This window comes from Carcharhinus amblyrhynchos, chromosome 12 (assembly GCF_965287045.1).
Source record: "Carcharhinus amblyrhynchos chromosome 12, sCarAmb.v2.hapA, whole genome shotgun sequence".
NCBI lineage: Eukaryota > Metazoa > Chordata > Chondrichthyes > Carcharhiniformes > Carcharhinidae > Carcharhinus > Carcharhinus amblyrhynchos.
Genome location: NC_137335.1, coordinates 7274498 through 7514363, shown reverse-complemented (window position 1 = coordinate 7514363; position 239866 = coordinate 7274498). Strand labels below are relative to the sequence as shown.

The window sequence follows — 239866 nt, the reverse complement described above, 5'->3', positions numbered from 1 at the left end:
AGAGTATCACAGATAGTAACTCACCCTCTGTAGACGACATGTGAATACAACCGCCATGATGTGAGAATAGAACATAGAACATAGAAAATGGGAAGAACACGCAGACTCCACACAGACAATGACCCAAGGCTGGAATCGAACCCGGGTCCCTGGCACTGTAAGGCAGCCGTGCTAACCACTGTGCCACTGTACCGCTCCTTAATTCAAGTCAAACCAGCATTGCTGGATTGAATGTGGATCCCAGCTCCAATGGGGAAAAGACTGCAAATTTCCTTTAGCTCTGACACCGCTGAAAAGTTTAGCATTTTAGAGATTACTCACCCCAGGGTATACAGATGTCAGCAATTCTTGGTGAGAACCAAGTGTTCAGGAAAACAAAAGGTTAACATTGTGAAAGGCCCAGAGAGGTAAGTCTGTACACTTCCTGATTCTTTAGGGGGATTGGAAATGAGACAAATGTCTCTCAGAAGTCGATATTTATCTGTATTAGATCAATACCTGTCGGGAATGTGCAGATACCAAAAGAGAAATGCTGGAAAATCTCAGCAGGTCTGGCAGCATCTGTAAGGAGAGAAAAAAGCTGATGTTTCGAGTCCAGATGACCCTTTGTCAATAATTTCTCCAATATGGCTTGTGGTCCATTGAATCATAGAATCCCTACAGTACAGAAGGAAGTATTTCCGTCCATGGAGTCTGGACCATCTCTCCAACACGGCATCTTACCCAGACCCTGGAGTTCATTCCTGTCCACACCTAATTATATAGGCTGCCCTGACTCAAAATTAGTAAGAAACTCAAACAGGTCTGGCAGCATCTGTGAAGAGAGAGAGACAAAAACAGACTCATAGAATCCCTACAGTGCAGAAGGAGGCCATTCAGCCCATCGAGTCTGCACTGACTACAATCCCACTCAGCTTCTATTCCCATAATCCTATGCTTTTTATCCCAGCTCGTCCCCCTGACACTAAGGGGCAATTTAACACGGCCAATCAACAAAACCTGTACACCTTTGGACTGTGGGAGGAAACCAGAGCACCTGGAGGAAACCCACGCAGACACGGTGAGACTGTGGAAACTCCACACAGACAGTGAGCCGATGACAGAATCGAACCTGGTGCTGTGAGGCAGCAATGCTAACAACTGTTCATCTTTTGTATTCAACATGACTCTTTTTCGGAGCTCCAGTATCCACAGTAGTTTTTTTGTTAAATTTAATAAACTGCTCAACTTGTTAGTTTGTTTGACGGAGAGTGCCCCCACCCCCTTCCTTTCCCACGCCGCCACCGCCACCTCCCCCCCCCCCCCCCCCGATTCATCCAAGCTCCAACTCAGGACAGCCAGAAGAGGGGCTTCGTTCTGGTGACTGCATCTTACCCATTCGGGGTCATTTGGAAAACACTTCATCTTAGGAGTGTGAGGCAAATCGTTCGTTTGGTTTCAAACAAAAGATTGGAAAGTGACCCCCCCACCCTCCATAATAAAATTGTCCATGAAAAAATACTCTTGTTAGTTGTAATAGGTGGGGAGGAAACACCTAGTGTTGGCATCTTCCTTTTAAAGACATATTTTAAAAATAACCATTATACACACCGGGTGTCATTTCCCCAAAATTCCTTATTGTGTGGATGGGATTCTCCAGCCGCTCTCGCCCAGAAACTGGAAAATTCCACCAGAGGTCACTGGACCTTTGCACGATCCATCCCCCACCCCCTACAATTCCTGGGAGAACTCCACCCCTGCGTGCAGTGTTCGATTTCTGTGGCAAAATTGCCCCAAAAGTCAAGCTAATGGAATGGAAAACCACTCAGCTTTATTTGCAGTTTTTGTTGAAACCCACTGGCCGGAATTTTGCCAGCACACCGACCCGGATTCTGGGGGCGGGCAAGGTTGGGAGAAACGGCATTCTCTTGTTGACCAGGGGCGGATAAAATTCCACCCAATAAAGCTGCTTTTAAAATAAAGTCGGCCAGATTCAAGGGGATTTTGTAACTGTTTAATTTACTGCCAGTTTTTTGCGGATTCCTCCCCCTCATCCCCAGCCCCCGCCCCGCCCTCCCCCTTTCCCAAAGCTCGACCAGCCCAGGTCAGTCCTACCAGGTCCTGTGTTGTGAGGTCCTGCCTCTGTCACTCACACTCACTTGTGTCATTGTTGGGGGAAACAATTCATGATATCTGGGCGATGTGACTAATCATCGTCTCCCAGTCACGAAGCCACTGTCGCCTGTGATGTGGTTCTTAATTTGTTTTAAATTTGAGAGGAAAAGTTAAACAGATGGTGAAATGTTGTATTCATATAAACCCTGGCAAGTTTTCAGATGGAGGAAAATTCATATTAAAAATAGATCGTGAGGATAACTGAACTATAGATTTAAAAATATTCATTTTTGTTTTGCAATATAACAATTAAATATATATCATATATGTTTAATTAAAGGAATAAACCATTCTATTAGTAAGATGGCCAATAAAACTGGTTGCACAAACTTTTCAATTTTGGTTGGCTCTTACATTAGACGGGATTTTGAATCATAGACTCCCGACAGTGCAGAAGGAAGCCATTCAGCCCATCACGTCTGCACTGACAGTAATCCCCACCCAGGCCCTATCCCTGTATCGCCATGCATTTACCCTAGCTAGTCCCACTTGACACTACGAGGCAAATTTAACATGGCCAATCCATTTAAACAGCACATCTCTGGACTATGGGAGCGCCTGGAGGAGACTCACACAGACAGGGGGAGAACGTGCAAACTCCACACAGACAGTGACCCAAGCTAGGAATCGAACCCAGGTCTCTGGCACTATGAGGGATCAGTGCTAACCACGGTGCCACTGTGCCGACCCACTCTGCAAATTAATTCAAATAGATTTTTTACTACTTTTATCCCTGGAATTATAATTTAAAGTTAATGAAAGCCCAATTTCTTCTAGACACAAAACTTCTATGAAGATTTGATTTGATTTATTATTGTCATTGGGATACAGTGAGAAGTATTTTTTTTGCGCACTATACAAAGCATGCTGTTCATAGACTAAATAGGGGAGAAGGAAAGGAGGGTGCAGAATGTAATGTTACAATCATAGCTAGGGTGCAGAGAAAGCTCAACTTAATATAGGGTAAGCCCATTCAAAAGTCTGACAGCAGCATGGAAGAAGCTGTTCTTGAGTCAGTTGGTACCTGATCTCAGGCTTCTAATAACCGATGGAAGAATGTGGAAGAGAGTATGTCCAGGGTGTGTGGGGTTCTTGATTATGCTAGTTGCTTTTCTGAGGTAACGGGAAGTGTAGACGGAGTCAATGGATGGGAGAATGGTTTGTGTGATGGACTGGGCTATGTTTACGGTCCTTTATAGTTTCTTGTGATCATGGTCAGAGCAGGAGACATACTAAGCTGTGATACTGCCAGAAAGGATGCTTTCTATGGTGCATCTGTAAACGTCGGTGAGCATCGGAGCAGACATGTCAGATTTCCCTAGCCTCTTGAGAAAGTAAAGGTGTTGGTGGGCTTTCTTAACTATAGAATTGGTGTGATGGGACCAGGACAAGTTGTTGGTGATCTGGACATCTAGAAACTTGAAGAACTCGATCATTTCCAGTTAATCCCCATTGATGTAGCCAGGGGCATGTTCTCCACTACACTTCCTGAAGTTGATGACTCTCCATTTTACTGACATTGAGGGAGAAATTATTGTCGTTGTACCATGTCACCAAATTCTCTATCTCTTTCAGAAGAGTCAGCAGCAATATAGGAATATAACCAGGACAAGATTATCATTAAGACCTCTAATTTTTTGAAAGTATGTTAGTTACAGTTACAGCATGAAACAATGTGAAATATATTTTCAGCACTGAAAGTGCATAACACACTTAATTTATCATCACTGTTGTTCTCATTCTAAATGAAAACCAACTTTGTTCTGGCAACCTGGGCCATTTGTACTAGAATTTAGGTTTTGAGGTAGATACTCAACTGTAATATGTCTTCCAAGCCTTATGTCTATTTTTTATAATGAAAGCAATTTAAAGTAAAAAGTTTTTAAAGTTTATTCATTAGTCACAAATAAGGGTTACATTAACACTGCAATGAAGTTACTGTGAAAATCCCCTTGTTGCTACATTCCGGGGACTGTTCGAGTCAATGCACCTAACTAGCACGTCTTTTGGACGGTGGGAGAAAACCGGAGCACCCGTTGGACTTGGTGTTGTGGGACCTCTTACTATGTGCTATGGCTAGCACAGCTGCCTCACAGTGCCAGATCTTGGGTTTGATTCCTAGCTTGGGTCACTGTCTGTGCAGAGTTTGCATATTCTCCCCGTGTCTGTGGGGGTTTCCTTCAGGTGCTCCAGTTTCCTGCCACAGTCGGAAAGACGTGCTGTTAAGGTGCTAAATTTTCCTACCGTGTACCTGAACAGGTGCTGGAATGTGGCGACTAGGGGATTTTCACAGTAACTTCATTGCAGTGTTACTGTAAGCCTACTTGTGACACTAATAAATAAACTTTAAAACTTCTTCATGTGCCTGCTCTGGAGTAGAATATTCATTTGATTTGTTCTGTTGCTGGTGAAAGCTGTGTCATTCTTCACTGATAACCTTGGAGGGGTAGGAATCGTTAGATTAGCACCAAACAAGGACAAATAGTCCACCACTGTTTTCTACTGACATGATATCTGGACTTACAATGACCATTTGCTGATAGCATTGATGGAGGGGGGATTGGGTTAATAGTGGTCACTCTCAGAATGGTGATTCCAAGCCAGTGCCTCATTTTATTAACGACTCATCCACAAATATCACCCGCAGGTATTGCCTGCATTTGACATCTTTCAGTCCTGACATTGATTTTCTTCCAATGTAGGGAGGGAATGATGGCCTAGTGGTATTATCGCTAGACTGTTAATCCAGAAACTCAGCTAACATTCTGGAGACCCAGGTTCGAATCCCGCCACAGTAGATGGTAGAATTTGAATTCAATAAGGAATATCTGGGATTAAGATTCTGATGATGACCATGAAACCATTGTCGAATGTTGGAAAAACCCATCTGTTTCACTAATGTCCTTTAGGCATGGAAATCTGCCATTCTTACCTGGTCTGGCCTACATACGACTCCAGAGCCACAGCAATGTGGTTGACTCTCAGCCGGGCAATAAATGTTGGCCAGCCAGCGACACCCACATATGAATAAAAAAAATACTCAACTGGCATAATTGTTTGTTCCCAGGTCTCAGCACAAATTTTGGAAGAACAAATTAGAGTACATCCTTCACATGGTTTGAATGGAAAATGGAGCTTTGGAGTACATTCTCTTTATTTGGTTCAGTCACAGGACTATTAAGCAAGGGATCTCACCAATATTGTACCAAGGCACCTGAGAGACAAAATTACAGGTTAAGATTTTGAGATAGGTTGTTTTGTCCTTATTGCAGAGTATTCTGCAGGGTGAGGCCAACATTACTGTTATATCTTTTATATATTCGTTTCTACATCAATTGGCCACGTACGTCAGTTTTATTTACTCAAGTGCACATTAAAAAACATGCACTCAATGAAATTCCAGCTCCAATATTTGATTGTAATGTGTCCCCATGAAGCTTGCTTGTAAAATCCTTTTAGAATGTTCATGTATTTCTCGAGTGTTCAAATTCATTTTCAAAACATTCCTTGTTTGCTGGATCTAGTTGAGTGTATTCACCATTTTGATGGTAGCCTGTGAAGTCAGCCATTCTTAAAGCTACCCTGAATCATGCCCCATCTCTTAAGACTTACCATTTTCTTTTTCCTTTCATGTGTTGTAGGGCAAGGCCAGCCTATTAAGTCATCCCTAATTGCTCTTGACCTGAGTGGCTCGCTAGGCCATTTCAAAGGGGCTTTGAAGAGTCAGCCACACTGCTACAGGTCTGGAGTCCATACTGGGTAAGGATGGAGTCTTTCCTTCCCGAATGGACATTAATAAACCAGGTGGGCTTTTACAACCATCAGTGATGATCATCTTCGCTGAGTAGCTTTACATGCCAGTTTTATTTAGTTAAGCTTAAATTCCACCAACTACTGGTGTGAAATTTGAATCCTGTACCCAGAGTATTACCCTGGGCATCTGGATTAGCAACAGAGATTGAGATGCCTAAGCTGGTCTGTCAGAAATCAGATAGCCAACCCTTCAGGCCTACAGTGGTTATGGAATTACTAGCATCCACAGGAAGCCAAGAACATTGCAATAATCTCCAGTGCCATTGATGATGTGGTCTTGAGAATAATCCTGGTGTTTCAATTGGTCGTCTTCCAAGCACAAAGAGGAGGCTGGACAATAATAGTATGGGAATGAGGGGAATAGATCCAAATGTTACAAGGGAACTGTGGTCTTACCTGTTTGATAATATGCCATGTCAACATATAATGGAGAAGGCCTCTGATCACATCAAATGTTGGGAAACTTTTTCCTGAACCTAATTAGACTGTTCTATGTAGGTGAAAAATATATTGTTTGATGAATCATTGAATCCCTACAGTGCAGAAGGAGGCCATTTGGCCCATCAAGTCTGCACTGACTGACGAACAGAGCATCCCATCCAGGCCCTATCCCTGTAGCCCCAAGTATTCACCCTGCTAATCCCCCTAACCTGCACATCTTTGGACTGTGCGTGGAAATCGGAGCACCCAGAGGGAATTCCATGCAGAGGGTGACCCAAGGCTGGAAGCTCCCCGTGTCTGCATGGATTTCCGAGTGCTCTGGATTCCTCCCACAGTCCAAAGGTGTACAGGTTAGGTGGACTGGCCATGCTAAATTGCTCCTTAGTATCAGCCAGAGAGTCAGGGAAAACTCGATGAGCCAAATGGTTTCTTTCTGCACTGTAAGGATTCTATTCTATAAGATGGAGATAAGCCAGGCCATGGACTAATTTGTAAACAAGGATACAAAACTCAGATTTGAAGTGCTATTTAACCAAAAGCTAAATCAGCACATACAGGGATGATATGCGAATGGGACTTGCAAGTTTGATTTCAGGCATTCATAACATCCATTCCTTATTGTTTACTTTATTACTAAACCAAAGATAACCACAACAATCTTGCTGCAAAAGGTGCCATTCATGGGGAGGCAATGGCCTAATGGTATTATCACTGGACTATTAATCCAGAAACTCAACTACTGTTCTGGGGACCCAGGTTCAAATACCACCATGGCAGATGGTGAAATTTGAATTCAACAAAAAATCTGGAATTAAGAATCTACTAATGACCATGAAACCATTACTGATTGTTGGAAAAATCCATCTGCTTCACTTGTCTCCTTTAGGGAAGGAAATCTGCCACCCTTACCTGGTCTGACTCCAGAGCCCACAGCAATGTGGTTGACACTCAACTGCCCACAGACAACTAGCAACAGAGATTGAGATGCCCAAAATGGGTCTATCAGAAATCAGATAGCCAACCCTTCAGACCTACAATGGTTATGGAATTACTGGCATCCACGGGAAGCCAAGGACATTGCAGTAATTTCCAGTGTCATTGCCAATGAGTCTTGAGAACAGTGCAACAGGGCAATAAATGCTGGCCAGCCAGCAAAGCCAATGTCCCACAGATAAGAACATAAGAACATGGCTGATCATGCTGAACATGACTGATCCACTTCAGATCATGGCTGACCTGAAGTGGATCAGTTCCACTTTCCCGCTTTCTCTCCATAACCCTTAATTCCCGTCTATCAGAAACCTATGTACCCGTGACTTAAATATATTTAGCGAGGTAGCCTCCACCACTTCAACGGGCAGAGAATTCCAGAGATTCACCACCCTTTGAGTGAAGAGTGATGAATTAAAATAAAAAATTGATAATCTAACAAATGAATGTTGTAAGTGCAAATTTAGGTATTTTGCAATGGCTGGTGTTCCCCAACTTCGTCTGCAGCTGGGATTCTCCAGCCCCACAGCTGTGAGTTCCAAATTCTCCATTCTCACTGGCAGTGATGGTAAGATATCAGGGAATTTTGGCCCTTTGTGAATGTTGCGGCAAAGCAAAGGCATTAATTTTTTTTAATAAATAACCAGCATCATTTATTTCCTCTGTAGAGGCGCACAAGTGTCACTCAATGCAGTACTATAGCTTACTAAGTTTCCATCAAACTTTGCATGACTGTCAACATGCAACCACATTTAACAAACATCACATTTAATTTAATGTTATAAACATTCACTGACGAGTAGACAGCAGCAAAAATTATTTTTTTTTTAAAAAAATCATAAAATATCACGTGGTCAAGCAAAACTGTGTTAATGTATCAAAACGAACAAGTTATTTAGTGACCAATGCAGTGCCTCAAGTCTGTTTCAGTAAATAAATTTGGAACAAATTCGTTAATGAATGCAACTCAAAGCATTTCCTCCTACAAAGTGACAAACCCCCATCCGTGTAAAGGTCTTGTTAATGTCCCTGAAAATATTCTCTTAATACTGATTGCTATCACAACAGTTACTGCACCACAAAATACTGTTAGTTTTTCAGAGAAGGGAAAAAAAAATAAAGGTAGGTAAGATACAAATCCAATCCAAAATACATTGCACGTCTAGTGTGGAAAAAGTGCGTACCAAAGGAAAAAAAAAGTCACCATTTTATAGAAATACAAATTCCACACATTTCACTGAGCCAGACTCTGCAGGAGAGTCCTGAATGTGCTGCACTCTATTACAAAGTCTGAGCCTTAGAACCTGACACAAATTCCATCCCCTGCACATGTTGAAAGACAGTCAAACCGACCTCCCGGGGAAACTAGGCTCCGGAAGGTACCGATTGAAGTCACCATCATGAGAAACACACCTCACGACTGCCTGATTGATTACACTGCGGCACTTGGTACACCAGCAGCTCAGGGGACTGGAGTACAACGCACGATACATATTCCTTTATTTTTGCTTTGTATATCTTTGAACCACAGTTTCGAGAAAGGTCATAATCTGTTTTCACTGTGACACCCTTCAGCCTTCTTCATTCACATTTTCCGGCGCTATCGTCTATTGTTTAATTCTCATTTCAGTGATGTGCTCAGAGGTTCTCTCCGTTCAGCGATATCTGTACTGCCTCATGAGAGGTACAATACAGGACGGGGGTCCGGCTAGTTTGAGGAACGGATGCTTTATTAATTCTGGTGCGGATGCCCTTTGTAAAGGATCCCTCACTAACATCAAGTCCAGGAACGATCGCAGTACGGATGAAGCCTAAAGCACGTGAGGAGAAAACAAAACATGAAATAAAGGGTCTGAAGATGGAGAATATTCATCGTTACTTTCCAACTGTCTCAGAGAAACTTGCTTACAGATTAACAACACATTGATTTTTTCCTTACATCTATTCACAAATGCCATAATTACGTTGGTTCACTATATTAAGATCAGTAATTAAAAAACAAAATACATTTGTCCATGATGCATCCATTTAAAAATCATATTTTCTGGTGAAGCTTTAGTATGTTACTATATACCATTGTGTATCTGTCTCTGAACCTGTACGCCATCCTCTCATTCCATTTTTGAATCTTTCTTTTAAATGTTATGCCTGTCTTTGTGCTTTTGTTTTTCTCCTGTTTTCTGTACACAGTTGTCTGCTCCTCTCTCTGCAATCCCTGTCTGTCTACAATTCTCTTTCAACTGCTTCCAATCTGCTTTTCCCTAGGCTGATTCTTTTTGCCTCTCTTGCTCTAGGTCACCTTTGGATCACTAGCCTTCTTTCCTGTACGTGGTTTCCTCTCTCATTGTGTTTCTGTGTGGTATTATGTATATATATTACATGTATACAAAATATATGAAGTTTATTTATTAGTGTCACAAGTAAGCTTACAATAACACTGCAATGAAGTTACTGTGAAAATCCCCTAGTCTGGCGTCAGTTCAGGTTACACTGAGGGAAAATTTAGCATGGCTCAATGCACCCTAACCAGCACATCTTTTGGACTGTGGAAGGAAACTAGAGCACCCAGAGGAAACCCACGCAGACACAGGGAGAACGTGCAGACTTGGCACAGACAGTGACCCAAGCCGGGATATATGTATGTGTGTGTTTCCTGATTAGTATCGCACCCTTACTGATTTCCTGCCTTGCACCATCAGTAGTCAAACAATCCATCCCAGAAAATAATGCTCCCATCAAAACATATGTTCATAAAACATTTCACAGCTCATATTTTGTTTTGAAGTTTTTAAGTGACCACCTTACTCTCCTCAGGCTTTAACCTGCGATCTAGATTATTGCACCGACTATATCAAAAGAAGGCTAAAATCTTCCTTCGTAGTGAAAATGCTTACATTATAACACATGGGAAATTATACAGATACAAGGCTTGATAAGTTTATAGATTAGTCCAATCTCTTCATCTCCCTGCGATGGTTCTGGCAAAGCAACAAACTTAAAAATTCTCAGTGTTTCGGAGAGACTGAGATATTTGATAATCAAACACAGGAAATCAAATTGGACAGACAAGTTTAATTATTTTCTTGCAAATCGGCCCGGTGGTTAGCACTGCTGCCTCATAGCTCCTGGGACCCGGGTTTGATTCCCAGCTTGGGTCATTGTCTGTGTGGAGTCTGCACATTCTCCCTGTGTCTGCATGAGTTTCCACCGGGTGCTCCGGTTTCCTCCCACAGTCTAAAAGCTGTTTAGGGTGCATTGTGCCAATGCTAAATTCTTTCTCAGTGTACCCGAACAGGCACCGGAGTGTGGCGACTAGGGGATTTTCACAGTAACTCCATTGCAGTGTTAATGTAAGCCGACTTGCAACACTAAAAAAAAATCAATCCTGTAATTTCTTAACACCTTCACTCGCACAAGTAACCTGCTTAAACTAGTGGAGAATGCAAATTGGCAATTTAAAAATATTTTGCAATAATATTTTATCCGATTGATTCCACTTTACTTCTTTGGTTGTTTCTTTTCCTCATTGGAAGTAGTTTGACAGAGTTGAATATTAATTCCTGGTTTCTGCATGTTGATTGGCACATTCTGTAACTATTTATGATTTCCTGCTATTTAATTGGAAGTTTATTCAGCCAATCAAGGCCAAGGAATTTACCTACACACCTAAAAATAAAGTTAAATATTTGCATACTTGCCTAAAGACAAGGTTGACCTCTAGTTGGAACAGAAGATAAGCAAAAGACTAGAATTCAATTACTGACATTAATTGAACTTCTCAGGTAATCACCCTTCATCTGAAAGGTGATGAATTCACTGCTCATAGTTTCAATTAAATTTCCTCTCTCTACATTTGAGTCATGCTCAGATTGAAAAACTGAATGAAGATATTACTTCACAAGAGCAGGATAGAAAGCCCCGATATGAAGTACAAATAATAACTCTTTAACGTCCCCAAATCAAAAGAGAAACATTAATTATTAATCAGAACATGCCACAATGTGCAATTCTGCCTTTAAGAAAATGCTGTACAAATCGATTCTGAAGTGGTGTTACAGAGTTCATCACAGATTTGTATATATTGAATAACTTTTTCTTGTCAAATTTGAGGTTCAGAGTTTTAGCGTAAGTCAATTTGGACATCTCACGAGATTTTTCGCTCCTGCCGCTGTTTTGCCCCCGCCCCTCCCCCCACCAATGCTTTGCAATTTGGCAGATCATGAACACTGCCCATTGCCCAATCTGCTGAGGATGGCATGGTGGCACAGTGGTTAGCACTGCTGCCTCACAGCACCAAGGACCTGAGTTTGATTCCCGGCCTGGGTCACTGTCTGTGTGCAGTCTTTCGGATGGGGTCTAACCGGAGCTCTGTCACAAGGAACATAACCTTCCCTCTTTGTATTCCAGCCCTCTAAGAGTTAAAGGCCAGCACACTATTAGTCTTTTAAACTGAACAACTAACGTATATAACCACTGGTGTGGGGTTACCTGGAACATTACTGAGCAGGACACTGCACTACTAAAGTAAAAGGCTGAATAGGTCTAGAGACTTGTTACAAAATGGCCCACACAAGAGTGCACTGCATCATTGTAACATGCTACACATTGCACCATCTGAAATTACAGAGCGAACTGCAGTTTCCTGAAGCAAAACAACTGGACAAGGCATCATTTGAGACTGAAAATTTGGAGAAAGGTGAGGGCAACACAGAGAAAAAAGGCAGCACAACTGATTGCAGCCACTGAAGTTAGGCAGCAGTTGATAACAGCACCACCTCTGGTGACCTACTCATTCCTGAAACGTTACATTTGATTTGATTTATTATTGTCACATGTATCAGTATATAGTAAAAAGCATTGTTTCTTGCACACGAGACAAAGCATACCGTTCATAGAGGAGGACAGGAGACGGTGCAGAACATAGCATTATAATTATAACTAGGGTGTGGAGAAAGATAACTTAATATGAGGTATTGAATTAGAACATTGATAGAAAGTTTATAAGAGTTACAGTTTTAAAAGCATACAGCAATTGTAAAAGATAGAATTAGAGGGTGTGCTGGGCACAGCTACAAGAAATTGGCAGGTTCCACACCATCTTGGAAGCATAAAGCCCCCGCATAAAGCCCCTCCTTATTAACTCCCTAATCATTCTACTAAAGCTAGCCTAAAACCTAGGACAGCAAGTGGTTTTTTTTTGGAGTCACCCCACCTTCGGTTAAAAACAAGCCCCACTTACTGAAAGATAAATTGTCCGAGATGATTTGAAAGAACTAGTTTGGAAATTCTACCTTGTGTACATCTTTTAATCTTGGGGGGAGGTTGTCTCGTATTCTCCTCATGGCTTGGAGTGGTGGCTCATTGAAGTACGGTGGTTCACCATCCACCATTTCTATTACCATGACCCCAAGAGACCATATATCCACCTGAAAAATAATTTAATTTCATCCATTAAAACACACAAAGAAAATCTAATATCTTGATCACGGCCCCTGAATCAATAGTCCGGATAGAACTAAAAATTTAACAAGGCATTGTGATTTATGCTATTAAATGTTATAATTTAGAGACTTCTGTCAGAAACCCCAAGGATATTATGAAGTTAGACTAGACCCCAACTATTTTTGACATTATTGGGAGGATATGGTGTTTCACTCCAGGTGTGATTCTAGTGACGTACTAGGAAGCTTTTATCCAAACAAACTTTATTTTTACAATACAGTTTAACGATAATGAATGAATTAGCTCAACTTTTACCACTTAAATATGACACAATACAATTCTTAACTGCTAACCTATCTCTATTAGTTCCAATTAAGCAATATTCCTCTTATAGACTTATACTCCTCTACAACATCAGTTAGCAAACAACACAGGCTTGTGCGTTTTGAACTTGTTCACACAGTCATAGTCTGAACACTTCTGGAGAGACAGAGAGAGACACTTGTCTTCTGAAAGCTGCAAAACAGAAGAGAGACAGAAAGCAGGGGAGACCTCTTGCTTCTTTCAGAACCAAGTAGAAATGGCTTGCTTTTGTCTGTAAGCTTAAATCCTCCCTTTATAAAATGACTCTATCTCTTGCTAATCAACCTAATCAAACCCGACTCTGAAACCCCAGGGGCAAAAATCAAGAATAAACAAAAAATGCATCAACTCAGATTAAAACAAACACATCCTAGCTAAAATAAACAGTTAACCTGTATTCTCTGCATCTGAGCTGCCTGGTGCAGACAAATCAGCACCATGTTAACAGAGCTGAATTCTAAACATACCCCTCACAAGAAAGATGATAAAAGTACATCTCTTAAAGACATGGTATTGTCACATCACCAAGTCTGGTCTCACATGGAAACATGCTGCCACAACCCCAGGTGGCCTTATTCTTACTTCAGTTCCATAAGGTAATCTGGAGATGACCTCTGGAGCCATCCAGTATGGTGTTCCAACCAGGGACTTCCTCCTTGGGACTTCTTTTGACACTTGAGCACAGAACCCAAAATCTGACAATTTAATCTAAAATAAAACATAAAATAGTAAAGTCAAGTTCCTGTGCAAAACTATCATCTACTATTATCCTCAAGGTGTTTCTTTTGCAAGTCCAACAACTTAAACTATAAATGCTAGGAGTAAAAGTGGAAAAGATTTCAGTGGTTTCTAACTGGTTATTATATACACTAACATCCTATTAACCAAATAATCATTCACTGGAACGACAGAGGTGAGGGGTGACCTGATAGTCTACAAGATTATGAGAGGCATAGACAGAGTAGATAATCAGAAGCTTTTTCCCAGGGTAGAAGAGTCAATGACTAGGGGGCATAGGGGTTTAAGGTGCGAGGGGCAAAGTTTAAAGGAGATGTATGAGGCAGATTTTTTTTTTAGACGAGAGAGTAGCGGGTACCCGGAACTCGCTGCTGGGGGAGGTAGTGGAAGCGGATCTGGTAGTGAATTTTAAGGGGCATCTTGACAAATACATGAATAGGATGGGAATAGAGGGATATAGTCCCCAGAATGGTAGGGGGTTTCAGTTCAGTCAGGCTGCATGGTCGGTACAGGCTTGGGAGGGCCAAAGGGCCTGTTCCTATGCTGTAATTTTCTTTGTTCTTTGCTCAAAGCTGAAAAGAGAGGCATGTTGCTGAAGCTTTTCATCTTGCATTCATCAGGACAAATGCAAGAATGCCAAATTTCAAACTATCACAACAATTTTTACTACAGGAAAAAAGGGTGCTGACTGGTTGGTAATTTGACTCTGATTGGCCAAGGCATTGCCAGAGAGAAAGCAACAGGAAACTATAGATTCCCTAAGCTCTCAGATAGTTAAATATAGGTGTAAGGCCTAAATATATTCTCTTTGCCAGCAGAGAACTGGTCCTTGTGCATGAAGGTATGTCTAGCACGCTTAAATGAGCCACATTATGAACTGGAATCATTATCTTAAATTCATTGCTAGTGTAGTTATTGGCACTCAGAATTGTTCAGCTAATGCTGCCAATCGTGGAGTGTTGTGTTAATGACGTTCCATTAATTACTGAATCATCCAATTATGACACAGATTGTAGCAGCATGGGAAAGCTATCAACAATATTACTTACCCTGCCATCACTGGTTAGAAGTATAGAGTCACTCTTTATATCCCTGTGGATGACCCCCTGAGAATGAAGATATGATAGAGCCTTCAAAACAGAAAAGCAAACTGTTGCTATTTGTTCTTCATTCATTCTGCAAACAAAAGACACAAAAAACATGTGATTACAACTACTCACTCCTAAATAGAAAAAATATCTTCCACTCCAGGCCACTTGCTGATGTTATCATGAGCCATGCCACAGCCTGGTCCACACATATGTCCAAAATGATTTTAATTCTATCCCAACCTTTGTCACGTAGTACTTTTTTTTTGTTAAAACACTGGGGTTGTGGATTGGGAGCAAAGTTGGATTTTGCGTTATTCTACTTCTCTTCCAAGTTGAATAAGACTTGTTCAGGATCAGTTTCCCCCGGCCTAATTGAAATGAATAGAAGGCAATATTGTTTCATTCTTTGATCTTATTTGACCATTTATGCAGTCAGAAAAACTAGTCAAGAATTTCTGGGCTGCACAGTGGTTAGCACTGCTGCCTCATAGTGCCAGGGTCCCAGATTCAATTCCATCCTCGGGTCACTGTCTGTGCGGAGTCTGCACGGGTTTCCTCCAGGTGCTCTGGTTTCCTCCCACACTCCAAAGATGTGCGAGTTAGGTTAACTGGCCATGTAAAGCTGACCCTAGTGTCAGGGGGATTAACAAGGTAAATGAGTGGGGTCACAGGAGTAGGGCCTGAGTGGGACAGTTGTCCATGCAGGCTCGATGGGTCAAATGGCCTCCTTCTGCACTGTAGGGATTCTATCCTGGATAATGGAGTTGATTTTAATCTTAATAATTACTCACGTTCTCCTCCTCAATAAATATACTTTCCTCCTTACAACTGAACCAGTCAAAAATTTTAATCAAATTCAAATATCCAATGACCTGTTGTGGAACACCTATCATTGGTTTTTTACTCTTTTCACTCTTAGTTATCATCAAATGGTAATCTCTAATTCTTCTTAACAAAATTTGGAAAGAAATCTGGAGAAATATAAGATTTGACACATGCACCGGAATTTTCTATGGAATCGCAGCGGGCGGGACATGGACCATGCAAAGTTCCGCTAACCTTGGATGGGAATTTCCAGCCTTAGGACGAGCGCCCACAATGTTACATGAAACTGAAACACGTTTTATGGTTGCGCATCTTGTCTGGGGTAAAATTGGGAGAACCAAGTCACCAGGTTTCACAAGACATAAAACGCAGCAGAGAAATGCTAATTCTTGGGATTATAATCACAAAAATAAATCATTAGCTCAATCAAACTGACAGAGTAGAGTTTGGAAGTGCAATGCAAAAGGTATTATTAACCCACAGAGAGATGGTTCAGTGTGCTTGATCAACCATATGGCAAAACAAAACCATCTGTTCAAAAAACTGACTATAGGGAAAACATGAGGGCTGGAATAACATGAACATTGCAAAGTTAAAACTGTAGTCAATATGGTGAATTTTAGTGTCCTGTCCCCACAGGAATCATAGCGGGGTGGGGTGGGGGGGGGCAGTGGATCATGCAGAGGTCCGTTGACATCAGGCAGGATTTTCCCACCCAATATATTATTAAATGTTTAAAAAACATTTGCACCTTCCCTTAGAAATGCCTACTGCCATATTTAGAACATTTTATTGGTTTTCTTCCTTGATGTGGGGCTACTTAGCACATATTTCTTTTCTTTATTCTTTCACGTAGGCACCAATGGCAAGGCCAGCATTTGTTGTCTATCCCTAATTGGCCTTGAACATCGTTGGCTTCCCAGGCCATTTCAGAGGGCATTTAAGAGTAGATCACATTGCTGTGGGCTCTGGAGTCACAGGTGGGCCAGACTGGGTAAGGATGGCAGATTTCCTTCCGTAGAGGACGTTAGTGAACCAGATGGGATTTTTATGACAATTGATGATAGAAAGTGGTCACTATCCACTTTCAATTCCAGATTTATGGGATTTGAACCCATGTCCCTAGAACATTAGCCTGGGCCTCTGGATGAAAATAGACTCAAGGCAGCAACTCCTAAGTAACGCTCTGCTATTTTCATAGAATCACAGAATCCCTACAATGCAGGAGAAAGCCATTCGATCCATTGAGCCTGCATCGACAACAATCCCATCTATTCCTGTGACCTCATGTATTTACCCTGTTAATCCCCCTAATCTGCATATCTTGGGACACTAAGGGGCAAATTAGCACGGGCAATCAACCTAACCCTTATTTGGACTGTGGGAGGAAACTGGAGTACACAAAGGAAACCCAAGGGGAGAACGTGCACACTCCTCACAACCAGTCACCTGAGGCCGGAATTGAACCCGGGTTCCTGGTGCTGTGAGGCAGCAGTGCTAACCCACTGTGCCGCCCCAATCAGAGTGGAGAATGCGGGCAGTTGACTGAAAAAGGTTAGAAGACGTTGCAGAAATTACACATTGCTGCTGGAAGCACGGTTGACATAGTACAATCCACTTTCATATTTTGTCAATTGTCCAACACACCACACATTTAAATTGTCCCATTTACACAGAACGAACCAACACTACTCCAGTTCCTAGGAAGGAGGTGGAAAGACTTGCAGAATTCCCAATATCTTCCTGGACAATTCCTAACATGACACTGATTATCAGCAAAGGAAAAATTGATGGTCATAAAGGCGACAATCAGCAGCACCTTGTTTCCGTGGTAACAATGTAAACTCTTTAAACAATTTGCAATCCTGAAATTCACTCCCTCTTGGCTGACAAAAATCAATCAAGCATAGGCCAAGCTCCAGGGCCCTTGAGTCGAGATAGGGACAACACTGAAATGCAGGTCCTCCCAAATAGACGTCACAAGTCCTTACGTTGTGTGCCAGGTGATGGTGGCATAGTGGTTAGCACTGCTGCCTCACAGCTCCAGAGACCCATGTTTGATTCCCGGCTTGGGTCACTGTCTGTGCGCAGTCTACATGTTCTCCGTATCTGTGTGGATTTCCTCCAGGTGCTCCAATTTCCTCTCACACTCCAAAGATGTGCGGGTTGGCCATGCTAAATTTCCCCTTAGTATCAGGGGGATTAGCCAGGGTAAGTGCATGGGGTTATTACGATAGGGCCTGGGTGGGATTGTGGTTGGTGCAGACTCGACGGGTAGAATGGCGTCCTCCTGCACTGTAGGATTCTATGAAAGTCTATGAAAGTAATTGCTACTCTTGGTTTACTAAAGCTTTAGTTGAAGTTCTTGCACTTGGAGTTTTGTGTTGTCCCCGATATTCACAGAGGTAGGTTTTATTTGCGATTGAGGGAGGGGTTTTGATGGGGAAGTAAGTCTGGGTTTCCCTGCATAAAATTTTTATCTCACCCGGCACAAATTCATCCTTTGCATTGATGTACGTCTTATGTCCTTAGATGATTGATCTGTGCAGCAAATGCATGCCAGTAAACCTAAAATCAACGTAAAGATCACACTGAACACAGAATTCCATTCTGATTTAACTGTATCGATAAGAGCAGCCTTGGTACGGAGAAACACTGTGTTGATCTCAGTATAATAATGTAACACAACATATCTCATGATGATGGTATTCAAGAAAAGAGGGAAAGTGAAGACAGCTAATGACAAGCTCGATATCAGTCTCTGGGAAAATGCTGATTAAGGAAGATTAACAATGCACTTAGAAAATCACAGTATGATCAGACAAAGTCATCCACGGTTTTACTACACGCAACCGTGTTTGAGAAATAAATTAGAGTCTTTGAGGATGTAACAGGCATGGTAGATGCAGTATACTTGTCCCAAATAACTTTCAATAAGGTGCCATACACAAGGTTAATACACAAGATAAGGACGCATGGAGTTGGAGGTAATACAATAGCATGGTTGGAGGATTGGGAAGGTAGATATGGGGATCCTGCTGACAGCAATGGGGGAGCCTCAGTCTTTGTAATTGTCCAACAATTTCAAGGTTCTTGCAACTTGTGTGGAGGAGAGCAGAGACTGTATAGCTAGGGGGATGGACACTGTTCTGTGTAGCTGAATGTGAGTCCCGAAACCTACGATCCCTGCCTGGCGCCAGAGTTGAGGATTTTCCTCCAGGTGGAAGAGGAACTTGGGGTGGGAGAGAGAGGATCCAATTGTCAGAGTTCATGTGAGTGCCAACAATATAGGTAGGACTAAGCAAAAGGTTCTGTTGAGGGAGGACGAGAAGCTAAGGGCTAAGTTAGAAAGCAATCTCTGGATTACTACCTGAACCATGAGCAAATTGGCGCAGAGTAAATAAAGTTTAAAGTTTATTTATTAATCACAAGTAAGGCTTACATTCACACTGCAATGAAGTATCTGTGAAATTCCCCTAGTTGTCACACTCCGGCGCCTGTTCAGGTCAATGGATCAAAGAATGTGTGGCTCAAGAATTGGTATGGGAGAACTAGGGAGGCACAGTTTAAAAGTCAGAGGTCTTCCATTCAAGACGGAGATGAGGAGGAATTTCTTCTCTCAGATAGTCACTGGTCTTGGGAACTTGCTTCCATAAAGGGCAGTAGAGGCTGGGTCATTGAATGTATTCACTGTTGAGCTAGACAGATTTTTGATTTACAAGGGAGTCAGGGGATATGGGGGACAGGCAGGAAAATTGAGTTATGACCACAATCAGATCAGCCTTGATCTTATTGAATGCTGCAGCAGTCTTGATGGACTGAATGGCCTTCCCCAGCTCTTACTTCCTATGACCTTTGAAGTAAAGATGAGGGATAATTGGGGCAAGTTGAAGTTGGTAGGTTGTAATGAATGGAGTTCTGAGGCCTCAGCTCTTTACAAAGAGGGAGCTAAAGTAATGTATTTAAGTTTGCTGATATTGCAAGTGAACCTTTTAAACGTTAATATTCAGAGAGACTTGGGTATACTCAGTCAAAGGACAGAGGAAGTTAAGATGTAGGTACAGCAAGCAATTAGGATGATAAATGGTATACAGGCCTTTAGAGCAAGGGGGTTGGAATACAAGAATAAGGAAGATTTAGACCATAAGATATAGGAGCAGAATTAGGTCATTTGGTCCATCAAGTGTGCTCCACCGTTCAATCATGGCTGATATGTTTCTCAACCCCATTCTCCCACCTTTTCCCCACAACCTTTGATCCCCTTACTAATCAAGAACCTAACTACAATTGTGCGGGCTTCAGTGAGACCACATTTGGAGTACCCGAAATGCAGTTTTGCACTCCATATTTAAGGGAATTACTTACATTTGAAGTGGCAAGGCAATGACTTACTAGATTGTTTGCTGGGATGAGAAAGTTGTCCTATGATGAGGATGAATAAACTGGACTTACACTTGCTGGAGTTTAAAAAGAGTGAGAAGTGATCTCAATGAAACACACAAGACTCTGAAGGGGCTTGACAGGGTAGATATTGAGAGGCTGTTTCCCTACCACAAAACCTCTTCACTCAGAGGGTTGAGTGTTTGCAATTCTCTACCCCCACAGCTTGTGAGATTGAGAAACATATCAAATCCCTACCCCAATGGCTTGTGAATGTTCTATGTTTTGAGTATATTTAAGATTTCGATAGACAGATGTACGGTCTCTCAGCGAATCAAGGGATATGGGGCGATGGTGTTGAGGCAGACAAACAATAATGATCGCACTTAATGGTGGAGCAGGTTCAAGGAGTTGTACGGCCTACAACTACTCCCTTTCATTATGATCTGATGTAACATCAAGGCTGGAATTTTACCGTCCTGCCCGCCATGGGAATTGGATCAGATGAGGGCTGGATCATGAGAAAGTCTGTTGACTTCGGGAGGGATTTGGGATGAGCGATGCTGTAAAACCCCACCCCTAGTGTTATATATGCTAATGCAATATATACATTACCCTGCCCGCACAAAAAAACTGGGATTGAAGGAGCTGATGTCCAAACTGAATGATGTATTGGAGCTTGCTACTTGTATAATTTACACATACCACTGAGTTCTGATGAAGGATCTAACTGATCTTCTGGTCCCACCAAGGAGTCATGCTGCAAAGGAGCACCAGTCAAAGAACTCTCACTACAAAGTTGTAGCCCTGCCCCTAACGTTGACCAGCGCTTTCTTCGAGTGGGTCTGGAGCCTCAGCATTAGTGAATTCACTCTGCTAAGCCATTCTTTTCTTTTCCGTTTGCTGATGGGCATTTCCAACATTCATTACAGTGAATTAATTGCATCAAGTTTAACCTGGATAAAAGCAAATTACTGTGGATGCTGGAATCTGAGACCAAAAGAGAAAATGCTGGAAAATCTCAGTAGGTCTGGCAGCATCTGTTAGGAGAGAAAAGAGTTGACGTTTCGAGTCCAGATGACACTTTATCAAAGCTCTGAAAAAGGGTCATCTGGACTCAAAACATCAGCTCTTTTCTCTCCTTACAGATGTTGCCAGACCTGCTGAGATTTTCCAGCATTCTCTCTTTTGGTATCAAGTTTAATCTTCTCAGCATGATGAGACAATATCATTGAGTGCACTTTACTCAGGCCTGGCCAGTATTTCATTACTGAAGTAATATTTTGTAAGAACTAACAGGCAGAGAGTGGGAGCAGCTCCTTTGATGCTACCATTAACACATCAAATCGCTAACATCAGTTCCCACTAAGATTTCATTTGTAGGGCTCAGACCGTATTAACTTTGTAATTAATGACGTTTGGAGCAAAACCAGTTTATAGTTTAAAAATGCTTTAGCTTTCAGCGAGATGAAGTAGCCAGTGAAATTCCGAGATTTGGAAACTTACCTTGTATGTGTAACAATGTCTGTTAAAGCACCACCTTCCAAGAACTCCATAACTACCCATAACTCATCTCCAACCAAGTAACTGTTGTACATGTCCACCACGTTTTCATGGTGGTAATCACGCATAATGACAACCTACAGGTTTTTAAAAAAAGCACAAGATCAGAATATCATAGATTTCTGGAGCAAATTATAAATCATGAAAACAGACAAGATGTAAATTATTACATTCTAAAGTTGCCTCATTGAATCAAATCCCTACAGTGCAGAAGGAGGCCATTTGGCCCATCCAGCCTGCACCGACAACAATCTCACCCAAGCCCTATCCCCATGTATTTACCTCACTAAGTTTCCTGGCACAAAAGTGCGATTTAACGTGGCCAATCAAGCTAACCTGCGCATCTTTGGACTGTGGGAGGAAACTGGAGCACCTGGAGGAAACCCACAGACATGGGGAGAACGTGCAGACTCTGCACAAACAGTGACCCAAGGCAGGAATCGAATCCAGGTTCCTGGCGCTGTGAGCAAGTGCTGCTAATCACCGTGCCGTCCATATAATTATGTTTTTCTTTAAATTCACGGTAATAATGCTCATAATGTTACAACAACATTCAGAATGCAGATAAGGTAAAGAGGACACATGAGAGCCCTACTACAAGCCAATAGTTGAAATTTGCCAACTTAATATCTGGTAACATCCGTACCTGTGCAGTCACAAAAAATCCCAGAGTACCAAGTCCTTTTTTAAACGAAAAAGGGGGCACACCTGACCATTCCCCAAAGCGCCATGCAGACAGCCCAATTACTCAAGTGTGTCCTTCAGAAAACATTGTAAAGGAAGGCAAAAGTAACAAGGCAGAAGAAATTATCCAGCAGCACCAGTGGGGAAAAAAAACTAAAGCTTCAACATTTAAAGAACAAGCTCCCAATAGAACTTCTGCTAAAAATGAAATGTGTTTTCCATATGGGTTGCAAGTTCAGGAAAAGAAATTGTGTGTGTGAGAGAGAGGGTACATAAGAGAGATTCCCAAACACATTTATGTTTGTGGCTGCAAAAGTTTAAACGCTATTTTGTTAGTGTCACAAGTAGGACAAGTGGACACTGCAATGAAGTTACTGTGAAAATCCCCTAGTTGCCACTCTCCAGTGCCTGTTTGGGTACACTGAGGGCGAATTTGGCATGCCGAATGCACCTAGCCAGCATGTCTTTCGGGCTGTGGGATGAAACTGGGACACCCAGAGGAAACCCACGCAGACACGGGGAGAACTTGCAGATTCCACACTAGCAGTAACCCAAGGCAGGAATTGAACCTGGGTCTCTGGAGCTGTGAGGCAGCAGTACTAACCACTGTGTCATGAAAGGGAGTACCTTCTGAACAGGTATGTTTAAAAATGGGAATAACAAGTTTCATGGGCTTGCTACATCACAATCTTCCATCTGACTTATACGTAATTCATTTAATGTTTGTTCTATCGATGATAATTGGTTTATCCATTCAAATTACTGTCAGATAATGGACTCCTAAGGTTAGTCAATTTAAAATAGGGTTATATGTGGAGTCACTGCTCCCTTTGCAGTATTGGTCACATGTTTTCCCTGGCTTTGCCAAATTAATTGGAGCCGGATAAATTGTGAGCAATCATTGTACTCAACAGTTTCACTTGCTCTCTAATCACTTTGGATAAAAACGCGCTTAGACATCTCTTCTGGCTCACACTCCTCCAATGTGGGTCCCCACTGCCACCTCAAGCCTACTCTCCAAGCGTATGCAGCCAGCACAGGCGAACCAACATTCTCACACTAATACATGACATTACCAGAATGCATTAGCGAGAACAGAATCGATTTAATTTAACAGCTATTAGGATATTCCATTTAGCTATTTCCCATACTGTTCCCAGGTTCAAGGAATTATTGGACAGAAAAAAGTTAAGGATGCTCAAAGAGACTTTAAGCTCAGGCACCTTTCTTCAAACCTCTGTAACTATTTCTGCTTTTTATCCCTAAGTAGATCCTGGCATATACTGGACCTCAGGCATCAGGTGGCAGCCAGAGAAGTGATAGATGTGAAAATTCTTGCAGCATACTGCCACAACTCTGAGTTTTGAGTAGCATAAGTAATTTGCAGAAAGCCAGATTTGACAGTAGGGCATGGGTTTTAGTTTAAAAGTAAATTGAAAAAACTGTTCAGCTTAATTTTCTTTAATTCAATAACCTTAGTCTGGTTAATTTTCTTTAATCAACCCCTCCAATCCAGTGACACAGTGATTATCCCTGATGCCTCACAATGCCAGGGATCTAGGTTCGATTCCTGGCTTGGGCCACTGTCAGTGTGAAGTTTGCATGTTCTCTCCATGTCTGCCTGGGTTTCCTCCGGGTGCTCCGATTTCCTCCCACAGTCCGAAAGGCATGTGAGTTAGGTTGATTGGCCATGCTAAATTGCTGCTTAGTGTCAGGAGCATTAGCAGGGTAAATACTTGCGGTTACGGGAATAGGGCCTGGTTGGGATTGTAGTTGGTGCAGACTCAATGGGCCGAATGGCCAACCTCCGCACTGTACGGATTCTATGAAGCTGACAGACCTGCGTTGCACTTAGAGCTTAAAGATTTACCCCCTTTGCAGTTCATTTATTATTAATCTTACAGTTTGAACAGCTCTCTGCTGGTACAGTTTAAGCTTTCACCACTAACGCAAAAGGGCACCCATGGTACTTGAAATCACTACTGTTGTCAGTTCAATCGCTGATTGAATGACAATCTAGAATATTTCATGTTAAATACAAATTAAAATGTGCAAACCTACCCCTGCAATCCAATGTTATAGCTTTGCCAGTTTAATATTCACACAAAAACAATACTCCTGGTTCCAAAAGCTCAAAACATTTAGTTATTAATTGGAAACCATAGGGAAAGGATTAAGTATCAGGGCATTATAACAACTCTCAATATGCATTAGCACATATGACTTGACGGGGAAAACGTCTAGTCACATAATACCAAGGAGAAATAATCTTAATCCATCAATCAATCTCACTGGCTCAATCAAATTCTGAGAATTATTTCATATTGAGTTCTCATATATGAAAAGGACATGTTCTCTAACCTCATTGAAGAGCAGTTCTCTCCTCTGCTGTTTTCTCAAGTCCATCTTCTTCACTGCCACTCGTTTTCCAGTGTGCTTCTCTGTGACAATGCAAACGATGCCTGTGGAGCCCTCGCCAATCTTGATGAAGTTTTCCAAGTACTCCCGCGGGTCGCCTGCGTTGACGACAAGTTGCAGGGCAGCCCTGAACTGCTCGTGGGACACGCGTGTGGGCTGCTGCTGCGTCGATGAACTCCAGCTTGGATACTGATAAGCACCTTGGTTAACGTACTGAAAATTCGACTGAGGAGGCGGTGGCGTATTGTGATACTGAGATGTTTTGCAGTATGAAGATGGAAAATAATGGCTAGATGTTGCGTAGATGGGGTTGGTTGGACACTGAGGTAGTTTGGATGGGCCTCGCGGATAGGTGTCTGACCAAGTCATCTGAGGACTTACACCCCTTTGCAGTTTTTCATAATCCACCTATAACACAAAAAAAACTAACGGATAATCCAATTATGCTCATGTTCTTTCTGAAACCTTAACAGCTTGCCGCAAACCCAATAATCCCTACCGACAAGGTCTAACCTCTTTATGACAAAATGTACACGGTCTCAATGGAAGGCCTGAGACACTGCCTCATGATGTATCACAATTGCAAATAATTACAGCCACTGATTCATTTAATCAATCACTTTCACCAGCAGTGCTTGGGGATGGACAGGACATAAAACGCAACACTGCTATCAATTGCTAGCACCACTGCTGGCTGTCTGCCAGGAGTCCCCCGATCCATGTTCGTTAAATGCACATTAATCTGAATTTGGCAGAGTAATCAAGGACCCAACTGAACTGTGAAATTGAATTCTGCGGGTGGAACATCATTTGCCCGCTTTATGCTAAGACAGCAGGAGAGAAACACCATGGCATCAATTTGTCACTGCTATCTGCTGTTAAGATGGAGAGGACTGAGTGTCCAGTGCCTTTAGATTACATTATACTTGGGAGCAGAATTATCATCAATAAAAGATCAGCATTCGAAGGGGAAATTCATTGCCCATCTCAAATTGGAAAGTTTGATAGAAATTTGCTTAATTTAAAAGCCATGCTTCCTTGAATAATTCACTTCCTTAACAAGAGACGTGGCATTGATGGTAACATAGAAAACAATATCCCTCACTAAAAGAAAGTACTCATATAGGTCCTGTGGCAAAGACACAGTAGTTAAAAAAAAGCACTGATATAGGCTGTAGGGAGGCAACACAGCAAACTGGACATCACAATCTTGTGCATCTCGTGTCCCCCATGCCAACCACCCTCTATATTAGTGGCATCCAAACTGTGGCATTGAAACTTTGCAATCTGTTCTATGAACAGCAAGCTCACTCCTCCTTGTGTTTATGCTCAGCATTTATTGGTTTATCAGGTTTGAATTTAATGGCATCGGAAATTTGGACTGGGTCATTCTTATCATGAATGCGTCACTGATGGAATGATGAGTCTGCGATCTGAAATGCAACACCAGTTAATGGGAACATGGATTTGAAGGCCCTACATCAAATAAACTTGATGTAGGGCCTCCAAAGATCCATTAGACACATCTATGGGCTTGAGACCAGAAGTTTGGGCACCCTGCCATCACATGCTAAGCTGCATTGCTAATAATGAGGTAACAACTGGAAGCCAGTCAGGAACAGACTTTTAGCAGGCTGCTCCTTTACACACAGTAGCAACTGTTTGCATTACAGCATTGGGGGTGTCTTCAAAGCCATTCGCCCAGGTCCCTTCAATTGGCATGGGTAGTGTACAGCTTAGGCTCAACAAGAAATGGGATAGAGAACAAACATAAATACGCATGACTACTAGATAAATTAACTATTACTGCTTCCCATTACTGGATGAGAACTGCTCAAGTCAGACAATAATTTAGATTCCCAATCATCATGGTTCGTGACATATTATGTGTAATCTGTGATCTAAAAGAAAATGTTCAGGATTTCTCATTAACTGTGGAGTTTGTGCTGTAATGTATTCTGCTCTAATGTGACAGGATACAGGTTTAAGTATGCAATTTCCTAGCAATGTCATTAGGGAGCCATGCTAAATGGATGAAGGGCAATTCTTCATGGGAAAGCCATAAAAGCTGAAGGTCCAAATTACCTGGGCTGTTCTTTACATAGAAACCTCGATGAGGCTCCTCAGAGCAGGTCAAAGGCTAGGAATCCTGCAGCAAACTACTCAACTCCTGACTCCCCAAAGCCTATCCACCATCTACGAGGCACAAGTCAGGATGGAATACTCGCCACTTGCCTGCATGAGTCAGCTCCATCACTCAAGAAGCTTGACACCATCCAAGATAAAGTAGCCCGCTTGATTGGCATCATATCTACAAACATTCACTACCGCCACCACCGATGCATAGTAGTAGCTGTGTGTACCATCTACAAGATGCACTGCAGGAACTCATCCTGGCTCCTTAGGCAGCACCTTCCAAACCCACTATACTATGTAGAAGGGCAAGGGCAGCAGATACTTGGGAACACCAGCACATGGATGTTGCCTTCCAAGCCATTCACCATTTCAAATTAGAACTATATCAGAGTTCCGCCACTATCAGAATCCTGGAACTCCCTCCCTAACAGCACAGTGAGTGTACCTACACCAGATGGACTGCAGTGATTCTGGAAGGCAGCTCTCCACCATTTTCCCAAGGAACGTTAGAGATGGGCAATAAATGCTGGCCTAGCCAGTGAAGCCCTATCTCATGAGTACATTTTTTAAAACTTTATAAAAGCTGGGAAGAGGCTGCCTTTCCATTATCTTGTCATTGCAACGTGATGAGGTGCCGGAGCAGCTAAAATGAGACAGGACGAATGAATGAAGTGGAACAAATTTGAAAAATTGTAGCTATTTGGAATTAATGTTTAGCATTTATTCAATTTGCTTCTCCTAATATTCAGCGTACTACAGAATGGCGTCTCCCTCCACCTCCACCTGCAACTTCCCAAAAAAAACTTGAAACAAATTCATATGTGCAAAATTTGCATTCCATGGAAACTATAAAACAAGACACAGCAGTGGTCAATGTTCAAATCTTTCCATTCTGCAAGACAGAGTCTGTTATTTCCAGTTGCATTATTTAGACAGAAGGATAGCAGATTAAAGCAAATTGAATCCTTCCTACTACTGTACATATATTTTCAAAGTAGAAATTATTTTATATAGATGTAAGTATATACAACACATACACAAAAAATATATATATATATAAACACACACAAAGTTGCCCCATTTCCATTAAGAAAGCATTTGAGAAAATCAGGAACATTTTGGAACTATTACCAGAGAACAGCAATAGGTTCTATTACACAATAATAAAAGCCTTCACTGTTTTTGACAATTGCTGTATTAGTATGCCACTTCCACCCGGGTATAGGAAAAATATGCAATGTATTTTCTGACTGTACTGCACTATGTTACCGCACGTGGTGCCTCAATAGCGTCTGCATGTCGCTGAGACTGACTCACTCTCCAAGGAAAGCCTTTCACAGCTTGTAAACACAGCCTGCAGTCAAGACCAAGTCAACAGTGAAGATTATGCTCTGACATGGAATCTATCACAGAAAGCTCAGGAAAATAGAACAACTCGATCCTGCGGAGTGACTCCAAGGATTCTTTTTGCCCTCCCATTAAGGGGGCAGTATGGCCCTTTTGCAACAGGACCAAATATCTGGTTGCAAAACGGTGAATGGACTATGACACCAAATAGATCCCATCCAGAAAAATCATACCCGTAAGTTAATTTGAGATGGAAAAACTCGTTCAACAATTTTTTTTTGTTGGATGTCATCACAGTAACAGGACCTTACGAAAAGATAAGATAGAAAAAAAACTACAGTGCTAACCTGGAATCTGCGACAGAATTTTGCTTAGATAGGCCAAAATCAGGCCTCTGTTACTCAAGAATAGAAACAGCAGCAGCCAGCAAAAATAACTAATAATAAAAATAATTGAATGTTTGTAATGAAGCCCACTCAACTATAATCTAAATGATGGAAAAAAAAATCAGGTGGCCTCATGGGTGCACAATATTCCACCCGGTCTTCCTCATCATGCTTCACTTGGGTGACTCTTAGGATACATGCAGAAAAATCTGGTCTATGACTTTAAAGAGAGACAATATAGTTATACAATAACAAGATATAGTCAGAATGGACAGCAAACACTAAGCATTTCCAATCTCAGCCTAGGTTATTGAGGGATCTCTTCAAGTTAGCAACTGTTGCTGTTGTGTGTTACACCATATTTAGGCAGTTGTAGTCCAAAGATGTACTAGTTAGGCGAATTGGCCATGCTAAATTTTCCCTTGGTGTACCCGAACAGGCACTGGAGTGTGGCAACTAGGGGATTTTCACAGTAATTTCATTGCAGTGTGAATGTCGGCCTACTTTTGACTAATAAATAAACTTAACTCTATTCCTGACAGCAAAACAGCACAGTAAAAAAAACCATGCAATGACTTGAACGAAGTCCACAATGTGGACCTCTTAGAATATGAGTTCCCTGATTACGGCATAATGGTTTGTCCAATCTTGGAGCCTTACATGCCTACACAGTGAGGAGTGTCAGGGTTACTGGCACTCTGGGTTTATACCCTCCATGAGGAAGTACTTGTCTGAGTGTCACTTACTGCGTAAATAAATCTAAATTTACTCAGAGGAGGACTATTTCAGGGAAGGGGAGGTGGGGGGAGCTCAGAAAAGTAGCTCTCTAAGGGAAGTTTCTTTAAACTATGGACAGCTTAAGTGCCCACACCAGTTCGGTTTAACCCAGCAAAACCGTTGTGATTCAGCTGATCTGTGTGAACCTCCCCCGTTTAGTGGAGAAGGTTGCAATCCCCAGTGGAATAAAGCTTTAAGGCAGATGCAGCAAGGTCGATTTTCTAATTGGTAATGTCAAATTTCAATGGATGTAACTATCCAGAGAAAGAGTGAGAGACCTAGAATGAGGATTTCCAGTTTGGGTGCAGGAAAGGCAGAAGATCCCCCAACTATTTTGGCAGAAACATAGTTTCTCAATGTTCCTGCACAGGGAAAATAGGTGGGAAAGGCTTGGAGGTTGGTTTCAAGAGCACTTCCGAAAGGTTATTGAGCATTTTTGCAACATTTTCATCCTTTTCTTTCTGTTCTTCTGCTTGTGGCTTGGAACCATTGTGGTAATGGTTGTTGCGCAAAACTATCTTTTGGCAATTAAGGACAGCACTGCCCATATGAGTCTTCTACTGGGAGCCACCCGACATGATGGCACTATGGTTAGCACTGCTGCCTCACCAACTCCAGGGACCTGGGTTCGATTCCTGGCTTAGGTCACAGTCTGCATGAAGTTTGCACGTTTTCCCTGTGTCTGCGTGGGTTTCCTCTGGGTGCTCCGGTTTCCGACAGTCCAAGATATGCAGGTTAGGTGCATCGGCCATGCTAAATTGCCCCTTAATGTCCCGGGATGTGTAGGTTAGAGGGATTAGCAGGGTAAATATGTGGGATTACGGGGATGAAGCCTGGGTGGGATTGTTTCAGCGGAGACTCGATGGACCAACTGGCCTCTTTCTCCACTGTAGGGATTCTATGACACTTGTGATATTTGGAGGAAGACTGTCAATGAAGGAAAGCAGGCAGTAGACATGCTCTGCCCCTGCCTTGAGCATTCTCACATTCACATCCACAGGGGAGCAGAGGACCACATCTTTTCAACAAACTAAAGACGCAGAAACTTCCAACCACCAAGGAGAGATATGAATGACAGACATGATGGAATGAATGCAGTGTGTTACAGTTTGGCTAATCCTAATGTTGGATGGTACTTTGGAATCACCCCAATTACAATACTGCATGATGAACAAAAGTGGTCAGCAAGACCTGAATGACTGCAGCCATCGTGATGCCACCAATATCTGCACAACCACCTGACAATAGGGATTCTCACACTCCAGGTCAGCAGAGAGCTGGATGCAGTGCAGATGGCACGAAGATTTGTGGACTTGCTGATAGTGCCAGAGATTGTCAGAGGATACAATAAGATATAGATAGATTGAACACAGAAATGGCAGATGAAGTTTAATCCGGACAAATGCAAGGTGATGCGTTTTGGAGGATCAAACTTAGATGTGAATTATACCGTAAATGGCAGTACCCTTAGGAACATTAACATACAGAGGGATCTGGGTGTGCAGATCCACAATTCCCTAAGAGTGGCAGCAAAGGTGGCCATGATGATCAAAAAGACATATGGTATGTTTACCTTTATTGGCCGGGGCATTGAGTACAAGAGTTGGGAAATTATGTTGTAGCTACATAAAATCTCGGTTAGACTGCACTTGGAGTATTCCATGCAGTTCTGGTCACCACATTACCAGAGGATGTGGAAGAGAGTGCAAAGACATTTCACCAGGATTTTGCCTGGTCTCGAGGGTGTTGGCTACAAGGAGAGGTTGAATAAACTAGGATTGTTTTCACCGGAAAGACGGAGGCTGAGAGACATAGACAGGGAGGATAGAGAGGGGCTTTTTCCCAGGATGCAAGTGTCAGTTACAAGTACAATTACAGGTTCAAGGTGAGAGGGGGAAAGTTTAAACGAGATGTGTGGGGGAGGTTTTTCATGCAGAGTGGTGGGTGCCTGGAACTCGCTGCCAGAGGAAGTGGTGGAAGCAGGCACATTAGCAACGCTGAAGAGGCATCTGGATGGGTACATGAATAGGGAGGAAATAGAGGGATATAGTCAGGTAAGGGCAAAAGATTTGTTTCTTAGTTTAGTTGAGACATCATGATCAGCATGAGCTTCAAGGGCCAAAGGGCCTGTTCCTGTGCTGTCCTTTGCTTTTTATCAAAAGCTCAGTTCCTGGCCTCACATTAAGTTTCCTTCTTGCACAAGGTATCATGAATAATGGTGTTGCCGAGTTGATCAAAAAGAATTGCATAGCAAAATAGCATCTGCAGTAGGCTGGCCAACTGGGGGTCCATAGTTGAAATGTCAGTTTAGCCCATGTTTAGTGCAGGGTGACATCTTGATTGGGGAGTTGAAGCTTATGCCATGAATGGTTTGCTGGAGGATCACTAAGCAGCCACTTAAATTGCTGGCTTGTGCTCATAAAGAAGGCTATGCAATATTTTGGCCTTGTAGGAACTTCTTCACTCAAAGGGTGGTGAAGGCTGCCTCACTAAATATTTTTAAGACGCGGGTTGATGGGTTTTTGATAAGCGAGGGGATTAAGGGTTATGGGGAGAGGGCGGGAATGTGGAACTGAGCCACGACAGATCAGCCATGATCTCACTGAATGGCGGGGCAGGCTCGAAGGGCTAGATGGCCTACTCCTGCTCCTATTTCTTATGTTCTTATGTTCAACCAGCTGATTATGAGTAAACTAGTAATTGCAGAAGTTACTTAAAATCATATCACATTTTTACTGTTTATTTTATTTGTTTATTAGTGTCACAAGTAGGCTTACATTAACATTGCAATGAAGTTACTGTGAAAATCCCCCAGTTGCCACACTCTGCTGCCTGTTTGGATACACTGATGGAGAATTTAGCATGGCCAATGCACCAGCACATCTTTCGGACTGTGGAAGGAAATCGGAGCACCCAGAGGAAACCCCACGCAGTTACCCAAGCTGGAAATCATACCACGTCCCTGGCGCTGTGAGGCAGCAGTGCTAACCACTGTGGCATCCCGAGCTGCCCAATATTAAAAGAAGAATAAATAATTGAGAGGATCAAAGGGAGGCACAAGGGAATATTGATAAGATGGTTGCATGGGTAAAATGAGGCAGATGCAATTTAATACATAAAAATGCCACGTTTTGTATTTTGGTTAAAAATGGGCAAAGATTATATTTTAATTGAGTGGAGAGATTTGGAGGTTTAGGTTAGCAGGCCATTAAAGGAAACACCATAAATGATTTAAGATCATAAAAAACAGCAAACAGAAACTTAAGTTTCACAGCAAGAGGTACAGAATATAAAACTTGAAATTTGAAGTGACCCTATATAATCCTTTGTAATTAAGCTCACAGTTAGAGAACTGCATGCAGTTTTTAGAACTGATGATATAGGGAAGCTGTTTAATTCACCAGGAATTATAAGATTCACTGAAATGATGCCTGGCATGGTGTAATATAAACACAATGAGAAGCTTGCAAATTTGAGGTTATTTTTGTTGGAGTTGAGGAGATTACAAGCTGATTTGTTTTTGATGTTTAAAATTATGATGGGATAGGACATAGGAAAGACATTGAAGTCATTACACTTTCCAGTTTATCAATCAGGCCATTGAGGTTGGTCTATTGGAATATGAACTCCCTAATTAAGGAGTCAATCATGGAGCCTTTTCCTTGTATTTAACCGGGAGTGTCAGTTCCTCTGGGACTACCGAAAGTAGACTGCTGACTGATAGCACTCTGTGTACTGCTGTTAGAGTTTGTAAATAAAGGGATTTTGGTGAAGGGACTTCTGCCTCCGAGGACTTATCACAGAAAGAGTGCAAAGAAGATTTACGAGGATGTTGCCAGGACTAGTGGGCCCGAGTTATAGGGAGAGGTTGGCCAAACTAAGACTTTATTCCTTGGAACGTAGGAGAATGAGGGGTGATCTTACAGAGGTTTATAAAATCATAAGGGACACAGATAGGATGAACGCACATAGTCTTTGTCCCAGGGAAGGGGAACTGAAAACTAGAGGGCATAGGTTTTAGATGAAAAGATTTAAAAGGGACCTGAAGGGCAACTTGTGCACGCAGACGGTGGTGCATATAAGGAATAAGCTGCCACAGAAAGTGGTTGAGGCAGGTTCAATAGCAACATTTAAAAAGCATTTGAATAAGTACATGGATGGGAAAGGATGAGTGGGACATTGGCCAAACGCAGGCAACTGGGACTAGCTAGGACAGCGCCATAGTCGGTATGGATCGGTTGGGCCGAAGGGCCTGTTTCTGCACAGTCTTGCTCTATGACTTCAAGATGGGGAGATAAAAGCAGAGTCTTGTCTGGGACTCCAATTACCTCCCAGGACTAAGTGGGGAAACCTGAAGCTTATCCTCCTTCGAGCTGCTAATTTAAATAGGAATGTTTAAAGTGGTGAAAAGCAAAGGGGTGGGGCGGTGGAAGAGAAGAGAGAATTGGGTAAACAAAATGATAAACTGTTGAGGGTCACACACACAAAACTCACCCACTCACCTGCTGAGATTATTAAGTCACCACAAGCCTTTAAAAGTTTCTTAACTGAAGAGAAACAAGGCTATTTGAGACAGTGCCCCTCCCACCCATTAGTTTAAAAACTCATTAAAAACCGAAAGTGACTGCAACACAAGGCTGAGAGAACATGAAGCCAATTAGCAAGTAAATTTTAGTCACCTTGTCCAATATCACATCAATGATATGCAGGTTTAGATCCACCACTGCCAAAATGATCAACTTATTCTGTGTGTTAGAAGCAACAACTTTGGCTGGCAAATGGTTTGTGCTACTTGCCCTGTATGTAATAATTGAGAACACTAAGTGGCTGGGTGCTGTATTCGCACCCCGCTGTTGATGTTTTTAAGTTCTATTGAGGACTGACATGCATGTGGATCCAAACTTCATAATAGACCGAGTCACTGAAAGATGCTCTGCCTACAACTGAAACTGCTGGGGTATTTGACTAATAATAAAAATTACAGGCAGAAGACTTGATTTTACTCCCAGTGGTCACAGGGTGAGAGTATGATTAAGGGTAAAATGAAAGCACGCTGATCCTGCTTAATTGAACCAAAATCCATTCTCTGAACTTGGAAGATATTTTACATCTTTCCACAAGTCTCAGCTCAAACAACTGACAAGTGTGAACCAGCAGTTTGTGCTCATGGGTATAATTTGCATCTTAAAGCCTGAATGAATGACTTTTATCAGTGGAATCATTGCAGGCTTAGCTGACCATAATCGAGCGCTCCAGATTTAAGAAGTTTGAGTCAACCATAAAAACAGCAAAACACAATGCATTGTATGGTTTAGTCTAAGCCAATGAAAAGCCTGAAGATAGAGTGACTCATGGCCATTGCATCTGAGAACAGACTTTAACCATCACCGAATGTCCCAAAGCGCTTTGCAGCCGAGTACTTTTGAAAGGTTCTACAGGAAACATGGCAACCAATTTGCATACAGTAAGCACCCCCTCAATGGCAGCAATGTGAGAATGTGGGAGCAGCATGGTGGCACAGTGGTTAACACTACTGCCTCATAGCTCCAAGGATCTGGGTTCGATTCCTAGCTTGGGCCACTGTCCGTGTGGAGTCTGCACGTTCTCCCCCATGTCTGCAGGGATTTCCTCCAGGTGCTCCGGTTTCCTCCCACACGCCAAAGATGTGTGGGTTAGGTTGATCAGCCATGCTAAAATTGACAGTAGTTTCAGGGGGGTTAGCAGGATGAATGTGAGAGTTTATGAGGATAGAGTGGGATTGTGGTCAGTGCAAGCTCGATGGGCTGATTGGCCTCCTTCTGTACTGTCGAGATTCTATGATGATAATGCCCGAGTAACCTGTTCTTGTGATGTTGATTGAGGAATAGATATTGGCCAGGACACTGTGGGTAACTCACCTGTTCTTCAAAATAGGGCCATGGGATCTCCTACACCCACCTCAATGACAAAAGGGCCTTCGTTTAACGGTTCATTGAAAATACGGTGTCTCCAACAGTACAACGCTCCTTCAGATCTGCGTTAGAGTGGCAACCTTGATAACTGATTCATAACTTTTTGTACATAGCATGCTGCTAAATGATATTTTTGAATCACATACGCCCATTCTTGGGCAAGCTCTAGTCCAAGTATTTTGTAGCAAGAAATAGCTGTCCTAATAATGCAGAAAAAAATGATAAAATTCGCAAAGATCAAGTCCTCAGAAAGGATGGAATGGTGGCACAATGGGTGCAATTCCTGGCTTGGGTCACTGTCCGTGCGGAGTCTGCATGTTCTTCCCGTGATGAAGAAACCTGCTTGGGTTTCCTCCGGGTGCTCCCATTTCCTCCCATAGTCTGAAAGATGTGCTGGAGTTCAGACAAATGATGTGGGCTCTCATGGAAGCTTATATAATTCTAACACGAGTAGGTAGGGTAGATGCAGGAAGGATATGCCTAATGGTGGGGTCACAGTCTGATTCAGGGGAGACCATTTAGGATGGAGATGAGGAGACATTTCTTCACCAAAAGAGTGGTGAATCTGTGGAATTCATTACCACAGGAAGTAGCTGATGCCAAAACACTGAATGTATTCAAGAGGTGGCTAGATATAGCGCTTGGGGTGAGTGGGATCAAAGGTTATGGGGAGAAAGCAGGATTAAGCTATTGAGTCGGACAATCAACCAAGATCGCGATGAATGGTGGAGCAGACTCAAAGGGCCAAATGGCCTCCATCTACTGCTATTTTCTATGTTTGGTGCAATGGTCATGCTAAATTCTCCCTTAGTGTACCTGAACAGGTGCCAGAGTGTGGTGGCTGGGTGATTTTCAACGGTAATTTCACTGCAGTGTTAATGTAAGCCTACTTGTGACAATAATAAATAAGCTTAAACATAAACAGGAAAATTGGCAGAAATGCCACAGTATTCACCATTATACATCACTGTGACAATTCGTGCCAAGTTAGATATTCCCTACTGACAAGCACGTTAAGGTCCTGTCAAATCAACAGCATTGCAGATAGGGAAAGTTTTGAATATGCTTAAGTTTATATTGGCCAATGACACTAGTGCAGGAGAAGTTGCACTTTAACCCTGATACACTACTGTTGAGTGGCAATCAATGGAGATGATCTGCTGTGCTGCAGTTCTGTGACCGGTGTGAAAACCTGATGTAAAGATGTGAGAGATTATGTACCCTTTTGGGCAGTTTATATCATACATGACCCTCTCTTGGATGTGTTCACTTCCAAGTATTTTATGATATGTTATTGTTCAGATAATGTAAGGCAATTTATAAAATGTCCAAGAGATCAAGAGCTCAGGTAGGCAGGAAAGTATGTCTTTGTGTGGGCAGTAAAAAAGAAACATTTTATTTTGGAAAATTAAAGATTTTATATGCCTTGTGGGTTTTTAAAGGTATTTGTGATGGTTAAATCTTCTCTCAATGCTGCTCCACATATTCAATGAAGTAACGGTCATATTATTTTAGTGTTCTGATTCTTTTTACTATCACCCCAATGTGTCAGCCATCTGACATGATGACAATGTAAACACTTAATCAGCGTGGCTTAGTCATAACACTCAGCCTCTTGAATCAGAAAACACTGGAGAACATAACCCTATGTGAACATGACAATTTGCTGCAGTACTGACAAACTGAGGCGCCATCTGCTTGTGGAGGAGCACATAAACATCCCATTCAAAGATATAAGAACATAACATAAGAACATAAGAAATAGGAGCAGGAGTAGGCCAACTAGCCCTTTGAGCCTGCCCCGCCATTCAATAAGATCATGGCTGATCTGTCGTGGCTCAGTTCCACATTCCCGCCCTCTCCCCATAACCCTTAATCCCCTCTCTCATCAAAAACCCATCAACCCGCGTCTCAAAAATATTTAGCAAGGTAGCCTCCACCACTTCAACGGGCAGAGAATTCCAGGGATTCACCACCCTTTGAGTGAAGAAGTTCCTCCTCAACTCTGTTCTAAACCGCCCCCCCTTTATCTTGAGGCTATGCCCCCTAGTCCTACTATCCCTTCTGAGCGGGAAGAGTCTCTCCACCTCTATCCTATCCATCCCATTCATCATCTTATACGTCTCAATGAGATCTCCCCTCATTCTTCTAAACTCTAACGAGTACAAGCCTAATCTATTCAGCCTCTCCTCATAGCTCAACCCCCTCAACTCCGGCATCAGCCTAGTAAACCTCCTCTGCACTCCCTCCAAGGCCAAAATATCCTTGCGTAAGTACGGCACCCAAAACTGCACACAGTACTCCAGCTGCGGCCTCACCAATGCCCTATACAGCCGCAGCAAGACCTCCCTACTTTTATATTCAATCCCCCTCGTGATGAAGGCCAGCATCCCATTCGCCTTCCTGACCACCTGCTGCACCTGCAAGCTGGGTTTTTGCGGCTCATGCACAAGGACCCCGAGGTCCCTCTGTACCGTCGCCTGCTGCAGTTTTTCTCCACGTAAGTAATAATCCTTCCTACCATTATTCCTACCAAAGTGGACCACGTCGCACTTGCCAACATTAAATTCCATTTGCCATTTCCTGGCCCATTTGCCCAGCCTATCTAGATCCTTCTGTAGACTCTCCCCACCCTCCGCACAATTTGCCTTTCCACCAATTTTGGTGTTATCAGCAAATTTCAACACCCTACACTCGGTTCCCTCCTCCAGATCATCTATATAAATGGTAAATAGCTGAGGCCCCAGCATCGACCCCTGGGGCACTCCACTAGTCACCATCCGCCAATCCGAATAGCACCCATTGACCCCCACTCTCTGCCTCCTATTTCACAACCAGTCCTCTATCCACGCTAACACCCTACCCCCAACTCCATGCCCCCTGACCTTCTGCAATAACCTCTTGTGAGGTACCTTGTCAAACGCCTTCTGAAAATCAAGACAGACCACATCCACCGGCTCTCCTCTATCCACCGCCCTAGACACATCCTCATAGAACTCCAGTAAATTTGTCAGACACGACTTCCCTTTAACAAAACCGTGCTGCGTCTGCTCTATCAAGCAGTTCCCCTCAAGATGCCTCGCTATTTCCTCCTTGATGACAGATTCTAACATTTTACCTACAACAGACGTTAAACTAACAGGCCTATAATTCCCCGCCTTTTGCCTGGCACCCTTCTTAAACAACGGCGTAACATTAGCCGTTTTCCAATCTTCCGGCACTTCCCTGGAATCCAGCGACGTCTGGAAAATAACCACCAAGGCATCCACTATCACCTCCGCCATTTCTTTCAGGACCCTCGGATGCATTCCATCTGGTCCTGGGGACTTGTCCACAATCAGCCCCTCCAGTCTGTCGAGCACCACCTCTCTAGTAACAGTAATGTCATCGAGACCCTCCAGTCCTACCACCTTTCCACCTCTAACATCCAGCAAATTATTCAAGTCCTCCTCCGTGAAGACCGAAACAAAAAAGTTATTCAAGACCTCAGCCATATCCCCATCCCCTACCACTAAGTCCCCCTTCTCATCCTCTAAGGGACCAACGTTCACCCTAGCCAGCCTCTTCCTTTTTATATATTTATAAAAACTCTTGCTATCCTTTTGATGTGGAGTTGCCGACGCTGGAGTGGGAGTAAACACAGTAAGAAGTCTCACAACACCAGGTTAAAGTCCAACAGGTTTATCTGGAATCTTGACCTTTTGGAGCACTGCTCCTTCATCAGGTGAGTGGAGAGTTGCATTCACAAACACGGCATATATAGATACAGACTCAACTGCAAGGTAATGGTTAGAAACTGTTGGGACTTTAATCTGGTGTTGTAAGACTTCTTACTGTATGATAGCCAAGTTCCACATACGAGGACAGCCTCAACCGAGGTCTTGGGTTCATGTCACATTCTGCGTAACTCCCCTACATTTGGCCTGGGCTTGCAAAATCCTACTAATTGTCCCAGCTTGAAGCAATTCACGCCTCTTTAACCTGTCATCATCCCTCTCCATGTGCATTATCTGTACCTGTAAAGACTTGATTACCTGCAAAGACTCACATTCCAAGCATTATTTTGCAATTGAGTCTGTGTCTATATATACCTTGTTTGTGAACCCAACTCTCCACTCACCTGATGAAGGAGCAGCGCTCTGAAAGGTTGTGATTCCAAAAAAAACCTGTTGGACTTTAACCAGGTGTTGTGACACTTTTTGCTGTGTCTATTCGAAGCTAGATAGGAAATTTATCTGCAATGGTGGCTAACATAGAAAATGATTTGATCTTGTATCTCATTGTTGTTTGTGGGACTCTGTTATCCTGAAACTGGCTATCAATTTTAACTGTGTAAGAATGTTGGTACTCAAAAGATAATTCATTGGGACTCTCTGAGGATGCAAAGAGTTCTATATAAAGGCAAGTTCTTTCCTTTAAAAGAAACTCAACCCAGTGTGCTCCTAAGGATGTATACACTATAATCACAGTCTCCTGCATGTAAGATATCCAGCAGAAGTTGAAAGATTGTTCTCAATCAAGTATGGTGAGAACCCAATTAAACACTGGGTGGTATTCAATGGAAGTAGAGATGGTCGGGAGCTTCAGGTTTTTAGGTATCCAAATCACTAACAACCTATCCAGGTCCCCCCATGTGACACTACAGTTAAAAAGCCCACCAATGCCTCTATTTTCTCAGAAGACTCAGGAAATTTGGCATGTCAGCTATGACTCTCACCAACTTTTACAGATGCGCCATAGAAAACATTCTTTCTGATTGTACTACAGCTTGGTATGGCTCCTGCTCTGTCCAAGACCACAACAAACTACAAAAGATCTTGAATATAGCCCAATCCATCATGCAAACTTGCCTCCCATCCACTGATTCTGTCCACACTTTCTGCTGCCTCGGCAAAGCAACCAGCATAATTAAGGACACCACTCACCCCGGACATTCTCTTTTCCACCTTTCTCTGTTGGGAGAAAGGTACAAAAGTCTGACGTCACGTACCAACCAACTCAAGAATAACTTCTTCCCTACTGCTGTCAGACTTTGAATGTACCTACCTTGCATTAAGTTGATCTTTCTTTACGCCCTAGCTACGACTGTAACACTACATTCTGCTCTGTCTCGTTTCCTTCTCAATGAACAGTATGCTTTGGCTGTATAGCGTGCAAGAAACAAAACATTTCACTGTATACTAATACATGTCACAATAATAAATCAAAACAAATGATGGGGGTCTCACTCACTGGCTGCACAGCTGGTGTGTGCCCTGCGATGGAACTTTTAGGGACGTCCCGTGAATAAGACCACTGGGAAACTTAAAAGGACGGTGGCTGGTCTTCCCCAGGATTGAGGACCCCAGGGGCCAGATTCCTGTCTGCTGAGAGCTCCAATCCATCAGAGGCCAGTAACTACATTGAAAGCAGTGTTGTTGGGAGGTGGTGGTAGCTATGACAACAACATGAGATCTGGTAACATTGCTGCAGCCCTCTCAGCAGGGATCCATGCATCCCGAAGCTTGTTTCTCAGCCATGCATTGAATGCATCTGAATGAGGGACGGAGGGAGGGAGGCACCCCACCGCCACCATCAGAAGTCCACAAGCTATCCCACAGTGGCTTGCTTGTAGTGCTCACCACTTGGTAGGTGGTTGGGGTTGGTAGCAGCATAACTGGGAAAAGGCCCTTAAATGGGCATTAACTGCCAGCCAGGGGACTTCCCACCATAGAATTTATCAGGGTGGAGGTGGGAAAGCAGCAGGGCCCCCACTCACCAGCCTCCTGTCCGATTAAGTGCGCCCACCACTAAACTCACCATGGGGGAGGGCATTAAATTCTACCCATTGTTTTAACATATCTCCCTCACATATTAAGTGGTATTCCTTCTTCAGTGACAATAGAGGCAGAACCACCATTGAAACTGTCCTCCAAATAAATAAAAGGTGCGCAACTTTCATGATTGCCATTCTGGGCTGCATTCACCATTATAACAGAATGGGCAATAATTTGATATCAAAATAATGGTACAGCTAGCCACACTCACTTTTATTTATTCACAAATGGTATAGCTACTTTGGTGAATGAAAAAGAGGCAGATAATCCAACAGTTGCCATCTAAATTGTGCCATTCTGTCTTTAAAACAGTCTCCACCCTGTAGCTCACCACTCAGATGCATTGAATGGCCTTGGGTTCCTATTTCAGCAAGCAATGTAAGTACAAGATTCGTTACAATCTTTTTCAATTTGACCTCCTTTTTGATGATGTGGAAGTGTTCCTGTCAATCAATGGGTGGGATTTTCCGATGCTGCCCTTGGCAGGACCTGCTGCGAGTGAGAATGGAAAATCTGATGTTCTGGCTAAAAAATTCATTCACTTTCAGTAGCACAGGAAAATCTCAGCAAAGGTGGAAAATTTCAGCCAACCTCTCTACGACTGAAAATTAATTATACAGGTGTGGACTCTCATTTCATCAGATTTCAATTGTTGTTGGGTTTTTTTGTACAAAATTCATGAAGGCGAGGCGAGGCGAACTGGATCATCACACTCGCAAGGAGTTTAACAGTAAAAGCAATTCTTATTACACCTCATTTCCTTTGTTTTTTGTTTTCATTTTCCGTACTGGATTTGACATTGGATTCACCCACTTTGATTTACCCTTCCTTCTCAGTCCTGACACTGTTAATTTCATGAACCTTCAGTTTGATAATGAAATGCATAATTGCTTACCCTGTTCATTCAGGTTCCAGATGTGCACTTTCCCTCTCATTGCACTGTTGCCAACTCAAGACTTTCAGCAACTTGTCTGGCAAAGAATGCAGCCTAAAACATGCAAGGGCAAGTTGAACACTGGCAGAAACTGAGATGCTCTTATGTCAAATTACGAGTATTTTGGTCTCACTAAGAGCAGGGCATGGCAGTCTGCCATGTATTAGTTTTAAAGTTCATAGGGTTAGAGTCACCAATCCTAACCTGCTAAATCTTAGTCCAACCCTATTTGGCCTCCAGTCTCCTTTTCTTAAAATCCATCTTGCTACTTCTTCTAACTTACGAGTTTCTTGTTTTATCATTACGGCTGAAATTCTAGAAAGTTTTCCCAATATTCAACTTAATATCCAACACAAAGATTAAACATGATTATGCTTCAAATCCTTTAAACTCTCACCATGCGTTGCTGAGGATCCAATGGAAGGTTAGGGTTGGGTGGGGGAGTTACCCACAGGCGCCAATGCTGAGAGGGAGTGAGAACGTTGGGGATGGCAATGCCCAAGGAAGTGGTGTGGGTCTCAGGAGTACCCTTGCTCCTGACACTTCCCACCCAGGGTCCAAAGGGGCAAAAAAGAAAAGTTAAAAGAAAGATAGTCAAGCCAGCTGCAGAAAGAAAAACTGTGCCAGCTGTCTCACTGAAGTAGAATTTTAGAATCCTACAGTACAGAAGGAGGCCATTTGGCCCAATGAGTCTGCACCAACCACGATTGCACCCAGGCCCTATCCCCACAACCCCATGCATTTACCCTAGCTAGTCCCCATGAGGCACATCTTTGGACTAGGAAGAGTCGGGATCAAACCTCATGGGCATGATTTTGTTCTTTGGGTCATGACCCTCACTTACTAAAATATGATATTAATTGAGAAAAATTTGTTAGACTGTAATTGAGTACTGGGAATGGAAGAGGAATGGACTGTGTTGATTCACATAACAAAATATCAAGTAATATTGCAGAGAACTAGGGCAGGATTATTCCGGCTGCACCCATCCCAAGACTGGAAATTCCCACCTGAGGTCCGATGAACTTTGCATGGTCCTGTGCCACCCTTTAAAACTCCCGTGGATGGCAGGACACGAAAATTCTATCCGTGATGCACGTATATTTAAATGGACAGTGTGATCAGAACATGTAAACAAGATACATTTGAATAGAGGCTTTGATTTTTAACCCTCTGGACTGGAATAGCTATAAAGTTCAATGAAGGTTGTTTAGTCCTTTCACCCATTAAATTTCAATCTTGGTGCTCTAACCTTTACAGCAGAGGCTGGTGTAACTTCACTGCTGTGTTAATGTAAGCCTACCAGTGTCACAAGCAGGCTTACATTAACACTGCAATGAAGTTACTGCGAAAATCCCCTAGTCGCCACATTCTGGCACCTTTTCAGGTACACTGAGGGAGAATTTAGCATGGTCAGTGCACCTAGCCAGCACATCTTTCAGACTGTCGGGTGGGGGGGGGGGGGGGAACTGGATCACCCGCAGGAAACACAGACATGGAGAGAACGTGCAAACTCCGCACAGGCAGTGACCCAAGCTGGAAATTGAACCTGGGTCCCTGGTGCTGTGAGGCTGTAGTGCGAACCACTGTGCCGCCCCAATTGTAAGGTTACAATTTTAACTTCAGTTCCTCCACTTAATGGGTTGCAGTTACTAGGATGACTAATTATTTAGAACATTTGTAGCAATCAAAAAAACAAATGCTTTAGGACAAAATAGTTATGAGTGTCCAGTTGCAAGCTTTCAGTTGCAAGCTTTCTTCCACGTGACACTTAATAAAATGACTATACATGGGTAAATATCAGGCAAACAGATATTGCCCATTTTTCAAAGTGTTCTAGTGTCTGTTAAGTGGAGGTTTCATGCCAGGTTTAGGAAAACAATGATTTTTAATTAAATTATTGAAACGAGAAACAAAACATCACAAGAGAAAAGGTCCAGTGTGAATTTACATGACTCTACTTTTAGCAGCAATTGAGGGAGTAGGAATGGTGGACTACAAATTCAACAAGATATGCAACTTCAAATTTCTGAATTCAGAACATACCATACACACATTTCATTACAGGCACCATAGGGATACTTACTTCATTTTTACTATATTTGGATACAGTTTCATTTCCCAATACATTTGTATTTTTCTTTCATAGATTAACTAACATTTCCTTAAAAAGGTTGTTTTTTTTTCCCTCTTCTCTGTCACTCTAACTGGGTGACACAGTGGCACAATGATTAACACCGCTGCTTCACAGCACCAGGGATCCGGGTTCGATTCCCAGCTTGGATCACTGTCTGTGTGGAGTTTGCACATTCTGCCAGTGTCTGTTTTGGTTTCCTCCGGGTGCTCAGGTTTCTTCCCACACTCCAAAGATGCACAAGTTAGGTGGATTGGCCATGCTAAATTGCCCCTCAGTGTCAGGGGGATTAGCAACGTAAATACATGGGGTTAGGGCCTGGGTGGATTGTTGTCAGTGCAGACTCAATACGGTGTCCTTCTGCACGTAGGATTCTATCATTTGATGAACTCTTGGAGTTTCCAAATAGTGTGATTAAACATAAGTGGGAAGCACAGCAGAATATTAATATTTAATTAAATTAGTCAGTTTGCTCTCAATTTCATGTTTAACTAATGCTCAATTGATTAATACCTAAATGCAGCTCGACAATTTCAACTTTCTCAGTGAAGTGCTTCCCTTTATAAGCAGACATAGGGATGGAATTCTTATACCTGCAACTTAGTCCCGTGGCTGGGGAAGGAGGATGGGGGGGAATGACCCCCGCTGCAGAGGCCGGTAGGAAATCATGCCACATCTTCCGGCCCTGACCTCATTAATTATGCACCATGGAGTGTAAAGTCATATTCCTGGTAGGGTGAGCATGATGGTGAATCCCACCATCATATCTGTGTGCCATATTAAAAAGGTACCCGATATCTCTCACCCACCACTGAAGAAAGAAGATGGACCTCCTGAAAATAATGGATCTCCACTGAAGTGGAAGATTGACCTGAAAAAGTTGGGGTCATCCAGGACACTTGAGGCTGGAAGGTGGATCTCCTTGATGGTGCTGAATCTGCAATCTGAACCTGTCGATGCTCCCCCGACCCACTGCTGTGGTGTTCCTGGATCCAGGGTTGTGAGTGGCCTTCACCCCAAACTCTAGAGGCAACAGCTGGAATGGGTCAGGCGAGTCCTGACTTTCACACGCCACACTCTTCCAGGCTGGATGTGGATGGTGTTTTCCAGCTGGTGTCAGAGAATTGGGCGTTGGGGGAAGGGGGGGGCTGCTGGAAGAATCTGGTCAGGCCACCATCTGCATCCCATTTGTGGGATGCAAATCAGTTTCACGCTGTGGGTTTCCCGATCCACCGTTATGGAGGAAGATCCCGTGGGAAATTCATGCCGGCGCAAAGTGAAGTTTTGAACTCTCGTTGAATGCTCCCCCTTCCTCCCACCACTGTACTCGCTGGTGGGGCCATGGGTGAATTCTGTCCGAGATCTCAGAAATTTGACTGCGCCCAGAAACAAGCTCACAGGTGAGAACCAAATGAACTGGCGCTGACAGCTCACTGTAAGTGTTTCAGGGTGCGCACTATATAGCAGTATTAGAAAGTCTTCAAGTGGACACATATCTGTGATATGGCTACATTGCTGGTCCTGCTTAAACAGTGGTTAAGTTGCCTATCAGAATGTTATATAATCTCCAAACAAGAAGGGAGACGAAAGGGACCCGGGTTCAATTCCAGCCTCAGGTCACTGTCTGTGTGGAGTTTGTACTTTCTCCGTGTCTGTGTAGGCTTCCTCCGGGTGCTCCAGTTTCGCCCACAATCCAAAGATGTGCGGGTTAGGTTGATTGGCCATGCTAAATTGCCCCTAGCGTCAAGGGAATTAGCAGGGTAAATGCAGGTTACAGGAATAGGGCCTGGGTAGGATTGTGATCGCTATAGACTTGATGGGCCAAATGGCCTCTTTCTGACTGTAGGGATTCTAATGCACAGTTATACATTTTCCATTCTAAATCAACATTTTAATTTTTAAAATGTAATTAGAGAGAGGCATAAAATAAATTACTACAAAATGCTTGGAAGTAATCAATAGTCAATTAAAATCAGTTTTGTTTTCCCTACAGAGATAAGTTTTTAATACACTGTGCATTGTAAATGAACTAAAACTCTGTTTCAGCACCCTCTAGTATATCCTCTCCCTGATAAACCACTCCACAGAGTAAAATCAACATGAATAGAAAGGAAATGAAAAGGTCTAGGAAAATAATAACTGCATTAGATAAATGATCTCTTGCACAATTTAACTTGACTATGCCAGACGAATAATTACTTACTGTGCGTGAAGTCTAATCTCTACATTATCTTCACTTTAATATCAATGGAGTTAAAGGTTCCTGTATTGTACTTGGAGACAAGAAAGGAAGCATTAAATCTGCCAGGTTACCAGATTTTTGGAGACAGCTCTTGCTCAATTCCCAAAATGCATCTTGATGTTCCAGGAGGGGAGGCAGTGGTGTCGTGGTATTGTTGCTGGACTAGTAATCCAGAGACTCAAGGTAATGCACTGAGGACCTGGGTTCAATTCCCATCGTGGCAGATGGTGAAAATTGAATTCAGTAAGAATCTGGAATTAAAAGTCTAATGATGACCACGAAATCATTGATGATTGTTATAAAAACCCATCTGGTTCACTAATGTCCTTTAGGGAAGGCACAGTGGTTAGCATTGCTGTCTCACAGCACCAGGGACCCAGTTTCAATTCTGGCCTCGGGTCAGTTTGTGTGGAGTTTGCACTTTCTGCCCGTGTCCGTATGCGCTTCCTCCGGGTGCCCTGGTTTCTTCCCACACTCCAAAAATGTGTGGGTTAGGTTGATTGGCCATGCTAAATTGACCCTGGTGTCAGGGGGATTAACAGGGTAAATGTGTGGGCTAATGGGAAGGAGGTCTGGGTCAGATTGTGGTCGGTACAGACTCAATGGGCTGAATGGCCTCCTTCTGGACTGTAGGGATTCCATGGTTCTATGAAATCTGTCATCCTTGCCTGGTCCGGCCTACACATGACTCCAGATCCACAGCAATGTAGTTAACTCTTAAACGCCCTCAGGACTGGGCAATAAATGCTGGTCCAGCTGGTGATGCCCACATCCCATGAATGAATAAAAAAAAACGATCTGAAAGAACTGTCTCTAAATTACATTTTATAACCGTTAGGCCACTTATCAAATGATGATTTTGAAATTTTGCAGATTAACCACAAGACTGGGAAGACAGCAGGTTGGATTTGTCATGTGTTCTGAATTAGATAACAGGAATAGGATTTAGGACATTTAACCCCTTGAGCCTATTTCACAGCTCTCAGCTGGGATGGGGCCAGAGTTGGTATAATTGGTTGTGGCCCATCTCGTACTCAAATGAGGGAGTGGGGGTTGGGTGGGTGAGTAAGTGGGGAGTGGATCAGAATGTTCTCCTCCTAAAGGTACCATGCTGCAAGTAGAAGTCTCACAACACCAGGTTAAAGTCCAACAGGTCTATTTGGAATCACGTGCTTTTGGAGCACTGCTCCTTCATCAGGTGAGTCAACATCATGCCCCAAGAAGGCACTGGTGACCATGATGGCCATTGGATTAGCCCATGATTATGTCCGTCAATATACTGCACTGGTTTCTCATTGCCTTTTGCATATGGTGACCAGAGAACGCTCCCACTCTTTGCCATCTGTCCCAGTGCATTGGAAGGATTTTGCAGAGTGATAATCAAACTTTTTAGCCAGTTATGAACACAGCTTCCACGACCAGATTGAAACTTCCGGCCGAGAGGTGGGATGCTACCATGCATCATATGCCCCCTAAATAAGGGAGTAAGGGGAGGGGAAAAAAATCCTGATTCCCTCGTGCTACACAATGACTCTGCTGGAAAGTAGGCACACAAGTACATAGGGTAAATCAAACTCAGCTTTGGTACCTGCCACATTTCACGTCTAAATCATAAATGATGGATAACTATTTAGACACGGCATTGAATAAAGTAAGGAGACTTCTGTCTGGTGATCCATTACCCATGAAGAGTTTGACAATCGTGGAGGAAAGGAAGAATTAAAAAGAAAATTGGTGAATCATAGAATCCTACAGTTCAGAAGGAGGCCATTCAGCCCACTGAGTCTGCACTGGCCTCAATCCCACCCAGTCCCTATCCTCATGCACTTACCTTAGCTAGTCCCCATGATACTAATGGCAATTTAGCATGGCCAATCCACCTAACCCGCACATCTTTGGACTGTGGGAGGAAACCGGAGCACCCGGAGAAAATCCATGCAGACATGGGGAAGATGTGCAGACTCTGCACAGACAATGATCTAAGCCAGGAATTGAACCCGGGTCCCTTTTGCTGCAAGGCAGCAGTGCTAAACACTGCGCCACTGTGTCTCTGGTGTGTAGTTATACAAAAGAATATTCAAAAATCTACAAGGGCAAGTTTGATTGTGCAAGGAAAAACTGATCAGATCTACATATATGCTTCAAGCTTTTGATTAGTTACAACAGGCGGAGTTTTCCTAAAATGTGTAAGGTTCAGACTGCAAAATGGCTCTCCGGATGCAGAGCCAAGTTTTCACTCCAGATTTTCTGTCACTGAGCGTATAAGGAATATCACTCTGGCAGGGTGGGACCTGGCTCTATCAGGGCACCATCTTTAAAGGTGCCCCAATCTGTGCTGGAATTAAATTTCCCACTACATGATCACAAAGGACCTTCCCCCACCTGCAAGAAGCATCGAGGTGACCTCCCTACCCCGCAACCCCCCCCCCCCAACCAAGCAAGCATCAAGGCGACCTGACCCACAATGCACGCATTGGGGCATTCCCCTCACGGCAGTAGCGACAATAAGGTCGATAATGAGATTCAAATTATAAAAAAAATGCTAATCAGGTTCACAACTTTCCTGGGCATGAACTTGAATGTGTCATCAGAGGTGGGGTGAGGGGGGCAGGGGGGTAGCTGCAGGGAAGATCCCAAACCAGCATGAATCCTGTTTTGGGCTTCTCATTTGTCAGCAGGATTTGTAGTGTGTCGCTAAATTGCAACCAACATTAATGGACCTAACTGTTCCTTTATTTTAGTGATAGAAACATAGAAAAGCAGGGGTAGGTCATTCAGCCCTTCGAGCCTTCGGTCATTCTTACGATCATGGCTGATTCTTTATCTCAGCGCCGTACTCTCTCATACCTTTTGATGTTTTGGGTTGCTATAAATATAATTCCTCCTTAAACATATTCAATAACTTGTCCTCCATTGCCATCTGTGGTAGAATGCCACAGGAGCACGACTCTCAGTGAAGAAGTTTCTCCTCATTTCAGCCCTAAATTACATACCCCGTATCATAAGACTGCAACCCCTTGTTTTTGATATCCCCAGCCAGAGGAAATAACATCACTGCATCCAGTCTGTCTAGTCATCAGAATTTTGTATGTTTTAATGAGATCCCTTCCCACTCTTCTAAACTCCAGTCAACAAAGATCTGATTACACTAATTCCATTTCCTAGCGCTTGGTCCATAGCCCTGGAGGTTGCTCAGCACAAGTGAACAGGTAAATACTTCTTAAATATTATGAGGGTTTTTGACTCAACTACCCTTTCAGGCAGCAAGTTCAGGATATTTTGGCCTTGGAGGGAGTGCAGAGGAGGTTTACTAGGCTGATGCCGGAGTTGAGGGGGTTGAGCTATGAGGAGAGGCTGGATAAATTAGGCTTGTACTCGTTAGAGTTTAGAAGAATGAGGGGAGATCTCATTGAGACATATAAGATGATGAATGGGATGGATAGGATAGAGGTGGAGAGACTCTTCCCGCTCAGAAAGGATAGCAGGACTAGGGGGCACAGCCTCAAGATAAAGGGGGGGTGGTTTAGAACAGAGTTGAGGAGGAACTTCTTCACTCAAAGGGTGGTGAATCTCTGGAATTCTCTGCCCGTTGAAGTGGTGGAGGCTGCCTCGCTAAATATTTTTAAGGCGCGGGTTGATGGGTTTTTGATAAGAGAGGGGATTAAGGGTTATGGGGAAAGGGCGGGAATGTGGAACTGAGCCACGACAGATCAGCCATGATCTTATTGAATGGCGGGGCAGGCTCGAAGGGCTAGATGGCCTACTCCTGCTCCTATTTCTTATGTTCTTATGTTCCAGAATTTTTTCTCAACTACTCTCTTAGGCTTCTACTTTTTATCTTAAAACTCTAGCTCCTGGTTATTGACCCCTCTAACTAATGGAAAAAGTACCTTTGTATCCACCCTATCTATGCCCCTCAATCTTATGCAGCTGTATCAGGTCCCTCCTCAATTTTCTCTACTCCAATCTTTTCTCATAGCTCAAATCCTCAACCCAGGTAGCATCCTGATTAATCCCCTCTTCTTCCTCTCATATGCAATCACATCCTTCATATAATGTGGTGACCAGAACTGCACACAGTATTCCACTTGTGGCAAACCAGTTTTACACAGTTCCAACATGACCTCCCTGCTTTTGTACTCTAATAAAGGCAAGCCTTAACTACCTGCCCTGCCACCCTTCAGGGATCTGTAGATTTGTCCTCCAATGTCCCTCTGATCTTCAGTATGTTCCAGCGTCCTACCATTCGTAGTGTAATCCTTTGCCCTGTTAGCCTCTCCCTAATTGCATTACCTCACACTTTTCCGGGTTAAATTCCATTTGCCACTGATTGGAGAATTAAAATAAATAGCCAGAGATAGCTATTAATATTTGCCGTTATCTCTAGTTTTCACAAGAGTTCCACCTGTGTCCCTTCCTTGTGTGTAACTGCCAAGGTCCTATTAAAGGTTCAAGTTTATTTATTAGTGTCACAAGTAGGCTTACATTAACACTGCAATGAAGTTTCTGTGAAACTCCCCTAGTCGCCACACTCTGGCACTTGATCAAGTACACTGAGAGAGAATTTAACACCTAACCAGCATGTCTTATGGACTGTAGGAGGAAACCGAAGCACCCGGAGGAAACCCACGCAGATGTGGGGGGAACATGCAGACTCCACACAGACAGTGGCCCAAGCTGGGAATCGAACCCGGGTCCCTGGCAGCAGTGCTAAAGCAGTGCCACCATGCCGTTCATATTTAATGTTTGAAGAAATACTACACATTGAACAGTTTAAAAATAAGCCTATGCCTATAATTAGTAAGAGCCACAATCCTTGACAACATAACTCAGTCGCTGGCCACACCTGGACAGCTTGCATTGATTAGGACAGATGCAAGAATACCAGATTTCAAAAATAACAATTTATACTACATGAGAAAAGGATGGTCATTGGTTAGCAAGTGGATGATTGGTCAAGGCTTTGCTATGGTGACTGCACCAGGGATCTGAACATGTCCGAACATTGTACCTATTTCAATTCAACAAAAGCATGGGAGGCAACTGTTCCCTGGTGCATTCCTCATGGCAACTGCAAGATGAATCAGAATCCATTTACCAACCAATTAGCACCCTTTTCACATGCAGTATGAATTGTCAGTACCTTTGAAATCTGATATTTGTATGTCTGTCCTAATGTTTGCAAGACAAAAAGCTTGGACAGTTTCTTTTTTCAGCAATGTTCAAGGGTCTTCATAAAGGATATTGCTCGATTAATAGCTAAAAATTAACTACTTCTGTGACAGATTATCATAGTTAATTTTAGTATAGAATAGAACTCTGTCAAATCAGGCAAAATGAGTAGAGAAGACAGGAGGAATTTTTAAGTGAAATTATTTATGTGGCGCTTGTAAGTTTGTATTTGAGAATAAAGCTGAGTATCTATACTACACTAAAGCATTAGGTAAATCTTTAAATCCCCAATATCTCACTTGATCCCTCCACTGCCTCTGATTTGTTATGATGCCAATCAAACAAACCTTTGTGCACTCTGCACAGAATGCTGGCTGAGGCGTGAAAACCGATATGTAGCTCTCCAGCTGCACAACTTTCTCTCCAGATGTTATGGCACTCTGCACAAAAGATATGGAAGCATAGTTTTTGCCATCATGTTGGCGGTGTGCGGCCTAATAGACCCAACAACGCTGGCTCCGTCGAGATGGCACCTAATCTGCACAGTAGAAAATACCCCTCCGCCACCTTCACACAGAAACAGACAGCTGCCCTCACAGTGAAGGGGACCACCCTTCCCCACTGGAGCTCCCCAGAGCCCTTAGCTCTGCCACTTCCTGGACGGGAACCTTGTTATGTCACAGGCGAGGGGTGGGAAAAATGAGATCTTGCCGGGGAGATTCTCGTTTTCCAATTCTCGGGGGATTTTGTGCCCGCTATTTGCACTCACAGTAAAATTGTTCCCACATTATTGGAAGAACAGGTGTTTTTTCCAACTAGATGCTGGGAAGCCACAAGTCATTCCTGACAAAATTCATTCCTTAGCCATCAACTCCACCCCTCAACCTGGCCACTGTCTTAGGAGAAGCAGACCTCAGAAATTGGGCGCCGTTTTTGGTACTGATCTGAATTTCTGAGTCTTCTTCCTCCCCTTCATTAAGATCCTTTCAGCTCAAGAACATCACCTGTCTCTGCCTCTGCCCCTGTCTCAGCTCAATTGCTGCTGAAGTCCTCGCCAATGCCTCTGTCACCTCTGGGCTCAGCTACTTTAATGCTCTCCTTATTGGCATCACAAATGCTCTGTAAACTAGAGACCATCCAAAATTCATAACTCACACCAATTCCTGTTCACCCGTCACCAGGTATACCTCACTGCCCAACTCAGCCCGACAATACCTTGATTTTAGAATTCTCATTCTTGTTTGAAAATCCTTCCATGGCATTGCCCCTCCTATTTCTGTCACCCTCTCCAGCCCCACAATCCTACAAGATCTCTAAGTTCCACCAACTCCAGTCCTGATGCACATGCCTGATTTTTGTTCTTCCAGCATTGACGGCTGTCTCTTCAGCTTATCAGCTCCGGAGTTCCCTCTGCAAACGTCTCTGCCTCTCTCCCTTTCTTTAAGATGCTCATTAATACCAACCCAACCTCTTTGACCAAGCTTTTGGTCACAATTCCTAATATCCCACGTGCATCACTTTTTAATTCATTCCTGGGATATGGGCATCATTGGCTAGGTCAGCATTTATTGCCCAGGTCAGCATTTATTGCCCATCCCTGGTTGTCCTTGGTGGTGGTGAGCCACCTTTTCGTTGCAGTTCATGGGCTGTGGGTTGACTCACAATGTCATTAGGGAGGGAATACCAGGATTTTGACTAGCGACTGTGAAGGAACGGCGATATATTTCCAAGTCAGGATGGTGAGTGGCTTAGAGGGAACTTGCAGATGGCAGCGTTCCCATGGACCCTTGTCCTTCTAGATGGAAGCAGTTGTGGGTCTGGAAGGTCCTGTCTAAGGATCTTTGGTGAATTGCTGCAGTGCATCTTGTAGAGTACACACATGATGCTACTGAGTGTTGGTGGTGAAGGGAGTGGAATTTGGTAGATGTGTGCCAATGCAGCGGGCTGCTTTGTCTTGGATGGTGTCAAGCTTCATGAGTGTTATTAGAGCTGCAACCATCCAGGCAAGTAGGGAGTATTCCATTACAGTCCTCTTTTGTGCCTTGTAGATGATAGACAGGCTTTGGGGAGTCAGGAAGTGAGTTACTTGCCGCAGTATTCCTAGTCTCTGACCTGCTCTTGTAGCCATTGTGTTTATGTGGTGAGTCCAGTTGAGTTTCTGGTCAATGGCAACCCCCAGGATGTTGACAATAGGGGATTCAGTGAGGTAACAACATTGAATATCAAGGGGCGGTGGTCAGTGTCACTTATTGGTGATTGTCATTGCCTCAGTGTCAACCTTTTTTTCACAATGCACCACGAATCAGTTTAACTATTTTAAGGCTGCTATATAAATGCAATTTGGGCTAAAAGGGAGAAACGACCAACAAAGCTGGAGGTGTACTGCCAAAGTGGGTGTTCACAGCGAGGTACCAATTGCAGTGCTGTCCTGCTAGAGACTAAGGTGTGAGTTGCTTCATCCATCCTCTTAGCTGCAGTACAAATGGATCTCAGCTGACACAGCTGCGAACAACTGATCGATCTTTATTCCCAACAAAAAAAAACTTATGGAAACACCAATATAAAAAATGACAAAAAAGCTAAACACTGTCACACATCAGACCGTTTGTATGACAACAGACTGGCAGCACAGAGCTGTTGCTTCTTAATTTCCTACAATGTTTGGCTCTCAATCTCGTTCTGTTTAGGGATGCACTTCTGAAAGATGTAGGAAAAACCGGGGATTCTGTTGGCCACTCGTGCATTTCCTGGTAAGCAGATTTGAGCAGCACTGATTGATGAATGTGCAAAATCAGAATACAAATATAAAATGGTTCTGTGATTTGCAAAAACACAAGAATGATTAGCATAATGTACAGCACCCTAACCATACAATGCCAATATTGATCTCCATGACATAACTGGGGGCAATTGTTCACAGTCTTGATAGTAATTTTACTTCTTCATTTAATAATGTTTGTAATATATAACTACTTTCTTACTTACGTGTCAAGGTTTCTTTAAAATGTTAATGACTGTATGTTGACTCTCTAAATCCATTAAGATCAAACGCCTTTAGAAGAAAGCATTTGTTTTAAAATTCAAAGAGTACAATTACACTTGAATCAGCTAATAAAAGCAGAGTGGGTAGGTAGATAAATTGTAACTAGGGAGGATGGAGATTCAATGAAATCAAACCACACAGTGCCACGCAGTGATGGAATGCAGATGTGAATACAAGTGCTGAAGGCTTGAATGTGAAAGTGGCCTTTACCTTCGGAATGGATGATACAGCCGTCGACTCCGACAGCCTTGGATATGTGTATGAACTATATGCATGTCCAGTGGGATGTGTTGACTTAAATGCACTGGCAGCATATGGCACACTTGGCTCCTGCAGTCCAGATCCTGATTTTGATCTCTGTCTCATAGTCGGCTGAGGACTTGTCTGTATGACATAGGATGACTTTGGTCGCTTGTCCAAGTCTTCCCTTTGGGGATCTGGACCCCAGTCTTTCTCTTTGCATTCCAATTTTTCCCTAGGGATTTCTCTTTGAGCATTTCTAGAAGGTGTACTTTGTTGGTGTCTCCTGTGAACTGGTGGTGACCTTTGAGCTCTTGGGGAGTCCCTGCTTGCCATAATGTGATCTGCAGGCCTAATCTTTGACACCAAGTATGCATAATAGTCTGGTGGCAATCTACCGAAATCTCCCTTGTGCGCATTTTCTTCTAAGTAATATGTTTCTACAGACCGAACTCTGTTAGAATCCTGGCCATTTTGTTGAGCAGCTTTGTTATATTTGAGATGTCCGTCCCAGTCTTCAGTGTGATTGCTCTGTTCTTTGCATTTCCCTGCTGTAAACTCGTTTGGAGGTTCAATATCATATGAGTGTCTGAGATAATAATGGCTGTAGCCATTTTCTTCAGGGCTGCACAGGCTATGGTTGGAATTTTTCTGTGGTGGAGCAGGTGGACTCTCCCTACGCAGAGAGTTTGAGCGAGTTACAGAAATATCATTGAACTCTTCCAAAAGGCCATTTAAAGAGGTGTCTTTCCATGCTCTGTTTCCTCTGACTATAGTCTGTAACAAAAAATAAATCAGTTAATATAGATGGAAGGTACACTGAATCATACTTAATATCAGAATACAGCAGTCAATGCTTTAAAGCTCAATGTAATCCTTTGTATAGAACATTTTTTGATGTTCCTCTTGGAGACAAATTGTCATCAATTACAAATATTCATTCCTATTCTCATTTTAAAACGTCTATCTGGTGTTAGGTTGTGTTGGTCTGCTTGAAATGCCCATCCAATCCTTTCCACTTGGTCTCAAGTATTCCCATGAGAGCCGCCAATGAGGTAAAATTATAGAATACCTCCAGGGCAGAAGGAGGCCATTTGGCCCATCGAGCCTGCCCTGACAACACTCCTACCCAGGCCCTATCCCCGTAACCCCACGTACTTACCCTGCTAGTCCCTCTGATATCAAGGCACAATTTAGCTTAGCCAATCCACCTAACCAAAACAACTTTTGGATTGTGGGAAGAAACCAGAGCACCTGGAGGAAACCCTCGCAGGCATGGGGAGAATATGCAAGCTCCACACAGAAAGTCACCTGAGGCTGGAATTGAACCCAGGGCACAGCCACTGTGAGACAGCAGTGCTAACCACTATGCCACCTTGCTGCGCCTGGTGGTAGATATCACTCAATCCTGATCAACTGGGCTGGGGGTTTGGGTGGTGAGTAGATAGGGAAGTTTAAGGACACATTGGATTTAATGTTTAGAGTGATGGTAGTGCTTACAGTGATGGGCTTCCTTCTAAATTGTTCTTCCCTTTGTATGGGCCACTTTCTGCAAAACTGGTCTAGAAATAAAACCACAATTGCTGAAAATTTGCAATAAGAAATAAAACTGTTGGAAACACACAACGCATCAGTCATCATTTGAAAAACAAAGTGATGATGTAATGTTAGCAGTCAGCATCCTCCACCATGGACTTGCTGTGTATTTCTAACATTTTCTGTTCTTATAAAAGGTTCTACCCGTCAAATATTTTCTGCTGAATAGTATTAATGAAATGTTCAAAATAAGGATAATTCACAGTTACTGAAGTCAAATTACTGGCTAATTTGGAAATATTAAGAATCAAATCATCACTTTGGTGCTATTCACTTTACTCAATTTGAATTGATAGGAAATTTAACCGTCACCACAGAAAATGGCCAGAACTTTCTGGCCTTTCACACTGGTGAGATCTTCTGGTCCTGCTGCAGGCTTCACGGCGGTGACAATGGGAAATCTCATTGACAGTGGAGGGGCCAGAAGATCCTGCTGCCAGTGAATGGCGGGGCCACCTCCCACCACCACGAAACGCATGGCGGATTGCAAGTAAATCCTGCCCAAATGTCTACATTATCAGAAGAAGAGTATAGGAAGAAAAGTATAGTTTTCTCAGCTTACGTTGAAATCCAAAAGCCATTTACAGTGTATAATCTCAAATTTCAACATTAGAGCAGAATTAATTATATTTTGTCAATGCCATGCAACAATACTCTCAGTATTTGAATTGTAAAACTTTTTTTCACATTTTTTGGAACGTTTGGTGCTATACTTTTCATTAGAACTGGAAATTCACAATTTATTTTTGCTCAATTTGTCAACAATTATTGATTGTTACTTATCCTTCAGGTGAAGATGTGGATTTTGTTTTATTCGTTCGTGGAATAATGGTGTCGCTGGCTGGCCAGCATTTATTGCCCATCCCTAATGGCCCTTGAGGAGGTGGTGGTGAGCTGCCTTCTATGGGTTGACCATGTTGCGTTAGGGTGCGAATTCCAGGATTTTGACCAGCGACTGCGAAGGAACGGCAATATATTTCCAAGTCAGGATGGTGGGTGGCTTGCAGGGAAACATGGTGTTCGCATATGTCTGCTGCCCTTTTGTCCTTCTAGATGAAAGTGGTCATGGGTTTGGAAGGTGCTGTCTAAGGATCTTTGGTGAATTGCTGCAGTGCATCTTGTAGATATTACACACTGCTGCTACTGAGCGTCGGTGGTGGAAGGAGTGAATGTTGTTAGATGTGGTGCCAATCAAGCCAGCTGCTTTGTCTTGGCAGGTGTCAAGCCCCTTGAGTGTTGTTGGAGCTGCACCCATCCAGGCAAATGGGGAGTATTCCATCACACTCCTGACTTATGCCTTGTAGATGGTGAATAGGTTTTAGAACATAGAACATAGAACCCTACAGTGCAGAAAGAGGCCCTTTGGCCCATCGAGTCTGCACTGAACACAATCCCACCCAGGCCCTACCCCCATATTCCTACATATTATACCCACTAATCCCTCTAACCTACGCATCCCTGGATACTAAGGGGCAATTTCTTAGCATAGCCAATCAACCTAACCCGCACATCTTTTGGGGAGTCAGGAGGTGCATGCAAAAAAACTTTCTAATGCAGCCCTGAGAAAAAAATGGGATGCTTTTCAATTTTCAGGTCTTTTATTTCATACCTTCTCCCCTCCCTTTGAGTCCCTCTCCCGCAAATTAATTTATTTGTGTAAAATTTAGTGAAAAGAGTGGGGTGGCAAGAACATTTCATATCCTTGTCTCCAAACAATGAAAGAAAATGTCCCTCAGGGAAAGAGATCTGCTGTCCTCACCTGGTCTGGCCTACATGTGACTCCGGATCCACAGCAGTGTGGTTGACTCTCAACTGCTCTCCAAGGACAACTAGTGATGGGCAATAAATGCTGGCCAGGCAGTGATGCCCATGTCCCATGAGTCAATAAAAAAAATAGTTTTCAGAAGCCACTTTGGAAGAAAGGCTGTTGAGCTGATCTTACCGATCAAGACTGCAAAGACAGGTGCTCAATCAGACATTCACTACTGCAACGATGATGAATACTTAGTAATTCTAAAGCCAGTCTACTGTATTGCACTTCCCTTTGAACAGTTCCTAGCATTTGCATAGAGTAAGATTCATAGAATCCCTCCATCAAGTTTGCATTGACCACAATCCCACCCACCCCCATTCCTGTAATCCCACTTGTTCACCTTGCTAATCCCCCTTACACTAGAGTCGATTTAATATGGCCAATCCACCTAACCCGCACATCTTTGGGCTGTGGGAGGAAACTGGAGCACCTGGAGGAAACCCATGCAGACACAGGGAGAATATCCAAACTCCACACAGACAGTGGCCCGTGGTGGGAACTGAACCCCAGTTCCTGATGCTGTGAGACAGCAGTGCTAACCACTGTGCTGTCCATTTTTTTTCTTTTTTGCCCTGATTATAGTTAAACTACATCAACAAAGACAATGAGTACAGTTGTTCCACACTGTGTTCTATAGTAGGTAGTACATTTGTAGAATATTACATGTCAAATTTGAATGATTATAGTAGTTACATTCCTAGCCTACAACCTGATATCAATGTGATTCCACTGGGGAGGGAAAAAACCTCCTTTTTCAGCAGAGATAACTCCTGATGCAAAAATCTGAATTCATTAGAAGTCTTGTGCATAAGATATTGCACATCAAGTGCTTGGGATGGCGCAGTGAAACCGCCTGCAGCAAGGAAAAAAAAATCAAACCTTTTCTCATTAGCTGTAATACTTATTATGTTGAAATATGATCAGGAAAGATTCCAGAGAAAAGCAACTAATTCAAATGCCACAATTTCAACCAATCAGGCCGTCCAATTTAATTCCCAGCATCACTCTGGTTTCTGAGCCAGTTGAAAATGCAGTCGTATAAATAAAGTTGAAAAGAACGCCACGAAAGTCATCGGATAAATTCTGAAGTGGAGAGGCAAGAGGAAGAAAACGAGTGCGAGAGGAAGGGGTGTTCTAGTTTCCAACATTCTGCTGTGGGAAACAATACCAAGAGCGACCCAAGAACCAAGTGGGAAAAGATTCTTAAAGCGATTCAGGGATTTCGTGCTGCTGTTGACAAATTTTGTAGCAGATCCGGGAAGCGATGAGTTTTTAAACCATGGTCACTTGGAGTTTCAATTCCCCTGACAGCAGTTTCAACCAGCACCAGAAGCTACACGAAAGATGACAACCATACTCCAGACATCAGACTAACCCTGTGTCACCCCGTTGGCAATCCATCAAGTATTTGTAAGTAAACATTCCGTGGTTGTTGACATATAAGCCAACCTTTGAAGCCTCGAAGAATCCTTCCAAAAACAGGTGTTGACTTTTACGTCGAGTCGAAAAGTTGGAATACCAGCGCGCAAAAATGGTTGTTCGCCATTTTGAAACATCATTTGCTGCTGACGCAGAAAGTGGGTGTGTTGTCAACTCCTGAACACTTTCTCAACACAGCTTGATTCCATACGCCCAGTTATCAGGTACTGGTAAGTAAGGCATGACTTTGTGGGAAGGAAAATTGAGGCTGACTACAAATGGCATGTCCTGTTTGAAAAGGGGAGGGTACACCAAGTATGTGCAAAAATAGGACATCCAGGGCTGGACAAATGGGGTCATCATATATTCCAGGTCAACTTATAAGTCAGGATTTATGGTGTTTTATTATTTTCCATCCTAATTCGATGGTTTGTCACAGATCCTGCAAACACCACTGAGACAATGACCAGGATATGCTCTAATGACACCAATTGAGGTACAAGCTATGGTCATGGCATGGAGAATTCTCTGGCTCCTCTTTTGAATAGTGGCAGGAGTTCTTTCATATCCCCTGGAGAGGTCAGGCGGAATCTTGGCTTAGGATCTGAAGGGCAGCACCTCGGACAATGCAGCTCTTCCTCAGTGCACAGGTTCAGAACTGAGGTGCACAGAATGAAAGCCACTAGAAAACATGCAAAATCCTTCAGAGTTGTAGCTGAGATTTACTGGATGGATGTGGAGGGAGTTGCAAAAAGGCTTGGCTGTCACACACCACAATGCTGCTGTGCATGGTATTGATCCAGGGGCATGCAAACTGAAGTAATATCTATTGTTAAATCCCTTTTCATTTGTAACTAATCTGAGGTGCAAAGACCACAGTGACAAGGTCTATTTAATTTTACTTAATGAGCTGTGGCCCCTAATCACTGGCAATTTGACCGATTTTCAGGGTTTCATCCTGTTCTCAATATACCGTGCAGGATTTCAGACTCACTGTGATTGAAGCATTCAATATTACTCGACAGACCAGTTTCGGCTTCTTCCATTGTGGTTTTTATAGACTGAATGTCAAGTTGCAGTGCAGTGTGTTATAACACTGTCTTATGGCTTCTGGACATACAGGCTTAGGCCCAGGTCCAGTCCAATGTTAAGAAAATATTTTCGCTCTGAAGGCTGCTGAATTCTAAAATGAATAAGCTTTGCAGCCGAGATAAACTGTTGGTATAGCGCTGAGATAGACATACCGGGTATCCAACCCAATAGTTGCCATAGTCCCAGCTGAGCAGAGGTGGCAATTTTAACCCAACGATCACCACAACTAAGGTGAGGTGCAAGATTGAGAAGACCCATGAGTAACCTCAGCCAGTATGGGAATTGAACCCGCTTTGCTATTGTCACTCTGCATCACTAAATAGCTCTCCAGCCAACTGAACTAACCGACTCCCCAATCCAACGTTGTTTTACTGGTGCAGACAAAATATCCCTCTCTAAAAACAACAGCAAATACTTGGTCCAATAGCGGGGAGGCCGATTACCAGGGGAAATAATCTTAAAAGTACAGCCAGTCTAAGGAGAGAAATAAGGAAATAATTCTTCATGCAAAAAGTGGCAGAAGTGTAGAACTCTCTCCCATAACAAGGAATAGGCACCAGCTCAATTAATAATTTAAAATCCAAAATTTTTGCTAAGGAATTATAGAAAAGGATCTGGAGCAAGACTATTAATGCAGAATAAAAGCAAATTACTGCCGATGCTGGAATCAGAAACCAAAAGAGAAAATGCTGGAAAATCTCAGCAGGTCTGGCAGCATCTGAGAGGAGAAAAAAGAGCTGATGTTTCGAGTGCATACGACCCTTTGTTAAAGCTTTTCTTTCCTCACAGATGCTGCCAGGCTTGCTATTAGTCCCCAGAAACTCAACTAATGTTCTGGAGATCTGGGTTTGAATCCCACCACGGCAGATTGTGGGATTTGAATTTAATAAAAAATATATCAGGAATTAAGAATCTACTAATGACTATATACCTGTTGTCGATTGTCGGAAAAACCCACCTGGTTCACTAATGTCCTTCAGGGAAGAAAATCTGCCGACCTTACCTGGTCTGGCCTACATGCAACTCCAGAGCTACAGCAATGTGGTTGATTCTCAGCTGCCTTCAGACAACTAGCAATGGGCAATAAATGTTGGCCATCAGCAATGCCTGTGTCCCACGATCGAATTAAAAAAGGCAGGTGGATGATGTAAAGATACAACCTCCTCAGTGTATGGTGGCAACAGGCCTGAGGTGCAGAATGTCCAATACTTATTCTTTTATCCCTATTAACCTTCCATTGGCAGCGCAGTATTCCTGCATCTGGCAATCCCTTTTATACTTTTTCTTGCTGGCTCGCACTTTTTAACCTCTTTTTTTAAAAAAAAATCCATCCTGCTGCTGATGAAGTAATTTAGGTCACATGTCAATATTCTAGACATCTGATAACTGCATGAACAAGGTGTCAAAGCTTCACACAGTCATTCAGTGTTAAGAAAACAAACCAAACTTTAATGTGTGATTTCTTAATTATGTGAAACGCGTTATTTGAAACTGTAAGCGAATGAATGAATAAATAAATTTAAATCAGGGTAGTCAATAAAACCGACAGGAAGAACACATTTATTCCACCCATGGTAACACTACTAAATAAATTTAAAAAATTAATTGGTAATATTGTAGAGGTAAGAAAGGGGAAGAACAGGATGCTTTTAAAAGCACTTTTTTTTTACAGTAAACATTTTAAATTCTTTTATCAGATGAAATTATGTTTTACTGGCATTACAGTGGTATGAAAGCAATAAAGCCTTTATACGTCTGATTATCATAGAATCCTACATTGCAAAAGGAGGCCATTCAGCCCATCAAGTCCACACCGGCCACAATCCCACCCAGGCCCTATCCCCATAATCCCATGCATTTACTCTAGCTAGTCCCCCTGACACCAAGGGGCAATTTAGTAAGAAATCTGACAACACCAGGTTAAGTCCAACCGATTTATTTGATAGTAAACTCACAAGCTTTCGGGGTTTGCGCCTTCGTCAGGTGAATAGAGTGTTCTGGCCTCTCAGAGCATAAAACAGCACAGACCAGCCTTGGGTGACTGTCTATGTGGAGTTTGCACATTCTCCCCGTGTCTGCATGGGTTTCCTCCACGTGCTTCAGTTTCCCCCCACAGTGCAAAGATGTGCCAGTTACATTGATTGACCATGCTAAATTGACTCAAATGTCAGGGGGATTAACAGTGTAAATATGTGGGGTTACGGGAATAGGGCCTGGGCAGGATTGTGATTGGTGCAAACTTGATGGGCTAAATGGCCTCCCTCTGCATTGCAGGGATTCTATGATACAGCTTCAGTCAAAAAATGTACCTCAATTGTTCTTCCCTGCATCCAAAAAGCATTCAATAATTTTGCTTGCAAATACTGAGAAGCCATTGTTTTATTTCAAAATTATTCACACAACAGGAATAGCATTAGCTCACCAGCTTTTGTTAACCTGTCATTTTACCAGGTCACTGAGTAAATTGCTTACAGCCAACTACCTGAGAACAAACAGAATCCCCACAGTGCAGGAGACAACCACCTGGCACATTGAGCCTGCACTGACAACAACCCAACCCAGCTCCGATCCCCGCAACCCCACACATTTACCTCACCAACCCCCCCAACCTACATATATTGGGACACTAAGGGTCAATTTTGAGCGGCCAATGAATCTAACCCGCACATCTTTGTACTGTGGGAGGAAACTGGAGTATCTGGAGGAAACTCATGCAGACATGGGGAGAAAATGCAAACTCCACACAGTCATCTGAGGCCAGAATTGAACCTGGGTCCCTGGTGATGTGGGGCAGCAGCGCTAACCACTGTGCCACATTACAGTGTGATCACAGCCCTGTCTATGTACAAGTAAACTTTTAACCTCAATATAATTACAGATGTTATTATCCATAATTGCTGTTTATTATAAATGTGTTATATATTTTAGTTCCAAGCATATTTGTCAAGGTAGAGCACATTGAACTGACACAAGATGTAAGGACAAAAGAAATATTCTAATCATTAAAGACTATCAAGTTTTAAATATCACAATGTCATCTCATATATACGAATTAAAGTCAAACGTTTTCAAGTGCCTGCCTTACATTTCCACTTTATTGCTTTTAAAACTGTTCTGGGGGCTTGTTCTGGATTTCAGTGACAGCAGCCATTTTTCATGAGGCTCCTTGCACAGTCTGTTCTTTGGTGATAAGCTGCAATGGGGAAATATTTCCTGGTTGCAGAAAGACTTGCTCCCTCTCAGCAGCAGAATAAGACTCAAAGCAAATTAACCGTGATAAATAGCAGAGGGCATAATTAATAACCCTGCCCCTTTAACACCTCTTATTTATCGCATAGCACAGTTCAACCACCCAACGCATAAAGCTGCACCGTAATAATTCTAAATGAACTGCTAACTGAAGGACAAGATGCAAACTTCTTTCCAGCTCTCATTTTCAACACTTCCTTATCGAGATTGTAAATCATCTATGGTGACACTTTTACTTTTAATCACACTACATGAATTCCAGGACTATCAGATTGTATTTATTTCCACTAGATACAAAATCTATAAACATTTCTTTTCATTAGATTGCGATCGTATTTCATCTTCACACTTATCAGGAAATAAATTCCAGAAAGGCTAGTCCCATTGTTCGCATCCTCTGCCACTGGGGAACCTACGGGGGGCGGGGGGGGAGAGTCGCCACCAGTGGGATCGGATAATCACGCCAGCAGGAACAGCTGGAAAATTCCGCCCCATGTTAGAGTGACCCATTTGGAATTTGACGCTACTGTGCTTTCAGAAATGTTTTTAAATCACATTTCTCTGCAGTTCTTTTAAGAGGACCATTTGTGCTTGTTGCTGTCCTGTCAGAGTCAATGTTGTTTTATTGTTGTTAGAGTCATATAATAGGTCTTTTGTTTATTTTTCATCTGGGCTTAATGCAATGTCCTGGAATATTACAACCCTTTTGAATTGTTGGGGGGAAGAATGAATGACAGGGACAGTTTTTTTTGTCAAAAGAGTTTTTACTTTCAGTTTTGGTTGCTGGCTAGTTAGAAGGTATTTGGAGTTCTGGCTGGATGCAGTGTGTTTGTCTCTTGCCCTGGTATTAGAAATTCTGCTAGTTTCTTTGCCTTTCTGGAGTGAAAATTTTGCTGACAGTGGTTTGCTAACTAAAGGCAAGCAGTGGCTCTATCTCTACCTTGAGGTGGGCTGAAAGTGCCAGGGCTGGAAGGTCAGAGTTTCAATTCTCCATCCAAATAACTAATTCACAGCAGACATTGCAGAGCTAAAAAAAATCCAACATTACATGAACAGTCTTATTTTCTGTGCTAAACCTGGGATGGATGTATGTTTGTAAGAGTGTTTGGTTAGAGCAGTGCATTTAGTTGTTAAGGTTTCTACAATATCATGGTTGATTTTCTCTTGTTTGTATTTGATAAAAATTATTGCAACTTTTCTTTCTATCTGTTAACCGTATTCTTAAATAAACTTTGTTTGATAAAAAGTTCCTAATGGGTCGTTTGAATCATATCTGGAGTGAAACAGGTAAGGTCTCACCTGACGAAGGAGTAGCACTCCGAAAGTTAGTGGCTTTTGCTACCAAATAAACCTGCTGGACTTTAAACTGGTGTTGTGAGACTTCTTACAATGCATCATATTAACAGGACAGTCACACTGGGTGAATGGTCTTGTTTATTATTTCTTCCCAGGACTTTTGGGATGCCCAACTTCTAATTGTGGTGGCGACTGTTAACAATTAAGTCATGTGTAAAATACAGACCAAAGATAAATAAATCTACTGAGAAAGGAAAATCCACCAGGAGCCTGGGTAAATAAAACAAAATCATACTATACACTGATTACTACAGGAAAACTAATTAATGGAGATAATAATGACACTCTTCTTCAAGACTGCACTCTGAAAATGGCAGACTGCTGCTTTTCTCCAGTACACTTTTTAGCTTTGAGATGGTAGGATAGTGGATTTAGAGACCCAGCCGAATATTCTGGGGAGGCGATGGTCTAGTGGTATTATCGCTAGACTATTAATGTGCTGGAGACTCAGGTTTGAATCCCACTACGGCAGATGGCGGAATTTGAATTGAATAAAAAATACCTGGAATTAAGAATCTACTGATGACCGTGAAACCATTGTCGAATGTCGGAAAAACCCATCGGATTTGCTAATGTCCTTTCGGGAAGGAAACCTGCCGTCCTTACGCAGTCTGGCCTATGTGTGACTACAGAGCCACAACAATGTGGTTGATTCCCAACTGCCCTCCAAGGGCAACTAGGGATGGGTAATAAATGCTGGCCAGCCAGTGACACCCATGTCCAACAAATGAATAAACAAAAAAGAATGAAGGAATCTAGAATTGAATGGTGATGATGATTTATCATCGATTGTTGTAAAAATTCCTCCCGCAGTCCAAAGATGTGCAGGTTAGGTGGACTGACCATGCTAAATTGCTCCTTAGTGTCAGTCAGCGAGTCAGTGCAGATTTGATGGGCCAAACGGCTTCCTTCTGCACTGTAGGGATTCTATTTCTATAAGATGGGGATGAGCTAGGCCAAGGGCTAATTTGCAAATAAGGATATGAAGTGTTATTTAACCAAAAGCTAGGTCAGCACATACAGGGATGATGTGTGAATGGGACTTGGTGCAAGTTTGGCTTCATAATCATTCATAACATCCATTCCTTACTGTTTATTTCCCTGATGGTACAATAATTTTCTGTTTAAGAGTGAAATTACTAAACCAAAGACAACCACAACAATTCTGCAGTGCAATAGGTGTCATTCATGGGGAGGTGATGGCCTAAACTGGTATTATTCCTGGACTATTAATCCAGAAACTCTGGAGATCCGGGTTTGAATCCTGCTGTGGCAGATGCTGGAATTTGAATTCAACAAAAAAATCTGGAATTAAAAATCTACTGATGATCACGAATCAATTGTCGGAAAAACCTATCTGGTTCACTAATGTCCTTCAGGGAAGGAAATTTGCAGTCCTTACCTGGTCTGGCCTACATGTGACTCCAGAGCCACAGCAATGTGGTTGACTCTCAACTGCCCTCCAAGGGCAGCTAGGAAAGGGCAATAAATGCTGGCAGCTGGCCAGTAACGCCCATGTCCCACAAATGAATAAAAAAAAGGCATCTAGAATTGAATGGTGATGATGATTTATCATCGATTGTTGTAAAAATCATTTGGTTCATTAATGTCCTTTAGGGAAGGAAATCTGCCGTCCTTACCCGGTCTGGCCTACATGCGACTCCAGATATACCTTGCCTCTTAACTGTCCTCAGTTCAAAGACAAATGCTGGACTTGCCCACATGAAATTTTTTTAAGAGGCACAACATATTTCAGACAATACATCTGGGGAGTAATACATCAAGGTAATGTAAGTGGGTTTGAATAATTACTGCGGCCTTAATGAGGGCAGTGAAAATCAGGAACGCCTCTGGGCATGGAGGAAACAGGGAGAAGCAGACCTAAATGCTGCTCTCCAGAACTCCTATCCTACTCATCAGAAGAAGATTAGCTGTATTGGCAATCCTGGTCAAGGTCAGCCCTATCATCTCAGACCCACTTGTCAGATTCTTCTAACCCTACTCACCCTGTTTTCACCTGCATTAGCAGCACAACTGATGAGAGAACCATCAGGCCCCATTATCCCCAACCAGGCAACTAATATAGATCTGGCAACATGAAAATCATGGTTAGGAGAAAAGTTAAGTCAATCTTTTTTCTTACTTCTATATTTTTAATTGATCAATTTCTTCATTTGAGGAAAAAAACACATTTATAGAATCCCTCCTGAACTGTGCAGAACAAGGCCATTTGATCCATCAAACCTGCACTGACTCTCCAACAGCGCATCTTACCCAGGCCCAACTCCCACTGTCCTATCCCCATAACCCCGCGCATTTACAATTGCAAATATACTTAATCTACATATCTTGGGACACTATGGGGCAATTTAGTATGGCTAATCCATCTATCTTTTGGAGTGTGGGAGGAAACTGGAGCACCTGGAGGAAACCCACACAGACAGGGGGAAGAATGTGCAAACTCTACACAATCACTCAAGTCTGGAATCGAATGTGGGTCCCTGGCGCTGTGAGACAGCCATGCCGCCATGCCACCTGTGTGTAGCAGCATTGCTCATAGTTTCAGCACACCCCAAATTGCTTTACAATCAAGAGATTAACTTTGAAATGCAGCCACTGTTGTTACACTAGAAAATGCAACACGTAAATTGTGAACAAGTCTTCACACACAACCAAATAAATAATTCACAAAATGAACAATACAGATGGCAGTGGTCATGCCTAATAGCTGGTCAGCAAGCAACAGCCTCCATTGGGGAAGTCCTCTCAGGCACTTAAATCACCAGCTTAAATCACTAGCTAAGCAGGGTGGAATTCCCACTCTCCTGAGCTAGCGATTGCAGGCAGCCATAGAGGACGCAATGTCAGCTGCCAGGATGCACCCAGAGAATAGTCTAGAGTCACCATAGACCCAGGCCACAGACGAGCGAGGTTAAGGGGCTTGCAGGAGACATGGGTGGAAGAGCTTTGGCAGCAGGGTAATGGGTGGCTCTCAGTAGACACGCCCTTCACCGATGCTGGGTACCTCAGTCAGATACCAAATACCTGTGAAGGGGATCTGTCCAGTAGTCGACAAGCAAACATGCCAGGGTTTGCACTTCTCATTTTAGGCTTCCCACATGGCTGGTGTCATAGCTATCGCTGGAGGCGAGGCCCTTAACTGGGCATTAGTTGCCATGGCAGGGCAGAGAGGCTGTCCACATGCCTTCTCATGTCAGACTTAATTGAGGCAGAGGCAGAAAAGCGGTGGCGTTCCCTCCTGCATCCAAACTTGCTATTGTGAAAGGACATTAAATCTTGACCACTCCGGTGGTGTTGGTTCAGCGAGGAATGGAGACCCAGTGAATAATTTGCACTTATATAATGTTTATATAATGCACTTAATAAATGCAAATAGGAACAGAAAGAGGTGCCATGAGTTAAAGTTTATTTATCAGTCATGAGTAGGCTTACATTAACAATGCAAGTTCCTGTGAAAATCCCCTAGTAGCCACACTCCGCCCGGGTACACTGACGGACAATTTAGCACAGCCAATGCACTTAATGAGCAGGTCTTTCGGACTGTGGGAGCACCTGGAGGAAACCCACGGGGAAAATGTGCAAACTCCGCACATGACCCAAGCCAGGAATCGAACCCCGGTCCCTGGCAGTAGTGCTAACCACCGTGCTGTTCCAGGAACGATTAAGGAAATGGTTGGACAATACAGCTGGGATATGAGAAAGCTTTCAAAGGGTCAAGTAAAATAGAAAGTAGGAGAGAGTGTAAAGAAACGGTGGAGAGAGGAAAAGTGAGCGAAAAGAGAGACAAAGAAAAGGAAAGGGGAAAGGGGCAGAAATGAAAGAAATGTGGCAAGGAAAGAATGTGAGCGAATGTGAGAAGGAAAGAGAAAGTGATATGTTACAGACACAGATGCGGGAGAACCAAATCCCTTTCCCTTCTTTTACTGCCCATAATCAGTGTGATTTTGAAAAGGAAGGCATGTGTGTTTCTTCATCCTGAATGTGCGGACAATTTGAATAATCAACACCGAGCCTTTTGTGAGTTTAAATAAAAAAGATTACTTATTTGCATGTTTACTCCAGACACAAAAGGACAGTTCGTAATTAATGTCATTGGTTCATCTTAAGTAAAACATACAGTACCAGCCTGATGAAGAACGGGGTTTTCACTCCTCAAGTGTAGTTAGATGAATTCAACGGCCAAAGTTGTATACTAGAGTCACTGTAGGATTCTTTTTGTATAGCGCACTTTCTGCACGTCACGAAGTTAGTTATTTGTAGTAATTTGTACTGTTATTTATTTGTTTGTTAGTTATTTGTTATCAGCAGGTCAGTTTTCTGTAATGGTAGACCTGAAGGGCAAAAGACTTGGAGAACTTACGAAGTTGCAGTTTCCAGTTCTTGCTGCATTTCCAAATGTTGCTGTTTTCTGCTGCTGTTCTTTTGCCTCTTCCAGACAACCCTTCATTTCACACAGTTCCTCTTTTTGAGCATGGCATTGAGCCTCGTCAAATAGCCACAACTTGAGTCTTTTTGTGTGGATGTTCATCCTGAGGCCTTGAAAAAATTATCTTCTTTGTTTCTGAGCAGACCCATTCAGAATAGAAAATCTCTTGCAGATGGTCTACGACATGTTTTTAGCCTGGAATGTGTCCTTTTGTCCTTTCAAGAGAGTGTGGCACTTTGAATTCACAGGTCACATCAGGTTACTCTTAGTGGCCATTTCTTGCAGCATTTTCATGCCCCTTTTCAAAGGAAAGTCAGTTCCAGAAGATTCCACACTGATCACAGACATGGCTGAGAAAGAACTGAAACCTCTGTTCCCTTCTCTTACTTCGTGTCTGTTATCTGTAAGTACTTAAAAGTTAAGAATGTGGCATGCCCTTCACTGGGCAGGACAGGTAGAAGAGATAGAACGTGAAGGAAAAAGGAGAGAGGCAGAATAGGAAAGGTGAATAAAAAGAAAAAGATGTTCTGTCTGTACACGAACATTTGGAGTACGGGTAGGCCACTCGGCCCCTCAAACCTGCTCTACCATTCCCCAAGATCATAGCTGATCTGATTGTAAACTCAACCCCACATTCCTGCCTACCCCTGAAAACCTTGTCAATTAAGAATCTATCTAACTCTTCCTTAAAAATATTCAAAGGCTTTGCTTCCACTGCCCTTGGAGGAAGAGACTTCCAAAGACTCAACTCCATGTGACAGAAAAATTTTCAAGAGAATGAGGTCATGGTAGCTGTCTGCTCTGCCATCAGTGATGGAGTTAAAAGGTACAGAAGACATATGAAAGGTACAGTACAAAGGCCAAAGGGTTCTGGAAGTGTTGGGAAGTGGTAAGTGGGGAAGGTGAAACAAGTCTGAAAGATGTTAATCATAGAATCCCAACAATGCAGAAGGAGGCCATTTGGCCCATCAAGTCTGCATTGACCACAATCCCACCCAGACTCTATCCCCATATATTTACCCTGCTAGTCTTCCTGACACCAAGGGACAATTTTCCATGACCAATCAACCTAACCCGCATATCTTTGGACTGTGGGAGGAAACCTAAGCACCTGGAGGAAACTCACGCAGACAAGGGGAAAACATGCAAACTCCACAGGGTGGTATAAGCAATGGAATGAGGGATTTGAAGAAACAGCTGCGCAGACTTGATCGTATAAATGTGCCATAGGGCAGGAAGCTCTTGTAGATTAGACGGAATACGGGTCATAGCAATCAAGGCTTGGCATGGGACAGAACATGGTCAGCAAGATTGCAAACAAGTTGAAGGAGAAAGAGTTGGAATATCAAATCAAAATGACAAAAGCAAAAGTGGGTGTAGGAATGGAAGGAGGATGGATTGGGATAAGTGGAAATAGGTGATGAAGTAGTGTGAAACTCATCTCAGGAACTGCGAGGATGCCAATATTTCTCATGATCTGGTCAAATCTTAGTGAGCAGCCAATGAGGCAAATGAGCGAAGTGGTGGCTGAAAATATTGGGTCCCATTTTCCTGATTTCGCTTATAGGACATTGTGACGCATCAGGACTAAACATTAAACTTGCTGCACTGATTTAAGCTGCGGACTCTGGAGATACAGTGGAAAGTAGCATCACGTGTAAGCAAAGTGACTAGAGTTTCTACTGTGGACAGAATTGGTGGGTGATCCAGGTGGAAAATAGGCTCAAAATTGTGTTAGAAGAAACACCTGTTAAATCTCTCAATTTTCCCTCAATTCACTTGCAGATCATCAAACATGGGGGAGCTGTGGAGCAAACTTACAAAAAAATACTAAGTGCTGAACGAGCGTGAAAACGGGAGAGTTTCAGACTCGTATTTTAGACAAATTGAAAAATGCAATCTTATGACGCCCAGTCGAAAAAAAGCTACAATGCAATTCCTGCCAGCAGGGGGAGGGAGCAGAGCCTAATCTCACTGGAAAGCCTGCTGCTGAGCTCTAGGGATGCCATTACACAGGTGCCCTGATCTCCCAGTACACTGTGTGCACAGAGGGGCGGATTTTCCCATTCTGCCCGTCACGGGAATCGGAGTGGGCGAGGGGCGGACCATCAAAAGGTCCATTGCCCTCAGGCAGTATTTTCCATCTTCATGGTGAGAAAATCCCACCCACAGTGGACTGGGAACCGAGAGATCTTGTCACCCACCGCACCGCCCCCCCCTCCCCCCCTCCCAATCACAAACATCAAGACCTGCCACTGAGCGCCCCCTGTGCTGGGCTCTCCCCACACCCCCCTAAACCCCAAAGGTCACTGCTCGACACTGCCCCCAACCACCTGGAGGCTTCAATGGTCTCCATTCCCACCAGTGAGGCCATCATGTCTGGTCCCAGCCGCAAAGACAATTTCACCAGCATATCAGTGAAGGTAACATTGCAAGAGGTGAAAGATCAGGCAGGAACCTGATTTTCCACCTCTTACCTGATCTTACCAGCTTCACGGCCAATTGACCTGTGTGACGAGCTAGAAAGACCAACCCTAAACTCTTTCATGAAGCAGCATAATTGGGCAGTGTTTTAAAGCATACTTTAAAAAAAAATTCTTTAATATATTCCAAAGCAGAAACTTAGTGCAATTTGATTAATACAGCTGTAAATGGGTCTACCATTAAAATATCATTTCTAATTAGTGATTAATACATCACCTGAACCAGATTTTAAACGGAGAGCTCTGAAGATGATAGGCAGAAAGCTTGTTTACAAGTCTTCTAGAATCATAGAATAGGTTAGAATACCTACATTGCAGGAGAAGGCCATTTGACCCAACAAGCCTGCACCAACAACAATCCCACCCAGGCCCTATCCCCATAACCCCACCTATTTACCCTACTAATCCCCCTGACATTCCCCAAACACTAAGGAGCAATTTAGCATGGCCAACCAACCTAATCCACACATTTTTGAACTGTGGGAAGAAACTGGACCACACGGAGGAAACCCACACAGATGCGGGGAGATGCGCAAACTCCACACAGACAGTGACCCGGGAATTGAACCTGAGTCCCTGGCGGTGTGAGGCAGCAGTGCTAACCACTGTGCCACCATGCCGCCGCTCTGTTTCTAGAGAAGAGGGTTGAGATTGGCCATTGTTAATGCACAACAGATTTATTTATAAAAAATTATTTGTTTATGGGATGTGGGTATTGCTAGCTAGGCCAACACTTATTGCTTCTCCCTAACCGCCCTTGAGAAGGTGGCGGTGAGCTGTCTTCTTGAACTGCTGCAGCCCATGTGCTGTAGGTACACCCACAATGCTGTTTGCTGTTTTGACCTAGCGACGGTGAAGGAATGGCAATATGGTTCTAAGTTAGGATTGTCTGTGACTTGAGGGGAACTTGCAGATGGGTGTGTTTCATCCATCTGCTGTCCTTGCACTTCTAGATGGTAAAGTTCATGGGTTTGGAAGGTGCTGTCGAAGCAGCCTTGGCTAGTTGCTGAAGTGCACCTTGTAAATGATACACACTGCTGTCATTGTGTATTAGTGGTGGGAGGGAGTGGAGAAAGGTTGAGGATTTTTTTTGAAGAGTATGTAATTTCAGAGACGTTAAAAAGAACAAGGGATAGTGCCTGGGGAAAGGGAAACAACAGAACCAATTAGCAAATCAGCCAGGAGGGGATATTGAGTGGTCAGAAGTCCGAGGGGATTGGATTAAAAACACCAGAAAAGAACAAGAATAATAAGGAGAAAGGGAATAAAGAAAAAATAGGACTAAATTGTACAACAGTAGCGATCAGGCGCTCACTGGACTGAACATTTGTTTTGCGAGAGAGCGTACAGGGACTGTTTCCGGGAAATGAAGTAACAACACCAGGTTAAAGAAAGTCTCAACACCAGGTTGTGAGACTTCTTACTGTGTTTACCCCAGTCCAACGCCAGCATCTCCACATCTGGGACATGAAGCCATCCACGGGGGAAACTCCCACGCACTGGAATTCTGGTTGGGCCACTCCTTTAATTGAAATGGCGACAAGTTTCCTGTCCAATTAAGGGAGGCAAGCTGAACTTTTGAAACTTGAGGAACTTTCCAGTTTCTGAGGAGTGCTCAGCTGCAGTGAATTGTAAATACTGACAGGGTGGCTGGAGAATACTGATCTTAGGGGCTAAGAAAATACTTCACACTTATAAAAGTTGCATACTAATCCTAGGTGCTAAATGTATTGCACTCTAATCACACTTTGGGTAAAGACGTTTCCCCTGTATTCCTGGCTGCATTTATAAGGGTAGCACAGTAGCGCCTCATTGCACCAGGATCCTGGGTCCGATTCCTGGCTTGGGTCACTATCTGTGCGGAGTTTGCATGTCCTTCCCTTGTCGGCTTCGTCTGGGGGCTCTGAAAGATCATAGAATCATACAATGCAGAAAGAGACCCTTCGGCCCATCGAGGCTGCACCGACCACAATCCCACCGAGGTCCTACCCCCAAATCTCTACATATTTTACCCGTTAATCCTTCTAACCTACGCATCTCAGGACACTAAAGGGCAATTTTAGCATGGCCAATCAACCTAACCCACACAACTTTGAGACTGTGGGAGGAGACCAGAGCACCTGGAGGAAACCCACGCAGACACAAGGAGAATGTGCAAACTCCACACAGAGTGACCCAAGCTGGGAATCAAACCCAGGATCCTGGAGCTGTGAAGCAGCAGTGCTAACCACTGTGCTACCGTGCTGCCCAGATGTGCTGGTTAGGTGCATTGGCCATGCTAAATTCTCCCTCAGTGTATCCAAACAGGTGCCGGAGCATGGCAACTAGGGGATTTTCACAGTAACTTCATTGCAGTGTTAATGTAACTTGTGACTAATAAATAAACTTCAACCTTTTCTTTATATTTATGATCCCTGATCATGTCTACCTACAAGTGGAAATATTTTCTGTGCACCTTTCCTATCAAACCCATTCATAAGCTTGAGGACCTCAATCAGGTCTTTTTTTCCAAAGAGGACCAGACTATTCAATCTTTCCTGGTAGGTGTAATCTCTCAGCTTTGATACCATTCTACTAAATCTTCTTTGCGCCTTCTCCAATGCTTCTGCATCCATTTAATAAAATGGAGACCAGAACTTTTCACAGTGCTCCAAGTGTGGTTTAACCAAGATTCTGGCCAAGTTGAAATAATTTTGCTGGTTTTGAGTTCTATCCCTTGGTAAGAATGAACTCTGGTGCTTTGTTTCCTTTTTTTTTGTTAGTGATCTTAACCTGTGGCTGTGTTGTGTATTTGTACTCCCACATCCTTCTACCCCATTTTGATGCTTATTTTCCAAATGCATTCTCCTTACTTTTTCTGACAAAATGACACGACCTTATACTTACTTGCACCCAAGTTTTATTTGCCAATTACATCCTACTCTGCAAACTTATTAATATTTCAGATGCATCGATTTTACGGCCTCGCTCGTCTCGAAACTGTAAAATCCTGCTCGAAGTCAACAGACTTTTCCATGGTCTGCCCCTCGCCTGCTCCGATTCCTGTGGCAGGCAGGACGGTAAAATTCCAGCCAATGTGTCAAGCCAGACATGATGACCAGTCTGGATGCTTATTAAGTGTCTCCCTGCTCCTCTTATACTAGCGCCACAGGACATTTTACATGCAACTGAACAGCAAATTTAGTTTTCATGTCTCAAGTGAAAGGCACCATTCCCATGCGGCACTGGACTGTCAGCTGCATTTATATGTTCAAGACGTAATGGGGGCATAAATCTACAGCCCTCTGACTGAGAAGTGAGAGCGTTACAACTGAACTGACGCGTTGACACACAATAACATACATAATTAATGGAACCTATTTGATCTGGTACAATGCTGTAATTCAAGACTTGATTTAATGCGATTACAGCACTTGCAGAACAAATTTAAAGTTCATTCACTAGTGTAAAGGTCAAAGTGCTTTTGCATTCCACAATTTGAATATAATTTAGGCAAAGAGCATAAGGTAAATAAAAATGCACGAATTTCACTTGCAATTATAAAAAAACCTGCCAGAAAGAGCTGTCGTCGTTGTCTCATTCAATACATTCATGAAGGCAATTGTCTGATTCCCAAATCAGCGCAGAGGGATATGAGCACATTAAGGCGGATAGGTGATATAATGATGCCTGTTAGCTCTGTGCATGGATTGAAAGTGCAATGGAGGTGTTAAATTAGCTATTTTTCATCTTGACAGTTACTGCTTTTCAAACTGCTTAGACTAAAAAAAATTAAATCTAAAAGACCCTTGCTTATACGAAATGAGTTCTCTTCGTGAGGAACCTGAATTCCATATCTAATTGCCAGCTAACAAAGCCAGCGCTTTATCACCCATCAATGGTTGCCCATGAAAAAGATGGTGAACCACCTGCTTGAATACAACTGTGAATGGCTTGCTAGACCATTTCGGAAGTAGTTCAGAGTCTGGGTCTGGGGTTGCATAACAGCCATACCAGGCAAGTACAATAGATTTCTTGTTTCCCTAAAAAATATTAGTAAACTAAACAATACAGTAGTTTCACAGTCACTATTAGTGATTGGAACTTTTTAATTCCAGTTTTATTTAATCGATTGAATTTAAATTCCTCCAGCTACCATGGTGGGATTTGAACTCATGTCTTTGATGGCACAGTGGTTAGCACTGCTGCCCCACAACGCCAGAGACCCGGGTTCAATTCCGGGTCACTGTCTGTGCGGAGTTTGCACATTCTTCCCATGTCTGCATGGTTTCCTCCGGGTGGTCCGGTTTCTTTCCACACTCCAAAGATGCGTGGGTTAGATTGACTGGCCATGCTAAATTGATGCTAGTGTCAGGGGATTAGCAGGGTAAATGTGGGACTACGGAAATAGGGCCTGGGTGGGATTGTGGTATGTGCAGACTCGATAGGCTGAATGTCCTCCTTCTGCACTATAGGAATTCTACAGTTAATCCAGACCTCTGGAACTCTCGTCCAACATTTATTTCCGTAGATAAACTTTCAACCTCCTCGAAGGGCACCAGGTATCAAAGGGAAGGATAACAGTAAAGGTTTGATCACCACAAGATCAAAACGTCAGCAGGACATTCATGACAACCTATCTCTAAGTGCATTATGTGTGTGCGTTTGTTTTGCCAGGTTAAATAGAAACTACATGCATTCACACAAAAGTTAAAAAAAAATTTAAAAACTTAGTATTCAATAATACTTTAACAAATATACACTGAACAAAGAAAATTACAGCACAGGAACACGTCCTTTGGCCTCCAAGCCTGCACCGACCATGCTACCTGTTTGAACTAAAACCTCCTACCCTTCTGGGGACCATATCTCTCTATTCCCATCCTATTCATGTATTTGTCCAGATGCCCTTAAAAGTCATTATTGTATCTGCTTCCACTACCTCCCCCAGCAATGAGTTCCAGGCGCCCACCACTTTCTGTGTAAAAGACTCGCCTCATACATCTCCTTTAAATCTTGCCCCTTACACCTTAAACCTACACCCCCTAGTAATTGACTCTTCCACCCTGGGAAGAAGCTTCTGACGATGCACTGGTTGGTATCCTTCCTGCATATGCAACAACCAGCCGATAAGCAATCCAAACTTGTGGAATAGCATTGTATACATCGATATAGAAACAGAAAATGCTGGTAACACTCAGCAGGTCTGGCAGCAACTGTAGACAGAAAACATTGCGAGTCCAGTATGACTTCTTCAGGACTAGTTCCACAGGTAGTTCAGATCTTGCGAAGTTTTTGCAGCATTTTCTGTTTTAATTTCAGATTTCCAGCACCTACAGTATTTTGCTTTATTGTACACACTGATATCTTATTTGTTCAATGCAAATTCTTGAAGAATTGATCTGTCTGATAATAGGTTTTTGCAGCAAATAGAGTTTATACTCTTTGTAGCAACAATACTTTTCAAATTTAAATGTGAATGAGCCCGTGCAACGGAAGATGAAGCCAGACTGCACTTAGTTCAAGTGGTAATAGAAATGCGGAGTTCATTTCAATAAAAGTACAGACAGTCATTATTGATTTCAGGCTCAAGGGAGATATTAAAAATGGGCAAGAATCGTACAAAGTAAATGCATTGACTGTTGGAGTAAATCATTAATGCATAATTAAACAAAATGTAGTACAAACAGAAATCAGCTGTAGTTATCAGTTTAGGTCCGCTTTTTTTGCAGAATCCTCAACAGCAGCTTAACATTCTCTGGTTTTAAATATTGTGCACAGCTGTCGTGGATCAAAGTAATCATCTAATCTTTAAAAGTAATGTGTACTATTCCACAAGGCACAAGATACAATCCATTCAGCAGTGATACTCTTTAGTGCATCAATACATGTCTCATCATCAGTACTGCTTTTGAACTTCAGTTGTAGGTTTACTGGTAAGGCTTGGGCTTTCACTAGGACAGGAGTCTCTCTGTCATAGCAAAATGGCAGACAAGCCTGTAAATCGCAAACCCCCCCCAACATGGCATTTCCCCTTTTCTGCACAGAAGGGAATGGTGGCAGTTCATGTTTCATGCTTCATGCATGCACGGTTCACAGATGCAGTGTGCCATTTAAATCAGCTGCTGCCACTTCAGTCAGATCCTGATAGCCCTTGAATGAAATGGGACTTTCTGCAGCATAGGTGTCAGCCTTGGCGCAACTGGTAGCATACTCGCCTCTGAAACGCAAAGTTCTGGGTATGAGTCTCACTCCAGGCTCAATTACAAAGGGCTGACACTCCAATGCAATACAGAGGTGCCATCTTCAGGATGACATGTTAATCCAAAGCCCCACAAGCCTGTTCAGGTTGATGCAAAAGATCCCCAGCTCTATTTCAAAGAGCAGAGCAGTGTAAGAAGTCTCACGACACTAGGTTAAAGTCCAAGAGGTTTATTTGGAATCACGAGCTTTCAGAGCGTTGCTCCTTCATCAGGTGATTCCAAATAAACTTCTTGGACTTTAACCTGGTGTTGGGGGGCTTCTTACTGTGCCCACCCCAGTCCAACGCCGGCATCTCCACATCGAAAAAGAGCAGAGGAGTTATCAGTTTGCTGGCCAACATTCATCCCTCAATCAACATCACAAACAGATTTATTTGGTCATTATTACATTGCTATTTGAGGGAGTTTTTGTAACACAAATTAGCTCCTGTATTTCCCATATTGAAGTGTGGTGCAGTGGTTCCCAGCCTTTTGTATGTCACGGCACATCTTTAGACTGTTAAAATATTTTAAGGCGCATCTTCTATTTTCTCCAAATGATTTGCAAAAACCTTTAATCTTTAAAACTCCCTAAAAACAAATCAAGCCATTTTTTGCCTTCTACAATTTCCATTAGTTTAAAAAGTTTATAATGAAAACCAGCTGTGTGTCAAATACAATATCTTTTATTGAAAGAAAATGTACACAATTTAAAAGTGTTAGATTTCAATTGTTTTCAATTTTTTTTTAAAGTCTGCATTTCTCAATGTGAAAGTCCGTTAGTGAAGGAAATACTGTGAGCAGCAACTTTCCGACAACCTTATTGTGACACCTGGGGCTGAAGCTGGGAGCAAAGTCTCTCGATCTGGGGAAGAATGTGGACAAGGCAACTCGCAGGTTTTGCTCCACTGACAGGAGTTCCCTCCTTTTTTTAAAATTTAAGCTAGTACCAAGGACATCAACTTGCACAGTAAGTTGTGGGAAATGGTAAGAGCACTGCCATTGTGCATGGTGGCACAGTGGTTAGCACTGCTGCCTCACAGCGCCAGGGACCCGAGTTTGATTCCTGGCTTGGGTCACTGTCTGTGTGGAGTTTGCACATTCTCCCCATGTCTGCATGGGTTTCCTCCGGGTGCTTCGGTTTCCTCTCACAGTCCGAAAGACGTGCTGGTTAGGTGCATTGGCCATGCTAAATTCTCCCTCAGTGTACCCGAACAGGCGCTAGAGTGTGGTGACTTGGGGATTTTCATAGTAACTTAATTGCAGTGTTAATGTAAGCCGACTTGTGACAATAATAAATAAATAGCACAGTCTGTGTCCTGAGGCACCTCTGCAACTTCAGTTTCAGTGTGCAGTCCACCCTGAGCTCTGCGAATTCCTCTTGTTCTTTTGATTACAATTTATTTGATGATTCAAAAGGAAGTGAACTAAATGGATCATGTACCCATCAAAAACATCCAGACGTATAGAAGAGAAATAGCGTTCAAACGTCTCTTGTGGTGTTTTAAGATGTGTGGAAATGAGGTTGAATACAGTTTTTTGTCAGTAGGATTTGCAAATGGAATATCTCATTTGCTACTTTTTCCTGCCAAAGGGCCAGTTTTGATCTGAAGCCTTGAAGTTTATCTCTGGCAGTCAAAATGTCCTCGTCTCTCCCCTACATTTTAACATTCAGCTCATTCAGAAGGCTAAATATATCTTAAAGATATGCAAGCTTAGAACACTCAGAATCATCATGTATTAAATCTTTGTGTGGTAATTCAGGCAGAGCAAAAAACTCTTTCATTGCATTACAAAGCTTGAGAGTGGACCTTTCCCTGAGATAGCCATCGCATTTCTGCATGCATGAGAAAGCCCTGGTAGTTGGCACTCACCTCTTCACACAAAATAGTGAACCAGCACAATTCTGAAGGACGTGACTTCACATAATTCACGATTTTGTCTAACACTGTAGTTAGTTTACGTAGCATTTGGCAACAAGGGCTTCATGAGGCAGAATACAGAGGCTGACCTGTATGTCAGGGTTCTGTTCTTTCATCTTACTCATGAATCCTTTGACATTGCCCATCATGGAACCTGCTCCCATCAGCGCAGATGCTGCTGTACTTGGTGCAGTTAAGACTGCTTTCCTTCAGAAAAGCAAAATATTCCCTCTCTGGTCGCAATTCCTTAAAAGAAGAAATTCTCTTTGGTAGAATCCCTATCAAAACACCCGATGTTGGCTATGATCTGGCAGCGTCCACTAATATCCGTGGAGTCAACTTGCAGGGAAAACTTTCCACTCGCATCTATTTTTTCTTGAAACACCTGTTCAATATCAATTAATATTTTGTCAATGTGTCACTTGTATTATTGCAAAAAGGAACTTGTCTATTTCTTTAGCAGCATTTGCTCCCAACATCAATCTTGCAGTACTTTTGCAAGCCAGCAGAATTAGGGTTTCAGCAATGGTGTGCGGCTTCTTCTATTTCACTGAGTTTCACCACCTGGTAATTCACCTTCTGTACGTTATCTGAAACCGGCATGTATTCCATCAGAAGCTGCTTTTGCTTTTATGTTTCGTTCTCTCAGGTGCTTGAGGTACACTAAATCGTCGCTGGAGAGTGAACGGTGTTCTGTATTGAAACAGTGCCTCAACTTATTTGGAAACATTGCAGCATTTGAGAGCTTCTCCCTAAGAATTAGGAATTCTGGGACAGAACAAGAGGCATCACTGGTCCACAAAAATCCAAAGGCCAAGTACCTGTCATTGTCCTGTAAATGTATGAACGTCGCCTTTTTCTCTTGAAGTTCTGTCTTATAGCCACACCTGAATCAAAGTGGGGTTCTTCACTTCTCTTCAAGGCAAACTGCCATCAATCACACCACACTGCACAATAAATGGCCGGAGGCATCAACTTATCAGCACAATTTTCATTTTGGGGCTGAAAACTATTCCTTCAAAGGTGCATCCTTACCCAATATTTTACAATATGGAGTTACCAACCTTCAGTCACCTTCATGGATCTTCAGAACTTCTTTTGGGGTCTCTGCAACTGCTATAACTTCTCCCAAGCACCTGACTAATGTGAAAAAACTAAAGCAGCACATGTACAGTCCTTTCACAACCAGCACATGCGCGGAACTCTGAGACTCGTTGGACCTTTGAGATGCTGACCACATGGTTGATATGCTCCTCATCCCTATTTTCCTGCTTTCTCCCCATAACTCTTCAACTGATTGCTAATTAAAAATCTATCCAACTCCCCTTTAAATTTACTCACTGTCCCAGCATTCATCACACTTTGGGATAGCGCATTCCACAGATTCACAACTCTTTGGGAGAAGTAGTTTCTCCTCAACTCTGTTTTAAATTTGCTGCTCTTTATTCTAAGACTATGACCTCTCGTCCTAGAATGTTGCATAAAAGGAAGCATCCACTCCACGTCTATTTTATCCATACCTTTTATCATCGTATAAACCTTAATTTGATCTCCCCTCATTCTTCTAATTTCCAGACAGTATAGGACTAAACAATTGGCCTAAATGTGTTAGCTTTGGGTTACTGACATGAAGTTTTAACCATTTTGAATTTAATTTTTGGCACACAGGCAAGGTAACGGTCTAGTGGTATTATCGCTAGACTATTAATCCAATAACTTAGCTAATGTTCTGGGGACCCAGGTTCGAATCCTGCCACAGCAGATGGTGGAATTTGAATTCTGGAATTAAGAATCTACTGATGACCTTGAAGCCATTGTCGACTATCAGAAAAACCCATCCTTACCTGGTCTGGCCTACATGCAACTCCAGAGCCACAGCAATGTAGTTGACTCTCAATTGCCCTTGGGCAATAAATGCTGGCCAGCCAGCGATGTCCATGTCCCATGAATGAATGAAAAAAAGCTGGTGTAGTCACTGTTGTAAAAAAATCCTACTAGAAACTATTTTAAAAAAGCATTGTAGAAATCCAGATCTTTTCTTTCTATAACAAATATTATTTTCTAATTTGCAACCCTTCCCATTGTGGTCCAAGAGGCATGCCCACAAAAAAAAAGCGCAAGGTTTAAAGTTGATTTATTATTGTCACAAGTCAGCTTACATTAACACTGCAATGAAGTTATTGTGAAAATCTCCTAGTCACCACACTCCGGCGCTTGTTCGGGTACACTGAGGGAGCATTTAGCATGGTCCTAACCAGCATGTCTTTTTGACTGTGGGAGGAAACCGGAGCACCCGGAGGAAAGCCACACAGACACGAGGAGAACGTGCAGACTCCACACAGACAGTGACTCAAGCAAGGAATTGAAGCTGGGTCCCCGGCGCTGTGAGGGAGCAATGTTAATTGTGGTGTATCACAAGCTGGTGAAAAATGGTTCCCCATGCATGTTTGCTACCACTGTCAGTGTTGAATAGTATAAACTGTAATCCCATAACATTTAGAGCGGATGATCTACAGAAGATAATTGAACCTGAGGTGTCGTTTACTCACTGATCATGCTTGTTAAAACAGTCAGGTTTGAGCTGCAACCCAACATTAGTTAGAGGCAATCAGGTGTACAGTGACTTGCACATTAATGAGGTGTGAATGGCTGAACATCTGTTCCAAATGCTCAAAACAGTGACGCTGTAATTGTCTCTCATGGCATTTTCTTCCCCATTTGTGGGGAGTCAGCGGACTAATGTTGCAGCTCAAGACCCACCTTGGCCATACTGGAGGCACCAATAAGATGAGAAGTTTCTTCAGCTAGAGAGTGGTGAATCTGTGGAATTCTTTGCCGCAGGAGGCTGTGGAGGCCAGGTCACTGAGTGTCCTTGAGATAGAAATGGGTAGGTTCTTGATTGGTAAGGGGATCAAAGGTTATGGGGAAAAGGCAGAAGAATGGGGTTGAGAAACTCAGCCATGATTAAATGGCGGAGCAGACTCAATGGGCTGAATGGCCTAATTAGCATTTTCCACTTATCAAGTATCCTTTTTGTAAGGTGTAGAATGGGAAACCAAAGAGATGATCATTTTTCCCAAGTACTTATTGGTGCTACCGAGCCTCCAAGATGTCCAAGATGGGTCTTGAGCACGAGTTTAGTCCACTGACTCCCTCCAAATGGGGAAGAAAATGCCATGAGAGACAATTACAGCGTCACTGTTTTGAGCATTTGAAACAGATGTTCAGCCATTCACACCTCATTAATGTGCAATTCATTCTATTCCTGATTGCCTCTAACTAACATTGGGTTGCAGCTCAAACCTGACTGCTGTAACAAGCATGATCAATGAGTAAATGCCACCTCAGGTTCAATTATCTTGTTTAGATCATCCCCTCTTAATGGTGTGGGATTACGGTTTATACTAATCAACACTGACGGTGGTAGCAAACATGCATGGGAACCATTTTCCACCAGTTTGTGATATACCACGCAAAGAAGGTCACCTGGATCAATGCACGCTTTTACTGAAAGAGTATGCCTCTTGGATCAGAATGGAGGGGGTTGCAAATTTGTCCTGAAAATAATATTCTCCTCATCTCGATTCTAAAGGATTGTCTCTCTATGTTGAGTTTCTGTCCTCGCGTTCTTGTCTCTCCTACTATTGGAAACATCTTCCCCACGTACACTCTATCTGGATCTTTCAGTATTCTGTAAATTTCAATGACTTCCCCCCTTCATCGTTCTAAACTCCATGGAGTACAGACACAGGGTTCTCAAATACGAGTTGTGTGTCAAGCCTTTCATTCCCTGGATCACTCCCATGAACTTCCTCTGGGCTCTCTCCAAGGCCAGCATATCCTTCCTTAGATATGTGGCCCAAAATTGCTCACAATATTCCAAATTACCGTCTTAAATATCACAAGATTAATGTGGATGAGAAAAGCCATTCACCCCATCTTTGTTCAGTCGTTTTGAAAGATAGATTACAGGGTCTTTACATCCATTACTCTAGCCAGATATTCATTTCATGTATCGACAATTTCTTTTTGCAAAGACCTCGCCATCTTTCCTAAATTTGCCTTTTAGCAGTTTGAACTTGTGAACCCTTGTCTAAACATCATGGTTTCAGCTTCTGGCTACCTACACTATTTTGGAAAAATATACAACAGAAAGCCAATTTTGGACAAAACCAATAAATTGGCCAATATTATGCTAACTTTGTGCTATTAAATGTTTGTTAGCATCACACTATTTGGTAAATTCTAACCAATCCCTCAAACAATGCCCTTCCTTTTAAGCTGTATGACCACTCTAATTCTATTTCATCTCTATTAAAGTTGTCAAAGCTTTTCATCTTGCACTCATCGGGACAGTTCGCAAAAACACCAATTATAAAGGGAGTAATAATTTATACTGCATGAGATGAGGGTGCTGATGGGTTGGCAAGTGGACTCAGGTTGTTGGAGACATTGCATTGGAGAACGCACAAGGGAACTGTTAACTGCCGAGCTTTTGTTCAAACTCAAAAGACAGTTTCACTCTGGTTGGTGAAAGTATTGCCATGGGGAATGAACCACTGAATAGATGTATCATACACTTTTGTTTAGTTGAAAAAGGCACAATGTACGAATGCTCCTTCACCTGTAAAGGATAGGGCCCTGTGAGTGAATATATGTAGCTTCCAGCATGCAGGACTGAGTCACTGCCAGTTCACCTGATGATATTAAATTGATTGTCAGTGTAATTCCTACACAATTAGGATTGTTTAAATTAAAGTGAATTACTCCAGATGCTTGAATCTGAAACAAAGACAGAAAATGCTGGAAAATCTCAACAGCATCTGTGCAGAGAAAACAGAGCCAACATTTCAATTCTATATGGAGCAGACTGATTGCCTAATCGCTTATTGAGCGGGTGGGGTGGGTGGTGGGGGGAACATAGTCATTCCCTGATTCATTTGCCATGGCAATGTCTTGTCTAATCAGAGAACACCTACCTGATTGAATTTGAACAAAAGCTCGACAGTTTACTGTTCCCTGGTGCATTCTCCACAGCAACACCTCTACCAGAGTCCGCTTGCCAACCAATCAGCACTCTGTGCAGTATAAATTGCTCTTCCCTTCACACAATTTGGTATTCTTGCAAACTGACCAGAGTGCAAAATGAAATGCGTCGACAGCCTGTCTCTTTTTGAGCAATACTCAAAAAGCTACCAAATGACTGACTTTTAACAAAGTATTTTTCAAAGTCTATAATCCTTCAATATGAATTAAATGTTTTCTAGAATTATTTGCAACTTAAGCGCTTATATCTCCACATCGATGTTGTTTGCCCTCCCCAACATTCTTAGGCACCTCAAACGCTTTTCTAAAATCAAATACATCTTCACAGCAGTTACCAACAGCTCTGCTGTTAAGTTAGACATGATCCTGGTGGCTTCTGTGCTGCTCACCTTTCCCACTCAGAGGTTTGGCAGCTGTCCGAAGCTCCTGTTAAAATTGTCTGAGTGGGTGGATGCTGAGACAGTAAACAGGAATGAATCATCTGGCAGTCTTTTCAACTTACTGTTTAGGAACAGGAGCTAAATTAATAATCAAAGTCTACTGTATTTGATTACTGTCTAATTAGCCTGCGTGCTTTTGAAAAAGGTGACATTGTGACAATGCTAATAGCACCAATGCTCAGTCGTGGAGAATGGGGAATTTATGCAGAAGGCTCTTAGTTAAAAACAGGAAATACTAAATTCAAAAAAACATCATTCAGCATCTCAAACAAAAAGATCAAGTTATATAAACTTGACCAAGTTATCTAAAAGATAGCTATATCTAACTAAATGAGTAACAGATATATTAGTGTCTGAAAGTAAAGATAAGTCAATGGACCCACAAATGCTTGGTAGGGTTGGTTAGATATAGCTATCTATAATTCACAATCTCATGTGTAACTCAATTAAATGGCGTTCTTACAACATCCAGGAGCTGTGATTTTCCTACGTGTAAGTGAGCTTGTAAATCAAGTCCAGGGATGAGGGGTTTGTTGTAAGAGAGATCAAACAGTTTTGGTCAATATTCTCTGGAATTTAGAAGAATGAGGAGAGATCAAATTGAGATATACAAGATGATAAAAGGTATGGATAAAGTAGACATGGAGCAGATGCTTCCTCTTGTGGGGCATTCTAGAAAGAAAGTTCACAGTTTTAGGATAAAGGGTAGCATAATTAAAACAGAGTTGAGGAGAAATTACTTCTCCCAAAGGGTTATAAATCGATGGAATTCATTATCCCAATGTATGGTGGACGCTGGTACAGTGAGTAAATTTAAGGAAGAGTTATTCAGATTTTTAATTGACAATGGTTGAAAGGTTATGGGGAGAAAGCAGGAAAATGGGGATGAGGAGCATATCAGCAATGATCGAATGGTGGAGTGGACGCAGATGGGCCGAATGGCCTAATTTTGCTCCTATATTTTATGAACTTTCAAGTCGCAATGTGCGGCTCTATCAAACTGTGATACGATCCATGGTCAGCCTGGTGTTTATTTTTAACTAATGCCATATCCTCGGTACAAAACAAGAAACAGTGAGTGGTGTGCCTCAGGGATCAGAGTTGGGACCACAATTGTTTATGATTTATATTGATAATGGGGACCAAGTGTAGTGTGTCAAAATTCGCTGATGACACTAATATCGGTGAAAGAGCAAAGTGTGTGGAAGATGCTGAAAGTCTGCAAAGGGATGTAGATAGTCTAAGTGAATGGGCGAGGGCATATGGAGTACAATGTTGGTAAATGTCAGGTCATCCATTTTGTAGGAATGATAGCAAAATGACTATTATTTGAATGGTAAAAAATTGCAGCATGCTGCTGTGCAGAGACACCTGGGTGTTTTTGTGCAGGAATTTCAAGGAGTTAGTTTGCAGGTGCAGCAGGTAATTACGAAGGCAAATGGAATTTTGTCCTTCATTGCTAGAGGGATGGAGTTTAAAAACAGTGAGGTTACATTGCAGCTGTATAAGGTGCTGGTGAGGTCACACCCGGAGTACTGTGTACAGTTTTGGTCTCCTTATTTGAGAAAGGATATAGTGGCATTGGAGGGGTACAGGGGAAATTCACTAGGTTGATTCTGGAGTTGAGAGGGTTGGCTTATGAGGAGAGGCTGAGTAGATAGGGGTTATACTCATTGGAATTCAGGAAGAATGAGAGATCTTATAGAAACATATAAGACTATGAAGGGAATAGATAAGATAGCAGCAGGGAAGTTGTTTCCACTGGCGGGTGGAACTAGAACTAGGGGGCATAGCCTCAAAATAAGGAGAAGCAGATTTAGGACTGAGTTTTGGAAGAACTTCTTAACACAAAGGGGTTGTGAATCTGTGGAATGCCCTGCCCAGTGAAGCAGTTGAATGTTTTTAAGGCAAGGATAGATAAATTTTTGAACAGTAAAGGAATTAAGGGTTATAGTGAGCGGGCGGGTAAGTGGAGCTGAGTCCACAAAAAGATCAGCCATGATCTTATTGAATGGCGGGGCAGGCTCGAGGGGCAGATGGCCTACTCCTGCTCTTAGTTCTTATGTTCTTAATATAGGTACAATGCCACAAATCTGCTACCCAAAAACCGGCAGTGTCTGAAAACTGGACATATTTTCCCACACTCCAGTGAAACCTGACCCACCTGCCCCAGCATAAAGGTTTGTGGATTTGCCGAAGATCGATTGGCTTTGCGCACCTGATGTTTCTCACGCTTCAACGAACCTTGACCCCACTCGAACCAGCTCAGACTGATCCGCCCCACTCAACCCACAAGAAGCGCCTAACCCAGAGCTGGTGACCAATAAATAGATAACTCTGTGCAGGTCAAAAAAAAATTGAAAATTGTAATTTAGTCATTCTGATTTCTGTCCTCAAAAACTGGCAGATCCAGCATGGATCTGGCCCTGAATTTTCCTGATTTGAGGGGCAGCACGGTGGCACAGTGGTTAGCACTGTTGCTTCATAGTGCCAGGGACCCAGGTTCAATTCCTGCTTGGGTCACTGTCTGTGTGGAGTTTGCATGTTCTCCCTGTGTCTGCATAGGTTTCCTCCGGCTGCTCGATTCCTCCCACAATCTGAAAGACGTGCTGGTTAGGTGAATTGACCCGACCAAGCACCAGACTGTGGTGACTAGGGGAATTTCACAGTAACTTCACTGCAGTGTTAATGTAAGCCTTGCTTGTGACTAATAAATAAATTTTAAAATCTTTCTGCCTGTATATACATATATGGTTCTACAGTCCAATGTGCAATGCACCAAGAAGTTTATTGGTATATATGATTTGGTCTGGCAGTATTTCTAGGAAATGCATTGTTTCCTGTGACTGCACAATATAGTCTCTCATTGCCCAAATATCAAACAAAGCCCTTATAAAAGTACTTCACTTAAGAGTACTGTGTGCAATTCTGGTCACCCTATTACAGACAGGATATTATTAAACTAGAAAGAGTGCAGAAAAGATTTACTAGGATGCTACCGGGACTTGATGGATTGAGTTATAAGGAGAGGCTGGATAAACTGGGACTTTTTTTCTCTGGAGTGTAGGAGGCTGAGGGTTGATCTTATAGAGGTCTATAAAATAACGAGGGCATAGATAGGGTAGATAGTCAATATCTTTTCCCAAAGGTAGGGGAGTCTAAAACTAGAAGGCATAGGTTTAAGGTGAGAGGGGAGAGACACAGAAGTATCCAGACGGGCAATTTTTCAGACAGAGGGTGGTGAGTGTCTGGAACAAGCAGCCAGAGGTAGTAGTAGAGGCGGGATACAATTTTATCTTTTAAAAAGCATTTAGATAGTTACATGGGTACGATGGGTATAGAGGGATATGGGCCAAATGCAGGCAACTGGGATTAGCTTAGGGGTTTAAAAAAAAAAGGGTGGCATGGACAAGTTGGGCCAAAGGGCCTGTTTCCATGCTGTAAACGTCTATGACTCTGAGTTCTATGACACTATCTTTGAGCACTGCACCAAAAGGAACTATGTTGATTTTTCACCCATCTTGAACATTAAGCCCTGACAAATTCTTGACAAATGCTATAGGATGCTGTGATGATGGATGTATTTTTAAACTATTCTTTGAATGATGGTGATATTTTGTAAAGTGTGTGTGCATGTATCCATCTATGGGAGGCAGAGGGGGGTGTTGGGGGGAGTCATTATTGACAGTTTAGCTAATGTGAAAGAAGACATGATAAGGTAAAAGTGTTAATTTCTCATTACAAATGAATGAATCTATGGTGAGGTAGGATTTACAAGTAAATAGGTTGGATCTAAAAATTTGCATTAGTAGATCAGTGGGGACTTGGCTCGTCAACTGTTGAATTTCAGAGAAGTTTAGAAGATCTTTATAATTTGAGAAGCTTTTGAGATCAAAGAAATGTTTGAGAACAATGGCGTCCAGGATGAGATAAAATATATTTAAGGAACGATGTGGTGACTATGTGGGGGAAATGTTCAATTCCAATTCACAGTGGCACAGTGGTTAGCACTGCTGCCTCACAGCGCCAGGGACCCAGGTTTGATTCCTGGCTTGGGCGATTGTCTGTGTTGAGTTTGCACGTTTGTCCCATGTGTGAGAGTTTCCTCCAGGTGCTCCAGTTTCCTTCCACAGTCCAAAGATTTGTGGGTTAGATAGATTGGTCACGCTAAGTTGCTCCTTAGTGTCAGGGGGACTAGCTAGGATAAATTCATGGGGTTATGAAGAATAGGAGCTGGGTGGGATTGTGGTCAGTGCAGATACAATGGGTCGAATGGTCTCCTTCTGCACTGTGGGAAACTAAGATCTCTTGGAAGGGGCGTGGGGGTGGTGGTCAGGGGGTGTCGTAAAGCCCAAATCTGTGTGCTGAGGAGGTGTGAAAGTTGTGGATTTGAAGTAACCATCTAGGTTCAACCCAGAAAAGTCTTTTGTTTTCTTCAGAAAGCAATTTTGTTCTGAACATTCTTTTTGGATTTCCTTATCTGAGTGGAAGTGTTTGAGGGGATTGTTGCATGGTATGCCTTTATTAAGCAACAATTCTTTGCTGTGGGTAACATTACTTGGTTTTTATAGTTGAAAGCTATGAGGGAGTTGTTCCTGAGAAGGTAATTTACTAGTATGTTTGGCTAACTGTGTTTTGTTGGGTTGCTCTATAAGCCTGTTTTAACTGCTCATTTTATTTATTTTCTCCACTCAGTTGCCCCTCAATATAGTTTTTATGGTCCCATTAATGTACAACCTTCGCCTACACGTGCCTGTTGTCTCCAGCCCCTTTCCTTCACCCTGTGATGATCTTGTTTCTTTCTTTCCTGCCTTGACTCCCATTCATTGACTTCATTATTTTGACCTGCCACTCTGAATTTGTTCATTTATCTGCTTCTTTGCAACTTGTCTTTTCTCTTAATTTAATCCTTTTCACCTCGGTTCACTCATCTGCTGATCTCCTTCTTTCTAGCTCCAGTCCTTCTTAATTATTTTATTTCCAATTGGAGGCTCTCTCATTTATGTCATGTTTACAGACACTGATATCACAACTAAGCAATAGATCAATAAAACACCATAATCAATGCCAAATGATGGTCACCATCTATCTATAAACATGCACATTAAAAGCTTTGCATATTATGTACACTTCCTGTGTACAGTAACCCGACTTGTGTTGCATGAATTTTAAGTCCCATTTTCACGGCCAGTATTTATAACGAGAAATGCTATGTTGATATTACATAATGGGTACCCTATGTCAACAATTTGTAAATGGAAAACCCTGTGTCAACATTTGTCTGTCATACTATAACTCTAGGGTGGCATAGTGGTTAGCACTGCTGTCTCACAGCGCCGGGTTTGATTCTCGGCTTGGGTCACTGTCTGTGCGGAGACTGCACATTCTCCCCGTGTCTGCGTGGGTTTCCTCCCACAGTCGGAAAGACGTGCTGGTTAGGGTGCACTGGCCAGGCTAAATTCTCCCTTAGTGTACCCGAACTGGCGCCGGAGTGTGATGACTAGGGTATTTTCACAGTAACTTCATTGCAGTGCTAACGTAAGCCTACTTGTGACACTAATAAATAAACTTTAACACAGGTCACCAGCGGGCACATGGCGCCAGCTTCTCCAGTTCTTTTTGGGTTGCTTTCACATAATCTTTCTTTCACAACTGACTTCTCACAATGACGTAGGTGCTATTAACACAATCCAAGACTGGGATGAAAACAGAAAATGTTGGGAAAACTCAGCATGTCTGACAGTGTGGGCGGGGAGAGAAAGTGTGTGTTAACATTGCAAACCTGTCTGGCTCTTCTTCAGAGCTGCAGAGAGGTAGAAGATTGGGAAGCTGCTTAAAGAATTACATGGACAACAAAATGGTGCAAGATCAATTACAAGGATGGCAAACAGTGCATTGGCCTGTTATTTCAAGAAATTTTGGGAGGTATGCTGGATGTATATTAAGCTTTCGAGTCATTTTATTGAAAGGGTTAAAACAAGAGGTAACTAGGCGCTGTGCTACCAAGTGAATGGAGAAAGCTGACCATTACTTCAAATAATACTCAAAATCCTCGGCAACAAGTTGCTTATTCCCAATCAGCTGTTTGTAAAAAAAAGTTAAAGTTTATTTATTCGTATCACAAGTAGGCTTACATTAACACTGCAATGAAGTCACTGTGAAAATCCCGTAGTTATCACACTAGGTGGCACAGTGGTTAGCACTGCTGCCACGCAGCAGCAGGACTCGGGTTCTATTCTGGCCTTGGGTCACCGTCTGTGTGAAACTTGCACGTTCTCCCCGTGTCTGCGTGGGTTTCGTCTGGGAGCTTTAGTTTCCTCCCACAGTCCCAAAGAGTTAGTTAAGTGCATTGGCCGTGCTAAATTCTCCCTCAATATACTCAAAAGGCACCGGGGCGTGGCAACTACGGGTTTTCACAGTAATTTCATTGCAGTGTTAATGTTATGGCTTATGGCTAATAAATAAACTTTTACCAGCACATCTTTGAACTGTGGGAGGAAACTGGAGCACTCAGGCGAAACCCATGCAGACACAGGGAGAACTTTCAAACTCCACACAGACTGTGACCCAAGCTGGGAATTGAACCTGGGTCTCTGGCGCTGTGAGACAGTAGTGCTAACCACTGTGCCACTGTATGAGAAGAGAAGTCATGTCAAATGTTAGTGACCAAAGTGTCATGCAGCCACCTTAAATGAGCAGGGAATCAACTCCTTAATGATCCCCTAGATGACAGAGATCAAGTGAACGCCAGGAACAAAGATGGTCTGCTGCACCAAACCAGGCTAAATCCGTGTTTCAACTTGACACCCTGCTATGGGGATCTTGCAGGGTCTTTAGTGCCTAAAGTATCCAGGCAAGATTGCTCTTGTGTTCAGTATGTGATTCCTACCCAAACCTTTTACTTCCTGCCTAATATATTTTTGGAATGGTTGAATGTTTGCGTAACTTTTTACCCTTGTCGTACAGGCCTCCCAGCACCAGTTGACACTGTTATTCCTTCATGCTCTATCAGTCAGTTCCATTTCTGTTGGTGGCACTTCAGGTAAAGTTTTCATTTTCAGGTTCTTTGTTCGCCATGATCTCTACACTCTGCACCTTTCTCCTGACTTCACTCCAAAATGTCTATTCACCTAGGAACGAGACTCTTGCCCTCTGCAGCTGTATTGTAGATGACTGTATTAATATCATTGCTTTAAAGAAAACCTTCAGAATCATGGAATCTTTACAATGCAGAAGGCCATTCGGCCCATCAAGTCTGCACCGACAACAATCTCACCCAGGCCCTATCCCGATAACCCCACGTATTTACCCTAGCTAGTCCCCCTCACACTAAGGGGCAATTTATCATGGCCAATCTACCTAACCCGCACATCTTTGATGTATTGGAAGAAAGCGGAGCACCTGGAGGAAACCCACGTAGACACGGGGAGAACATGCAAACTCCACGCAGACAGTAGCCCGAGGCTGGAATTGAACCTGGGCAGGCTAGGTGAATGGGCCATGCTAAATTGCACTTTGGTGTTAGGGAGATTAGCAGGGCAAATACTTGGGGTTACAGGGCCTGGGTGTGACTGTCATCAGTGTAGCCTCGATGGGCTGAATGGCTTCTTTCTAGAGATTCTATGATTCTTAAATGGAACAAGTTTATTGGTGGACATATGATGGAAGAAAAAAATTTGATATTCCTGCGGTGAGGTATGAGGAATCAATATATTGACTGTCAGATGAAAAAGAGATAGAACACGAAGAAATGAGTGATTGCAAAGAGAGGGGGATTGAAAATATGTATTATATGTTGAACAACTTGGTAAAAGATGAACCAAACTGTTGTGACCTCTAGAGGGCAGCCTTATACTTCATTTTCACCAAAGCAAAGTCGGCCAAATTAAGTTCTTAATCAATGTGCGTGCTTGTGGAGAAACCAGGACTTGACATATTGGAGACAATTTAACCTTAACCATTCCCAAATAGTAATTTTATAATTTCCTGACACTATGAATTACATACAAATTTGAAACATTTTAAATAAGCTTTGTTTAAAGTGTTAACACGTGTATTTGTAATTGCAGAAGATCAATTGTTAGATGTCGCAAATTCTATTCAGAGTTACAGAAACACAGAGATTGACAGTTGTGATTTAATCCAGTCAAAAGCTTTCATACGTAAAGGCACAGTTTCCACTGTGCGACACTACTTATGTTTGGTGACAGTATAGCGACAGCAAGCTTCAAAGATACCCCCAGTATTGCACAAATATTTGATTTATTATTGTCACATGTATTGGGATGCAGTGAAAAGTATTGTTCCTTGTGCGCTATACAGACAAAGCATACTGTTCATAGAGAAGGAAAGGAAAGAGTGCAGAATGTAGTGTTATGGTCATCGTCCCTATAGTCCCTATCAGGTGTGGAGAAAAATCAACTTATCTAAATATCTAAAATACATGTCAGGTCCTTGTTTAAGATAGCACACTGGTTAACACTGCTGCCTCACAGCGTCAGGGAACCGGATTCAATTCCAGCCTTGGGTCACTGCCTGTGTGGAGTTTGCACATTCTCTCCGTGCCTACGTAGGTTTCCTCCAGGTGCTCCGGTTTCCTCCCACAGTCAAAAGATGTGCGGGTTAGGTGGATTGGCTATGTTAAATTGACCTAGTGCCAGGGAGATTAGCAGAGTGGATATGTGGGGTTACGGGAATAGGACCTGGGTGGGATTGTGGTCAGTGCAGACCCAATGAGCCAAACAGCCTCCGTCTGCACTGTAGGGATTCTATGATTCTATTCAATGACAACAAAGGTCCCTATCAGGTGTTGCCATCTGTATATTTTCCATTACCACCCGCGTGAATCCCTTGATGGTTTTTTGGTTAATACCTCATTTCATTCAACATACTGCAGCAGCAATCATCAACTGCAACATACCACCAAAAGCTGCAGCATTTCCTGTCCTGCTAACATGCAATGTAATACCAAGATCAGGATTGAAAAGAAACCATCATCTGAAAGCACATTTCTTTTGTGACACCAAAAACATATGAAACAAGAACACTAGACCTGCAAAAACATTTTGATCTCCAGTTATAGTATCTCCCTTTCAAACAATCGTCTCTACTCTCTGGAATTTAGAAGAATGAGGGGAGATCAAATTGAGGTATACAAGATGATAAAAGGTATGGATAAAATAGACGTAGAGCGGATGCTTCCTCTTGCGGTGCATTCTAGGACGAGAGGTCACAGTCTTAAGATAAAGGGCAGCAAATTTAAAACAGAGTTGAGGAGAAACTACTTCGCTCAAAGGGTCATGAATCTGTGGAATTCACTACCCCAAAGTGCAGTGGATACTGGGACAATGAGTAAATTTAAAGAGGAGTTAGACAGATTTTTAGTTGGGAATGGGTTGAAGGGTTATGGGGAGAAGGCAGGAAAATGGGGATGAGGAGCATATCAGCCATGATCGAATGGCAGAGTGGGCGCGATGGGCCAAATGGCCTAATTCTGCTCCTTTATCTTACGAATTTACGACCATTGACTCTGAAAATTCCAATAGCTTTCACCAACTGAAACCGAGCAGTGACTGTGAAAGATCCTGGATTCATGTGTTTCTTGCCCCTGCAATGTATTGCTGGAAGCACAGACAAAGGCTTCATGTTATCACCACCAGTTCAGGCCCACGCTGTGCGCTCTCTTCATTACCAATTCAAATATTAATTAATCAATCTCACATGAAAGGAGAGCCAGCAATTCTCCCATTTGCAGAACACACGCAGTTTTCTGATCTTCCCATTTTCAAAGGCCCATTAAAGGTCAGTCAAGGCTCTCTTGTCGGGAACTGGAATTTCATAGCTGCTACATTTATCTCTCTGCCAGACACTTGCCAACATACTGGGATCCCCTTTGCACATTGCAATGGGATGTGAATACTTAAATCACAAAAATATTGAAACAGCATAACATAACATCTTAATAACAAAACATGAAAGAACACAAATTCCGTAGCATTCAAGTGCTGGAAGAAATCTCAATATATTTTACACACAGCATCATAGACAGTGCTAATCCGGTTGTCTCCTCATTGACAATATCTACTTTTCTCTTTGAAGAAAGGAGGACAAAAGAAGCCAGTAATGCAGAACGATGCAGAATCCCTACTGTACAGAAGGTGGCCATTTGGCCCATCCAGCATGCACTGACAACAATCCCACCTTATCCCAGTAACTCCACATATTTACCTGCCTAACCGCCCCCCCCCACCCCCCACCCCCGAAACTAGGGTCGATTTAGATTGGCAAATTCATCTAAACCATGCAGTTTTGGACTGTGGGAGGAAACCAGAGCACCCAGAGGAAACCCACACAAACACGGGGAGAACGTGCCGATTTCATACAGACAGTGACTCAAGCCAGGAATCGAATCAAGGTCCCTGACACTGTGAGACAGCAGTGTTAACTACTGGGCCACCATAGTTCTCATTTATTCATCACTGGGGACATATTAAACCAGATAGCTTTGTTTACTTACCCAAAACACTAATGCTATTGTGCTATTTGTACATATTAACAATACAGATAGATTAAAGATATTGATGAACCACCGTGGATCTCCAACCTGGTGGAGAGACTTGTGTGTTCTGATGATCCCTTGTCAAGGGCTCCTTGCTTGTGGGAGGGCCACCCATGGCAGCAAAATCACAGGGAGATGCCAGACAAAGCACAGTTCAAAATGTCCTCAATGACAGAACATTCAAGTGGAGGCCAAAAGAGAAAATGCTGGAAAATCTCAGCAGGTCAGGCAGCAACTGTAAGGAGAGAAAACAGCTGACATTTCAAGTCCAGATGACCCTTTGACAAAGATTTGTCAGATTGCTGAGATCTTCCAGTGTTCGCTCTTTTGGTTTCAGATTCCAGCATCCACACTAATTTACTTTTATTCAAGGGGAGGCGATGGCCTAGTGGTATTATCATTGGACTATTAATCCAGAAACTGGGGACTGAGATTCAAATCCCGTCACAGCACACGGTGGAATTTGAATTCAATAAAAAATATCTGGAATTAAGAATCCACCAATGACCACGAAACCATTGCTGATTGTCAGAAAAACCCATCGAGTTCACTACTGTCCTTTAGGGAAGGAAATCTGCCGGCCTTACCCAGTCTGGCCTTCATGTGACTCCAGAGCCACAGCAATGTGATTGACTCTCAATTACCCTGAGGCAACTAGAGACGGGCAATAAATGTTGGCCAGATAGAGATGCCCACATCCCACAAATGAATAATAAAAGGTGAAAGAAGATTGTGCGTCTCACCTGCTGCAGAGTTGGGAGAGGTCTGCACTGGCAAGGTGGCCCTGGTTATCGCGATTTGACACATCACCAGAATCTGATGTCCCACCTGTCAAGATCATATGGGCTACAACATTGCCCCAAGGTCTCCACGTTAAACAAAGTCCACACCAGGCTCTCACCAGGATCCATTTGCCACATCCTGATGGAGAATTGGCGACAGGGACAGTGTTGCGAACATGGCAGTCCCTAGTCAAGTATCTGCACACAGATAATAGATGCCCGAAGGCTACTGGATACCTGGGCAACAGCATCTGCGCTTGAGTTGTCCTGTTCAGGATACCCTCTGCATGTTCGAAATGGGGAGAGGGCTAGAAAACCTGCCCTAAAAATAGGTTGCCTATCTTTGTGGTTTAAGAAAGGAAACATTATATTTTACAACTCGGAACGTTGGAACTGTCAGACAGCAAAAACTGCAATCATATCACGTGAGCAATCAAGACTCCAAATTGGTATTGTGGCTCTCAAAAGGACAACTTTCCTGTGGGGAACTACTACTCGGGGAGAGAAGCAAATTGGAGGTCAATCATTCCAGTCCCAGGACATTGCTGCAGGAGTTCCTCAGGATACTCCTAGGCCCAATCATCTTCAGTTGCTTCAGCAACGATCTTCCCTCCAACTCCGAAACATTCTCAGCCTCCGACCTGCTCTTGTAGCTAAAGTATTTATATGACCGGTGCAGTTGTTCAATTTCTGGTCATTTGTAACTCCCAAGAGGTTGACTGTGGAGGATTCAGCAATGGTAATGCTTTGAATATCCTGGGGAGGTGGTTAGATTCTCTCTTGTTTGAGGCACTGATGACCCCACCATTTGCGACTTCTCAGGTATTGAAGCAGACCATGTCCATATACAACAAAATCTGGACAATATTTAGTTCTGGGCTGATAAGTGTCAAGTAACATTCACACCACACAAGTGACAGGTAATGATCATCTTAAACATGAGAGAATCTAACCGTCTTCCATGACATTCAAAGCATTACCATTGCTAAATCCTCCACAATCAATCTCTTGGGAGTTATAAATGACCAGAAGTTGAACTGGACCAGCCATATAAATACAGTAGCTATAAGAGCAGGTCAGAGGCTGGGAATGTTTCAGAGAATAACTCGCCTCCTGACTCCCCAAAGCCTGTCCAGCAACTACAAGGCACAAGTCAGGGTGAAATGGAATACTCCCCACTTGCCTGGATGAGTGCAATTCAACAACACTCAAGAAGCGCAAAATCATCCAGGACAAAGCAGCCCACTTAATTGTACCCCATCCACCACATTAAGTATTTATTGCCTCCACCATCTGACATAGTGGGAGCAGCGTGCACCATCTACATGATGCACTAAAGTAACTCATAAATGGTCCTTCGCCAGCTACTGCTAAACCGGCAAACTCTTATCACCTGGGAACATAAGATCATAAAACATAGGAGCAGAATTAGGCCACTTGGCCCATCGAGTCTGCACTGTCATTCAATCTTAGCTGATATTTTTCTCATCCCCATTCTCCTGCCTTTTCTGATAACCCCTGATCCCCTTATTAATCAAGAACCTATCTATCTCTGTCTTAAAGGAACAGCTACATCTGACTGTTTCCCTCCAAGATACATCATCTTGACTTGGAAATATATCACCATTCCTTCACCGTCACTGAGTGAAAATCCTGGTGCTCCCTCCCTAACAGCACTGTGGGCTTAGCAATACCACATGGAATGCAGCAGTTCAAGGCGATGATGGCTCACCACCATCTTCTCAAGGGCACTAAGTGTTTGGCAATAAGTGCTGGCCTAGTCAGTGATGCCCACATCCCCGGAAAGAATTTTCAACAAAAACCTCAGTAACCTAACCCTCCTTTCTCCCCTCACTGATGTCCACATCTCAAGCATGAATAAACAGAAAAAAGGAGTCGATGACAAGAACAAGGTATGTAAAGAGAAAAACGAACATAGGCCCCCTACAATCAGAAAAGGGAGATTTCATAATGGGGAATAAAGAAATGGCTGAGGAATTAAATTCATTCTTTGCTTCAGTCTTCATAAAGAAGAACATGAATAATGTACCAGAAGTTCTGAGAGAAATAAGTTTTAGCGAAGAGCTGAAGGAAATTAGCATTAGTAGAGAAATAGGTTTTGAGGTAATTCTTAGGATTGAAGGTGAATAAATCTCCAGGTCCTGATAATCTTCATTCCAGAGTAGGTAAGAATTGGGTCTGGAAATAGAACCCTTGGTGGTTAATTTCCAAAATTCTTTGGATTCTGGACTGGTTCCTACAAATTGGAGGGTAGTTAATCTAAGCTTGCTATTCCAAAAGGGAGATAAGAGAGAAAACAGGGAACTATAGACCAGTGAGCCTAACGCTGGTACAGAAGTTGCTAGAGTCCATTCTCAAGAACTTCATAACTCAGCATTTGGACAATAGTGGTACAATCAGACAAAGTCAGCATGGATTTAAGACAAAAATCATGTTTGATGAATCTATTGGAATTCTTTGAGGATGTAACTAGTAAAGTTGACTGAGGAGAACCATCGGATGTGATTTATTTAGATTTTCAGAAAGCTTTCGACAAGGTCTCGCATAATAGACTACTATGTAAAGTTAAAGCACATGAGATTTCAAGTAACGTCTTGAGATGGATAAAAAGCTGGTTAGCAGATAGGAAGCAAAGAATTGACATGAGTGGGTCTTTTTCTGATTGGCAGTCTGGTAGTTTGATTGGTAGTGACTAGTGTGGTATCACAGAGATCTGTGCTACAACCCGAACTATAATGTTCACATTATATATTAATGATTTGGAAGAGGGAACTGAATGTACTATCTCCAAATTTGCAGATGATACAAAATTGAGTGGGAAGGTGAGCTGTGAGGAGGAATGAGGAGCTTCCTGCCTGGAGACAATACACATCTCGTTAACCCATGCTTAACGCTCTCTCCACTCACACTGTCTTGGACTTGATTACTTTGAGACTCGCATTCCAATCATTATTTGGTAAACTGAGTTTGTCTTTATATGCCCTGTTTGTGAATAGAACTCCACTCACCTGACGAAGGAGCAGCGCTCCAAAAGCTAGTGGCTTTTGCTACCAAATAAACCTACTGGACTTTAACCTGGTGTTGTGGGACTTCTTACCGTGTTTACCCCAGGCCAACGACGGCATCTCCACATCTGTGAGGCGGATGCAGAGATGCTTATGCATGATTTGGATAGGCTGTGTGTGTGGGCATATGCATGGCAGATGAAATATAACATGAACAAATGAGAGATTATATGAGGCAGGAAAATGGGGTTGAGAAACATTTCAGCCATGATGGAATGGCAGAGCAGACTTGATGGGCCAAATGGCATAATTCAGCTCCTAAATCTTATGGTCTTATTGGTAGCAATAATAGGAGGACAGGTTATTACTTGAATGGGTGTAAATTGAGTGAGATGGATACTCATCATGACCTTGGTGTCCTAGTGCATCAATCGCTGAAAGTAAGCATGCAGTAACGTCAGTAAAGATGACAAATGGTATGTTGGCCGTCATAGCGAGAGGATTTGACTATAGGAATAAGGACGTTTTGCTGAAGTTGTATAGGGCATAAGTAAGGCCACACCTAGAGCACTGTGTGTAGTTTTGGTGTTCTTATCTGAGGAAGGTTGTCCTTATAGGGAGTACAAGGAAGATTTACCAAGCTAATTCCTGGGGTGGCAGGTTTATCATATGAGGAGAGACTAAGTCAGTTAGGATTATATTCACTGGCGTTTAAAAGAGAGGGGATCGCGTAGAAACTTATAAAATTCTAACAGGGTTAGACAGGGTAGATTCAGAAAGTACGTTCCCAATGATGGGGGGAGTCCAGAGCTAGGGGTCATAGTTTGAGGATAAGGTGTAAATCTTTTAGAACTGAGGTGAGGAGAGATTTCTTCACCGAGAGGATGGTGAATGTGCGGAATTCACTCCCACAGAATGTAGTTGAGGCCAAAACATGTGAGATTTCAAGAATAATTAGATATAGCTCCAGGGGCTAAAGAGATCAAAGGATGCGGGTGGGAAGGGGGGATCAGAATATTGAATTTGATGATCGGCATGATCAAGATGAATGGTGGAGCAGTTGCGAACGGCCAAATGACCTACTCCTGCTTCTAGTTTCTACGCATCTAATGAAACAGCTTCAACATCATACCATACACTGCATGACTGTTATGATGATAGAAAACGAGAAAAGGAAACAAAGTTTTGAAGATGACGGTAACTTTTCCCATGCTAGCTGCACTGCAAAATGATTTACAAAATGTGAACACAAGTGAATTTTAGTTATGCAGTGCGCTTGTTCAAATTCCCAGCTTAAACTAACCCTTATATATAAAGGCAAAATACTGCGGATGTTGGAATAGGAAACAAAAACAGAAAAAGCTGAAAAACCCCAGCAGGTCTGATAGCATCTGTGGGGAGGGAATAAAGCCAATATTTTGAGTCAGGATGACACTTTGTCAGAGCTAACCCTTCACTGTTGTTCAAATAGGTTGATTTTGTTAGAATACTACAACCATTCAAGTTTTCTCCCTTCTTTAATCACAGTAGAAGTAGTTTATCCAGCATCTAGTCCTGCATATCCTAAAATCCTTAATCAGATAATCCACCAGTGGATCGAGCTCTGTGAAATCTTAACTTTGCCACCAATTTCAGTCAAGTAAATTCTATGTTCAATTACTGTTCTTACTAAGCCTCTACTTTGCAAAAAAACCTCAATTAAAAAATATAATTACAAGAAAAGGCTGGAAATTAATGAGTCAACTAGCATTTGTTGGAAGACGGAAGGACTTAGTCTTGTTAGTGTTGACTCTTCATTAGGGCTTATGATGGTGCAGTGCTTTGTATCGACCTGTCTTCTTTGAAGGTATTAATGTTATGAATTTCTAGAACTTGCAAGCCTTTTACTTCTCTTCCCCTGGTTAACATTATGCATTTAATGAACAACATAACCTTTGCACAACTGTAAATTGGAAACTTCAATACAAGTGTGTGCTGCTTTGTTTCAACTAACGGAAGCCGTTAGCTGAATTTACTTTACAGAAAGTACTGTTAGATCCATAGCTGCTCAATCTCAAGAGATCAAAAACCATGGTATATCAAGTACTTTATAAGTGGTTATGGTATGTGCAAACCGGTGTCCCAACACTCCATGGTGTTATCTGGCTATCTGCACGCAAGTTCAAAAGCTGCTTTTCTTAATTGCAAGAACAAATGGGAATCCAACTAAATATTTGTTTTTGCTTTCTCTTTGAACTGTTGCTTTTTGTGGGTAATTTTATACTCATATGTATTGTTACAGACACAATTTTAGCCGATCCCTACAGAATTTGGGAAGACATAGGGGAGAGATACAAAAGGGTCCAGAGGAGCAATTTTTTCAGAGGATGGAGTATGTCTGGAACAAGCTGCCAGAAGTAATAGTAGAGGTGAATATAATTTTGTCTTTTAAAAAGCGTTTAGACAATTACATGGATAAGATGGATATAAAGGGGTATGGGCCAAACATGGGAAATTGAGACTAGCTTAATTGTTAAAAAAGGGACAGCATGGACAAGTTGGGCTGAAGGGCTATTTCCATGCTATAGACCTCTATGACTCTAATTTGCAGTATATTGAATACTTATAAAAGCTAAGCAGATAACATTTTTAAGTTAATTCAGAAAGGTGATGCAAACTTTCTGACCAACAATGACCATAATTATGCCAAAATCTGGGGCTGTGTGCACAGCATGCTGTGATGCATCAAACAGGCTGTTGTGGCACGTAGAACCTGAACTCTTGTTACTGAACAGGCTGATTAAAGTCTTGAAAACATGCTAATGTGTGTTTGGCCCTAGAATGTACTTGGACTGGAAAGAGTGCAAAAAAGATTGTTTCTTGATTTTCAGAAGGCATTTGATAAGGTGCCTCACAAGAGGTTATTACAGAAGGTCAGGGGGCATGGAGTTGGGGGTAGGGTGTTAGCGTGGATAGGGGATTGGCTGTCAAATAGGAGGCAGAGAGTGGGGGTCAAAGGGTGCTATTCGGATTGGTGGTTGGTGACTAGTGAAGTGCCCCAGCGGTCGGTGCTGGGGCCTCAACTATTTACCATTTATATAGATGATCTGGAGGAGGGAACCGAGTGTATGGTGTCGAAATTTGCTGATGACACCAAGATTGGTGGGACGGCAAATTGTGCGGAGGGTGTGGAGAGTCTGCAGAAGGATCTAGATAGGCTGGGCGAATGGGCCAGGAACTGGCAAATGGAATTTAATGTTGGCAAGTGTGAAGTTGTCCACTTTGGTAGGAATAATGGTAGGAAGGACTATTACTTACATGGCGAAAAACTGCAGCATGCAACGGTGCAGAGGGACCTCGCGGTCCTTGTGCATGAGTCGCAAAAACCCAGCCTGCAGGTGCAGCAGGTGGTCAGGAAGGCAAATGGGATGCTGGTCTTCATAGCGAGGGGGATTGAATATAAAAGTAGGGAGGTCTTGCTGCAGCTGTATAGGGCACTGGTGAGGCTGCAGCTGGAGTACTGTGTGCAGTTTTGGTTGCCGCACTTACGCAAGGATATTTTGGCCTTGGAGGGAGTGTAGAGGAGGTTTACGAGGCTGATACCGGAGTTGAGGGGGTTGAACTATGAGGAGAGGCTGAATAAACTAGGCTTGTACTCATTAGAGTTTAGGAGAATGAGGGGAGATCTCATTGAGACATATAAGATGATGAATGGGATGGATAGGATAGAGGTGGAGAGGCTCTTCCCGCTCAGAAAGGACAGTAGGACTAGAGGGCACAGCCTCAAGATAAAGGGGGGGCGGTTTAGAACGGAGTTGAGGAGGAACTTCTTCACTCAAAGGGTGGTGAATCTCTGGAATTCTCTGCCCGCTGAAGTGGTAGAGGCTGCCTCGCTAAATATATTTAAGACGCGGGTTGATAGGTTTTTGATAGGCAAGGGGATTAAGGGTTATGGGGAGAGGGCGGGAATGTGGAACTGAGACACGACAAATCAGCCATGATCTTATTGAATGGCGGGGCAGGCTTGAGGGGCTAGATGGCCTACTCCTGCTCCTATTTCTTATGTTATCTTATGTTAAGATTTGAGGATGTTGCCAGGACTGGAAGGCCTGTGTTGTTGGGAGAAGTTGGCCAGGCTAGGACTTTATTCCTCTGAACGTAGAAAAATGAGGGGTGACCTTATTGAGATGTATAAAATCATGAGGGGCATAGACAGAAAGAACGTACAGAGTCTTTTTCGCAGAGAAGGGGAATTGAAAACTAGAGGGCATAAGTTTAAAGTGAGGGGAAAGATTTAAAAGGCACCTGAGGGGCGACTTCTTCACGCAGAGAGTGGTGAGTATGGAATGAGCTGCCAGAGAAAGTGGTTGAGGCAGATACAACAGCAACACTTAAAAAGTATTTGAATAAGTACATGGGTGGAAAAGGATTAGAGGGATATCGGCCAAATGTGGGCAATTGGGACTACCTGGAAAGGCAACATGGTTTGCATGGGAATGCCATGGCCTAGCGGCATTATTGCGAGACTATTAATCCAGAAACTCAGCTAATCTTCTGGGGACCTGGGTTTGAATCCCACCACGGCAAAAGGTGGAATTTTATTTGATTTAAAAATATGTGGATTAAGAATCTGCGGATGACCATGAAACCATTGTTGATGGTTGGAAAAACCCATCTGGTTCACTAATGTCCTTTAGGGAAGGAAATCTGCCGTCCTTACCTGGTCTGGCCTATATGTGACTCTCAACTGCTCCAAGACTATCAATAAATGTTGAAAAAAGCATGTCTGGGTTTGCTAACTATTTATTTAAAAGTGGATTTGATCTATAGATGAATGTGCCTTATTTGGAAATGGAATAGTCATAAGCTAGAAAGTAAAGATGTTTCCTTTTACTTTAAAATATTGTTTAAACTGTGTTATTTAATAAAGTTTGTTTCCTTACAAAAGATCCCTACTTTGTCAGTGGAATAATTCCTGGAAGGAAGTACCCTTTCCTCACACTTATGCCAAAAAAAAATTGTTGAAGTCTAGCCTGGCTTCTTAATGTAACTTGGGGTTCTGGTCCAGGACGCTAATAGCAGGTACATCCATAGCGCTGTCTTCAACAAAATTCAGTCTACAAAGGGATGACTCCACAAGGCAGGCTGCAAACTGTAACAATATTTACAAATTATGGATGCCTAACCAATTAAGAACTAGAAGACACTTTCAGTTGAGAGGCAGGTCGCAGCAGTCATTTTCATGTTAACAAACCTCCAACCCTACTGCCCTCAGCCTTGGAACAGGAGCTTTGAAGTCACCAGCCTCTCTCACCAAGTATCCTAATCTGCCTTGGAGCAAAAGAACTGCTGGCGCATTACACAGCAACAGAGTTCCCACATTTTGAGAGTAAAGTCCCTCGCTGCTTCTATTTTTGCAGAAGGACAAAAAATTGACCGTGCTATACTTTGTAGTCACATGGTGAAAATCCTAAGTTTTGATTAAACGTGAATGTATTATTTACAGGTTGTTTGTCACAAACTCTATTCCCGAGCTGCGAATGTTGTGTGGTTACATTATAGATAATAGCACCTAACCTTTCGGTACAATAAAATTGTATAATATAGTAAAACTGCAAAAGTCAATGCAGATCGGAAGCTACCACACAAAGAGTTAAACCTCTATTTTCATAGGAGCTAAAATTTCAATATAATAAAACTAAATGCAAAAGTCAACGTAGCTGAGAAACTACCACATGAGAAGAGCTGAATCTGTACCTTCATAGGAGCTAACTGGATAGGAGTTATGCAGGATGGATCAACCACGGGTTTGGGTCTATTTGCTGTGTCTGCAAGCAAACTTTGCCACTGCTGTGGAAGTCCAGTGAATTTCTGCTCATGATGGTCAAATCCAGTGTGAACGCGATGCTCAAAGTTGGAAGGTGCGGAGATTTCGAGACGTTTCTTCTTCTTTCCGAACATGCCGGGGAATCCTAATAGACCTGCAACAATATTAGAGGACAAGACATCGTGAAGTGCTTATTAATCTTAACAGTATGACAAATGGGGAAAGCAGAAGTCACTTGCACCATTTTAAGGGCAAAACTGGAGAACTGGGAGGGATGTGCTAAATTCTATAATGATGCAGTCCAAACTGAACAAATAGTGTACAGGTTAGGAAATATATCAAATGTGCATTATTTGAACATAGCATTTGTCTATTCTTGGGGGTAGGTTGCAGAAATATTAACTGAGGCAGCTTTAAAACAAATCATTTTCAGAAATGAACGATATGTGGCGGCACAGTGGTTAGCACTGTTGCCCCACAGCGCCAGGGACTCGGGTTCGATTCCCGGCTTGGGTTGCTGTTTGTGTGGGGTCTGCACGTTCTTCCCGTGGGTTTCCTCTGACTGTCCAAAGATGTGCAGGATAGGTTGATTGGCTATGTTAAATTGACCCTAGTGTCAGTGTATCATCAGTGTACATAGGGATATAACAGAAACATAGGAATCTCGGAACAATAGTCAAACAGAATCATACGACTTTACAAAATGTACATAATTTTCGTCAGCCATAATTCTTTCGTACTTCACATGTACAATTCCTAAAAGGTTAACAGACTTGTGATGCTGTGTAAATCTTCTTATATAAATTAGATTGCTCTTTTGAAAGGGAAAAAAAGCTCACATCAAAAAGCATTTTTCTTATCGCAAAGTGTTTTAAAGAGCAGCACAGTGGCACAGTGGTTAGCGCTGCTGCGTCACAGCGCCACAGACCCAGGTTCGATTCCCGACTTGGGTCACTGTCTATGTGGAGTCTGCACGTTCTCCCCATGTCTGCATGGGTTTCCTCCGGGTGCTTCAGTTTCCTCCCACAGTGCAAAGACATGCAATAGCCATGCTAAATTCTCTCTCAGTGTACCTGAACAGGTGCCGGAGTATGGCGACCAGGGGATTTCACAGTAACTTCACTGCAGTGTAAATGTAAGCTTACTTGTAACACAAATAAATAATCTTAAAGTCAATTAAGTACTTTTGAAATGTAGCCACTGTTGTAATGCTTTACTAAATCTCAACTGATGGGTAGGATAAGCAACAAGTTTGACTTGGATGAACCACTGTATAGACAGTTTACACAGCATTTCACACACTTCTCTTCAATTTCTATTTATACACAGTAAAAACAAAACCAAAGTATTTATGAAGCTAAAATAATGCTGCTAACTGAAAGTACTTCCTTGGTCATTTCATTCCGACTGATGATCAATCATTCGGAGTAAAAGGATATATTTCTGCATTTGGCTGTTATCCTATTTTCGTTTGCTTTTTAAAAAAATCCTAACAATGGTATCCTAACAACAACTTGTATATATAACAAACAAATTGTTTTTCTGGAGACGGTCGGGGGAGGCAACTGTTTTTCGAAACTGCCCCCAATATGTCATATAATCAGTGATTCTGTTCCAAGCCCACAAGGTCCTTTTTGTAATTTCCTGAGATCCCAGCAACAGGATCGAATGCACAAAGAGAACCAAATGACCCATGGTACAGCAAACAAAATTGACGATTCAGAATACTACAATGTGGCTTCTCTTTTCAGTTCTGAATAGAGAACTATTGGATCAACTTGTGCTTTGCTGGGATGATAATTTAAACAAAATTCAAGATGCCAATTAGAGATATTCCAATATGCTTTCAATTGTCAATTTATCTGAAACACACTTCTTGAGACGGAGTTCAAAGTCAAACATTGAATAGCCTGCCTGTGCTGAGCAAACTACTGTCAGCTAGATGCATGAAAACCAAGAAGAACTCAGTGGAGACACACATAGACTTGTCCCCTTCTGCATTGGAGGGAGAAATCTCTTGTCAGTGCCTGGTACCTTGGAAATCCAGAGGTTTGATCAATTGTTCTTGAAGCTCCCAACTGTTATTAAGGCTTTGTATCAACAGTAGAGGCGGGTACAATTTTATCAATTATCAATTTTTATCAATATCAGTAGAAGCAAGTACAGTTTTGTTTTTTAAAAAGCACTTAGGCAGTTAGATGGATAAAATGGATATAGAAGGGTATGGGCCAGAAGTGGGCAAACGGGACTAGCTTAGTGGTTAAAAAATGTATGGCATAGACAAGTTAGGCCGAAGGGTCTGTATTCATGCTGTAAACCTCAGTGACTCTAATTGTCGGTCAGATCACAACTTGTTCCCATGATGGTAACTTGTTCCCATGATGGTAACTTGTTCCCATGATGGTAACTTGTTCCCATGATGATAAGGAACTGAATTCCTGGCAGTTGTGAAGGAATGGGACAGAGGAAGTAAAAGGAATGCCTCTGTAGGTCAACAGGAGAGTGCAACCTGCTGAAAATGACAATAATAGGACAGTGGAAAAAGCTCAGAGGGAACCTCAGTGAAAATCAACTTAAGTTCAAATCCAGTTTACTGTTAACCAAAGTTGCTGATATTCCAATCTAGTAGTAACTGCTTATTCTCCATTGTACTATATTGTGTGAAGAAATCCAAAGAAAGGAAGCCAGCTTATTACAAGCATTGATAGCGCTTTGAATTACTGTGATAATAGATTGTGGAGTGTGTGGCCACTCTGAGAAGATATTTTGGATGTAGTTGGTCTTGAAGTATTTCCAAGGATGAGGGTAGATCACAAGCAGCCAGGTGGGAATGCAGTTAAACAGGAATTCTCACTGGAACGACAGAGGTTGAGGGGCAACCTGATAGAAGTCTACAGGATTATGAGGGGCATGGACAGAGTGGACAGTCAGAAGCTTTTTTCCCCAGGGTGGAAGAGTCAATTACTAGGAGGTGTAAGTTTAAGGTGTGAGGGGCAAGTTTTGGTGGTAGGTGCCTGGAACTCGCTGCCGGGGGAGTAGATACGATAGTGACTTTTAAGGGATGTCTTGTCAAATACATGAATAGGATGAGAAGAGGGATATGATCCCTGGAAGCGTAAGGGGTTTTAATTCAGTTGGGCAGCATGGTCGGTGCAGGCTTGGAGGGCCGCAGGCCCTGGCCCTGTGCTGTAATTTTCTTTGTTCTTTGTAAACTTGGTCAATTATTCAATACCAGCCCCACTGTACCAATGCCAAGCTTAAGACGTTTTGGAGTCTGGATCAAAGTTCAAGTTTATTTATTAGTGTTACAAGTAGGCTTACATTAACATTGTAATGAAGTTACTGTGAAAATCTCTAGTTGGCACACTCCAGCGCCTGTTCAGGTACACAGAGAGGATTTAGCATGGCCAATCAATCTAACCAGTACATCTCTGGATTCTGGGAGGGAGGGAAACCAGAACACCTGGAGGAAACCCACGCAGACACAGGGAGAACGTGCAGATTCCACACAGGCAGTGACCCAAGCTGGGAATCGAACCCACGTCCCTGGTGCTGAGAGACAGCAGTGCTAACCACTCTGCCACCCTGCCACCCCAGCATCCAGGAATAGTTGGTAAATCCCTCCCAGGAAAATGGGGTTGGCTGACCAGCTATATTATTCATTCATCTCTTTAAAAGACACCAGATCAGACTTGCCTGTAAGCACTTGAAACATGCATAAACTTTTCTCCAAAATTTACTTTCAGGATATTCATTAGTGTAATCCAATGATATGATTCAATCTGAAGCAGACAACAACTGATTCCCAGCTTATATATTATGTCTTCAAAGATGAGCAATGAATCCATCTTTGCAAAATTATACATAGTCCCATATAGAAACATTACTAAATAACTATTAGTGGAAATAAACATCTATTTTGTGCATAAAAGACATTCTTTATAATCATTTATTTCAGATATTTCTAATTAGTAAAATATTACAGTTATGTTAACGTCAAGAAAAGGGCTATCGATGACTCTTAGTTTGTTTATTTATTAGTCACAAGTAAAGTTACTGTGAAATTCCCCTAGTCGCCACACTCTGGTGCCTGTTCGAGTCAATGCACCCAGCCAGCATGTCTTCCGGACTGTGGGAAGAAACTAGAGCACCCGGAGGAAATCCACAGACATGGGGAGAATATGCAAACTCCACACAAACAGCAATCCAAGCTGGGAATCAAACCTGGGTGCCTGGTGCTGTGAGGCAGCAGTGCTAACCACTGTGCCACCGCGCCACCCCACAGCCTTCTCTAAGACTGTGTTCAGCAACTGTTAAACAACAGTGATACATATCTCACATTTAATTAATGGGACAAATAGGATTTATAACACCTTGTAAAATTACACATGATCAAAATGAACACTTATTTGCTTCATTAAAGTTAAATTCTAATTCCATTTGGCATATACAAACTGTTATGCGAGACAACTAACAAAATATGACCCTCTGTTTAATTACACTATGAGAACAATGGAGGATATTTGAATGGGTAATTTGATAGCTAACATGCAAATTTTACAGTGTAATTCTCTTATGCTGTGAGAAATATTATAATATTGAACAGCAAACAGCATTATATAAATATTTATAAATTATATGCTATTTACTAGTCCCCAAAATCTCACTAGTGACAATAAAGATTTAAATTTGTAGAAAGATATTTCTATATATCTCTATATAATTAAAAGTCTTGCCCAAGGATACTAATCTGGTAAGGGTGACTTGCATAAATTAAAATCAAGCGACGCTGGACTCATCTGCAACGCTTGACACATTTGCCACCCTTGCCTCCTCCCCCTAGAGGGAGCAGGTTCAAGCCCCACTCCAGGACTGGAGCTCAGTACAGTACTGGTGGAATGCTACCCTGTTGGAGATGCAGTCTTCCAGATGAGGCATTTAGTGAGCTGAGGCATTTGATGAAGATGGATGGTCTGCTCATGAGGGATATAAAAGATCCCACAGTAATTTCTTTGAAGAATGAGAGGAACTTTCATTACCACCACCAAAACAAATTAACTGCTCTTTCATTTCATTGCCGTTTGCGGTTTACAATTGTGCATAAATTAGATGTTGTATTTGCATACAAAATGACAAGACTACACTTCAGAAAGACTAAATAGCTGCAAACAGCTTTCGATCATACTGCAGATGTGAAAGACGCCAAGCAAAGTCTTTTTTCTTTTAATTCATGGATAGACTAAAATAGAAGTCACATAAATAACATCCATAATGTATGCATAAGGAAAACTCAGCCACTCATACAACTTGCTTGACATAGTCCTCCCCAGATAGAATCATGAAATCCCTACAGTGCAGAAGGAAGCCATTTGGCCCATCAAGTCTGCACCGACCCCCATAACCCCATGCATTTACCCGAGCTAGTCCCCCTGACACTAAGGAGCAATTTAGCATGGCCAATCTACCTGACCTGCGCATCTGTGCACTGTGGGAGGAAACTGGAGCACCCAGAAGGAACCCATGCAGACACAGGGAGAACGCACAAACTCCACACAGATGGTGATCGAAGCCAGGAACTGAACTCATGTCCCAGTGCTAACCACTGTGCCAGCGCGCCACCTACATCCCATTATATGTCTGTCACCTTCTACAGAGAGTAAATCAAGGGAGGGTGGACAGAGCACTCTGGCACATCTGATAATAGCCAGTATTGCTGTTGATAAGAGAATTTCTTCATTAGCTTTATAAACAGACGGATTTTTGATTGGAAAATACAAGAGCATACACTTGTGGATCTTGTGCAACCACCTTCTGGATTTTCTGCAGCCTTCCCCCACCACGCCATGTTTTCCAGTGGCAGAGGCAGCCCGCCACTGGCAGCCACTGGATCATCTGCTACCGCTGATGTCTACGACATTTTGCGTGGCTTGCCCCTCCCTGCCACTGGGGAACCTGCTATTGGGGGAGGGGTGCCTCAAACATGGACCCTGCTTAAAAATGATCATTTGGAACAACCCTCAGTTAGCAACAGCAACAGAGCTAATGCGCAAAATATTTCTCCCACTCACATTCAGCAGCGGCAAAATGTGGCACTGACTTGCTGGCAGCGGGATCTTATGGTTCCACCATTGTCAAGGAGGCTTCCCATTGAACACACCCCACTCCGCCAAGAAACTTGCAGTGGGGCTGTGCCCGTCAGTGGACCCCCAAGATGGCGTGAACGGTAGCAAAGTTTGACAAATGTGAATCTACACTGAGCTACATTTTTATCATTTTTCATAGAATCCCCACAGTGCAGAAGGAGGCCATTTGGACAACAATCCCATCCTGGCCCATACCTCATGTATTCACCCTAAATCCCCTGACTCTAAGGGGCAATTTAGCGTGGCCAAACCACCTGACCCGCACACCTTTGGACTGTGGGAGGAAACTGGAGCACCCAAAGGAAGTCCACGCAGGCATGGGGAGAACGTGCAAACTCCACACAAACAGTCACCCAAGGCCAGAACTGAACCATGGCACTGTGAGGCCGCAGTGCTAACCACTGAGCCACTGTGCTGCCTTGTGACTTTCACCAGAGTTTGCATTGAAGTTGATGGTTAACTGAAAGAAAGCTAACGCAACATCCTAGTTCTGCAAGTCTCAAGTTTTAATTTTGAAATCCGGAACCCTGCGCAAGTTCTCTCCGATCTGACTCAGATTGAGGAAACAATGACCATCACTAACAAGCTCCAGAGCACAGACAACAAGAAAAGTTGCGGAGTATTTTTGATAAAAAGGAATCATAAGCATTGCTTTAAAACAGAGCACAGCATGGTAATAACAGTAGGCTAGCATAAATGCGAGGCTTGGGTAGAGTGGACATAGAGAGGATGTTTCCACTAGTAGGAAAAACTAGAACCAGAGGGCACAACCTCAGCCTAAACGGACGATCCTTTAAAACAAAGATGAGGAAGAATTTCTTCAGCCAGAAAGTGGTGAATCTGTGGAACTCTTTGCTGTAGAAGGCTGTGGAGGCCAGGTCATTGAGTGTCTTTAAGATAGAGGTAGATAGGTTCTTGAATAATAAGGGGGTCAGGCAGGAGAATGGGGACCAGAAAAAAAAAATCAGCCATGATTGAATGTCTGAGCAGACTCGATACGCTGATTGGCCAAATTCTGCTCCTACGTCTTATGGTCTTAAATGAGGCCAATAATTAGAATTGGACAGTCTTTGAAATTATTCAAAACTTTTCATTTGCCTTTACAATACAGTATATTTAAAACTCAACATAATTATGTAACTTATAACTGTGTAGAATCCTCATCAAGTTTCCAAGTGCTGACAAGCAGAGGTGAAAAGATGAACACTGATTAAGAAGAAAATGAAAAGAAAGACGCAAGGAACAAAGGAACCGTGGATCTAAAAACATGGTCACGGAGAAAGCTTTCAAATGACTTCCAAACGCATGTAGCTTAGAAGCCAGATGAAGGATGGAAACAGTAGTTCACAACTGAGTTGAACCAAAAGAATTTCAGAAATTTCTCATGGGGGCATGGCAAGGCCATGGCGGGGGAGTCAGCCAGTGCTTGGCAAGAAGTGTTGGCTTGATGGAAGTGTGGGATTTCACTTGGATGAGAAGGTGGCCGTGGTTCTTATCAAGGGATTAAGGTTTCAGCAGCAAAGGGGTAAAGATATGGATGGAGGCAAGTAAAAAGATATCATTTTACTCACATTATGTGGATTCTCAAAAAAATTATGGGTTAGCTATTTAATTCTTCACAAGGCGCGCACATTTTGATATATTAATTATTCAGATGAATTATTCATGAGCAGAGAAATTATGTCTAGAGAAACAAATCTCTCGTAATAAGAACCCCTATTTAAAATGGAGATAGAGTCTATATTTTACTTGATGCTCCTTATGAGAAAGAAATAAGGCAACCATGTTGAGATTAAAAAAAACAAACTCAATACAAATTAGAAAGATTCAAACATTTTTGATTCAGTTCATTTCTAAAGAACCATTTATCTCAAGATTTAAATTTCTGAAACAGTGATTGTAATTCACAATAGAGTAGGCAAGTTATTTATAATGTTAATACTCCATCTCTTGGTACATTAACATCTTTGTTGCTAAAAGCAATTTAATTAAATTTACTGATTAAGCAAATCTGCTTATATGTGAGATGCTTAAAGATTTGTTGTACTGTTGAAAAACCCATCACAAAACACACGCTTCCTCTAACCAGGGATGTATTGCCCTTATCTGCTTCTTGGCAGTGTTCTGTGAAAAAAGATTAGAGCTTAGCATTTTTATTTTCGAATAACAGTGAAACATAAGTTACTAGCAGTTGCAAAGAAAACAAAATGACTCAGGCTTCACTGTCAAGCAGCAACTGAACACCGCCACCATCAAGTCGCACCACCATTCTAACTTGGGAGTATATCACTGCTTCTTCACTGTCACTGGATTTAACTTCTGGAACACTCTGGCCAACATCATTGTGGGTGTATATACATCACATACACTGCAGCAGCTAAAGGCAGCAGTCTCATCACCACCTTCTCAAGGACAATGAGAAGTGGACAATAAATGCCAGCCTTGCCAACAACTTTCACATTCAATGAACAAATAAATAGATTCAAAAGAACTCTCAGAATTTGGGCGATCTCACACAACTAGCACAGTAATTTAAATCAGAATTGTGGTTGAAAACCTTGACCAGATATCATTCGTTAGTTGTCTAAGTGAATCTCAGCTTCGCAGATCTGTTCATCCCCAACTATTCTTGTCCATTGAGGATAAGGAGTAAACCCTTTAGGACTGAGGTGAGGAGAAGTTTCTTCACCCAGAGGGTGGCGAATGTGTGGAATTCACAACCATGGAATGTAGTTGAGGCCAGAACATTGTCTGATTTCAAGAAGAAATTAGATACAACTCTTGGGGCTAAAGGGATCAAAGGATATAGGGGGAAGTGATATGGAGGGAAGTGGGGGTTCAGGATATTGAATTCGATGATCAGCCATGATCAAAATGAATGGCAGAGCAGGCTCGAAAGGCCGAATGGCTTACCCCAGTTTCTGGTTTCTATGTTTCTACACTGAAGACCTCCCACTCCTCCAATAGCAGGTTCCCAGTGGCGGGGAGGGGCAAACCACGCAAAATGACATAGACATCAGTGGGAAGGGATAATCATGCCGGCGGCCAATGGTGGGCTGTCTCCGCCACAGGAAAACATGGCGTGGTGGGGGCAGGGGGATGCAGAATCATCAATCTATCTTAAAATGAAATTTGAACCTGTGATTTAGCGTGCAGTTAAACTTTTTTTTTACACTAACCCAAAGCAATTTCAGGTGTGCATCAACCTGGAAGTGCATTCACGAGTCAGGTCTCTGACTTGTGCGTGGAACTAACTCATATCAGCTTGAGCACAGTAAAACTCCAACTTCCACAATGCTCCAGTGGTCCACTAGACCTCCTTGTGACTTTAGAAACTTATTGTTCAATGCTTTCACTATAATCCCTTGCCCCTCTTCAAGCATTAACCATTAACCTCCTGGGAATGGACCACTACGTGTTGCATCCAAAAGCAACTTCTGCGCAGCTGCTGTCCTGAAGTCCTCAATATAGAAATGTAGTAATGTAGAGCTAGAAGCAGGAGTAGGCCATTTGGCCCTTTGAGCCTTTTCCGCTATTCATTTTTATCATGGCTGGTCATCAAATTCAATATCCTCATCACCTTTCCCCCACATCCCTTGATCCCTTTAGCCCCAAGAACTATATCTAATTTCTTCTTGAAATCAGACTATGTTCTGGCCTCAGCTACATTCTGTGATAGTGAATTCCACACATTCACCACCCTCTGGGTGAAGAAATTTCTCCTCACCTCAGTTCTAAAAGGTTTACCCCTTATCCTCAAACTATGACCCCTTTTCTGGACTCCTTCACAATCGGCAACATTCTTTTTGAATCTACCCTGTCTAACCCTGTTAGAATTTTATAACTTTCAATGAGATCCCCTCTTTCTCTTCTAAACTCCAATGAATTTAATCCTAACCAATTTAGTCTCTCCTCATATGACAGACCTGCCATCCCAGGAATCAGCCTGCTAAACCTTTGATGTACTCCCTCAATAGCAAGGGCATCCTTCCTCAGAAAAGGACACCAAAACCGCACACAATACTCCAGGTGTGGCCTCACCAATGCCCCAAAAGATTACAGTTGGTTGCATACCTTCTGCTTAAAGTCAAATACCTATTCAAATTGATCAGAAACTGTTGTGCAAAAATTAAAATATAAACACTGCTACATCAATTCCAGACAAAAGGCCCATGAATGTAATCTTTCTGCAATAAATAGCAAATATTTGATGACTTAAGGCACTGACAATATATTATGTGCTATTATATAGATATACTGTGTAGTGGTGGGTGACACAATAGTTAGCACTGCTGCCTTACAATGCCAGGGAACTGGGTTTGATTCCCAGCTTAGGTCACCACCTGTGTGGAGTTTGCACATTCTCCCAATGCCCACATGGGTTTCCTCTGAGTGCTCCGGTTTCCACCCATAGTCCAAAGATGTGTGGGTTAGGTGGATTGGCTATGCTAAATTGCCCCTTAGTGTCAAGGAGACTAGTTAGGGAAAATGCATAGGATTATGGGGACAGGGCCTGGGTGGGATTGTGGTGAGTGCAGTCTCGATGGGTGGAATGGCCTCCTTCTGCATTGTAGAATTCAATGAGGAGTTTAATTTCTTTCATTGGCCATAAATGAATCTGAACATGTGTTCTTTATTGCATTTATCTTATTGGAAGTAAATTAAAACATGACAAGTTATAGACAATTTATTACTTAAATGCTGTCTTCAGGAACGAGATAGCACCCCCTCGCTCTCTCATATATAACGTGCCTGGAACATGGAAGGAAAGAAAATAAGAGAGAGATGTATTAGCCTCATCCCCTATCTGTTCCATCCAAACTCCAGGAGTGGGATTTTCTAAACCCCATACCCTTGGCATGTTCAAACATTAACCATTAACCTCCTGGGAATGGAGCACTATGTGTTGCACCCAAAAGCAACTTCTGCATAGATGCTGTCCTGCAATCGTCAATATAGAAATGTAGTAATGTAGAGCTAGAAGCAGGAGTAGGCCGTTCGGCTCTTCAAGTCAATGACAGAGGAGACTCACCACTGATCGCAGCAGGATCTTCCAATCCTGCCGGGGAATCCATTATGGGGAAAATGCCTTAGGCAGGACTGGAAGGTCGTGACAGCAGGGAGGGCTGGAAAATCCCATCCTGGGGGTCGAATGTGCATTTTCCTTCTTCAGCAACCTCTTACCTGTATTTTACCTGCAGACTCCATTTGGAGTTTTGTAATATGTGTTCAGTGATAAAGTAGAAATGGAAATTTATAAATATGGTTAGCACAGCAGCTGTGGTTATCAACTGGCCTAGAGAATAATGAGGTGACATAACAAAGAGAAACGGACAAGGGAGGGAATTACTATCAGAAAGAGAAAGCAAAAAGAGACCAGAGAATGAGTGTAAACAATTAACAGAGAGACAAAGAGCTGGATTTTCTGGCATATGTGCCCATAGTGGGCAGGACAGAAAAATTCCATCCAAGTTAAAGTTAAATTATTAGTCACAAGTAAGGCTTACATTAACATCGCAATGAAACTACTGTGAAATTCCCCTTGTCGCCACTCTCCGGCAACTGGTCGGATCAATGTGCCTAACCAGCATGTCTTTCAGACTGTAGGAGGAAATCAGAGTACCCGGAAGAAACCCATGCAGACACGGGGAGAACGCACAAACTCTGCACAGTGACCTAAGCCGGGAATCAAACCCAGGTTCCTAGCGCTGTGAGGCAGCAGTGCTAATGACGGTGCCATCGTGCTGCCCTTAGAGAATTTGAAATTAGGAAACTTTCAGTCAGACATTCATAGAAGATATCATCAATCTCCTTTATGAGCAACGCTACGTTAACTACTAAGTTTAAAGAATTTCACTCAGGCTAGGCTGTGGGGGGAGGCGGGGGCAGGGATTCGAAACATTGACGTTACACATTCTAGGACGATCTAAAAAGGTGATTCTATTAGGAAGAAAAGAAACAGACGTGAATTTTTGGAAGATCACCATGTGCAGCTGTGGAAAGTGGCAAGAAAATGTCAACTCAAACTCAAAACACGAACGACGGCTTGGTACACAGCATCTGCAAGTGAAGGAGAATCCTATACATCCTGACTCTGTGCAATGCATTACTTCAATACTGGAAGCAGGCCAACTTCTTAATCCAGTTTTGGACATTACTTCCAATATATCTTGTTAAACAGAATATTATGATCACTTAATACAGCAGCCACAGAGTAATTGTTTCCATTTTAAATCAATGAGATGTTTGAATAGGCCATTCTGCCTCTAAAATGTCCCAATGTCCTAGGATCCTTTGACCTGCTACCATGGTCTGAGAACCTTCTTTGCCAGTGCTCTGAAACATAGGATCCTCCCTCTTGGTGCTCCCAGGCTTTCAATTCTGAGAATTCTTTCCAGTTCTTTCAAGTTCCCCAAAGGCTCCACCCACTGTCCTTGATAATACTAATTGCTCAAGAGCATTGCTCCTTTAAGTCTAAAACTAATGTTATGGGTGATCTGCTAGCATCATGCAGTAACACATAGGGGGCAATCTTACTAGCATGTCCCATCGGTCAACTGGTGTGGCAAACAGATAAGATTGGACACGAAGCAAAAATCTTGTTTGCGCCTGGTGTCTGGGGTGGCAATTTTAAGGGAACAAGGGGGAATGGTGTTATGTCCCGGTGATAACTGGGGGATGCATTGTGTACACTGGGAGATCGGACTGCCTGCACAATGACGTCCCTAGACTCAGCAGCCGACTTCCCAGTGATAATAGGCTCTGCCCTCCCCTATTGGCGAGAATCACATTTGAGCTTTTTTTTAAACAAAGTGCTGTATGATTGTGACTGGAAGCTTGCCCCCAAAAAATAGATGCAATTCTCTCCTGTTTTCATGCTCGTTGGGCACTTAGAATCTTTTTTGATAAGATCACCCCCATAATGTTGCATCAATGTTGTATAAAACAACACATCTGATTCACCATAAGCTCTGCATAAGAACTTCCCTGGTACAATAAATAGAAACAATTTACTGTAGTTACAAATCAATTATTATAATTTTTACATAACAAATAATGCAGATATACTCACATTTTCCCCTTCATATCACTATAACTTTGTGGCTAAAATACTGATTTATAACACATCTAAAAGAATGAGTAGCTTTAATTTTGTACAATAGTTTTCGGAGAATCTGATATTAGATCATTGAGAAAACATTTCAACCCTTCAACATGGTGAGGAATTTAGAATTACTTCAAACCTCCCACAGGTTAAATATCATTTGTAGAGATACACGTACCAGGTTCATTCATAAAGCTGCATCTTTAGGAGACATAGGCACATTTTCAAACCTAAATGAATTTAACTTCTCTTCTACATTCCATGCAGGTATAGCCTCCAGCATATGCACCCAGGACTGGCATGTGAAACTACTGTTGAGTCCGTTACCCTTAAAAATATATGGCCTGATGCCTGTTTGAGATCCCAAACAGAAACTAGCTGGTGCCAGCCTGTCTGAATTCAAGATAACCATGTCTATAGATGAAAGTCTGGCATCATGTGGCACCTATGTATATTACTCAAATGGCCTGGGAACAAGTGCTGGCTCTTTCACCTTAAGAAAGCTGATGGGATGAGCCAACACAATCATTTATCAGCTGTATGCCCCAAGTACATGTTCCCTTCCAGCTCTTCCATATTTATTGCTAAGCCATGCCAATTCCTCACATGCAACCATAGTTCTATTAGCTTCACATATTTATTTGTGCTTCAGCAGGATACATTCAAGTTGAAAATTAAAACTTATGTCTTCAAATGCTTGGACATGACAATGCAGTACCTCCTCAGTACGGAACCAAGGTGTCAGTCTAGACTAAATGCTTAAAGTCCATGGAGCAAGACTTACAATCAAATCCCTGTGACTCAGATAGAATAAAGGAAGGAAGACTTGCTATGTGTCTGAACAATTGAGCCAAGCTGTCAATCAGGATAATAAATGGACACTGGAAAAACATCTCCCTGCTGCTCGCTAACATACTCAAGAGAAAATACAATGATGCAGAAAGTCACTGTGTTACAGTCAGAAAGAGCTGAATTTTCTTCTTGATCATTATTTCATTACCACATGTCCGTCACAGTGCATGTGATTCTTCAACTTGCAATATCTGAAGACCAATTCTCTCTTTTTTAAAATACACGCAATGCGCACAATTAAAGAAAATCTTTTGTTGCCTGAATAGATAAACATTGCATGCACGCCCCTTAAAAGACATGGTGGATGATTAATGCAATAAAACTCTCTCCTGGCCCAGTGGCAAGTTAAGCAGAAATGCGACAATCATCGACAAGAAATGGGAGCTGCACAGCAAATTGGGAGGAAATGAAAGTGTCACAGCAAATCACTACAATTTCCTACAACATAATTACTGTTCCAGCAAATCATGGCAAATTCTAAAAAATTAGCACATCATACTGAGCGGCTCCAAGAAACAGACATCATGTCAAAGTCTGCAAGAATTGAGTGTGATTGCAAGCATGCATCGGTATTGCTAAAAGTAACATTTTAAAATGGACCTACCAGTTGGTAAATATCTTTCTTTAAAACTTTGAAGTGCTTCGTACAAAAAGGCCACACAACTACTTAAAACAAGAAATTAAGTATGGAAGATGGAAACTTTTGGCAGAATGTTACTATTTAGTTGTCAGTTCAATTTGCTAAAACAAAACTGGCAGAGATTCAGCGACTATTATGGCGTATCAGAAGATAAAGTATAGTATCATGACAGATATTTGATCTCCTATGCCATTGCTTATGGGAAAGAAATTCTCTTCTTAAAACTGTCAACGCTTCTGCCCCATTATCTTAATTCTTTACCACCTCTTTTATGTTCAGTTTGCATGCTATTTTTAACTGTCTTCAGATATCAGACTTCCTATGTTGCTCCCAAATAGATGTCCTTTCACTGATCCATTCAGTTTCCATCTCTTCATGTTTTTGTAAGACAAACACAGAGGAAATGGAGGCCAGAAATCAGTGAGCACTGATGAAGAGAAAATGAATTCGGGGGGGGGGGGGGGGGGATTCTTACTTATCAGCCCAAGTCTAAATCTTGTCCATATTCTGCATGTGCACATAGACTGCTTCAGTATCTTGAAGAACAGTGAATGAACACTTTGCATTCATCAGTGAACAACCCCCTCTGATCTTATAAGAACATAAGAAATAGGAGCAGGAGTATGATCAAGGGAAAGTCATTCAAGATTGTTGGACCCAGGGTTGGGGAAGCTGTGAAGCTCCAGTGTGTGAAGATTACATCGAAGGCTGCTTTGAAGACAGGCTGATGTCCGGGTCTGATCCAGAAACACAGCAGATATGAAGACTAAAAGGCAATTCAGGTGCCTTATCAGATTCAGTAACTTCACATACAGTTAAGTGAAGTCACTGTAAGTGAAGTCACTGTAAGTGAAGTCACTGTAAGTGAAGTCACTAAGTGAAGTCACTGTAACTTCACATAGCAAATTCCAGGGCAGCAGTGAAGAGAAGGCAAACAGGAATGATAGGAAATCTCAAGTTTAGGTCCCTGAGAAAGGATGAGTCTCTGAGGAACAACTAATTGAATTTTCATCAATAGTTGCATCATTTTATAGGTAAGCTCTTACATACGTTTTGCAAATCATATCAGTTCTGATGTTGTTGTTTTGCTACTTTAAGGTGTGTGGCTCTTTAAAGAAACAACCTAGTGCCACACGAAATGTTGAAAAAAAAAACAAACAATTGGATTGGTGCATTTTGTGGTAGTTGCTAGTTTTGGTTGTTAACTTTGAAATTGAAAAGGGCAGTTTGATATATTTTTGTATAGTTTGGTGGCTTCTGATGTATGCTTTGCCTGTGAGGAGAATTGTGTGTGTGCAATTAGTTTAAGTTTATTTATTAGTGTCACAAGTAGGCTTGCAATGATGTTACTGTAAAAATCCCCTAATCACCACACTCAGGTGTTTGTTCAGGTGCCCTGAGAGAGAATTTAGCATGGCCAATGCACCTAACCAACACATCTTTCGGACTGTTGGAGGAAACCAGAGCCCCCCACAGACACGGGGAGAATGTGCAGACTCCACACATACGGTGACCCAAGCCGGGAATTGAACTTGGGTTCCTGGAGCTGTAAGGCAGCAGTGCTAACCACTATGCCACCCTGCTGCCACTGAAAATCGTTTTCACTCCTCTTTTCCTTCTTACCCCAGCCTCACTTAAAACGTTCAATGATTAATTGCCAAATGTATACAGATTGGTTTTCTGGATTATTTTGCATAAACCTTTTTAAAAAATTACATTGACCACATCTCTTACAATATTCCAAACACTTTAGATGGAAAGATCTGATCAAGTAATTAGCTAAAACAGTTGAAAGATAATACAGTTGTTCTTTGGCAGATACAGTCCTGATCAGTCAAAAATATTACATGGATAAGCTTCAATTTCACTTGCTAGCACAATGGACCAAGATGGACCACATTTTTGCAGGAAGATTAAACAATAACATAAGCTGGGAGTGCTCAAAGAAGTCACAAAAGCCTACAAGATTGAAGAAAATGAGAAATAAAATATGACTTAGGATAGATGTTAAACACATCACTGTCCCTGACTGATTTGCTTTTTAGCTCACCCAGGCTAAAAGATAACAGTCCGGTAAACTGCTGGATTTTTGTAAAGCAAATTTTGGTTGCTGTGAAACGGCACCAGGGAGAAACTGAACAACACAAAGGTGTTAGGATGATGTACTAAGCAACGGAAGGAGGTGGTTATAAGGAACAGTGAAAATATGGCAGGCGACAATGTAAGTGGGTGGTAGCAAGGTACTAAGCAACACGAGAGGGTGGTAACAACCTATTGAGCAATGTGATGTCAGCAAGAACTGATGTGTATAACCTGAAATTTTCTATTCTCTAATGCGGACATCTGAATTTAAGATTAAATGAATACCTGGTAAGGACCTGAACAGAGCATTGTTCAGAATTTTTGCTGGTAACAGTCCCAAAAGACCAGTCTTGATGGAAGTCCTCACAGAGAAGTTGAAATGCAGATCAAAAAAAACAGGCTTACTCTCCTAAATATGGCTAAAAGGCCACGTGTTAATGAATTTGATAAAGTTCTCTTTTATAGTACTGTCTTCACATATATTCTCAGGCTGGCCTTGGGCCATTTTCTGGTAAAACCCATGGGGAAATTACACGGTTCTGTTGTATTTGCCTGAACATCTTACAGAGCCGTCTGCTGTTGTACATTTCCCAAAGGAAACAATGATTTATTTTCTGGTTGTGGGTTTGTCTCTGTGCATGTATGTGTACGTATTCTTGTGTTATCGTTGCGAACATTGAGACAATACTTCACCAAAAATGGATCCTCAATAGAAATGTTACCCCTACTCACCATGTTTGTTTAAAAATTATACGAAGCTTACAAATATAAGAGAACACAATTAAAGCTGATGAAATATAGCCTTGGGAGCATTAGACAAATCAACATTTTAATACTGATCCTGCCAGCAAGCTCCTTCACACAATCTAAAAGCCATGATTACCTGCATAATGTTAACATATATAAATAGACTGTATCTATCAAGGAGTGAAAGATGAAGAAAACATAGGCTAAAATATTATATACTAAACATGCTCATTTCCTAGGCAATTTAAATCTCCTGCATTATTTTATATATCCTACCCTCTTAGTCTACAGTGTGTTTTTCATTGATGTTCAAGAAACAGAAGTAAAATAAATCATTAAAATACTCAAACACTGACAGAGAAACCATTGTGAAATACATTATAAACCAGTACCAAAGAACAGATTACACCAGTAAAATACTCTTAACTGTACACATTACAGCCAAACAGGCTTTTTCAAATACCTCATGATAAAAATATATATTTTTCCCTGTGTAAAATACTTACCACAGTACTGCTGGAAAACAGGTATCAACAAAAGAACTTATGCAGCTTCCCTACACTGCAGTTCGTCTGCAAAAAAAATCAGGAATTGCACATGAGACAGTGTGAAACTGAATATGTTGCCTGCCATTTATCTTGATGATCTATGCACCATATTAAACCAGTGAGCAGAGTACCTTCCTCACAGTCAAAGCTGCTGTCTTTGGCAACACTACAGCAGCGATGGTCAATTCCAGGCAGCAGATTCCTCAGTGAAATGAAAGAGTCAGATATGGAATTGGTCAGGTAGTGTTAAAGAGAGAACCAAATATGATAGAAGGAAACACATAACAGGCATCTGTTTACGTTCTACCAAACAAAGCCCATGCAATTAGTACAATGCCCTTAACTGGGAGTTATAGATGCAAATGAATCTGCTACCAAACCAGCTGATATGTTGGCTGGCTGCATCAAACCAATGTGTAAGAAGCACTTCAAGGGAGGTCATTCGACGCGCCATACAGTCACCGTTTCTGCATGAATTGTGGTGTCAATGTTTATGTTTTATTTTGAATTTGTTCAATGTACGCAACTATAAACAAAACAGCGACTGAGAGGAGAAGCCCATTTAAATTGGAGCAATTAACTTTCCCCTCTCAGGCAATTTCTCCGCTGGATTTCCCCTGGCTCTGCAGTATGATGAGATCCTGTGGCTGGGAATTAAGGAGCAGGTGCAGAATGAGTGGAATAGGATTCTGCACTGGTGGATCATTCAGCTACATGGATTAGCGAAACAATGCTATGAAAGATCATTTAATATAATTCTATGCTAAACAGGTGCAAGAAAAATTAGTGCTTCAACCAGACTTGTTCCTCTTTAAGGACATTTTCTGATGGGAAGGGGGAGGGATAGAAGCTTGCAAACTCACTTGCGTACAATACATTTTATGTATGTGTATTCCTGGAATTCATTTTCATGACTTATTCTGTAGTGTTTTCATAAAGCTGTACATTACAGTGTGCAATTGGAAATTCTAGTGATTCGTCAATTTGTCTCAGAAAAACCATGTTCTAAATCAGTTCCAATGGATTTTCTTTGATTACAAAAGTATTCATTTCTTTCTCCAGTTTAAAATTTGGTTGAGATAGCTCGGTACTGAATGATTCTATGACAAATATGCTGTCTTGTCAGCGAACTACAACTCATTGTAGCTTCTAACTAAAAATCATCCAGTCAACTTCTCACTTGGAGAAATCCATTATACAAAACGACAAGCAAATACCTAACTTCTCTCTGTGTGGGGCACAATTTCAAAAGCGTTGTGTAAAATTATAGAATGGCTAGTTCCCGTTTGGGAGATAGTTGAGGGTGAAAAGCCCAGAATTGGAGGACAAGTGAGCCTGTTCCAAAAGTTCTCACGTGCAGAGCAACAGCGTCATCTGAATAGTAAGCACATATAACTTGCCTGCCTAACTGAAGTGGCACGGTGGCACAGTGGTTAGCACTGCTGCCTTACAGCGCCAGGGATCCGGGTTCGAGTCCCAACTTGGGTCACTGTCTGTGGAGTCTGCACGTTCTCCCCGTGTCTGTGTGGGTTTCCTCCAGGTGCTCTGGTATCCTCTCTCAGCCCAAAGATGGGTTAAGTGGACTTGCAATGCTAAATTGCCCCTTAGTGTCAGGGGGACTAGATAGAGTAAATGCATGGGGTTACCTTGGTTTCCTTCTGCACTGCAGGATTCTATGATTCTAATTGAAGAATGGTATAAATTGCAGAAACCAAAATCTGGTAGAGATGGAAAAGAAACTTTTTAAGATCTATGTTTTGTTTTAAACTTTCTAATAGCAGAGGTAAAGGTGCCAATTGTTTCTCTAAATTCTGGTTTTCCCTGTATTTACTTAGTTTGACGAGCCCCATACAAACAGATATTTCGAAACAGCACGCAAACAGCTATGAAGCAACCATTCATCTTCATGAAGAGACAGCAGCAGAGAACTTCACGCAAAGGTAGAAAATCCACTGCTGCAAGTTTATGCATCAAAATGGATTTCCTGAATTTTTATAACACCTTGCTTGACCTCAGGTCATTTCAAAGTGCTGAATAGCCAATGAACTACTTATATACTCACTGTTTAACTGGAGTGAAAAGTGTGAATTCCACCAGGATTTTAAGTGCAATGCGGAAAACTCATAATTCCATTTTGTGCCCTATTTCAGTGCCTTTAATAGGGTAAATGTTGATAAGTGGAAATGAAATAATAATTGCAGCGCTTACTTTCCACCAGTGTAATTTTCTGATTTGATCTTTTGGGTCTCAGTGTAAATTCTGGATGGATTTTGTTCTTCCTCAAATTGCAATTAAACTCACTGAAAGAATATTTCTAATCACCACTTCCAAATCTTTATACAATTTTCAGAATGTCTTGGCCTCATGTTAAGTATCTATCAAAATACGTTCTCTGATATGTTTTGAAATATAAAAATGTTGTGTTTTTTTTTGAGAATGCAATGTGTTTGAGCTATAATTAAGGAAAATTAATTGTTATTATACAATTGTACAAACTTACCTATTGATATACAAGATCACAATTATTGCATGGGGAAAATGAATGTAAATGTTAACTTGCTGTAACACTGATAACGTGACAGCCGGGATCCTCCCAGACAAATTCTAAGTCCTCAATTTGCATGAAAATGGGAGTAACCACCTGTCGGTTTTTTTCAAGCATGATTTTCAGAGCAAATCTCCGACATTCAGTGCATCACAAAATGCCTCAGTGCAATTCACTCTGGAAATCTAGGGGTGAGGCCTAATCCCACCCAGGAGGCCAGCAGCATAGTGCTGAGCGAGCCACTGCACGTGCGCCAATCTGTCAGCATGGAGATCGGCACAATGCACACTGGCCCCACCTTGCTAACCTCCAGATTTTTGGCCTTCCCAATCGGTGGCCAGTCCCGCAACCTCTGTGACAGCTGGCCTCCTGTTAATCCCGATTCCCCTTCCCTTCGACAGTCCCTATGCACCACCACCACCCACCCCAACCTCCCCGAAGACTTCAGTCCTGGGACTGCTAATAAGATATAACTGTGAACTTCAATACTGAAGTCAGCTCCACGCCGATTTCTGGCATGGAGCCAACTATGCTAAAATTCTTGGTTGCAGAAACTCTGAGGCCGTGATGCCCAGCAGGAAGTCCACGAAACAGTCCCCACTTATGTCTCCCAGCCCGCTATGCTACTAGAGCAGTGCAGTGGACTGAGAGAATTGGCACCTACATGCTTAAGAGCATTTTACTGCTTTCAGTCTCATCCTCACTGGATCTGCCACAATCACCACTTTTTCTTTTTTTCCACCTGTAGCACTGACTGAATTTTATCAGCAAATTTCCCACATGAACTTTAAGCATGGACAATGCATGTCTTTCAGTATTTCATTTTAACTTCTTGTTGTATGTGCACTTTCCAAATTGTGTTGACACAGCAAGTTAGCGCCTGCTCTTTTTCCCTCTGAAATCCAGCACTGAATACTTTCTGGACTGATCGGACAAAAGGCTGATGAGTACCCAACGTGATCACAGCTGATCTGCTATGACTGTACTCAGTTACAACTATCTCATTCATACAGTGCCTTTAAAATAATAAAATGCCTCACAGGAGTGTGATCAAACAAAATTTGACACCAAACCATGCAAGATATTTTAGGGTGGAGGATCAAAAACGTAGTCAAAGAGGCAGATTTTAAAGCATGGCTTAAAGAGGGAGAAAGAGAGGCAGGTAGAGATGACGAGATTTGCAAAGGGAATTCCAGCACTTAAGATCTGAAGGCATGGATGCTGATAACGGAGCAATCAAAATCCTTAAGCAGCCAAAATTAGTAGCGTACAGATAACTCGAAGAATTTTAAGTTCAGTGGAGATTATTGAGAAAAGGGACTGAATTTTAACGGTCCCCCACTTACAGATTTATAGGCGGGGGAACACTTGAAAGTTCTCGGGTAGTTTTCCCATTGTCTGCCCACCCTTGCCCAACCTGCGCATAATTTTACATAGGGCAGACAAGGCCGAGGGCAGCCAACCAGCCAGCCCCAATCTCACCCCAATTGAGGCGTTTAAGTGACCAGTTATCAGCTACTTAAGGGCTGCTTCCCACCCCGCCTCATGTACCTCGGGCAGGAAAGAAGGGAGCGGCTCCCTCCAAGCCCCCTTTTCACATTAGGCACAGCTCACTCCCATGTTCCACAAGGTCTGTCCCTCATGGGTGCTCCCACCTCTCACTCCCCTGGCCTCTCCATCAAGAACCCTATTCTTTGCACCCTATCTCTCTGAGCCTCATTACCTCTTTCTGCTGAGACTCTCTCGCACTAACCTGGTTCTTGACTCTGGGGCTTGGCTTGCAGTCCCTGTCCTGATCATTGCTGTCATTGGCCCTGCTGGAACTACAGGCTGGCCAGAAGTCCTTTGGAATAATGAAATTTAAAAACATTAAATAAATGGATGAAGGTTTTATGAGCAGAGGGATTGAAGCGGGGCAGAGCCAGGTGGTGTCACAGATATGTATTCTCAGTAACAGCACAGATTTATGGTTGGAAGCTCATCTCAGGGTTAAATGCAAACATCAAGGTGGCAAATGTCTCATTCAACCTGAGACAGTTGCCAGGGACAGGGATGGAATCGGCAGCGAGGAAACAGACTTTGTATGATATCCAAAGAAAGCTGTGGGCTGGACCGGCACAGCAGGAAAGTGAAATGAGAGCAAAACAAACTCAACTAGCTGCCAAGAACATGATAGAAAAAAAGTGTGCAATTATTGGAACAGGAAAATTCCATGAAAAAGACATACTGATTGATAATCAGAGGGTAGTATGTATGTAATGTAATGTTCCTGGTACAGAACTTCATAAAATTGGAACACATATTTTGAATTTGGGCAAGGCCTTGGGCTTTATGATCTACTTACAAAAACTGAAGCAAAGGTTTACTCTCTAATTTGAGAATTAAAGGGTGGTGATTTAACTTTTCTATGCAAGGTATACAATTGGTGGTCTTGCACTCTGCTTCACTATTTCAAAGAGCAGGGCAAGTATCCCTGGTGTCTTCAACATAATTTACCCCCAATCAACATCACAGAAACAGATTTTCTGGTCATTATCGCATTGCTTTTTTTGGGGGGTTTGCTGCGTGCAAAGTGACTGCCGCATTGCCGGCTTCACAACATTGGCTAAACTTCAGAAGGGATAGTAAATTGCTTTGGAATGCCCTGTGCTTGTGACAAATGCTATACCAACACAAGTCATTTTTCTCCCCCCACCTTCATACCTAATTGATATCGGAAATTTGGATCTTGGCTATAGTGGCGCGAGTCGTTGCTGTGTGTTTTGAGTGGCTTGAGTTGATTAATGAGTCTGTACTGCCCAAGACTGAACTATGCAACAGTATGACAGGTTATAACAATAGTACCCCACTAGTGTTCTATGGCCTTGCCTAATCCTTTCTAATGCAGACTGAGAAAACAAGTTAAGATAAGGTCAGATATAAATCGTTAAGCAGTAACGATCGGACTCACCGATATAAATTAGTGCAAACTGCCTTCACCAAGTAATACAAATGGTTCCCCAGAGGAGTGGTCCTGCTTGCTTAACATAAACCAACTTCTAACAAGCCTCCTGTGTTTTGGTCAGCCCTCACAGTATTTAGTTTAAAAATCTGTCAGAGGGCTTCTGCCATTTTGTGTTCATTTTCTAGCATGCACGGTATGTGAGGAAGACTTGTGCCAGATAACCCCTGCCGAGTGTCCAGGACCAAGGACCTCTCAACATAATGCGTATGAACTGTTATCTATTATTGAGACAGGCTAATGAATTATTTATTGTTTACAACTTCAGGGGAAACCACTTCAATGACTAGCCCATTAGTATGTTAACCTTCTGTCATCTTGGGTGCTTTTCAAAAAAACTTGCAAATACACTGAGGCGCCCAACATTTAAACAATTACTCATTTCCAAATCCTTTTGGAGCAAACATAGTGAAAAGGATACTTGAAATATTACAGTTCCATTTTTATTCACCTTTTTTGAAACTCATAAGCATCATAAAATGGTAAGCAACACATGGCATATTGAACATAAACTCGTATGAAATTTTTAACTCATTCGAAACACACCTACACAGAGTGAATGGAATTGGGTTGCTTAAAGCATGTAAGGTTTAGTAGTGGTGGGGGAAGGGTTCAGGTTGATGTTCTGAGGTTTGGCAACATTCAGAAGGGCCTGAGCAGTTTTTTGATTTGATTTATTATTGTCACATGTATTGGGATATTGCGAGAAGTATTGTTTCTTGCATGCTATACAAAACATACTGTTCACTGATAACACAGGTAGAAGGAAAGGAGAGGGTGCAGAGTATAGTGTTACAGTCATAGCTAGGGTGTAGAGAAAGTTCAACTTCAAATCTGTAAGCGATTGAAACAGAACATTGTTAGTGAGTTTGAAAGAGTTAGAATACAGTTTTAAAAGCACAGAACCAGAGTAAAAGATAAGAGTTATAAGGTATGCTGAGGACACGCGCAAGAAGTCGCCATGCTCCGGTTCTTGGATATTGCTGCAATTGCTGGTGGTATGGTTGGCATGGTAGCACAATGGCTGGTGCTGCTGCCTCACAGCGCCAGGGACCCAGATTCAATTGCGGCTTGGGTCGCTGTCTACGTGGAGTTTGCACGTTCTCCCGTGTCTGCGTCGATTTCCTCCGAGTTACTCTGGTTTCCTCCCACAGTTTGAAAGACATATTGGTTACGTGCATTGACCCGAACAGGCACTGGAGTGTGGCAACGAGGGGAATTTCACAGTAACTTCATTGCTGTGTTAATATAAACTTATTTGTGACTAATGGAATAAACTTTAGTTTCTGGTATTAGAAATGGGCGTTTGATTTACTGAACAATTCCTGGGATTCAGCAGTACTATGGAGGGGTCTCAACGTCTGGAAGGTTTGACCAAATTAGCTGCCAGAGGCAGTAGTAAAGGCAGGTACAATTTTGTCTTTTAAAAAGCATTTAGATAGTTACATAGGTACGATGGGTAAAGAGGGATATGGGGCAATTGGGACTAGCTTAGAGGTTTCAAAAAAAAAGTGCGGCATGGACAAGTTGGGCCGAAAACCTCTATGACTAATCAATTGATCCAACTATAGAGAGAGATGTCTTGATCTGGGAACAGTGGGTAGAGTTATAAAGGTTGCAGAATGGAGAGTGGAATGGTGGAGGAAAAGCTAACAGGAATGTTAGCACATGGGTTTGAGCAGATAATCTAGGCTGACACTTTAGTACAGTACTCCTTCAATGCATTACAGTTTTTCAATGAGATAAGCCAATGTCCCAGCTGCCCTCTCAGCTGGGTGTAAATGGTCCTGTGGCACTGCTCAAACAGAGAAGGGGAATTCTTCTTGAGCTCCGACTATCATTTATCCCTCAATCAACATTACTTAACAGGCCAAGGCTAGACTATCAAAATTGAGTTACGTGAACTGTGCTGTATCCATAAGAGGCAGCCATTTTGTTCTGTAACACAAGCTTCATCTCCAACTATCAAACTAAAAATTGAACTCATTACCTGATCATTTATTTCGCTGTACACCCATGTCATAAACACAGCAAGGCACTTGCTAAGGAACTCATCACTTTGTAGACACAACTAACTATATTACAATTCCTGATAAACTTCAACTCCATCATAATGGTTTGCATAATGGAAGTGTTTGGTTCTGTGTAATGGTTAGAAGTTGCATGTGGGTAGTGATTAAGTGATGGTTGTTTTCAATGATTTCAAGGAAAAATGTTGGCACTGTAATTGAAAATTGTACATTCATGTACCAAATGTCTCCCCTTGAAAATGTCAACCCTGACAAAAGCTTCCCTAAAGGTCAATACGCCAGACTTCCTGACACAGATTCTCTCAAGGTTATGTAAAAGATAAAAGTGAAGGTTGAAGCATTTTGTGAATCTCTCACAAATCAAGATTAAATGTTGATATACTTTTAAGATATCCTTGCAATTTATAGTCCCAACCATTGCTAACATATTTTCTTAAATGTCATTAACGTGTGTAACAGACAAATGTCAAAGATGGGGCTGTATACTACAGTATTTGCATTGGTTTGGAAATATGAATTTTAAACACTTGCCTTTCCTAAAACATCACATCCAGTTTTAGAATGCAGATATAGAATTTTATATTGTTGAAGGAAGTAGCAGCTACTACAATGGTGATACAATCTTTATTCTTGGATTTTAGCTAAATACTCCCATTGACAAAAACATCTTAAAGGAAAGTACGGCACTAGGCAAGGAAATCACCATGTTGTTGGTGCTTCAAAAAAAAAATCATTAGCCAACTGTTTCTCAACTGTTGGACTAATTGTACACCCCTGTATTGCTCGTTCAGATGGCTACCAACCATACATGCCCATTCAACAAAGTGATAAAATCTGTTAACAGCTTTAAGGAATACACAGGACATCAAAGGGCCAGTAAGAACTCTCTGGCTAGTCCCACGGTGTATAGATAAAATATGCATGTAAAAAATTTTTCTGACAATATTGATCAAAAGTTTCAAATATTTATCCCTTCCTTTCATTCATTGATATAAATCAGCCCATGGTCCCCTGTGCAAGTTAATTCCACCTTCTGCATAAAGTAATTAAATCTGAACTATCTTTTCAACCTCCCTGTCAAAGTTTAGGGCTATACCCTTTTGTAGAATCTATGAATATGTGAAACAGGTTAATATTTATCTTGTTTCTTGCATTTAGGATCTTAAGTATATAAACAAAATAACCCTAATCTTCTATTCTCCAATGTAAGCATTCACAGCTTCTGTAATACACATGTTCAAATTATGCAATTAATGTTGTAAAACATCCCAAGGAGCCAGGAGTCAATTAAAAACATTATTGATTCTGATCCACAGGAGGAGAAATCAGGCCATAACTAAGGGTGTAAAGATTGCAAAGACTTGCGGTACTGGTTAAGGACGGATGAGATCATGGAGGGATATGGAAACAAGGATGAAGATTTTAAAACTGAGACATTATTGGACAAGGAGCTGGTGAACATTATCAAACACAGGGGCGAAGGGTGAATGAAATTTGGAGTGAATTAAGCAGAGGCTTGGATGAGCACTAGATGATATAAGATGAAAAAGAGGAGGCCTGTGAGAAGAGCTTTGATGGTAACAATGGCATGAGTAAAGATTTCAGCAGCAGATGAAACAAGGCAGGATCACATCACAGGATGGAGTGGATGTGGGCATTCTTGGCAATGATGATAAATGATTGTTGTGGGTCAAACACAACACCGAGGTGGTGAGCAGTACTGCTCAGCTCAGAAGCTTATGAAATGTAATTGGTGAAAAAGGAAGCACTTTGTGAAGTTAAGATGCCTAGCTACGAACTTAGTAGCTATTTGCTTCATCTTCTCCAATGCCTGAATATCCTTCCCACAAGATTATTAGTTTACTACTGTAATCGGAATTGTAAACAGTGCTCCTTCTGGGGCTAAACCAGCAGTCAGTTCAAACTGGATCATTACTTTATGCTTGGCTCCATTCCTTTGCTTTATTGACCAAGATCTTTGTTTTGCTCTTCGCTTCACACTGTACTGACGGCTTCACCAACTTACATGAGTACCTTTAAATCCTTCTCTTATACTTTCTCCAGTATAATAATTCAGTTTAGAATTTTTATCGTCATGACTTTGTATTTTCCATTATTAATTGACAGCCAGTATCAAGTGTTTTCTGACAAAAGTCAGCACAAGCCATGCACTCTTGAATTTTCAGTTGAGACGAAGCATACAAGTACTAGATATCAACTTCAGGAAACGTAAAGGAGAACATGCCCCTGTCTACATCAATGAGCACTAAGTGGAAATGGCCGAGGGCTTCAAGTTTCTGGGCGTCCAAATCACCAACAACTTGTCCTAGTTCCTCCCCACTGAAGCTATAGTTAAGAAAGCTTACCAATGCCTCCACTTTCTCAGGAGGCTAAGGAAATTAAGGACGTCAGCTACGACTCTCACCAACTTTTACAGATAACCCATAGAAAGCATTCTTTCTGGTTGTATTATAGCTTAACATGCTCCTGCTCTGCCCCAGACCACAAGAATCTACAAAAGGTCATGAACAAATTCCAGATGAAGCAAACCAGCCTCCCATCCACCTGTCTACACCTCCCGCTGCCTCGGAAAAGCAGCCAGCACAATCAAGGACCCCATGCACCTCTGACATACTTTCTTCCACTTCTTCCGTTGGGAAAAAGGTACAAAAGTCTGAGGTCACATACTAATCGACTCAAGAAGAACTTCCTCCCTGCTGCATCAGACTTTTGAATGAACTTGCCATGCATTAAGTTGATCTTTCTCAACACCTTAGCTATGACTGTAACACTACATTCTGCATTCTCTCCTTTCTTTCTCTGTGAATGGTATGCTTTGTATAGCGCACAAGAAACAATACTTTTCACTGTATACTAATGCACGTAATAATAATAAATCAAATCAAAACAAATCAAAATTCCACATATTCAAAGCCCTCTACATAAAGTAATTAAATCTGAACTAGCTTTTCAACCTCTCTGTTCAAAGTTTAGGACTATGCCCTTTTGTAAAATATCTAAATAAATGCTGGAGATTCAATATCAAAAGAATCATAGAATCCCTACAGTGTAGAAGGAGGCCATTTGACCCATCAAGCTGCACAGACCACAATCCCACCCAGGCCGTATTTCTGCAACCCCACATATTTACCCTGCTAATCCCCTAACTCTGGGGTCAACTAAGCATGGCCAATTAACCTAACCCGCAAATATTTGGACTGTGGGAGGAAACTCTCACAGACACAGGGAGAATGTGCAAACCCCATACAGACAGCGATCCGAGGCCGGAATTGAACCCGGGTCGCTGGCGCTGTGAGGCAGCAGTGCTAATCACTACGTCACCCAATGTAATTGCACCTGTACACGTGCTTCAGTGTGCAGATACAAACAGCAGATTGTAGGTATTTTGAGGTAATTTTCAAAGTGCCAGGCAACATGAGACATTTGACAGCAAATTGGCACAAACTCCAACATCACAAAATCATCTGCTGGAGAACTGCCCGCTATTGTGCGTTCACATCTTTTGCAGCTCCTGCTGTCTATTAGTTCTTTGATCAGGCGGAACTTGATTGAGTCAGAGGATGAGAGCCCTGAGGCATTGAAGACAAACAGGCTCAAGTCCGAAATCTGGTCAGTAAAAACAGCTTCAATTTTATAACTAGCTGTTTAAAAATTCTGAAATAAAGATAAAGTAAGGTTTATTTATTTGTATCACAAGTAGGCTTTACATCAACACTGCAATGAAGTTACTGTGAAAGTCCCCTAGCTGCCACACTCCATGCCTGTTCAGATACACTGAGGGAGAATTTAGCATGGCCAATGCGCCTAACCAGCACGTCTTTTGGACTGTGGGAGGAAACTGGAGCACCTGGACGAAACCCATGCAGACACGTCGAGAACGTGCAGACTCTGCACAGACAGAGACCCAAGCTGGGAATCGAACCTGTGTCCCTGCCACCGTGAGGTAGCCGTACTAAGCACTGTGCCACCGTGAAAGATTGAGCTTGTCCCAGTTTGTCACAGAATGAACATCCTGTTTTTGTCACATTCATAACTGGATGTAGTGGGTTATGCAAATAATGTCATCGTTTGAGACATTGAGAGGCTGAACTGCTTGGCATTACAAGAATTTGTTCCAGATAACATACTGTTCTCTGGTTGTACTGCCCAACAGTTATAGAGCAAACCAAGGAATGGCTTAGACAAACCAGTAACTTCACACTTCAATACACTTGCAATTTTGTGGCAGTTCAGTATCAGCTATTTTCCTTTCAAGATCATAATAATACGAGCCTTAATTTTATTATCTAAGATATGGGGTACGGCATTCGTCATATTTGCTTTGACAAATAGTCCGCAGCCTCAATCCATCATTTCTATTAAACACTGTGTTCAAGTTTCATTTTCCCTTGGGGAACATGCAGGTACCACAATTTTATGTGCCACCATGTGTTTCCGCTGAACGGAGCATCATTTGCCTGTGATATACACAGGAGTTTGTTTTGTACAAAACTGCCAACCAAGATGATACATTCTATTCTGAAATAAGACTAGAATAAACCAAGTTCCAACATTATTTAACGAACTGGACTGTAGAGTTGATTTATGCATATAACCTTCACAGAAGCTATAGCAATACCTACTTGGGAGGTTTCCGACTTATACATTGGCTACTTTGCTAGCAAACACAGAGAAGAGTCTTTTCAAGATTAAGGACAAGGTACTTGGAGCTGTTAGTGGATTTTCTCCAAGCACCGTCTTAAGCAGACTGTAAGAAATCTCACAACACCAGATTAAAGTCTAACAGGTTCATCTGGAATCACGAGCTTTTGGAGCACTGATTTGCCTGATGAAGAAGCAAGGCTCGAAAGCTCAAGCTTCCAAAAAACCTATTGGACTTTAATAAAAGCAAATTACTGTGGATGCTGGAATTTGAAACCAAATGAGAAAATGCTGGAAAATCTCAGCAGGTCTGGTGGCATCTGTAAGGAGAGAAGAGCTGACGTTTCGAGTCCAGACGACCAACTTTGTCCAACTTGAGTCCAGCTTTGACAAAGTGTCATCCGGACTCGAAACATCAGCTCTTTTCTCTCCTTGCAGATGCTGCCAGACCTACTAAGATATTCCAGCATTTTCACTGTTGGGACTTTAACCTGGTGTTGTGAGATTTCTTACTGTGCCCATCCCAGTCCAATGCCAGCATGTCCATATCATGGTTAACCACACAGCTTAGGGAGAGAAGCAGCTCAGAGCTGCTGCATTCCAAGGTGGCCTGAAGTTCTCCTGTCATTGGTCTTTGCACAGATGTGGTGTATTTTAGCACATCTATAGAGATGGAGAAAATGATCAAAAATACTCAATTACCACATGACCATCATTCTTGAGATAAAGTTGAGCTTCTTCATGCCAGGAGCAGCATGGCGGTACAGTGGTTAGCACTGCTGCCTCACAGCACCAGGAACTGGGATTGATTCCTGTTTGGGGTTGCTGTCTGTGCAGAATCTGCATGTTCTCCTCATGTCTGAGTGGGTTTCTTCCAGGTGCTCTGGTTTCCTCCCACAGTCCAAAGATGTGCGGGTTCGGTTGATCGGTCATGCTAAATTGCCCCTTACTTGTCAAGGGACTAGTAGGATAAATGCATGGGTTATGGCGATAGGGCCTGGGTGAGATTGATGTCGGTGCGGATCCAATGGGCCAAATGGCCTCCTTCTGCACTATAGGGATTCTATGATTTTACGATCATCTTGTTTCCTATCCCTCTCACTCCTAGATGACATGTATTGCATGCTAAGCTATTTGAATACGTGGGAACACACATCTCACTGTTAACAGAGTTCATGAGAGTTTTGGTCAGTAGCTACTCGCAATAGCATCAGTATTTCAGGGCACGATTAACTGAAGTGGATAGAAAAACGAAACATCAAATCAGAAACATAAACTAGTATACTATTAAACGGTTATGCAGATCAAACAACAATTGAAAAGCTATTTATCTGGCCATTGTCTTGTCTTCCGTCCTTTCACCTTTACCTACTCTGTTTAATTTCTCCTTATGATTCCTTCCCTGCACTTCTTGTTCCTGGTAGTGGCATCTACTTGGCCCAACTTTTCCATCTCGACCTCTGCTAAAATCAATTTATCTCAAGTTTGGAGAGGAATTTTTAAAATATGCAAATTTCTTTTCAAGTGTCACTATAAACTTGAGGCCAAACCAGATTCTTTGCTACAGTTAGAATTATAGAAACCTTCCAGTACAGAAGAAGGCCATTCAGCCCATCGAGTCTGTACCAACCACAATCCCACCCAGGCCCTTTCCCCGTAATCCCCCACATTTACCCTGCTAATCCCCCTACACTAAGGTCAATTTAGCACAATCAATCCACCTAACCTGCACATCTTTGGACTTTTTGACAGTGTGCCATACATTGCATAGATTTGCAACTTAGAAACACAGGCAGAAACAAAATGTCAATTTCAAGTCTTAGAAAAATACTGAGAAAAACAAAATGTTGACATTTTATCACCAAGCTAAACAGTACATTGAATTCCTGTCAGATTAGCACAACAGATTTCAAGGAAGTTTTTAGCAATATTAACTTGGCAACAAATAAATCACCTTTATGCCTCTCAATCATGTGACTGGTTTGTTGCAATGCACTGTAACATTATTTGCATTTTGATTAAATTTGAACCAAAACATTACAAAATATAAATATCTACAACTTTCCAATTGGGAGCATTTTGACTGTGTTTGAACTCTAATATTTAGCCACTCTTCCAGTATACCAGCTGTTAAACTATAATGCTCCAAATGCAAATAGTATTCTTCAGAAACCTAAATAAACCATCCAGCAAATTAGTGTCAAGAAAACCAGTCAAAAAGACTTCCAAATTGTCCCAAATTGGAAAAGCTATATTGATTCATTTTGCAAGATAAGAACATAAGAAATAGGAGCAGGAGTAGGCCAACTAGGCCTTCGAGCCTGCCCTGTCATTCAATAAGATCATGGCTGATCTGTCGTGGCTCAGTTCCACATTCCCGCCCTCTCCCCATAACCCTTAATCCCCTCTCTTATCAAAAACCCATCAACCCGCGTCTTAAAAATATTTAGCGAGGTAGCCTCCACCACTTCAATGGGCAGAGAATTCCAGAGATTCACCACCCTTTGAGTGAAGAAGTTCCTCCTCAACTCCGTTCTAAACCGCCCCCCCTTTATCTTGAGGCTGTGCCCCCTAGTCCTACTATCCTTTCTGAGCGGGAAGAGTCTCTCCACCTCTATCCTATCCATCCCATTCATCATCTTATACGTCTCAATGAGATCTCCCCTCATTCTTCTAAACTCTAACGAGTACAAGCCCAGTTTATTCAGCCTCTCCTCATAGCTCAACCCCCTCAACTCCGGCATCAGCCTAGTAAACCTCCTCTGCACTCCCTCAAGGCCAAAATATCCTTGCGTAAGTACGGCGCCCAAAACTGCACACAGTACTCCAGCTGCGGCCTCACCAATGCCCTATACAGCCGCAACAAGACCTCCCTACTTTTATATTCAATCCCCCTCGCTATGAAGGCCAGCATCCCATTAGCCTTCCTGACCACCTGCTGCACCTGCAAGCTGGGTTTTTGCATCATTTAGTGGCCTGTTTAATTTTATTTACTAGTGTCACAAGTAGGCTTACATTAACACTGCAATGAAATTATTGTGAAAATCTCCTTGTTGTCACACTACAGCGCCTGTTCAGGTACACTGAGGTAAAATTTAGCATGGCCATGCACCTAACGAGCACATCTTTCTGACTGTGGGAGGAAACTGGAGCACTCAGAAAAAACCTACACAGACACGAGGGAGAACAAGCAACTCCACATAGACAGTGACCCAAGCCAGGAATCGAACCCAGATCCCTGGCGCTGTGAGACAGCAATGCTCATCACTGTGCCACCGGTGTCTGATGAGGATGAGTGGCTAAACCAGTTGTGCACTAGATTTGGTCAAATCTATATTCCTTGGACTGCAGGAAATGAAGAATGGGACTGTATGTGGGCAAGTGATCAGGGAGGGAGACAAGGCGGCGGTAGTTTTTCCTTCCTGCCCACCATGGTAATGGCAGGCAGGCAGGCAGCCAGGCAGCTAGCCAGCCGGTGGGGGGGGGGAATGACTATGTAAAGGTCCGTTGACCTCGACCAGGATTTTCCGGTTTTGGGATGAGCAAGGCCGGAAAATCCTGCCCAATGATTTACTGCAGACCAGAAAGTCAAGGTGAAGCGGAGGGTGAAGTTGAGATTGAATAGACTGGTGATTGTGGCAGTATTGTGGTGAATGGAAGCCAGAGACCAGACAGTTGGGGGTTTGAAAACACAGTTTCAAGTATCTCGGTTGAAGAGGCTGGTGGGAAAGAGATTTTTTCAGAGAAAGTTTATTTATTCATTTGTAGGACATGGGCATCACTGGCTGGCCAGCATTTATTGCCCATCCCTAGTTACCCTTGAACTGAGTGGCTTTCTAGACCATTTCAAGATGGCAATTGAGAGTCAACTAAATTGCTGTGGCTCTGGAGTCACATGTAGGCCAGGCCGGGTAAGGATGGCAGATTTCCTTCCCAAAAGGACAGAAGAAGAAGAAAGTGGGGCTGGAAGACGATAGCAGGATGTGGACGGTGAGGGATGCAAGGTCAGTGGTCAGAGATGGCCTCACCAAATATGAAAACCATGGATGTAGAAAAGAAGAAGTTGAAGGATGACTGAACATAGTGAGGGAAAGGCAAAGGGAGCACACGATCTGACTAAGGTCATTTATAGATTGTGGAAATGCAAATTCTTCACAGCACATAATTGACATCTCATTTCACAGGGAAGTCAGAAGGAGCTGAAATGTAAATAAGAAGGCACACACTAGTGACTCTATGACTCTATACTGCAATTACTGAAACAAGCTAAAACAATATATTCATATTAGAGGGACATATTAGAAGTTACAAAGGTCAAGTCTTCTGGAAGTTGCTTGGCTATTTGAGGAAGTTATAGAGAACTTTTCCAGAGTTTTTTTTCAACTGATGAGGTTTTATTTTTCCTATGCTAGGACTGGGCACAATTGAGGGATGAATGGGACTACACCATGTCTGGATGGGGCAAGCCTGATTACTTGTAAAAGTAATATTTGCCGTGTGTTTGTGCAGTGCCTTCCCCTCATTTTATTCAAAAAGGTTTCTGTTTGTAATTGTGCTAAATTATTTGACTAGTTTAAGGGTTTTTGCAATCCACTATGTTCAATATATCACAGAAAATCATCTTACAAAAACGCTCATCTACAATGTCTTCACGAGTGACAAACTATATCAACTCAGATCCAGAGAGCTTAGATGCAACTGCATAAGCGTCAAAGTTTAAGGGTCCTAAAACGAACACAAAGTACTGCTGAAAGCAGTTATGTCAAGCAGGATAATCTACTTATACAGGCATTTAAAAGCCCCCCTCCCTTTAACCTCAGAGCCACCTCACCATTTAGGTTATTGCTGAGAAAATACAAAGAACAACCCAGCATGGGAAACAGGCCCTTCGGCCCAACGAGCCCGCGCCGCCGCATCTTCCTACACCTACCCTGCCCTGTGTGTATGTGAATGGAACCCCTAATGTAGCCAGATTCAGGGGAGAATAGCGTCAATTTGGTACACCAATCAGCCTAAGAGCACATCTTTGGGGTGTGGGAGGAAACCGGAGCGCCCGGAGGAAACCCACGCAACCACAGGGAGAATGCGCAAACTCCCACAGACACAAGCCCAAATCCATGTATCTGCACAGCTAGCAGTGATAGTCACTGAGCTGTTGCGGTGCCCGTCTGCTGGTCCAGGATTAAGCATACACAACGACACGAAGTACTAGGCCACTCCCGGAACCTCCAAGAGCAGCCCACGCATGACCCACTGTGTGCATGCCCCTCGTTTGACAACAAGGTGGACCGACACCTGTGGAATAAAAAGACAAAGCATTAACATGTAATACTACACTTCCGGTGTCATCCCGAGGCTCTGACCCTATTTAATACCCTTTACTATAACCCTCCATCCCTGTTTCGCTCATGTGTATATTTAAGTAAACCTTAAACAAGTCCAACTTGCCTGCCTCCACCACCCTACTCGGTAGCGCGTTCCATACCCCCGCGACCCTCTGCGTGAAAAACCTTCCTCTCGTATCCAAATTATACTTCTCCCCCCTTACCCTTAGATCGTGACGTCTCGTAATTGTCCCCAATCTAGGGAAAAGCCTACCACTGTTGACTCTATCTATTCCCTTCATTATTTTATACACCTCTATCAGATCCCCCCTTAATCTCCGTTTTTCTAAGGAGAAGAGCCCCAGTTTCTCCAACCTTTCCTCGTAACTCAGTCCTTCCATGCCAGGCAACATCCTGGTAAACCTCCTCTGCACCCTCTCCAGGGTCTCCATGTCCTTCTGGTAGTAAGGTGATCGGAACTGGACGCAGTACTCCAAATGCGGTCTAACCAACGTCTGTACAACTGAAGCATTAGACAGCAGCTCTTATACTCTATACCCCTTCCTATAAAGGCTAGCATTCCATAAGCTTTCTTCACAACCTTCTCTACCTGTGTTGACACCTTCAGAGACTTGTGCACCTGCACTCCCAGGTTCCTCTGTATTTCTGTACTCTTAATCAGTCTACCTTTTATCACGTAACTCCTTCCTGCACTATTCCTTCCAAAATGCATCACCTCGCATTTGTCAGGATTAAATTCCATCTGCCATCTGTCTGCCCAATATACCAACCTATCTATATCCTGCTGTGTCACCTGACAGTCCTCCTCAGTATCTGCCAATCCTGCCATCTTGGTGTCATCCGCAAACTTGCTGATCACACCACGTAAGCCCTCTTCCAAGTCGTTTATATATACTACAAAGAGGAGAGGTCCCAGTACTGAGCCCTGCGGCACACCACTGGTGACTGACCTCCATCCAGAAAAGGACCCTTCCACTACTACTCTGTCTCCCATTGCCCAGACAGTTTTCGATCCACCTAGCTATCTGTCCTTGTATCCCATGTGCCTTAACCTTTTCTACCAGCCCAGTGTGAGGGACTTTGTCAAACGCCTTATTGAATCCATATAGATGACATCAACGGCTTGCCCATCGTCAACCATTTTTGTCAAAGCTTTTTGTCTCGTACTCATCAGGACAATCGCAAGGCATGGTTGCACAGTGGTTAGCACTGCTGCTTCACAGCTCCAGGGACCTGGGTTCGATTCTCAGCTTGGGTCTCTATATGAGTGGAGTTTGCACATTCTCCTCGTTTCTGCGTGGGTTTCCTCCGGGTGCTCCGGTTTCCTCCCACAGTCCAAAGATGTGCAGGCTAGGTTGATTGGCCATGATAAAATTGCCTCTTAGTGTCCTGAGATGCGTAGGTTAGAGGGATTAGTAAGTAAAATATGTAGGGATATGGGGGTAGGGCCTGGGTGGGATTGTGGTTGGTAGACTTAATGAGCCGAAGGGCCTCTATCTGCATTGTAGTGTTCTATGATTCTAATACAATGTCAGGGGAAGCAACACCTTTATACTGTATGAGAAGAATACTGATTCTTTGATAAGTGGACTCTGATTAGCAAAGGCCTTGCTATGGAGAATGCATCTGTTAATGGTGACAAACAATTAACTGCCAAGCACTGTTTGAAATTTAACCCAGGCAGCTCAACTCCAGTTGGTAAAGAAATTGCCCGGAGGAATGAACCAGCAAATGGTTCTGTTTAGCTGAAACAAGCACAATATATGTACATGCTCTTTCTGTCAGCCTGGCGACATATGACGCCATATGAAAACCGAGATTTAAGAAAAAGTACTTAGGCTGTTTACAATTTCTTCTCAAATATTTAACATCCTCAAAAACAATGTGGACCTCAGGATGCGGTGAGAATAGCCGTTCAAAGAATGTAGTATGTCCCGGAGATGCTTGTAATCCTGGAAGTATTCAGAACACAAAGGATGGAACCTCAGTTGGAAACCACCAATTTGATCTTTTCTTTTCTAATCCCCGCTTCCTCTCAGGCCCACCTGTAACTTGTTTTGCTTTCAAAGTGCCAACCCTTGTTCTGCTATTAACACATTCTGCTGACTTAACTTTATGTCATTGTTACCACTTTCTTTAATCTCTAACAGTCCCTTGTGTCCATGACATTTTTGTTAACCTTTCCTGAGCTCCCAACTATCCCCGACCTTACACCGTTTCACTTTCTCCGCATCACTGTCCAACTATGTAATCCATCACATTTCTACCTTTCTTCAGCTCAAAAGATGGCAGGATGGCACAGTGGTGAGCACTGTGGTCTCACAGCGTCAGGGACCTGGGTTTAATTCTAGCCTCGGGTGACTGTTTACATTGGTTTCCTCTGGGTGCTCCAGCTTCTTCCCACAGTCCAAAGATGTGCGGGTTAGGTGGACTGGCTATGATAAATTGTCCCTTACTGTCAGGGGGATGAGTTGGATAAATATGTGGGGTTACAGGGATAGGGCCTGGATGGGATGGCTGTCAGTGCAGACTTGATGGGCCAAATGGCCTCCTTCTGCACTATAGGGGTTCTATGATATGCACTCAAAATATTAGCTCAGGTTCTCTCTCCACATATGCTGCCAGGCTTACTGAATTTTTTTCCAGTATTTTCCCTTTTAATTCCTGGAATGAATCAAGAATGCACAGACATCTAGATTCTAAGTCAAAAAATAGTATTTAGGCTATTTACAATTTATTTGCAAATATTTATTATTCTCAAATGCTGAATCTACACATAACGCAGTATTCTCAGGCACATGCTGCAGTAAGCTTTACTACCACAGGTTATAGACTAATACAAGTATCCCAAACACAGTATTACAAAATTCTAATGAAATTGGTAAAGATTATAGCTCTACTATTTAAAAATTGCATTTGAAACACTTATTTTAGTAGTATCTACAAACATTACCTGTTTAAAAAACGGTTACAGTATTTCACTCAGTCTTTCTATAGACCGTAGCTATCCAGCAAAATAAATTATTAACTCTCCAATATTCATTACTCACCTGGGAAATGATGCATGCTCTTACCTCACGCTAAGAGCCGTACACACTGTTTGAACCCTTTAAAAGCTCTGGTTGAATAACACTTGTCCTGACAAACCAGCTTAACATCATAGTAAGTATTCTGCAACATTGGGCAGTGCAGGACTTAGAGAGTTTACATAAATGCAGAACTATAAAAAAAAGTCTGCGTTTCGGCACAGCATGCGTGTTTTTACACTATCTGACAACTTCAAAATTGACATGGATCCAAAACTGTAGACACCAGCAACTGACAGACAAAACAAGTTCCGTTCTCCTGCTTTACCATCTGACTGCAAATCACTCAGGATAGACCAGAGGATCCACATTCCACTCGACCAGGAATTTTGGTTGGAATGATTCTGTCAGCATTTGTTCTTTACAGCTGTTTCTGAGAGTTACTTAGACATAGATGCAAATATCTTCTTAGAATTAAATGGCAGTGAACATTTCCATGCCAATGTAGAAGATAATAAATCATTATCAGCTGTCAAGGTCTTCAAGGCAACAGAATGGAAGATGGTACTTTCTGGATTCAGGTGGGCTAAGGCATCTTAGCATACAGAGCGAAAGCAGTGTGACTGACAGAAAAACGGTTTGGTTCCCTCTTGAGACACAATATCATTTTATCACTAATTCTGGGTGCTTGGCATTGCACCTGCTGCAGTCAGTAACCGAGCACTGGCTATATTGTGCTCAGATTTCACTGTGCCATGGTTAGTGCTGATGTAATGTTATTTATTAAAGTCTTTGGGATTATTTTGCACAATGAGATCTTTTGTCATGTCTGCCAATTTATCTAAATGCCTTAGGTTATCGATGAATTAATATAGTATATGAGCACTGGACCAAAAAAAATGTAGCCACCAGCTGTTTACAACTACCAATGGATTAAAATGGTATGTGTGTGTTGGAAGCATGCAATATTTTACTCAGGAACTCTTCAGATGGCCACCTCAATGAGCATTTTGCCAAACTTCTCAAGGTAGAAAAGTATTGTGTATTTCTTTATCACCAATATTTAACAATTATGAGGAAATTGACCCTTTTAACACTAGTGCAGAAAACAATGACCTAGTCAAAATTTTAATTTCAGCACATTTTGGAAAGGCAATAGCCTAGTGATATTATCGCCAGGCTATTAATCCAGAAATTTAAGTCATGTTCTAGGGACCCGGGGTCGAATCCCGCCATGACAGATGCTGGAATCTGAATTCAATTAAAAAAATCTGGAATTAAGAATCTACTGATGACCATGAAACCATTGTTGATTGTTGGAAAAACTCATCTGGTTCACCTATGTCATATAGGGAAGGAAATCATAGAATCTTAGAAACCCTACTGTGCAGAAAGGGGCCATTTGGCTCATCAAGTCTGCACTGACCACAATCCTACCCAGGCCCTATCCCCATATCCCAACACATTTACCCGCTAATCCTCTAACCTACGCATCCCAGGACACTAAGGGCAATTTCGCATGGCCAATTAACCTAACCCGCACATCTTTTGACTGTGGGAGGAAACCGGAGCACCCGATGGAAATGCATGCAGACACAGGAAGAATGTGCAAGCTCGACACAGACAGTGACCCAAGCCGGGAATTGAACCCAGGTCTCTGGAGCTGTGAAGCAGCAGTGCTAACCACTGTGCTGTCCCTGACTACATCTGCCATCCTTATCTGTTCTGGCTGACATGTGACTCCAGAGCCACAGTAATATGGTTGACTCTAAACTACCCTCCAAGGGCAACTAGGGACGGGCAATAAATGCTGGCCAGCCAGCGATGCCCATGTCCCATGAATGAACAAAAAGAAAAAGAAATCTTGCCATACTGTGCTGACTTGTCAATAATATTGAAGATCATGTTGGTATTGGATTAAGTTCTAAAAGTGACATTTAGGCTGAGTGATACACTGTGACACAATAGTTAACTCTGCCTCAATAATTTTATATGTTAAAATGTGCTTACAATAAAAAAACTTCATTTCTCAACACTTTTCACAATTTCTAGACATCCCATATAGATTTATAGTCAACGATATTTAAAGTGTTTTTTTTCTACTTCTCATGGGATGTAAGTGTCACTGGCAAAGCCAATATTTGTTGTCCATCCCTCCTCAAATTGCCCTTACAAATACTGCAATGAGCCACCTTCTTGAACTGCTGCAGTCCATTTGCTCCAGGCACAGTCACAGTGCTGTTAGAATGGGAGTTCCACAATTTTGACTCAGTGACAGTGAATGTAGCTACAAGCTAAGGCGGTGTGTCGTGGCTTGTAGTGGAGCTTGCATGTGGTGTTCCCATGGATCTGTTGCCCTCTCCTTTCTACGTGATAGTGATTGCAGGTTTGGAATTTGAGTTCTAAGGAGCCTTGGCAAGTTGCTGCAGTGCATCTTATAGATAATACACACTGCTCCAATGCATCGGTGGTGAAGGGAATGAATGTTCAAGTGGTGGATAGGATGCTGATCAAGTAGGTGGCTTTGTCCGGGACGGTGTCAATTTTCTTCAGTGTTATAATTTAGGAAACAGCTGGAATTTATACACAGCAAACTCCCACAAATACTAATGTGAGAAGGTAACCTGTTTCAAGGTGTTAGTTGAGGGATAAATATTGACTAGTTCATTGGGGCTAACTCTCCTGATCATCTTCACCACAATGCCAGGGGATCTTTTACATCCAATTGAAAGGGAAAATGAGGCCTTAATTTAACATTTCATTCGAAAGACCACTTGGCATTGGTGTTCAGCCTAGATTTTGGTGTTCAAGTCTGGAGTAGGATCTGAATTCACAGCCTTCTGACTAAAGGCATTCTGCTAGGTAAACCAAGTTTGATTCCTATCGTACTTATCATATACATTTTTTTAAAATCTGCGTTAGTGGGAGTGTTTCAAAGATATAGCAGTCCACCTTGGTGAGGTTTCATTGACAGAAATCATGCGCTCATCTGAGAGGCCATATCTCTGGAATTCTCTGCCCGTTGAAGTGGCGGAGGCTGCCTCGCTAAATATTTTTAAGACGCGGGTTGATAGGTTTTTGATAGGCAAGGGGATTAAGGGTTATGGGGAGAGGGCGGGAATGTGGAACTGAGACACGACAGATCAGCCATGATCTTATTGAATGGCGGGGCAGGCTCGAGGGGCTAGATGGCCTACTCCTGCTCCTATTTCTTATGTTCTTATGTTTTGCATTTTGAGCTCCATGAATCTAAATCAAATTCAAAGAATATTGAGAAGCAAGCCCATTACACAGGTTGTAAAATCAATGCTGTGAATATTCAACTTGGCTTAGCTTAAATGCACTTCATCTCCCCGAATCAAACTAGCACACTTTAATACCCCGAGATGAGACTCCAAATCCATGTCTTTAACATTACAAAGACTGCCAATTGCACCTTTGTAATAGCTTCTATGCCCATTTCTACCTCAATTTGTCTGGAATTCATGCTTTTCCCATTTTTGCACTGAAGCATTCCAGTGTTCTCTCAAACACAATCCATTTCTTCAACTTTAATAAATCTCAACACATCCAAAATTTTAATTCTCATTTACTTCCCAGCACTGGGTCCCAAGCAACCTGCCGACAATGACTTCCAGTTCTCCAGCACCTGAAATTCACAATTCTCATTTTAGTAGTTAAATTGCACATGGTCCCAGATCTCCTGATCACTCAAACCTCTTTCAGCCTTACAACAACCCCTGAAGCTCTCCATCCCTACTCCAAGCTCCTCCATTTGCCTTACCATTGGCCATCCTTCAATTAAAACCCCTTCGATCCATCACTTATTCACCCCATGTACAGGCTCACTGAATGGCTTATCCAGCCTTAAGTATGCAATACTCAACCTACCAAAGTGAGAAATCTCAACACCAGGTTAAAGTCCAACAGGTTAATTTGGTATCACAGGCTTTCGGAGTGCTGCCCCTTCATCAGGTGAGTGGCCTTGACACCAGGACTTTAGCCTGGTGTTGTGAGATTTCTTACTGTGCCCATCCCAATGCCAGCATCTTCACATCATAGCTACCAACTTACCAAAAACTGACCAGAAATTACAAATACCAAAACACTTTGCAGACTGCCAAAATAATGCAAGTAAGGCACACACTAACGACATGAAGCACTAGGCCAATCTTGAACAACCAAGAGCAGCCCCAGTACGACCCATCGCGTGTATGCCCCTCGTTGGACACGAGGTGGACCGACTTAAAACTTGTGAATGAAAAGAGAAAAAACATCATACCATATCCAACATGATAGAGAGATACCCAAGGTACAGGAGACTGTGCTTCGAATAACATATACTAAGATTGGCGACTAACTTTCTGGGTTCATGATGACCTTATTTATATTTAACATTTGTATGGATCTATTGGTATGAGTTGAGGTCTCGTCTGACCATCAAGACTCTGTTTAGTATCTCAAAGAGCTGTTAACCCAGAAAAACAGAACAGCCACCACCGTCCATTGATGTCTTTGTCTCTCACTGGGGCAAAGTTCCTTCCTAAGCAGAAAGATGGAATACAAAAACAACTGCATAATGTTCAAAGTTGCACTTGATGAAAATTCATGACATCGGCAGACATACATGGCAAAATGATAACCTATTTGCTAAGTCTGTCAGGAGTAAAGGAAAGCATAAGATTCTACAGCTCTATCAGTTTCTCAAATGGTGTAGCCATTTAAACTATCTGCAATGAAAAACACTCCGTTTCCATATAAACATTGTACTCCATCATCAAACAGCAGTACTTTATTTAGAATATAACGAAAAAATGATGTTTCTTTTGACTTTGCTTGTGGTTGTGATCACAAAGCCAGATAGCAATAAAATTATTTTAGTGGAGGAGAATAATTCTAAAATTTAAGTTTTTATTTGTATACAGCAATGAATAATTTGACAAAAACTTAATTACTCACAAAAGGCTTGTCTTGGTAAGCAGTTTCAGGACTCAATAAAAGAGCTATAAATTAACACACATGCATCAGAGTATTGTCCCTCCAACCATATGTCAATATGTATTTCAATCTGTTATTGGGACATGAGGGATGACAGAAATTTCAAAACCTTGCTATCTTTGGATCATTATGAATATGTATTCAAACTCACACTGAAGCTAATTAAATGCAAAGACTTCAATCATTCGGGACATTCATTCTTGAGAGGGAAGAGAGGGATACCGGATCTCTCCATCAAAGCAGCCAAAGAATTCGAGTATGTTTCTCTCCAACAGGATATGTGAGAATCTGACAACTGCCCACAGCTCAGCTCACTTGCCTCAGTGAATTTAATCAATTCCTGGTTTAATTATCAAATGCTTTCAGCATGAGACAAAGATGAGACAGCAATGAACACAAAGAGATTTTCTTAAAGCCTTGTTTAAAATTATATATTCTGGTCATGTGTTGGCACTGTCTACAGGAGAACATGCAATTTTACATTAATTACCAATATCATTACTGATGGGGAAGGCCATATAGTACATTTGATTCACACCAGAAATCCAGGCAGGATCCAGCTGACATTTGTTTGAGCATGGAATGGTTGTTGATTTTTGGGAGTCGGTGGGGTCACTTCAGATGGCAGGAAGGGAATCCCCACCTTCTGAAAAAAATATGTAAGAGTAAGTCAGGTCACAGTCTTGCAAAATATTTAAACAAAACATTTCATTTGACTTATAACTCCCTCCTCATGATGCACTCTCTATTAAAGACAGGACCATTTATACAAGTTATATTTGTAATACATTATCCTGTTAAAATGTAGGGGTATCTGTGTAACTACAAAAGGTCGTGAATGTAGCCCAACCCATCATGCAAACCAGCCTCCCATCCATTGACTCTGTCTACACTTCTCTCTGCCTTGGAAAAGCAGCCAGCATAATTAAGGACCCCATGCACCCCAGACATACTCTCTTCCACCTTCTTCCATTGAAAAAAAATACAAAAGTCTGAGGTCATGTACCAACCAACTCAACAGTGGCTTCTTCCCTGCTGCTATCAGACTTTGAATGGACCTACCTTACACTAAGTTGATCTTTCTTTACACTTGACCTATGACAGTAACATTACATTCTGCACCTTCTTTCCTTCTCTGTGAACGGAATGTTTTGTCTGTATAGCATGCAATAAACAATACTTTTCACTATATATATGTGACAATAATAAATCAAATCAAATCAAATTTAGGGCTACAAAGTTAAACTGTTCTGCAGTCTTGAATGGGCTTCAAGCTGCCAATTAGAATCCCTGGCATTTTTTTTGGAGGAGAGTCAGTTCAGAGATTCCAGATACTTTGTATTGTGTGGAGCAGGCATTTGCATTGGCCAATGACATCGGACAACGCAGATACATTGGACCTAATAGTTATGGGGAGGCCAGAAAGTGCAAGGCAGGCTGGAAGTGGCTGAAGAACCCAACAAGGGTGTGAAAATGAAACTTCTGCCTAACTTAACAGCAGAACCTTGTTACCATTTTTTTGGATCTAGTTCCCAGCCAATTTAGAACCATAGAATTCTACAGTGTGTAAGGAGGGCATTTGGCCCATCAAGTCTGCACCAACCATAATCCCACCCAGGCAGTATCCTCATAACACCACGCATTTACCCTAGCTAGTTCCCATGACACTAAGGGATAATTTTAGTATGGCTAACCCACATAAACTGAAGATCTTTGGACTGTGGGAGGAAACAGGAACATCCTCCTGTGGGAGGGAACAGGAGGAAATCCATGCAGACATGGGGAGAATGTGCAAACTCCACAGAGAAGTGACAGGAGCCAGGAATCGAACCTGGGTCCCTGGCACTTATGAGGCAGCAGTGCTAACCACTGTGCCAGCGTGCCGTCCTGTGAAAGACTGACTGGTGGACAAAGGGGGCGTAGGGAAAAGGAAATCCAGGCTCATGTTGGATTTTTGCCACCATGTGTTTTGCACCAGTGATGTCCAGTAAGATGTCCTACTGAAAGGACAGTTTTCTCCCTTTCAATCAACTCCCCACCCTGCCCATTCCCATAAATGCTTATAAAACTTCAAAAAGGTGGAGAAAATATGGGTGATTGACAGAATATTGAAATATGCTAGAATATCAGAAAATACTGTAACAAAAATTAAACTTAGCAAGCCAACTTTTAGTTCATAAAAACAGAAAGTGCTGGAAAACTCAATAGGTCTGGCAGCATCTATGGAGAGAGAAACAGAGTTAACATTTCAAGTCCAATACGATTCTTCTTTGGAACTATCTTTTACTTACTCTTATAAGCTACAATCTACTGAATTCAGTACTCAAAGCAATTACTAACTCTAGCCTCAAGTGCGAAAGGTATATGTTGAATTTAACTGTAGCTGATATCACTTGAGAGCAATTAGATCCACAGTAATTTAATCCAGAGCAAATCAATTTGTCTATGTGTGGTTAAAACTAAACCTCAGGGCAATGGGTGACTTGTAAGATTTATAAACTGTGGAAGTTTGCCAACATTACAATCCATATTTCTCTAAACTATGGTTGAAATCGCTACATGGAGTAGCTTGACTGAATTCCATCTGTTCTTTTGTACAATCACATGTAGAAAATTAATATGAAGAAATGTGGGACTAATCTTTGCAACTATTTTCTGCTATTTTTCCTCTGCCCTTGCAAAGAGATTGTCTGGGATGTGGTTCCAGATGCGTCAATTGCCTCAAAACGCTTCAACAATCTTCACGTGGTAGCCCAATCAATAAGGGGGAAGTGTTCTAAAAAAATGACAGTGTCGTTTTGGGCAATCTTCCCGCACATAGTCATTATTTGGGAAAAGGATAAGTTCTGTGCCGGTTCTGAGAGGAGCCTAAACATATGGGCAAGCCCAGCTTCACAGAGATCAGGCATCATTTTTAAAGGACATCCCCATCTCAAAGTGAAATTGAAGACCCCCCCGCAACTCTCCCCATAGATACTAGGAAGCTCCCCCACCTTCCCCATCACTGAAGGCATATTTCTCCACCACCCCACCATAGGTACATAGATCATTGGCATTGGGGTCGTCCCAATGGGTCTCCATTCATGCTCCTCCTCCTTCATGCCTAACATCCTCAAGACCTATCCCTGACAGTGCTGACCCAGCGATACCAGTTGGCACTGCCAGGGTGCCAGGCCTTCTAAGATCAGATACTCAGCACAATGCAGAAATTGAATTTGTAATTTTCTTGGCTGATGGTTCAGATACTCACTGTAAACTCCAGGCTTGCTTGCATAATCTGAAGGGGAAGAACTCTGTTCAGCAAAGTTATCCTTGCAATAGTTAAATCAAGAAGGAGCTCTTCAACTACCAGATTAAGCAATTACCTGCTTCAACAAGTGTATCAAGGACCATTTTTAATGTATTATGGAATACTGCAAACATAGAGACATAGGAGTTGGATTAGGCTATTTGGCTTTTTTAGCCTTCTCCACCATTCAATAAGATCATAGATGATCTGGTTATGGTCTCCACTCTGCTCTACGGCCCCCATTACCCTTGACTCCACTATTTATCAAAAATTTGTCTAACTCCGCCTTGAATAAAGTAAATGATCCAGCCTCCACTCTGGGGAAGAGAATTCCACAGACTAACAATCCTTGAGATTCCCCTCATCTCCATCTTAAAAGGGACTCCTCTTACACTTAAACTGTGTCGCCTAGTTCTAGTCATAGAATCCTACAGTGCAGAAGGAGGCCATTTGGCCCATCGAGTCTGCATTGACCACAATTCCACCCAGACCCAATTCCCATAACACCATATATTTACCCTAACTAGTCACCTTGACACTGAGGGGCAATTTAGCATGGCTAATCCACATCTTTCGTTTGTGGGAGGAAACCCACGCAGACATGGGAGAATGATGAGTTGGTGGCGCAGATCGACACAAATGGATATGATCTGGTGGCCATTACAGAGACGTGGCTGCAAGGTGACAGGGACTGGGAGCTGAATGTCCAGGGGTATCAAGTGTTTAGGAAGGATAGGCGGGAGGGAAAAGGGGGGGGCATAGCTCTGCTGATTAAGGATAGCATCAGGGTGGTAGCAAGGGATGATATTGGAGCCAAGGAGCAGAACGTGGAATCGTTGTGGGTAGAGATTAGGAACAGCAAAGGGAGGAAGACGCTGGTGGGTGTCGTCTATAGGCCCCCGAATAATGATCTGGAGGTGGGGCGGGCTGTTAACGCGCAAATAAGTGCGGCGTGCAGGAATGGGATGGCCGTAGTTATGGGGGATTTCAATCTGCATATTGATTGGTCGACCCATGTTGGACGTGGTGGGCTCGAGGAGGAGTTCTTGGAATGCTGCCGGGATAGTTTCCTGGAACAGTGTGTGTTGGAGCCGACGAGGGAGCGAGCTATCTTGGATCTGGTGCTATGTAATGAGGCGGGTAGAATTAGGGAACTTGCGGTGAAGGATCCTCTTGGGGAGAGTGATCATTGTATGGTGGAGTTTCTGGTGCAGATGGAGGAGGACAAAGTGGGTTCCCGGACACGCGTCCTTTGTTTGAACAGAGGGGAATACGGTTGGATGAGAGAAGAATTGGCGAATGTGGACTGGGGGAGCGCGTTGGAAGGTAGGTCTGCTGAGGAGCAGTGGAGGATCTTTAAGGAGATCTTTCTTGGTGCTCAGCAGAAATTTATTCCGATGGTCAAAAAGGACCGTAGGAGGAGAGGTAATAAGCCGTGGATAACGAAGGAGGTGAAGGAAAGTGTTAAATTAAAAGCGGAGGCGTTTAGAGTAGCTAAGAGTAGTGGGCGAGAAGAGGATTGGGAGAGGTTTAAATGTCAACAAAGATTGACAAAGAAGTTGATAAAGAAGGGTAGGAGAAACTATGAAGCTGGGCTAGTGCTTAATATAAAAAAGGATAGCAAGAGTTTTTATAAATATATAAAAAGAGGCTGGCTAGGGTGAACGTTGGTACCTTAGAGGATGAGAAGGGGGACTTAGTGGTAGGGGATGGGGATATAGCTGAGGTCTTGAATAACTTTTTTGTTTCGGTCTTCATGGAGGAGGACGTGAATAATTTGTCGGATGTTAGAGATGGAAAGGTGGTAGGACTGGAGGGTCTCGATGACATTACTGTTACTAGAGAGGTGGTGCTCGACAGACTGGAGGGGCTGATTGTGGACAAGTCCCCAGGACCGGATGGAATGCATCCGAGGGTCCTGAAAGAAATGGCGGAGGTGATAGTGGACGCCTTGGTGGTTATTTTCCAGACGTCGCTGGATTCCGGGGAAGTGCCGGAAGATTGGAAAACGGCTAATGTTACGCCGTTGTTTAAGAAGGGTGCCAGGCAAAAGGCCGGGAATTATAGGCCTATTAGTTTAACGTCTGTTGTAGGTAAAATGTTAGAATCCGTCATGATCTTATTGAATGGCGGGGCAGGCTCGAAGGGCTAGATGGCCTACTCCTGCTCCTATTTCTTATGTTCTTATGTCATCAAGGAGGAAATAGCAAGGCATCTTGAGGGGAACTGCTTGATAGAGCAGACGCAGCACGGTTTCGTTAAAGGGAAGTCGTGTCTGACAAATTTACTGGAGTTCTATGAGGATGTGTCTAGGGCGGTGGATAGAGGAGAGCCGGTGGATGTGGTCTTTCTTGATTTTCAGAAGGCGTTTGACAAGGTACCTCACAAGAGGTTACTGCAGAAGGTAAGGGGGCATGGAGTTGGGGGTAGGGTGTTAGCGTGGATAGAGGACTGGTTGTGAAATAGGAGGCAGAGAGTGGGGGTCAATGGGTGCTATTCGGATTGGCGGATGGTGACTAGTGGAGTGCCCCAGGGGTCGGTGCTGGGGCCTCAGCTATTTACCATTTATATAGATGATCTGGAGGAGGGAACCGAGTGTAGGGTGTCGAAATTTGCTGATGACACCAAGATTGGTGGAAAGGCAAATTGTGCGGCGGGTGGTGAGAGTCTACAGAAGGATCTAGATAGGCTGGGCGAATGGGCCAGGAAATGGCAAATGGAATTTAATGTTGGCAAGTGCGACGTGGTCCACTTTGGTAGGAATAATGGTAGGAAGGATTATTACTTATGTGGAGAAAAACTGCAGCAGGCGAGGGTGCAGAGGGGCCTCGGGGTCCTTGTGCATGAGTCGCAAAAACCCAGCTTGCAGGTGCAGCAGGTGGTCAGGAAGGCGAATGGGATGCTGGCCTTCATCGCAAGGGGGATTGAATATAAAAGTAGGGAGGTCTTGCTGCGGCTGTATAGGGCATTGGTGAGGCCGCAGCTGGAGTACTGTGTGCAGTTTTGGGTGCCGTACTTACGTAAGGATATTTTGGCCTTGGAGGGAGTGCAGAGGAGGTTTACTAGGCTGATGCCGGAGTTGAGGGGGTTGAGCTATGAGGAGAGGCTGAATAAATTAGGCTTGTACTCGTTAGAGTTTAGAAGAATGAGGGGAGATCTCATTGAGACGTATAAGATGATGAATGGGATGGATAGGATAGAGGTGGAGAGCCTCTTCCCGCTCAGAAAGGATAGTAGGACTAGGGGGCACAGCCTCAAGATAAAGGGGGGGGCGGTTTAGAACGGAGTTGAGGAGGAACTTCTTCACTCAAAGGGTGGTGAATCTCTGGAATTCTCTGCCCGTTGAAGTGGTGGAGGCTACCTCGCTAAATATTTTTAAGACGCGGGTTGATGGGTTTTTGATAAGAGAGGGGATTAAGGGTTATGGGGAGAGGGCGGGAATGTGGAACTGAGCCAAGACAGATCAGCCATGATCTTATTGAATGGCGGGGCAGGCTCGAAGGGCTAGTTGGCCTACTCCTGCTCCTATTTCTTATGTTCTTATGTGCAAACTCCACACAGACAATGACCCAAGCCAAGAATCGAACACAGGTCCCTGGTGCTGTGACGGGGCAGTGCTAACTTCTGTGCTGCCCAAGTCATCCCCACAATGGAAACATCCTACCAGTATTCACCTTATCAAGTCTCCTAAGGATTGTACAAGTTTCAACAACAACTCTCATTCTAAATTATGAGTGCGGCTCAAAAAACCTGAAATGTATATTGGTGAAATGTGCATTTCTTGACATGAAGCACAGTCAAAGAACAAAAAATAACTGCTGCGACAGGGTTAAAGATTGCTTCTGTCGACAGCAGTACAGCAACAAAATGAAAACAAAATGATGTGCAAGTATGTCTGCTAGTCCAACTCATTTTTCTCAAGCTTACCAATGGCTCCTTACAGTCAGTGTTTGTGAATAAGGCATAGCTGAAGGCTTGTTAACAATGTTGTTTTGCTATTTATGGCACGTTTAAATTCCAGTCAGTATTGACAGTAACAATGACGACAGGATGCTGGAAAATTCTACCCAAGGAGCCTAATCCTACCATTGACAACTAAGAATTGCAGAAGCACATCTCAGTTTAATGAACAGGAAACTAGCATTTGTAACAAGAAAATACTATGGGCAAGTGGTTATTAACTATTAAACATAATTCCGGTTTCTCTGCTGTGCAGATGACCTTGGTTTATATGTTAGTTATTATCTGCTAGCGATGACAATTTTTCAAATGCACAGCTGGCTCCCTGATGAATCAGGCTAGCAATCGCACTTCTATGTGAAAGCCATCAACAGTGACAGTCATATCAGCAGCCTTATTCTTCCCCTTGGTGATAGCCTGTAGCTGTTGCTACAATAAACAAACCATTTTAAAAGCCATGAGCGAAGAAATAATTCAGACCCGAATTACAGGCAGCATCCAGAATCCTGTAATCACCTTCCAATAATTCACTTACTAAATGTTTGTTTTTCTCAATTATGTGTAGCAAAGTCAAACTGGGAATAACATCTGTCTTGCATGCCAAATCCTTGGAAAGGACTTCAAACACTCTACACAAAAACACAATTCAATGTTAAGAGAAGAATGTAAAGTCTGTCAAATTTTGCGATCATTGACAAATGATTAATCAAGGACCCCACGCAGCCCGGACGTTCTTTCTTCCACCTTCTTCTGTTGGGAACAAGGTACAAAAGTCTAAGGTCACGTACCAACTGACTGAAGAATAGCTTCTTCCCTGCTGCCATCAGACTTTTGAACAGACCTACCTTGCATAAAATTGATCTTATCTCTACACCTAACTATGACTGTAACAATGCATTCTGCACTCTTCCCTTTCCTTGAACAGTATGCTGTCTGTACAGTGCACAAGAGACAATACTTTTCACTGAATACTAAAACATGTGACAATAAATCAAATCAAAATGACTAATGTTTCTCAATGACTTTTAAAACGGATTTGATTAGGAGAAAAAAGACATTCTACTGCAATCACCATCGCTTAAACATCCGGTGTTTAAAATGGGCATTCATCCATGTCAGCCAAAAAAAATTATATTCATTACCGTCTTACATTAGCTGGCAGCACAATACTGAGGGAGTGCTGCACTGTTAGAAGTGCTGACTTCCAGTTGAGATGTCAAACTGAGACTCTGCCTGTTCTTTCAAGTGGATGTAAAAGATCACGAGATCTACTCTGAAGATGAGCAGGAGAGTTATCTGCAGTGTCCCGGCCGCTATTTGTCTCTTATTCAAAATTACTTGAAAGCAGGTTATCTGGGTTATTATAACATTGACACTTGTGGAAACTTGCTCTGCGCAAATCGGTTGTCACGTTTCTGACATATAACAATGGAGAGATGTTTCATTGGCTGCAAAGTGCCTTGAGGTTGAAAGGTGCTAGATAGAAAGGTGCAAGTATATCTTTCTGCTCAATTATCTTTCGCTTACTTAAGCCCTTCTTACCACCTCCAAGTGGTATGGAGTTACAAATTTGCACTAAGCACTGACAAAGGTAGTTGTATTTCCCGTAATCTTGGTTAGTTTATTCAGTGGTAAAGTACACTATTCTTGCTGATTATTGTAAATGTAATACCATGTTATTTCAATGTGTAGAGTAGAAACATTGTGGTTGCACAACAGCACCTAGGTATGTTGGGGACTGCCCATAATTTTATGTTATTTAAGAACATAGGAAATAGGAGCAGGAGTAGGCCATCTAGCCCCTCAAGCCTGCCCTGCCATTCAATAAGATCATGGCTGATCTGAAGTGGATCAGTTCTGCTTTCCCACTCTCTCCCCATAACCCTTAATTCCCTTGTCTGTCAAAAACCTATCTACCCGTGACTTAAATATATTTAGCAAGGTAGTCTCTACCACGTCAATGGGCAGAGAATTCCAGAGATTCACCACCCTTTGAGTGAAGAAGTTCCTCCTCAACTCCGATCTAAACTGCTCCCCCCCCTTTATCTTGAGGCTGCGCCCTCTAGTCCTGCTATCCTTTCTAAGCAGGAAGAATCTCCCTACCTCTACCCTATCCATCCCTTTCATTTTCTTATACGTCTCTATAAGATCCCCAATTTTTTCCAATATTCCAATTTTCCAATATTTTTTCCAATCCCCTATATTTCCAATTGACACCACCTCACATTCAATGGCAAAGGTCAGAGGGAGGAATTGGAGAAACATGACTAAAGGCAACAAGCCGACTGAAGCATTAGAGTAGGCAAATGAGATAGTCTAAGTCTAAGCAGGTTAAGGAAGCTTTCAGCACAGTCCAGAATATGCAAAGAGCAAAAGTGAAGATGGAGAAACTATTAGTCGTTAACCCCAGTTACAATAAAACACACTAAATAGCAACAGCAATATTTATAGCACAGACTTCAGTATTAGCCATACAATTAAGCTATTTATATATTAGTTTAATGAGATGCTAGATGCGCTGCCTCCTGAGGGTTTCACACGGCCAACAGCAACTCCAAAGAAAGGTTTGGCAGTCAGGAAGGCTCAGTTTTACTGGGTCTTTCCAGCCAGCAAGCTTACTGAGTCTCTCAATTTTAATTTGCAGTTGCTGCTGGCGATGTCAACCTCTCACACAGTGTCACCAACAGCTCAGCACTCCACCAAAGCCAATATATATAAAAAAAATTAAATCAAGTTCACCAATTTTAAAAAAATACCATCGGATCCATCAGAGTTGACAAACTGATTAAAACAATTTAAATTTCAGACGACTGACCTGTCTTCTCTTTGTAAACCTGCTGTATTTGTATTCTTAACAGTTTTGATACACTATATTTACACTTTTGTAAATATGCAGAACTATACACAAAACCCTTGAGTATCCACGCTGGTCTGAGTGTTATCACAGTCTCTTATCTCTCAAGACTGTGACTGAATTCACAACCGCTGAGGAACTCAGTGGCATATTTCACATGGCAACAATTTTTAACATCCCAAAGTAGATTGGAAGTGTTAAGCTGAATAATCCAACCCTGCAGCAGTTGGCCATCCAAATTCCAACTGTGTTACAGCCTTATCCGAAAATATGTTACGTATCCAACTCTAGTTGCTGTTAATTATATGGAGTCACCAGGTCTTGTCAGCCTTCGACTTTCCGCACAGCACAGTTGCAAGATCAGAATTTGCTTTTAAACACATTGCAATAAACACATTCAGATCTTAACAAATAACCAAATTTAATTGCATGCATGATATGCATCAGCAGAAGCAGCAGGCACATTTATATTGATTTAATTCAAGTAAACCACACATTCAGCAAAATACTGTAAAAATCGAGAGGATCATGGGTCATCAAATATACAGAATGGTTAAGATAACTGCCAACATTTGTACAATGCATTGCTAAAACTGAACTATATACAGAGGGCTGAATTTTCATTCTGAATTTCAATTGATTGGCCATGATAATTTGCCCATTAATGTTAGGGGGATCAGGAGGGTAAATATATGGGGTTACAGGGATAGGACATACCTGGATGGGATTACTGTTTGGCTCGATGGACCAAATGCCCTCCTCCTGCACTGTCGATTCTATGATTCAATTGTATTCCATGATCCCACCGTTAGGATGAAATATGAACCCACAAGTGCCTGTGGCAGGACTCAAAGGGCAATTCTGAAGAAGGCAGCTAATTAAGTGGTTGCCTTTTCAAGGCCCATTCAATTAAGGACAGCGTGTAGACACCCAGTTCTGGAGGGCCAAGAGGAGGCCTGCCAGCTGTCAAGGTGAGCAGGGGAGTCATGCACAAGGGCTGGCCACAGATCAAGAAAGAAAGAAGGTCAAGAAGGGTTAGGGTCTTTGAAAACTGAGGGGTGAAAGCCACACACAGTACTGGGCACTGATGAATGGAAGCTTCTGGCTCTGATGTCTGCCCACCATACTGCAGGAGTAGGCCACTCAGCCCTCAAGCCCACGCCATTCAATACAATCATAACTGATCCATTGTAACAACTCCACATTCCCATACATCCCTGATAACCTTCCAACCCCTTGGTTAAGAAGAATCTATCAAGTCTGTCTTAAAGATATTCAAAAATTCCGCTCCTACCGTCTCTCGAGGAAGAACATTCTAAAGACTCAAAACTTTGAGGAAGAAAAATTTCTCCTCATCTCTGTCATAAATGAGCAACTCCTTATTTTTAAACAGAAACCCCCGTTTTAGATTCTCCCACAAGACAAAACCTCCTCTCCACATTCACCCTATCAAGACCCCTCAGGACCTTGTATGTTTAAACAAGTCACCTCTTACTCTTCTGAACTCCAGCGAATACAAACCTTGTCTGTCCAGTGTTTTCTCATAAAGCAACTCTCCCATTCCAGGATTAGTTTAGTAAACGTTCTCTGAACTGCTTCCAACACATTTATATCCTTCTTTAAATAAGGAGACCAGATGTGGTCTCACCAATGTCCTGTACAACTGGAACATAACCTCTTTTTTGTCTTAAATTATCTTGCAATAAACAGAAACATTCTGTTAACTTTCTGAATTCTTTGTTGAACCTTTATATTAACCTTTTGTGATTCATGCATTAGGAAACCCTGATCCCTTGGCATCTCAGAGCTCTGCAAAGTCTCATTTAAATAATATGCTTTTCTAAAATATTTCTTGCCAAAATGGACAATTTTGCATTTTCTCATTTACCAGATCTTTTCCCAGTCATTTAACTTATTTATATCCCTTTGTAGTCTCCTTACGTCTTCTTCACAATTTACTTTCCTAGCTATCTTTGTGTCATTAGCAAATGTGGCAACCATACCTTCAGTTCCTTTTTCCAAATCATTTATACAAATTGTAAGAAGCTGAGGCCCCCAACACTGATCCCTATGGCACACCACCTGTTTCATCTTGCTAAACTGAAAAAGGTCCATATATGCCTGCTTCCTGTTGGCTAGCCAACCTTCTATGCATGCCAATATGCTACCCCCCAGGCCATGAACTTTTATTCTCTGCAATAACCCTTGAAGTGGCACTTCATCAAATGCCTTCTGGAAATTTAAGTACAGCCCATCCATAGATTTCCCTTTATCCACATCATTTGTTTATTCCTCAAAGAACTCCAATAAACTGATTAAACATGATTTCCCTTTCACGAAACCATGTTGACTAGGCCTGATTATCTTGATGTTTTCCAAGTATCCTGCTATTAATTGCTTCTAACATTTTCCTATGACAGATGTTAAGTTAACTGGCCTGTAGTTAACTGCCTTCTGTCGCCCTCCTTTTTGAATAAAGGAGTTGCATTCGTTATTTTCCAATCCAATGAAATATACCCCGAATCTAGGGAATTTTGCAAGCCTGAAACCAACTATCTTGCTCGCCATTTGTTTTAACACCCCAGAATGAAGTCCATCAGGACATGGACACTTGTCAGCCCACAGCTCCAACAATTTACTCAGTACCATTTCACAGGTGAATATAATTCTTCTGAGTATCTCCCTCCCATTTCCTGATTTACAGCTATTTCTAAAATGTAACTTGCATCCTCTGCAGTGAAGACTGATGTTCAATTGATTTGTCAACTCTCAATTTTCCATTGTTAATTCCCTAGACTCACCTTCTATAGAACCAACACTTACATCAACTCTTCTCTCTTTTAAATACCTATAGAAACTCTTTATATGTTTTACATTTCTGGCTTGCTTTAATGCAAATTTTAATTTTTCTTCCATTATTAATCTTGTAGTCATTCTTTGATGGTTTTATATTCTGTTCAATCTTCTAACTTGCCACCCACCTTTGCGCAATTATATGCTTTTTCTTTAAATTTGATACTACCTTTTAAGTTAACCACAAATGGCAGGTCCTCCCCTTGGAAATTTTCTTTCTCATTGAAATGTATCTACTCTGTATTCTGAAATGTCGGCCACTGTAATTAAATTGACCTGTGCCTTCACTTAATTTGCCAGTTCACTTTGGCTAACTTGGCCCTCGTGCCATCAAATTGTCCAAGCTTTCCGTCCTCAAACTGAATGTAAAATTCAATCATATTATGATAGCTGCTATCTAGGGGTGCCTTCATTATGAGACCATTAATGAATTTTACCTTGTTGCATAATGCCAGGTCTTGCATATTCTGCCTTCTGGTTGGTTCCAAAACGTGCTATTCTGAGAAACTATCCACAGAACCATAGAATCAGTAGTGCAAAAGCCGCTGTTTGACCTACTGAGCCTGCACTGACTCTCCAAAAGAGCAATTTAACCCCATCCCCCCACCCAATCCCCGTGCATTTACCATGGCCAATCCATCCAACCTCTGCATCTTTGGACACTAAGGGACAATTGAGCCGGCCAATCCACTTAACTTACACATCTTAGGAATGTGCGAGGAATCCCACACTGACAGGGGGAGAATGTGCAAACTCCACCCAAGACCAGAATTGAACCTGGATTCCTGGTGCCGCGAACAGCAATGCTAACCAACATGTCTATCCTGAAAACATTCTATAATCTTTTCATATAGTCTACCTTTGCCCACCTGATTTTTCCATTTTATATGTAGACTACAATCCCCCATGATTATCACCATATTTTTGTGCCAAGATCCCATTATTTCTTCCTTTATAGTCAATCATACCATATGGATACTGTTAGGAGCCTGCACGCCATTCCCACATGACCTCTTGTCTTTATCATTTCCCATCTCAAGCTAAACAGCTTCTATATTCTGGTTTCCTGAACTTGGGTCACACTTCTCTATTGTGCTAATACCATCATTAATTAATAGGACCACCCCTCCACCTCTTCCTCACTTCCTGTGCTTCCTAAATGTCATGTACCATGAATATTCAGGTCCTAATCTATGTCATCCTGCAGCCATGTCTCTACAACAGTTATAAGATCATACTTCTTTATTTCTATTTGTCCTATTCCTGGGCAGTCTCCTGAGGTGACTGTGCAATGGATCGAAAATCTGGTCAATGATGGAACAGTGCCCATCGGGCAGCACAGTGGTTAGCACTACTGCCTCACAGCGCCAGCGACCCAGGTTCACTTCCGGCCTCGGATCACTGTGTGGAGTTTGCACATTCTCCAGATGTCTGCATGGGTTTCCTCCGGGTGCTCCGGTTTCCTCCCACAGTCCAAAGGTGTGCAGGTAGGGTGGATTGGCCATGCTAAATTGACTCTAGTGTCGGGGGATTAGCAGGGTAATTATGTGGGGTTATGGGAACAGGCCCTGGGTGGTATTGTGGTCGCTGCTGACGCGATGGGCTGAATGCCTCCTTCTGCACTGTAGGATTCTATGATTCTATCATTAAGCCCCTATTGGTTACTCGCTGCAGCCAGAAGGGTAACCATGTCCCCCATCAATCCAACTCCTCCATAATCTCATGGGGACACCCCAGTGTGATTTCCCTCCCATTTTAGGGCTTCCCTTTCTCTTGTCTGCTGCCACAGATGGTTGGAAATTCAGTCCAGAATGTTCTGTGTGCAATTTTTGATTAATACAATGATCTCCACAAGTCTGTAACCAAAAAATGTTTTAACGTTAAATCTGTCAGGTGAATTATTCCTTGTAATTCATAGGACAGGAAAATCAGCATCTGTAAATAAAGAATTGACAGCTTAAATTGTACAAAATAATCAAGATTTTAAATTCTGTTTAGAGGATTACGGCGGCATGGTGGCACAGCGGTTGGCACTGCTGCCTCACAGTGTCAGGGACCCAGGTTCAATTCTGGCCTCGGGTCACTGTCTGCGTGGAGTATGCACATTCTCCCCGAGTCTGTGTGGGTTTCCTCCAGTTTTTCTCCCACAGTCCAAAGAGGTTGATTGGCCATGCTAAATTGACCCTAGTGTCAGGGGGATTAGCTAGGGTAAAGGCATGGGGCTCTGGGCATCTGGCCTGGGTGGGATTGTGGTCGGTACAGACTCGATAGACCGAATGGCTTCTTTCTGTATTGCAAGGATTCTATGATTCTCTTATAAGTATATATGCTGAAGGCAAATACAAACATCTGACCACACAAAGCAACGTAAACTTTCAGTTCTTCTTATCCAGAACCTGATGGTAAATCAACTGAAGTCACCAAACAGCATTACTGCATACAAGAGCTAAGTACCGCAGGTGCATGAAAACTGGAATAAAAACAGAAAACCCTTGCAGAATCTATTGAGACAGAAGCGCAGTTAATCGTGACCTTTTGCCTCCTCCCTCCCCACTATCCAAGGTGCCAAACATTCCTGCAATTTAATTTAAAGATAAATAGGTACTTATTACATTGCCATTACTTGAAGAACATTATATTTAAAAATGGCAAACTTGTTATTTAGTGCAATCTAAGAAAGCAGCAAGAACAGATTCAATGCATTTTGCTCTGCTGGTGCTTTTGAAAAATATGTGCCATAAGGGGGAAAAGAAACAACAAACTATTTCACTCTGTGCCATCCTCTGTCAAGAGACTGGGTTCCTCTGCCACCTTTCCTTGTTCACCCAGCTTACAACCCTGGCTCCACCACACAGACACACAAAGTAGCTGTTAAAACCAGATGAAACCAAGTTAGGTTTGAATTGTAAACTTCAGTTGCCTCCCATTTTAATTCCCACGCTGACCTCTCTGTCCTTGGCCTCTTGCACTGTTTCAATGAAGCTATGCATTTCATAAGTGTTGTTTCAACATTGCTTTTTGAATTAGAAATATCATAATTACCAGAAAGTTTATCTGGTCAAACTAACAAGAGGTATGTTATTCCCATTTACACCTCCTCTAAATCCATCTTTTTTATTTCTTTATATGTCCTGTTACCATCCCCTTTTTTCTTCTCCCGTTATTCCTACTGACATGCACAGCGAGATTTTATGGCTTTGCTTGGGAGACACCAGAAATTCCAGCCTGAGGTCAATAGAGATTTCCATTATCAGACCTCACTCACTCTGATTCCATGACGGGTGAGATGAGAGTGTGTTCTGGCCATAATCTCTCCTGTCTTCAACCCTATCACAGACCTTTCTTTTTGATAGGCGCAAATCACTGCGGGTGCTGGAATCTGAAACCGAAAAAGAGAAAACGCTGGAAAATCTCAGATGGTCTGGTAGCATCTGCAAGGAGAGAAAAAAGCTGACGTTTCAAGTCCAGGTGACCCTTTGTCAAAGCTAAAAGGCATACGAAGTGGGAGATATTTATACTACGGGGAGGGAATGAAAGTCTTAGCCATAGAAACAAGAGGAAAAGACTGCTATTAGCTATCCTCAGAGAGAATAAAGGGTGTGAATGGCCAAACAGCTGAGAAGCTGTAAGCTCTGACAGATGAAGATGTTTGGGGAGGGGAAAAAATTGGACTGAGATAGAATGTAGAAAAGGGGACGTGGGGGTAGCAAAGGTAAGGAAAAGGGGATGAAGGGGGAAAGAGTTGGGGGGGGAAGGTGGGAAGAAAAATGAAGAAAGACAATAAAGAAATAAAAGGTAAAGAACACTAAAAATTAAAAAAAAAACAAACGGGTTGAGGTGGGGTAGAGCAAATTATCTGAAGTTGTTAAACTCCATGTTGAGACCAAAAGGCTGTAAAGTGCCTACTTGGAAGATGAGATGCTGTTCCTCCCGTTTGCCCCCACCTTCCTTTTCCCGACCCTATATTTGCATAAAGCCTGTTAACAGTTTCCAAAAGAAAAATAAATGCAAATGCTGGGAATAGTATAGTGGAAGCCTTAACTATCTTTACTTGGTGGAACAAAAATAAATCAATACAGGAGACTGTTTCCACTATCTATTTATAAAGAGCATGACAGCATGGAAATACTAGCAGCATTGTACAGAAAAGAAACTGTATTGAGGTCAACTAGACCACTCCAGATTTAGTATCAGACAGCAAGTCATAGCAAAGGGAAAGCCAATCCAACAATGTGCTCGCTGGAAGGCAGAAATATACTGATGTGTCGTGTTGTACAGGTCAATATTCATAGCAATAACTCTGATGAAGTCAAGTACTATTTGCACTGTGAGTTACAACAATCTGTCCCACCACTGTGTGAGAAAAGATGTGATATCAAAGTCAACAAGCAGATTGCTTGAAACTCCAGTGAAATTGCATATACGTCGTTGTTGGGCGTAATTTCATTAGAAAGGGATTGGAGTACTCTGATCATTGGCAGGGACAGTATTCCACCAAAAACATCAATCTTTTCACAAAAAAACTCTTGAACCATTTCAATGCAGGGGTTTTCCAACATGAACATTGTGAGATACATGAAGTCTCTGTATAGGGTTGCCAACTCAGCAGGATTGGCCTTGGGTCCCCAGGAATTGAAGATCTATTTCCAGGACACTGCTTTTTAAAAAAATTAGTGTCACAAGTAGTCTTACATTGCCGCTGCAATGAAGTTGCTGCGAAAATTCCCTAGTCGCCACACTCTGGCAGCTGTTCGGGTACACTGAGGGAGAATTTAGCAAAGCCAATGCATCTAACCAGCACGTCTTTTGGACTTGTGGGAGGAAACTGGAGTACCCGGAAGAATGTGCAAACTCTGCATAGACAGTGACCCAAGCTGGGAATTGAACCCGTGTCCCTGACGCTGTGAGACAATAGTGCTAATCACTGTGCCGCCCTTGTGTGCAACCTTGGAGAAATATCATAATGGCATTAAGAGTAGATTTTTATTTGAACATTCCTCTTTACCAGATAAAAATATTCTGAAAATTAGGGAAGGCAAAGGCTGTTTAGCTGACATCAAGCATCATCCAATTGGGTGATGAGTCTTTTTGTTTTCCAATTGGAGGAGGAAGACGGTGCGTCACAAGAATGGGTGTGTTAGCTGGTGAATGGCTGGAGATCGGGAGAAAGTCATGTGATTAAACCTCCAGGAATACATTTAATCACAGCGGGCAACCCCAACTCTTTACTGCTGGCTGCCAAGGTGTGGTCTGGAGATTTCTCCCACTGTAATCAGAGCTCCACTTCCTAAATTTCTTCTGATTCAAGCATTCAGTGCAAGAGATGGAAAAACTGATGAGAAAATGAAACTAAAACCACCCTTGCAAAGAAGAAATCCTCACGTTTTAAGTAAAATGAGCTAAAAGTTAACCCACTCTCACATCACAGTCCAGCCCAACATAGTACAAATCAGAGGAAGTAAAATTATAATTCTGGGTTCATATGTGCTGCGTTTGATCTCTTAAGAATCTTCATCAATATTCCGCATCGGTAGTTTCAAGACAACAATGTGCCCACACTTCTAGCCAATCTTTACACCTGCAGTGCAGAACATTGGAGCAGGCAGAGCTCTGTCCTAATACGGAATACAAAAACAGCAACTACAATGTTGAAACTAGCTCAACTTGAAAGATGTTGACCCACATTATCATAATGCTGTTGGGGGTAAGTATGTCCGGCTTGTTTACGCAATGTATTACAGCTTACACAGGAAGATGCTGCGTGGCGCTTTATCCCTTATTCTCTTCCTCAATCTGTCACCCTCATTGACGATCGAACTATCCTGCCTCTTTTCCTTGCTTGCACCACATTTCATATTTCCATTCCAACCGTCCTAACGTAGGCAGTGTATCTTCTGAAATGGTTTTAAATCATTTGATCACATAACCATTTCACAGGATATAAATATGTCATTCCTTACCCGAAAGGCTCTTTATTAAAAGTAAATTCAGAAGTTAGATAGCTAGAAGTGCCTAGTTTGTGATGTTTTGTTAATCCAGTGTCACAGGAGAATATCAACATGGTTGTTTGAGTTATTCTGATGCCTAAAGAGGCCAAATCTTCTAACATGCATCAGCCAGATTGGTCAATGATAGAGCTTTCTTTGAAATATCAAAGTTATAAGACGGTGTTTGACACTTATAAGATAGTAGCGGTGGAAGTTATTTGCAGAAATCGGAACTATGTTTACATGGTATTAATTGAATATCACAGTGCAAGAGATTCTCTAATATACATCGAAGAGTGTGTCCCTGTAAACAGCAGAGGTGTACCTTTAAAGAAGTCGCATAGTCAGATATAGCTAACAGCTCAGAAACAACATTTGTCCAGAAGAGGAGGATGCAAGAGGAACAGATATTTAGCCCTACAGACAGGGATTCACCACGTTATCTTGTAGGTCTCACACCATCATCCCAGAGGTGTAGATTCATAGGTCCTACAGTACAGAAGGCGGCCATTTGGCCCATCGAGCCTGCACCGATCATAATCCCACCCAAACCCCATGCATTTACCCTGGCTAGTCCCCCTGACACTAAGGAGCAATTTAGCAGGGCTAATCAACCACACCTTTGACTGCGAGCGCAAACCGGCGCACCCGGAGGAAATCCACGCAGACACAGGGAGAACGTGCAAACTCCACACAGACAGTGACCCAAGCTAGGAATCGAATCCGGGTTCCTGGTGCTGTGAGGCAGCAGTGCTAACCACTGTGCCGCTGCCCACACAGACAAGGTGAACTTCACCAACTCAGCAGGTTGAGGTTGTGTAAGTTCTGGACACATTGCTAACACTAAGCATGTAGACATCAATCTATGCAAAACATTGTCTACTTATTGTTGTTAAGTTGTCATTAACTGAAGTGCCCAGTCATAAAAGAGCCATCAAAATGATTATTTTCTGGCGCTGATCTCAATATTGTAAATTTATCAGCAAGTCAGCTGGTGCTGAATTGCTGCGACATAATTGAACTGGATTTGCAGCCTCATTGTTCATTCCACCAATTAACCCCATGTACTAAAGAGCTACAGACTCAATGTTAAATGTTACTAATTATGAGAAGGTTAATAACCAATTGTTAGTTTGTGACTTGATTCTCCATCTTTTGATGATTTGTCAAAGGTTAATTTGTTCATCAGTAGTGTGTGCTAATTGAACATAAGAACATAAGAAATAGGAGCAGGAGTAGGCCATCTAGCCCTTCGAGCCTGCCCCGCCATTCAATAAGATCATGGCTGATCTGTCGTGGCTCAGTTCCACTTTCCCGCCCTCTCCCCATAACCCTTAATCCCTTCTCTTATCAAAAACCCATCAACCCGCTTCTTAAAAATATTTAGCGAGGCAGCCTCCACCACTTCAACGGGCAGAGAATTCCAGAGATTCACCACCCTTTGAGTGAAGAAGTTCCTCCTCAACTCCGTTCTAAACCGCCTCCCCTTTATCTTGAGGCTGTGCCCCCTAGTCCTACTGTCTTTTTTGAGCGGGAAGAGTCTCTCCACCTCTATCCTATCCATCCCATTCATCATCTTATACGTCTCAATGAGATCTCCCCTCATTCTTCTAAACTCTAACGAGTACAAGCCTAGTTTATTCAGCCTCTCCTCATAGCTCAATCCCCTCAGCTCCGGTATCAGCCTAGTAAACCTCCTCTGCACTCCCTCCAGGGCCAAAATATCCTTGCGCAGGTGCGGCGCCCAAAACTGCACACAGTACTCCAGCTGCGGCCTCACCAATGCCCTATACAGCTGCAGCAAGACCTCCCTACTTTTATATTCAATCCCCCTCGCTATGAAGGCCAGCATCCCATTCGCCTTCCTGACCACCTGCTGCACCTGCAAGCTGGGTTTTTGCGATTCATGCACAAGGACCCCGAGGTCCCTCTGCACCGTCGCCTGCTGCAGTTTTTCGCCACGTAAGTAATAGTCCTTCCTACCATTCTTCCTACCAAAGTGGACCACCTCACACTTGCCAACATTAAATTCCATTTGCCATTTCCTGGCCCATTCGCCCAGCCTATCTAGATCCTTCTGCAGACTCTCCACACCCTCCGCACAATTTGCCGTTCCCCCAATCTTGGTGTCATCAGCAAATTTCGACACCCTGCACTCGGTTCCCTCCTCCAGATCATCTATATAAATGGTAAATAGCTGAGGCCCCAGCACCGACCCCTGGGGCACCCCACTAGTCACCATCCGCCAATCCGAATAGCACCCATTGACCCCCACTCTCTGCCTCCTATTTGACAACCAATCCTCTATCCACGCTAACACCCTACCCCCAACTCCATGTCCCCTGACCTTCTGCAATAACCTCTTGTGAGGTACCTTGTCAAACGCCTTCTGAAAATCCAGAAAGACCACATCCACCGGCTCTCCTCTATCCACTGCCCTAGACACATCCTCATAGAACTCCAGTAAATTTGTCAGACACGACTTCCCTTTAATGAAACCGTGTTGCGTCCGCCCTATCAAGCAATTCCCTTCAAGATGCCTCGCAATTTCCTGCTTAATGATGGATTCTAACATTTTACCTACCACAGACGTTAAACTAACCGGCCTATAATTCCCCGCCTTTTGCCTGGCACCCTTCTTAAACAACGGCGTAACATTAGCCGTTTTCCAATCTTCCGGCACTTCCCCGGAATCCAGCGATTGGTAGTGTAAAGGATAATATCATTGAGTCTGATCCATGAATGACAGTTTAGCAAACCAAATTTAGGCATCATTCTGCCCTAGACAAAGACTATGGTGGGAACTCAAATTAAGAAGTTACGGATTCATCCACCGTTTAATATTTCTCTCAGAGTTTTGATTCCACCTTTGAATAATTTTTTTGCAACTAACATATCACCATGGCCAGAATTTTCTCTGCTAGCCATGGGCGGGCGAGGTGGCAAAATTCATAACATAAGACCAAAAGATATGGGAGCAGAATTAGGCCATTTGGCCCATCAAGTCTGCTCTGCCACTCATTCATGGCAGATATGATTTTCATCTTCACTCTCCTGTCTTCACCTCATAATCCTTGATCCCCCTTATTGAGCAAGAACCTATTTATCTCTGTCTTAAAGACAGTCAATGACCTGGCCTCCACACCACTCTCTGGCAATGAGTTCCATAGGTTCACCATCCTCTGGCTGAAGAAATTCCTCCTCATCTCAGTTTTAAAAGGAGCGTCCTTTCACTCCGAGGTTGTGCCCTCAAATTCTAGTCTCTTCCATTAGTGGAAACATCCTTTCCACATCTATTCTATCGCGGCCTCTGAGTATTCTGTAAGTTTCAATTAGATCCCCCCTCATCCTTCTAAACTCCATCAATTATAGATCCAGAACTGCTCCGCATATGACAAACCCTTCATTCCTGGGATCATTCTTGTGAACCTCCTCTGAACCCCCTCCTAAGCCGACACATACTGTCGATTATGGGGCCCATAACTGCTCATATAATTAAGTGATTAGTATTTACTTCAGAGAAACAGGTTTAGCTCAGAGAAGGTAGAGAGAGAGACAAATGAAGTGATCTGAGCACCTCTACCTTATGCTATTCACACAGAGACTCAATGAACAGGCTGAAAGTTTGAACCAGCAAACTCTCTGACCCAAACCACCCATCTTCTTTTCATTCTGGAGAGGTGGGGCAGCACTGGAGTCAGGAGTCCAGAGAATTTTGTTGCAATATCATGGTGGCGCAAGTAGCCAGGGTGATGTTGTTAGATAACATCTCTGTCTCCCATGGTACATCTATGGAAAGTAGGTAGAATAAAGACTGAAAGAATCCACAATGTTGGCCTGAAGGAGCCTAGCGCACAACAATTTGTGCCCATTAGTGACATGTTACATGTTAACTATAAGATTGTCCTGATCTCATTGCATTTTTGGTTTATTGAGTCTCCATAAACACATCTCTACTGGTTACTCAACTTCAGCACAACAAGTCAGAATTTAGCCTTTTCTAACTTGAGGAGACAGAAGAAAGTTACATCACAGACAGTAGCTTGCTTGTGGTACAATTACTAATATAATTTAAACTGGTTGATGCACGTTAAGCAAGCCAAATTTAGGCATAATCCTCTCCTAACTCTGCTAGGACCCCTGGCAAATGCTTGTTGAGAAGTCAAAAGAGTGAGTTTGTACAGGAAACTAGCTATGTGTAATACAATGGAAAGAGCTGATGGTACAGCCTACATGGCACACAAGATCATGGAAGGTCCAACCCTCATGTTGGTCCTTTCTTTTGTTAAGAATTAAGGCGTGATTTTCCAGCTGCACTTGCTCCAAAACCAGAAAATCCCACCTGAGATCACCGGACCTTTCCTTGGTCTGTCCCTCGCCCACTACAATTCTTGTGGCAAGTGGAATAGGAAAATTCGTCCCTTCCTTTAAAGTATGACCTGAGTTATCCCAAGTGTGCAAAGGCAAAGAATGTGGGGAGAAATTCTGTGGTAGCTCAACTTAAAACTATAGCTTTCCACTGTCCAGTAATTTGAGCTTTGCTGAGAAAAGACATTTTGTCAAATCTTTTCATCTTGAACAGATCAGGACAATTACGAGAATAATGATATCAGTAGAAACAACAACTTTATACTGTATGGGAAGAGAAGGTTAATTGGTTGGCAAAAGAACTCTGATTGGTAAAAGCGTTGCCAGTTAATGGTAGCTGACAGTTAACCGCCAAGCATTGTTCGAAAAATTAAGCCAGGCAGCTTGACTTTAATTGGTCAAGCATTGCCCTGAGGAACGAATCAGAGAATGACAATCGCTTATTTTGGCTAGCTGTAACATGTATATGGCTAGAATCTTCTGGCTGTTCACGCCGGTAGGATCTTTTGGTCCTTCATCTGTGGGCAAAAGATAACAGTGACAACCAATTTAAGATTGTCAGCTGGGCTTGAAGTGTCTCCACTCACATTGTCTGCATCTTTGAGACTTGAATAGCAGGTTAGCTGTGAAGACTTGCATTCTAATCAGTATTGTGTAAACTGTGTGAGACTTTATATGCCCTTCTCTGGTCAGAACCTTCCACACACCTGACGAAGGAACAGTGTTTCCGAAAGCTTGTGGTATTACTATCAAATAAACTGGTTGGACTTCTTACTGTGTTTATCCCAGTCCAATGCCGGCATCTCTACATCTTGGAGTGTGGCACATGGCTGTATATGGGAAGCTACAGATATTAGTACACAGGGCCCCGTTCTTTGCAGACAGAAAAAAACACGTATACACATTGCATCTGTTCCAGCTAAACGAAATAAGTGATCGTCATTTGCTGGTTCACTCCGCAGGGCAATGCTTTGACCAATCAGGATCAAGCTGCCTGGTTAAATTTCAACCATGCATGGCAGTTAACTGCCAAATATCATTAACTCTCTTTGGCAAGGAATGGCCAATCAGAATCCACTTGCCAACCAATCAGCACCCTTTCTCATATACTACGCTGTTGTTGTTTCTTCTGACATTGGTGTTCACGTGACTGTCCTGATGAACAGAAGATGAAAACCTTTGACAATGGGCTGGATTCTCTAACCTCGCCCACAGCTGGGATTCTCCAGAGCCTCTACAGTGAATCGAGATTTGGCTGAGCGCCAAGTTTCCGTTCTCACTGGCAGTGGCAGTGGAACATGAACAGTCAGTGAATTCCAGCTAATGTGACTTTGTTCAGCAATATCCTAGTTCTGTAGTACCAGATGACAATGTGAGTGTTATGAATGCACTGAATAGGTGATGTGTTACTAAGGTAAATAACATAGGAAGCTTCACTTTTACGTTTTAGCAAGTTGCATTAGTCTCTAGAATGAATTGTGAATTTTAGTCCTTAACTTGAAAGTAAAAGCAAGTGTGTAAGTGGCTGGATATGGGTAGTCAGGAAGTATGCACACCAGTGATTAGAGTCACGTGTTTGCTGTTAGGAACAGATTCAACATTGACAGAATTGCAGTAAATAGAAAATATAACAAAGTACTAGGCATCTTCTGTGTAAAACTGTCAAATAAATATGTTAATGTGGACTTCAATTAATTATCAAATTATGTTAACAGAAAGGAAAATTAGTAATCCTGCCTAACCTTGCCGCAGGATATTCAGTGTTTAGAGTGATATAGAAGCACCAAGTGATTGGATAAACACACTCATAGAATTCCTACAGTGCAGAAGGAGTTCATTCGGTCCATTGAGTCTGCACTCTTTCTCTGACAGAGTACCTTACCCAGGTCCTCTGCCCCATCCCCATAACCCCACATATTTATCTCACTAATTCCCCTAGTCAACACATCTTGGGACATAAATGGCAATTTATGGGGGGGAAGGGGCTAACCACTATGCCACTCTAGACTATTTATCTAGAATAGGCATACCAGAACATTTACACAGAGGTTGGAGTCATCAGAGTTGACTGCTATGCGCTCTGCTCAAAATAAAAAGTGCAACTGAAGATGGATTTCACGACACACTTCCCATCTGAAGGCAAATTACAATACAGGGTCAGTTCAACATGTTTCCATTATTTGAAAGGGATTCATCTCAATCATCATCAGATTCAATTAGTAGGAACACATCCTTTATTTGTATACACCAAGGCAGAAAAATAGATACAAAAATCAAGTTTTGTTTTCATTGTTTAAAATTGTTAACATGGTGCATGAGGGTTTTTGATTTGATGTGTTAATTATTGTATTTCTCAACAGTATGTCACAGTGTGTACATCATATAATGTTCTGCAGCACTCTATTTGTTTTTTTATAGAGCTTTGATAGTCATAGTTTCTGGTTCACACACATCTAATCCTCCTTTGAAGTTAACAGCTATTTAAAGCCTAACATAAAATGCTTTAAGATTGTATTGGACTTTCAAAAATAAAACTGTTCCAGTAAACACTTCAACAAATAAATCATTCTTCAGAAGCCTGAATAATGATTTAGTCAGTGTGCAATCTAATATCTAATCAAAAATTGCATTTATTCCTCCGTTTCATCCTTATATTTGATTATTTGTACAATTAAAATGCTGCTTCTTGTCTGTTTGGATCTAATTTTTCTCCACATTAATTGCAGAGGACTGAACTGAATGGTGCTCCAACTTTTAATTGAATCAATATGAAAGATTATTAACTGATTTTCTGTTCTTATTTTAAAGGGGCCATGGAAACAATTCAACTAGACCTACCTGCAGTTGCAGTTGACCTTAAAAGCCAGTTACGGTTTTATTTCCTGTTGGAGTTTGTATCCAAACTTATTTTCCAGAGATAACATAAACAGAATATTTAGTGAGGATCAAAGGAGTTCATACATACACTTAAGCTTGTTCCTTCACCAAATGATAGGATCTACTGAGACATGGGGGTCTGTTGTGACTTTGTACAGTATTAAGTGGGAGAAAACAAATTAGTGACCTCAATCATAGAATTTTAGAATCCCTACGGTGCAGAAAGAGGCCATTTGGTCCATCGTGTCTGTATTGATAACTATCCCATCCAGGCCCTATCCCTATAACTCCATGTATTTACACTGCTAGACCCTTGACACCAAGGGGCAACCTATCATGGCCAATCCACCTAACCAGCATATCTTTTGACTGTTGGAGGGAACCGGAATACCAGGAGAAAACCCTTGCAGACACAGGGAGAACACGCAAATTCCACACAGTGACCCAAGGCCAAAATTGAACCCAGCAGTGCTAACCACCACGCCACCTCAACCTGTTTTACATCTCTCCAGATTTTTAATTTCATTAGCATCATTTTTATTCTCAGATGAAAACAATTTGGAGCATGATACCATAAACATGCTGGGAAAGAACGTTTTTTTGGCCTCGCACACAGTGGGGAGAACTACAAAAGGAGGATGTAGATGGGTTAGCAGAATGGTAAAGCACCTGGCAAGATGCAGTTATATGTAGAGAAAGTGTGGACTCATGCATTCTTGGAGGAAATACAAAAATGATGGGCGATTCTCCCAAAAAAGTTCTAAGTGCTGAATTGGTAGGAAAACTGGTGTAAATCACGAATGTTTTTTCAGTGGGAGTTCAGACTCAAATCTCCCACACTCTGTGCACTGCAGAGGTCACAATTGGAAATACTATTAAAAGTTCGATGGGCAGGGCGTATTCATGCCAGATTCTATCAGTTCTGGAACTCTGCACATGTGCATTGGGCCCAAACTGTCAGCCTCCTGTTTTCCAGCCAGCTCAGGACCCTGCAGCACCCCATGGCCCGATCACAGCTCCCAGGTGCATTCCCAGACCAGGCCTGACACCCTCCTGTCCCAGAGCTCCGCAATCTCCAGCCATCCCTGCCCCTCAGCAGTGACAATCCCCGCCCACCCGGGCAGAACCCTCCCCCAAGCCTGCCCCAATCGTTGGCCTCCCTCCAGCCCCAACCAATCCCCATGCAGAGTGGCAGCATGACTCCCCCAGCCCCATCAATCACCCTCTAAATCCCACCCACAACAGGCCCTGCTCCCTAGGCCCCACTCCCTTGGCATTGCCTGATGCCAGATGGTCATGACACCTGCATGGGCACTTTGCCCGTTGGGCAGTATCAGGGAACACAGGCTGTCACTGCCAGGGTGCCTATGCCAGGGGACATCACTGCCCCCCCCCACCCAACCCCCTGGAGATTGCTCCAATTGCCCCCCTTCACTCTAATGGGGTTTCCCGCTGGTTCCCTGAAAGTAGGGAGCTACTCTAAATCCTGCCGGAGTGAAATACTCTTGGTGGGTTGGGAGATGCTATTGGGTCTGGATAATTCAGTCCCAGGCCTGATAATGACATTTAAATTACATTATAAATAGATTAAAATCACTTATCTGGTCTTCCTGTTGGTTTCCAGCGAGGCCTCAACCGTGCCTGCTTTCCATGGTAGGAGATGTGCAAGTGTCGGGAACGCATGCATGAATTTCCTGAAATGACCGACATATGCATCTCCCAACTAGACATGCCAAAAAATTAACTCGTTGCAATGGGAGAATCGGGCCCATGGAACTTATAATAGAAAGAAAACAAAGGCTGCGCAGAAACCAAAGTCTTCAAATACATTCTTCCTTGGACATCAGAATACCATGAAAAGGGAAATAGCCTCTAAGTTTTAGAATTAAAATCAATTTGTATGAGAATTTGTGAAATTTGTACAAAGTCACATTTAGAGCACGGTGTGCAATTTTGGACATTACAAAAAGGGTAATAATGTCATAAAGAGCATTCAGAGTAGATTCGTCTAATTGATAATGAGGATAGAAAACATTGAAACTTTTCCCCAACAGAGAAAGCCGAAAGATTGAATTGATGAATTTAAAATTATGGAAGCTCATGAACATGCATCTGGAAAGCCTATTGTCTGTGGTTGGCAGGTCAGTGACAAGTGATTGGCAACTTAAAGCAGCCACTACTATAGTGAACAGAATGCTTAGAGCATAGATTACTTTTTCACAAGATGCATCTGAGACTGAAACCATTTTTTCAAGGATATGTGCAAAACAGACGAAGACCATAAGACACAGGAGCAGAATTAGGCTGGTCGGCTCACTGGGTCTGCTCAGCCATTCAATCATGGCTGATATTTTTCTCATCCCCATTCTCCTGTCTTTTCCCATAACCCCTGATCCCCTTATTAATCAAGAACCTAATTATCCCTGTCTTAAAGACACGCAATGACCTGGCCTCTACATCTTCTGTGTCAAAGAGTTCCACAGATTCACCATTCTCTGAGTGGAGAAATTTCTCCTCGTCTCTGTTCTAGCTTTTCCTACTAGTGGAAACATCTTCTCCACTTCCATCTAATCTAGGCCTCACAGTATCCTGTAAGCTTCAATAAGATCCCCCACATCCTTCTAAACTCCAACAAGTACAGACCCAGAGTCCTCAACCATTCCTTATACGGCAAGCTCTTCATTCCAGGGATCATTCTTGGAAAGGGTCCAGAGGAAGTTCACAAGGCCAAGATACAAGGATCATGGCGAGAAGAGGGCCATGGGATTATTTTTGTGTTGTTTGAGCGAAGAGCCCACACAAACGTAATGTAAACTTATATGGTTGTATTAATCTCTGCTCCTCAAAGATAAGCAAGGTCGCAGCAGTACCGTTCAGTCTTAACTTCCAGCATTCAACTCTAGCCTGCTCGCAGAAACATTGCATAGCATTTGTTCACTTCAGTTCATACCTGTCAGCATAGCCTTTGGTGTTAGTTCCAGATACGTATCCAGCTAACCCCTGAATCAATCTGATCAATTGCATTTGCATCTCCTGGTCAACAACTATCCCTCAACCAATGCCATCAAAACAAAATAACTGGTGACTTGCTCAAGGCCGTTAACCAGCTTTACTATGCACAGTTTGGTGCCTGTCTTTGTCTATTCAGTGACCACACTTTAAAGTAGGTAATTGACTACGAAGCACTCTGGTAAGTCCTGACGACAAGACAGGCATTGCATAAAAGAAAATTTATTTTTTCCTCTAAATACTCCATAATTCCACACGAGCACTCCAAATAGTTTCCTTGATATCTTGACATAGCTTAATATGCACATTCTAGTTACATTTGATGGTCAAAATAATCTGTTAATTAGACCTTGGGGGATTTTCCGGCTGTGCTTGCCCCAAAACCAGAAAATCCCACCCAAGGTCAATGGGCATTTCGATGGTCCGCCCCTCGCCCTCTCCAATTCCTGTGGCAGGTGGGCTGGTAAAATTCACTCCTTGGTCTCAACAAGGTGATGGTGTTATGTGCTTACTCCCCTTCTTTTCTTGTTCTGCACAATTTCGTCGTAAGCAGTGGAAATGTAGTGTGTGTGTTCATAACTAAACACGATGCAGTATGATTCTACTGATTTCCAAAAGTGTATTCCTAATCCGCAAGTATATCATTGCGAAGAGTTTTCCAAAAGTGCAATGATATACCTTAAGATTAGGAACTCAGAGTTTTTGAGAAGTGACCAAACCTTTACATAGAAAGGGTTACTGAGTCAGTTTGAATCATTTCTTAGTGAATGAATATTTATTGCCAATCACAGAGACCTGATGTACGTCCCTTGATTGTCCTCTCAGCCAGAAATCAAACTAAAAAAATGCAATGAGAAAAACAAGTACCTTAAAGTGAGTTCATATATAGCTGTACTTGGTGCAACTACATGGAATGAACAGAATGGAGAGCAACTTGGGAGCCTGCCCAGACTGAAATCCAACAATAAAATCCTGACAAGATTGTTGGTGACAGAATCTCTGATGTTGTACAAAAGGGGCAAACAGCAAGGAGCAGAGAGTCATTGGACAGAATTTTCCCATCCCACCCGCCACGGGAATCATAGCAGTTGGGAGCGGACACGCCATGCAAAGGTCTATTGACCTCGAGCGGGATTTTCTAGTCTTGGGGTGAGCGCAGCCAGAAAATCCTGCCCATTATCTTTTCATGGTCCGTTTACCAGGAAAATCTCCAGAAGTTAAAATGGCTTGGTTCTCATATTCAATTCCTTGTGGTTGGATTTCTGCCTCCAACTTTGCTAGAATTAAAATCAAAGCTTCAGCCAAGGGAGGAAATGACAATACTGTGAACTGAGGAGACTACAGTTGTGTTTCAATCTTGGCTCAGTTGGTCGTACTTTGCTGTTTGTGGGAATTTGCTGAGCATAACTTGGCTACTGCCTCTCCTATATTACAACAGTAGCTACACTTCAAAAATAACTTCAGTGGCTGCACAGTATTTTGAGAACCACCAGTGGTCTTGAAAAATGCTATATAAATGCAGGTCTTTCTTTTTAACTTTTATCTGAAATTTACAGTTTGAAGCAAAGTAGTTTAGAGTTATGTATACATTATCTCAGAAAAACCTGATATACCGTAAAACGACTAGGTTATGTCTACTATGCACTCTCTGAAATAAAAATAATTTTCTATTCTGGGATCTTTGTAGAAAAATAACATACTCCTTCATTCAGATTGGGATATGTGCATTTTGGACTTTTATATTAGTATCTCTGTATACATCTTATACATAAATGTTACTAAGATTATGCAGCAGGCTTTGAACATCTCCTTCCTGCAGAGCATTATGGCAGGGAATAAAGGAAGAGTATATCACCTTCAGATTCAATTTTAGATCTACTGGAATGATCTGCAGCTCAAGCGTCCGAAACTTCCATGCCCTTCCCCCGCCTAACATACTCTGCCAGTAAAATAGTGCACAATTTCCCATATACCTTTCCAATCCCCAAGTATAATTCTTTCTTCAGGCCATGCATCCTTTCCCAAGCTAACTCACAATCCAAAAAAGATTGCTTTTTTTCTCAATGCTGCAACCTCTTAACTCACTCCCCAGTGACAATTTCTCTACAACTGCCTTTCCCAGTTCACCACTAACTCCATAAGTGATCTTAAAAACAAAACTTGTCAAAAATGATATACAACTCTAATGAGACATCCACACGCTCAATTCAGGATCCCATGTCTCCACGTGGAAAACGTGTTGGACAAGAATTCAGTTAGCTAAACCTTTCCATCCATTTACAGTTAAAAAGATCAATGCTGCTAAATAACATACACCAAAATAATTAGACCAAAACATCAAACACAGGTTTGTTAAATTAATTCTGGGAAAAAACTAAATAATAGAACAGTATATTGAATCAGTTACATCTCAAAATGAATTGGTTATTCCCTCTGAAGATGGCTTTGAAGCACACTGGGCCATGACCTTACAAGTTGTACCATATATGGGTTGAAGTACTGAGAAGATCAGCCTCCCATCTGATTGAGGCCATCTGTATGCTCATTTCACACAGCAGTTCAACACTTCCTTGTTAAATGAACTGTGAGTTTTTTCCACATTCCTTCTAATTAGCACACATCTTATTTTAATTAACATGACAATTCAAAATAGTTTGTACATTACAAACAAAATATTTACTGGAATTAACTGGAAAAAGATAAAACCTTCATGTAATTGCTGGACAATACTATCCAGTCACTTTGCTCCTGCAATAGTAACCTATTCAGTATCTTTAAAAAATATCCATAGGTAACAATACAGGAAAAGGAATAGACTATTTAGCCGCTCAAGCCTGTTTCATCATTCAGTTAGATCGTGACTGATCTGAATCTCAACTTCATTGACCTACCTTTTGATTAGTGGTTCTTGCTGCGCTGACCTAACAAACAAATCTAGCTCAGCTATGAAAATTTCAACTGAGCCAGCATCATCAGGCAAGAAGATGCAGATTTCAATAATCACCTTTTTCCCTGCTACAGTCAGACTTTTGAATGGATCTACCTCTCACTAAGTTGATCTATCTCTACACCCTAGCTAAGACTGTAACACTACATTCTGCACTCTCTCATTTCCTTCTCTATGAATGGTATGCTTTGTCTGTATAGCATATAAGAAACAATACTTTTCACTGTACGCTAATACATGTGATAATAATAAAATAAATTCAAAATCAAAATATGCCAGTTTTAAAAAACGATTTGGTCCTTTGTAAGCAGTATCTCACCATTGGAAAGATATTATATTTTGGTCCTTTTGAAGTCATTTGAAATTTAACAGATGATAAACACAAAAACAATTTTGCATTAATATAGTACCTTTACAGCAAATGCTTCATAGAAATGTGAATAAAAAAATGATACTGGACACTGTCAGAGATTCATTCTGAAAATCATGCTAAAAAATACCAATTATAACATCAGCCTCATGCATTTTTGCCTGTGAAATAACAGTCCCTCTCCAAATAAGCAATGCATCACTATGAAGTCATCAACACTTTAATGGTGAAGATGTAGAATTCCCAAATGAATACTTTTCCTGCAGCTGAAGTAATGGAAAAAGTGGCAGGCCATTTTTAACGTGACTTGCTAAAATTGCCACCAATGGAAGTAAAAAGGGACTCCTGGGGTCTCCGCAGTCTTAATTATTCATATAAAGATTCGTAAATGAAGATATAATTATTTCCGTCCACCAGGATCATAAAACATCAAAGTTGATTTGCAAAACAATAAGCTAAAAAAAAGCCCGCGCAAATCTGCAAACCATCTGCATGTTTAAATGAATCAACAAGCCAATACCACAGGATTGTAAAATAAACACATGCGAAACACAATGGAAAACCAATGGGAGTTATCAGCAACATTGTGCCTATAATACAGATTGAGTGCAATGGAAAAGATTTTATACTTGAAATTTTGGAGTTGGCTGTGCGTTTTAGTTCATTAGCATGAATGCCAGTTGTGTGCAATTTGCTTCTTTACTCTTATACTGTTACTGTTGTTAAGTAGTCTAACCAGTATGATAATAAAACCAGTTTCAAACCTACCTTCACAGCCTGTGTTCAGACTCCTCGCAGAACAGGAATATACTGTCATTGTGAAAAACAAAGATGCAGATTTTATTGGAAAAATATTGGTGTATTAAACGTGCAAGTTATTTTTAATATGCAACTCAGCCAGCAGATTCGATAGATATTTATTTAGTTACAAATCTAAAGTGCATTTGGTCAATTTAGAATGCTGTCTCCCCCTTAGCCGCCCTGGTATTTTCAAGAACATTTTGGATATGTATGTCAATTGCTCATTAAAACCACCACAGAAAGTTAGGACTGGGATTTAACAAAGTAAGTACGTTTTTTAAAACAATGTGATCATCGTTAATGCAACATCTCTAATCGAGAAAGGGGAAAATATAAACTAATCAATCACAAGCCCAACATGTTGTCAGAGACTTTAACAATATCAAGTTATAAATTAAGATTTTAAAAAAATTATGGATGGAATGGTGGTACAGTGGTTAGCATTGCTGCCTCACAAGCCCAGGGACTCAGGTTTAATTCCAGCCTTGGGTGCCTGCATGGGTTTCTTCTGAGTGCTCGAGTTTCCTCCTACAGTCCAAAGATGTGTTGGTCAGGTGGACTGGCCATGCTAAATTGTTCCTTAGTGTCCAGGATGGCTAGGTTCGATGGATGGGAAATGTGTGTGGTTATGGGGCTGCGGAAGAGAGGGCCTGGATGAGTTGCTCTGTCAGCAAGTCAATGCAGACTCAATTGGCCTCTTTTGCATTTTCAGACTCTGTTTCTCCCTCCCTCTCTTTTGATCAGAATCTTCCTTTCCTTTTTGTTGCTTTTTCTATACTTGCTATAACTCTAATTAACAGACTCTATTCTGCTCTGTTTGTTTCTCAATCCTTAAGTCTAATTTGGTATAAGTAATATATTTTCAGTCACATTGATCACAAAGGTCTCAGATATTCCACTGCCATCTTATATGGGTACCAGTTACATGGGAAAGATGGGTATAGAGGGAAATGAGTCAAACCCAAGCTTAATGGTTAAAAAAACGGGGCTTGTTTCCATGCTATAAATTTCAATGACTGTACGCCCATATTACGTTTCCAGCAAAATATTTCAAACAATAAAGAACAATACAGCACAGGAACAGGCCCTCCAAGTCTGCATCGATTGTGTGTTCCTAACTAGACCACTTGTTTGTATTCCTCTATTCCCAGTCTGTTCATGTGGCTATCTACATAAGTTTTAAATGATCCTAGCGTGTCTGCCTCAACCACCCTACTTGGCAGCGCATTCCAGGTCCCCACCACCCTCTGTAAAATACGTCCCCCTGCATGTCTGTATTGAACCTTGCCCCCCTACCCCCACCCTTTACCTTGAACTTGTGACCCCTTGTGATCATCATTTCTGACCTGGGGAAAAGCTTCCACCTGTTCACCCTAACTATGCCCTTCATAATCTTATAAACCTCCATTAGGTCGCCCCTCAACCTTCATCTTTCCAGGGAGAACAACCCTAGTTTACTCAATCCCACCTCATAGTTAATACCCTCCATACCAGGCAACATCCTGGTAAACCTTTTCTGCACTCTCTCCAAAACCTCCAGACGCAGTATTCCAAATGTGGCCTAACCAACATTCCATATAACTGCAACACCATATGCCAACCTGTATACTCTATGCCTCGTCCAATAAAGGCAAGTATGCCATATGTCTTCTTCACCATCTTTTCCACCTGTGCTACCACCTTTAAGGATCTGTGGACTTGCACACCCAGATCCCTCTATGTGTTTATACTCCTGATGGTTCTGCCATTTATTGTATAGCTACCCCCTGCATTAGATCTACCAAAATGCATCACTTTGCATTTAACTGGATTAAATTCCACCTGCCATTTCTCCACCCAATTTTCCAGCCTATCTATATCCTGCTGTATTCTCTGCCAATGTTCATCACTATCCGCAACTCCAGTAATCTTTGTGTTGTCCACAAACTTACTAATCAGACCAGCTACATCATCTTCCAAATATTTATATATCACAAACAGCAGAGGTCCCAGTACAGAGCCCTGCAGAACATCACTAGTAAGAAGTCTCACAACACCAGATTAAAATCCAGCAGGTTATTTGATAGCAAAAGCCACTAGCTTTTGGAGCGCTTGCTGCCCCTTCATCAGATCACTTACCTGAAGAAGGGGCAGCAAGCACTCCAAAAGCTAGTGGCTTCTGATACCAAATAAACTGTTGGGCTTTAACTTGGTGTTGAGACTTCTTACTGTGTTTACCCCAGTCCAAAGCCAGCATCTGCACATCATGAACACCACTAATCACAGACGTCCAATCAGAAAAAGACCCCTCTACTGCTACCCTCTGTCTTCTATGGCCAAGTCAGTTCTGCACCCATCTAGTTAGTTCACGTTTGATCTCGTGTGATTTAACCTTTTGCACCAGCCTGCCTTGAGGGACCTTGTCAAATGCTTTACTAAAATCCATGTAGATGACATCCACGGCCCTTCTTTTGTCAATCATTTTTATCACCTCCTCGAAAAACTCAATTTTGTGAAGCAAGCTGAAGAATGCAGAAAAACGTGTAACTAATAGCACATATTGTGAGATGGCCCTCTCCTGCAGGATCTGGTTAATTTCTTGATACCATAAAATAATTAATTTGCATTTTTATTTACACAGCACTTTTTAAAAATACGCATTTTTTAAAAATTCAATATAGCACATAACTGCACACAGTAGTAACCAAAGCAACTTCTGGCCTACTGTTCAGAAACTAGAAGAGGGGTAGGCCATTTGGCCCTTCGAGCCTGCTCTGCCACTTATTTTGATCATGACTGATCATCAAATTCAACATCCTGATCCCTCCTTCCCCTATATACTTGATTCTGTTAGCCCCAAGAGCTATATCTAATTTCTTCTTGAAATCACACTATGTTTTGGCCTCAACTACATTCTGTGGTAGTGAATTCCACAGATTCACCACCCTCTGGATGAAGAAATTTCTCCTCACCTCAGTTCTAAAAGGTTTACCACTTATCTCAAACTATGACCCCCCAAGTTCTGGATTCCTCCACCATCCCGAACATTCTTTCTGAATCTATCCTGACCAATCCAGTTAGAATTTTATAAGTTTCTTGGTTAGGTTGCTGAGAAAGACAACAATTGACGTAACAACTTTACTCAGATTCTAAATAAGCAAGAAAGAGACTTTGATCAGTCTTTTGTTGAGTGCCACATTTTCATTGAAAGACTGCAGTCCTCCAAAGTTCAACTGAAAGCACATCTCGCCCTCTGCATTCGTGTGTGCACTGCAAAAGCAAAGTGCCTGTATAAAGAACATTTTATTATCGGTCAATCAACCTCACTGTTAAAACAAAAATAAATACATTATTGATCTATGAAAAACTAATACCACAGCACACACAAATCACAACACAATTGCCTTTTAAACTACAGGACAATAAAGCAATTATATCAGAGTTCAAAATGGTTTACATAGGCCTCTGGGGAGAAGATGGTTCAATATTCCAACTACAGAACTAGGCTTTCCGCAGAGTTTCTCTGCATGCTGTACAGCTTGTGTCACTCAATCAAGATTCCGTCCTGCCTGGGCTGAAAAGTCCAAAGCCACAAACAACATCCTTTGTGACTGTAATTGTGATAAACTAACCTTCCTCAACCTGTATGCACCCTTGAACAAGGCTGACCAAGCCACCCCCCACCCTCAGCCAGCTGGGTGGAACTATACTGGCTTGTTTCCATGCTTATCTACAAAGTCATTGTCAGATAATCAACTCTAATGGTTTCTCTTCCCTCTACGTTACATCTAGAGTCTCCTAAGACAAAATCTGGTCGTTTCCTATTTCTCATCCTAATGTTGCCCCTTGGCCACGTCATCTGAAAGGGCATCAGGTTCCGCATGTACACTGACAACACCCAGCTCTACCTTGCCACCACCTCTCTCAATCCTACAATGCTTTTAGATTGTCATACTGCTTACTGGCAAGTTAGTGCTGGAAGAGCAGAGATTTCCTCCAACTAAATACTGGGGGGTCTGAAGCCATCACCTTCCATCCCCATCAGAATCTCCGGTTCTCCAGCCACAAACTCCGTCCTTCTGCATAGCATTAATCTGAGGCTGAGCCAGACTATTCTCAACCTTGGTATCACACTTGATCCAGAGAAGGAATTCTGTCCCCATATCTGTGCCAGGCTGACAAGTGGCAAGTAACATTCATGCACACAAATGCTATGCAATGACCATCAACTTGTGATTGAGATTCATTTGAAGATGAATTCACTGACTTTTGAAACTCATGTGAGGTTATGAAACCACTCTAACCACTGCCCCTGGACATTCAATGGCGTTATCATCACTGAATCCTCCACTGTCAACATCCATGGTGTTATCATTGACCAGAAAGTCAACTGGACTCACCACATAACCACGGTGACTACAAGAGTAGGTCAGAGGTTAGGAATGCTGCGGCGAATAACTCACCTCCTGACTCTTCCAAAACCTAGACACCATCTACAAGGCACAAGTCAGGAGAGTGGTGGAATACTTCCCACTTGCCTGGATGGGTGGAACTCCAACAACACTGAAGAAGCTTGACACCATCCAGGAGAAAGCAGCCCCGCTTGATTGGCATCACATCTACAAACTTGAACTCCACCAGCGTTGCTCAGTAGCAGCAGTGTGTACTATCTACAAGATGCACTGCAGCAATTCATCAAAGATCCTTATACCTTCCAAAGCCATGACCACTTCCAAGTAGAAGGACAAGAGCAGCAAGTTCCCATCCAAGCCACTCATGTTCCTGATTTGGAAATATATTGTCATTCCTTTGCAGTTGCTGGGTCAAAATCCTGAAATTCCCTCCCTAATGACATTGTGGGTCAACCTACAGCACATGGACTGCAGCGATTCAAGGCAGCTCACCACCATCTTCTCAAGGGCAACTAGGGATTGTCAATAAATCCTGGTCAGCTTGCAATGAATGAATGAATGAATAAATAAAACAGCATCACAAAAACTGCCTATTTTCACATCTGTTGCATCATCAGATTCCACCCCAGCTCACCTGCTGTTGAAATACTCATTCCATGAAGTCATTACACCTAGACTTGACTACTCCAGCATTCTTCTGGCCAGCTTCCCATCTTTCATCCTACATCAACCAAGATCATTCAACCACATCCTAATCTGCATCAAGTCCTGTTCACCCAGAACTCCGGTGCTTGCCGACCTGCACTGGTTGGCAGTCTAGCAACACTTCAACATTAAAATTCTCATCCTCGTTTTCAAATCCTTCCCTGGCCTTACCCATCCATATATTACTTGCTGCTCTAGTTCTACAATCCTCTGAAATCTATGCACATTTCATTTCTTGCCCATTTTATTCCAATGGCTTCACCGTTGCTGGCCACACCTTTGGCTGCCTGACACCAAGTTCTGGAATTTTCTTCCTAAACCTCTTCACCTTTCTACATTTCTTTAGACTCTCCGTAAAACTTGCCTCTTAGACCAAGCTTTTGGGCATCAGTCCTAATGCTTATGAAGTGACCTGGTGTCAAATTCTGTTTGATGTCAGTCCTGTGAAGTACGTTGGGATGTCTGACTATGTTAAAGGTGTGCAAGTTGTTGTTACAGTGCATTTTTACGAACATTTTCTCTTCCCGTCTCAGTCAGGTTTGGGAATGAGCTACATATGTTTAAGCAGCTCATTTATTCAGCCATACATATAGCACTTTTGGGCATTCACTACATGGGTGGCATGATGGCAAATGGTTAACAATGCTTCCTCACAGCATCAGTGACCCAGGTTCAATTCCAGCCTTGGGTCACTCTGTGTGGAGTTTGCACTTTCTCCCCACGTCTGTGTGGGTTTCCTCCGGGTACTCCAGTTCTCTCCCACGGTCCAAAGATGTGCGGGTTAGGTGGATTGATCATGCTAAATTGATCCTAGTGTCAGGGGGATTAACAGGGTAAATGAGGATTACGGAAAGACAGCCTGGGTGGGACTGTTCAGACTCGATGAGCTGAATGGCCTCATTCTGTACTGCAGGGATTCTATGATTTTATGAAAGACATCGGATAAATGCAAGTTGTTCCTGTAAGTTCAGCGACACCAGGCCAACACAACTAGCTAAAACATCAGGTGGGCTAATATGCAGAAAACAAGACCTTTCTTTAGGAAATAAATGTCAGAGATACACAATATAAAAATGCACGCCTAGCTGACACCATCATACAAAGACTTTTAGAAAACAGAGCTTGGTGCAGGCAGCTGATTTGATCTTGTTGGTATCATACCACAGCTGGAGTTGAAACAGGAACGATTATTATCAATAGCATAAATTGTATTTCTATTCAAAACTGGCTGTAACAATTCCTATCATAGGCTGCCCCCATCCCAATTTGTAGACTAAGCTTTAACATTTCTATAGAGGTTCTTTGGGCGTCCATGTTTTACAGATCAAAATAATGTAGATTTTCTTAAAAACTGAGCCTTTTTTTGAAGTAAGCATTTTATGGTGTCAGCAGGACCTGCAAGAGAGGGGCATTTTACAGCATGTACCCACCATCAATTCCATTTTTCTTGCACACTCTAGCTTGAAATTTATTGGGTTATATATTACTAGGAATGGACAGTAGCGACAGTGCTGTGAGGGAAATGAGACATCTGGAAGCTTGGGTTATTGATCCTGCTGATGCAAACGGTCATGAATGAAGCCCAGTCCATCATGCAAACCAGCCTCCCATCCATTGATTCTATACATACACTGCCTTGGAAAAGCAGCCAACATAATCAAGGGCTCCATGCGCCTTGGACATTCTCTCTTCCACCTTCTTCCATTGGGAAAAAGATACAGAAGTCTGAGGTCATGTACCAACCGACTCAAGAACAGCTTCTTCCCTGCTGTCACCAGACTTTTGAATGGACCTACCTTGCACTGGGTTGATCACTCTCTACAACCTAGCTCTGACTGTGACACTACATTCTGCACCCTCTCCTTTCCTTCTCTATGAAGAGTGTGCTTTGTCTGTATAGCATACAAGAAACAATACTTTTCACTGTATCCCAATACATGTGACAATAATAAATCAAATTAAGTCAAAGAAAAGGAGGAATAAGAGAGAAGGGGGAGTGAAATATTGTTACAATGGGTACAGAAAGAGAAATGGAGTGGAAATGAAAGATAAATTAAGAGATGGAGAAAAGATACAGAAAAGTTGGAAAAAGTTCCATTTTAGAAATTTTAAATATCAAATTTAAACGTGCTGGGAAGAGATTGAACAGCACCAAGTATCCTTATTCCTAGTTAGAGATGATGCTTGATTGTTAAAAATCTTTTTTTTGCTAGTTACTTTAAGAGTTTTCTTTCCAGTGCCATATAAAATACTTCCCAAATAATATATAATATAGAAATACAACAGGACACGTGAAGTAATTATGTACCCTCAGATAGGTACAAAACACATTCAACAAATATATCCATACGCATTCGATATAGTGCTATCAAAAAAAACAGCTTGTGTGTGCCAAGAGTGAGAGCATTGTACGAATATGTGATTAAAGATATAAAATTCATTTTATTCTTAAGTGGTGTCAATTCTTTTACTCCACCAATGTACTGTTCATCATTCCTTTTGGAAAGCGCTCAGGTATTAGCACCATTGTAGTCCGATGTGCTCAAACACGCAATCTGACACTCATTATTTCTTGAAAAGGGCCAAAGTGTTAGAATAGAGTTTTAAAAGCACAAGAGTAAAAGATAGAATTAGAGGATATGCTGGGCACAGCTTGCAAGAAGTTGCCATGCTCTGGCGCCATTTTGAAGTCAGGAAAAGTTCTATTATCCTGCACCTATCATCAGCAATGCACACTCTGGTTTTCAGACTTATTTTATTCTCTCCCAATCCCTTCAGTCTTGTCTTTTTCAATTACAGTTTCTCATGTGATCTGGTGGCTATTACAGAGACGTGGCTGCAAGGTGACAGGGACTGGGAGCTGAATGTCCAGGGGTATCAAGTGTTTAGGAAGGATAGGCAGGAGGAAAAAGCCGGGGGGGCGGGGGGGGGGGGGGGTGCGTAGCTCTGCTGATTAAGGATAGCATCAAGGTGGTAGCAAGGGATGATATTGGAGCAGAACGTGGAATCGTTGTGGGTGGAGATTAGGAACAGCAAAGGGAGGAAGACGCTGGTGGGTATCGTCTATAGGCCCCCAAATAATGACCTGGAGGTGGGGCAGGCTGTTAACGCACAAATAAATGCAGCGTGCAGGAATGGAATGGTGATAATTATGGGGGATTTCAATCAACATATTGATTGGTCGACCCATATTGGACGCGGTGGGCTTGGGGAAGAGTTCTTGGAATGCTGCCGGGATAGTTTCCTTGAACAGTGTGTGTTGGAGCCGATGAGGGAGTGAGCTATTTTGGATCTGGTGTTATGTTATGAGGTGGGTGGAATTAGGGATCTTGTGGTGAAGGATCCTCTTGGGAAGAGTGATCATTGTATGGTGGAGTTTCTGATGCAGATGGAGGAGGAGAAAGTGGGCTCCCGGACATGTGTCCTTTGTTTGAACAGAGGGGAGTACGGTAGGATGAGAGAGGAACTGGCGAATGTTGATTGGGGGAGCGCGTTGGAAGGTAGGTCTGCTGAGGAACAGTAGAGGATCTTTAAGGAGATCTTTCTTGGTGCTCAGCAGAAATTTATTCCGATGGTTAAAAAGGATCGTAGGAGGAGAGGTAATCAGCCATGGATAACGAAGGAGGTAAAGGAAAGTGTTAAATTAAAAGCGGATGCGTTTACAGTAGCTAAGAGTAGTGGGCGAGAAGAGGATTGGGAGAGGTTTAAATGTCAACAAAGAACGATAAAGAAGGGTAGGAGAAACTATGAAGCGGGGCTAGCGCTTAATATAAAAAAGGATAGCAAGAGTTTTTATAAATATATAAAAAGGAAGAGGCTGGCTAGGGTGAATGTTGGACCCTTAGAGGATGAGAGGGGGAACTTAGTGGTAGGGGATGGGGAAGTGGCTGAGGCCTTGAATAACGTTTTTGTTTCGGTCTTCACGGAGGAGGACATGAATAATTTGCCGGGTGATAGCGATGGAAAGATGGTATGAGTGGAGGGCCTGAATGACATTATTGTTACTAGAGAGGCGGTGCTCGACAGACTGGAGGGACTGATTGTGGACAAGTCCCCAGGACTGGATGGAATGCATCCAAGGGTTCTGAAAGAAATGGCGGAGGTGATAGTGGATGCTTCAGTGATTATTTTCCAAACGTCGCTGGATTCCGGGGAAGTGCTGGAAGATTGGAAAACGGCTAATGTTACGCCGTTGTTTGAGAAGGGTGGCAGGCAAAAGGCAGGGAATTACAGGCCGGTTAGTTTAACGTCTGTTGTAGGTAAAATGTTAGAATCCGTGATCAAGGAGAAAATAGCGAGGCATCTTGAGGAGAATTGTTTGATAGAGCAGACGCAGCACGGTTTTGTTAAGGGGAAGTCGTGTCTGACGAATTTATTGGAGTTCTATGAGGATGCGTCTAGGGCGGTGGATAGAGGAGAGCCGGTGGATGTGGTGTTTCTTGATTTTCAGAAGGCGTTTGATAAGGTGCCTCACAAGAGGTTATTACAGAGGGTCAGGGGGCATGGAGTTGGGGGTAGGGTGTTAGCGTGGATAGAGGATTGGCTGTAAAATAGGAGGCAGAGAGTGGGGGTCAATGGGTGCTATTCGGATTGGCGGTTGGTGACTAGCAGAGTGCCCCAGGGGTCGGTGCTGGGGCCTCAGCTATTTACCATTTATATAGATGATCTGGAAGAGGGAACCAAGTGTATGGTGTCGAAATTTGCTGATGACACCAAGATTGGTGGAACGGCAAATTGTGCGGAGGGTGTGGAGAGTCTGCAGAAGGATCTAGATAGGCTGGGCGAATGGGCCAGGAACTGGCAAATGGAATCTAATGGTGGCAAATGTGAGGTTGTCCACTTTGGCAGGAATAATGGTAGGAAGGACTATTACTTACATGGCGAAAAACTGCAGCATGCGACGGTGCAGAGGGACCTCAGGGTTCTTGCGCATGAGTCGCAAAAACCCAGCCTGCAGGTGCAGCAGGTGGTCAGGAAGGCAAATGGGATGCTGGCCTTCATAGCGAGGGGGATTGAATACAAAAGCAGGGAGGTCTTGCTGCAGCTGTATAGGGCACTGGTGAGGCCACAGCTGGAGTACTGTGTGCAGTTTTTGTCGCCGCACTTACACAAGGATATTTTGGCCTTGGAGGGAGTGCAGAGGTTTACTAGGCTGATACCGGAGTTGAGGGGGTTGAACTGTGAGGAGAGGCTGAATAAACTAGGCTTGTACTCGTTAGAGTTTAGAAGAATGAGGGGAGATCTCATTGAGACATATATGATGATGAATGGGATGGATAGGATAGAGGTGGAGAGACTCTTCCCGCTCAGAAAGGACAGTAGGACTAGGGGGCACAGCCTCAAGATAAAGGGGGGGCGGTTTAGAACGGAGTTGAGGAGGAACTTTTTCACTCAAAGAGTGGTGAATCTCTGGAATTCTCTGCCCGTTGAAGTGGCGGAGGCTGCCTCGCTAAATATTTTTAAGACGCGGGTTGATAGGTTTTTGATAAGCGAGGGGATTAAGGGTTATGGGGAGAGGGCGGGAATGTGGAACTGAGACACGACAGGTCAGCCACGATCTTATTGAATGGCGGGGCAGGCTCGAGGGGCTAGGTGGCCTACTCCTGCTCCTATTTCTTATGTTCTTATGTATGTTCTTATGTTAAATCGGCCACTTCCAATTTCATGAGGCCCATCTCCAATACGTTCTCATTCAATCTATGTCTCATTGTCTTCTCAGTCCTTGTTTGATTTCATGAGACTTTTCTACTCAATATTAGAAAATATTGCATGTAATTTTGTTTTGTTGAACTGAAAGCTCTTCATTTTCTCACTTGTGTTTCCAGTAGTGGAACCTCTAATTATAGCTAACAACATCTAATTTCAAATTATTGACTGAAATCTAGACATTTCAAAATCAATTAAAAATAGACAGCATGGCAGTATAGTTCTGCAATTGTTTCTTTTGTGCAATCAGTTTGAGAAATCCAACATCCACCACATTTTTTTCCACATAAGTCTCTAACACAATCCTTAAAAAATGTGTAATTAACATTTGACCAGTTAATCAGCAAGATAATCACAAAAGAGATGTTAGCCAATGGATATTGAAATATGTTTTACTGTAGCATCATATTAAAGTTTGTTTTTATGGAGTAAAAATGTTCCGATTTACCTTGGCTGCATGTAAATTTTCAAAGAACCCTGCAGTGCAGAAGGTGGCCATTTGGCCCATCAAGTCTGCACTGACAATTTAGCACGGCCAATCCGCACACCTTTGGACTGTGGGAGGAAATGGAAGCACCGGGAGGAAACCCATGCAGGCATGGGGATAATGTGCAGACTTCACATAAACAGTGACCCAAGCCAGATATTGAACCCAGGTACCTGGAGCTGTGAGGCAGCAGCGCTAATCACTATGCTATCATGTCGCCCCTATGGATTATGTGGGCTATGGACTATAATTAAGTGAAGTTCTACTGGACAGCAAACTTTGCATTGCATCTAAGCATATGAATAACATCTAACTTCAAATTACTGACTGAAATCTACACATTTCAAAATCAATTAAAAATAGACAGCATGGCAGAATAGTTCTGCAATAGTTTCTTTTGTGCAGTCAGTTTGAGAAATCCAACATCCATCTTCTCAATTGCTTAATACATCCTCCATTATGCCAAGCAATAAGACCATTGTCTTCACCACCACTAAACAGGAACATAAGAAATAGGAGCAGGAGTAGGCCATCTAGCCCTTCGAGCCTGACCCGCCATTCAATAAGATCATGGCTGATCTGTCATGGCTCAGTTCCACATTCCCGCCCTCTCCCCATAACCCTTAATCCCCTCGCTTATCAAAAACCCATCAACCCACGTCTTAAAAATGTTTAGCGAGGCAGCCTCCACCACTTCAACGGGCAGAGAATTCCAGAGATTCACCACTCCTTGAGTGAAAAAGTTCCTCCTCAACTCCGTTCTAAACCGCCCCCCCTTTATCTTGAGGCTGTGCCCCCTAGTCCTACTATCCTTTCTGAGCGGGAAGAGTCTCTCCACCTCTATCCTATCCATCCCATTCATCATCTTATACGTCTCAAATGAGATCTCCCCTCATTCTTCTAAACTCTAACGAGTACAAGCCTAGTTTATTCAGCCTCTCCTCACAGCTCAACCCCCTCAACTCCGGCATCAGCCTAGTAAACCTCCTCTGCACTCCCTCCAAGGCCAAAATATCCTTGCATAAGTACGGCGCCCAAAACTGCACACAGTACTCCAGCTGCGGTCTAGATAGGCTGGGCGAATGGGCCAGGAACTGGCAAATGGAATTTAATGTTGGCAAGTGCGAGGTGGTCCACTTTGGTAGGAAGGATTATTACTTACGTGGCGAAAAACTGCAGCAGGCGACGGTGCAGAGGGACCTCGGGGTCCTTGTGCATGAGTCGCAAAAACCCAGCTTACAGGTGCAGCAGGTCAGGAAGGCTAATGGGATGCTGGCCTTCATAGTGAGGGGGATTGAATATAAAAGTAGGGAGGTCTTTTATATTCAATCCCCCTCGCTGTGAAGGCCAGCATCCCATTAGCCTTCCTGACCTGCTGCACCTGTAAGCTGGGTTTTTGCGACTCATGCACAAGGACCCCGAGGTCCCTCTGCACAGTCGCCTGCTGCAGTTTTTCGCCACGTAAGTAATAATCCTTCCTACCATTATTCCTACCAAAGTGGACCACCTCGCACTTGCCAACATTAAATTCCATTTGCCAGTTCCTGGCCCATTCGTCCAGCCTATCTAGATCCTTCTGTAGACTCTCCACACCCTCCGCACAATTTGCCGTTCCACCAATTTTGGTGTCATCAGCAAATTTCAACACCATACACTCAGTTCCCTCCTCCAGATCATCTATATAAATGGTAAATAGCTGAGGCCCCAGCACCGACCCCTGGGGCACTCCACTAGTCACCAACCGCCAATCCAAATAACACCCATTGACCCCCACTCCCTGCCTCCTATTTGACAACCAATCCTCTATCCACGCTAACACCCTACCCCCAACTCCATGTCCCCTGACCTTCTGCAATAACCTCTTGTGAGGTACCTTGTCAAACGCCTTCTGAAAATCAAGAAAGACCACATCCACCGGCTCTCCTCTATCCACCACCCTAGACACATCCTCATAGAACTCCAGTAAATTTGTCAGACACGACTTCCCTTTAACGAAACCGTCTGCTCTATCAAGCAATTCCCCTCAAGATGTCTCGCTATTTCCTCCTTGATGACAGATTCTAACATTTTACCTACAACAGACGTTAAACTAACAGGCCTATAATTCCCTGCCTTTTGCCTGGCACCCTTCTTAAACAGCGGCGTAACATTAGCCGTTTTCCAATCTTCCGGCACTTCCCCGGGATCCAGCGACGTCTGGAAAATAACCACCAAGGCATCCACTATCACCTCCGCCATTTTTTTCAGAACCCTCGGATGCACTCCATCCGGTCCTGGGGACTTGTCCACAATCAGCCCCTCCAGTCTGTCGAGCACCGCCTCTCTAGTAACAGTAATGTCATTAAGACCCTCCAGTCCTACCACCTTTCCATCTCTAACACCCGGCAAATTATTCACGTCCTCCTCCGTGAAGACAGAAACAAAAAAGTTATTCAAGACCTTCGCCATATCCCTATCCCCTACCACTAGGTCCCCCTTCTCATCCTCTAAGGGACCAACATTCACCCTAGCCAGCCTCTTCCTTTTAATATATTTATAAAAACTCTTGCTATCCTCTTTTATATTAAGCACTAGCCCAGCTTCATAGTTTATCCTACCCTTCTTTATCAACTTCTTTGTCAATCTTTGTTGACATTTAAACCTCTCCCAATCCTCTTCTCGGATTGGTATAGGCTAGTGGGTCATTGTTTTTGTAACTGGTCGGCGCAACATCGTGGGCCGAAGGGCCTGTTCTGCGCTGTAATGTTCTATGTTCTATATGTTCTACTACTCTTAGCTACTCTAAACGCCTCCGCTGAACAAGATTGGAACAATTCTCCAGAATGAACTTTCTCCTTTTTTTATTGAATTCACATCATGCCTCATGGTACATTTTATGTCATACGAGTATTGAGAGATAATCTGTAACAGCAACATATTCGCTTACTGCTTTTAGTGTAATATGAAAGGTTCAAGGGCATTTTGCAGGCACGTTTAAAAGCTAAATTTTGAGACCAAGTTGCACAAAGAGTTATTAGGTCAGACGACCAAAAGCTTGGTCACAGAGGTAAATTTTAAGGAGTACCTCAAAGGAGAAAAGAAAAGAAAGGCAGAGAGGTGTAAGGAGGGAATTCCAGAGCTTAGGGCCTATTAAGTTGAAGCATAGTTGGATAAATATAGATATCTTAGCTGGATGATTTATCATCATTCTAAGTTTTTTTATATTTTGCTTTTGAAGTTTTACTAATTGGGAAGGAAAAGCATCATTAAGTAATTAGCAGTAATTATTTTTCAAAACTGTTACTAACTGAAGCTCATCATAAAGATGCTACCAAAATCACAGTAAAATATGAGAGGAGATCACAAAGCAATGGCACAAAGTCATCCTTGGCTCAGCTGGCAACATTAACGTCTTAGTCCACAGCTTTGAGCACATAACTGACACTTCTGTGCAGTATTGAGCAAGTGCTGCATTGCCAAAAGATGCCCCCTTTCCAAACAGACATTAAACAAAGAATCGTCTGCACTCGCGTGTGAAAGATTCCACTGCATTGATTGAAGAGCAGTTTTATTCTTCCCCCAATACTGACCTCAGCTGGAATACATCACTTCTGGACATCACACTTCAGGGAGTTTGCCAAGGCCTTTGAGAGGTTGCAGAAGGAGATTTAGGAGAATTCAATTCAAGTTGTGGAGTTCAATTATGTGGAGAAACTTGAGAAACTGGTGTTGTTCTCGTTAGGCTAGAGAAATTAAGGGGAAATTTAACAGAAGGGTTCAATATTATGTAATATTTTAAGAGACTAAGTAGGGAATACTGTTCCCACTAGCTGATGTTCAGTAACCACAGGTAACAAGGGGAAATTTTTGTTTTCCAAAATGCATTGCTTGACAGGCAATAAGTAACTTTCTATTGTGAACTGGATTAATATTTGAAAGACACTGAGGAGAAAGCAAGTAGGGCTAGTTCAATTGGTCTTTCAAAGACCCAGCACAGGTACGAAGGACCTAATAACCTCCTTCTCTGCATAATTAGCCTATTGTTGGTACCAACCACTTCAAATCATAAGGTACAGAAAATGATTTGCTAGTAATGCTGCAAAAATACCATTAATGTCCACCTTCTGGACATTGCAACACTGCCAACACAGACATAATGGACTAAATGGCCTCCTTTTATGCTGTATGATTTGATAACTCATTGGCATTTTGGGAATAACTGCAATGAGCAAGTCATCTAACTTTTAGACTCATCCGCACAGTTCTACAGTGATAGGTCTGTAGGTTGGTAGGTGATGTGGTCGGCGCAACTTGTGGGCCGAAGGGCCTGTTTGTGCTGTAGTGTTCTATGTTCTATGTTCTATGTTAACCTAAGGCTGCAATTTATTGCATTCAGATGACAATGTCGATCATTGGCTTAAGCTTCACTCCAATATGGCCACTGAACCATTTGATTAGGTTACTGTACAATCTTGTATTTTGCTTCCAGCAAGCTGTTATTTTACCTGATTCCAGTCGCAATTATCAGATTGCACTGTTAGGTCGTGCACTGATGCACAATGCTATAGGATTTGTACATTAAACTAGTCACCATTTCAGGCCTAAAGCAAGCCCGACCGTAGTACTCATGACTCGTTATGCTATTTCAAAGACAATTCGTCATCTCTATGCAGTTGCCAACTGTTACTGAGCATAACCAATCAAGTAAAATGAAATTTGTAGGATATGGACATCTTCGGGGCTGACATAAGCTATCCCATTTTTTTAATAGAAAAACAGTTTGTTCTCATTTTCAAATGGTCATTGGATGTAATGTAAAAAGTTGCCAAGTATCTTGAAGAGCCAGCTGAGATGACAGTGACCAGTAACACTAAACAGCTACAACAAAGCAAAAATCTCTTCCAAATACACGAGTATGCAGCTCCACTCACTTGACAGTTTTATAGCCCAAGTTCCTGCTTTATTTGCTCTCACTTGCAGCAGAGTGCAACTTCAGTAATGAACTGCACTTCTCAGTTCCACTTACCAGCGTTAGATAAATCACAGGATCAAACAAAAGGTGGAAATGTGATGACAGCTTGTGCCAGTATACTGAAGCTTCTTAAAGCACATCTTAGAATACATTAAGGACACTTAAGAAGGAAAACACAACAGTTACCCTGTGCATATGAGCGAAACTGAGCAGCCAGTGTGCAGGAAGGCTGATTAATAACTAGGACGTTCAGGCTTGTCCATCACTTTGCGGTAACGAGACCTGGAACAGCCTTTCACTCAGCAAAGTCAAAGCTCCTCAAAGAAACAGACCCACCATCAGGAGTTTGGGGAAAGAATGTAGGATTGGGGAGACGAGCTACCAGCAGCCAGTGAAGAAATCTATAGATAAAATGCTGTGGCAGGAAGGATGGTTCTTCCTTCACTGTTCGCATATGCTTTCCCTGATTAGAGAGGTGTGAGGGGGAATCCCGATAGTAAGATTTTTTTAAACCATTAGACATTAAGGCATTGATAAAATTACTAGCATTAAGTTAAATGACTTTTAAAACAAGTTTATTAGCTAACAAAAAAGCAGTTTACACGTGATGCAGTAAGAGATTTAAACAAGTGATTGTGATTTTAAAACACATATGCTGATATTTTGAATGTATTAAGGTACATTGTTCACTTTCGTTAAAGGCAATTTGCTGCAAAGCATCATGGTAAAAGGCATCAGGGCGAAGTCATATTTCAAGAAAATGTTTAAAACTTGAGAATATGAAAGATTAATCAGTAAAATTTCAGGCAGACGGGACATTTTGGACACTTAATCATATTTCATGAATAGGGTTTATTCGCTGTCCAGACAAGATGGATGCATGCCCAGTGGAGTCATGTATTAATCTGGTTTGGCAGCGACATTTAAGGGAATCCACGAGAACATTCGTTTGAACTTTGGACTAGCATCTGAAGTTACTAGGCAACACAGGAAGTGGGGCTAACCAAGCCAGGAATTAGCTTCCGAGTTTTACGGACTAATAAAATGCCATTATACCAGAGGGTAAGATGCAGTTGGCGAAGATATATGACAGGTATTATTGCTGATTTGTGTATACTGAAAATGACTGATTTTAAGCTAATGACAGGTGAGAGTAATTGATAAGAAAACCTATAATTGATCTGTTTTGAATTGTACAATTCAGAATTCATTGGAGAGGTCTAGCTGCTCTTTCTCAGATCCTTCTGATGGTCTCCAAGCAGCCACTGGTCTAAATAAAGTTAGATCTTTAAACTAAGACACTGGCTACATGAGTTTTGTACTGTCCAAAATTAAGGCGACCTCAAGTATCCCACCAACAAGGGGTTGGCAAAATCACTGTATGTAAGTCAGTTTGAGGCAGCAGTGGGTTTCCTTATGCAAACATTTTTTTTGCTGAATGGACAGTTCCTTACTCAACATCCGTTGCAGCAGAGAATCCACTCTATCCCCTGGACAGGGCCATGCAAACATTCAATCCCAGAACTAAAATAGTTTCGCTCAAATAAAGAGTACCTCATTCCATAAAAATCAGCAAATACACAGCTGCCTCACATTGATCTCACAAAGGGGAAGAGCCCCAAAAGAATTTGGAGGGAGAAAGGAAGCAAGCTACAAGGGGAATTGTCATTGAAACATTCACAGAGTTGGGATCAGATGCAACAGCTTTGCAACAAGCAGAGTCCAGTGTTTCGAGTAGGAAGAGGGCTTAGGCAGTCAATCATGTGTACATTTATCAGTCCATAGTTCGGAGTGCTTCTTGAATACTTTACCATGAAGGTTATTGGGTCTCTCAATAATAATCCATTTTCGGTACTGTCAGTTTGTACAGATTTTGCTGTATAACTTCATGTTGAGTACTATCCTTGTCATAAGCAAATGCTACCACCACTTCTTTGTTATCCTCTATGCCTGACACTATACATTTTTTGTTAATGTTGTGTAATTGTAAAGTTATTCAGAAACTGAGAATTTCACTTCTGAAAGATCCGAGCTCTGTATTGAACCTATTCATCAAAACAACATCAAAACATGTTTGTTAAATTCATTAAACCAGTTTAAATAATTCAATCATTATACTCTTTACAGAACATGATAGCCACATTCAGTTGCATAGTTAGAAGAAATGCTGCAATGCATTACCAGAAGTTGATTGTCAGTGTAATCATTTTCTGTCAGTTTAATCATTTACAAAGTCACACTTAAAGGATTGATATAAAAAAGTGAGAATTTTAATCTCAGGAGGCTTCCTTGCCAGTGATAATTCTGGATCTAAAACATCCAACTTTCTCAGTACTGGACAAAAATGTAAAGAATAATTTTATCAATTCAGTTTTCTGTTAACCCATTCTCAGAGTGATGGACTAAGTATTAAACTCAGATTTCATATTTAATAATAATGTTATTATTCACAAGAATAATAATAATTCCCTGGAATGAAGAGCTTGTCGTTTGAGGAACAGTTGAGGACTCCTAGTCTGTACTCCTTGGAGTTTAAAAGGATGAGGGGGCATATTATTGAAACTTACAGCATACTCGGAGGCCTGAATAGAGTGGATGTGGAGAGGATGTTTCCATTAGTAGGAAAAAAACTAGAATGAGAGAGTACAACCTCAGGCTAAAGGGACAATCCTTTAAAACAGAGATGAGGAGGAATTTCTTCAGCCAGAGAGTGGTGAAATCTGTGGAACTCTTTGCACAGAAGGCTGTGGAGGCCAAATCATTGAGTGTCTTTAAGACAGAGATAGATTAATAAGGGGATCATGGGTTACGGGGAAAAGGCAAGAGAATGGGGATGAGAAAAGTATCAGCCATGTTTGAATGGCGGAGCAGACACGATGGGCTGACTGGCCGAATTCTGCTCCTGTGTCTTATGGTCTCATGGTTCTATTGTACAAATTCTCCTCAGAAAAAGAAACTTACTGTCCCAATCATGTTTGAATTTGTGACAAAGGAAAATATCCACAAGTAGTGTAGTATGTTCAGTTAGACAGGTAATACAAAACAAGAATGATGAGAAGACAGCGTGAGACAGTGCCCCTGCAATGTATTTTCAATGATAATTAGGGAGGAGCTTGCCTTCATTTTGTTCTCAGTGACAGCTGTCTTTTTAGCAGCTTTAATTTTTATTGGCCAAAGAGTAGTTAAGGAGATTTACCTTCTGGGTTCATCCAGCTGCTACCCACGGAAAAGCGTAAAGCTTATTAACAGAATTATTTGAATCTACCAAACCTCATGTCAGCTTGTCATAGCAGAAAGAGGTATTCTTTGTTTTAAAATGCTGTGCTTTGAATTCAAACAATTTATTTAAACTCCAACATTTAAATTGTAATTTAATAGCCTGCACTGATTGCAAAGAATGATGGTGCACTAATGTCAATACAGGATGGCTCTCTATTGTATCCAAGACAATTAATTGATGCTTGGGGACTAAAAGATGGATTGAAGCCAAACCAAAGTACAGCGTAATCAAGTGGTGCCTCCATCCGTTTGAAAATTGCTCGCTGTGTCTTATTTTGGTATAATTATACTTGGTACAATCTGTTTCCGCTAGATATCCCTTTATTTCCAACTCCGTTTCAACATGCTTCACTTCATTGCTCTTTGTGATTCTCGTATTTCCCCACTTCCCTACAAAGTACTTACTGGACCCAATTTCATTCTGCAAAGCATCACGGACCAGCAACTGAACCCAATACCAGTATTCCTTTCTGTTCCAGTACTTTACTAACACAAGGGGAGTCAGCTTAAAGTTAAAAGCAAAACAGTTAAGGGGAGAAGATAATAAATTCTTCCAAGTTTATTACTTCTTCATAAAGCGATCAAAAAATAGGGATAACATTCAATTATATTGTTATTTCCTTGTTAAAACAAAGAAGTTGCAAATGCAAAACCACAGATAAAAGAATACAGGTGTCAGCCTTGCTGGAGTCAAAAGGGGTTTCAAGCCATTTCTAAACTAACATGTTAGTGAAACACTGTTTTAAGTGCTGCAATGTTAGAAGTGCCAATTTTCAGATGAGGCATTGAAACCAATATCATGTGCCCTCTTCGGTGGAATTAGAAGTTCCCGATAAAAGAGTTTGGAAGCTCTCAGCATATTCAAATATTATTTATTCCTCAACCAACACCTTAGAATAGCTTATGTGGTCAGAAATCTGATTTCTGTTTGTGGGACCCTACTGTTACTTTTCCTTATGTTATAGCAGTGACTATACTTCAAAGCTTAAGTCCTTTTTTTGTGAAAGGCATTAAAGAAATGCAGTTATTTATTTCTTTACAACTCAGGAGTCAGGTTTGTGAAGTTAGTGTACCTTTTTTTTTTAAATCATATGTTTTTGCGTGTGTTTTTTTCATTGTTGCCGGGCTGAATGTAGATGTCTTTTTATTGCTACTTCAATATCTTAAACGGGGGTTGATTATGTTTACTCTGGGATTGATTTTATGGCCCTGCATTGTTCGGAGAAAGGTCATAGGTTCTGCTCAGTTTTTTTTCCTTCCTAGGGAATTCAAGTTATCATTTGCTGTTTTTGGCTGGCAGCAGGGTTTTAGTTTAAAAGGGAGTAGACGTCAGATTGAAAGCAGTGTCTCCTTCTCTCTCCCTAGTTTTGGAATTCTGTTGTTTAGCTGAAAGCTTCCTGGAGTAGAAAACCTGCTGTTGTTGGGGGGTGGACCACAGTCTGTCTCTGGTGTTCTAGGAAGCTGTCTTGTCTTCAAACTGTTCTGAGTGGATCCAGAGAGCTGCAGACTTCAACCATAGGACTCAACTTCCAGTGTCACGTGAACATTTGTCTGAAAAAGGATCTTTTGTTTATGGAATTGATTTGATTGGAAGTTTGTAGTATCTTTATTAAGGGTTACGATTGTTTGTTTCTTGTTTGTAATGGATAAAAGTTCTTGCTAATTTTCTTACTATACATGTTAACTATATTCTCAAATAAACTTTGTTTGATAAAAGCTCCTCAGTGGGTCCGTTAAATCATACCTGTGATTCGTCTCAAATGAAACATCTCATGTTTATCCTAATCAAATTCAAGATGCAAAACTTATGATCCAGGCAGGCTCCATACAACACTTTGTAGTTTCTGACCTGAACTATAACAGGTTTCAAACTGGAAACTGGTGCACATTAACGCTAAGAGGTGTGTGGCCATGTCCAGTAATGAGTTCAACACAAGTTCAATCACTATTGAATACAATATAATTCCAGTCTGGTATAAATCCACAATAAAAGTGCCCAGTGAGTTCTGGAAACTTCTTAAACTTATAATAGGCAGATAGATGCATAAATAAGTACTTACATTTATATTTATAAATAAAAATGAATAAATCATTCATTATTCATTCAATTATATTGAATCTTAAATAAGATTTCTTGAAAGGGAAATCTTTTTGACTAATTTATTGGAGCTCTGAGGAAGTAACAAGCAACTTGGATAAAGGAGAACCTATGAATGTGCTGTACTTGATTTCCAGAAAGCATTTGACCTGGTGCCAAATCAAAGGTTACCAGTCAAAATGGGAGATCATAGTGTAGGGGGTAACATATTAGCATGGGTATGAAGTTCAACCATTATTGTTATAACTCCTAGTCAGGGAATTCCTCGATTCTACACCCATTTCCTTATGTAGCTGTTCACTTTGGCAGGAAATTTTTAAACGAATTACAGTTGCAGAATTCTCAGGTTCGGAGGGTTCTAGGTGTTTTACTGCAAGTGTCACACAAAGTTAGTATGCGGGAACAGCAAGTAATTCAAGTGGCTAACAGAACGTTATCCTTTATTACAACAGGAACTGAACATAAAAGTAAAGATGTTAGGCTTCAGTTATGTGGGGTATAGGTGAGACCACACCTCGAATTCCGTGTGCTGTTTTGGACCCCTTATTTAAGGAAAGATGTAAATGTATTGGAAACAATTCAGGAGAGGTTCACTAGATTGGTGCCTGGAATAAGTGGGTTGTCTTATGAGGAAAGGTTGGACTGGCTTGGCTTGTTTCCACTGGAGTTTGGAAGAGTGAGGGGTGACTTGATTGCAGTATATAAGATCGTGTATGGTTTTGACATGTAAACTTGAAAAGGATGTTTGCACTTGTGGGTGAGTCCAGAGCTAGCAGGCACCGTTTTAAAATTAGGGGTTGCCCATTTAGGACAGAGGAAAGGGGAATTATTTCCTCTCAGAGGTTTGAGACACTTTGGAACTCTGCCTCAGAAGGTGATGGAGATGAGATCACTTAATATTTTTAAGGCGAGGTAGATAAATTTTGTTAGGCAAAGGAATCAAAGGTTATTGGGGATAGATGGGAATGTAGAACTTGAAATGCAAACAGATCAGCCATGATTTCATTGAACGGCAGAGCAGGTTTCAGAGGTGTGAGGCAGCAGATCCGAGGGATTTCCTCACCACTAGGACAGTGTAAACAATTTCTCTGAAGGAAATTTGCAGGCCTCTCATCTCTTTAGGTCATGGATGCAAGCTCCATGAGTAATGAACAAGCCTCTGAAGACAAAGTTGGAATCCTCTGGTTCAGATTCCAATTCCTTGACCAGTGCGAGGATGGTACGAAGAGGAAGGAGAAGTGATCCACGAGGCTCCTTTGGCAAAGGTAAAACAGTAAGTTTAACTTTTGGTTTGTAAATACAAAGGACCCACTAGTGCGGCTGCAATTATTAATTAATTTCTCAATTTAAGATGATGCCAAGTACTCAGCAAAATGAGAGGAAAGGCCAAGTGCATTTATATAGATTTGGTCACACTGTTGACTCCGGATAATCTATGCAGAATCATTGATTACTATCAGGTTTGGGGACCAAGATGATCAGCAAACTCCACTCGTTTTGACCCAGCTCTATGACGTCTTCTTGTAGCATCACTTCCACTTCCTTCTGAACCTGCAATGCTTTGAGAGGATTAAGCCGATAAAGGTGTTGTTTTATCGGAACAGCATGTTCTACATCATTAGTCCTCCCCATTCCATTTCTACACAGGTCCTCATAGCACTGTAACAAGTCTTTTAATTCAGTTCTCTGTTCCTGAGACAGATAGCTCACTGCCTTATTCCATTCCTTAAGGACTTCTTCATTACTCAATTTATTCTGAGGCACATCAAAATCTACATCCTTTGAATCTGATTCCTCACTCTGAGTGGCAGTAACTAACATCTGTTTCTCTGGTTCCTTTAGCTTGCCATAGTATTGTTTTAGCATGTTCATATGACATACCCTATACATTTTTTTCCTATCTGGCAACTTTATCAGTTAATTCACCTGACTTAAGTTCTTCTCAATCTGATAGGGACTACCAAACCTTGTTTGAAGGTATCTCCTACCACTGATAATAGCACCAATATTTTAGCCCCACAAGCAAACATTAGATTTACCTGCTTCTTGTTTCACTAGGTGCTGTTCTTTCCAACTTCAAGTGCTGTCTAGCTAATTCACCCACTCTGTTTAATCTTTCTCTCAGCTCAAATCCAAGCAGACAAAATGAATTCTCCTAGAAATATGCACTGTATATGTTTACAGAGGTATTCATCTATGCTTTGTAAGCATCAACAATTTTGTATCAACATAGCAAATTTAATGTGGTAAAACATCCTACGACACTTTATAGGAGCATTACAAATCAAAGCTGACACCAAGTCACATAAGATGATGTTAGGACAATTGATCCAAAGTTTGGTCAAAGAGATGGGTTGTAACACAAAGAGTGATACAGGAATTTAATACAAGGGCGAAAAAAAACAGATGCTTCATAAGTTGCAGAACTCCGAGCAAATAACTTTTTAGCAGATTTTTGAGGGTGGGGAGGCACCTATTCATTTCTCAGCGACAACCACAGAACTCATGAGCACTTCCAAAATAAATTCATGCTGTACAAAGGTACACGCTGTAATAAGTCTTCAGAGGCAGAGGTCCCTTCACCAAAATCCCTTTATTTACAAACTCTAACAGTACAGAGTGCTAGCAGTCAGCAGTCTACCACGGGGGTATCAGAGAAACTGTTACTCCCGTTAAATACAAAGCAAAGACTCCCCAATTGGATCCTTAATCAGGGAGTTCATACTCCAATAGGCCAACCTCAATGGCCTGACTGAAGTCATTACACACACCCAAAGGTGAACAACTTTTTTGTTAACCCAAAGACACATTTTAACTGAATAGTATTGAAAATATTTGTAAACATGAGCAGGGAATGACTGAGTGTTGAAGAATCAGAATGGGGAAACAAACTGATAGTACTGTAGCACTATCAATGAAACAAAGAGATATGAGATAACAGTACATATTGCAATCATTACCTGTTAGCGATTTACAACTGGCATCCTGCTTGTGCCCCGACAGCCTTGTCACAACCCACAAGTTTGGGATCTCTGGTTCAAACCAACCTTTCCACTTTCGTGCTGCAAGTTTAAAGAAAACAGTTTTAATCACAGTAAAAGATTTCAAAAGAAATAGTGTTTCTGCGTACATGGCTGAGTTATATATTGGTCAATGACAACATTTATACTGTGTGCGCCTCCTTCTACCTTTCTTCATCTGCCAATATCAGCGTAACTGTCTATTCCTTTCTTCTTTGAGTTTTTGCTAACTTCTCCTCAAATGCATCTAAATTACTTGCCTCAGTTACTCCTTGTGGTAATGAGTTCTACGTCTTTATCACTATTTGGGCAAAGAGTTTGCTCCTGAATTACCTACTGGATTTTTTAACAACTATGTATTATTTTTGATCTCTAGTTTAGGAATTCCTTACAAGTGAAAACATTTTTCTAATATTTCCAAGAGACTTAATACCATTGTTCCAGGGGAGTCAGATAAGTCACTGCTGTTCTCCAGCCAGCGTATCTCCCAGGTGGTCAGGGACATGGTAGGGTCATGGGGGTATGCCTGCATTGCAGGGCGGATCTCTGATGCCCCAATGCCAGCATGGGTGCGGATCAGCACCCTGGAAGGATGGGCTGGGGGCAGGAGAGAGTGAGTGAGTGACTGACAGATCTCTCTTGCATAGAACAGAGAGATCTGCACATGCACGATTGCACCCTCTACTTTAGGCTGTCAGCTTTCCAGCAAACTCAGGTCCTGCTCCCTCCCCTGTTGGCAGGAAATAGATTTAGCATTATTTCTTTGCACAGAGTGGCATAAGATTGCACTTGTGGCCTTGGCAAGCAAACAGATCTGGTTGCTCCTCTGTGGTCGAGCGTGTTACCCATTTTCTGATGGTCCCAAAGTCTATTGGGGGGTAGGAAGGGGGGGTTTTTAACTCTAATTTGAGAACAGGGTGCTCTTCTCTGTGCAGTAGGAAGTCTAACAACACCAGGTTAAAGTCCAACAGGTTTATTTGGTAACACAAGCCACAACCTTTCGGAGCACTCTCTCTTCATCAGGTGAATGGGAGTTATGTTCACAAATAAGGAATTTAAAAATACAAACTCAATTTACAAAATAATGGTTGGAATGCAAGTCTTTACAGGTAATCAAGTCTTAAAGGTACAAACAATGCGAGTGGAGAGAGGGTTAAGCACAGGTTAAAAAGGTGTGTATTGTCTCCTGCCAGGACAGTTGGTGAGATCTTGCAAGCCCAGGCAAGTTGTGGGCATTACAGATAGTGTGACATGAACCCAAAATCCCAGTTGAGGCTGTCCTCAAGTGTGGAACTTAGCTATCAGTTTCTGCTCAGCGATTCTGCATTGTTGTGTGTCGTGAAGGCCGCCTTGGAGAATGCTTACCGAAAGATCAGGGGCTGAATGCCTGTGACTGCTGAAGTGTTCCTTAGAACTCTCTGGTCCCGCTGCAGTGAACGGACATTTGGTTGAGCACCAAATTCTCCGTCCTTGTTTGCAGTGGCAGCGGGGCGCGAACAGCCGGAGAATTCTAGCCAAGGTGTCTGCAGTTTTCCTCATAATGGGTTTAAATTAATCAGAAAATGGTTAAATTCAGCAGGTTGGCACCACCAGAAGAGGGAGAAACAGAATGAATGTTTTGAGCCCATATGACTCTTCTACAGAACAGATGCTGCCAGACCTGCTGCGTTTTTCCACAACTTGGTTTTTATTTCAAATTTCCACCTTCCACAGTATTTTGTTTTTATTGAACTTAATGATATGGTTTCTTGGATAAAAGGATGGTTTGGAAATTGCAGATGATTAGTTAGAATCTCTAACTGGGACCTCCCAAGTGTGCCAAGTTGCGTGGGGACAGATGGCTGGGAGGTCTTTTTTTGGTTGGAATTTATTTGTGGGGTTTCTCACTGAAGCAGTTAATCAGAACTTTGAAGCAGCTTTGAGATGCAGAGAGAAATCTGCCAGGAACTGTAGAACAGAAACAAAGGGCTATTACAAACCAAGTGTGTTTTCTGATTTTGTAGTCACTCAGCAAGAAAGCAATGAAGCCTGTGCTTAACTTGGGGTGTCTACAATTGTGAGGTTTTGGAGGGTTGCCAACTGATGGAAATAGTAGCAGAACAGGGAGGCATCCTATTGAGATTTTCAGGCTTAAAGAATAACTGTTTATGAAATGTAGGCTGGAGTTCCATTCACAATTTCTCAGACAGTCTGCAACATCAACACCCAGGGTGCCACCACTGACCAGAAACTAGATCAGCCACATAAATGCTATGGCTACCAGAATAGTCATAGAATCCCGTCAGTGCAGAAGGAGGCCATTTGGCCCATCGAGTCTGTACCAACCATGGTGCCACCCAGGCCCTATTCCTGTAACCCTACTCATTTACTCTCTGACACTAGGGTTAATTCAACCTAATCTACACATCTTTGGACAGTGGGAGGAAACCGGAGCACCTGGAGGAAACCCACACAAACAAGGGGAGAATGTACAAACTCCACACAGACAGTGACCCCGGGAATTGAACTCGGGTCCCTGACGCTGAGAGGCATTGGCACATCTCTCACTCCCAAAGCCTGTCTACTATCTAGAACTGTGGTGGAATACTCTCCACGTCTGGTTGGGTGCAACTCCAATAACTCAAGAAGTTCGACATGACCTAGGACAAAACAATCCATTTGATTGGCATCCTTTCACTGACTGAAAAATCCAATTCCTCTGCCATCAGCATATCATTGCTAAGGTGCATACTATCCAAACTGGGTTCAATCCCAACCTTGGGTCACTTGTCTGTGTGGAGTTTGCACACTCTCTCTGTGTTTGCACGGGTTTCCTCTGGGCTCCGGTTTCCGACAGACATGCAGGTTAAGTTGATTGGCCATGCTAAATTGCCCTTAGTGTCAGATTAGCAGGGGTTAAGGGGGCAGGACTAGTGGGATTGTGGCGATGCAGGCTCAATGGGCCAAATGATCCTCTTTCTCCATTGCAGGGATTCTATCATTCTAGGATGTGAGCGCCTTGGACTGTAAAACTGGCAGTACAGCGTTTACAAGGAGATAAGAACCAATTTTTATACTATCCTCACCCAACAACCACACGTGCAAATTTTTCCAGCAGGGATTGCTTAAGGATTAAATGTAGCGGGACCCTCGCCAATTTTCCATTCCATAACCCCGGGAGGCATTATCAACCGTAACAACGCTATCACTGTGAACAGCCAACACAGCAGCTTCCTTGTTATTGCTCGGTCATTTACTGGATCAATCCTCATTGGAGAGTCTGTATGAATTGTGGTAGCTTTGTCAAGATGCTATTGCAGGTCAAAAAGAATATTTTAGGGTACTAAATGAATCCATCTTTATAGGGTTCAAACTCCATGCAGTTTTTTAAAAATTTCTTTTAGACATGCATATGGGAAAATGTGTCTCTTAATATTACGGTTACACTAATCTGTTTGGACTGATTTAGATTGAATTTGCCATTCACACACCAACAGTCAAATCAAGTTCATCATGTAAAGTTTAGCTTCACTGCTAAAACAATTACACTAACTAATGATGCATTAAGTTAGCTTGTATTATCTAGAGATGTATTTTTATTCATAGAAGGTTTTTTTCAAATGTTTGCAGTTATAAGTATAGTATTTATCATTCCATGTTTTGGCATTACTCGTAAATGAAATTATTTCACATACTCTCTATCAGCAAATAAATATTCCTGCGAAATAAAGTAATCTCCTTTTCCTTTGTGTATTTGCATCAAATGCTGCAAAGGCTGTAGTAGCAATTAAAAGATTTTCAAAAATGATAATCCAATCGGTTTCAGATGCAGAAAGTTTCTTAGCTCTTCCTTCAGACTGTAGAATTAAAGATACAGATTTACTTTTACTTTCAATGGGAGGAATAGTTCAGATTTCTTCCAAGAATCATCTTGATATTCAGGAATAGGATGCATAATGCTGCTCCGTGAATTTGCAAAGATGTTGAGAAAGGTGCTCTGGGAGGTATTTTTCCAGATTTACAACATAACTATTCAAAGAGTAAGTTTGGAACACTGAGAAAACTCCCCATAGAAATAAGTATATCAAGGGGTCTTTAAGATTATAGAACAAATATTGACAAAGCTACTAAAATCAAACTTTGAGTGTCATTTCATGCTAATTTGTGGTTTAGACTGGGGATTAAACACTCACAGTTTGTAAACCTTTTCTCAGTTTCACACACACATCCAGATTCTTGGACATTATGGACAAAGTTGGGTGGGAGGGTGAGATGTGACGAGAATGCAGAGATGCTTCAGCATGATTTGGACAGGCTGTGTGTGTCGGCATCTGCATGGCAGATGTAGTATAATATGAATAAATGTGAGGTTATCCACTTTGGTAGCAATAATAGGAAGATGTATTATTAATTAAATGAGTGTAAATTGAGAGAGGTGGATACTCAACACAACCTTGGAGTCTTCGTGCATCAGTCGCTGAAAGTAAGCGTGCAGATATAACAGGCATTAAAGGCAAATGCTGGCCTTTACAGCAACAGAATTTGAGTATAGGGATAGGGATGTTTTGCTGCAATTGTATAGGGCATTGGTGAGGCAGCACATCAAGTAGTGTGTGGTTTTCATGTCCTGTCCTTGCTATAGAGCAAGTAGGTTTACCAGGCTGATTCCTGGGATGGCAGGTCTGTCATACAAGGAGAGACTAAATCGGTTAGGATTATATTCACTGGAGTTTAGAAGAGAGAGAGGGGATCTTATAGAAACTTATAAAACTCTATCAGGGTTAGACAGGGCACATTCAGAAAGAATGTTCCCAGTGGTGGGGGAGTCCAGAACTAGGGGTCATAGTTTGAGGATAAGGGGTAAACCTTTCAGAACTGAGGCGAGGGGAAATTTCTTCACCCAGAGGGTGGTGAATGTGTGGAATTCACTACCACAGAATTAGCTAAGGCCAAAATGTTGTCTGATTTCAAGAAGAAATTAGACATAGCTCTAGGGGCTAAAAGGATCAAGGGATGTGGGAGGAAAGGGGGAAAATTGGGATATTGAATTCGATAATCAGCCACGATCATAATGAATAGCAGAGCAGGTTCGAAGGGCCGAATAGCCTATTCCTGCTTCTAGTTTCTATGACTTCTACAATGCAATTATATTTAATCCACAAATCGTGCATCATCCTTTGCAAAAGTTCTAATCTGTTTTTGAAGGGCTGTGTCGAGTTTCTTTAGGATGGGTCAATGGAACAGTATGGGGAATGATGTAGAAACACACCTCAGGCCACAAAGATAAATTGACGTAGGACAAGCAGTAAAACCAATATAATTTTTCAAAAGATGGCATTTTGCTGCTACCACCGATCCTATGGTGCCAATTATCAGCTGTTTTATTTTGAAGAACACACGTTGTGAATCCAAAAACCACAAAGAAAATTTAAAATTAATTTTTCAGTGAAAACTTTCACATAAGATCACTTTTTAAAAATTAATCCACTGCTTGGGAATGACATTGGATCTATGTTGACACAAGTAAGATACTGACACACTAGTGCTATGAGTACTTGTGTTAGTTCTGCTTCCTGACTACAAAACAGTTAAAAATAAACCCCCAAACCTCCCCATAGACATGGGGGTGACCCAACCTCACCACACAAACACTGCTGTGAGTAGAAGACCATAAGATGTAGGAGCAGAATTAAGCCACTCAGCCCATCGCATCTGCTCCACCAGTCAATCATGGGTGATATTTTTCTCATCTCCATTCTCCTGCCTTTCCCCCTTAACTCCTGGTCCCCTTATTAATCAAGAACCTATTTATTTCTTGTCTTAAAGACACTCAATGACCTGGCCTTCTGCAGCAAAGAGTTCCACAGATTCACTACTCTCTGACTGAAGAAATTCCTCCTCATCTCTGTTTTAAAGGATCATCCCTTTAGCCTGAGGTTGTGCCCTCTGGTTCTAATTTTTCCTACTAATGGAAATATCTTCTCCATGTCCACTCTATCCAGGCCTCGTCATATCCTGTAAGTTTCAATAAGATCCCCCCTCATTCTTCTAAACTCCAACGAGTACAGACCCAGAGTCCTCAACCGTTCCTCATACAACAAGCTCTCCATTCCAGGGATCATTCTTGTGAAACTCCTCGGGACCCTTTCCAAAGCCAGCACATCCTCCCTTAGATACGGGGCCCAAAACTTCACGATGCTCCAAATAGGGTCTGACTAGAGCCTAGTATAGCCTCAGAAATACATCACTGCTGTTGTATTCTAGTCTTCGTGACATGAACGCTAACGTTGCATTCCTAACTGCCAACTGAACCTGCATGTTAACCTCAAGAGAATCTTGAACAAGGACTCCCAAGCCCCTTTGTGCCTGATTCCTAAGCAAGAAAATAGTCTTGCTTCGGAAATCAACAATTTAGAAAATAGTCTATGCCTTCATTCCTCCTTCCAAAGTCCATAACCTCACACTTTTCTTCATTGTATTCCATCTGCCACTTTTTTGCCCACTGTCCTAGTCTGTCCAAGTCCTTCTGCAGCCTCCCCTGCTTCCTCAATACTACCTCTCCTTCTACATATCTTTGTATCATCCGCAAACTTAGCCACAGTGCCTCCAGCTCCTTCTTCCAAATAAATTAATGTATATTAGGAAAAGTTGTGGTCCCAGCACCAAGTCCTGAAGCACACAACTAGTCACTGGCTGCCATCCTGAAAAAGATCCCTTATTCCCCATTCTCTGCCTTCTGCCAGTCAGCCAATCCTCTATCCATGCCAGGATCTTACCCTTAATACCATGGGCTCTTAACTTATTTAACAGTCTCCAATGTGGCATCTTGTCAAAGGCCTTCTGGAAATCTAAATAAATCACATCCACCAGTTCTCCTTTATCTAACTTCCTGTTACCTCCTCAAAGAACTCTAACAGATTTGTCAGACATGACCTCCCATTGACAAAGCCACGCTGACTCAGTCCTATTTTACCATGCACTTAAAAGTACTTGGTGATTTCTTCATTAATAATAGACTCTAAAATATTGCCAATGACAGAAGTCAGGCTAACTGACCTATAATTTTTCATCTGCTCCCATCTTAAACAGCGGTGTTACGTTAGTTACTTTCCAGTCCTCTGGGACCCTCCCTGCCTCTAGTGATTTCTGAAAGATCATCACCAATGCCTGTGCAATTTCCTCAGCTATCTCTTTTAGAACACTGAGGTGTAGTCCATCTGGTCCAGGTGATTTATCCACCTTCAGACCTTTCAGTTTCCCCAGAACCTTCCCCTTAGTGATAGCCACAACATTTTCTGCTCCCCGCCCCCCCCAACATGAGCCATGCAGTAACCAACCAACCACCAACCCAAGGCATTCCCCTCCCTCCATCCCTCCCCACGAGACATCAGAGCACTCCCTTCACCTCCACCCACCATCCCACAAGGCATCAGGGTGCACCTTCCCCACCACACACAAGGGGAATCGCTCCAAATGGTGCTCCCCCAGAGGGACCACCCTCGGCAGTGTTGGGTTGGCACTGACAGGGGGCAGTGTCAAGGAGCTGGAGCGATGCCACTACCCGGGAGACTACACTACCTCTATGTCCCTGGCATGGTAATCATGACTGGTTTTTGTTTTGCGAGATGGGTGGGGTTGGCAAGATAAGGCGACAGATCCCGAAAATAGCGAGGGGAGGTGCTGAGGCCGGGGGCCCTGTGAGGCAGCAAGGCGGGAGGTCCAGGCAATTGCAAGAGGGGTCCGGAAATTAGCAAGGTGGGACTGTCTGGGAAATAGCGAGGCAGGGCTCCAGGAAACAGCGAGGGGGGTATTCAGAAAATCACAAGGGGAGGTCTTGAGTATAGTGAGGAGGTTCCAGAAAATATTGAGGGGTGTCCAGAAAATAGGGAGGGGTGCTCCAGGAGATAAAGCACAAGAGGAATGCATTAAATTCACCTCTGATTCAGCTTGTGAACTATTTGTTATGTTTCGTTTTTGAAACAACATGTTTACAGAAATAAATAAAGAGAAAACCCAAGCAGTAATGAATGCAGTTAAATCATGAATTTCATGTTTACACTGTGAATGTGTCCAAAAAAAAAACAAACATGTTACTAATTACAAAGGGAAACACCAAAATCTCTTTTTGTACTCTCAGGGTACATTCCTCTTTTGTATTTCTCAGGATAGCAAGAAATAGAAATAAAACAATCTACACAAATCTTGCATGCAAACTCACAACATGGTCAGTCAATTGGAAATGCATCTTATATAATGTGGGGACAAGGCAAATATGCTCTTTTTGAACAACCTTTTTTTAAGATGCACACTTTTACAAAGGAGAAATTCTCACACATGGGATATATACTCTTTCACACGATGCCAAAAGAAAACTATTCCACTGGACTGCAATACTGTGCCGCAAGCAGAATGTGATGTTGGAGGGCACTGGAGAAAGCATATGCCAGAGAGGTGTGAACCTGGTTTGAAGGGGTAATTTGCATTCAAGTGGAAGAAAGGAAGCAGACAGCAAACAGGCTGGTGTTAAAAAGGTGAGGGAGAGCGAGGGAGGGAGCACCTTTGGCACTTGGGGGCAGCCCCAGTGTGCAATTTTTAATAAGAGGCAGACACATTTCATATTGTGTGTTAGGAAAAACACAACCGCACCCCCCGCCCCACACACACAATGCACAGCTCTGGGCTTCAATAAGACCACCAGCTTCTCCCTCAGCATTGCACCTGCTCCTAACCAAGGGAGGGGGAGATTAGAGCAGGAGAGAGGGCAGCAGGCAGGCTGTCCAGCTGGGTAATTCAGCACCACACTCTTTGTCTGTGGAGAAAGTTAATATCATTCCCTCCTCCTCCACCTTGTGTCAGACTCAAACAAAGCTGCAGTTTAAATCCCCCATCATCCCCAACCGCCTGACTGAACCATCAGGGACACCATGTCACTGTCAGCTGGACGCTGCTATGAAATGACAGATTATAACCTTACCTCCTTTCGGGAAAATCAAGATCGATCTGTGTTTGTGTGATACAATATCGGTCTCTCCCTCCTCCGCCTTCTCCCTCGGGTTACTCCACAGTCGCCATATTCCCCCCGTCTACCACACGGTGAGGAGGCTGCCACATCCGGGCCGCAAGGGGGGGCGGCGCCAGGCACGCGGACAGGGTGACTGGGCGGAGCCCGGGGGGGGGGGGGCGGAGAGGCGGGCAGGGAAGGCGGAGCCAGGGAGTGGGAGGGCGGAGCCAGGCACGCGGCGAGGGAGCGGAGGAGGAGCCAGGCACGCGGCGAGGGAGGAGGGCGGGGACGGCGGGGAGGAAGGGCGGCGCTACTGAGGGAGAGGGCGGAGCCAGGCACGCGGCAGGAGTGAGACGGCGGAGCTAGGCACGCGACGAGAGTGAGAGGGCGGAGCCAGGCACACGGCGAGAGAGCGAGAGCGCGCGGGACGGCGGAGCCAGTGAGAGGGAGGGCATGCCGGCATGCGGGGAGGGAGAGAAGGCAGGGGTGGCGTAGGGAGAGAGCAGAAAGGGTGGGGGTTGGCACGTGGAGTGGGAGAGGGATAGCGGGGCCAGGCAAGTATACGGCGCGGCCGGCACGCGACTCAGAACACAGGGAGGGAGAGCCGCAGAGAAGGGGCGTGGCCAGGCAAGCAGGGGTCGGGACCAGCACGGGGTGACCGAGTGAAGCAGAGCACAGCGGCAGGGGAATGTACAGGCAAGCGGTGAGAGGGCGGGTCCAGGCAAGCAGAGGGCGGGGCCCGGTACGGAGTGAGAGGTTGAGCGCAGAGGAGGCGGGGCCAGGCACGCGCTGGAGTGTGGAGGGCGAGGCCAGGCAGGAGGTGAAAGGATGAGGCTGAGTGCGGAGAAGGGGGTGGGGCCAGGCACGTCGGGGCGGGGCCATGAACGTGGTGGTGAGGTGGGAGCCTATCGCTGACTGCAGGGGGTGTGGAGGGCGTGGCCAGGCACGCGGTGAAAGGCTGAGGCTGTGTGCGGAGCAGGGGGCGGGGCCATGAACGTGTTGGTGATGCGGGAACCTATCGCCAGCAGCGGAGTGGCTGGAGGGCGGGGCGATGTTGCGCACAGGTTGACAATGGGGGAGCTGTGGCTGGAGTACGGCGCATGCGCATAAGGGAAGAGCGCACTGCAGTGAGAACGTGGCCCATTCACATTGCTGGAGTCCAGAACATTGAAGCAACGTTTAGGAAGCTCCAGCTTGTAACGCTCCAAAGAACACATATTGTGTCAAAATCATTCCTTTCAGCGTTGTCTTTTAAGTTGCAAGCTACTTTAGATTGGTATAAATCCCATTCAAAACTCTTCCCAAAGTTGGCAACATGTATAATTCAGAATCCATTTTCTACACCTTTGGATGCTTTCTTCCTCCTCTAATCGGAGACCAGTCCCTTCAGGAAGCATATTGGAGGACATGTTCCCCACCCCTGTCTACATAAAAGGGGATGAAGTAAAAATAGTTGAAGCTTCAGGTTTCCAGGCTTCCAGATCACCAACAGCCTGTCCTGGTCCCTCCACACCGATGCTGCAATTAAAAAAGCCCACCAACACCTCTATTTTCTCAGGAGGCTAAGGAAATTTGGCATGTCGGCTACAACTCTCACCAATTTTTACAGGTTCACCATAGAAAGCATCCTTGCCTGATGCATCAAAGCTTGGTGTTGCTCCTGCACTGCAAGGAACTACAATGGGTCACAAATGAAGCCCAGTCCATCACACAAACCAACCTCCCATCCAATGACTCTGTCAACAATTCCCGTTGCCTTTGAAAAGAACCCAGCTTAATCAAGGACTCCAAGCACCCCAAACATACTTTCTTCCACCTTATTCAGTTGGGGAAAAGATACAAAAGTCAGATCACGTACCAACTGACTGAAGAACAGCTTCTTCCCTGCTGCTATCAGACTTTTGAATGGACCTCCTTATGTTAAATTGATCTTTCTCTACAGCCTAGCTATGACTGTTAACATTACATTCTGCACTCCTTTCCTCTTCCCTTTTGTACCCTATGAATGGTATACTTTGTCTATGACGCGAAAGAAACAATGCTTTTGTAGACCAATACATTGACAATAACAAATCAAAAGTCTTTTTAAGTTGTTTGTCTTTTAACCCGGCGAGTGGTAAAGCTGAGACTAATAACTTGGGGGCACTGGTTAGAATCCCACCATGACAGTTGGCAGAAAATGAAATTCAATTCATAAGTCATCAAAAATTGTAAAAAAAAACTGGTTTACTCATGACCTGCTGGGAAGGAAATCTGCCATCCTTACATAGTTTGGCCCACATGTGACTTTAGCAATGCAGTTGACTCTTTATTGAAATTACCTAGCAAGCCACTTAGCTCAACAGTAATCAGAGATGGGCAAATAAACTTTGATTTTGTCAGTAATGCCCACACCCACACCAACATCTCTATTTTCTCAGAAGACTAAGAAAATTTGACATGTTGCCACCACTCTCACCAACCTTTATAGATGCACCATAGAGAACATTCTTTTTGGTTGTATCACAGCTTGGTATGGCTCCTGCTCTGCCCAAGACCACAAGAAACTATAAAGGGTTGTGAATGTAGCCTAATCCATCACACAAACCAACCTTCCATCCATTGATCCTTCTTAAACTTCTCCCTGCCTCAACAATGCAGCCAGTTTAATTAAAGATACTATGCACCCCATACATTCTCTCTTCCACTTTCCATAAGGAAAAAGATACAAAAGTCTGAGATCATATACCAAACAACTTAAAAACAGCTTCTTCCCTGCTGCCATCAGACTTTTGACTGGATCTACCTCACACTAAGTTGATCTTTTTCTACACTTCAGCTATGATGATAACACTACATTCTGAATTCTCTCCTTTAGTGAAGGCACGATTGGCAATACTATAAAGAACAGTTTTAAAACATATGACTTGATCATTTGACTTCATTACAAGAATGAAAAAAGTAATTTTTTGTGAGGATTTTTTAATGATCATAACACTTTCTCAAACTGCTACTAAGTCACTTGGTGGGTTATATTGTCGACATGTTTGACTGCTTCTCCAGGGCTGACTAATCTTCAATCTGAATCAAAATCTGAACTTCTTCCAACATGACACTAAGATCTTCTGCCTGGTTTCACACCCTTGACACTTTCCGGCCATTACTCCATTCCTTTATCTGCAGGAATATGTTATGGATTAGACAGATTATATTGAATGGTCTGCCAGAAAAGGTGTCAAGAGTGAGGTCTTTGAGCTTGTCACTTTGGTTTTATTTTTCCCAGTATTCATCTGATAGGGAAGACTAATTTTATGAAGCTTCTGCGAAGTGATGTCCCATCCAAACTTGAATTTTACTTTAAGTAGTGATTATGAGTAATGCTTGTGAAATTTTCGTTCATTTTTGTCTCTTATTTGGTGTACTGTATTTCATTCCAACACTCCCTTAGGCAATTGTAACTATCTTCTCTGTGTCTACCCTATGAAACTCCATCATTGTTTAAAGATCTTTTTATGATCAGGGAAGACATACAAGAACTTTCTTTTTCATTCCCATACCTCAATTGGTCATAACAGGGTTTTTGGGCACGGTGGCACAGTGGTTAGTACTGCTGCCTCACAGCTCCAGGGATCTAGGTTCGATTCCTGGCTGTCTGTGTGGAGTTTGCACGTTGTCCATATATCTGCGTGAGTTTCCTCCACATGCTCCAGTTTCCTCCCACAGTCCAAACATGTGCAGGTTAAGTTGATTGGCCATGCAAAATTGACCCTAGTGTCAGAGTAATAAGCAGGGTAAATATGTGAGTTTGCGGGAACAGAGCCTTGGTGGATTTGCAGTCAGTGGAGCTGATGTAAACTGAAATTTCTGCAGATAGTCTCTTGAAACCAAATCTGTTTTTATAAAAGTTGGATTGTATGTACGATCCTTTTTTAATGGAATTTTTCTATCTCTGTGGTGGCTTCCAAAATTTATCAGAGGTGGTCTTGAATTTGAGAGAGAAAGGAAGCGAGAAGGTATTGCTTTTCCATTGGCAGATTTCTTCCAGACTCTTTTTAGCAGCTTGGATGTTGTAACAAAGAACATTTCAAATTACTCTTCTGGTCACATGACCTCTTTTCCCATACTGATTTCATAAGGTAACTGGTTAGCTCATGGCTGGACTGAGCTTGGTGTTGTGATCCCACAGGTGGAAGTACTATGTGAGCCAATTCCCAAAAAGGGAAACTTGACAAGCCATCACAACTGTTTTCTAACTGTATTTTACCACAGGAAATTAAGTGTGTGCAGCTCAGGAATCAGAAATTCCAGTAACACCTCTGGCTATTCCAAGTATTAAAATTAACACATTTATTAACAAAACAAAATGTGAACACACAAAATTACATTTACAATGAGTCAAACAGATCATTTTCCCGAAAGATTCTTACTTGGTTAGGTTCACAAATAAACACCCCTTTCGGCAACAGTCCTTGTAGATATTTAAACCATAAAATTCCAGTAATATTACCACAAGGCATAACCCACTGTTGTTCTCAAGGTGGTATTTCAGAAGGATTCTCTCTCTCTTGCTCAAGATTTTCAAGACTTTGAGCTAAAATCCTATTTTCTCCGACAACCAGACACTTCCCTAGGTTGGCTCAGTTCACTTCTTCACATATCTGTTGCAGCACAGAGCACTCCCTTAGGATATCTTACATGGCCACATCTCAACTCTCTTTACTCTCTTTAAATATGTTTTTTTTTCTCTTTCATCTTTTCCCACTGTCCTTACCCTTCTTTAAACTTTACCTTTCCCAGGATATAAATTATTTCATGTTCTCCTTATGGCCAACATCTTCAGGTAAAATAACATTTAAGAACTTTGCTTTATTTGTTACGACTTTTTTAAGGTTGTAAACTCCCTATTTCCTCCTTTTGAAATTTAACAGCTAAAACTCCAAATCATCACTTGTCTCCTAATGCAAGCTTTTACCCATGTTGTGTTTACCTGTAGAACATCCAACCTGGTCCTGTTCCCTGCTAATTTCTGCCTTTCACATCTAACCCTTTTGATGTCCTTAACTTTGTAGTCACTCAGTCCTCAATTTAGATAAATTAGCCATATATGTACACAAGCTGTACAAACACAACCCTCCTCAATCTTGCTTTATAGAATACAACATTAAACACCAGAAATATTAACAAAAACATTTTATTCATACTTCCAACCTCATGGAAAAATGAACCATGATAATTCAAAAAAGAGAGTTTCATTGTTTCAGCCCATTTCATGTTACTTATTGTATTTATCTATGCACACAAAACTATGTATCTGCTTCGAAGATAGCAAATACTGCGTTTTAGCTCAGTTTCAGTTCATCTTTTGAAGCAGTTCTTGACATCAGCAGGGGTGACATTCGATGGAGTTTGTTTTGGCATGTCTTAATTGTAATTCACATATGAAACTTCCAGCTGCATTTTCTTCCCATTCGATGCATGTGTCTTTGTATGCTGTTGACATGCCCAATGTGATGATACTGTGCCTTTAAGAAATGTATTTTAATCACATTTCTCTGCAAGATGCGTTGTCCGCACTGTGTTGTCTGTCACCGGTGTCTTTTATTGTTACTGAGATAGTATGGTTGACATCTTGTTGATTTTAATCTGAACTAATGCAGTACTCCGTGTGTTTTTTTGGTCCCTTGGGATTGCTGGATAGAGTTTGGGAGCGATTGGTAGGTCATGTCATATGACTGAGGGGCAGCTATTTTTCACAATGCACCCCAGGTTTTAAGTTTGTTTCAGAAGCAACTTGAAGCTGACAGAAGCAACAGCGGTTTTTCCCTCTCTCTGGAGTTAGGAGTTTTTTTGTTTAGTAAATGTTGCTGTGTTGGAAGCTGTCAGAGACTGGATTTACCTCTCTGAAATTTTGCTGTTTTGAGAATATATCCTTCTCTGCAAACAAGTCACCTAGATTTCTGTCCATAGGTTACAAAGCTGAAAATCCAGCATCACGTGAGCATACTTGTTTTTCTGCTAATTCTGTCTTTGGGATATTGCTTTACATTTGGAACAACACAGGTAGCTAGCTGTTAGGAGTTCAACTGTCTCATGTTGAAGCCTTGTAATTATTAAAAGTTATGCTAATTCTTTTTGTTATATTCTAACTGTGTTCTGAAATAAATTTTGTTTGATAAAAGCTTCCTAGTGGGTCACTTGAATCATACCTGGAGTAAAACACCTAATGCTCACCAATGCCAAAAGCAAATATAAAACTTAGGGTCTAGGCTCACTTCACAAAACACTTTGGAGTCTTGAGCCTGGGTCTTAACACCAGGTTAAACACCACCATTTTATACAGGACAACATGCATAACTGGTCTTGGCAACGGGATGACTCCACAACAAGAGGTCCAACTAGCCTTTCAGAGTTGATGAACTTCTATCCTGGAGTGACAGTGGTAGACATTCAACATTGGAAACTCCATTCACAGACAGAAGGGATGGATTCATAGTTAGGAAACTAAAATATTTTCCTTGTTGGAAGTTTTACTGTAGTCATGTTATTCAGTGTTTTGAAACTCTGTCTCACTATCTCAGTGGTGCAAGTTTATTTATTAGTCACAAGTAAAGCTTACATTAACACTGCAACAAAGTTACTGTGAAATTCCCCTAGTTGCCACATTCCAGCACCTGTTTGGATCAACGCACCTAACCTGCACATCTTCCAGACTGTGGGAGGAAACCAGAGCACCTGGAGGAAACCCGTGCAGACACGGGGAGGATGCGCAGGTAACCACAGACAGTGACCCAAGCTGGGAATCGAACTCAGGTCCCTGGTGTTGTGAGGCAGCAGAGCTAACCAGTTTGCCACCACCGTGCTGCCCTGGAGGTTGCTATAAATGTTAGACTATATTGCCTCTCCTCGTTCTTCCCCTTTCTGCCACTCTGAGTTCCAAGCTACAAGCACGAGCAGTGATGTCATTGAATTGCTACGCTCATGCACAGACAGGTAATGGTGGCCATCTTGCATGGCAATATTGCATTGGCAGGAGACACTGTGCATTAAGAAACACTTCTTAAAAATAGCTGCACCTCAGACAGATCCAATTCACCTTGAATCAAGATAATAAAGCCACATTTTCATTTATTGTACTTTCACAGAAGATTGGTTTGATATGCTTAGTTGAATTGTCTTAATTGGAGGAAAAAAAGGGCCCAAATTTAATGATTGATGACTCATGAGACACAGCTGCTTGTCAATCTTTCTGCAGCTCACAGCACTTTTCAAACAATCTTAAGGATCACTGCCTTTAACTCATTCCAAGTCATGCATCCAGCTAGTTACCTGTCCCATTTTAGTTAGTCTTTGTCCTGTCAATAGGATAAAATCTTTGCCCTCATCGAATGATTGAGTCTGGCATTCGTTCTGCCGTCTTACAGAGTCAAGGTTTACTGAACATGAACACATTCAAAAGTTACCTTCAATGACTGTAAAAGCCTAGCTACCAAATTATAAGTGGCTTCATTTAAAATATTTCTTCCACGTTTCTGAGCAGTTAGACTTGGTTAGCTGGAAACTGAGTCCCAGACTGGCAGAATCCTTAGCATTAGCATTGTAGTATTGTTTTTATTCCTTGCTCTCCTCTTTCTTGCTGTGAGGTATAGACTGGGGTTGCCCCACGATTGGGTGGGGTGTGTTCAATAGCAGGATTGGAAAATCTTGTGAGAGGGCCTCCCCCAACCTGTTTCCCTTTGACACCAATCCAGGAAGAGATTATTCCTGTCCATGGCAGGCTGTGTTTCCCACTGTTGAATGGTGGAAGTTAAATTTTAACAAACTTGCATCTCATTTGTGGGAGCCATAAAATAAACGGCAGAACCATCAGGAGCACAGACACACAGAGAAAGCTGGGCATTGTTTCTTCAGAAGGAACTCTTCAAATGCAGACAATAAAAATATAACAAAACTTACTCCAACTTATAAACCAAAGAAAGGTTTTAATACAGAACTTGGGGCCTCACCCTAGGCCAATCCAAGTTCCCCACAATTCCTAACAGGTTCTTATTTATAGTGAGTCAGCTGATCAGCTGACTATCACATCATTCTGTAATTGGTTCCATGGTTTACTGGGTCAGCTGACCCTTACAACTTGTTACCCTCGGTCACATTACATCTCATACAAAGTTGTCACTGGTTACATTCTAACAGTGTGCAGGTCCACAGATCCTTTGAAGTGGCTGAACAGAGAAGGTGGTGGCATGCTTGCCTTCATCGGATGGGGCATCGAGTATAAAAGTTGGCAACTTATGTTACAGTTATATAAGATGTTGGTTAGGCCACATTTGGAATCTGTGTCCAATTCTGGTCACCACACTGCCACACTGCCAGAAGGACGTGGAGACTTTGGAGAGAGTACAGAAAAGGTTTACCAGGATATTGCCCGGTATGGAGGGTATTAGCTATGAGGAGAGATTGAATAAACTGGGATTGTTCTCCCTGCAAAGACAGAGGCCGAGGGGTGGCCTGATAGGAGTTTATAAAATTGTGAGGGCCACAGATAGGGTGAACAGTTGGAAGCTTTTTCCCAGGGCAGAAATGATAATTACAAGGGGGAGGCACAGGTTCAAGGTAAGGAGGGAAAGGTTCAGTGGAGATGTGCAGGGGGACGTTTTTTACACAGAGGGTGGTGGGGGCCTGGAATGCGCTGCCGAGTGAGAGTGGTTGAGGTAGATATGTTTGCGACATTTAAGACTTATCCAGGTCAGCACATGAACAGACAGGGAATAGAGGGATATAAGTGGTCTAGATGGGACAATGTGATTAGTGCAGGCTTGGAAGGGTGAAAAGCCTGTTCCTGACCCGTACTGTTCTTTGTTCTTTCTTCATTACCCTGCCCATACTCTAGAATCACCCTTTTTTTCAAAATTAAATCAGCATGATTTGCAACTTCTTTTAAAAGACTTGCACCTGGTGACTGCAACGTCAAGGGGAACTTGGAGGTCAGTGCACTTAACTTAGCACACACTCATGAGAATCTTAATGGCTGGAAATGGAGGAAGTGGCTCTATGGATTCAGCATGGAGGGGGGTGGGGTGTAGGTGTTCACAGGTAACTCTCCACAGCAGCTTTTTGGTGGCTAGTCAGTGGTGTTGTGGCAAGGACAACCGTGCTGGAGGGAAGGAAAGGGTGGAAGCCTTGGGGCAAGAGCTAAAGCGCAGGAGGGAAGGAAGGGAAGGGAACCTCAGGACAAGGGCTAAAGTGCTGGAGGGAAGGAAGGGAAGGGAACCTCAGGGGAAGGGTTAAAGTGCCGGAAGGCAGGAAGGGAGGGAAGGGAACCGCGGGGCAAGAGCTACAGTGCCGGAGGAAAGGAAGGGAAGGGAACCTCGGGGCAAGGGCTATAGTGTCAGAGGAAAGGAAGGGAAGGGAAGAAGGAACATCAGGGAAAGGAGTGGGAAGGATCATGGCAGCAGTATTGGGAAATTGATGTTTAATGATTACTTTCAGTTTAATTCACATGTAGTCAAAGTAAGTCAACCCAGTATGGTTGGGATTCTGGGATACAAAATCCTGGGACACATGCTCATCATATGACTTGTTCTTTGCGTCACATTTAAATTCAGGGACAAAACACATGGCCTTAAATCACTGATAGAACCATAGAATTTAATCATAGAGTCCCTACAGTGTAGAAAGAGGCCATTCAGCCATCAAGACTGCACTGGCTCTCCAAAAGAGCATCGCACCTAGGCCCTCCCCTCTGTCCTATCTCTAACTCTATACATTTTTACCATGGCTAATCCATCTAACCTACACATCCTGGGACACTAAGGGGCAATTTAGCATGGCCAATCCACCTAATCTGCACATCTTTGGACTGTGGGAGGAAACCTGAGCACTCAGAAGAAACCCATGCAGACATGGAGAGAATGTGCAAACCCCACACAGACAGAGACCCAAGTTGGGGCATTTTTTTCACATAGGGTGATGAGTTCTGGAACAAGCTGCAAGAGGTAGTAGTAAAGACGGGGACAATTTTGTCTTTTAAAAAATGTTTACATGAGTAAGATGGGTATAGAGGGATATGGGTCAAAAGCAGGCAATTGGGACTAGCTTAAGGGTTAAAAAAAAGAGCAGCATGGACGAGTTGGGCCAAAGGGCCTGTTTCCATGGTGTAAACCTCTATGACTCTATTGTTCTTTGTTCTAATGTAAGACCTCAAGGTTGGACAAGTACTGCTACGGAACTATCAAACTCCCTCACTATTAGCAGTATCAGCTCCATTCTCTAAAGTCCTATTGTGCAAAGAAAAACAAGTATGAAAAGAGTCAATCTTGTGCACTGAATTAGTGCAATTTAACCTGTGATGTTTAGAGGAAGTCATTTCACATTATGTAAAACCATCTTTGATTTTGTAAGTTTATAATTAAGTTCTGTAATTAAAATTTGTAACCGTAGTCCTTTTAAATGTTAATGTCTGTTAGTTGAATGCATCATGTTATGTTCAGCATACAAATCACTTTCAAATATTGATATAGACTTTGTGTAATTCCTGTAACTTTGTAAGTTTACAAAACTATTGTGTAAGTTCAATTAACTTATACCAAGCATGGACTAATGCAACAAAAACAAAATGTAAAAAAGCAGCTGTCTCAGTAAAAACACATTGATAAGAACCTGTTTTCATGCAGTTATCTATAGATCGATAAGACATTGTGTGTTGTTTTATCTCAAGTAAGTGCAGACAACAAAACATCTTTTAAAAAATACCTGGATAAGCACTCAGCATGTCATAACATTCAAGGATGTGGGACACATGCTGTTAAATTGGATTAGGTAGGCAGCTCGGTCAGACTTAGAATCTCTACAGTACGGAAGGAGACCATCCGGCCCATTGAGTCTGTACAATCCCACCCAGGCCCCATTCTCATAACCCCACACATTTACCCTGCTAATCTCCCTGACACCACAGTCAATTTATCATGGTCAATCAATCTTTGGACTATGGGAGGAAACCAGAGCATCTGGGGGAAATCCACACAGACCACGGGGAGAATGTGCAAACCCCATACCGATAGTGATCTGAGGCTGGAATTGAACCTGGGGCTTTGGCATCGTGAGGCAGCAGTGCTAACCAGTGTGTCAACGTGCTGCCCCTTGGTGGGCCGAAGAGCCTCTTCTGCACTCTATGATTCTGTGATTCTATTCTCACTTATATGCTATATATCTTTTGTATTAGAAATTTATAAACTTATTTATTACTTTTAAGGTAATGAGCAACTTTACCATTCTATCCTTTGTTTTAAAAGTAACTCATTCCAAGTAATCAGGGAGAAGTAACAGCAATATTAATGGGCCAAATGGCACCTTTCTGCACTGTAGGGATTCTATGGAAAAGAAGCTACAATCATATTGCTGTCAGGTAGATTGTTGTGTGCATTGGAATAGTTGCAGGGGTACATGAAATCTACCAACTGTTTTATGGGCAACGGCTTCCCAATCAGGGAAAATACCTATTGACCAACAAAGTGAAAATCATATTTCTGACTCGCAAACGTGAGCTTTGAGCTAAGCGTCAGCGCAGCCAGAATGAAAAGATGGTTACCGTGCACAGTCCCTGCAGCCATTCACTCGAGAACCATATATTTTCGCTCGAACTAGCTACCCCACCCTGCGAGGCCATGTGTTTGTGCTGCAACTAGCCATGCCACCCTGGAGCCATAGACTTTGAGCTCTATCTAGCCGTGCCACTTTACGAAACGTAAACCAATTTATGCTGGAGAACCTAACAACCCATTTGAAAATCGTCAGGACCCATGAGTGTAATAGAATCCTTGGAATCCTACAGCGCAGAAGGAGGCCTTTCAGCCCATTGAGTCTGCACCGACCACAGTCCTAACCAGGCCCTATTCGTGTAACCCCATATAGTTACCCTGCTAATCCCCCTGATGCCAGGGTCAATTTAGCACAGCCAATCAACCTAACCCGCATATCTTTGAACTGTGAGAGAGAACCAGAGGAGAATCTGGAGCGCAGTCAATACATCGAGAAGCATGGGAAATCCTGGTTCTGTGTAGAAATTGATAATACATTTCGTTATTTGCCTCCATCCAGTACCAAACTTTAAAGAATTGACACTTCTGGCAAACAAAGCGTTAAAGACTGTCTTGTGCTAATATCAACTACAAACTGACTAATATGACAGAGCCCAGAAGTCACATCATGGAATAAAATAAAAACATTCAAGGCTGTGATCACCTTCTGAGCAATGATTGACACAGTCATGGATCCAGGTGGGGATTTTAATTTGATTTGATTTATTATTGTCACATGTATTGAGATGCAGTAAAAAGTATTGTTTCTTGCGTGCTATACAGACAAAGCACATCTTTCATAGAGAAGGAGAGGGTGTAGAATGTAGTGTTACAGTCATAGCTAGGGTGTAGAGAAAGGTCAGCTTAATGCAAGATAAGCCCATTGAAAAGTCTGATGGCAACAGGGAAAAAATTGTTCTTCAGTCTGTTGTACGTGACCTCAGACTTTTGTATCTTTGTCCCAACGGAAGAAGGTGGAAGAGAGATTGTCCAGGGTGTGTGGGGTCCTTATTATACTGTCTGCTTTGCCGAGGCAGCGGGAAGTGTAGACAGAGTCAATGGATGGGAGGCTGGTTTGCGTGATGGATTGGGCTACGTTCATGACCTTTTGTAGTTCCTTGCAATCTTGGGCTGAGCAGGAGCCATACCAAGCTGTGATACAACCAGAAAGAATGCTTTTTATGGTGCATCTGTAAAAGTTGGTGAGAGTCATAGCTGACATGCCAAATTTCCTTAGTCTTCTGGGAAAATAGAAGCATTGGTGGGCTTTCAGTTCAATTGGGACAGCAATTCAGTTGCTACGGGGAGGGGTAGAGCTGCTTCACGATTGCTTCAAAACTCTCTACGCCGCTGGGAACACCATTATGCAGCCTTTAAACAATTTCCCCGTAATCCCTAGCCTGCAGGAGGACTCAGCTCTGAGGCTGGAGCCTTCAGATCTTTCAAAAAGATGCAGCAAAAAAGAGAACTGTGTTTGTTTTTTTTAAAATTTCTAAAAGTTTAGAAGGATGAGGGAGGGATCTCATTGAAACTTAAAAAGGCCTGGATAGAGTGGATGCGGGGAAGGTGTTTCCATTAGTAGGAGAGACTAGGATCTGAGGGCACAGCCTCAGGTTAAAGGGACAACCCTTTAAAACTGAGATGAGGAGGAATTTCTTCAGCCAGAGGGTGTTGAATCTGTGGGATTCATTGCCACAGAAGGCTTGGAGGCCAGGTCATTGAGCGTCTTTAAGACAGAGATAGATAGATTCTTGATTGGTAAGGGGTTCAAAGGTTTTGGGGAAAAGGCTAGGGAATGGGGATGAGAAGCATATCAGCCATGATTAAATGGTGGGGCAGAATCAATGGGCCAAATGGCCTAATTCTGCATCTATATCTTATGGTCTAATCTGTGTAGTTTGTCTTTTATGGTTCCACTTGCACTTTTAGCACATTGACCTCTGGCAGGGATGCCTACCTGGTACCAGCACATGTCAGAAAGACATCATCTTGTACTCAACCCAATTTTAGATGAGTGCTCCTTTATCATGACCTCCAACCGAGGGACGAATTAACCATATGCAGAGTGAAAAGCCAGTGGACCAAGTTCTTGCTCTAAATTCTTGTCACCTTCACGCATAAAAACACCACTATGATGCCCCTCCAAATCCATTTCTTTAATTATGAAGCTGCAGCGGCTGGAAGCCTCAACTATGAAGCCAATAGCTTGTCTGGATGAGCAAGCAAAGAAGCAAATTTTACTCCTGGTTTAATGTCCATATGTCAATAAAATTGCTGCTTATTGGCAAGACCAGGTGCCATGAGGTCAATTGTCATCCTTTCCAAGTTAACCATGAAATAATTTCAATGCTGCTGAAAAATGAGACGTTACCGAACATTTTCACCTGGTGCACATTATTTTCACCTGGTGCACAAATACAAGAATTCCAAATTTCAAAAGATTAATACCACTAGGAGAAAAAAGTGCTGATTGGTTGGCAAGTCAACTCTGATTGGTTCAGGCACTGCTCTGAAGAAAGCATGTAGAATCATTGTCTCCCTACTGTGCAGAAGGAGGCCATTTGGCCCATCAAGTCTGTACCAGCCACAATTCCACCCAGGCCCTATTCCCGTCACCCCACTCATTTACCCCAGCTAGTCCCCCTGGCACTAAGAGGCAAATTAGCATGGCCAATCCCCTAACTTGCACACCTTTGGACTGTGGGAGGAAACCCACGCAGACATAGGGAGATTGTGCAAACACCACACAGTGACGCAAGCCAGGAATCAAACCCGGGTCCTAGCACTGTAAGGAAGCAGTACTAACCACTGTGCTACTGTACTGCCCCATGGAACATGGAGCTACAGATTCCTCATGCATCTGGGTAAGTTAAGAAAGATGCATGGCTTGAGCACCTTCCTTTTGTTTGCAACATATGAACCCCTGTGACTGATTGTAAGTTGCTTTGACCATGTGTAAATGAGCCAGCCACCGGTGGGACTGTTTGCTCTTTGAGCCCCTTACCAATCAGGAATCTATCTCTGTCTTAAAGATACTTAATGACCTGGCCTCCAAGCCTTCTGTGGCAATGAATCCCATGGATTCAACACCCTCTGGCGGAAGAAATTCCTCCTCATCTCAGTTTTAAAGGGTTGTCCCTTTAACCTGATGGGCAGGGCGAGCTGGTAAGATCGCGAGACAGGTGAAAAACCAAGTTTGACCCTAATTTCTCATCTATCACAATTTTACCAGCACAGGATATGTGACAAGCTAGAATTTAATTATTATTAGTCAGCCCGGGATGGAATCAGGTGCTGTGCAGTCTGCAACAAGCAACTGACCTGGAGAAGAAGGGCCAGCATGGAGAGAGGAGTAAGGCGATTGACAGGGTCGGCTTGGAACAGAAGACAATCAACCGGTCCATTCCGGGGGCGGGGAAGGTGAAGGTGGGAGGGGATGATTAGCCAGCTCATGCAGATGGGGCTGAAAATTGTCCAACTTTTGCACAGAACAGAAAGATCTGCGCATGTGCGATTGTAACCTCTGCTGTCAGCTGCCGGCTTTCATGCAATCTTAGGCCTTGCCCCCTTCCCTCATGGAAGGAAACAGATCTTGCTTCATTTTTTGCTTGGAATGTGGTAAGATTAGATTTTTAACTCACCCAAAAAAATTAGTGCAATTCTCTCCCATTTTCATGCTCGTTTGACACTTAAAACCTTTTTGTAAGATCACCCCCATAACCTTAGCAAAATCTTTTTAAGATTACCTGAATGTGGTCACTAATGCACATCTTCTGCAAACACTAATAAAGCAGCCAAGGGCTACCATGGAGTGAAATGCTGCACATGATTTTTTTAATTTAGTCTTTCACAGGCTGTGAGTGTCACTGGCATGGCCAGCATTTGTTGCCCATCCCTAATTGTCCTTGAACTGATTGGCCTGTTAGGCCATGTTGGAGGGCAGTTAAAAGTCAACCACATTGCTGTGGATCTGGAGTCATGTGTAGGCCAGACTAGGTAAGGAAGGCAGATTTCCTTCCCTAAAGGATATTAGAACTGGGTTTTTTACAATTGATGACAATTATCATGGTCACCATTGCTGAGATTAGCTTTATATAATTCCGGATTTTATTAATTGATTTTAAATTTCACAAGTTGCCATGGTGGGATTTGAACCTGTGTCCCCAGAGCATCAGCCTGGACTTTTTGCGTATTAGTCCAGTGATGTTACCACATCCAAAACCATTGCATCCCCTCAACATGCTTGTAACACTACATTCTGCACTCTCTCGTTTCCTTCTCTTTGAACAGTAAGCTTTATCTATATAGCGCACAAGAAGCAATACTTTTCATTGTATACTAATACAGTATGCCAAGAATAAATCAAATCAGATTAAATCAAATCAAAGCATATGTAAGGCTTCTCCTGATAGGCAGGTTATGAGGGCCAATCTCATTATGGATGTGGACTGTGCACACCCAAACTATTCTTTTATTAATGATATTGGATGATTGCGAGTGCCAGGTATTGTACCCATGCCCAAACTATAAGTTGCCTCTGCTAATTCTGAGCCAGGAGTTGCTTGCATGAAATCTTACGATTTCACATCCTGGAATTACAAATCTCAGACACTAAAATCATCCACAAACCTATATATTTATTTTCTCTCAGTGGCACCCAGTAGATGGTGCTACGTGCATATAACAATGACATGCAAAATGCAAAAATACTTTTAAAGACAGCCAAGGACACGGTTCTTCCATTTCTTCCTTATTCGATTTGATCTCTTATTTATTATTGTCACGTGTATTAGCATACAGTGAAAAGTATTGCTTCTTGCGTGCTACACAGACAAAGCATACCATTCATAAAGAAGGAAAGGAGAGGGTGCAGAATGTAGTGTTACAGTCATAGCTAGGGTGTAGAGAAAGATCAGCTTAACGCGAGGTAGGTCCATTGAAAAGCCTGATGGCAGCAGGGAAGAAACTGTTTTTGAGTTGGTTGATCCATGACCTCAAAATTTTGTATCTTTTGTAGTTTCAAGATACAGGATTTGAATTTGAGTTAAAAATTGGCTATGCCTGTATTCAAAACAGTTGTTCGAAAATGAATGCACACACTAAATTCTGAGAAAATTGGGTACTGACAGAGATGTGCCTGTCCCTATTGACTTGCCTATTTGCCAGATGGAGGTGTTGTCCCAGAAATACTGTCATTTACTGTAGAATTGCACCTGATAGAAGCCAACAGAAAATTAGGGTAAGTTCCTTCCCTTCAGTGATAGACTTATCACCCATGCCTCCAAAGGACAGTTAGGGATAGGCAATAAATACTGACCTGGCCAGTGATACTCACATCCCAAGGATAATTTAAAAAGTCGCATGTCTGACCACAGGACATTCACTGCAGTCACAGGCTTTGACTGTCCACAGTTTACATCTGAAAAATCGGCTATGACTGGAGCAAGTAAAAACATTCCCTTGTTGAGCTGCACCACACGAAACAATGCACTGTCCTTGAGGTGAAGAAACCTTTTGCTTTCCATTAGGTTCACTGCAGACAAAACAAAAAACAAAGAAAATTACAGCATAGGAACACGCCCTGTGGCTCTCCAAGGATGCACTGACCATGCTGCCCGTCTGAACTAAAACCCCATATCCTTCCGGCGAACCATATCTCTATATTCCCATTCTATTCATGTATTTGTCAAGACGTCCCTTAAAAGTCACTATCTTATCTGCTTCCACTACCTCCCCTGACAGCAAGTTCCAGGCACCCACCCCTCTCTATGTAAAAAACTTGCCTTGTATACCTCCTTTAAATCTTGCCCCTTGCACCTTAAACTTATGCCCCCAAGTAATTGACTCTTCCTGGGTAAAAGCTTCTGACTTTCCACTCTGCCATGCTCTTCATAACCTTTTAGACTTCTATCAGGTCACCCCCCCCCCAATAAACCAAGTTTCTCCAATCTCTCCTCATAGCTAATGCTCTCCATACCAGGTAACATCCTGATAAATCTTTTCTGTACCCTCTGTAAAGCCTCCACATCCTTCAGGTAGTGTGGTGACCAGACATTTCTACAGATGCCCTTGTCGGGAAGGATGAAATAGGAGCAGGAAGACAAGACAAGGGTGGATGGTGGCACAGTGGTTAGCATTCCTGCCTCACAACACCCAGATCCAGTTCTGGCCTTGGGTTCTTAAGTCTGTGCGGAGTTTGCACATTCTCCCCATGTCTGCATGGGTTTCCTCTGGGTGTTCCAGTTTCCTCCCACAGTCCAAATACGTGCGGGTCAGGTTGATTGGCTATGCAAAATTGCTCCTTAGTGTCCCAAGATAGGTTAGGGCGATTAGTGGGGTAAATAGAACATAGAACATAGAACACTACAGCACAAACAGGCCCTTCGGCCCACAAGTTGCACCGATCACATCACCTACCAACCTACAGACCTATCTATAACCCTCAATCTCATTAAACCCCATATACTCATCCAGAAGTCTTTTAAAAGACCCCAGCGAGTTCGCCTCCACCACCACTGACGGCAGCCGATTCCATTCACTCACCACCCTCTGAGTGAAAAACTTACCCCTAACATCACTTCTGAACCTCCCTCCCCGCACCTTAAATCTGTGTCCTCTCGTAGCGACCATTTCAAACCGGGGAAATAGCCTCTGAGAGTCCACCCTATCTATTCCTCTCAACATTTTGTAAACTTCTATCAGGTCGCCTCTCAACCTTCATCTCTCCAGGGAAAAGAGTCCCAGCTCCCTCAACCTAACTTCATAAGGCATGCCTCCCAGTCCAGGCAACATCCTTGTAAATCTCCTCTGCACCCTCTCAATAGCTTCTACATCTTTCCTATAGTGAGGCGACCAGAACTGCGCACAATACTCCAAATGAGGCCTGACAAGGGTCTTATAAAGTTCCAGCATTACCTCCCGACTCCTAAACTCAATCCCTCGATTAATGAAGGCCAGTACACCATACGCCTTCTTGACCACCTCCTCCACCTGCGAGGCCGATTTAAGAGTCCTGTGGACCCGGACCCCAAGATCCTTCTGCTCCTCAACACTACTCAGACTTCTGCCCTTGATAGTGTACTCGTTCATCCCGTTGGTTCTGCCAAAATGGACGACTACACATTTATCCGCGTTGAAGTCCATCTGCCACTTCTCCGCCCAGTCCTGCATCCTATCTATGTCCTGCTGCAACTTTTGCCATCCTTCCAGATCATCCACAACACCACCGACCTTCGTGTCATCAGCGAACTTACTTACCCATCCCTCCACTTCCTCATCCAAGTCATTTATGAAAATGACAAAGAACAAGGGTCCCAGAACAGATCCTTGAGGCACTCCGCTGGTGACTGACCTCCATTCAGAAAAAGCCCCAACCACAACCACTCTCTGCCTTCTGCAGGCAAGCCAGTTCTGGATCCACAAGGCCAAAGGCCCTTGGATCCCATGCCCTCTCACCTTCACAAGAAGTCTTGCATGGGGGACCTTATCAAACGCCTTGCTGAAGTCCATGTACACTACGTCCACGGCACTTCCTTTGTCAATGTGTTCAGTCACATTATCGAAGAACTCAACTAGGCTTGCAAGGCACGACCTGCCCTTGACAAATCCATGCTGACTATTCCTGATCATGTCAAACCTCTCCAAATGTTCGTAAATCTTGTCCCTCAGAAGCCTCTCCATCAGCTTACCAACCACTGAGGTCAGACTCACCGGTCGGTAATTTCCCGGGCTATCTCTGTTCCCTTTCTTAAAAATAGGAACTACATCCGCAATCCTCCAATCCTCTGGAACCTCTCCCGTCTCCATTGATGACGCAAAGATCATCGCCAGGGGCTCTGCAATCTCTTCCCTCGCCTCCCACAGTATCCTGGGGTACATCCCATCTGGTCCCGGCGACTTATCTACCTTGATAGAATTCAAAAGTTCCAACACATCCTCCTCCTTAATATTCACGTACTCAATCCTTTCCATCTGCTGCAAATCCATAACAAAATCTCCCAGATCGGCTTCCACCGTGAATACTGAGGCGAAGTACTCGTTAAGCACCTCCGCCATTTCTTCTGGTTCCACACAAACCTTTCCCCCCTCACCTTTTATAGGTCCTATCCCTTCTCTTCTTATCCTTTTACCTTTCACATATTTATAGAAGGCCTTGGGATTCTCCTTAATCTTACCCGCCAAGGTCTTCTCATGACCCCTTCTGGCTCTCCTAATTTCCCTTTTAAGTTCCCTCCTACAGTCCTTATACTCCTCAAGATCTTTAACATCTCCTAATTCCCTGAACCTCTTGTACACCTTCCTTTTCTTCCTGACTAGGTTCAACACATCCTTTGTGCACCACGGTTCCCTCGACCCACCAAAACCCCCTCGTCTCATCGGAACGTTGTCATTCAGAGCTCCAGACACACATTCCTTGAATATCTGCCACCTTCCTTCGGTACTTTTCCCTAAGAACGCCTCCTTCCAGTTTATTTGTCCAAGTAACTTCCTGACTTCTTCGTATCTCCCCTTACCCCAGACAAACACCTTCCTAGCCTGCCTGATCCTATCTCGTTCCAACGCAATTGTGAAGGAGATAGAATTATGGTCACCATATCCAAGATGCTCTCCTACCGAAAGATCCATCACCTGCCCTGGTTCATTTGCCAGTACCAGGTCAAGTACAGCCTCTCCCCTCGTAGGCTTGTCCACATACTGCGTCAGGAAACCTTCCTGAACACACCTAACAAACTCCTCCCCATCTATACCCCTTACCCTAGGGATATTCCAGTCGATGTTTGGGAAATTGAAGTCTCCCATCACGACAACTCTGTTATTAAAACATCTCTCCAGAATCTGTTTCCCTATTTGCACTTCAACTTCCCTGTCACTACTGGGCGGCCTATAGATTACACCCAGCAAAGTTTTTGACCCTTTGCTGTTCCTAACTTCCACCCACAGAGATTCTGTAGACAATCCCTCCACGACATCCTCTTTCTCTGTAGCCATGACACTATCCCTGATCAACAGTGCCACGCCACCACCCCTTCTGCCACCCTCCCTGTCCTTCCTGAAGCACCTGAAGCCTGGCACCTGAAGTACCCAGTCCTGTCCCTGAGACATCCAAGTCTCCATAATGGCCACCACATCACAATCCCAAACAGCTATCCACGCCCTAAGCTCATCTACCTTATTCACTATACTCCTTGCATTAAAATATATACACTTCAGCCCCTCAGTCTGGGCATTTCCCATCTCCACCACCTGTCTAACCTCCCTCCCATACTGCCTGCGGTCCTCCCCTACCTGGGAGCGAACCTCCTCCGTCCCAGTTTCCCCAACCCAGTTCCCTCCCCCCATCCTTTCTAGTTTAAAGTCCCCCCGGTAGCCTTAGCCAGTCTTCCCACCAAGATACTAGTCCCCCTGGTATTTAAGTGCCACCCGTCCCTACTATAGAGGTCCCACCTACCCCTAAAGAGGTCCCAGTGATCTAGGAACCGAAATCCCTGCCCTCTACACCAGTCCCTCAGCCACGCATTCACCCTCCACCTCATTTCATTTCTTCCCTCATTCTCCCTTGGCACAGGCAGCAATCCTGAGATTACTACCTTTGCTTTTCTCTTCCTCAGCTGCCTACCCAGTTCCCTATAGTCCTTTTTCACGAGTGCCTCCCTCTTCTTACCTACATCAGTAGTACCTATATGTACTACTACCTCCGGTTCCTCAGGATGTCTGGGACCCGCCCAGAGACATCCCGGATCCCAGCCCCAGGGAGACAAACCACCATCCGCGATTCCCTTCTACGTCCACAAAAACGCCTGTCCGCGCCCCTCACTGTGGAGTCCCCTATTAACACTACCTTTCTGCTTCCCTTTTTGATTTTTTGGCTCACTGGCTCAGCTCCAGAGAGCTGGCCATCGCTTCCTCCCTCAGATGAGCTGTCCCCCCCAGTAGTACTCAGGCCGGAGTACTTATTTTGAAGGGGGACATCCACCGGAGTGCTCCCCATCACCCGTGTTTTCACCTTCCTAATGGTAACCCAAGTGCCCTCATCCCGTTGCCCTGGTGTGACTACCTGCTGGTAGCTCCTTTCTATAACCTCCTCACTCTCCCTAACTAGCCGAAGGTCCTCGAGCTGCATTTGCAGCTCCTTAACCTGGTTTCGTAGGGCCTGCAACTCCACACACCGAGCACAGGTGTGGATGTCTGGCAGGCCAGGAGCCTCCAAGACCTCCCACATGTTGCATTGGCAACAACATACAGGTCTCACACTCATATTTACCCCTTATAGCAACCCAAAGGAAAAAGGGTAAAAAAAAACTTACAACTTACCTTATCTCTTTGGCCCTGTGAGCCAAAGCACTTACAGCACACACAAATACAAAAGCAGTCTTACCAGCTCTCAGACTGAGCCCCCCTCCGGTCTAATTTATAGTCGGGTGAAAAAAAACGTGACCCGAGTGCCCTTGCAACTACTTCCGGGGTCAAACCGGGGTCAAACTTAAAAAAAAACAATAAAAAAAAAACCCACTAAAAAACAAAGTTAGTTTCTAAAAGAAAAAGTCGCTTTTACTCACCCACAGCTCTCCACTCTCAAATCGCAGCCTCTCTTCAATGCTCCCACGGAACAATGAGGTTGCGGGGTAAGAGTTGGTGCAGAGTCAATGGGCTGGATGGCTTGGCACTGTCAGGATCCTATGATAATCAGACAATGCAGCACCAAACTCCACTCAAGAGGGATGATGGAAAACCTTGCGGATAGTGTTCCATTAGTGCATGGAACAGAATGCTCCTTTGTGGATTTAACAACATTTGAAATAGGAGCAGGAGTAGGTCATATACCCTGGCATAAGGCACAGTGGTTAGCGCTGCTGCCTCAAAACCCCAGGGACTTGGGTTCGATTCCTGGTTTGGGTCACTGTCTATGCAGAGCCTGCAAGTTTTTCCCTGAGTCTGCGTGGATTTCCTCTGGGTGCTCCGGTTTCCTCCCACAGTCTGAAAGACGTGCTGGTTAGGGTGCACTGTCCGTGCTAAATTCTCTCTCAGTGTACCTGAACAGGCACTGGAGTGCGGCGACTAGGAGATTTTCACAGTAGCTTCATTGCTGTGTTAATGTAAGCCTACTTGTAACACTAATAAATAAACTTTAAACTTAAAACACTTAAACTTGAGAACCTATCCATGCTGTGGGGCGGGTGCGGAATGTCCCCATAGAAATCTACTTCAAGAGACGAACAAGGAGGAAGCAAGAAGCGTGTGTCCGAATTCATAACAGTCTCACATATTTCCGGATACTGGTTTAACGTACCTGATGCGACTAGGAGCTTGGATATCACTGAACGG

The 239866-nt window shown here is 42.5% G+C and overlaps 1 protein-coding gene across 8 annotated transcripts; it reads right to left on the bottom strand.

Annotated features, from left to right (window-relative positions):
- Positions 1–8046: 8046 nt before the first annotated feature.
- pak5 (p21 protein (Cdc42/Rac)-activated kinase 5) lies at positions 8047–217116 on the bottom strand. 8 transcript variants are annotated; one of them, XM_080200026.1, is made up of 12 exons: positions 216966–217116; positions 207953–208054; positions 198234–198386; positions 183343–183384; positions 106267–106490; positions 55051–55857; positions 24846–25310; positions 21744–21877; positions 14991–15117; positions 13786–13911; positions 12690–12824; positions 8047–9209 (listed from the first exon to the last, which is right to left on the bottom strand). In XM_080200026.1, exons 5-12 carry the CDS (start codon positions 106468–106470, stop codon positions 9054–9056), a joined length of 2154 nt encoding a protein of 717 aa, XP_080056152.1. In that variant the 5' UTR covers positions 106471–106490; positions 183343–183384; positions 198234–198386; positions 207953–208054; positions 216966–217116; the 3' UTR covers positions 8047–9053. The 8 variants fall into 8 exon arrangements, with proteins under 8 accessions (XP_080056152.1, XP_080056153.1, XP_080056151.1 ...); XM_080200027.1 differs by lacking the exon at positions 198234–198386; XM_080200025.1 differs by lacking the exons at positions 183343–183384; positions 198234–198386.
- Positions 217117–239866: the final 22750 nt, after the last annotated feature.

Coding starts and splice junctions, on each gene's coding strand:
- pak5 (XM_080200026.1), bottom strand. CDS start 106,470: ATGTTCGGAAAGAAGAAGAAACGTCTCGAAATCTCCGCACCTTCCAAC. Junction 15,118..21,743: donor GACATTGTTACACATACAAG/GTAAGTTTCCAA, acceptor TTTTGTTTGCAG/AATGAATGAAGAACAAATAG. Junction 13,912..14,990: donor TTCTAACCAGTGATGGCAGG/GTAAGTAATATT, acceptor GTTTTATTTTAG/ATTAAATTGTCAGATTTTGG.